Genomic DNA, 288,358 nt, shown 5'->3' on the forward strand with positions numbered 1-288,358 from the left:
CTAGTGTCTCCCCCACATTAATCCCACTCTCCTCGTTTCCCGCACCCTTTAATATACACCCCCGAATAATCCCGCTGTCTCTATACACTTTAATATCCCACCCAGTCTAATCCCACTCTCCTGCTCATTCCCCATACCCTTTAATATCCCACCCAGTCTAATCCCACTCTCCTGCTCACTCCCCATACCCTTTAATATCCCACCCAGTCTAATCCCACTCTCCTGCTCACTCCCCATACCCTTTAATATCCCACCCAGTCTAATCCCACTCTCCTGCTCACTCCCCGTACCCTTTAATATCCCACCCAGTCTAATCCCACTCTCCTGCTCACTCCCCATACCCTTTAATATCCCACCCAGTCTAATCCCACTCTCCTGCTCACTCCCCGTACCCTTTAATATCGCACCAATCTAATCCCACTCTCCTGCTCACTCCCCATACCCTTTAATATCCCACCCAGTCTAATCCCACTCTCCTGCTCACTCCCCATACCCTTTAATATCCCACCCAGTCTAATCCCACTCTCCTGCTCACTCCCCATACCCTTTAATATCCCACCCAGTCTAATCCCACTCTCCTGCTCACTCCCCATACCCTTTAATATCCCACCCAGTCTAATCCCACTCTCCTGCTCACGCCCAATACCGTTTAATTTTTTTTTTTGTTCGTTCATTGGAAGTGGACGTCACTGGCAAGGCCAGCATTTATTGCCCATCCATAATTGCCCTCGAGAAGGTGGTGGTGAGCCACCTTCTTGAACCACTGCAGTCCGTGTGGTGAAGGTTCTCCCACAGTGCTGTTAGGTAGGGAGTTCCAGGATTTTGACCCAGCGACGATGAAGGAACGGCGATATATTTCCAAGTCGGGATGGTGTGTGACTTGGAGGGGAACGTGCAGGTGGTGTTGTTCCCATGTGTCTGCTGCCCTTGTCCTTCTAGGTGGTACAGGTCGTGGGTTTGGGAGGTGCTGTCGAAGAAGCCTTGGCGAGTTGCTGCAGTGCATCCTGTGGATGGTACACACTGCAGCCACAGTGCGCCGGTGGTGAAGGGAGTGAATGTTTAGGGTGGTGGATGGGGTGCCAATCAAGCTGGATGGTGTCGAGCTTCTTGAGTGTTGTTGGAGCTGCACTCATCCAGGCAAGTGGAGAGTATTCCATCACACTCCTGACTTGTGCCTTGTAGATGGTGGAAAGGCTTTGGGGAGTCAGGAGGTGAGTCACTCGCCACAGAATACCCAGCCTCTGACCTGCTCTTGTAGCCACAGTATTTATGTGGCTGGTCCAGTTAAGTTTCTGGTCAATGGTGACCCCCAGGATGTTGATGGTGGGGGATTCGGCGATGGTAATGCCGTTGAATGTCAAGGGGAGGTGGTTAGACTGTCTCTTGTTGGAGATGGTCATTGCCTGGCATTTGTCTGGTGCGAATGTTACTTATTAGCCCAAGCCTGGATGTTGTCCAGGTCATGCTGCATGCGGGCTCGGACTGCTTCATTATTTGAGGGGTTGTGAATGGAACTGAACACTGTGCAATCATCAGCGAACACCCCCATTTCTGACCTTATGATGGAGGGAAGGTCATTGATGAAGCAGCTGAAGATGGTTGGGCCTAGGACACTACCCTGAGGAACTCCTGCAGCGATGTCCTGGGGTTGAGACGATTGGCCTCCAACAACCACTACCATCTTCCCTTGTGCTAGGTATGGCTCCAGCCACTGGAGAGTTTTCCCCCTGATTCCCATTGACTTCAATTTTACTAGGGCTCCTTGGCGCCACACTCGGTCAAATGCTGCCTTGATGTCAAGGGCAGTCACTCTCACCTCACCTCTGGAATTCAGCTCTTTTGTCCATGTTTGGACCAAGGCTGTAATGAGGTCTGGAGCCGAGTGGTCCTGGCGGAACCCAAACTGAGCATCGGTGAGCAGGTTATTGGTGAGTAAGTGCCGCTTGATAGCACTGTCGACGACACCTTCCATCACTTTGCTGATGATTGAGAGTAGACTGATGGGGCAGTAATTGGCCGGATTGGATTTGTCCTGCTTTTTGTGGACAGGACATACCTGTTATCCACATTGTCAGGTAGATGCCAGTGTTGTAGCTGTACTGGAACAGCTTGGCTCGAGGCGCAGCTAGTTCTGGAGCCCAAGCATTCATCACTACAGCCGGGATGTTGTCGGGGCCCATAGCCTTTGCTGTATCCAATACGCTCAGCCGTTTCTTGGTATCACTTGGAGTGAATCGAATTATAGAATCATAGAAGTTTACAACATGGAAACAGGCCCTTCGGCCCAACATGTCCATGTCGCCCAGTTTATACCACGAAGCTAGTCCCAATTGCCTGCACTTGGCCCATATCCCTCTATACCCATCTTACCCATGTAACTGTCCAAATGCTTTTTAAAAGACAAAATTGTACCCGCCTCTACTACTGCCTCTGGCAGCTTGTTCCAGACACTCGCCACCCTTTGAGCGAAAAAATTGCCCCTCTGGACCCTTTTGTATCTCTCCCCTCTCACCTTAAATCTATGCCCCCTCGTTATAGACTCCCCTACCTTTGGGAAAAGATTTTGACTATCTACCTTATCTATGCCCCTCATTATTTTATAGACTTCTATAAGATCACCCCTAAACCTCTTACTCTCCAGGGAAAAAAGTCTCAGTCTATCCAACCTCTCCCTATAAGTCAAACCATCAAGTTCCAGTAGCATCCTAGTAAATCTTTTCTGCACTCTTTCTAGTTTAATAATATCCTTTCTATAATAGGGTGACCAGAACTGTACACAGTATTCCAAGTGTGGCCTTACTAATGTCTTGTACAACTTCAATAAGACATCCCAACTCCTGTATTCAATGTTCTGACCAATGAAACCAAGCATGCTGAATGCTTTCTTCACCACCCTATTGGCTGAAGACTGGCTTCTGTGATGGTGGGGATATTGGGAGGAGGCCGAGATGGATCATCCACTTGGCACTTCTGACTGAAGATGGTTGCAAACGCTTCAGCCTTGGCTTTTGCATTCACGTGCTGGACTCCGCCATCATTGAGGATGGGGATGTTTACAGAACCTCCTCCTCCCATTAGTTGTTCAATTGTCCACCACCATTCATGACTGGATGTGGCAGGACTGCAGAGCTTTGACCTGATCTGTTGGTTGTGGAATCGATTAGCTCTGTCTATAGCATGTTGCTTCCGCTGTTTAGCATGCATGTAGTCCTGTAATGTAGCTTCACCAGGTTGGCACCTCATTATTCGGTACGCCTGTTGCTGCTCCTGGCATGCTCTTCTACACTCCTCATTGAACCAGGGTTGATCCCCTGGCTTGTTGGTAATGGTAGAGTGAGGAATATGCCGGGCCATGAGGTTACAGATTGTGCTGGATACAATTCTGCTGCTGCTGATGGCCCACAGTGCCTCATGGATGCCGAATTTTGAGCTGCTAGATCTGTTCTGAATCTATCCCATTTAGCATGATGGTAGTGCCACACAACATGTTGGATGGTGTCCTCAGTATGAAGATGGGACTTCATTTCCACAAGGACTGTGCGGTGGTCACTCTTACCAATACTGTCATGGACAGATGCACCTGCGACAGGTAGATTGGTGATGAAGCGGTCGAGTAGGTTTTTCCCTCATGTTGGTTCGTCCACCACCTGCCGCAGGCCCAGTCTTGCAGCTATGTCCTTCAGGGTTCAGCCAACTCGGTCAGTAGTGGTGCTACCGAGCCACTACTTGGTGATGAACATTGAAGTCCCCCACCCAGAGTACATCTGTGCCCGTGCTACCCTCAGTGCTCCGTCCAGTTGGTGCTCAACATGGAGGAGGATTCATCAGCTGAGGGAGGACGGTAGGTGGTAATCAGCAGGAGGTTTCCTTGCCCATGTTTGACCTGATGCCATGAGTTTTCATGGGGTCCAGAGTCAATGTTGAGGACTCCCAGGGCCACTCCCTCCTGACTATATATCACTGTACCACCACCTCTGGTGGGTCTTTCCTGCCGGTGGGACAGGACATACCCAGGGATGGTGATGGAAGAGTCTGGGACGTTGGCTGAAAGGTATGATTCTGTGAGTGTGGCTATGTCAGGCTGTTGCTTGACTAGTCTGTGGGACAGCTCTCCCAATTTTGGCACAAGTCCGCAGATATTAGTGAGGAGGACCTTGCAGGGTCGACTGGGCTTGGTTTGCCTTTGTCGTGTCCGGTGCCTAGTGGTCTGATGATGGGTGGTCCGTCCAGTTTTATTCTTATTTTGACTTTCTGTAGCGAGATTGTACAACTGAGTGGCTTGCTAGGCCATTTCAGAGGGCGATTAAGAATCAGCCACTTTGCTGTGGGTCTGGAATCACATATAGGCCAGATCTCTGATTATTAGTCCAGGCCTCTAGGATTATTAGTCCAGAACATGACCACAATGCTACCGTATCCACCCAATATCCCACCCAGCCTAATCCCACTATCCTGCTCACTTCCCAAACACTTTAAAAATCCACTCAGTCTAATCCCACTCCCCATAGACTTTAATATTCTACCCAGTCTAATCCCACTCTCCTGGGATTCACTTTTATATCCCAACCAGACTAATCCCACTCTCCTGGGATACACTTTTATATCCCAACCAGACTAATCCCACTCTCCTGCTCACTACCCATACCCTTCAATATCCCACTCACTCTAATCCCACTCTCCTGCACATTCACCATACCCTTTAATATCCCACCCAGTCTAATCTCACTCTCCTGCTCACTCTCCATATGCTTTAATGTTTCAGCCAGGCTACTCCCACTATCCGGTTTTCTACCCAGACCCATTGATATCTCACCCAGTCTAATCCCAAAGTCCTGCTCACTGTCCAGACTCTTTAATATCCCACCCAGCCTTATCCCATTCTCTTGCTCATTCCCCATATGTGATAATATCCCACCCAGTCTAATCTCAAAATTCTGCTCAACTCCCATACCCTTTAAAATACCACTCAGTCAAATCCCACTCTCCAGTACATTCTTTGTAGCCTTTAATATCCCACCATGGCTAATCCCACTATCCTGCTCACTTCCCAAACACTTTAATAATCCACTCGGTCTAATCCCACTCCCCATACACTTTAATATTCTACCCACTTTAATCCCAATCTCCTGCTATTTCTCCATTTCCATTAATATCCCACCTAGTCAAATCCCACTTCCTGCTCACTCCCCATAGACTTTAATATTTTTTATTCGTTCATGGGATGTGGGAGTCGTTGGGGCAAGACCGGCATTTATTGCCCATCCCTAATTGCCCTCGAGAAGGTGGTGGTGAGCCGCCTTCTTGAACTGCTGCAGTCCGTGTGGTGAAGGTTCTCCCACAGTGCTGTTAGGAAGGGAGTTCCAGGATTTTGACCTAGCGACGATGAAGGAACGGTGATATATTTCCAAGTCGAGATGGTGTGTGACTTGGAGGGGAACGTGCAGGTGGTGTTGTTCCCATGTGCCTGCTGCTCTTGTCCTTCTAGGTGGTAGAGGTCGCAGGTTTGGGAGGTGCTGTTGAAGAAGCCTTGGTGAGTTGCTGCAGTGCATCCTGTAGATGGTACACACTACAGCTACGGTGCGCCGGTGGTGAAGGGAGTGAATGTTTAGGGTAGTGGATGGGGTGCCAATCAAGCGGGCTGCTTTGTCCTGGATGGTGTTGAGCTTCTTGAGTGTTGTTGGAGCTGCACTCATCCAGGCAAGTGGAGAGTGTTCCATCACACTCCTGACTTGTGTCTTGTAGATGGTGGAAAAGCTTTGGGGAGTCAGGAGGTGAGTCACTCGCCGCAGAATACCCAGCCTCTGACCTGCTCTTGTAGCCACAGTATTTATGTGGCTGTTCCAGTTAAGTTTCTGGTCAATGGTGACCCCCAGGATATTGATGGTGGGGATTCGGCGATGGTCATGCCATTGAATATCCCACCCAGTCTAATCCCACTTTCCTGCACACTTCCCATACCCTTTAATATCCCTCCCAGTCTAATCCCACTCTCCTGCTCACTCCTTATACACTTTTATATCCCACCCAGCCTAATCCCCAATCTCCTGCTCACTCCCCATACATTATAATATCCCAATCTAATCCCAATCTACTGATCACATCCCATGAACTTTCATAACCCACTCAGTCTATCCCACTTTCCTAGTCACTCCACAAAACCTTTAATATCCCACCGTGTCTAATCCAACTCTCCTCCTCACTTACCATATGCTTTAATAATCCACTCAGTCTAATCCCACTCTCCTGCTCTCTCTACATTCCCTTTAATATCCCACTCACCCTTATCCCATGCTCCTGCTCACTCCCCATATGCTATAATATCCCAATCTACTGATCACTTCTCATTCACTTTCATAACCCACTCAGTCTAATTCCACTTTCCGGTTCACTCCGCATAACCTTTAATATCCCACCATGTCTAATCCCACTCTCCTGTATACTTCCCATACACTTTAATATACCACCCAGTCTCATCCCACTCTCTTGCTCACTCTCCATTACATTTAATATCCCACACAGTCTAATCCCACTGTCCTGCTCTCTCCCCACAATATTTAATATCCCACACAGTCTAATCCCACTGTCCTGCTCACTCCCCATATGCTATAATATCCCAATCTAATCCCAATCTATTGATCATATCCCATGCACTTTCATTACCTACTCAGTCTAATTCCACTCTCCTGCTCACACCCCGTACCCTTTAATATCCCAACCAGTCTAATCCCACTCTCCTGCTCACTCCCCACACCCTTTAATATCCCACCCAGTCTAATCACACTCTCCTGCTCATTCCCCATAATCTTTAATGACCTATCCAGACTTAACCATTTTCCTGCTCGTTCCCCATATGCTATTATATCCCACCCAATCTAATCCCAATTTCCTGTCCTCTCTCCATACCCTTTAATATCCCACCCAGTCTAAACCCACTCTCCTGCTCAATCCTTATACAGTTTAATATATCACCGTCTAATCCCATGCTCGACCTCACTCCTTATACAGTTTTTTATCCCACCCAGTCTAATCTCACTCTCCTGCTCACTCCCACACCCTTTAATATCCCACCCAGTCTAATCCCACTCTCCTGCTCACTCCCCGTACCCTTTAATATCCCACCCAGTCTAATCCCACTCTCCTGTTCACTCCCCACACCCTTTAATATCCCACCCAGTCTAATCTCACTCTCCTGCTCACTCCCCACACCCTTTAATATCCCACCCAGTCTAATCCCACTCTCCTGCTCACTCCCCGTACCCTTTAATATCCCACGCAGTCTAATCCCACTCTCCTGCTCACTCCCCGCACCCTTTAATATCCCACCCAGTCTAATCCCACTCTCCTGTTCATTCCCCACACCCTTTAATATCCCACCCAGTCTAATCCCACTCTCCTGCTCACTCCCCATACCCTTTAATATCCCACCCAGTCTAATCCCACTCTCCTGCTCACTCCCCGTACCCTTTAATATCCCACCCAGTCTAATCCCACTCTCCCCCTCATTCCCCGTACCCTTTAATATCCCACCCAGTCTAATCCCACTCTCCTGCTCACTCCCCATACACTTTAATATCCCACCCAGTCTAATCCCACTCTCCTGCTCATTCCCCATACCCTTTAATATCCCACCCAGTCTAATCCCACTCTCCCCCTCATTCCCCGTACCCTTTAATATCCCACCCAGTCTAATCCCACTCTCCCCCTCATTCCCCGTACCCTTTAATATCCCACCCAGTCTAATCCCACTCTCCTGCTCACTCCCCATACCCTTTAATATCCCACCCAGTCTAATCCCACTCTCCTGCTCATTCCCCATACCCTTTAATATCCCACCCAGTCTAATCCCACTCTCCCCCTCATTCCCCGTACCCTTTAATATCCCACCCAGTCTAATCCCACTCTCCTGCTCACTCCCCATACCCTTTAATATCCCACCCAGTCTAATCCCACTCTCCTGCTCACTCCCCATACCCTTTAATATCCCACCCAGTCTAATCCCACTCTCCTGCTCACTCCCCGTACCCTTTAATATCCCACCCAGTCTAATCCCACTCTCCCCCTCATTCCCCGTACCCTTTAATATCCCACCCAGTCTAATCCCACTCTCCCCCTCATTCCCCGTACCCTTTAATATCCCACCCAGTCTAATCCCACTCTCCTGCTCACTCCCCATACCCTTTAATATCCCACCCAGTCTAATCCCACTCTCCTGCTCATTCCCCATACCCTTTAATATCCCACCCAGTCTAATCCCACTCTCCCCCTCATTCCCCGTACCCTTTAATATCCCACCCAGTCTAATCCCACTCTCCTGCTCACTCCCCATACCCTTTAATATCCCACCCAGTCTAATCCCACTCTCCTGCTCATTCCCCATACCCTTTAATATCCCACCCAGTCTAATCTCACTCTCCTGCTCATTCCCCGTACCCTTTAATATCCCACCCAGTCTAATCCCACTCTCCTGTTCACTCCCCACACCCTTTAATATCCCACCCAGTCTAATCTCACTCTCCTGCTCACTCCCCACACCCTTTAATATCCCACCCAGTCTAATCCCACTCTCCTGCTCACTCCCCGTACCCTTTAATATCCCACCCAGTCTAATCCCACTCTCCTGCTCACTCTCCGCACCCTTTAATATCCCACCCAGTCTAATCCCACTCTCCTGTTCATTCCCCACACCCTTTAATATCCCACCCAGTCTAATCCCACTCTCCTGCTCACTCCCCATACCCTTTAATATCCCACCCAGTCTAATCCCACTCTCCTGCTCACTCCCCGTACCCTTTAATATCCCACCCAGTCTAATCCCACTCTCCCCCTCATTCCCCGTACCCTTTAATATCCCACCCAGTCTAATCCCACTCTCCTGCTCACTCCCCATACACTTTAATATCCCACCCAGTCTAATCCCACTCTCCTGCTCATTCCCCATACCCTTTAATATCCCACCCAGTCTAATCCCACTCTCCCCCTCATTCCCCGTACCCTTTAATATCCCACCCAGTCTAATCCCACTCTCCCCCTCATTCCCCGTACCCTTTAATATCCCACCCAGTCTAATCCCACTCTCCTGCTCACTCCCCATACCCTTTAATATCCCACCCAGTCTAATCCCACTCTCCTGCTCATTCCCCATACCCTTTAATATCCCACCCAGTCTAATCCCACTCTCCCCCTCATTCCCCGTACCCTTTAATATCCCACCCAGTCTAATCCCACTCTCCTGCTCACTCCCCATACCCTTTAATATCCCACCCAGTCTAATCCCACTCTCCTGCTCACTCCCCATACCCTTTAATATCCCACCCAGTCTAATCCCACTCTCCTGCTCACTCCCCGTACCCTTTAATATCCCACCCAGTCTAATCCCACTCTCCCCCTCATTCCCCGTACCCTTTAATATCCCACCCAGTCTAATCCCACTCTCCCCCTCATTCCCCGTACCCTTTAATATCCCACCCAGTCTAATCCCACTCTCCTGCTCACTCCCCATACCCTTTAATATCCCACCCAGTCTAATCCCACTCTCCTGCTCATTCCCCATACCCTTTAATATCCCACCCAGTCTAATCCCACTCTCCCCCTCATTCCCCGTACCCTTTAATATCCCACCCAGTCTAATCCCACTCTCCCCCTCATTCCCCGTACCCTTTAATATCCCACCCAGTCTAATCCCACTCTCCTGCTCACTCCCCATACCCTTTAATATCCCACCCAGTCTAATCCCACTCTCCTGCTCATTCCCCATACCCTTTAATATCCCACCCAGTCTAATCTCACTCTCCTGCTCATTCCCCGTACCCTTTAATATCCCACCCAGTCTAATCTCACTCTCCTGCTCATTCCCCGTACCCTTTAATATCCCACCCAGTCTAATCCCACTCTCCTGCACATTCCCCATACACTTTACTATCCCAAATCTAATCCCATTCCCCTGCTCACTGCCCATGCCCTATCTATTGTCTGCCATTTTCAGTTAATTTTCCTTTTAAATTGGTTCTCGACCAATTTTTGTTTCATTTTTCTCCATATGAACAGCGTCTCTCCACTTTGTGACCTGTGTCGGTTTCATTATTCACTCTCAACAACTAGCTCTTCGGAAAATAGAAAATGATCCACTTTTTTATTTGATATTTTGTGATTTATTCCAGAAACAAACACTCATAGGAATAAGTCAATTTGACGTCTGATCATAAACAGTTGAAGAATATATTCTCTAAATCATTCTGCTCAGCGGGTTTCTTTAATCTTTCGCACTTTACAATCATCTTACATAAAACTGGCTCTAAAATACCAATGACTAGATCTGAGGGCCAATCTTAGGAATGGACTCTCCCTGCATGGAGCCTCACCTGTGGAGCATATTGGGAGGTCTCGGCCTGGCTTCTCACAGATTCCTGACCATTGGAAGCTCTGAGAGAACACATTCTGAACATTTACCCTTTCAATGCAGAAAAGCCATCAGAAAAATTAAAAACTACATTTTAGCCATAGCATATCCACAGTTAAACATACAAGTGGAGTGTACCTGAAGTTAGAACAGGAGAGATCAAAATTATTCAACATGCAATAGAAACACATTTCACCATGATACAAACACACAGATACAGGTGATACTAACTGCAGACGCTGCACTACATTCCTGACCTACTAGAAGAAGGGCCACAGCACAAAGTCAAATTATTTCAATCCCTTTAAGGTGTGCAATGACTACCTGGCTCCAGGGAGAGGCGATGCTTACATTAAATATGTATTTTTAATGTAAAATTTAGATCACCAATTGGGCAAAGTGATTGTGAACAAAAGTGTGGGAATGGACTAAAGTGTGAGAATGGACTAAAGTGTGAGTATGGACTAAAGTGTGAGTATGGACTAAAGTGTGGGAATGGACTAAAGTGTGAGTATGGACTAAAGTGTGGGAATGGACTAAAGTGTGAGTATGGACTAAAGTGTGAGCATGGACTAAAGTGTGAGAATGGACTAAAGTGTGAGAATGGACTAAAGTGTGGGAATGGACTAAAGTGTGAGCATGGACTAAAGTGTGAGAATGGACTAAAGTGTGAGAATGGACTAAAGTGTGGGAATGGACTAAAGTGTGAGCATGGACTAAAGTGTGAGAATGGACTAAAGTATGAGAAAATGAATTGAGGAGTGGAATATGAACATTTCCCTAATGTGCTGGGAACAGAATGGAACCACAGGACAATGGGAAAGATTATTTAGGTGGATTTCTGGAATTGTATCTTCTCTGCACACAAGAGGATGGAAGGCCCATGTAACCAATATAACCTCAGCTGCATCCGCTGCGCTAACCTTCCGCACATGGATCAGTTCCTCCAGCTATAACTCTGTGCTTTTCACCCTTTGGTGAGTGAACAGGTGAGAACAATTACAGGCATGTGCAAAAGACTTTGTCCATTGTATAACTGAATGTTTATTCAATATATTGAATGTGGGTTATCGATCGCTTGGAGCTGGTCTGTTGGAAAGGCAGCTGTTAAGATATTGGCTGTGCTTCAGTTTGAAATTGGGTGTCAGATTCAATCATTCCTCCTTGGAATCATAGACGTTTACGGCACAGAAGGAGGCCATTCGGCCCATCGTATCTGTGTCGGCCGAAAAAGAACTATCCAGCCTAATACCACTTTCCGCAGCCTTGTAGGTTACGGCACTCCAAGTACTTTTTAAATGCGAGAAGGATTTCTGCCTCTACCACCCTTTCAGGCAGAGATTCCAGACCCCCACCACCCTCTGGGTGAAAAAATTTCTCCTCAACTCCCTTCTAATCCTTCTAGTAATTACTTTAAATCTATGTCCTCTGGTCACTGACCCCTCTGCCAAGGGAAATATCCTACCCACTCTACCTAGGCCCCTCATAATTTTACACGCCTCAATTAAATCTCCCCTCAGCCTCCTCTTCACTTATCCTGATGATGTCATTGGCCCTCACTATTAAACACACACAGGGTCATTGGAAGCTGAATGTTTTAGCAGTGCAGGTTACTGGGGCACATTCAACATCATTTAAAATGGACCTGGCTAGATATTTGAAAAGGAAGAATAGAAAAGGACACGGGAACAGAGTTTTTCAATGTTAAAGGTGCTGTATAAAAGCAAGGTGTTGCGGAAACAGTGAAGGAGATCCCATCGGTAAAGGAGTAATGGGCCGGATGACCTCGGCGCAGTTATTTCTCATTCTATAAACAACAGCTTTAAAACCAACAGTAATAGACACAACAATATTAAAGGCAAATGGTAATTCTTTGCAACGGTGTGATTTTTGAAAGGTTGTCACTCAACTGGATATATAAGAATAAGTGTATATATAAAGGGGACATAAGAATGTAACATATATATAGGATATAAGAATGTATTTTTATAAAAGTTATAAGAAGGAATGCATATATATATATAGAGAGAGAGAGGCTGTATAAGAATGTAATGTATATATATAGAGAAAATGGTGAACAGCCCGTGACAGCGCTGGGCAGTCAAACCCAAGTGTAGTATTCAGGTCCAGCAGGGTTAGAGGGCAGAGGGTAACTGGACTCAGGCAGAGGAACGAAAAAGAGGAGTAGATCAATGGGAGGATGATGAAGATGGGTTGGGGAGGATGGAGAAGGGGATGGGGGAAAGGGGAGATGGAGGTACATGGGAGATGGGAGAGGGAGAGAGGGGAGAGTAAGGTGGATGGGGTAAGGTAGGTGCAGGTAGATGGATGGGGGCAGTAGAGAAGAAGGGAAGAAGAGGAGGAGGACAAGGGGATGAAGAGGTGATTACTTAACATTTAACATTGAAAAACTCCACCACAGTGCCACCTAATGACGTAACAGGTACTGCAATTAAATGTTGCCCTTTTGTAATAAGATTTTTTCATAGATGGAGCCTGACTCAGGAGTTCTCAATGCATTTTGAAATGAAATATTGTGACCCACTCAGCACTTTTAATGCATAATTGGTATATGAATGTTTATATATATATGTAATACATTTTCATATCTTAGTGTAGAGCTAATGTTGAAGAAGGTGTAACTATAGATAGAAATGAAGGCCTATTGCACATCATCTATAACCTTGTCTATAATCTTGTGCAGCACAGCGAGTGATATAAATATACAGAAAACACATGAACTCTCGTGTGAAACTCTCCCTTAAGCATGTGTTCATTTTTTGATATCCAGTGTGAAAATCACTCGGCCTTCGAATTTTTCATAGGGGTTGTCACTGGTGATTCCTGGGGCGTTAATCGTACACTGAATTTCAACTTGCTTGTTCCTTTTCAGAGTTAGGAATTTCACTGCAACTAAAGGATTGGTGTAGGTTGGCTGTAAAAAGACAAGGGTTGTTTTGGTACTTGACATTCATAAAACAAGAGAGCAGCAAAGGTCAAACTTTCTTAAATAGAATGAGGCTCCATACCTGCGGTAGGTTACCATAGAAAGGAAAATATGACATGTCAAAGGTGCCATTTTGAGGGTAAAACACTACCTTTCCAATATTCTCTGGGTAGGCGTGCTGTGTTTAAAAAACAGAAATATTTCATTAACATGACTTGTGCTTCTCACTACAAATAGAATGATTACAATTTGAAACGGGAATAAATCTAAGTGAAGCATTACGGGGAGCGGGCAGGAAATTGGACATGATTTTAGATTTGAGGTTAGGATCAGATCAGCCATGATCTTATTGAATGGTGGAGGGGCCGATTGGCCTACTCCTGCTCCTATTTCTTATGTTCTTATGTTCTTATGAAGCATTGGATTCCAATCAGTATAGAAATGGCTAATATTTTCCCTGTGCTGTGCCATGGAAATTTGGCCAGTGTTCTTTGACATAAACAATAAGTCCTGAGCTGTAAACTGGTCACATAGTCCCTTAAAGTGTGCGGTGGTGTAATCATCGGGAAATAGGGTCAGAATTGGCAACTGACAAGAAACAGAGTTAATCTGTAGGATACACAAACAGCTTTCATTCATTGGAAAAGGGAATAGTGCCAGAGGACTGGCGGACAGGTAATGTGATTCCTATATTTAAAAAGGGAGATAGAACAAGTCCAGGGAACTATAGACCAATTAGCTTAACGTCAGTGATAGGAAAGGTAATGGAATCTTTACTCAAAGACGTAATAGAAAAACATCTAGAAACTGAAAATATAATAAATAATAGTCAGTATGGATTTCAAAAAGGGAAAGTCTTGCTTGACCAACCTTATTGAATTCTTTGAAGAAGTAACAGAAAGGGTAGACAAGGGGAATGCAGTGGATGTAATGTAAATGGACTTTCAAAAGGCCTTCGATTAGGTAGACTCATGACTAAGGTCAGAGCATGTGGAGTCAGGGGACAGGTAGCAGAATGGATAGCAAGCTGGCTACAAAACAGGGAACAGAGAGTAGGGGTTAAAGATAGTTACTCAGACTGGCAGAAGGTGGGAAGTGGTGTTCCAGAGGGATCGGTGCTGGGACCACTGTTGTTCACCATTTACATTAACGATTTGGACTCAGGAATCGGAAGTACTATATCAAAATTTGCAGATGACACCAAATTGGGGGGTGTAATTAACAGAGAAGGACTATGAAAAAATACAGGAAGACATTAACAAACTTGCAGAATGGACGTGTAAATGGCAATTGAATTTCAATATAGAAATGTGTGAAGCAGTGCATTTTGGTAGGAGAAATAAGGAGGCCACATAATCTTGGAAAATAAGAGTCTACATGGGTTAGAGGAGCAAAGGGATCTAGGGGTACAGATACACAAATCATTAAAAGTAGCGACGCAGGTTAACAAACCATAAAAATGAAATCAAAGCACTAGGGTTCATTTCTAGTGGGATAGAATTCAAAAGAAGAGAAGTTATGTTAAACTCGTCTCAAACCTTGGTTAGACCGCACTGAGTACTGTGCACAGTTCTGGTCTCCATATTACAAAAAGGATATAGAGGCACTGGAGAAAGTGCAGAAAAGATTTATAGGATGATACCAGAACTGAGAGGGTACAACTACCAGGAAAGACTGAACAGGCTGGGGCTGTTCACTGCAGAGTTCCGGAGGAGAGCTGGAGAAATCCTGTGGAAATTCCAGGTGGTGATTTTTGGACACTGTCGGGCGGGATTTCCTGTTGCCAGCATGTATTTGGGGAAATCAGCCCACTGATGCGTTTAGCAAAACTTTTTCACTTATTGATAAGCCCCTATTTTCCTTTGGCTGATGGGGAGAATATCCTGGGGTCTCCGCTGGCATAACTTCACCAGCAGTGCGGCAGGAATCTCGCCTACACGTGTAAATGGGATTTCCGCTGTACTTATGGCAAAATTCGGGCTGCGAAGTGGGAGCAGCTCTCCGGAAATTCCCGGCCCTATAACTTATTTATTAAATCCATAACCCTGAACAAAAGGAGGCTCCCCATCTATTGGCACTCACCAGAACAGCACATGTTACATTTGGTGTGGTTCCCTCTCCAGGCAAATAATTGATAATCTGAAATTCCAATACAAAACCGATTAGTCGGACATTTCTCCTCCATGTGCTTCATATTATCAATTGATTATGTAAATTCCTTATAACTCAGCTACGTAGTCTAGACACGTATCAGCCATGGCTCAGTTGGTAACACTCTCTACCCTCTGAGTCGTGGGTTCAAGCCCCACTCCAGAGACTTGAGCACATAATCTAGGCCGATACTTCAGTGCAGCACTGATGGAAAGCTGCACTGTCAGAGGTGCCATTTTTTGGATGAGATGTTAAACCGAGGCCTCGTCTGCCCTCTCAGATGGACGTGAAATTTTGTCACTATTTCAAAGAAGAACAGGGGAGTTCTCCCCAGTGTCCTGGCCAATATTTATCCCTCAACCAATATCACCCAAAACAGATTATCTGGTCATTATCACATTGCTGTTTGTGGGATCTTGCTGTGCACAAATTGGCTGCTGCGTTTCCTACATTGCAACAGTGACTACACTTCAAAATTACTTCATTGACTGTGAAGCGCTTTGGGATGTCCTGAGGTTGTGAAAGGTGCTATATAAATGCAAGTTCTTTCTTTCTAACTAGACGTACCCTGTTCATTCGGATTAAGATGCAGGGTTGACCAGTTTTGTATCCAAAAGTGGGATCTTCCAGCCCAGAGCAGTTCTTCAGCACCTCTCGAGTGAACTGGCAAGCAAACTTTGAATTGGGGCCATATCCTGACTGCATGGTGTAGTTCCCTTTGGTGCAGTTCCGGTTGGTTTTAGCCTGGACAGACTCATTATATGCTGATAGGGAAAGAGAGAAATCAGAGTTTGTGAAGATGATTTGGTGGCAACAGATTATACAATATTCTAGACAAAAACAAATAAATCCAAACTCCCAATTGTTTATAGCACATTTTCTTTTGTTTCTTTTTAAATAGTTACAGGATTGGGCCATGCGGCCCCTGGAGCCTGCTCCGCCATTCAATAAGATCATGGCTGATCTTCTACCTCAACTCCATTTTCCCGCCTGATTCTCATATCCTTTGATTCCCTTAGTGTCCAAAATTCTATCAATCTCAGCCTTGAATATACTCAATGACTGAGCATCCACAGCCCTCTGGGGTAGAGAATTCCAAAGATTCACAACCCTCTGAGTGAAGAAATTCTCCTCATCTCAGTCCTAAGGGACCTCGGGTAGGAAAGTGGAGCTGAGGTCGAAGATCAGTCATGACCTTATCGTGATGTGGAGATGCCGGTGATGGACTGGGGTTGACAATTGTAAACAATTTTACAACACCAAGTTATAGTCCAGCAATTTTATTTTAAATTCACAAGCTTTCGGAGGCTTCCTCCTTCCTCAGGTAAACATTTACCTGAGGAAGGAGGAAGCCTCCGAAAGCTTGTGAATTTAAAATAAAATTGCTGGACTATAACTTGGTGTTGTAAAATTGTTTACAATGACCTTATCGAATAGTGGAGCAGGCTCGAGGGGCCGTACGGCCTACACCAGCTCTTATTTCTTATGTTCTTATGTTCTAAATGGCTAACTTCTTATCCTGAGAATATGACCCTTAGTTCTAGACTCTCCCGCCAGGGGAAATAGCCTCTCAGCATCTACCCTGTCAAGCCCCCTCAGAATTTTATACGTTTCAATGAGATCACCTCTCATTCTTCTAAAATCCAGAGAGTATAGGCCCAATCTACTCAATTTCTCCTCATAGGACAACCCTCTCATCCCAGGAATCAATTTATTGAAACTTCGTTGCACCCCCTCTAAGGCAAGTATATTGTTCCTTAGGTAAGGAGACCAAAACTGTACACAGTACTCCTTGTGTGCTCTCACCAGAGCCCTATATAATTGCAGCAAGACCTCCTGACCTTTATACTCTAACTCCCTTGCAATAAAGGCTAACATACAATTTGCCTTCCTAATTGTTTGCTGTATATGCATGTTAACTTTCTGTGATTCGTGTACAAGGACACCCAAATCCCTCTGACTACCAACATTTCTTTGTCGCTCACCTTTTAAAAAATATTCTGCTTTTCTATTCTTCCTACCAAAGTAGATAATTTCACATTTCCCCACATTATACTCCATCACCACCTTCTCACCCACTCACTTAACCTGTCGATATCCTTTTGCAGACTCTTTGTGTCCTCCTCACAGCTTACTTTCCCACCTAGTTTTGTATCGTCAGCAAACTTGGATACATTGCACTCGGTCCCTTCATCTAAGTCATTAATATAGATTGTAAACAGCTGAGGCCCAAGCACTGATCCTTGCGGCACCCCACTAGTTACAGCCTGCCAACCTGATAATGAACCGTTTATCCCTACTCTCTGTTTTCTGTCCGTTAACCAATCCTCAATCCATGCTAATATATTACCCCCAACCCCATGAGAACCCTAATCTTGTGTAACAACGTCTTGTGTGGCACCTTATCGAATGCCTTTTGAAAATCCTAATATACTACATCCACTGGTTCCCCTTTATCTACCCTGCTAGTTACACCCTCAAAAAACTCTTAATAGATTTGTCAAACACGATTTCCCTTTCATAAAAGTGTGTTGACTTTGCCTAATCATATTATGATTTTCTAAGTGCCCTGTTACTACGTCCTTAATAATAGATTCTAGCATTTTCCCTACCACTGATGTCAGGCTAACAGGCCTAAAGCTCCCTGTTTTCTCTCTCTCTCCTTCCTTGAATAACGGGGTTACATTTGCTACCTTCCAATCCACGGGAACCGTTCTAGAATCTAGGGAATTCTGGAAGATCAAAACCAATGCATCCACTATCTCTGCAACCACCTCTTTCAGAACTCTCGGATGTAGGCCATCAGGTCCAGAGGGTTTGTTGGCTTTTAATCCCATTAATTTCTCCAGTACACTTACTTTCAGTTCCTCACTCTCATTAGACCCTTGGTTCCCCACTATTTCCGGCATATGTTGCATTTGTCTAGTCTTTGTATCAAAGTAAGGAATGGTTCCTGTCCATTGGTCTCTACCTGAAAGAAAGTGTTGAAGGGCATCGGCATAACGGTGCCAGGACTTTGGATTTGAGATATTAAAGGAGATCACCAAGCCATTCGGTTCTGGTCGTATTGTCACACCTAAAACACAGCAAAATTTAATCGGTTACAAAGCAAATTTACTGATGCTGTTAATTAGGCATCATCCGTGAAGGGAACAATAATCTTTGGGAGGGGAGGGGGATTTTCACAATGAAGCATTCATTCCATAAAAGATATGCAATTTTTACCAGGAAAATTGTGTTATAACTGTCTGTTTACTGGCTATTTTTTTAATTGGCCATGCAACCACTCTAAAATGTTCTTATTGAAAGTTGCAAAACATTGTACCTAGAAGAACATTATACAGATGTATAGAACAGTAGACGTATAGAACACTATATAGATATATAGAACAGTAGATGTATAGAACACTATACAGATGTATAGAACAGTAGATGTATAGAACACTATACAGATGTATAGAACAGTAGACGTATAGACACTATACAGATGTGCTGAACACTATATCGACGTATAAAACCCTATATAGATATAACCCTATATAGATAAAACCCTATATGGATGTAACCATATACAGATGTATAAAATACTATATAGATGTATCAAACACTATATCGATGTGCAGGACACTATAAAAATAAATAAAACACAAATCGATGTTTAGAGCACTCTACAGATGTGCAGAGTACTACATCGATCCATAAAACACTGTATAGATGTATAAAGCACCGTATTGATTTGCAGACCACTATATCGATGTATAAAACACAATATCGATGTATAAAACCTATATAAATTAACAGAACACCATATAGATGTACAACATGTTATACAGAGGTGCAGAAAACTATATAGATATATAAAGCCTGTGTAGATTATAAATCTTATATAGATGTACAAAACACGATATAGATGTTCAGAACACTATAACAGTATGTGTCATGGACCGAAACACACTGACCATTTCACAGAGCTGACAATCACAGACTGAGACACACTGACTATCTCACAGTGCTGAGAATCACAGACTGAGACACACTGACCGTTTCACAGTGCTGAGAATCAGAGTGAGACACACTGACCGTCTCACAGTGCTGAGAATCAGAGTGAGACACACTGACCGTCTCACAGTGCTGAGAATCAGAGTGAGACACACTGACTGTTTCACAGTGCTGAGAATCAGAGTGAGACACACTGACCGTTTCACAGTGCTGAGAATCACAGACTGAGACACACTGACCGTCTCACAGTGCTGAGAATCACAGACTGAGACACACAGACCGTTTCACAGAGCTGAGAATCAGAGTGAGACACACTGACCGTCTCACAGTGCTGAGAATCAGACTGAGACACACTGACCGTTTCACAGTGCTGAGAATCACAGACTGAGACACACTGACCGTCTCACAGTGCTGAGAATCACAGACTGAGACACACAGACCGTTTCACAGAGCTGAGAATCAGAGTGAGACACACTGACCGTCTCACAGTGCTGAGAATCAGACTGAGACACACTGACCATCTCCATAGTGCTGAGAATCACAGACTGAGACACACTGACCGTTTCACAGTGCTGAGAATCAGACTGAGACACACTGACCGTCTCACAGTGCTGAGAATCAGAGACTGAGACACACTGACCGTCTCACAGTGCTGAGAATCAGTGAGACACACTGACCGTTTCACAGAGCTGAGAATCAGAGTGAGACACACTGACCGTCTCACAGTGCTGAGAATCACAGACTGAGACACACTGACCGTCTCACAGTGCTGAGAATCACAGACTGAGACACACTGACCGTCTCACAGTGCTGAGAATCAGAGACTGAGACACACTGACCGTTTCACACTGCTGAGAATCAGAGTGAGACACACTGACCATCTCACAGTGCTGAGAATCAGAGACTGAGACACACTGACCGTTTCACACTGCTGAGAATCAGAGTGAGACACACTGACTGTCTCACAGTGCTGAGAATCAGAGTGAGACACACTGACTGTCTCACAGTGCTGAGAATCAGAGACTGAGACACACTGACCGTTTCACACTGCTGAGAATCAGAGTGAGACACACTGACCGTTTCACAGTGCTGAGAATCAGAGTGAGACACACTGTCCATTTCACAGTGCTGAGAATCACAGATTGAGACACACTGCCCATTTCACAGTGCTGAGAATCACAGAGTGAGACACACTGACCGTCTCACAGTGCTGAGAATCACAGACTGAGACACACTGACCGTCTCACAGTGCTGAGAATCAGAGTGAGACACACTGACCGTCTCACAGTGCTGAGAATCAGAGTGAGACACACTGACCGTTTCACAGTGCTGAGAATCAGACTGAGACACACTGTCCATTTCACAGTGCTGAGAATCACAGATTGAGACACACTGCCCATTTCACAGTGCTGAGAATCACAGACTGAGACACACTGACCGTCTCACAGTGCTGAGAATCAGACTGAGACACACTGACCATCTCACAGTGCTGAGAATCAGAGACTGAGACACACTGACCATCTCACAGTGCTGAGAATCACAGACTGAGACACACTGACCGTCTCACAGTGCTGAGAATCACAGACTGAGACACACTAACCGTCTCACAGTGCTGAGAATCACAGACTGAGACACACTAACCGTCTCACAGTGCTGAGAATCACAGACTGAGACACACTGACCGTCTCACAGTGCTGAGAATCACAGACTGAGACACACTGACCGTCTCACAGTGCTGAGAATCACAGACTGAGACACACTAACCGTCTCACAGTGCTGAGAATCACAGACTGAGACACACTAACCGTCTCACAGTGCTGAGAATCACAGACTGAGACACACTGACCGTCTCACAGTGCTGAGAATCACAGACTGAGACACACTGACCGTCTCACAGTGCTGAGAATCACAGACTGAGACACACTGACCGTCTCACAGTGCTGAGAATCACAGACTGAGACACACTGACCGTCTCACAGTGCTGAGAATCACAGACTGAGACACACTGACCATCTCACAGTGCTGAGAATCACAGAGTGAGACACACTGACCGTCTCACAGTGCTGAGAATCACAGACTGAGACACACTGACCATCTCACAGTGCTGAGAATCACAGACTGAGACACACTGACCGTCTCACAGTGCTGAGAATCACAGACTGAGACACACTAACCGTCTCACAGTGCTGAGAATCACAGACTGAGACACATTGACCGTTTCAGACAGGAACCTTACCTGGTGATTTGAGCCGGTCTTGATAGGTGGGTACATACGGGTCTGTCGTGTACAATAGCACAAACAGGGCCAGAGCGAACAATGCACAGATGACAACGTAGAAGGCCGCATAATACAGGCTGATGAGAACTGGGAGAGAACGAGGGGAATGTTAATGTTTAAAGGCAGCTTGAAATCTAAGGCATTTTCAAACACTAAAAACATACAGTTAAAATTCCACAGTTCCTGTAAGTCTGATATGTCAAGACACCTGCTATTTATAGTATTACATTAGATTAAAAAAAAGTATAAAGGACGGTTCTCGCATGAAAATGCTCTACATGGGTGCAGAAAATTACATTTCTTGTGAAATATAAGGGGAGCAGAGTCTAGTTGAACAGGGCAGTGGGGACAGAATCTGCCCTTATAGATCACACTTACAATTTTTTATTAAATTACCTCGTTGGACCTTCTTAGATATAAATTTTCAGCACAATTCATTTAAATACTTTTGGACGCTGTTATTAAGAATCACAACTGATTACCAATCTAAAGTATGACACCAATTCTTCCCAAATGTCTTGCTGTGCAGAAATAATGGGAAAATAAATCCAACTGCAAGGTTTTCAGACAATAGTGGATAGAACCAAACATTCAGCAATAATTATAGATTGCTATTAAAACCGTCGTCCGGTACATCACCATTCGGCCCATCATGTCTGTGCCACAGCAATCCAAAACTAACCAACTAACCACTCTCTCCTACAACCCTATATTAATCCAAAATTAACTCATTGCCTCACTCTCTCCCCATAGCTCACAATCCAAAACTAATCCCACTGCCCCTCTCGCCCTCCAGGTAGGACCTACTCCTGCTCCTATTTCTTATGTTCTGATGACCCGCTCCCTCCCCATAGCCCTGTATCAATCGAAACTAATCCCACTGTCCCACTCTCTCCCCATAGACCCGTATCAATCCCAAACTAATCCCACTGTCCCACTCTCTCCCCATAAACCCGTATCAATCGAAACTAATCCCACTGTCCCACTCTCTCCCCATAGACCCGTATCAATCCCAAACTAATCCCACTGTCCCACTCTCTCCCCATAGCCCTGTATCAATCCCAAACTAATCCCACTGTCCCACTCTCTCCCCATAGCCCTGTATCAATCCCAAACTAATCCCACTGTCCCACTCTCTCCCCATAGTCCTGTATCAATCCCAAACTAATCCCACTGCCCCACTCTCTCCCCATAATCCTGTAACAATCCAAAACTAATCCCACTGTCCCGCTCTCTCCCCATAGCCCTGTATCAATCCCAAACTAATCCCACTGCCCCACTCTCTCCCCATAATCCTGTAACAATCCAAAACGAATCCCACTGTCCCACTGTCTCCCCATAATCCTGTAACAATCCAAAACTAATCCCACTGCCCCACTCTCTCCCCATAGCCCTGTATCAATCCAAAACTAATCCCACTGCCCCACTCTCTCCCCATAGCCCTGTATTTTTCTGTGTTTTAAATATTTAACCAAATTTCCCTTAAAAGATGCAATGGTCTTTGCCTCAATCACTCTCTGTGGTAAAGAATCCATGCTCCAACAAATCGCTTTCCTACGTAATTTCAAATTGCTGATTCCTCACCACTGACTCCCCAACTAGAAGAAATAGTCTTTCTGTATAATTTTAAAAACCTTGTTTAAATCTCCCCTTTGCCCTCTCTGTTCCAGTGGAAATAGTCCCAGTACCTCAAGTGTCTCCTCATAACTATAGTTTCTCATCCCTGGCATCATCTGGTGAATCTACACTGTACACTCTCTATGGCTTTAATGTCCTTTGTATAATGCTTTTACGACAGTATTCAGCATAATGTTTTGTATAAACTCATCATCACTTCTTTAATCTTGTACTCCAGGGCCCTGAAGAATTTGCAACTCCTTGTTGCCTGATCCCATCTAGAGCCATGTGTTATGCCGATGTCTCACATACCCCAGTTTCCAGGTGTCCGTCCGATTAATTCTTTTGTGTCTGGATTCCAAAGAAAGCGTTTGAAGTCTTCCATGCGCTGGTTGCAAGTCCTCTTCTCCTTCAAGGCAGCCATTTTTCCCAATGTGTAACGGTTCCAATGAGGGGATGTCAAGTGTGTTACAGATTTAGTGAAGAGATCGGGGGGAGGGGCCACCGAGCAATTCTTTTATAGCAATGACATGATGCCACACAGCTTTAACCAATCATATTACGGACGGCAATTAACGGCATTCCAAAGATATCAGAACTTTTCAGGTTAGTGCAAATGGATTAATAACTAAACTGTGTTCACATGAAGCAACTTTCTGATTGCATATTGAGTTCATAATATTCCTGTGACATAGATGGTGATAACTTTATCATGATTGATGATTTTAATGTAAACTAAATTAATCAGCTGATCTAGTTATGTTTCATTCTTAATACATTCACTTACAAACCAAGGACATGGTGCGGGAAACAGGAACCCAACAGTGTGGGCCAAAGTCAGCAGTCACCATGGTACCCGGCCTAGAGTCACACAAAGCCTCACACCAGCCCTGCAAGGTAGCCCAACTAACCCCTGCGAGAGTCCAACTGCAGTCCTGTGGCTCCACAGCCCACGGAATCCAGACCCAGCCAACCAATCGCTCCCTGCTACCCTTCCACCTGTGAGGGCCTGGGTCCACAAAAGGCACACGTGCACATGTGAATATGAATACAGAAGCAAGCCGGTCTGTCTGAGTGCTGGACGGTCACTCCATGGGATTCGTTGAGTGGGGGAGGGTGAGGAAGGTGAACGCAAAGAAAATCAGAAATCCCAACAGCTCTGTATAGACCCCACATGTTCCAAGATCTATTGACACATCTCTGGGTGATGTGGTGAACAGATCTATTGACACATCTCTGAGTAATGTGGTGAACAGATCTATTGACACATCTCTGGGTAATGTGGTGAACAGATCTATTGACACATCTCTGAGTAATGTGGTGAACAGATCTATTGACACATCTCTGGGTAATGTGGTGAACAGATCTATTGACACATCTCTGAGTGACATGGTGAACAGATTAATTGACACATCTCTGGGTGACATGGTGAACAGATTAATTGACACATCTCTGAGTGACATGGTGAACAGATTAATTGACACATCTCTGGGTGACATGGTGAACAGATTAATTGACACATCTCTGGGTGACATGGTGAACAGATTAATTGACACATCTCTGAGTGACATGGTGAACAGATTAATTGACACATCTCTGGGTGACATGGTGAACAGATTAATTGACACATCTCTGGGTGACATGGTGAACAGATCATAGAATCATAGAATCATAGAATCATAGAAGTTACAACATGGAAACAGGCCCTTTGGCCCAACACGTCCATGTCGCCCAGTTTATACCACTAAGCTAGTCCCAATTTCCTGCACTTGGCCCATATCCCTCTACACCCATCTTACCCATGTAACTGTCCAAATGCTTTTTAAAAGACAAAATTGTACCCGCCTCTACCACTGCCTCTGGCAGCTCGTTCCAGACACTCACCACCCTTTGAGTGAAAAAATTGCTCCTCTGGACCCTTTTGTATCTCTCCCCTCTCACCTTAAATCTATGCCCCCTCGTTATAGACTCCCCTACCTTTGGGAAAAGATTTTGACTATCTACCTTATCTATGCCCCTCATTATTTTATAGACTTCTATAAGATCACCCCTTAACCTCCTACTCTCCAGGGAAAAAAGTCCCAGTCTGTCTAACCTCTCCCTATAAGTCAAACCATCAAGTCCCGGTAGCATCCTAGTAAATCTTTTCTGCACTCTTTCTAGTTTAATAATATCCTTTCTATAATAGGGTGACCAGAACTGTACACAGTACTCCAAGTGTGGCCTCACCAATGCCCTGTACAACTTCAACAAGACATCCCAACTCCTGTATTCAATGTTCTGACCAATGAAACCAAGCATGCCGAATGCCTTCTTCACCACCCTATCCACCTGTGACTCCACTTTCAAGGAGCTATGAACCTGTACTCCTAGATCTCTTTGTTCTATAACTCTCCCCAACGCCATACCATTAACGGAATAGGTCCTGGCCCGATTCGATCTACCAAAATGCATCACCTCACATTTATCAAAATTAAACTCCATCTGCCATTCATCGGCCCACTGGCCCAATTTATCAAGATCCCGTTGCAATCCTAGATAACCTTCTTCACTGTCCACAATGCCACCAATCTTGGTGTCATCTGCAAACTTACTAACCATGCCTCCTAAATTCTCATCCAAATCATTAATATAAATAACAAATAACAGCGGACCCAGCACCGATCCCTGAGGCACACCGCTGGACACAGGCATCCAGTTTGAAAAACAACCCTCTACAACCACCCTCTGTCTTCTGTCGTCAAGCCAATTTTGTATCCAATTGGCTACCTCACCTTGGATCCCATGAGATTTAACCTTATGTAACAATCTACCATGCGGTACCTTGTCAAAGGCTTTGCTGAAGTCCATGTAGACCACGTCTACTGCACAGCCCTCATCTATCTTCTTGGTTACCCCTTCAAAAAACTCAATCAAATTCGTGAGACATGATTTTCCTCTCACAAAACCATGCTGACTGTTCCTAATTAGTCCCTGCCTCTCCAAATGCCTGTAGATCCTGTCCCTCAGAATACTCTCTAACAACTTACCCACTACAGATGTCAGGCTCACCGGTCTGTAGTTCCCAGGCTTTTCCCTGCCGCCCTTCTTAAACAAAGGCACAACATTTGCTACCCTCCAATCTTCAGGCACCTCACCTGTAGCTGTCGATGATTCAAATATCTCTGCTAGGGGACCCGCAATTTCCTCCCTAACCTCCCATAACGTCCTGGGATACATTTCATCAGGTCCCGAAGATTTATCTACCTTGATGCACGTTAAGACTTCCAGCACCTCCCTCTCTGTAATATGTACCCTCCTCAAGACATCACTATTTATTTCCCCAAGTTCCCTAACATCCATGCCTTTCTCAACCGTAAATACCGATGTGAAATATTCATTCAGGATCTCACCCATCTCTTGTGGTTCCGCACATAGATGACCTTGTTGATCCTTAAGAGGCCCTACTCTCTCCCTAGTTACTCTTTTGCCCTTTATGTATTTGTAGAAGCTCTTTGGATTCTCCTTTGCCTTATCTGCCAAAGCAATCTCATGTCCCCTTTTTGCCCTCCTGATTTCTCTCTTAACTCTACTCCGGCAATCTCTATACTCTTCAAGGGATCCACTTGATCCCAGCTGCCTATGCATGTCATATGCCTCCTTCTTCTTTTTGACTAGGGCCTCAATCTCCCGAGTCATCCAAGGTTCCCTACTTCTACCAGCCTTGCCCTTCACTTTATAAGGAATGTGCTTACCCTGAACCCTGGTTAACACACTTTTGAAAGCCTCCCACTTGCCAGACGTCCCTTTGCCTGCCAACAGACTCTCCCAATCAAATTCTGAAAGTTCCTGTCTAATACCATCAAAATTGGCCTTTCCCCAATTTAGAATTTTAACTTTTGGGCCAGACCTATCATTCTCCATAGCTATCTTAAAACTAATGGAATTATGATCACTGGTCCCAAAGTGATCCCTCACTAACACTTCTGTCACCTGCCCTTCCTTATTTCCCAAGAGGAGGTCAAGTTTTGCCCCCTCTCTAGTCGGGCCATCCACATACTGAATAAGAAATTCCTCTTGAATACACTCAACAAATTTCTCTCCATCCAAGCCCCTAATGCTATGGCTGTCCCAGTCAATGTTGGGAAAGTTAAAGTCCCGTACTATTACCACCCTATTTTTCTTGCAGCTGTCTGTAATCTCCTTACATATTTGCTCCTCAATTTCCCGTTGACTATTTGGGGGTCTGTAGTACAATCCTATCAAAGTGATCTTTCCCTTCTTATTTTTCAGTTCTACCCACATAGACTCCGTGGGCGAACCCTCGGATATATCCCCTCTCACGACTGCCGTGATGTTCTCCCTAATCAAGAATGCAACTCCCCCTCCTCTCTTACCTCCTGCTCTATCTTTCCTATAGCATCTGTACCCTGGAACATTGAGCTGCCAGTCCTGCCCCTCCCTTAGCCATGTTTCAGTAATAGCTATAACATCCCAGTCCCATGTACCCATCCATGCCCTGAGTTCATCTGCCTTGCCCATCAGACTTCTTGCATTGAAATAAATGCAGTTTAATCTAGACTTCCCTTGGTCTTTGCCCTGCTTTCTCAGACCATCTGTCCGGTTATGTTCTGTACACTCTCCCTTACTGCCTTTTGTTTCTGTCACCACTTTATTTCCCACTGACTTCCTGCATCGGTTCCCATCCCCCTGCCACATTAGTTTAAACCCTCCCCAACAGCACTAGCAAACACTCCCCCTAGGACATTGGTTCCAGTCCTGCCCAGATGCAGACCGTCCAATTTGTACTGGTCCCACCTTCCCCAGAACCGGTTCCAATGTCCCAGGAATTTGAATCCCTCCCTCTTGCACCATCTCTCAAGCCACGTATTCATCCTAGCTATCCTGTCATTCCTACTCTGACTAACCCGTGGCACTGGTAGCAATCCTGAGATTACTACCCTTGAGGTCCTACTCTTTAGTTTAACTCCTAACTCCCTAAATTCAGCTTGTAGGACCTCATCCTGTTTTTTACCTATATCGTTGGTGCCTATATGCACCACGACAACTGGCTGTTCACCCTCCCCCTCCAGAATGTCCTGCAGCCGCTCCGAGACATCCTTGACCCTTGCACCAGGGAGGCAACATACCATCCTGGAGTCTCGGTTGCGTCCGCAGAAACACCTGTCTATTCCCCTTACAATCGAGTCCCCTATCACTATAGCTCTGCCACTCTTTTTCCTGCCCTCCTGTGCAGCAGAGCCAGCCACGGTGCCATGAACCTGGCCACTGCCACCTTCCCCTGGTGAGCCATCTCCCCCAACAGTATCCAAAACGGTATACCTGTTTTGGAGGGAGATGACCGCAGGGGACCCCTCCACTGCCTTCCTACTCTTCCTCTGTCTGTTGGTCACCCATTCACTATCTCCCTCAGTAATTTTTATCTGCGGTGTGACCAACTCACTGAACGTGCTATCCACGACTTTCTCAGCATCGCGGATGCTCCAAAGTGAGTCCATCTGCAGCTCCAGAGCCGTCAAGCGGTCAAACAATAGCTGCAGCTGGACACACTTCCCGCAGGTGAAGGAATCAGGGATACAGGAAGGATCCCTGAATTCCCACATCCCACAAGAGGAACATGACACAGCTGTGGGATCTCCTGCCATGACTTAACCCTTAAGTTAGCTTAACAACAACTACAATGTCAGGAGAAAAAAAAGGAAAGAAAAACTACTTATCACTCCCTTTAAGGAGTTTACTCCTTTAAATTGTTCTTAATTTAGAGAATGTTAACTACACTAGGGACCTTGATTCACTAAAAAACGCTACTTGCTATAAGACCTGCAGACCTTCCCTTTCTTTTTACTTTAGTTACTGTCGATAAGTAGAAATACTCACCTGAACCTCCTCACCAATCAGGTGCCTCCCCTGTGTCGCGTCCCGATCTGATTCCTGACGTCACTTTGAACTCGGTTGCAGCTCGGCTCGGCTCGGCTCCTCTCAGCTGTTCTCAGTGCTCTGAAATCCCTCCTTTTATGGGACGCTCCCTCCGCTCGGCTCGGCTCCTCTCAGCTGTTCTCAGCGCTCTGAAATCCCGCCTTTTATCGGACGCTCCCTCCGCTCGGCTCGGCTCCTCTCAGCCGTTCTCAGTGCTCTGAAATCCCGCCATTTATCGGACGCTCCCTCTGCTCGGCTCGGCTCCTCTCAGCTGTTCTATTGACACATCTCTGGGTGACGTGGTGAACAGATCTATTGACACATCTCTGGGTGATGTAGTGAACAGATTTATTGACACATCTCTGGGTGATGTGGTGAACAGATCTATTGACACCGTTCTGGGTGATGTGGTGAACAGATCTATTGACACCGTTCTGGGTGATGTGGTGAACAGATCTATTGACACAGCTCTGGGTGACATGGTGAACAGATCTATTGACACATCTCTGAATGACACAATGAACAGATCTATTGACACATCTCTGACTGGCATGGCGTACAGATCTATTGACACCGCTCTGGGTAATGTGGTGAACAGATCTATTGACACATCTCTGGGTGACACGGTGAACAGATCTATTGACACCGTTCTGGGTGATGTGGTGAACAGATCTATTGACACATCTCTGGGTGACATGGTGAACAGATCTATTGACACCGTTCTGGGTGATGTGGTGAACAGATCTATTGACACATCTCTGAGTGACACAATGAACAGATCTATTGACACATCTCTGACTGGCATAGCGTACAGATCTATTGACACCGCTCTGGGTAATGTGGTGAACAGATCTATTGACACATCTCTGGGTGACATGGTGAACAGATCTATTGACACCGCTCTGGGTAATGTGGTGAACAGATCTATTGACACATCTCTGGGTGACATGGTGAACAGATCTATTGACACCGTTCTGGGTGATGTGGTGAACAGATCTATTGACACCGTTCTGGGTGATGTGGTGAACAGATCTATTGACACCGTTCTGGGTGATGTGGTGAACAGATCTATTGACACCGTTCTGGGTAACGGGTTGAACAGGACTGGCAGTGGCCACCACTTGGCCCAATAGATATCCAGTAAGTGAAGGAAAGGGAGGCGAGCTTTATCGAGGCTTTGTCTGACTCATCAGTAACGTGCCCTCCATGAAAACAGGCCAACCAGAGAGGGGTGACTACGTTTAAACACCATGGAAGGAAACCGAGATTGTTTAATAACTTTGGGACTCACCCTATCGGTTGTGGGAATTCATGAGCTGCTGAAGGCCTTAAAGGAGAGATGGATGTTTTCCAATGGTGGCTGCAGGCATGAGCTCAGCCACTGAGACAATGGGATGATATGCATCGCCATTACACACAGATGGGGCATAATGGAACGCTACAGTCAATGGAGATCAGTTCCACCTTACTGCCATCTATTTTTAGCCCGATTGACTCTCCCATTAAGGTCTGGGATGGACACCTGAAGCTCTCATTGGAAACAGGTGGCAGCCTCATTAACAAAGGCAGAAAGGGCAGGGACCTCCTGCACACCATTCCCATTTGCGGATGTGCAGGACACCAAGGAATCCTGTGGCAGGTGGCTAGGGACCAACAGGTCACGTGGGAGTTCGTGAAAAATTCATCTATGGGTCAGTAATTGGTTGGGAGATAGAAGACAGCGAGTAGGGATAAAGAGAACGTTCTCTGATTGGCGGACATGACAAGTGGTGTTTCCCAGGGATCTGTACTGGGGCCTCAGCTTTTTGCCATGGTTGAAGGAATGGAGAGTTGTATATCGAAGATTGCGGATGACGCTGTTAAGAGGCACAGTAAGTTGGGAGCAGGAAGTTACAAAGGAGGACAGACAGACTAAGTGAGTGGGCAAAACTATGGTAGATGGAGTTCAATGTGGGGCAGTGTGAGGTCACCCACTTTCGACCCAAGAAAGACAAATCAGAATATTTTTTAATGGTGAGAGATGAGGAGCTGTGGAAGAGCAAAGGGATTTGGGTGTCCCATATGTCCCACAAATCACTAAAAGCAAGTGAACAGGTACAAAAATAATCAAAAAGGCTGAAAGGAATGATGGCCTTTACACAAAGGGTAGGAAATTATGTTTCAGTTATTACAGAGCTTTGGTTAGACCCTGTCTGGAGTGCTGTGTTCAGTTCTGGGCACCGCACCTCAGGAAAGATATATTGGCCTTGGAGGGGGTGCAGCACGGATTCATCAGAATGACACGGAGCTTAGAGGGTTAAATTATGAGGACAGGTTGTATAAACTTGGCTTGTATTCCCTTGAGTATAGAAGGTTGAGGGGTGATCTAATTGATCCAGAATAAGAGGACATAATCAGGAGTGAAATCAGGAAGTCTCTCCCCCAAGAGTCTGTGGATGTTGGGGTCAATTGAAATTTTCAAGGCTGAGATAGGTAGATTTTTTTTGGGTAAGGGTATCAAGGGATATAGAGTAAAGGCGGATAAATCTAACTGAAGTACAGATCAGCCATGATCTCTAAAACAAAAGCAAAATGAGTTCTGATGAAAGGTCATCGACCTGAAACGTTAATTCTGTTTCTCTCTCCACAGATGCTGCCTGCTGAGTGTTTCCAGCATTTGCTGTTTATATTTCAGCCATGATCTAATTGAGTGGCATACAGATTCGAGGGGCTGAATGGCCTCCTCCTATGTTTTTTGTTTTCCTGCTGCCAGTTGTTAATTATTATATTTTTGCCCCTCTCTAAGCACCGTGACTGGCACCAATGGGTCTCCTGTTATAAATCCTTCAGCTTTGAAGATCACAAGCACCTGGGGAGAGATCATAGGATTATAGAAAGGTTACAGCACGGAGGGAGGCCATTCGGCCCATCGAGCCAATGCCGGCTCTATGCAAGAGTAATCCAGCTAGTCCCACTCCCCTGCCCTAGCCCCGTAGCCCTGCAAATTTTTTCCTTTCAAGTACTTATCCAGTTCCCTTTTGAAGGCCAGGATTGAATCTGCCTCCACCACCCCCTCGGGCAGTGCATTCCAGATCATAACCACTCGTTGTGTGAGAAAGTTTTTCCTCATGTCACCTTTGGTTCTTTTGCCAATCACCTTAAATCTACATCCTTTGGCTCTTGACCCTTCCGCCAATGGGAACAGTTTCTCTTTATCTACTCTGTCCAGACCCTTCGTCATTTAGAATAATCAAATCTCCTCTCAACCTTCTCTGTTCCATCAGCCGAGGTGGACTTACTTAACGTTGGCTGGTGAAGGCAACTCTTTCCAAAGGAGACCCGCAATAGCATCACTGCCTGTCAATGTTTGATTATGTCGGATGCTCCTTCAGATGTCAATGGGAATCAGGGGGAAAATTCTCCATTGGCTGGAGTCATACCTAGCACAAAGGTAGTGGTTGTTGAAGGCCAATCATCTCAGCCCCTGGACATTGCTGCAGGAGTTCCTCAGGGTGTCCTAGGCCCAACCATCTTCAGCTGCTTCATCAATGACCTTCCCTCCATCATAAGGTCAGAAATGGGGATGTTCGCTGATGACTACAGTGTTCAGTTCCATTTGCAACCCCTCAGATAATGAAGCAGTCCGTGCCCGCATGCAGCAAGACCTGGACAACATCCAGGTTTGGGCTGATAAGTGGCAAGTAACATTCGTGCCAGACAAGTGCCAGGCAATGACCATCTCCAACAACAGAGAGTCTAACCACCTCCCCTTGACATTCAACGGCATTACTATCGCCAAATCCCCCACCATCAACATCCTGGGGGTCACCATTGACCAGAAACTTAACTGGACCAGCCTCATAAATACTGCGGCTACAAGAGCAGGTCAGAGGCTGGGTATTCTGCGGCGAGTGACTCCCCTCCTGACTCCCCAGAGCCTTTCCACCATCTACAAGGCACAAGTCAGGAGTGTGACGGAATACTCTCCACTTGCCCAAAATCCTGGAATTCCCTTCTTAACAGCACTCTACTAGAACTAGGGGGCATAATCTTAGAATAAGGGGCTGCTCTTTCAAAACTGAGATGAGGAGAAACTTCTTCACTCAGAGGGTGGTAGGTCTGTGGAATTTGCTGCCCCAGGAAGCTGTGGAAGCTACATCATTAGATAAATTTAAAACAGAAATAGACAGTTTCCTAGAAGTAAAGGGAATTAGGGGTTATGGGGAGCGGGCAGGAAATTGGACATGAAGCTGAGTTCGGATCGGTCAATGCCCTGTGGGTGGCGGAGAGGGCCCAGGGGCTATGTGGCCGGGTCCTGCTCCGACTTCTTGTGTTCTTTAGATTTGTGGTTGGGATCAGATCAGCCATGATCTTATTGAATGGCGGAGCAGGCTCGAGGGGCCGATTGGCCTACTCCTGCTCCAATTTCTTATGTTCTTATGTTCTTATGTAACCTTCACCACACGGACTGCAGCGGTTCAAGAAGGCGGCTCACCACCACCTTCTCAAAGGCAATTAGGGATGGGCAATAAATGCTGGCCTTGTCAGCGACGCCCACATCCCATGAAGGAATAAAAAAAAAGAAACTCCCCAATCACAGTATGACACTGTTTAAGGAGGAAAGATAAGAACTTGCATTTATATAGTGCTTTTCACAAACTCAGGACATCCCAAAGCACTTCACCGCCAATTACGTATAGTCAGCATTGTTTTGTAGGGAAACACGGCAGCCAATTTATGCACAGCAAGATCCCTCAAACTGCAATGTGATAAATGACCAGACAATTTGTTTTTAATGGTGCTGGTAAAGGATTAAATATTGGCCAGGGCACCAGAGAGAACTCCCCTGCTCTTCCTCGGAATAGTGCCATGAGATCTTTTATGTCTACCTGAGAGGGCAGACGGGGCCACAGTTTAACATCTGATCCCAAAGACGGCAACTCCGACAGTGCAGCATTCCCTCAATACTGCACTGAAGTATCAGCCTGGAGTGGGACTTGACCCCGTGACCTTCATCCCTCAGAGCCAAGGCTGACACAGGTGTGCCAATGTGATCAACAGCCAGCCTTCCCTGATTGGCTGCACCCACCAAGATGCCACCACCAACTATTTCTGCACACCTGCCTGCCAATGACTATAGGGACCCGTCTTCTCATGGTCCAGGTCAGCAGGGAGTCACATCCAGTTTGTCCCATTCCCCTACTCTTTCCCCGTGGCCCTACAAATTTTTCCTTTCAAGTATTTATCCAATTCCTTTTTGAAAGCCTCGATTGAATCTGCTTCCATCACCCTTTCAGGCAGTGCATTACAGATCATAACTACTCGCTGCGTGAAAAGTTTTTCCTCATGTCGCCTTTGGTTCTTTTGCCAATCACCTTAAATCTGTGTCTTCTGTTTCTCGACCCTTCCACCAATTTACTTTATCTAAACCCTTCATGATTTTGAATACTACTATCAAATCTCACCTTAACCTTCTCTGCTCCAAGGAGAACAACCCCAGCTTCTCCAGTCTGTCCATGTAACTGAAGTCCCTCATCCCTGGGACCGTCCAAGTAAATCTTTTCTGCACCCTCTCTAAGGCCTTCACATCCTCCCTAAAGTGCGGTGCCCAGAATTGGACACAATACTCCAGTTGTGGCCGAACCAGTGTTTTATAAAGGTTCAACATAATTCCCTTGCTTTTGTACTCTATGCCTCTATTTATAAAGCCCAGGATCCCATTTGCTTTTCAAACCGCATTCTCAACCTGTCCTGACATCTTCAAAGATTTAGTTGCCGGGTTTATCCTTACACTCATTTTTGAACAAGGGTGTAACATTTGCAATTCTCCAGTCCTCTAGCACCACCCCCCCGTATCTAAGGATGTTTGGAAGATTATGGCCAGTACCTCCGCAATTTCCACCCTTACTTCCCTCAGCAACCTAGGATGCATCCCATCCGGACCGGGTGACTTATCTACTTTAAGTACAGCCAGCCTTTCTAGTACCTCCTCTTTATCAATTTTTAACCCATCCAGTATCTCGACTACCTCCTCTTTTGCTGTGACTTTAGCAGCATCTTCTTCCTTGGTAAAGACAGATGCAAAGTACTCATTCAGTTTTGAGCACTGCACCTTGGGAAGGGTATATTGGCCCTGGAGGGGGGACAGTGCAGATTCACCAGAATTCACCAGAGTGAAAAAGTGCTTCCTAATTTCCCTCCTGAATGGCCTAGCTCCAATTTTAAGATTGTGTCTCCTTGTTCTTGATTCCTTCACCAGAGGAAATAGTTTCTATGGGGGTTAAATTCGATAACCCCCGAAACTGGGCGTGGGCATCGCAGTCCACGATTAACCTGCACCCGGTGTTTCCGATGCAGGCAGAACGTGAGCTTCATGCTGCCTGGTCATTAACATGATTTCTCCGTCCAGCCAGCGCTACCCGCGCTGTTGAGAGGCTGCATACACAAGCAGGAGGCCCGACATGGTGGCCAGCACTTGTGAAAGGCAGCCTGCATCTCTTAAAGGGGAGGTGCACAGTCTACTCGGAGCAATGCAGGACAGCAGGAAGGATTACTGGACCGGCAAGAGAGCGCGCCCCAAGGTTCTCTGCTGCTACACTCGAGGCCCTCGTCGCAGGAGTCGACGAAAGGAAGGGCCATTCTGTACCTGCAGTGTCGCAGGAGACCCTCCAGACACCTACTGCAGAGGCAGTGGCCCAGGAGCTGAATGCCAGGAGCATTGTACCAGGCACGTGGGTGTAGTGCTGAAAAAAGTTCAATGATTTGACACGAGTGGTCAAGGTGAATGAGGCACATTTTACCAACTGCACCACTGCTCCACGCACGACACCTCCCATCACCCACCCACCAACAAACACTGCCCATCCATACGCAATGCTGCACTTGGCATGCTGCATCTCACCCGCACACAGAACCACACTTGCAGGTCACACAACTACCGCTCACAGGTCACACACACTGGCAGCTATTCGACCATGACAGGCACATCACCTAGACACCTTGCAGGATACTCACTGACGCACTTCCCTTTGTCTTGCAGGAGAAGGTGGCACATAACAGCCGACAGCAGGAGAGACCTGAGGGTGGGCGGGCACGCCTACATGTCCTCACCCCCCTGGAGGAGACCATGCTGCGGATCACTGGACAGGCTGTTGCTGTGGCCGTGGCCACTGGCAGCGCTGGAGGTCCCAACAAAGGGGGTCTCTGCATTTCTAATGCTCCTTCTCGTTTCTCACATCTCCCTCATCCCACAATCTTTTCTGACTCACGTGCTGCAGATGGTGTCAGCACGCACTCTTACTTGCTCCTCTCCCCGCTCCACAACTCAATCTGTCTCCCTTTGTCATTGCAGATAACCAAGAACTGGAGCCGGCATCGTCCGAGGTGGAGGAGGAGGAGGGGGAGGGCGAGGAGGAGGAGGGTGAAGAGGAGGGGGAGGAGGAGGGGGAGAAGGAGGAGGAGGGGAGGGTGAAGAGGATGAGGAGGAGGAGGTCACTCGATCTGACACTTGCTTCCACCAGCTCAGAGACTGACACTGCGCGTCCTTTAGAGGCTAGCTTAGAGGAGGGATCTGCACCTGTACAAGTGCGCAGGAGCCGGAGGGGGGGGAACGGATACCACAGGTGCCAGCTCGCCGGAGGGCGAGATCGCTCACTAGTTCTGCTGCAGAGGAGTCAGATGAGGACTTCGATTGGCCAGGCCACAGAAGATGGCTGATGGGCGTACACCACCCAATGCTTGGGGCACTGGAAAGACTGCCAGAAATCCTGTGTACAATGACAAGGGGCATGGAGGTGTCCAGCTAGAACTTGGCACAGGGCTTTGCACAGAGCTTGGAGCCCATCCTTTCCAACATGGAACGGGTGGTCACCTCCATCAGCGCACCTGTGGAACCCACCATGACGCAGTGTCTGATGGCTGATGTCACGGCTTCCATTGCAGCACAAACCAACGTCATCAAAGGTCTGCAAACTACGGTTGCTGCACAGACTGCTGCAATGGAAGCTCAGACTGCTGCAATGGAAGCTCAGACTGCTGCAATGGAAGCTCAGACTACTGCTATGGAAGCTCAGACTGCTGCTATGGAAGCTCAGACTGCTGTTATCGTGGCTCTGGGGACCACAGTGGAACGGGGCTTCCAGGGCCTCACAGCACTCCAGCAATCCGTTCTCCACCTGATTACCAGGGGTGCTGAGGCGCCACCCCAGGAGAGTGGCAGTGGTACCATGGCAGTCAGACCTGCTGTCCTCTCTCTGGATGACAGCCTTCTTGCTCCCACTCCACCAGGCCAGACTGCTGCAGCCCAGGCTGAGATGGTGCAGTCTGAAGCCGGGCCCTCCCGGCCCAGAGCTGCTCGAGGCCGTCCTCCAAGACCATCTGCATGTTCCTCCATTGAAGGTCAGCAGCCTCCCACCACCCATGCTCCAGCCACTGGGGAAGCACCTCGTAGGAGCACTAGGATAGGTAAAGGTACACAAACAACAGGCAATAAAGGAATGCACAAGGGTGAATAGTCTCATTTTGTTTGCATCATTTCATGTGTTAATTCATAAATGTGACATTGAATTTGTATTTGGTGGTGGTCTTTATTTCTGCGATGAGCTGAGGGAGGAAGCAATGTGTAATTATATGGAGGGTGATTTGATGGTCATGTGGGAGAGGACGGGTGGGGAGTGTAGGACTGTTGGTGACCTGGGAGATGTCGTTCACATAATTGATATCGCTCACGGATCAGGTGAGCACGCAGAGCCCTGGCAGACAGGGCCAGTGTTCCTTGTTGCCTCCCTGCGTCTTCCTCCACTTCCCCCTCCATCTCCTCCCCCTCATCCTCAGCCTCTTCCTCTGGCTCAGGGTCTTGCCGGATAATCAGTGGCAAGGGCCGGTCCCTCGTAATGGTGAGGGAATGTGCAGCATGCAGCGTACCATGGTGAACCTTGACACCCGTAGTACTGCAGGGCTCCAACAGAACGGTCCAGGCAGTGGAAGCCTTGCTTTAGGACGCCTATGCTATGCTCAATGACATTGCTTTTGGCAGCATGGCTCTCATTGTAGGCCCGCTCTGCACAGGTGCATGGGTTACTGACCGGAATCATGAGCCACCTCATGAGGAGATAGCCCTTGTCACCCAGTATCCAGTCTTTCACTTGCCGTATAGTGAAGGCATTGTGACTGCCCCCAGGGTGGTGGGCATTGACCATCATGATGCGCTGCGTGTGGTCGCACACCAGCTACACATTCAGGGAGTGGAACCCCTTTCTGTTCATGAAGTTGGCCGAGATGAGATGTGGAACACGCATGGCAATATGCGTGCAGTCAATGTCACCCTGCACCCTGTTCCTTCTATCAAGAGGGACCGTGATGAACTTGTTGTGCATCTCGTACAGTGCCTCCGTGACCTCCCTCATTCAGCAGTGCACTCCGAACTGCGAGATTTTGCACAGATCACCAGCAGAGGTCTGAAAGGATCCAGCGCCGTAGAAATTCAGCGTCACGGTGACCTTCACAGCCACAGGCAATGCTGTCCTCGCCCTGCTCTGAGGATGTAGTTGTGGCTGCAGCAAGTGACCGATCTCCGTCACGACCTCTTTGGTGAACCTCAGCAGTCGGATGCACCGATCCTAGTTCATCTGGAGGTAAGAGTGGTGTTCCCTGAAGGCCCTCATGGGATATGGCCTCCTGCTCAGTTCCCTGCGCCTCCTCCTCCTCCCTCTCCTCACAGCTTGACCTCCTCTGCGAGGCCTCTCTGCATCCAGTCGTGTTCTATGCCCAGCGGGAGCCCTAGCAGACCACCCATGGTTGCCAGGAATCTTGTTCAAACACTGTTGTAAATTACACCAACCTTAAGGCAATACCTGCCAAACCACTCTCAAATATACTGTAGGAACTCTCTGTAAGTACAGGGAGCGTCAACAAACACGTCCTCTTCCACCAGCAGCCAGAAGCAATAATCCAGCAACGAACCTGCAACACCTTCATGATCCCTTTAATTAGCACTGGTGGGCTTCCTCCATGTTCAGGTGTTCGTGGTTAAGACAAGTGCGTTGAGTGGAGCATTAAGTGCCAAAATGGTGTTTATCACTTTAAATCGGCGTTGCACACTGATCAAATGCATATTCTCCTTACTTTACATGCTGCCGGCGATCCTTATCTGCTCTTGCACGAAACCCTTAACCAAGATGGAGTCCGGCGCATGTCACGCCAGAAGCGTGCGTGCGCTCACATTCCGGACCCCATTTTAGAACTTTGGGGGGCTGCATAGTGCCAAAACAACAGGTGCTGCACGCCCCAATTTCTAGCGCTATGTACCTACCCTATCGAATCCTTGTAACATTTTAAACACCTCGATTGGATCACTCATCATCCTTCTAAACTCAAGGGAGTACAAGCTAGGTTTATGTAATCTGTCCTCATAATTTAACCGTCTGAGCCCCAGTATCATTCTGGTAAATCTGCGCTGCACCCCCTCCAAGGACAATATACCTTTCCTGAGATGCGGTGCCCAGAACTGAACGCAGTATCTCCAGATGGGGTCTGACCAAGGCTCTGTACAAATCAAGCTGCTCAGACTGGCAAAAGGTGGGAAGTGGTGTTCCATAAGGTTCGGTGCTGGGACCACTGTTGTTCACAATTTACATTAATGGTTGGGACTCGGGAATCAGAAGTACAATTTCAAAATTTGTGGCGACACCAAATTGGGAGGTGCAGTTAACACTGAGGAGGACTGCGACAAAATACAGGAAGACATTAATAAACTTACAGAATGGGCATGTAATTGGCAAATGAATTTCAATATAAGTAAGTGTGAGGTGGTGCATTTTGGTAGGAAGAAGAAGGAGGGCACATATTGCTTGGATAATAAGAGTCTAAATGGGGTGGAGGAGCAGAGAGATCTAGGGGTATAGATACACAAATCAATTAAAAGTAGCGACACAAGTGCATAAGCTACAAAAAAAGCAAACCAAGCACAGGGGTTCATTTCTAGTAGGATAGAATTGAAAAGCAGAGATATTATGCTAAACTTGTTTAGAACCTTGGTTAGACCACACTTGGAGTACTGTGCACAGTTCTGGTCTCCATGTTATAAAAAAGATATCGAGGCACTGGAGAAGGTGCAAAAAACAATTCACAAGGATGAGACCAGAACTGAGAGGATACACTTATCAGGAAAGGCTGAAAGGCTGGGGCTCTTTTCACTAGAAAAGACAAGGCTGAGAGGTGACCTAATTTAAGATAATGAAAGGGTTTGATAGGGCTGATCTAGAGAAAATGTTTCCACCAGAGGTCACAAATATAAAATGGTCGATAATAAATCCAGTAGGGAATTTAGGAGAAACTTCTTCACCCAAAAAGTGGTTAGAATGTGGAACTCGCTACCACAAGGAGTAGTTGAGGCGAATGGATAGATGCTATATAGATAGATAAGGGGAAGCTAGATAAGCACATGAGGGAGAAAGGAATAGAAGGATATCCTGAAAGGGTGAGATGAAGTAGGGAGGGAGGAGGCTCATGTGGAGCTCATATGCCGGGATAGACCAGTTGGGCTGAATGGCCTATTTTTGTGCTGTAGACTCTACGGCCCTGATATGAGACTGGAGGCGGGATGGCAGCGGTGTGGGGGGGGGTGGGGGGGGGTGATAGGGCTCGTGGGTAACCCGCCCAATAAAATCTGTCCGTTTCCCGTGCGATCTCAGGTCAATTGGAGCCACTTACCGTGGCTTCCGGGTTTGCCGTCTGAAAGCTGCTCAGCGGGTGGACTGCGCACCCGCATCACAGGCTGTCAGCTGGAGGAGCTCTATTTAAAGGGGCAGTCCTCCAATGGCTGCTCCTGGAGCAAACGCCTACAGACCACAATGGAGCAGCCCAGGGGAACGGCTGCTCCAAGATTCAATGATGCCTCACTCCAGTCCGACTGGATGGGGTGAGGAGGAGGAGGGATGTCTTCTGCCCGGTGGACTGGGGGAAGTGGCCTGACTCTGCCACCAAGAAGGCCTGGCTCGAGGTGGCAGAGGAGGTCACCAGCAGGAGCAACATCTCCCGCACATGGGTCCAGTGCAGGAAGCTTCAGTGACCTAACTAGGTCAGTCAAAGTGAGTACACTTACTGATTCTCCTACACTCCGTCTTCCACATCACTGCCCCACCCCGAACTCATTCTGCACTGCCAACACTACTCTATCACATCACTCCCCACACCCACTCAAAGCTCATCCTCAACTTACCTGCACTTCCTCAGCACTTCCTCACCTCCCCATTAGTCACCCCACCACTACCACTCAACCCAATCCTCATACAATGTCATGGTTCTCTCTCATACTCACCCTCTCTTTCACGGTCAGCTGCACCCAAGCCAATGCATTCATCGGTTGGCCATGTCACCATCACTCACTCACGCCTCTCTACTTTCTCCCCTTATAGGAGAAGAGAGCCCAGAATGCACGGGAGAGGGTGAGGACCGGAGGGGGGCCGCAACAAACCGTCGTCCTCACAGACGCTGAGCAGGAGGCGCTGGAGCTGAGCCGCACCCTCGAGTGCCTGTCCGTCAGGGACGCTGAGTCTGGCACCCGACAAACGTCTGGTGACAGAACTTAAATATTCATCACTCACAATATGAATTGATGTTAACATGCCTTGCCATCTTCAGCACCTCAGTATGCTCATCGCAACATGACACATCTGTGATCATGCTTAATATTGCCTTCTGTTCTCTTACAGGGCCTTTAGCGACCACTGCAACGGCAGAGGGCGATTCCTTAGAGAACCTACCGACCTCTGAAGATGCACCGTCATATCTGACCGAGCCATCCACCAGCGCAGATACTCACACCTCGGTGGGTCCCCGTCCTCAGTTAGTTGGGGTCGCACATGGTGAGTTACCACACACGTGAGCACGAGCAGACACTGGTGGCAGGGGCAGCTGAGAAGAGTCCGCATCGGTGGGAGCACTCCTCTCCAGGCTCTGCTCAGCTGGATGCAGATGCGGAACCTTGGGGGCCATCCTTTAAAATGAGAATGATCGAGGGACAGCAGCACATTTGCGAGGTGCTGGAACAGGTGCCACACGCACTCTCCACAATTGCGCAGAGGATGGAGGAGTCCAACTCCTGCATGAGTGGAATGGTGGCACAGACACAGGAGGGAATCTCTGAGATACTGTCACAGGGACATGAGGGTAGTTCTGAGATAGTGTCTCAGGGACGTGAGGGCATCTATGAGATATTGTCATGGGTAAGTGCGGGAATGTCTGCAATGGAGGGAAGGCTAGCCTCCACAGAGCTTCAAACACGGCTCATAAACGAGTCCATTCAGGCCCTGACAACGGCAGGCAGATACACTAGCACTGGCCTTACAAGGCATCACTCATGCCCTCCAAACTGTTGTCCAGCAGAGTGGTAGGAGTGATGTGGACCTGGCCCAGGAGAGGGTTGATGGCGAAAGGGGACATGGAAGTGGGGACGCCACTCAAAGTGCCCCCACATCTCACCCGTTGCACCCCTCTCAACAAGTACCCACAATGCTGCCTCCTCTCCAGGTGGCCAAGTCTTCCCCTGCACAGGTGCAGGTGGAGCAGTCTTTGGAGGGGTCCTCATGGGCTCCAAAATCAAAAGCATTGGCCCAAAGCATCTAATCGGTCAGGGCATGAACATGAGCAACCTGCCACTACCTCTGCTGCAGCCACAGGGGAAGCACCACGTAGAAGTAGTGGGAAGCGAAAGGCGAAGGTTTTGTTAGCACGAAGGGGATGCACGAGGGTGTTTGACGGTTGGTCATGTTTTTTATTTATATTTGATTTTTGTTAATGGCATATTAAATGTTATGATTATCACCACTACTGCCACGTCTTGGCCATTCTTGGCTGGCTTCTATAATAAGGCCTTTTCATGAGGTTCACCATGATCACCGACACTTGATGCCACCCATTGGGTCACTCTACAGTGGGTTTATGTGTAGTTGCAGGACTGTTTTGTGCAGGGGGCGGGGGGGGGGGGGAGGGGAGGGGCTGGTGTGGGCACTGCTCTGTCCGGGTGGTCTGAGGACTGGACTCTTCACACTGTCTGATGTTAGGAGAACCGTTCACATATCAGTGACTCCCTGACCTCACGAGCAGCCAGGTGAGCCGCTGTTCTGCCCATGGGCTCCTCCTCCTCCTCCTTCTCCGCCTCCTCCTCCTGCTCAATGTAGGTGGAAGCGGCACCCCTCTCTGTTGTGCCGTGTTGTGCAGGGCACAACACACGACTATGATGTGTCCCACTTTGTCTGGTGCGTATTGAAGCGCTCCCCCAGAACGATCAAGGCACCTGAAGTGCACCTTGAGCAGTCCTATAGCATGCTCAATTGTAGACCTGGTAGCGATGTGACTGTCGTTATATCGACGCTGTTGCTCTGTGATGGGGTTCCTCAGAGGTGTCATGAGCCATGTATGTAGGAGGTATCCCTTGTCTCCAAGGAGCCAACCCTTAAGGGTCCTTAAGGGTGTTCGGTGGGTGGAAGAGGGGCAGGATGTTGGACTCCTGGAGGATGAAGGAATCATGGCAGCTGCCAGGGAATCTGGCGCACACGTGAAGGAATCTCTTGCGGTGGTTACAGATGAGCTGAGTGTTGATGGAGTGAGAGCCCTTCCTGACGATGAACAGTCCTGGCTCGTGTGGAGGTGCTCGTATTGATATATGGGTGCAATCGATTATACCCTGCACCCGTGGGAAGCCAGTCACAGCATGGAATCCCACTGCCTTCTCCATCTGGCTGCGGTCGTCCATGGGGAAGTTGACGTCATGCGAGGCCCTGCAAAACAATCCATCGGTGACCTGCCTTATGCACTTGTGTGCAGACGACTGAGAGACCCCGGTGATGTCCCTGGTGGCACCCTGGAACGATCCAGAGGCGAAGAGGTTGAGGGCAGTGGTGACTTTGACAGCGACAGGTAAGGAGATGCTGCTCGGCCCAGCTGGAGCAGCTCGGCATGAAGGAGGCTGCAGATGTTCGCGACTGCCTGGCGACTGACTCTGAGCCTCCATATGCACTGCTCCTCAGAGAGGTCCAGGAAGCTGAGCCTCGGTCTGTAGACCCTGCGGCAAGGGTAGTGCCTCCTGCGACGTTGCTCTCTCTGTTCTTACCCTCTGTGCTGTTGTGTAGGTGCCTGTGGCGCAGCACTGTGTTGTGGAGCTCCACGTGGCGGAGGTGGACGCCGTGCCTGGCGAGGCTGGTGATGTTGCTCGTCCTCGGATGAAGTGGTGAATGCAGCCATGGTGCCCCCCCCATCCTGTGTGATGATGTGGAGATGCCGGTGATGGACTGGGGTTGACAATTGTAAACAATTTTACAACACCAAGTTATAGTCCAGCAATTTTATTTTAAATTCACAAGCTTTCGGAGGCTACCTCCTTCCTCAGGTGAACGAAATGAAATCCTCGAAATGAAATCGCATTTATAATTCACAGAACAATGCTTGGTGATTACAGACAGTTTTTTCAACTGCCCGTTGCCAAGGCAATCAGTGTGCAGACAGACAGGTGTTACCTGCAAGGTCTCAGAATATACAAATCACCAAAAAAAAACAACAAACAAAAAAAAACAGAGATAGAGAGGTAGAAACATAGAAAAGACAGCAATTGACCCGTTATATTAAAAACAGATAACATTTGTTCGCTGGTGGGGTAACGTGTAGCGTGACATGAACCCAAGATCCCGGTTGAGGCCGTCCTCATGGGTGCGGAACTTGGCTATCAATTTCTGCTCGACGATTTTGCGTTGTCGTGTGTCTCGAAGGCCGCCTTGGAGTACGCTTACCCGAAGGTCGGTGGATGAATGTCCGTGACTGCTGAAGTGTTCCCCGACTGGGAGGGACCCCCCCTGTCTGGCGATTGTTGCGTGGTGTCCGTTCATCCGTTGTCGCAGTGTCTGCATGGTCTCGCCAATGTACCATGCTCTGGGGCATCCTTTCCTGCAACGTATGAGGTAAACAACGTTGGCCGAGTCACAGGAGTATGAACCATGCACCTGGTGGGTGGTGTCCTCTCGTGTGATGGTGGTATCTGTGTCGATGATCTGGCATGTCTTGCAGAGGTTACCGTGGCAGGGTTGTGTGGTGTCGTGGACGCTGTTCTCTTGAAAGCTAGGTAATTTGCTGCGAACGATGGTCTGTTTGAGGTTGGGTGGCTGTTTAAAGGCGAGTAGTGGAGGTGTGGGGATGGCCATAGCGAGGTGTTCGTCATCATTGATGACATGTTGAAGGCTGCGGAGAACATGGCGTAGTTTCTCCGCTCCGGGGAAGTACTGGACGACAAAGGGTACTCTGTTGGTTGCGTCCCGTGTTAGTCTCCTGAGGAGGTCTATGCGAATTTTTGCTGTGGCCCGTCGGAACTGTCGATCGATGAGTCGAGTGTCATATCCCGTTCTTACTAGGGCGTCTTTCAGCGTCTGTAGGTGTCCATCGCGTTCCTCCTCGTCTGAGCAGACCCTGTGTATTCGCAGGGCCTGTCCATAGGGGATGGCCTCTTTGACGTGGTTAGGGTGGAAGCTGGAAAAGTGAAGCATCGTGAGGTTGTCCGTGGGCTTGCGGTAGAGTGAGGTGCTGAGGTGCCCGTCTTTGATGGAGATTCGTGTGTCCAAGAAAGAAACTGATTCTGAGGAGTAGTCCATGGTGAGCTTGATGGTGGGATGGAACTTGTTGATGTTATCGTGTAGTCTCTTTAGTGATTCCTTGCCGTGGGTCCATAGATAGAAAATGTCGTCGATGTATATGGTGTATAGTGTTGGTTGGAGGTCTTGTGCAGTGAAGAACTCCGGCTCGAACTTGTGCATGAAAATGTTGGCGTATTGGGGTGCGAATTTGGTCCCCATGGCTGTTCCGTGTGTTTGGGTAAAGAACTGGTTATCGAAGGTGAAGACATTGTGATCCAGGATGAAGCGGATGAGTTGTAGGATGGCGTCCGGAGATTGGCTGTTGTTGGTGTTGAGTATTGATGCTGTCGCAGCGATGCCGTCATCGTGGGGGATACTGGTGTAGAGTGCCGAGACGTCCATCGTGGTGAGAAGTGTTCCTGGTTCAACTGGTCCGTGGGTACTGAGTTTTTGTAGGAAGTCTGTAGTGTCGCGACAGAAGCTGGGGGTTCCCTGTACGATGGGTTTCAGGATGCCCTCGATGTATCCAGAGAGGTTCTCACACAGGGTTCCGTTGCCTGATACGATAGGACGTCCGGGTGTGTTGGCTTTGTGTATCTTTGGGAGGCAGTAGAAGTCTCCCACGCGGGGAGTATGTGGGATGAGAGTGCGTAGGATGCTTTGAAGGTCTGGATCGAAGGTCTTGATCAGTTTGTTGAGCTGGTGGGTGTGTTCTTTGGTCGGATCTGCGGGTAACCGTCTGTAGTGTTCCTGGTTGCCCAGTTGTCGGTATGCTTCTTGCAATAGTCCGTTCTGTTCTGTATGACTATGGCTCCTCCTTTGTCCGCTGGTTTGATGACGATGTTGCGGTTGGTCTTGAGAGCGTTGATGGCGTTGCGTTGTGCTCGGGTGACATTCTGGACTGTCTTCTGAGTGCGGCTGATGAATCTGGCATTGACGCATTTCCTGACAGCTTGAGCATACATGTCAAGCTGAGGGCAGCGACCCTCTGGAGGAGTCCAGTGAGACTCTTTCTTCTTCGGTTGCTGTACCGCGGATCCCTCTGTCTGCTGTTCCGGATCGTCGATTGTCTCATTGGGTTCGCTGCTGAAATCTTGGGGTTTGTGGTAGAATTCCCGGAGCCTCATTCTCCTGATGAATTCCTCTGTGTCCGCCGCGAGACTAGTGGGGTCCATTTTGGTAGTGGGGCAGAAATTGAGCCCTCGGCTGAGAACTTCGATTTCGTCTGGTTGAAGGGTGTGGTCGGACAAATTGACGATAGACTTCCCTGTGGTTGCAACCGTGGTACCAGGGGAAGCTTGGTCGATGCTGGTGGTGATGCCGAGTTTCTCAAGTTTCCTGCTTGAGAAACTCGGCATCACCACCCTGTGTGAGTTTGAGAGGGTCCGGAAAGTAGTTAAATATGTTTGAACAGCAGAGTTTTGGGAGGAAAGTGAGAATTTTGAGTGAAAGTCTTGCAGCCAAAACGTTGTCTGAAGTGACAGAGTGCCCTGCTGCAATAAATGAGGATTTCCCCCCACCTGTCAAATAATCCTTTGCATCTCCCACTGGCTGCTGCTGAAACACGTCTGCTCCAACAGGGAGTGTCTCCCACAGCACAGGAAACACACTGAGGATCCTTCAAAGTCACACCCCTGCCAAAATGTTGAGACAATTAAGTACATCAAGTACTTCAACTAGCTGACAAACTATGCAAAGTATCATCCCACCGGCTTTAATTGCTGGTGGGACTCCTGCATTCGGGAGGCCTGGGGAACCCGGAAGTTGGCGGATTGGAGCCAGGCTCTGAACTCGCCCGGGATTTCAGCGATTTTCGGAGCCCCCCGCCCCCAACTCACCCGCTCCGTCACCTGAAAATCGGGTCCAATGTAACTCTATGTAAAGCATAACTGCCTCCCCTTTGTAATCCAGCCTGCTTGAGATAAAGGCCAACATTCCATCAACCTTTTTGATTGCTTTTTGTACTGTCCACTAGCTTGTAATGATTTCTGTACTTGGATTCCCAAATCTCTCTGCTCCTCCACAGTTCCTGGCTTCTCACCATTTAGAAGATACTCCCATTTATCTTTCTTGGGTCCAAAGTGGATGACCTCACACTCGCCCACATTGAACTCCATTTTCCATAGCTTTGCCCACTCACTTAGTCTATATTCCTTTGTAATTTTCTGCTCCCATCCATAGAATTTACTGCGCCTCCTAACCTGTCTGCTTATAGGAACATATGAATAGGAGAAGGCCACTCAGCCCCTCGAGCCTGTTTCGCCATTCAATGAGATCATAGCTGATCTGTATCCTAACTCCATTTACCCGCTTTGGCTCCAAATCCCTCATTACCCTTGGCTAGCAAAAACCTATCAATCGCAGATCTAAAATTATTAATTGAGCTAGCATCTACTGCTTTTTGTGGGAGAGAGTTCAACCCTTCTACCACCCTTTGCGTGAAGAAGTGTTTCCTAACTTCTCTTCTGAATGGCCTGGCTCTGATTTTAAAGTCATGTCCCCTTGTCCTAGACTCCCCCGCTAGCGGAAAAAGTTTCTCTCTGTCTACCCTATCAATTCCTTTCAAAATCCTAAAAACCTCAATCAAATCATCTTTAACCTTCTATGTTCCAGGGAATACAAATCTAGTTTATGTAATCTCGCCTCATAATCTAACCCTTGGAGCCCTGGTAACGTTCTGGTGAATTTGCACTGCACTCCTTCCAAGGCCAATATGTCCTTTCTAATGTGCAGTGCCCAGAACTGTACACAGTGCTCCAGATGTGGTCTAACCAGGGCTTTGAATAACTGTAGCAAAACTTCCTCCCCATTGTATTCTAGCCCTCTAGTTATAAAGGCTAACTTTCCATTAACCTTTTTGATTATTTTTTGTACCTGGCCACTACATTTTAGTGATCTGTGTACATAGATCCCTAACTCTCTTTGGACCTCCACTGTTCCTGGCTTTTCACCATTTAGAAATACTCGGATCGATCCTTTTTTGGTCCAAAATGGATGACCTCATACTTACCTGCATTGAAATTCATCTGCCACAGTTTTGCCCACTCATTTAATCTAGCAATGCCTTTTGGTAATTTTATGCTTCCGTTTACACCACTTACTGTGCTTATCAAAGTGATGGGTATTCTGATAGCCCACTGTGGGCCCTTAACCCTCCCGGGTCAGGCACAGCACTTCAGGCTGCCCTTCAACCCAAACTGTAACAATGTGAAGTTTGCAGCTTCTCGGTACCAGTGAGATGGCCCAGCAAGTACCAATTTCTGATGCGTGATGGGCAGTTTCATTTTGTGGGCACTAGGGTCTGGGTTGATTCAGACCAAACTCACTTTGTACAGGGCCTTATGTACCAGTGAAGAGAGAAGACTTCAGCTGGTCTGTCTGAGCTGGTTTCAAACCCAGTCCCTGGAGGTGAAAGGACAGTGCATTAACCTCCTGTGCTACCCAGTCCCCTGAACTAAAAAGGACTGAGTTCTCTTTCATAAAAAGCATTTCTGTTCTCATTTGGCAGCTCAATGTTCCAGGGTACAGATGCTATAGGAAAGATAGAGCAGGAGGTAAGAGAGGAGGGGGAGTTGCGTTCTTGATTAGGGAGAACATCACGGCAGTAGTGAGAGGGGATATATCCGAGGGTTCGCCCACGGAGTCGATATGGGTAGAACTGAAAAATAAGAAGGGAGAGATCACGTTGATAGGATTGTACTACAGACTCCCAAATAGTCAACGGGAAATTGAGGAGCAAATATGTAAGGAGATTACAGACAGCTGCAAGAAAAATAGGGTGGTAATAGTAGGGGACTTTAACTTTCCCAACATTGACTGGGACAGCCATAGCATTAGGGGCTTGGATGGAGAGAAATTTGTTGAGTGTATTCAGGAGGAATTTCTCATTCAGTATGTGGATGGCCCGACTAGAGAGGGGGCAAAACTTGACCTCCTCTTGGGAAATAAGGAAGGGCAGGTGACAGAAGTGTTAGTGAGGGATCACTTTGGGACCAGTGATCATAATTCCATTAGTTTTAAGATAGCTATGGAGAATGATAGGTCTGGCCCAAAAGTTAAAATTCTAAATTGGGGAAAGGCCAATTTTGATGGTATTAGACAGGAACTTTCGGAAGTTGATTGGGAGAGTCTGTTGGCAGGCAAAGGGACGTCTGGTAAGTGGGAGGCTTTCAAAAATGTGTTAACCAGGGTTCAGGGTAAGCACATTCCTTATAAAGTAAAGGGCAAGGCTGGTAGAAGTGGGGAACCTTGGATGACTCGGGAGATTGAGGCCCAAGTCAGAAAGAAGAAGGAGGCATATGACATGCATAGGCAGCTGGGATCAAGTGGATCCCTTGAAGAGTATAGAGATTGCCGGAGTAGAGTTAAGAGAGAAATCAGGAGGGCAAAAAGGGGACATGAGATTGCTTTGGCAGATAAGGCAAAGGAGAATCCAAAGAGCTTCCACAAATACATAAAGGGCAAAAGAGTAACTAGGGAGAGAGTAGGGCCTCTTAAGGATCAACAAGGTCAAAAATGTGCGGAACCACAAGAGATGGGTGAGATCCTGAATGAATATTTCACATCGGTATTTACGGTTGAGAAAGGCATGGATGTTAGGGAACTTGGGGAAATAAATAGTGATGTCTTGAGGAGTGTACATATTACAGAGAGGGAGGTGCTGGAAGTCTTAACGCGCATCAAGGTAGATAAATCTTCGGGACCTGATGAAATGTATCCCAGGACGTTATGGGAGGTTAGGGAGGAAATTGCGGGTCCCCTAGCAGAGATATTTGAATCATCCACCACTCCAGGTGAGGTGCCTGAAGTTTGGAGGGTAGCAAATGTTGTGCCTTTGTTTAAGAAGGGCGGCAGGGAAAAGCCTGGGAACTACAGACCGGTGAGCCTGACATCTGTAGTGGGTAAGTTGTTAGAGATTAGGTATTCTGAGAGACAGGATCTACGGGCATTTGGAGAGGCAGGGACTGATTAGGAACAGTCAGCATGGTTTTGTGAGAGGAAAATCATGTCTCACGAATTTGATTGAGTTTGTTGAAGGGGTAACCAAGAAGATAGATGAGGGCTGTGCAGTAGACGTGGTCTACATGGACTTTAGCAAAGCCTTTGACAAGGTACCGCATGGTAGGTTGTTACATAAGGTTAAATCTCACGGGATCCAAGGTCAGGTAGCCAATTGGATACAACATTGGCTTGACGACAGAAGACAGAGGGTGGGTGTAGAGGGTTGTTTTTCAAATTGGAGGCCTGTGACCAGCGGTGTGCCTCAGGGATCGGTGCTGTTATTTGTTATTTATATTAATGATTTGGATGAGAATTTAGGAGGCATGGTTAGTAAGTTTGCAGATGCCACCAAGATTGGTGGCATCGTGGACAGTGAAGAAGGTTATCTAGGATTGCAACGGGATCTTGATGAATTGGGCCAGTGGGCCGATGAATGGCAGATGGAGTTTAATTTAGATAAATGTGAGGTGATGCATTTTGGTAGATCGAATCGGGCCAGGACCTACTCCGTTAATGGTAGGGCGTTGGGGAGAGTTATAGAACAAAGAGATCTAGGAGTACAGGTTCATAGCTCCTTGAAAGTGGAGTCACAGGTGGATAGGGTGGTGAAGAAGGCATTCAGCTTGCTTGGTTTCATTGGTCAGAACATTGAATACAGGAGTTGGGACGTCTTGTTGAAGTTGTACAAGACATTAGTAAGGCCACACTTGGAATACTGTGTAGAGTTCTGGTCACCCTATTATAGAAAGGATATTATTAAACTAGAAAGAGTGCAGAAAAGATTTACTAGGATGCTACCGGGACTTGATGGTTTGACTTATAGGGAGAGGTTAGATAGACTGGGACTTTTTTCCCTGGAGAGTAGGAGGTTGAGGGGTGATCTTATACAAGTCTATAAAATAATGAGGGGCATAGATAAGGTAGATAGTCAAAATCTTTTCCCAAAGGTAGGGGAGTCTATAACGAGGGGACATAGATTTAAGGTGAGAGGGGAGAGATACAAAAGGGTCCAGAGGGGCAATTTTTTCACTCAAAGGGTGGTGAGTGTCTGGAACGAGCTGCCAGAGGCAGTAGTAGAGGCGGGTACAATTTTGTCTTTTAAAAAGCATTTGGACAGTTACATGGGTAAGATGGGTATAGAGGGATATGGGCCAAGTGCAGGCAATTGGGACTAGCTTAGTGGTATAAACTGGGCGACATGGACATGTTGGGCCGAAGGGCCTGTTTCCATGTTGTAAACTTCTATGATTCTATGATTCTAAGTGAGTGAGTGTCTGCAGCAAATCATCCCATTAACTCCCTGACATTGACATTGCTTCCCAATAAGGTTATACAGGCACAAGTCACATCACCTTCAGATAATCTTTTTGTCGCTTAAAGTAGCTTAAAAATAAATGGTTAGCAAACAATGCATGTGACCATATAATGGACCTTCCTATCTCATGTGCGGCAAAGGATAGATTCGATATGATCATAAAAGCTATGTAGTTAAAACCATTGTTGACTTTCATAGATTACAGCAACATATGATTTCTAACAGCTACCCTGCTAATTAAACATCATCATACAAAATCATCTAGCGATAAACAATGAATAGAGGAACAGTGCTCTCCAAATCCTTTCCTCTTGTTTTGTTCTGAGCCTGTAAAGGTCATTGTAACCGTGTTGAACAGGAGGGAACCCACTGTTCCTACAGGTCAGAGCAGGTTTTAATTGCACTTCACTTGTGCTGGGCCTAACTCTCTCCTGATTTTTGTTCCCAAGTTCAGACGAAGGGCTGGACCCAACTACATACAAACCAAGCAGCTTACTAAGGAACAAGGAAAGGAGGTTGGTGTCAGTTGTGGCTCAGTGGTCGCATTCTCGCCTCTGAACCTAGAAGGTTGTGGGTTCATGCTCCCACTCCAGAGACTTGAGCCCATAATCCAGGCTGACATTCCAGTGCAGTACTGAGCGTGTGCTGTGCTGTCGGAGGTGCCGTCTTTCAGATGAGATGTTAAACCCGAGGCTCCTTCTGCCCTCCCAGGTGGACGTAAAACATCCCACAGCACTATTCGAAGAGGAGTCGAGTTCTCCCCGGTGTCCTGGCCAATATTTAATCCTCAACCAACATCACTAAAACAGGTTATCTGGTCATTATCTCATGGCTGTTTGTGGGATCTTGCTGTGCTCAAATTAGCTGCCACCTTTCCTACATTACAACAGTGACTACACTTCAAAAGTAATTGATTGGCTGTAAAGGGCTTTGGGACATCCTGAGGTCGTGAAAGGCGCTATATAAATGCAAGTTCTTTCTTTTTTTATTAAACTAGAGGTAGCCCTGGCCATGTGACTTCCTGCTGACCACTCAGGCCCACTGTGTCGTGCTCCACCCTACCAGCGTGTCTAATCGGGCTTCACTTTATACACAGTTAGATGAAGCAGTTTGGATCTAGTTACTCCTGATTCATACACAGCACAGTTCAAATACTGTTTTTGGACAGTCCACCCATTCTGGAATAGAAGCAGAATCAGAAGCAGCTGCCAATATAAACCGGAAGAGAGAGCAGAAAGAAAGATAAACAGAAAGAACTTGCATTCATTAGGCCCCTTTATCACATCCTCAGGATGCCCCAAAGCACTTTACAACCAACAAATCATTTTAAAGTGCAGTCACTGCTTGTAGCCAAATACAGCAGCTAACGTGCTCACATCAAGGTCCTTCAATAACGAGATCATTTGTTTTTGGTGTTGTAGCTGAGAGAGGAATGTTAGTCAGGGCACCGGGAAAAACACCCCTGCTCTTCTTCGAATAGCCCCCGTGGGATCCTTTACATCCACCTGAATAGACAATTAGGCCTCACTTTAACGTCTGATCCGAATGACGGCACCTCCGACAGTGCAGCACTCCCTCAGTACTGCACTGAAGCATCAGTCTAGATTACCTACTCGTGTCTCTGGAGTGGGACTTGAACCCACGACCTTCTGACTCAGAGACGAGAGTGACACCGTCTGGGGCAAGAAAAGGTGAGCACAAAAAAGTGAAAGTTGCAGGTGAAAGAGAAAGTAAAAGACAGAAATGAAGGGGAGAAAGAGTGGGGAAAGGCTAGAGAAACGCTAAAAGTGCAAAACAAAAAAAAAGCTAGAGACAGCATGAAAGAGAGAGGGAGAGAAGCCAGTGCAAAGAAGCTGGAGAGAGGAAGCTAGAGGGAAAAGGGAGGGAAAAACAGGCCAGAAACTGGAGATCAAGAGACCGCAGCCCAAACCTCACACTTTTAGTAGAATTGGGACATATTCTCCGTGTACAGGAACTTCAACCCCAACATAAAATACCCCCTAGGCTCTGGTCACAGAGTCTTCCAAATATTTTTGGTGCCTCCTCTGTTCAGAAAAGTCCTTGGGCTCAGGGGTCACCCAGCTGAATTCTACAATGTCGTTTCCCAATCTGACTCCCTCTGTGGAGAAACTGCTCCACCAGGTGCAAAAAAACCCACAAATACACAAACGGGAGTGAGGCGGGGGCTATAAAACACAACTGGTTTGAATCCTGCGGACCCGCAGCCCTCCTCAATACCAAGTACCAGATACTGATGTGGTTTAGTCCTCCCAGGCCAATCTCCCCACCCCACAAATGGGACAGAAGCCCAGCGACATTCCAATGACAATCCCACTTCTCCTTTGTTGAGTAAGGTGGAAATTCCTTCTTGCTGTGCTTGGAGTAAAGCATTTAGGAAGTAGATTCAAATCCTGGATTCCTATCTCACATTCACCGTGTGTGTTAATAGCTCCCCCTGCACTCTGGGTACAGACAGCAGTGATCCTCATTTTGCTCTCCTCTTTGCCCTCGGCACTGATCTACTGGCAGCAAACAGCAGAGGAAACCCAGACTTCAGAGGGAGGCATCACTCTACACCGAGCATCTTCCCGAATATCGGGGGTGAAGGCGGATCAGGGACAGCTTTATATACCCTGAAATAACTCGAATTACCAACTCACAAACTGTACAAAAGAACCTTTTCTCCTCTATCGCAGACTGCAAACATCATCCTGGCTTTTATGTCCTTTCTATAACAGGGCACCAGAACTGCACACTGTGGCCGGAACAGCGTTTTGTACAAATTTATCATTACTTCTCTACTCCTGTGCTTTATGCCCCTATTTATAAAGCCGAGAATGCTGTTGGCCTTTTATGGCTTTATCTACCTGCACTCACACTTTCGGGCGATAGTGAATCAGTAGCCCGTTTTACACCTCGCCCATTTTCTTTTCCATGGTTTTGCACCACTGCCCACGACCGATTTCAACCCCTATATAATTGAATCGCCTTTCATGACCTCATGATGTCCCAAAGCACTTCACAACTAATGAAGTGCAGTTGCTGTTGTAATGTAGGGAATGTGGCAGCCAATCTGCGCACAGCAAGGTCGCACAAACAGTAAAAAGATAATGACTAGATAATCTGTTTTGTTTTGATGGTGGTTGAGGGATAAATGTTGGCCAGGACACCGGGGAGAATTCCCCTTGGGATCTTTTATATCCACTAGACAGGGCCTTGGTTTAATATCTCACCTGGAGTGGGGCTTGAACCTATGACCTTCTGACTCAGAAAGCAAGAATGCTACCCACTGAGCCACAGCTGACACAAAGAGAATTAGAATAAGGAGGCTGTGAAAAGAAGACCTGGGGGGGTAGACCAAAAAAGAGCAAAGTCCACGTAGTTCTCTTATCATCCTGGTAGTTGCATGATACAACGATAATGGGGTTGTTCACTAATATTGGTGATCAATCTCTATTAGTTAGTCTACAACAGAACCTGGCATGAAACCCCCAGTGGTGGAGAGCTTTGGGAACCATAGGTCCAAAGTCACCTGTTCCTCCCGAGCCTGTTACACTTACCACACATCATGTCTCAAATTACTTAAGGAGTAAATTCTAAGGGTAAAGATAAAATTAACCCTAATGAATTATTTAACACAATCACAAACTCTGGTGAACACACAGTTTAGATTTAATTACGTCACTCAAAGGGCAGTGAGAACAAGCAGTTCAGGGAGAGTGGCAGTGTTCGCAAATTCAAAAGGGAGCTGGATAGTTTTCTGGCCAAAGAAGCAGATGATCTCCTAATGCCCAAGGTTTGTGGGGGTCCACAGGGACTGGTGTCACGGTCGGGGGAAGTAGTGCAAAATCACATCAGTGTCCCAATGGTCACTTGCCCCTCATTTACATTTATTCATGAATCTCCCGCCTGTTTTCACAGGGGCTTCCACCGTCTTTTTTTTATTCGTTCATGGGATGTGGGCGTCGCTGGCGAGGCCGGCATTTATTGCCCATCCCTAATTGCCCTTGAGAAGGTGGTGGTGAGCCGCCTTCTTGAACTGCTGCAGTCCCTGTGGTGAAGGTTCTCCCACAGTCTGTGGCCGAGGTCATTTGGAGAATCGCACAGTACGGAAAAAAGTGGCAGAAAAATGGCAGAACTGACTTCTGCCCAATTGACAGCTGCCCTATACCCGTTGTGGGGCATGAGAAAAACTACAGCTGGCTCCGTCACTTGTAAGCCCAAAACCCTTCAAATGAAAATCAGTAAGAACTATTCAAAGAAGAACAGGGGAGTTCTCCTCGGTGTTTTGGACAATATTTATCTCTCAGTCAACATCACCAGAACAGAGTATCTGGTCATTTGTCTGTGGGAGCTTGCTGTGCATAAATTGGCTACTGCGTCTCCTACATTACAACAGTGACTACACTTCAAAATTACTTCAATTACTGTAAAATGCTTTGGTTTGTTCTGAGGTCATGAAAAGCGCTATATAAATGTAAATCTTTAACTACTCTAAAAATGTGCCCATGGGGGTTTCATTCTTACTAATTTCCAAGTTGCCAAAAAATCCAATCAACCAATCTACCTCTACTAGCTTCTCTCTGAGATGAGGCTGAGAAGTGGGTGGCTAGGATGGTCCCCTTGGAGTCTTAGAGGCCTGCAGTGACACTCATCTCAGGGAAGCATCTTCTCGTGGCCTTTCTCTTAGTGCAAAGGGAACTAGGCCCAAGTTTGAAGCTCCCTCATGTGTTGATATTGAAGGGGGTTTAAAGCAGAAACTCAATGCCACTCTCTGGTGAGACAGTGGCACTCTGGTGCTGGGCACAGGCTCTGAGAAGCTACTGGTCGCAGATCAAATAGTCCCTACTAGGTCTTGGAAGCCCTGTGAAATTGTCCTGTTCAAAGTGTCTATGGTGCTGCAGCCAGCTGGCACTCCAGAAGCCACCAAGCTGTTCCTGGCGCATTGATACTGCAGAAACCTCCCGAACTGTTAGTGTCCGGGGTGTTCTAGCAAGTCACGGACTCCTCCCATTTCTCCATCATGGAGACCATATGTGTGGAAACCGTCTCCATTGCCTGCACGAACCATAGAAAAGATACAGCACAGAAGGGGGCCATTCAGCCCATCGTGTCCGCGCCGGCTTGAAGAACAACCAGGTGCTAATTATTATGTGGAGATGCCGGTGATGGACTGGGGTTGACAATTGTAAACAATTTTACAACACCAAGTTATAGTCCAACGATTTTATTTGAAATTTACAAGCTTTCGGAGGCTTCCTCCTTCCTCAGGTAAATGTCAGGAACACCCTAATTATTGGTCTATTGGAGACTGAGCCAATGTAATCCAGGTCCCCTAAAGAAAGACTTGCATTTATATATCACATTTCATGACCTCGGGACATCCCAAAGCACTTTACAGCCAATGAAGTATTTTTGAAGCATGGTCACTATTGTCAAGTACAAAACACAGCAGCCAATTTGCACACAGCAAGATCCCACAGCAATGGTGTTGGTTGTGGGTTAAATATTGGCTAGGACACTGGGGAGAACACCCCTGCTCTTTTTCGCAATATGCCATGAGATCTTTTACGTCCACCTGAGAGGGCAGATGGGACCTCGGTTTAATCCGAAAGGCAGCACCTCCGACAGTGCAGCACTCCCTCTGTACTGCACTGGAGTGTCAACCTAGAATTATGGGCTCAAGTTCTGGAGTGAGGACTTGAACCCACGACCTTATAACTCAGAGGCGAGAGTGCTACCCCATGAGCCACAGCTGACACTGTGACAGAAGAACGCAATGTTAAAGGAATGTGAAGTCATGGAGACCTATTTTCCCCATGAGTGTAGGCATCCTGTGATGTTGAGAGGTGCAGGTGTATTGTCCCTTTAAATGGAGTGTCCTTGTAGACTAACAGAAGCCCTTGCAGTAGGCAACGTGAGTTCAAGTTGACAAGTTAAGAAGGCTGTTATAAAGCATACGTGATCCTGGGCTTTATAAATAGATGCTGGTGATGGACTGGGGTTGACAATTGTAAACAATTTTACAACACCAAGTTATAGTCCAGCAATTTTATTTTAAATTCACAAGCTTTCGGAGGCTTCCTCCTTCCTCAGCTCCTGAAACATTTACCTGAGGAAGGAGGTAGCCTCCGAAAGCTTGTGAATTTAAAATAAAATTGCTGGACTATAACTTGGTGTTGTAAAATTGTTTACAATTTATAAATAGAGACATAGAGTACAAAAGCAAGGAAGTTATGAGAAACCTTTATAAAACACTGGTTAGGCCTGTGCCTGTGCTGGGTTTTTGAAAGAGCTCTCCAATTACTCCCTCTCCCCCCTGCTCGTTCCCCATAGCCCTGCAAATTTCTCCTTTTCAAGTATTTATCCAATTCCCTTTTGAAAGTTACTATTGAACCTTCTTCCACCACCCTTTAAGGCAGAGCATTCCAGATGGCAACAACTCGCTGCATAAAAAAAATTCTCTTCATTTCCCCCTGGATTTTTTGCCAATTACCTTTAATCTGTATCCCCTGGTTACCGACCCTCCTGCCAGTGGAAACAGTTTCTCCTTATTTAATCTATCATTACTTCATAATTTTGAACATCTTTATTAAATCTCCCCTCAACCTTCCCTGCTTTGGAAATTTTGATATGATGCCTTGTATACCCAAGTCCAGGTCATTAACACATATCAAAAAGAGCAGCGGCCCTAAGTGCCTCACTCTATATATTTAAAAATCTGCCGACTATATTGTGAGTTACAGGTCACAGCATTAGCAACTGTGCCAAACTGACAGAGTGAAGACAGACCAAGACGATTCCTTTAATTCCCACCTCTCGATGTGTAATTTACTGCTTATTTCCACTTACCAGTCACAGGCTGGGAATTTGCTCGTAGCCGGCCCTGCTCCATGCCGTAACTTGAGCGTAACTACAGCGAGACTTATTTCTCAGCAAAGTCACGGTGAGGGGCTGAATCCAGCCACGAGGAAATTCTGGGCCACTTCTTGAGGCAGGGAGGACGGAACGGCCGAGGCAGAAGGAGGCCAGACCCCTCAAACGCTGGGCGTGACGGTGGGTGGGGGAGGGGAGGAAGGGAAGCCCCCCCCATCCCAGAATAGCAGCGGCGACTGGGGCTCGTAGCCCGTGAACGCAAAGCAATTCTCCGCCGAGTTGCTCGCAGCAGTGTCCGAGAAAGCTAACCTCGATTGCGGGAGACTTCCTGGACAATCCAGGGGTGGTGGGTCCTGTTGGTAGCCTCACCAGCCAGGGACCCATACCCCAACAGAAAGTCTGATTCAACCTGAGTCAGTGGCCATAGAGAGGAATAGAACCAGTGGCTAGGGTTCGGAGTTTGTAGAGGGGGGGCTGAAGACAATGGCTGTTTATCTGAATAGTCTGCTTCAATAGTTATCTTGGTTGACACGTGAAAAATGGGGACATGTGCAAGGTCCAAAAAATCAGCGACTTCAGGGAGGGAGGAATATTTTCACCCCATTACCTTCATTAAATTAACTAAATTAGTAGGGTGCAGGTTTATTAAACATATAACGATAGAAAATTAGAGTGCAGGTCACAGATTAAACTGACTACAAGTAGCAGGAGGTGAGGTTCAATGCAGACAGAACACAATAGTGCTGTTATTTATACAATGCATTGCGCAGATTTTCTCCGTTTATGTTAACATTACGCAGAAGAAATTTGACACCAGTTTATTTTGATATTTATTGTAAATATTGTCAAAATTAATCTCCAATTACAATCGTAAGGTTACATCAAATTTCCCATCGAGCTACTTAGCGTCCGACTCTTTCAGGCCCCAATGAATCACAAATGAATGTGTTTGAGTGTCCAGGATTACGCAGGATATTGTTAATCTGCTCCACGGGTGATCGATCAAAAGAAAGAGGTTCGACTAACAAAGGGACACAAACTCTAATATTTTCACTCTCTCCCCCTCTGGGTTTAAATACTAGATTCAGGTTTACACTCTACACCCGAAAACAACAGCACAAAAGTATTAGAAGGTGGACATTTATTGTGGGGAGAAAATAACATTTAAACTTTACTAAAGGGGAGAGAAAAGTAACCGAATTAAAAGCAATTTAATCAGGGGAAAGATCTTATCTGCAACCACACTCGTCCACCACCATATCATCGTAATGTCTTAAAACCACATTGTCATTGTTATCATAATAGAGCATCGAAAGGGGGGAGAGTTTGATGGGGACACAGCAGGGCTGGGGGGTGAGCCCGGGGTCTGTGGAGTGGACCAGGGTTTGTAGAATGGCGTGGTTGGTGCCATTCAGGCTCTCACTCAGGGGGTAAGGGCACTCCCCGTGGCAATAGTTGGCCATGTAGCCCCGGGGGGCAATGATCCAATGCTGCCAGCCCACGTCCTTGAAGTGGATGTGGAGCCTCCTCCGTTTGCAGACGCGGCTGAAAGCGAGCGGAAGGTGGAAGGAGCTCCTCTTCCTCCTGGATGCTTTGCATTTCTCCCGATTCAGGGTCACCACCAACAGGGAGACGCGCAGGTCTCGGGCAATCCGAGCACAAGCAGGGCTCGGGGCCTGGTCACCCTCCCTGGAGGCGCTGTCCATCTCCAGGAGAGCCCCCAGGTTGCTGCTGTGGTGTCTCCAGGACCTGGAGATCTGAGTCAGGTTGAAGTAGAGGGAGCTGTGCACAGCCTGGAAGGACTGCGAGGCGATGAGTTGGTGGCTGGAGCTGGGGGGCTCTCCCATCGTCCAGATGGACAGGGTGCAGGTTGCTGCTGCCCCAGGGAGGGGGTAAGGGTCCCCGAGGAGGGTGAGCTCCAGTTGGGCCAGTGTCAGCTCCTCCACTTCTTCCAGCACCGACAGGTTGAAGTATAATCGCTTCCAGACACACAGCCGAGGCTGGGATCCCAGCCCAGGGATTGGGCCACCTGCAAAAGAGAAGGTCAAAGAATCAATAGCAGAGCAACTGGGACAGGTCAATACGGCCTGGGGGGCCCGCAGACTGACACCCCGAGGAAAGGGGGGCACAGGCTGAGACCCCCAGGAAAGGGGGGGCCACAGACTAATACCCCCAGGAAAAGGGGGGCACAGACTGAGACCCCAAGGAAAGGAGGAGGGGGACCACAGACTGAGACCCCCAGGAAAGTAGGGGGGAGCACAGACTGAGACCCCCAGGAAAGTGGGGGGGGCACAGACTGAGACCCCCAGGAAAGTGGGGGGGGGGCACAGACTGAGACCCCCAGGAAAGTGGGGGGGGCACAGACTGAGACCCCCATGGAAGGAGGGGTCTCACAGACTGACACCCCCAGCAAAGGATCGATTAGTGTCAACAATTAATGGCCCGAATGGATTCACAAATAATCTGAAACTCTCTCCGACCAATCCCGGCAAGACGGGAGCAGTACGGCTCCTTTAAGAGTTCAAGCTGCCGTTCAGACAGAGAGCCAGCCCAGGCCTTCCAACCCCCTCCCCTCTAGTTCTCCCCTCACTCCTTCATAGTTCCCCCCCTCACTCCCTAGCTCTCCCCTCCTCCTCCTCCCCCCACCCCCACCCCGAGTTCTCCCCTCCTCCCCCCCGAGTTCTCCCCTCCTCCCCCCGAGTTCTCCCCTCCTCCCCCCCCCGAGTTCTCCCCTCCTCCCCCCCGAGTTCTCCCCTCCTCCCCCCCGAGTTCTCCCCTCCTCCCCCCCGAGTTCTCCCCTCCTCCCCCCCCGAGTTCTCCCCTCCACCCCCCCGAGTTCTCCCCTCCTCCCCCCCGAGTTCTCCCCTCCTCCCCCCCGAGTTCTCCCCTCCTCCCCCCCGAGTTCTCCCCTCCTCCCCCCCGAGTTCTCCCCTCCTCCCCCCCGAGTTCTCCCCTCCTCCCCCCCGAGTTCTCCCCTCCTCCCCCCCGAGTTCTCCCCTCCTCCCCCCCGAGTTCTCCCCTCCTCCCCCCCGAGTTCTCCCCTCCTCCCCCCCGAGTTCTCCCCTCACTCCCCCCCCGAGTTCTCCCCTCCTCCCCCCCGAGTTCTCCCCTCCTCCCCCCCGAGTTCTCCCCTCCTCCCCCCCGAGTTCTCCCCTCCTCCCCCCCGAGTTCTCCCCTCCTCCCCCCCGAGTTCTCCCCTCCTCCCCCCCGAGTTCTCCCCTCCTCCCCCCCGAGTTCTCCCCTCCTCCCCCCCGAGTTCTCCCCTCCTCCCCCCCCGAGTTCTCCCCTCACTCCCACGCCCCACATTAGGAGAGGGTCACTTACCCAGATCAGGGAGGTGACGGAGTGTATCTCCCTCCACCCCCAACTCATCCACTCTGCACACGTCATCTTCAGGGTCCCCCCGGATGAGGGGCCCGGACCTCCTCTGGAACATCTTCCATAACCGGGCTGGGACAGGCCTGGGATCGGAGGGCTGAGGCCTGCCCGATAAACCCAAAGCTTTTAAAAAAGCCTTTTCCTGAACCTGGGGCTGCTGCAGCTCACACAGACTGACGGGGCAAAAGGAAATCACTGCTAAACACGTAGCCAGCTGACCCAGAGGAGCCATCGCTGGCTCTAGCATGAAGAGGTGAGGAGTAAAAATGGGCAGAGAGGCCTGGGCCCAGCCCCTGTTACAGACCGGGATCAGCCTCAATAACCCTGCTGATTGGTGATTAAAACTCCCTCTCTCTCTCTCTCTCTCTCTGCAATTACCATTTCAATGGAGAGCTCCCGGGGGCAGCCTCACATTCTGGGGGTGGGGGATTGTGAAGCAGGGAGTCCCCTCCTTCAGCACCAGATGGGATCGTGTCCTGTGGGATTAGAAGAGAGAGGGGTTTGAACGTCTGAAATCAGCTTCCAACACACATCAATTCTCACCTGTTGATCGTAATTAGTGGCACTTCAAAGGGGCTGACTGATTGAGTTTGAATGTGAAAGGAATTCTCTATCCATCCCAGACAGTTTCCGATGGACCTGATGTTAGCATCTTAACTCCCCCTTAAACTCAGACACCAATTGAATGCTGTGTGGCCTCACAGACTGATGTGTGTATTCCTGTAAACCTGCAGGAACAGCCTAAATTTTAACAGAGGCGGGATCTCAGCAGGGGGGTCAATAAGTGGGTGGGAAACCCTGGTAAAAATTTTTGTGCATGTTCCCGAGCGATCACGACTCAACTGAAGCAACTTAATTCAACTTCCACGTCTCCAAGCTGCACAGTGGGCGTACTGCGCACCCGCATGACGCGATTTAAAGCTCACTATTTAAAGGGCCAATGCAACAATGGGTTTTGAAAGAGAAAGGGGTAAAAAGCAGAATGGAACATCATAGAGGAAAGGCAGCACCCAGGTTCTCGGACACCGCCCTGGAGATACTACTGGCTGCTGTGAGAAACAGGAGGGAGGTGTTATAGACAAGTGATACGAGGAAGAAACCTGGTTCTGCCACCAAGAAGGCGTGGCTGGATGTAGTAGAACAGGTCAGCAGCTGGAGCACAATGCCCCGGTCTGGGCTGTAATGCAGGAAGCGATTTAATGACCTAACCAGGTCAGGAAAAGTGAGTACACTTGCTGATTGACCTGCATTCCGTGGTGAACAGTACCCGCCCTCAGACTGCCCTGCGAAGCCTACTCCATCACATCACTCCTCACACCCACTTATGGCATTGGACCACTAGGCACCAGACACGACAAAGGCAAACCAAGCCCAGTTGACCCTGCAAAGTCCTCCTCACTAACATCTGGGGACTTGTGCCAAAATTGGGAGAGCTGTCCAACAGACTAATCAAGCAACAGCCTGACATAGCCATACTCACAGAATCATACCTTTCAGCCAACATCTCAGACTCTTCCATCACCATCCCTGGGTATGTCCTGTCCCACTGGCAGGACAGACCGACCAGAGGTGGCGGTACAATGATATACAGTCAGGAGGGAGTGGCCCTGGGAGTCCTCAACATTGACTCTGGACACCATGAAATCTCATGGCATCAGGTCAAACATGGGCAAGGAAACCTCCTGCTGATTACCACCTACCGCCCTCCCTCAGCTGATGAATCAGTCCTCCTCCATGTTGAACACCACTTGGAGGAAGCACTGAGGGTAGCAAGGGCACAGAATGTACTCTGGGTGGGGGACTTCAATGTCCATCGCCAAGAGTGGCTCGGTAGCACCACTACTGACCGAGCTGGCCGAATCCTGAAGGACAGAGCTACCAGACTGGGCCTGCCACAGGTGGTGAGCGAACCAACACGAGGGAAAAACCTACTTGACTTCATCTTCACCAATTTACCTGTCCATGACAGTATTAGTAGGAGTGACCGTCACACAGTCCTCGTGGAGACGAAGTCCCGTCTTCACACTGAGGACATCATCCAACGTGTTGTGTGGCACTACCACTGTGCTAAATGGGATAGATTCAGAACAGATCTAGCAGCTCAAAACTGGGCATCCATGAGGCACTGTGGGCCATCAGCAGCAGCAGAATTGTACTCCAGCACAATCTGTAACCTCATGGCCTGGCATATTCCTCACTCTACCATTACCAACAAGCCAGGGGATCAACCCTGGTTCAATGAGGAGTGTAGAAGAGCATGCCAGGAGCAGCACCAGGCGTACCTAAAAATGAGGTGCCAACCTGGTGAAGCTACAACTCAGGACTACATGCATGCTAAATAGCGGAAGCAACATGCTATAGACAGAGCTAAGCGATTCCACAACAAACGGATCAGATTAAAGCTCTGCAGTCCTGCCACATCCAGTTGTGAATGGTGGTGGACAATTAAACAACTAACAGGAGGAGGAGGCTCTGTGAACATCCCCATCCTCAATGATGGCAGAGTCTAGCACGTGAAGTGCCAAGTGGATGATCTATCTTGGCCTCCTCCCGATATCCCCACCATCACAGAAGCCAGTCCTCAGCCAATTCGATTCACTCAACGTGATAACAAGAAACGGCTGAGTGCACTGAATACAGCAAAGGCTATGGGCCCCGACAACATCCCTGTTGTAGTGCTGAAGACTTGTGCTCCAGAACTAGCCGCACTTCGAGCCAAACTGTTCCAGTACAGCTACAACACTGGCATCTACCCGACAATGTGGAAAATTGCCCAGGTATGTCCTATCCACAAAAAGCAGGACAAATCCAATCCGGCCAATTACCGCCCCATCAGTCTACTCTCAATCATCAGCAAAGTGATGGAAGGTGTCGTCGACAGTGCTATCAAGCTGCACTTACTCACCAATAACCTGCTCACCGATGCTCGGTTTGGGTTCCGCCAGGACCACTCAGCTCCAGACCTCATTACAGCCTTGGTCCAAACATGGACAAAAGAGCTGAATTCCAGAGGTGAGGTGAGAGTGACTGCCCTTGACATCAAGGCAGCATTTGACCGAGTGTGGCACCAAGGAGCCTGAGTAAAATTGAAGTCAATGGGAATCAGGGGGAAAACTCTCCAGTGGCTGGAGTCATACCTAGCACAAAGGAAGATGGTAGTGGTTGTTGGAGGCCAATCATCTCAGCCCCAGGACATTGCTGCAGGAGTTCCTCAGGGCAGTGTCCTAGGCCCAACCATCTTCAGCTGCTTCATCAATGACCTTCCCTCCATCATAAGGTCAGAAGTGGGGATGTTCGCTGATGATTGCACAGTGTTCAGTTCCATTTGCAACCCCACAGATAATGAAGCAGTCCTTGCCCACATGCAGCAAGACCTGGACAACATCCAGGCTTGGGCTCATAAGTGGCAAGTAACATTCGCACCAGTGCCAGGCAATGACCATCTTCAACAAGAGACAATCTAGCTACCTCCCCTTGACATTCAACGGCATTTCCATCGCCGAATCCCCCACCATCAACATCCTGGAGGTCACCATTGACCAGAAACTTAACTGGACCAGCCCCATATATACTGTGGCTACAAGAGCAGGTCAGAGGCTGGGTATTCTGCGGAGAGTGACTCACCTGACTCCCCAAAGCCTTTCCACTATCTACAAGGCACAAGTCAGGATTGTGATGGAATACTTTCCACTTGCCTGGATAAGTGCAGCTCCAACAACACTCAAGAAGCTCAACACCATCCAGGACAAAGCAGCCCGCTAGATTGGCACCCCATCCACCACCCTAAACATTCACTCCCTTCACCACCGGCGCACAGTGGCTGCAATGTGTACCATCCACAGGATGCACTGCAGCAACTCGCCAAGGCTTCTTCGACAGCACCTCCCAAACCAGAGACCTCTACCACCTAGAAGGATAAGAGCAGCAGGCACATGGGAACAACACCACCTGCACCTTCCCCTCTAAGTCACACGCCATCCTGACTTGGAAATATATCGCCGTTCCTTCATCGTCGCTGGATCAAAATCCTGGAACTCCCTACCTAACAGCACTGTGGGAGAACCTTCACCACACGGACTGCAGCGGTTCAAGAAGGCGGCTCACCACCACCTTCTCAAGGGCAATTAGGGATGGGCAATAAATGCCGGCCTTGCCAGCGACGCCCACATCCCATGAACCAATTAAAAAAACACAAGAATTCTGAGTGTGAACAAAGAAATCTCAGTCTAAACACAAAGAACTCCCGGCCAAAGGTTTGTCTGAGAGAACTGATTGCCCTGCTGCAAAAACTCACCTTTTCTTCACATGTGTCAGTCACTGATTTAAAAGGTCCAAATGGGTGCTGGCTGCAACTCGCCTCCATTTCCATGGCGTGTTTCAGATGTTACGGGAGACACGTTCAGGCAGAGTTAAAATCGTTTGTCTGTCTCAAAACTCTATAATATAATTCCCTTAACTACTTCAAATACCTTAATTGTCCCTTTAAATGTCATCCCGCTGGCTTTAAGTGTGGGTTGGAGCTGGGATTCGTTCCCGCTCCAAACCTTTAAAATTTTTACTGCCCCCCCACCCCATCCGTTCTTCGGGGTTAAAATTTACCCCCGGAAATCACCACCTCCCTTTGTGGGCTGTCAGCATGAATAGAGAATTCAAACCTTGGACCTGAGAAAGATAGATCAAAGTATTTGCTATTCTAGGAACTGTGGAGGAGTAGAGAGATTTCGGGGTCCAAGTACAGAAATCACTAAAAACTAGTGAACAGGAACATAAAATAATTTTAATGGCTAATGGAATGTCGGCCTTTATCTCGAAGGGGCTGAAATATAAAGGGGTGGGAGTGATGTTACAGCTGTAGAGAGTCCTGGTTAGACCCCATCTAGAGACCGTGTTCAGTTCTGGGCACCGCACCTCAGGAAGGCCTTGGAGGGGGTGCAGCACAGATTCACCAGAATGATACCGGGGATAAAAGGGTTAAATTATGAGGACAGGCTTGTATTCCCTCGAGTATAGACGATTAAGGGATGATCTGATTGAGGTGTTTAAGATGATTCAAGAATTTGATAGGGTAGATAGAGAGAAACTATTTCTTCTGGCGGGGGAATCCAGAATAAGAGAACACAACCTTAAAATTAGAGCTAGGTCATTCAGGGGTGATGTCAGGAAGCACTTCTTCACACAAAGGGTAGTGGAAATCTGGAACTCTCTCCCCCAAAAAGTTGCTGAGGCTGGGAGTCAATTAAAAATGTCAAAACCGACACTGATACTTTGCTCGGCAAGGGTATTAAGGGCTACAGAACCAAGGTGGGTGGATGGAATTGAGGTACAGATCAGCCATAATCTAATTGAATGCGAAACATCCTCGGTGGGGGGGGGGGGGCTGAATGGCCTACTACTGTTCAACAACAACAACTTGCATTTGTATAGCCCCTTTAACGCAGTAAAACGCCCCGAGGCGCTTCACAGGAGTATTATCAAACAATAATTTGACACTGAGCCACATAAGGAGATATTAGGACGGGTCATGGATGAGGGTTTCAGCAGCAGATGAGCTGAGGCAGGGGCGGAGACGGGCGGTGTTACGGAGGTGGAGGTAGGCGGTCCTGGTGATGGAGTGGATATGGGGTCGAAAATTCATTTCAGGGTCAATAGGATGCCGAGGTTGCAAACAGTCTGGTTCGGTGGCCAGGGAGGGGGATGGTATCGATGGCTCCCAAACTATAATCTGACAGTAATGTGTCAGGACTTGAACCACTGGCTCCTCTCCTTGAAATAGACAATAGAAATGCAAAGTTTGGTGGCTTGTAGTTTGTGCAGCCGCAGCCCCAGCCCCACTTCCAGTTGGTGCTAACAGTGACCATCAGAAACTGTCTGGGATGGATAGAGAATTCCTTTCACATTCAAACTCAATCAGTCAGCCCCTTTGAAGTGCCACTAATTACTATCAACAGGTGAGAATTGATGTGTGTTGGAAGCTGATTTCAGACGTTCAAACCCCTCTCTCTTCTAATCCCACAGGACACGATCCCATCTGGTGCTGAAGGAGGGGACTCCCTGCTTCACAATCCCCCACCCCCAGAATGTGAGGCTGCCCCCGGGAGCTCTCCATTGAAATGGTAATTGCAGAGAGAGAGAGAGAGAGAGGGAGTTTTAATCACCAATCAGCAGGGTTATTGAGGCTGATCCCAGTCTGTAACAGGGGCTGGGCCCAGGCCTCTCTGCCCATTTTTACTCCTCACCTCTTCATGCTGGAGCCAGCGATGGCTCCTCTGGGTCAGCTGGCTACGTGTTTAGCAGTGATTTCCTTTTGCCCCGTCAGTCTGTGTGAGCTGCAGCAGCCCCAGGTTCAGGAAAAGGCTTTTTTAAAAGCTTTGGGTTTATCGGGCAGGCCTCAGCCCTCCGATCCCAGGCCTGTCCCAGCCCGGTTATGGAAGATGTTCCAGAGGAGGTCCGGGCCCCTCATCCGGGGGGACCCTGAAGATGACGTGTGCAGAGTGGATGAGTTGGGGGTGGAGGGAGATACACTCCGTCACCTCCCTGATCTGGGTAAGTGACCCTCTCCTAATGTGGGGCGTGGGAGTGAGGGGAGAACTCGGGGGGGAGGAGGGGAGAACTCGGGGGGGAGGAGGGGAGAACTCGGGGGGGAGGAGGGGAGAACTCGGGGGGAGGAGGGGAGAACTCGGGGGGGAGGAGGGGAGAACTCGGGGGGGGAGGAGGGGAGAACTCGGGGGGGGAGGAGGGGAGAACTCGGGGGGGAGGAGGGGAGAACTCGGGGGGGAGGAGGGGAGAACTCGGGGGGGAGGAGGGGAGAACTATGGAGGAGTGAGGGGAGAACTATGAGGGAAGGAGGGGAGAACTCGGGGGGAGGAGGGGAGAGCTAGAGGGGAGGAGGGAGAACTGGGGGGATTAGGAGAACTGGAGGGGAGGGGGAGACCTAGAAGGGAGAACTAGGTAAAGGGGGGAGAACTGGGGGGAGGGGGTTGGAAGGCCTGGGCTGGCTCTCCGTCTGAACTGCAGTTGGAGCCCTTAAAGGAGCCATACTGCTCCCGTCCTGCCAGGACCTGCAGGGCACTCGAGGTTCAATTGGTCAGAGGGGGGTTCAGATTATTTGTGAATCCATTCGGGCCTTTAATTGTTGTCACTAAACGGTCCTTTCCTGGGGGTGTCAGTCTGTGTCCCCCCCCCTTCATCGAATGACATAGTATTTACAGCACAGAAACAGGCCATTCGGCCCAACGGGTCTATGCCGCTGTTTACGAGCCCCCTCCCACCTTACTTCCTCTCACCCTATCAGGATACTCTTCTATTCCTTTCTCCCTCATGTGTTTATCTAGTTTCCCCTTAAATACATCTATGCAATCTGCCTCATCTCCTCCTTGTGGTAGTGAGTTCCACATTCTCACCACTCTGAGTAAAGAAGTTTCTCTCGAATTCCTTGTTGGATTTATTAGTGACTATCTTATATTTATGACCCATAGGTTTGGACTCCCTCAAAAGTGGGAACATTTTTTCTGCGTCTACCCTATCAAAACCCTTCTTAATTTTAAACACCTCTATCAGGTCACCTCCGAGCCTCTGCAGGTCAAGATTGCCGTTTTCTCCACGGCCACTCTATAAATTATTCTTTTTCCCCACGCTTTTTGCAACAAGCTTCAATCCAGCAATAACCAAGGGCATTTGTGACAATTATGGAAGGAGCTGGGAGGGGGGTGGGGAAGGAGAGAGAGATAGGCTGCAAGGCATGTAGCCTCAAGACTCATGTCGCACAAGGGTTTTGGAAAATGTAAAGTAAGTTATCTTAAGTTTGATTCAGTTCGACGGACTCTCAGTTAAAAGGACAGGGGTTCAAGTCCCACTCTAGGCCTTGAGAACACAAAACTAGGCTGACAATCCTGTGCAGTGCTGAGGGAAAGCTGCATTGTCAGAAGTATAGTTCTTCGAATGAGATGTTAAACAGAAGCTCCATTTGTCTCTTCCCAGTGGATGTCAAAAGATCCCATGGCACTTTTTTGGGGGTGTCGTCAGTCTGTGGGACCCCCCTTTCCTGGGGGTGTCAGACTGTGGGCCCTCCCCCTTTCCTGGGGGTGTCAGACTGTGGGCCCTCCCCCTTTCCTGGGGGTGTCAGACTGTGGGCCCTCCCCCTTTCCTGGGGGTGTCAGACTGTGGGCCCTCCCCCTTTCCTGGGGGTGTCAGTCTGTGGGCCCCCACTTCCCTGGGGGTGATATCCGTGGGCCCACCCCCTTTCTTGGGGGAGTCAGTTTGTGGATCCCCCCTTTCCTGGGGGTCTCAGTTTGTGGGCCCCACCCCCTTTCCTGGGGGTCTCAGTCTGTGCCTCCCCTTCGGGGTGTCAGTCTGCGGGCCCCCCAGGCCGTATTGACCTGTCCCAGTTGCTCTGCTATTGACTCTTTGACCTTCTCTTTTGCAGGTGGCCCAATCCCTGGGCTGGGATCCCAGCCTCGGCCGTGTGTCTGGAAGCGATTATACTTCAACCTGTCGGTGCTGGAAGAAGTGGAGGAGCTGACACTGGCCCAACTGGAGCTCACCCTCCTCGGGGACCCTTACCCCCTCCCTGGGGCAGCAGCAACCTGCACCCTGTCCATCTGGACGATGGGAGAGCCCCCCAGCTCCAGCCACCAACTCATCGCCTCGCAGTCCTTCCAGGCTGTGCACAGCTCCCTCTACTTCAACCTGACTCAGATCTCCAGGTCCTGGAGACACCACAGCAGCCACCTGGGGGCTCTCCTGGAGATGGACAGCGCCTCCAGGGAGGGTGACCAGGCCCCGAGCCCTGCTTGTGCTCGGATTGCCCGAGACCTGCGCGTCTCCCTGTTGGTGGTGACCCTGAATCGGGAGAAATGCAAAGCATCCAGGAGGAAGAGGAGCTCCTTCCACCTTCCGCTCGCTTTCAGCCGCGTCTGCAAACGGAGGAGGCTCCACATCCACTTCAAGGACGTGGGCTGGCAGCATTGGATCATTGCCCCCCGGGGCTACATGGCCAACTATTGCCACGGGGAGTGCCCTTACCCCCTGAGTGAGAGCCTGAATGGCACCAACCACGCCATTCTACAAACCCTGGTCCACTCCACAGACCCCGGGCTCACCCCCCAGCCCTGCTGTGTCCCCATCAAACTCTCCCCCCTTTCAATGCTCTATTATGATAACAATGACAATGTGGTTTTAAGACATTACGATGATATGGTGGTGGACGAGTGTGGTTGCAGATAAGATCTTTCCCCTGATTAAATTGCTTTTAATTCGGTTACTTTTCTCCCCCCTTTAGTAAAGTTTAAATGTTATTTTCTCCCCACAATAAATGTCCACCTTCTAATACTTTTGTGCTGTTGTTTTCGGGTGTGGAGTGTAAACCTGAATCTAGTATTTAAACCCAGAGGGGGAGAGAGTGAAAATGTTAGAGTTTGTGTCCCTTTGTTAGTCGAACCTCTTTCTTTTGATCGATCACCCGTGGAGCAGATTAACAATATCCTGCGTAATCCTGGACACTCAAACACATCCATTTGTGATTCATTGGGGCCTGAAAGAGTCGGACGCTAAGTAGCTCGATGGGAAATTTGATGTAACCTTACGATTGTAATTGGAGATTCATTTTGACAAAGTTTACAATAAATATCAAAATAAACTGTTCGTGTCAAATATTCAAAGGTTATGGGATGAAAATCTTCCTCCCTCCCTGAGGTCGCTGATTTTTCCTAGGATTTGGGACCCTGTGCATGTCCCCATTTTTCACATGAGTTAAGTATTGAAGCAAACTATTCAGATAAACAGCCATTGTCTTCAGCCCCCCCTCCACAAACTCCGTACTCCAACCACTGATTCTATTCCTCTCCCTGGCCATTGTCTCAGGTTGAACCAGACTTCGCAACCTCACTGTCCTATTTGACCCTGAGCTGAGCTTCTGACCCCATATCCACTCCATCACCAAGACCGCCTACTTCCACCTCCATAACATCGCCCGTCTCTGTCCCTTCCTCAGCCCATTTGTTGCTGAAACCCTCATCCATGCCGTTGTTACCTCCAGACTCCACTATTTCAAATGCTCTCCTGGCCAACCTCCCAAGCTCCATGCTCTGTAAACTTCAGCTGATTCAAAACTCTGCTGCCTGTATACTATTCCGCATCGGTCCCGTTCACCCATCACTCCTCCACTTGCTGACCTGCATTGGCTCCAGGTTTCCCAGCATCTTCAATTCTCATCCACATGTTTAAATCCCTTTATGGTCTCGTCCCTCCCTATCTCTGTCACATCCTCCAACCTCTTCGTTCCTCTGCCACTGGCCTCCTGTACCACCCCCCTTTGCTATATCATAGGCGGCCCTGCCTTCTGCCGTTTAGGCCCCACACCCTGCAATTCCTTCCCTAAAGCCTTATGCCTCTCTCTCCTTCATTACAGCCCTCCTCAAAACCCACCTCTTTGACCAAGGTTTTGGTTACCCCTCCAAATATATCCTTTGTCTCGACGCCCATTTATTTCTGATTACTCCTTTGTGACGCGATTGGGATGTTTTTTCTACGTTAAGGACGCAAAATAAATGCAGTTGTTGTTGGATGTCACAGCTGAGCTTGAACCTGTTCACACCCAGTGTCAACGGGATCGTGTTCCACCAGTGGTTACAGGATAATGATCAGCCGTGGCTCAGTGGTAGCACACTTGCTCCCCAGACCGGAGACTTGAGCACAGAATCTAGGCTGACATTCCAGTGCAGTACTGAGGGAGTGCTGCACTGTTGGAAATGCTGACTTTTGGATGAGATGTCAGGGTGAGAGCAGGGGTGTTCTCCAACCAACTACTTTGCTGTGTGCAAATTGGCTGCCGCATTTCCTACATTACAACAGTGACTACAAAAATACTTTGTGCCCTGTGAAGTGTTTGCCAGTCCTGAGGTTGTGAAAGGCACTATATAAATACAAGTTCTTTCTTTCTTTAGCTGGGGAAACCCTGGTTGATTTTTTCCCCCTCTCCTCCCTAGCCCAGGGTGCTAAAGCAACATGACAGTGGCTGGCCCAAGTAGGATCAGCTCGCTTTGCATAGACTAGTTTGGAATCGAGGCCCTTCCTGAACAATATGGGTTAACGCCAGACCAGGCGCTCCAATTACACACCAAGCTGTTGCAGGAGATCTGGGAAGTAACTGGTGCAAAATATTTCCCATTGCAAATACAGAAAGTGGGGCCCACAGAGAAGGCCCACTCCAAGCTTATCCAGAGCAACAAGTGCCCAGCTTCCATCCCCAGTCTCTGCGGAGTTAACCGATCTCACTGAGGGGAGAGTCTCTGGGTTCTATCCCTCTTCTTGCTCGGTACAGTCCAGCTGTGATCAGCTATCGCAGCACAGACGGGAGATAGGGATCCCCTATCGGTACATGGCCGCCAGGGTGGTCCGCTCCCCTGGGGTCTACCTGCCTTTCTCCGCCACATTCCCGGGCCACGGGAGAGTTCCCTTTGCCAGATTTTCCATGCTTCTCTCCTCCTCTACTGTAACCATTTACACCTCCTCTGGATCCATCTTTTGTTTCTTTACTTGCCCCATTACCACCCCATTTTGCCTTACACCATCATCCCTTTTGTTCTTTTCCTGCCCCCCCCCCCCAATTTCCCTGGCTTAAAAATTGTTCCTCTCTAACATCTTTCAGTTCTGAAACGTTAACTCTGTTTCTCTCTCCACAGATACTGTCTGACCTGCTGAGTGTTTTTCAGCATTTTCTGTTTTTATTTTACAAGAGATGGAAGCTGGGCTCTGCCCATTCTACGTGACTCAGTACCACACTGTGTGAGGTCAGCCAACTCAGCACAGACTGGTGATGATTCCTGGGCTCAGTACCTTTACAAGTGAGATCGGCACAGTTCAGGGATGGGAACTGGGCCATTCCTGTCCTGTATGGTTCAGTACCACACTGGGTGAGATCAGCCAACTCAGCACAGACTGGTGATGATTCTGGGCTCTTTATGCATCAGCACCATTATAGAATCATAGAATGGTTAGATGGTTGAGATCAGCTATTTCAGCATTGACTGGGAATGGGACCTGGGCCCGCCCTGCTCTGTGACTCAGTACCCCATCAGGTTAATCAGCACTAGTCTGGGGATGAAAAGGATCCTCCCTACATTGGATTGCTCAGGGGCTGGGCGGGTTAAGATCAGCCAACCCAGAATTGACTGGGAAGGGAACCCAGGCCCTTCCTGCTGGGCTTAGCCTCAAACATAGAAGAGGGAGACTGAAAAGACAGTTTAGATTTAACTGCTTTGCTCAGAAGGTGCTGAATGTACAGAATGGGCCGCCAAGGGAGGGGGTGGGGTCTGATTGTATCAGCAAATTCAGGAGCGAATTGGAAAGTACCCAGAGAAACACTCGATAGAGGGGTATGAGCAGGATTGTGCGATGATATGTCCTGGTCACGGGGACCAGCCAGATGAATCGCAGTGATATTTTTCAGACCTACGTATTCCTGTTTTCATGGCTCAGTCCCACACTGCATAAGATCAGTTCGTTCAGCACAGACCAGGGATGAAACCTGGGCCCTTTGTGCTGTGTACGGCTCAGTACAACACCAGGTGAGAGCAAATAATCCATCCTGGCAGGAAGTGAAATCTTGGTAAAGAAAGGACATGCATTTATAGAGCGTCTTTCACAACCTCAGGAAGTCTGAAGATGCTTCACAGCCAATGAAGTACTTTCTTTTTGAAGTGTGATCACTGGTATAACATCGTATAAGATATGCGATTTGAGAACCTTTTCATTCAATCATCTGACGAAGGAGATAATCTCCGAAAGCTTGTGATTTTAAAATAAATTTGTTGGACTATAACCTGGTGTTGTAAGATTCCTTACATTGGTATAATGTAGAGTACTGTGAAGTGTAATAGGGGCCAGTGTGCTGGGTACAGTGAGGTAGAATTGGGCACAGTGTCTGGGTCATATGAGGTCAGTGAAATGGGAGCTTTAAGAACAAGTGGGGCCAGAGAGATTGTGAGGTATAATTGGGCCCAGTGTGTGGTTATTGCCAGATACAATTGGGCACAGTGTCTGATTATTGCCAGGTACAATTGGGCCGTGTCAGGTTATTGCCAGGTATAATTGGGCCCAGTGTCAGGTTATTGCCAGGTACAATTGGGCCGTGTCAGGTTATTGCCAGGTATAATTGGGCCCAGTGTCAGGTTATTGCCAGGTATAATTGGGCCCAGTGTCAGGTTATTGCCAGGTATAATTGGGCCCAGTGTGTGGTTATTGCCAGGTATAATTGGGCCCAGTGTGTGGTTATTGCCAGGTATAATTGGGCTCAGTGTCAGGTTATTGCCAGGTATAATTGGGCTCAATGTCTGGTTATTGCCAGGTATAATTGGGCCCAGTGTCAGGTTATTGCCAGGTATAATTGGGCCCAGTGTCAGGTTATTGCCAGGTATAATTGGGCCCAGTGTCAGGTTATTGCCAGGTATAATTGGGCCCAGTGTCAGGTTATTGCCAGGTATAATTGGGCCCAGTGTGTGGTTATTGCCAGGTATAATTGGGCCCAGTGTGTGGTTATTGCCAGGTATAATTGGGCTCAATGTCTGGTTATTGCCAGGTATAATTGGGCCCAGTGTGTGGTTATTGCCAGGTATAATTGGGCTCAATGTCTGGTTATTGCCAGGTATAATTGGGCTCAGTGTCAGGTTATTGCCAGGTATAATTGGGCCCAGTGTGTGGTTATTGCCAGGTATAATTGGGCCCAGTGTGTGGTTATTGCCAGGTATAATTGGGCTCAGTGTCAGGTTATTGCCAGGTATAATTGGGCCCAGTGTCAGGTTATTGCCAGGTATAATTGGGCCCAGTGTCAGGTTATTGCCAGGTATAATTGGGCTCAGTGTCTGGTTATTGCCAGGTATAATTGGGCCCAGTGTGTGGTTATTGCCAGGTATAATTGGGCTCAGTGTCAGGTTATTGCCAGGTATAATTGGGCCCAGTGTGTGGTTATTGCCAGGTATAATTGGGCCCAGTGTGTGGTTATTGCCAGGTATAATTGGGCTCAGTGTCAGGTTATTGCCAGGTATAATTGGGCCCAGTGTCAGGTTATTGCCAGGTATAATTGGGCCCAGTGTCTGGTTATTGCCAGGTATAATTGGGCTCAGTGTCTGGTTATTGCCAGGTATAATTGGGCCCAGTGTGTGGTTATTGCCAGGTATAATTGGGCTCAGTGTGTGGTTATTGCCAGGTATAATTGGGCTCAGTGTCTGGTTATTGCCAGGTATAATTGGGCTCAGTGTCAGGTTATTGCCAGGTATAATTGGGCTCAGTGTGTGGTTATTGCCAGGTATAATTGGGCTCAGTGTCTGGTTATTGCCAGGTATAATTGGGCTCAGTGTCTGGTTATTGCCAGGTATAATTGGGCCCAGTGTGTGGTTATTGCCAGGTATAATTGGGCTCAGTGTCTGGTTATTGCCAGGTATAATTGGGCCCAGTGTGTGGTTATTGCCAGGTATAATTGGGCTCAGTGTCTGGTTATTGCCAGGTATAATTGGGCCCAGTGTGTGGTTATTGCCAGGTATAATTGGGCCCAGTGTCTGGCTATTGCCAGGTATAATTGGGCTCAGTGTGTGGTTATTGCCAGGTATAATTGGGCTCAGTGTCTGGTTATTGCCAGGTATAATTGGGCCCAGTGTGTGGTTATTGCCAGGTATAATTGGGCTCAGTGTCTGGTTATTGCCAGGTATAATTGGGCCCAGTGTGTGGTTATTGCCAGGTATAATTGGGCCCAGTGTGTGGTTATTGCCAGGTATAATTGGGCCCAGTGTCAGGTTATTGCCAGGTATAATTGGGCTCAGTGTCTGGCTATTGCCAGGTATAATTGGGCTCAGTGTCTGGTTATTGCCAGGCATAATTGGGCCCAGTGTGTGGTTATTGCCAGGTATAATTGGGCTCAGTGTCTGGCTATTGCCAGGTATAATTGGGCTCAGTGTCTGGTTATTGCCAGGTATAATTGGGCTCAGTGTCTGGTTATTGCCAGGTATAATTGGGCCCAGTGTCAGGTTATTGCCAGGTATAATTGGGCTCAGTGTCTGGTTATTGCCAGGTATAATTGGGCTCAGTGTCTGGTTATTGCCAGGTATAATTGGGCCCAGTGTCTCGGTACAAAGGAAAGAACATAAGAAATAGGAGCAGGAGGAGGAGGAGGAGGCCGTACGGCTCCTCGAGCCTGCTCTGCCATTCAGTCAGGTCATGGCTGAAGGTATAACAATGCTCAGTAACTCTCAAATCTCCTCCAGCACTCTAAGATAAATACCATCTATCTCTGGAGCTTTATTTGTTTAGAGACCTTTTAGCCTGTCTAGAACGTCCATCTTCCATCTCAGCTACAGTAAAGTTCTGGCTGTTTCTGGAGTTACCTGTGTTTGGGGAGGGCACATTGCTCCTGTCTTCCCTTGTGCATACTTGGAGGAACTGATCACTCCGAGTGTTTACTATCCTGTACTCATCCTCTGTTTTGAGATCATTTCTATCTTGTGTGGTTTTCACCTCTTCTCTGACTGCTCTCTTGCTGCTGTGATAGTGACAGAATTTCTGAGTTATAATTTGTGACTCCAGCTCTGCTTTTTTTCTCGGTCTCTCTCTGCCCCTCTAATATTCATCCCGATGCCTACTTCTCCCATCAGGATTTGTGGAGGGGATTTTTTTTTCCCTGCTCTATTTTGATTTGTTTATTAATCTATTTAGAGCCCCACCTATTTACTCTGAGTTTGCTGGTTTCAGGTTGCTGTTTATGGACCGTGCTCAGCCTTGGGCCTTTAAACATGTTCCACTCGATCTCTATTGAAGTGTTGAACCACCTCCCCAGTTTGCTTATGTTGTACAGGTTGTTTTTTTTCTCTGTCACTTTTAGTTTGTTTGTTAATCCATTTATAATCACCTTATTTCGTCTGAATTTGCTGATTTGAGGTATTTATTTGTTCCACGTGCACAGCATTATTCAGTGAAGGTGTTCCATTTATCCCCTAGTGAAATGTTGCTGAACATCCTCCTCCAATCCATTTGCTTTAGTTTGTTCCCTCATTTCTTTGAATTTAGCCCGTTTAAAGTTATAGATCTGGTTTCTGGTCTTTGATTAAGTGTGAATCCCAGAAACAGAAGCAAAATACTGCAGATGCTGGAAATCTGAAATAGAAACAGAAAATGCTGGAAACACTCAGCAGGTCAGTCGGCAGCTGTGGAGAGAGAAACAGAGTTAACGTTTCAGGTCGAAAGGACATCGACCTGCTGAGTATTTCCAGCATTTTCTGTTTTTTTATTTATGAATCCCAGATCATGTTGCACTTGATCACTCAGTGGTTGCTGACCCTCGCAGGTACCACAACCTCCACTTTCTGTACGTTCTCTGGGTTAATTATGAATCCCAGGTTGAGATCAGCACTGCCTTTTGTGGCTCCTCTAACGCACTGGGTCATGACACAGCCATGAATTACATTTACCAGCTCTGGCTCCAAACAACTCGAGTTTTACATTTATATTAGGTTGATTGAAGTTACTCATTAGGTTAACTTTTCTGCTCTCACATACCCTTCTCATCTCTTCACAGAGAGAACAATCTGCCGCTTTGTGCTGAATTGAAAGTCTACAGCTATCCTTAGTGTTAAAGATGTCCATCCAGAGTAATTTGTTGTGTGTTTTTGTACTTCAAACTAGAAGAACTACTTCTACCTCTTAAGTGTCCCTGACATAGGCACACCACCTCCTATTCTGCCCATTCTATCTGGGACTGACAATGACCCTCCATTGGGGGGGGTGGAAGAGAGGGGCCATGATTGATACTCAGTGGAGGAGCTAGTGTACAGGGCTAAAAGTGACGGTCAAGTGGGAGGGCTGCGAGGTAGAGGGCTTAGATAGTTGCTTAATGAGGGGTGAGGGGAAGAAATCTGTAATGTTATGACAGATTTGATTGTCTGCAGCTATTCAAGTCCTCTCCCTCAAACAAAATAAAGTTTGGCATTATTATGATCAGTTTTCTCCAAAAAATAAATGTGAAATCACGTGCGAGCGCTTTGCGTGATGTGGAATCCCCGCTACGCAGTTTGGGAACCGCTGCTGGATTCAATGGTCTGTCAGTTGATGTTCACTGGGATGGTGAACTCTGGACGGATAAAACTGGTGGCGTGTGGTCGGTGGACTCAATTTCTTCGGCCCCTCGACACAAAGTAACACTAATGGAAGTACTGCACGATAAACATCGCTGTTCAAAAGAAAGACACTATGAAGAGGACTGGAGACCAATAATTTACTGCTGCTATTTCTCAATAATGTCTGGTAACAATTGGTGCACAGGTATACAGCAAAGGTTATATGTTGGATAATGGGAGGGTTGAAGGTACTCACAGCAGGGCTGTTATAGTAACATTAGGTCACATAATGTGAACTCACAGCACCGCCTATAGGTCCAATACCAATGTTGCAACCACTTATAAAGAAAGACTTGCATTTATATAGCGCCTTTCATAACCTCAGGACGTCCCAAAGCGCTTTACAGCCAATGAAGTACTTTTGAAGTGTAATCACTGTTGTAATATATGAAATGCAGTCGCCACTTATGCACACAAGGTCCCTCAAACAGCAATGTGATAATGACCAGAAACTCTGTTTTTGGTGGTGTTTGAGGGGTAAATATTGATCAGGCCACCAGGGAGAACTTCCCTGCTCATCTTTGAAATAGTGCCATGTGTCTTTTATGTCCACCTGAGAGGGTTTAATGTCTCATCCGAAAGAGATTTTAAAATCATTTTTAACAGTATTTAGATAGATAATATCAAATCAAACCAAATATTGCATGAAAACAAAGACTGTATGACTTTAAAAATGGGCACTGAATTACGTCACTTCACCTGAAGACTACACTTGACGATGACTCCCTGGGTTAGAAGTTGGTATGCTTTGCACCAGTTTTTCTGGAAAGGTGATAAGCTGACACATGGGTTAAAATTTTGATGGTTGCCATATCTGCAGATCACTCATAATATATTATCCCATAATATCCCAGTGGTCAGGACTTCATGTCACAGAGATTGCTCTAAAAATATGTCCCTGATTAGCTATTCTAAAGCATAAAATAGTGCAACAAAGGGTGAGTGACAGGCTGTAAGTGCACTATTATATTTAAAATTATGAGGTAAATCATTAAATGTAGCAATGCAGGTTAACAAAGCCATAAAAAGTGCAAACAAAGCACCGGGGTTCATGTCTAGAGAAATAGAATTCAAAAGCAGAGAAGTTATGTTAAATTTATATAGAACCTTGGATGAACCTCACTTGGAGTATTGTGCACAGTCCTGGTCTCCATATTACAAAAAGTATACAGAGGCACTGGAGAAGGTGCAAAAAAGATTTACCAGAACTGAGAGGGTACAACTATCAGGAAAGAATGAACAGGCTAGGGCTCTTTTCTCTACAAAGGTGAAGACAGAGGTGACCTAATCGAGGTCTAAAATTATGAAAAGGTTTGATAGGGTAGATGTGGAGATGTTTCCACTTAAGTATGAGATAGTTACCAATAAATCCAATAAGGAATTCAGGAGAAACTTCTTTACTCAAGAGTGGTGAGAATGTGGAACTCGCTACTACATGGAGTGGAAAGGAATAGAAGGATATGCTGATAGGATGAGATGAAGTAAGACGGGAGGAGGCTCGTGTGGAGCATAAACACCGGCATAGACCAGTTGGGCCGAATGGCCTGTTACTGTGCTGTATTATTCTATGTAATTCAGTAAATGTGGTTTCTTTTTAATGAAAACGCTTTCCTAAATAATTTGGAAAAATGTTTGAAAATTAGGAAGCTGATGGATAAAACTACAGTGGCATGGTTTTTTTTTGAGCAAAGTCTGTGGGGAAGGGGCTGTGCTACCCATTACACTCCAATAACGGTACATCAGTACTGGTCACATCAGTGCCAAAGCTTCGTGAGAAATAATGAAAACTCTCACATTAAGCAACTGACTTTCCTTCTCTTCTTTTTAGGATTGTTTTGTGTCTATAACAAAGTGTGTTGTTTTGAAGGTTGATGTCTGGAATGTAGACACAAGATATAACGGCCCTCAAATTTCTCGGGGTTTTTCTGGTCTCCTGTTGCAAGTCTGGGTGGGAGACCAGCAGAAGCTCCGAGGAAATGGCAGAGACCAGGGATTGCCGAGGGACAGAACCTCTGTCTGCTCCTTAGAACAGAACTGACAGCCAGGGGGGCAGCAGTCTCCATGCCAGGGGGTCCCTGTCGCCAAACTCAGTCGGAAGCTGGCGTTTAAGTGGAGGGTGACACATCTAGTGACGGGAGGCATAACAGCCCACTGGTGGCGTTCAGGCCAAGTAAGCGCCTGGACCATGGAAGAAGAGGCCTTTTTGTTCACATCTTTCTGCAGTTTGGACCCTCTCCTGGGGACAGGGCGTTCCTGGGCAACCTCTCATCAAGGACAGGAGGAGGCCCAGGCTTCCGAGTGCATGAAGCAGGCAGGCAGGCACCTAGATGTTCACATAGTGTGGCTTGTGCCCGCCTGCTCCATGCTAACTAGGTGCCATCCTACTAAACCCGCAAACTCTGGCAGGGTCAGTCCTCGACCCCAATATCTATTATAAGCCTACTAGTACATTGATTAATTTAAGTTTATATTCGTATGTGTATATATATGTGTACATGCACGCATAAGATGACGATAGAGTTGAGAGAGGCTTCAGAAGCTCACTTTACAGTACCACTTAGTGGCCAGAACATGCATCTACATTGTGACAGCTGACATACCAAAACTGAATGGGAAATGTTGACATAGAAATTTACAATGGGAAATGTTGATAGAAAAGCCTGACCAAAAATTCATATCAAAAAGTGAGATTTGTGGACAGGAAGTGCGTGTCCTATACAAGATTTTAAAATCTACATATGTCATTGGGTATGATAGTGTAGTGGTTATATTACGGCACTGGACTCCAGAGGGCTGGACTAATAATCCAGGGAACCTGAGTTCAAATCCCACCATGGCAGTTTGAGAATGTGAATTCAGTTTAAAAAATAAAAATCTGGTAACAGTAACAGTGACCATGAAGCTGTTGGATTGTCATAAAAACCCAACTGGTTCACTAATGCTCTTTAGGGAAGGAAACCAGCCCTCCTTACCTGCCTATCTGTGACTCCAGTCCCAAACGTGATTGACTCTTAACTGCCCACTGAAATGGCCTAGCAAATCACTCAGTTGTATCAAACTGCTACAAAGAATAACAAAAGACTGCAGCAGTTCAAGAAGGCTCACCACCACCTTCTCAGGGCAATTAGGGATGGGCAATAAATGCTGGCATTGCCACTGACGCTCACATCCTGAAATTGAATTAAAAAAAACACACACACAAATTAGGAGAAAATCTCACAGGGAATATTGTGTACAAAATAATTTATTAATGCATTACATAAGTTGGGATTTTACAGTGACTTAGAATTGTTTTCAGGGGCACAGACGATGAGGGGTAGGGGTTGAAGTGTAAGTGAGATGAGAGTTTGCCCTTCATAAAAGCCACCCTTCTCCATGCACTAGTCACAGAACCCGTCACTTATTAGCAACTACCTTTATGATTAACTAAATTAAGAGCAAAACATAACATTAAACAGTTATATTATGGATATGGATAGGTCTCAAGTCAGGTTCGAAATGTTTCAGAACCTTTGTAAAACCCAGATTTTCAGTGAACCTCAAAACAATTCCTGTTGCTATGAGGTTAAAAAGATCACAGACATCAACATAAGTGGATAAAGGCACCAATCCCACACGCCCAGTGGGGTGCTGCACTCAATAGGAATGCAGTTTGGAAGACTGCTGCTAGTGTAGTCCTATCTCTGACCCATGTTTTTCCTTCAGTGAGGCTCCCTGCTGAGAGTGTGGAAAGAGTGAAATTTGTGGGGAAAAAACCCACAGATATACACCCCCAGAACTTTACTGAGGTTTAGTATTTTTTCAATAAAATTTCTCTCCCCACTTCCTCATTATGCAGGCAGGGCCTTGCAAACAACATCACTTCTTGATCGACCACTACAGAGACCTGCTGGAGATCAGAGATTCTTTCCAGCCACTTCCCCGCCCTCCTTCAGACAAACCCATCCAACTCTGGCAAATGTGCTTCCGAGGGAAAGTCTGTGTGTTCGATGATAAATATCCCGGCCTGGACTCTCGGCCATTTTACGACAGGGCTGCCCAGGCGTCATTTCCCTGACAGGAGCGCACAAACGGAAAATATAATTCTTTAATGTCAGTCAGGACCAAGGAACTGGGCCTCCGAGCTGAGAATCAAATGGGTCACATAGACCATAAAAAATTTTGTTTAATTACCATTCAGTTTTGGTTCACGCGCTGCTACAGTAAAACCCATGATAGTTTAACGTTGAACCCAAATAATTGGCATCCTCTCTGATTAAATATTTTTTACAACTATACAATTACTATTTCCAGCACTACTTCCTTCCAACCAAACCTGTTTTCCAAAGGATTTGACTGTTAGCAATCTGGGAGCTCATTGCTCAATTTCAACCAATTTGCACTATACCGCATACCTTTAAAAACAAACTAAAAACAATTCAGCTTGCTTGCCTCAGCTCAACAAACTGCCCTGTCATTGTAAAAAATAGCTGTACAGTCTACTCTTAATTCAGTTGCTTCATTTTAATTATGTTAACTCAAATTGAAATTGTGCAAAAAAAAAAGCATCTGTGCTGTTTTATTTAAATTGCTCAATTCAAACTCTGGATAATTTGAATTGACAGGAGTAGACTGTATCTGTTCAGAGTGTGGGGGGGGGGGCATTAATATTAAAGTTAACTGACAAACTTTCAATGACTTGCCTTTTAGTTCATTGTAACAGGTTTTAAAACACATGACCGTTAACCTGCCTCATCCCTTTCCAGATGCTAACTGACCTGCCGCACATTTCCAGCATTTGCCATTTTTCCCCCTTTTGTTCCTCATTCCTCCGAAACCTGATATATCGAGAAGAGAAAATGACAAACGGTGAAAAATTAGGATCATATTCCTCAGAATACAATTTAAAAACTGTTGGCAAAATGTGATGGATGGAGAAAGGGGGTAGACAGTGAAAGGGGGTCCAAAGGGAAGGGGGGAAGAAAGGGACAGTTTAAGCACAAAATGCAAATCAAAGGTTTGTCTTCAGAAAGTGTTCAATTTTGGCACTCACTTACAAAACTGAGATAATCACATTTACTTCAGCTCTGGGAGGCAGGGCTACATCTAGGTCCTTGGGTACATATCATGTCCATTATATTCGTTGGGAAGACTTCTGTTAAAACATCTCAAAAATGCACAGATATAAACATGATGCAGGTTCATTCAGGTAAAGTTTCTTTTAAGAGTGGCATCCTCAGTGAAAATTAATGTAATTCAGTCACAATGTTTTGCCCCTTATCTCCACTTCCTTTGACCCCTCCAGATGTTCTGCGGCCAAATGATCTTGATCGAATATCGAAGGAGCCAAACGCCCAGCCATGTCTCCTCAAATCTCATTGGACAGTGTCTCATGATTGACAGTGGCATTCATCATAGATGCAGTGACATGTCCATCTTCATTAGCTGCAGGCACGACAGAGGCTGCGAGGGGAAAGAGTCTGTGACATGCTGCCCGGTACTCTTCTGACTGGGATTCGCAACTTCCAAAGCTCCCATCAAGTAGTGCCTCCAGAACCTTAGTGCAAGTCTGCCAGCAGAATTAGCACAAAACAAAAGAGGAATTAAAGATGCAATTCTGTGGTCATATATACAGGTGAGTTAAACAGAAGAGCTAACCTCCCCTCCAAAAAACACTCAAATGAGAGTTATATTGTCTAAAAAATGAAAAGAATCGAAAACATTGCAGCTTATTTTTCTCCTATCTTTTGTCTCTTCCCCATGGAACACCTCTTCCCATCAGTGAAGAGTAGACAGGCAATTTGCTTTCAGACCTCTGTTGATACTGTGCTTTCTGTCACTTTTTTTTGTCTTTAGCGCTCCCTGCGGATCTCCAGATTCCCGACAGGCGCTCCCCCGCGGATCTCCAGATTCCCGACAGGCGCTCCCCCGCGGATCTCCAGATTCCCGACAGGCGCTCCCCCGCGGATCTCCAGATTCCCGACAGGCGCTCCCCCGCGGATCTCCAGATTCCCGACAGGCGCTCCCCCGCGGATCTCCAGATTCCCGACAGGCGCTCCCCCGCGGATCTCCAGATTCCCGACAGGCGCTCCCCCGCGGATCTCCAGATTCCCGACAGGCGCTCCCCCGCGGATCTCCAGATTCCCGACAGGCGCTCCCCCGCGGATCTCCAGATTCCCGACAGGCGCTCCCCCGCGGATCTCCAGATTCCCGACAGGCGCTCCCCCGCGGATCTCCAGATTCCCGACAGGCGCTCCCCCGCGGATCTCCAGATTCCCGACAGGCGCTTCCCAGCGGATCTAAGTCCTGATAGGCTCTCCCAAAGTTTGTTCAGGTTCCCGATGCACACTCACAGTGGTGTCCATGTTCCCGATATATGGTCCCGGCTCTTTGGGTTCATGCACCCTGGGTGGTAAAAGCAAGGATTTACCACCCAGGGTGCATGGAGGTTCACTTCCTGAAGTGTTGCCCAAATTTCTCTCCCTTCCACGGAGGAAACACTGACTTTGTTAGGAATGGGAACTTGCTATTTGGGGAATTGTACAATGCAGCCATGTTCTACCATTTGATGGCGCTATTTAAAGCATTGCTCACTCAAGCATTCAGAATTACCTTCACATCTCTGTCTTTCATTATCATATCCAGTCTAGTGGCAATAGAAAGCGATTTTTCCTGCCTTGAATTATCCAGGAAGTACATCATCTTAGCACCTGAAAATTAAAAAGTGAAACAGTTAATTTTCCTTCCGGATTACGACCTGCATTAAATTGTACTTGTGTGTAAAGAATGGAGAGTTCTTCCACCCTGAACAGAAGCAGTCACACTTCAACAAACCGCCATATATTGCTGTATATTAAAATATCACAGTTGTCCACAGGCCTGGTTGAAGCTATTTTCCTTCCTCTTACACACCGTTCACTTTGAAAGACTGAGTCGATGGCCGTGCATACAAAAAGATGAGCATGTGGTACTCCAGGGTTCACAGAGCTACTCGAACCCAAAGTATGGAAGTGAGAGTTTATCAAACAAAAGGTCACATAAGCATGAAAGTGAAAGGCAACCTGTAACGCTTGTTATGGAAAGTTAGTAGAGTGTGGTTATAAAATGGGGCGTTAGGAACCTTGAGGAAATTCTGACACTTCAGTAGTTTAGAATCTTAAATTTTTAATTTAGCACCAAAACTTTTGAGCTTCATTTTTGTGTTTGTTATAGATCTAGATGGAAGAGGAAACTGAGATGGGGAATAGTCCCTCTAATTCACACATTAACAGTCCTGGACTTTTCAGATCTTCTTCTTTTGGGCGCTCCTTATTTTCCACTGATACCCAGATTTGGTCCTGCAGAATTTACTTTTCAATTTTTTAAACAATTTTATTGTGCCATCATATTTTCTCATTGAACCCGGTGCCAGGCACACTCCAGCCCCAGCCTCAATCCTACCTCCAGGCCCAGCCTCAATCCTACCTCCAGGCCCAGCCTCAATCCGACCTCCAGGCCCAGCCTCAATCCGACCTCCAGGCCCAGCCTCAATCCGACCTCCAGGCCCAGCCTCAATCCGACCTCCAGGCCCAGCCTCAATCCGACCTCCAGGCCCAGCCTCAATCCGACCTCCAGGCCCAGCCTCAATCCGACCTCCAGGCCCAGCCTCAATCCGACCTCCAGGCCCAGCCTCAATCCGACCTCCAGGCCCAGCCTCAATCCGACCTCCAGGCCCAGCCTCAATCCGACCTCCAGGCCCAGCCTCAATCCGACCTCCAGGCCCAGCCTCAATCCGACCTCCAGGCCCAGCCTCAATCCGACCTCCAGGCCCAGCCTCAATCCGACCTCCAGGCCCAGCCTCAATCCGACCTCCAGGCCCAGCCTCAATCCGACCTCCAGGCCCAGCCTCAATCCGACCTCCAGGCCCAGCCTCAATCCGACCTCCAGGCCCAGCCTCAATCCGACCTCCAGGCCCAGCCTCAATCCGACCTCCAGGCCCAGCCTCAATCCGACCTCCAGGCCCAGCCTCAATCCGACCTCCAAGCCCAGCCTCAATCCGACCTCCAGGCCCAGCCTCAATCCGACCTCCAGGCCCAGCCTCAATCCGACCTCCAGGCCCAGCCTCAATCCGACCTCCAGGCCCAGCCTCAATCCGGCCTCCAGGCCCAGCCTCAATCCGGCCTCCAGGCCCAGCCTCAATCCGGCCTCCAGGCCCAGCCTCAATCCGGCCTCCAGGCCCAGCCTCAATCCGACCTCCAGGCCCAGCCTCAATCCGACCTCCAGGCCCAGCCTCAATCCGACCTCCAGGCCCAGCCTCAATCCGACCTCCAGGCCCAGCCTCAATCCTACCTCCAGGCACACTCCAGCCTCAGTCTCAATCCCAGCCCCAGCTCCAGTCTCAATCCCGGCCCCAGCCCCAGCCCCAGGCTCAATCCCGGCTCAAGCCCCAATCCCAATCCCGGCCCCAGCCCCAGGCTCAATCCCGGCCCCAGCCCCAGCCCCAGGCTCAATCCCGGCCCCAGCCCCAGGCTCAATCCCGGCGCCAGCCCCAGGCTCAATCCCGGCGCCAGCTCCAGCCCCAGGCTCAATCCCGGCCCCAGCCCCAGCCCCAGGCTCAATCCCGGCCCCAGCCCCAGCCCCAGGCTCAATCCCGGCCCCAGCCCCAGCCCCAGGCTCAATCCCGGCCCCAGCCCCAGCCCCAGGCTCAATCCCGGCCCCAGCCCCAGCCCCAGGCTCAATCCCGGCCCCAGCCCCAGCCCCAGGCTCAATCCCGGCCCCGGCCCCAGCCCCAGCCCCAGGCTCAATCCCGGCCCCAGCCCCCATCTTCCCTCTCAGGTGGAAATAAAAAACCCCATGGCACAACTCAAAGAACAACAACAGAGTGCTCCCTGATGTCCTGGACAATATTTATCCTTCAAGCACCATCACTAAATCAAATTAACTGGCCATTCCCCTCTCTGCTGTTGTGGGACCCTACTGTGTACAAATTGGTTGCTATATTTGCCCATGCAACAGTACTTCATTAGCTGAGAAGCACTTTGGGATGTCCTGAGGATGTGAAAGGTGCTATATAAATGTATGACATTAGCTGATTGTAGCTGAGGTAGCAATAGCAGCACTGCAGGTGGCTGCAGCATCACTGTGTTAGGAAGAGTTAGTCAGCCAGGGCTCCTTTTCCAATCAAACGATGTGTATGTGGACATCGGCCGTTCTGAGAGGGAACAGCATAGTAGTTATGTTACTACACTAGTAATCCAGAGTCCTGGATTAATAATCCAGAGTCATGAGTTCAAATCCTGCTACAGCAGCTGGGGAATTTCAACTCAATTAATTAAATAAAAATCTGGAATAAAAAAAAACTAGCATCAGTAATGGTGGCCATGAAACCACCGGATTGTCGTAAAAACCCATCTGGTTCACTAATGTCCTTTAGGGAAGGAAACCTGCCGTCCTTACCCGGTCTGGCCTATATGTGACTCCAGACCTACAGCAATGTGGTTGATTCTTAATTGCCCTCTGAAATGGCCTAGCAAGCCACTCAGTTGTAAAATCTCGCTACGAAAAGTCATAATAAGAATAAAACCGAACGGACCACCCGGCATCGGACCACTAGGCACCGGACACGACAACGGCAAAACACCAAGCCCAGTCGACCCTGCAAAGGCCTCCTCACTAACATCTGGGGATTGTGCCAAAATTGGGAGAGCTGTCCCACAGACTAGTCGAGGAACAGCTTGACATAGCCATACTTACAGAATCATATCTTTCTGTCAACGTCCCAGACTCTTCCATCACCATCCCTGGGTATGTCCTGTCCCACTGGCAGGACAGACCCACCAGAGGTGGCGGTACAGTGATATACAGTCAAGAGGGTGTGGCCCTGGGAGTCCTCAACATTGACTCCGGACCCCATAAAATCTCATGGCATCAGGTCAAACATGGTCAAGGAAACCTCCTGATGATTATCACCTACCACCCTCCCTCAGCTGATGAATCAGTCCTCCTCCATGTTGAGCACCACTTGGAGGAAGCACTGAGGGTAGCAAGGGCACAAAATGTACTCTGGGTGGGGGACTTCAATGTCCATCACCAAGAGTGGCTCGGCAGCACCACTACTGACCGAGCTGGCCGAGTCCTGAAGGACATAGCTGTCAGACTGGGCCTGCGGCAGGTGGTGAGCGAACCAACACGAGGGAAAAACCTACTTGACCTCGTCCTCACCAATCTACCTGTCGCAGATGCATCTGTCCATGACAGTATTGGTAGGAGTGACCACTGCACAGTCCTCGTGGAGACGAAGTCCCGTCTTCGCACTGAAAACACCATCCGACGTGTTGTGTGGCACTACCACCGTGCTAAATGGGATAGATTCAGAACAGATCTAGCAGCTCAAAACTGGGCATCCATGAGGCACTGTGGGCCATCAGCAGCAGCAGATTTGTATTCCAGCACAATCTGTAACCTCATGGCCCGGCATATTCCTCACTCTACCATTACCAACAAGCCAGGGGATGAACCCTGGTTCAACGAGGAGTGTAGAAGAGCATGCCAGGAGCAGCACCAGGCCAACCTGGTGAAGCTACAACACAGGACTTCATGCATGCTGAACGGCGGAAGCAACATGCTCCAAACAGAGCTAAGCGATTCCACAACCAACGGATCAGATCAAAGCTCTGCAGTCCTGCCACATCCAGTTGTGAATGGTGGTGGACAATTAAACAACTAACGGGAGGAGGAGGCTCTGTAAACATCCCCATTCTCAATGATGGCAGAGTCCAACACGTGAGTGCAAAAGACAAGGCTAAAGCGTTTGCAGCCATCTTCAGCCAGAAGTGCCGAGTAGATGATCCATCTCGGCCTCCTCCCGATATCCCCATCATCACAGAAGCCAGTTTTCAGCCAATTCGATTCACTCCACGTAATATCAAGAAATGGCTGAGTGCACTGGATACAGCAAAGGCTATGGGCCCCGACAACATCCCGGCTGTAGTGCTGAAGACTTGTGCTCCAGAACTAGCCGCGTCTCTAGCCAAACTGTTCCAGTACAGCTACAACACTGGCATCTACCCGACAATGTGGAAAATTGCCCAGGTATGTCCTGTCCACAAAAAGCAGGACAAATCCAATCCGGCCAATTACCACCCCATCAGTCTACTCTCAATCATCAGCAAAGTGATGGAAGGTGTCGTCGACAGTGCTATCAAGCGGCACTTACTCACCAATAACCTGCTCACCGATGCTCAGTTTGGGTTCCGCCAGGACCACTCGGCTCCAGACCTCATTACAGCCTTGGTCCAAACATGGACAAAAGAGCTGAATTCCGGAGATGAGGTGAGAGTAACTGCCCTTGACATCAAGGCAGCATTTGACAGAGTATGGCACCAAGGAGCACTGGTAAAATTAAAGTCAATGGGAATCAGGGGGAAAACTCTCCAGTGGCTGGAGTCATACCTAGCGCAAAGATGGTAGTGGTTGTTGGAGGCCAATTATCTCAGCCCCAGGACATTGCTGCAGGAGTTCCTCAGGGCAGTGTCCTAGGCCCAACCATCTTCAGCTGCTTCATCAATGATCTTCCCTGCATCATAAGGTCAGAAATGGGGATGTTCGCTGATGACTGCACAGTGTTCAGTTCCATTCGCAACCCCTCAAATAATGAAGCAGTCTGTGCCCGCATGCAGCACGACCTGGACAACATCCAGGCTTGGGCTAATAAGTGGCAAATAACATTCGCGGCAGACAAGTGCCAGGCAATGATCATCTCCATCAAGAGAGAATCTAACCACCTCCCCTTGACATTCAATGGCATTACCATCGCCAAATCCCCCACCATCAACATCCTGGGGGTCACCATTGACCAGAAACTTAACAAGACCAGCCACATAAATTCTGTGGCTACAAGAGCAGGTCAAAGGCTGGGTATTCTGCGGCGAGTGACTCACCTCCTGACACCCCAAAGTCTTTCCACCATCTACAAGGCACAAGTCAGGAGTGTGATGGAATACTCTCCACTTGCCTGGATGAGTGCAGCTCCAACAACACTCAAGAAGCTCGACATCATCCAGGACAAAGTAGCCCGCTTGATTGGCACCCAATCCACCACCCTAAACATTCACTCCCTTCACCACCGGTGCACCGTGGCTGCAGTGTGTACCAGCCACAGGATGCATTGTAGCAACTCACCAAGGCTTCTTCGACAGCACCTCCCAAACCCGCGACCTCTACCACCTAGAAGGACAAGGGCAGCAGGCACATGGGAACAACACCACCTGCACGTTCCCCTCCAAGTCACACACCATCCCGACTTGGAAACATATTGCCATTCCTTCATTGTCGCTGGGTCAAAATCCTGGAAATCCCTACCTAACAGCACTTGGGAGAACTTAAGTTTGAAGTCAAAGTCCATGCTGACAATTAAAGGTCCTGTTACAACACAAGATATTAAAAGTCTATAATAGGGGCGTTCTCTGAGCCCATTACAAGATCTCCTATTAGCTGTAATTGATATTACTTCAATACCTTTTTCAGCAGAATCAGTGCTGCTACTGCCCATCCAGGCACTTTTTTTAAAAAAAAGAACTGAGGATCACAGGGAAATGGCTGAAAAAACAAAGTGGTTTCTCCATAAATGTCCAACAAAGTGACCCTTGGCCCGAAACTGATTTGGAGTAGCCCACTTTAGTGAAAGTTGCAATGAGGTCTAATTCTGGACAACCTCACTGCTCAAACGTGTGATCTGTAACCTTTCAGTAGAGGTCAACTCAAGGTAGTAAACTAAGGTTCTGCTCAAAGCATCAGTAAACATCTTCCACATTCTCATCGAGGCCAATTTGCAGGGATTTGGAGAGTAGGCATAAGTTGTAGGTTCACCATCTTGACCTTTTTGAGGAGTATGTTCAGGTTCTACAGATTGAAGATTGGGTAATTACCTCTTGACTTTTTGGACAGAAGTACTACCTCCTGTTCTCGATAGACCTCCTCTTTCATACATGCATATAGTAATTAACTTGAAGCACTGTGATTCCCCATCTCTGCAACCTCCTCCAGCCCTACAACTCCTCTTCTCCTCTGATCCCGGCCCTTTTCACTCAGTTTTGAGATGTGGAGCATCTCAAAACTGAGAAGGTGGTAGCAGTTTGATACAACTGAGTGGCTTGCTAGGCTACTTCAGAGGGCAGTTAAGAGTCAACTACGTTGATGTGGGACTGGAGTCACGTATAGGCCAGACCGGGTAAGGATGGCAGGTTTCCTTCCCTAAAGGGCATACCAGTTGAACCTGTGTATTCCCCCATTCCCAATGTCCCACAGTGCTAGGCTGCATGTGCATCATGGTGAAGGACGTGGAATGGAAACTATTAGCAATCACAAACTCACCTCATCCGGAAAGGAAAGAAAATGAAATACTGAAAATTCTGAATTCTTTCCCACTGATGTAAATTGTCAGTGCAGCAGCATCAGAATACGTTATCTTGAGCCACTGTATAATATGTACAGTTGCTGCCCTATGCTCAAGGGGATTCCTACATATTGGCCCAAGAAGTGGCCACAACACGAGTACAATGAGTTCTCAATTACTCTAGGTGAGCTCACCCGACCAGGGAATAACACAAGGAGATGCACTGCATTATTCAATTTGCTAACCTTTATTTAGTTGAGTTTAAAGTTTTGCTTTCAAAGGAAGCAAATTGTTTAGACTCATCACCTTATGCATGCAGACTGAATATTCTGTGCCCAACTCAGTGAGACTTCTTTGCAATAGAAGAAACTTAGAGAGACAGATAAAACTTTGGCATTTTGATTTCCTGAGGCACGAGAAATCCAGAAACAACCTTAGCCTATCTAACACAGATTCACGTCCCATGTAGGAATAATCTGGGAACTAAACTCACACATTCCAACCATCTTTTGTAAACCACACTGTTAATCTGCAATAAGCAGCAACATGAAGTGATAGCAGACCCAGTGTCTGATCCAGCAGCATGTGGAGATGGGTTAAGATTGCTGGTTCATCATAGCCTGGTATAGTAAAGTTATGAGTGTGACACTGGTGGACTTATTGCCTTTTGGCATTGTACATCTTCAAAGTCAAGGCTTTCCTAGAGGTTAGTAATGTTGTCACAACCGACCTCTGGGACTCAAGATTCTGGAGTCCTTTCTAAATGTTCATCTGAAACAGAATGTTCTACCTATCAAGGATCATAGAATCATAGAAAGGTTACAGCATGGAGGGAGGCCATTTGGCCCATCGAGACTGTGCCGGCTCTATACAAGAGCAATCCAGCTAGTCCACTCCCCCGCCCTATCCCCGTAGCCCTGCAATTCTTTTCCTTTCAAGTACTAATCCAGTTCCCTTTTGAAGGCCATGATTGAATCTGCCTCCACCACCCCCTCAGGCAGTGCATTCCAGATCCTAACCACTCCCTATGTAAAAAAGTTTTTCTTCCTATCAACTTTGGTTCTTTTGCCAATCAACTTAAATCTTTGTCCTCTGGTTCTTGACCCTTCCAATGGGAACAGTTTCTCTCTATGCATAGAAAAATAAACATATAGACTGCTTCATTCAAATCAAGAATCTTTGAACATGAAATGAACCGTTAATACTCTTTCTGAGCCTGTCGGGAGAAAACTCCAGGCCAGAGACAAAGAGTGAAGAACACGCCAAGCTTGTCAGGTTGATATTCAAGATCTGAAGATCAGAGCAGAAGTTCTGGGGGGAGGGGGCTTAATGAGAATGGCCATCTTTTTGCTCCATCTAAACCTTATGACAGATCCATGCTATAAGGGGAAATAGAAAGGCATACAGAAAGGTCACCCACCAGGGAGTGACAGATAATCTAGGGCTGTCGCCCTGATATCATGTAATCCAGAGTACAGCTCCTTAAAGGTAATTCTGGAATGTAGCCGTGAGCTTTCTCTTGGTAGCCCATTTGTCGAAGATATAAAATTGCAGCCTCTGATGGAGATACCATTTATGTCAGAGACCTCTGCCGCTTTGTTTTGACCTCTTGCTAATTAATGAGCTCACAAACCTGCAAAATTTGACTTGCACCAGTGCCCCTATCTGAATGATTTACAACTGCTTGTTGATACAGCTCATCATGGTTCCTACTGTCACAAAACTGCTGTGTACTTGGAGCTTGGAACGTTTTAATACCAACCAAAATGCTTGGTTTTTGAGTCTGTTTACCAGCACTGTCTTGGGGAGGATGGCATTTCCCTTTTCCCAGACTCCTTTCCAGAGGATAAGTAGGGGGGGAGAATTGGTCATTAAAGTTGGCAACGGTACAGGGCCTGCTGATCTCCTTCGCATGTATCTTGTATCCTTTCAGCCATGAAATATAATCCTCATTATTAGTTTCCACTCTATACTGACAGTTCTCCATAGCCTGTGCACTGTGTGATGAAGGTTTATACTCTAAGAGCCCCTTTTCATGACCGTGCTTTTTTGTCTTCTTCTGCTGAACTCATTACTTTTCAGTGTTTTGCAGATGATAATTGTCTATATTTGTTTGTACCTAAATACTCCCTATGTGTTCTGATATTGATTCCTAAAAAAGTCTGAATTAAAAAACTGAGAAAGAAAAGCAGAACAAAAGCACTAAAAAAGGCACTGGAAAAATGAAAGTAAAAACATAAAAAAAGAGCTTCCTTCCGGGAGACCAGGGCATTCTGCTAAGTCAGCTGATGTTGGAGTGGGTTGTTTTGGAATTAGAAAGAACTTGCATTTATCCAAAAATAAACTTGTGCTTGATAAACTCTGAAGGAAACAGCTCCCTCCAAAGACAGCAGTAGGGGCCTTGAACTGTGTTCCAACAGTAGACTGCTAACGGCTTATTCCTCTGGTGAGAGAAAGAGAAACTTACTACAGATAATTAGGGAAAAATTATCATGCCCCAGAACAAGGCTTTACATAAAGGCATGGGGAAAGAATGCAGCATACGTTTCTTAAAGGAAGTGTCTCAGGTTATTTTTCCCATGAAATAATGGCTATTGATATTCATACACGGACTGAGCTGTTTCCTGATTTAACTCCTATCACACAACAGGGGAGGCTGCTTGTTACAAGGGGAGCCAAAAATGGAAGGGGGAAGAGGAGGCAGAGAGACTATTAGAATGGAGGAGACTTTAGTCATCTTTTATCTGGTATTACATTAAATTGTCTATGTGGGGAGGGGGAAGAGAGGACTTTGTAATAAAAGAACCCCAATGGCATCCTTCTTTAAAAGAGGCATTTTAATCCACCAGACCGTCACTCTAGACCGGTCCTTCACCTCCCCCCCCATCCAAGCTCACTTTCTGTTCCACCTTTGGTCAATGGGAAGACTGGGCCAGCTTTTCCAGTAATTACCATCATCTTTGACCTTACAAATAGATGCCAGCAGGTATCTGCAGGTCCAGCATTTTATTCAGCTGGACAGTCAAACATATTTGGGCCAGTTACCTCCATGGCTAATTTTTTAATCCACTAACACCTATCCAAACCAGATTCATGCCTCATCTCTGGATTATGAAAAGAATCAGTGAGAATGAGACAAGGCTAAGGAGCAACTATTGGAACTGCTACTCAGGATATTTTGCATCTCTGCAGGGCTAAGCCACATACCCACAAGGTAGGTCCGCTCCTCACCAGCAAGGTTGCTCGAAGAGAACACACACTTCTAGATTCAAGCTGTATGTATGCACATGACATGGATGACGGCAAGTGAAACACTGCCACAGCGAGTGCACACTTCCATATCTTTGGGCGCGTCCTTCTTTGTGTTAGTATTATACTGAGGGGTTGTTAAATGTGAATCCAATCGTAATTGGTTACTGTCCTGCTGGGTGCAGCTTAGAAATTAATTACAAAATTTTAGCTCGAGAAGTCCCTGCCTCATTTAAATTCTAGGTAAAAATACCCTGGGTAGCAGTTGTGCTGGAGAAATTACTCGTACTTTGAGGTCTAGACCAAGTCTCTGAGAAACCTTGGCAACCATTAGTAGATTACTAGGATCGTCTTGCTGTACTTTAGGCATCATTGTGCATACAATGAGCAGGGTAAATGTTAAGGAGAACTCTCCTGATGATCAAAATTTTTTCAAGAGCGACGGAATGATTCATCTTGTTGATCTTGAACCACGTTGACTTGTCAGTGAGTGTAGAAAGGATCATTAAAAAAAAACTTTGCGCTTTCACTTGACGTTACACATACCAACTGACTTCTCAGACATAAAAAAGAAATATATTTCTATAGCGCCTTTCACGACCTCAGGATATCCCAAAGCGCTTTACAGCCAATGAAGTACTTTTGAATTGTCGTTACTGTTGTAATGTAGGAAATGCGGCAGCCAATTTGCGCACAGCAAAGTCCCACAAACAGCAATGAGATAATGACCAGATAATCTGTTTTTAGTAATGTTATTTGAGGATTAAATATTGGCCAGAACACCGGGGAGAACTTCTCCCTGCTCTTCTTCGAAATAGTGCCATGGGATCTTCTACATCAGGGCAGGCGGGGCCTCGGTTTAACATCTCATCCGGAAGATGGCACCTCCAACAGTACTGGAGTGTCAGCCTAGAATGTGTGCTCAAGTCTGTGGAGTGGGACTTGAACCTACAACCTTTTGACTCAGAGGAGAGAGAGTGCTACCCACTGAGCCACAGCTGACAAAAAAGATGATGGAGTGCAATTCGTACAATAGTGAAATTAGTGGGTGATGAAGTGACGTCAGAAGAAAGCCTTCAATTCTACAATTGTAAACAATTTTACAACACCAAGTTATAGTCCAACAAATTTATTTTAAATTCCACAAGCTTTCGGAGGCTTCCTCCTTCCTCAGATGAATAGTGTGGAAAATGAACTGATTTTCCACACTATTCACCTGAGGAAGGAGGAAGCCTCCGAAAGCTTGTGGAATTTAAAATAAATTTGTTGGACTATAACTTGGTGTTGTAAAATTGTTTACAATTGTCAACCCCAGTCCATCACCGGCATCTCCACTTCAATTCTACAAACAGTCACACCAGAATGATAATGCATACTACACCAAAGGGTGACAGACACAAAAGCATTCACACATTGAGCAACAATCCAACTCATCAACAGAGAAAATCAAACCAACTGGTACTTTGCAAATCTCAAGAAAATAAACTCTGTGGGGAATGGGTGATTGGTATACAGGCCTTTCACTTCTGGAACCTGAGCTTGAATTCAGCCTAGACCCATGGGATGAAAACCTCCTGTCTCTGCTGCAAGAGCGCCAAATGAACTGAGTTTGGCTGGTTTATACCCAATTCCTGGTGGGCATTAACCCACAGCTCTGAATTGGCACTGACAAACAATCTCACTCCAAGGGCCCACAGGGGCACTTGTGGGAAATTAAAATTGCAGAAAGGTGCTTGTAGGCATATTAGTGGGGCAGAGTAAATCAAATTTTACTCCGCCTCTGACTTTGCAGTGCTTGATAATGCATCACTTCCCAGCACTAACACTGCTCACTTTGAGCACAAAATTCACCATAAAAAAACCCAAATAGAAAGAGCTAGCCAAGGGTTACATATCACAGTAATTATATCTTCCCATGAGGTGTTCAGGTTTGGACACAAAACATACTCTAAGATCCTAATATCTTAAATCTTATATAGGAATGGAAGCATCTTGCATTGTTACATGAGGGTGAGACAATTAACTGAATGTGCAAACTGACAGAAGAGCATAGGGACATCCGCATTTCACTGGGAGTCCACGATGCTCTTGGCTCAGATGGATATGTGTTACTGTTGGGTTATGAAAGAAATGAATGTATAACGATATAACAACGTCTCTGAGTAACCAACAGCCTAAAGAGTTGTGGATTTACCAGAAAAATTTGGTTTGGATTTGGACTATGTGGAGTGATCCAATCACAGCTGGGATGGAACTATAATTGGCCTCAAAATCCCTGGAGACAAATTTAATTTCCTAGTTCTGGTCTCCCCAACAAATGCAAACATCTTCTCTTCATCTACCCTATCGAACCCTTTCATGATGTTAAAGACCTCTAGCAGGTCACCTCTTAAGTCTTCTCAGTTCCAGAGAAAAGAGCCCCTTTCAAGATGGAGAAATTAGCACTACACACGGCACTACCTTATTACGGGGACCTGATATTTTAGCATAACTAAATGGTCACGACAAAAGCTATTCTGTTCCTTCCCCCAGGAACACGGTTTTGTGATGCTCTAGCTTTCTTCACAGAATTCTTCTTTTGTGAATAATGCAAGATGCTCACAATCACTCTCAGTGCCTTTCACACTGAAAAAACAGCATTAAACCTGACTCAAATGTTAGGTGTGGATACATGCTTTCCCTCCAACCTCCTCTAAAACTTGGTCCCTCGTGCCATCCATTATTCCCAGACCAAGAAGGCAACTTGCTCTCAAGTTTCTGACAATGTCACTTTGAATCTGCCATTAGAAGGTGATGGATTGAGCCACAGGGTTCTAGTCAAGTGCTTTTGTCCCTGGAAACCTGCACCATACACAAATCTTTGAAGGTGGCAGGACAAGTTGCTAAGGCTGTTAAAAAAGCATACAGGATCCTTGGTTTTATAAACAGAGGCATAGAGTACAAAAGCAAGGAAGTTATGCAAAATTTAGAAATCATTGGTTAGGCCTCAGCTGGAGTATTGTGTCCAATTCTGGGCACCACACTATAGGGGCAATGGGGAAAAAGCAGGGAGAGTGGGACTAATTGGATAGCTCTTTCCACGAGCTGGCACAGACACAATGGGCCGAATGGCCTCCTTCTGTGCTTCTCTAAGCTGCAGCACATTTGACTGTAACATCGGTCTATAGTAATGCAGAAAGCTTCTTGTGCTGGTCCATCAAGGATTAGTACCAGCTTATTTTGACAGTTCCAATTTTCTGTGTTAAACATTTTAAGCTGATGCTGAATTTATCGTCTCAGGGTATATGCCTGACTCTGCTTCCGAGGCCATTTAGCTCCTTGTGACGTGGCTTCTCTGGTGAAGCAAGCAGGTATCAGTTGTCAAATCTCTCATGTTAAGCACTCACAATGAGGTTGGTCAGTGATGTCTGCATGCCCAAAATCACCTTTAACATGACTGTAAAGTGTATTACCCTCTGCTGGTAGAGGAGGTGATGTTATGTGTGACCAATAGCACCATTCACTAGTCTGATTCCAAGCCAGACTGACTACCAGTCTTAATTGGCACTCACTACTTGATGAAGGGAGGAGATTTCTGTAGCGTGTGAGGAGATTGTCAGGCATTAGTGGGCAGACAGACACCACCATCCCACTCCCACTTTTAGTAGCGTAGAGAGATGAAAAACACCAAATAGGAACCAACCTGAAAGGAGATGCTGAATGGAGGTAGCATTTCTGTTGAGGAACTCTTCATTGAAGGTCTTCAAGTCCTTTTTAGCAAAAAGCTTGTGCATCTCTTGTTTCAGTACTTTGTTAACTATTTCAGGGAGATTACTATGATCAGATACTGCAAAAAAAAAAGAAGCTTTATTCAGGAAATCTGTCTATTAAAATGCTCCCAACCATATTTTGAAAGGCTGCCCCCCGAGAAACTGTTTAATATGGCTCCAAGAGGGGCTTAGGGTGAAGCTCAGAAGAGGGAAGGTGAATGGGCAGATCGGATAGAACTACTTCACACAAAGGATGGGAAATGTTTGGAATGGAAATGGAAAGGGAGGCTGATATGATCAGGAATTTTAAGAGGGAGTTTGACAGGTATGGGTGTCAAAATCAACTGGGGGACAGAGGTAGCGAACCCTGCATCCTGGGTCAGTTAGGTGGGCTGCAAATGGTCTTTTTTGAGCTTGTACATTCCTATGATGTGGAATATGAAACAAGAAAACGTAATTAGAGGGCAACAAGCAGCAGATTAACACTCAGGAAAGTCAGGGAAAGGAGTGGGGGAAGGGAGACGGTTTCTTCTGTTTGCTATTTCTAGGAGAATTACAAAAAACGTTCTTCATACACAAGTTTACGATTTCGCTATAAATAGTGGACAACAACAAGAACTTGCATTTATATAGAATCATAGAAATTTACGGCACAGGAGGAGGCCATTCGGCCCATTGCGTCTGTGCCGGCCGGAAAAGAGCTATCCAGCCTAGTCCCACTTTCCACTTTCCAGCACTTGGTCTGTAGCCTTGTAGGTTACGGCACTTCAAGTGCATATCCAAGCACCTTTTAAATGCGATGAGGGTTTCTGCCTCTACCACCCTTCCAGGCAGTGAATTCCAGACCCATGCCACACTCTGGGTGAAAAAATTTTTCTTCAGCTCCCCACTAATCCTTCTACCACTCACTTTAAATCTATGCCCCCTGCTTAGTGACCCCTCATCCTAAGAGAAATAGGTCCTTCCTATCCACTCTAACTAGGCCCCTCATAATTTTATATACCTCAATTTAATCACACCCCAGCCGCCTCTGTTCCAAAGAAAACCTAGCCTATCTAATCGTTCCTCATAGTTAAAATTCTCCAGTCCTGGCAACATCCTCATAAATCTCCTCTGTGCCCTCTCTAGTGCAATCGCATCTTTCCTGTAATGTGGTGACCAGAAATGTACGCAGTACTCAAGCTGTGGCCTAACTAGTGTTTTATACAGTTCTAGCATAACCTCCCTGCTCTTATATTCTATGCCTCGGCTATAAAGGAAAATATCCCAATGCCTTTTTAACCACCTTATCTACCTGTCCTGCTACCTTCAGGGATCTGTGGACATGCACTCCAAGGTCCCTCTGTTCCTCTACAACTCTGTTTCCTCCCATTTATTGTGTACTCCCTTGCCTTGTTTGTTCTCCCCAAATGCATCACCTCACACTTCTCTGGATTGAATTCCATTTGCCACTTTTCTGCCTACCTGACCAGGCCATTGATATCTTACTGCAGTCTACAGCTTTCCTCCTCACTATCAACTACACGGCCAATTTTTGTGTCATCTACAAACTTCTTAATCATGCCCCCTACATTTAAGTCTAAATCAGTGATATATATCATATAAAGCAAGGGGCCTGGTACTGAGCCCTGTGGAACCCCACTGGAAACAGCCTTCCAGTCACAAAAACACCCGTCGACTGTTACTCTTTCCTTCCCGTCACTGACCCAATTTTGGATCCAACTTACCACTTTCCCTTAGATTCCTTGGGCTTTTACTTTTCTGACCAGTCTGCCATGTGGGACCTTGTCGAAAGCCTTGTTAATATCCATGTAGACTACATCAAATGCGCTCCCTCATCGACCCTCCTTGTTACCGCCTCAAAAAATTCAATCAAGTTAGTCAGGCTCGACCTTTCCTTAACAAATCCATGCTGACTGTCCTTGATTAATCCGTGCCTTTCTAAATGACGATTAATACTATCCCTCAGAATTGTTTCCAATAATTTGCCTACCACTGAGGTTAGGCTACCACTGGCCTATAATTACTCTGTCTATCCCTTTCATCCTTTTTAAACAATGGTACAACATTAGCAGTCCTCCAGTACCACGCCTGTAGCCAGAAAGGATTGGAAAATGATGGTCAGAGCCTCCGCTATTTCTTCCCTTGCCTTTTTTTTTTAAAAACAGCCTGGGATACACTTCATCCAGGCCAGGCGATTTATCTACTTTCAAAGATGCTAATCCCCTTAATATTTACTACCTCACTATGTTTATCCCATTCAATATTTCACATTCCTCCTCAACTACAATCTCCGCATCGGCCCCCCCTTTTGTGAAGGCAGACGCAAAGTACTCATTAAGAACCATACCCATATCTTCCGCCTCCAGACATAGGTTACCTTTTTGGTCTCTAATAGGCCCTATTCTTTCCTTCCTTCCTTCCTTATCTTCTTGCTCTTTATGTATCTATAAAACATCTTTGGTTTTTCATGCCTATATTCTTTCATGCCCTCTCTTTGCTTTCCTAATTTCTTTTTTAATTTCACCCCTGCACTTTCTATACTCCTATAGGCTTTCTGCAGTATTGAGCTCTCAATATCTGACGTAAGCTTCCCTTTTTTGCCTTATCCTACCCTGATTGCTCCTTGACATCTGGGGGCTCTAGCTTTGGGAGTGCCTTTTTCTTTGTGGGAACATATTTGCTCTGAACCCTCACTATCTCCTCCTTGAATGCCTCCCACTGCTCTGACACTGATTTACTTTCAAGTAGCTGTTTCAGTTCACTTTACTTTTGCTAAATCACTTCTCAGCTTAGTAAAATTGGCCTTTCCCCAACTGAGAACTTTTACTCCTGTTCTATCTCTGTCCTTTTCATAACTACGCTAAATCTAACTGAATTCTGATCACTATCAGCAAAATGCTCTCCCACTGATACTCTTTCCACCTGTCCAGCTTCGTTCCCTAAAACTAAGTCCAGAACTGCCCCCCCTCTCATTGGGCTTGCTACATACTGGCTAAAAAAGTTCTCCTGAATGCATTTCAAGAATTCTGTGCCCTCTGTACCTTTTACACTGATTCTATCCCAGTTAATATTAGGGTAGTTGAAAGCCCCTATTACTGCCCTATTGTTTTTGCACTTCTCAGAAATTTGCCTACATATTTGCTCTTCTATCTCCCTCTGACTGTTTGGGGGGTCTACAGTACAGTCTATTTGTAACTAGCACGGGTACATATGTTACATCTGGGGTCTATAGTATACTCACAGCAGTGTGATTGCTTCTTTTTTGTTCTTAAGCTCAACCCATATGACCTCATTTGATGATCTTTCTAAAATATCATCCTTCCTCATGGCTGTAATTGTTTCTTTAACCAATATTGCCACCTCCCATCCTTTTTATACCCTCTCTATCTCGTCTGAACACCCTGTAACCAGGAATAGCATCAATAGCGCCTTTAATGTAGTAAAATATCCCAAGTTGCTTCAAAGGAGCGATTATCAGACAAAATTTGATACCGAACCACATATTAGGACAGGTGACCAAAAGCCTAGTCAAAGAGGTAGGTTTTAAGGAGCATCTTAAAGGAAGAGAGAAAGGTAGAGAGACGGAGAGGTTTAGGGAGGGAATTCCAGAGCTTAGGGCCTAGGCAGCTGAAGGCACGGCCGCCAATGGTGGGGCGAAGGAAATTGGGGATATGCAAGAGGAGCAGAAATCTCTGAGTGGAGGAAATCTTCCCCATAGACAGGTAGTTGACAGAAGAACGATTACTGGCAAAGGCTCCATTTCAGCGCCCTGAGCTGGGTAAACCTTTGTAGAGGCTGCCTGCATTGTACAGTATTAGACTACACACTATAGGAAGGATATTGAGGCTTCAATGCAGATTTACTAGCATGCTGCCTGGTATGAGGAAACACAAATACGAAAGATTTGAAAATTGAGTCTATTTTCGTTAGAACAATGCAGATTACGGGGCAATATGAAAGAAGTATTTAAAATTATGAAATGATGGGACAGGGTAGATAGAAGCAGACTGTTTCTTGTAGATGAGGGGTCTAGAAAGAGGGGCCATAGATATAAGATAAAATGTAAGAGATTTAGAACAGAGGGCAGGAAAAACTTCTTCACACAGAATTGTGAGGCTGTGGAATTCACCTCCAGGGTTAGTGGTTCAGGCAGAAACTATGTCAACATTCAAGATTAGATTGGATAGGTGGATGCAGGACAAGGGAATGAAGGGATATGGGTACAGGGTGTGTCAATGTGATTAGAACTATTTGCTCGTGTGGAGGGTAAATGGTTGGGATCAATGTTGGATGTTATAGGCCGAGGCCACGTTTACTGATAAAGTGACTGAGAGGCACCATATGGATGAAGAATAGGAGGGGCCAAAAATGGAGTTTGGGGCATGCCAGAGGTGGCAGTACGCGTACTGGAGGAAAAGCCATTACAAGATAGTTGGAACAGGGACCAATGGAACCATGAGTGGGTGGTGCCAGGGAGATAGACCATAGGGCGGGGAGGAGAATGGAGTGGTCACTGTGTTGAAAGCCATGGAGAGGAGGACAAGTAGAGGAAACATGCTTCTATCAGTCACAAAGAATATCACTGATGCCTTTGGCCAGGGTAGTCTCATTGATGGAGGAAGGTTAGAAACCAGATTGAATGTACGCAGAGTGATGGGGGATACATGCCCACTTGTTGACTACAGTCTTACCCTGGTGGATAATTGTATGTTCCCTTACACTAGGGCACTGCCTGTTGATAGCAGCTCCTTTGATCGAATTTGACAACACATTTATCTTCTTATTTGGCCACTTGTGATGGAGGTTGAAACCAGTTTGATGTCATAAAACTCTGCTCGCATTCAAATGATTCAAAACCCTCTAGGTACAAACTTCAGTTACAGATGAAGCCAGACCTTTGTACATTTATGTTCATAATAATTATAAATAAAACATTAGTGCAAAAGAAAAGCAAGTGCAATTATTTCAGAGTAAGGTTTAAGCAGGATACAAGTTGGCAGAAATTTTGACATTTTGTAAAAAGTTTTTTTTAGTACTTACCACACTTTGAGAATCTAATCATACATTCATGAAGCCATGGATTGTTGGAATCTAATGGGAAAGCTCTTTTAATGGACTGCAGCATCAGAAGAAATTTTCCTGTCAATAAACAGCATTTGACGTGATGACATGTTTCAGAAGGTAACACCCTGTGTAGATACTACACTTTACAACGGTTAACTCAACGATGCATTGCTCCTGGCGTGGGGGCGGGGGGGAGAGCCTCGCACACGGGAGCACGGGTTGGAGAATTGGTGTCACAGTGTTGTAGCCCTGTCTCTAACCCACACTCCTAGAGCGAGGCTCCTCATGGGGGGCAGTGGATTGGGTGCATTTACCTTCTATTTTACAATAATTTAACTATTAAGCATTTGCATACTGCGTTGTTCCAGAATTTCACTGTCCGGAGAAAGAGAACTCAACTCAGTATTACAAATTCCACTGTCAGAACTAAATCTTCAACATTTACTGACCTGCTTAACATTACCTGCTCTCTGTGTCAGGAGCACTGATGTGAACACAAATGTTTGATTATTGGGAGCCAGACGGTTTGTGTGGATTTACTCTCTCGTGAAGGGCACGTACCCTTGATTTTCTCTCTGTTTGTAACAGCATCCTGGGCTGGAAGTTGGACTTGGGCTGGAAATGGGCTGGAAATGGGCAACAAGTCAGCACCGGGCCACACTGCCTTGTTGCTTTTGCGGAGCATGTCCTGATCTGTCCGGCCCCCACAAAATACAAAAACGTACAGCGTTGTTAGAACTTTTTACAGCGGCCTCTGGGGGTTTCGTTAAGGAACACTGGTAAGGCTACTTAAGACCCCGGTACAAATGGGTGGAGCTTGTGTGGCGCAAGTCCCACCCATTTCAACTTCAATTTTGCAATTGGGATCCCAGAACCAGGGTAGGGCCTGGATTTGCATAAACAATCAGCCCAGCGCCCGTTTCAGTCACCCAATCCAATATGGCGTCCTGGTGCAGACTGGAGACGGGAGATTCCAGCTCCATTTTGATAAGCTTTCCCTTGTTTTACACCCGAAAATCGGGCAATACAAGTTTGAATTTCTGCTGTGTCGTTGTTCCCGGGATTGATAGCCAGTTTACAGACCTCTGCCAGTATTACTGTGTGACAGGCCACTAGTATCATAGAAAGTTAGAAAGTTAAGACACAGAAGGAGGCCATTTGGCCCATCGTGTCTGCCGGCTGAAAAAGAGCTATCCAGCTTAATCCCACTTTCCAACACTTGGTCCGTAGACCTGTAGGTTTCGGCACTTCAAGTACACATCCAGGTACTTTTTAAATGAGTTGAGGGTTTCTGCCTCTACCACCCTTTCAGGCAGTGAGTTCCAGACTCCCACCACCCTCTGGGTGAAAAAATTTCTCCTCAGCTCCCCCCTAATCCTTCTACCAATTACTTTAAATCTATGCCCCCTGGTCACTGGCCCCTCTGCTAAGGGAAATAGATCCTCCCTTTCCACTCTATCTGGTCCTGTCATAATTTTAAAAACCTCAATTAAACCTCCCCTCAGCCTCCTTTGTTCCAAAGAAAACCCAGCCTATCCAATCTTTCCTCATAGCTAAAATTTTCCAGCCCTGGCAACATCCTCATAAATCTCTTCTGGACTCTCTCTAGTGCAATCACATCTTTCCTGTAATGTGGTGACCAGAACTGTACGCAGTACTCAAGCTGTGGCCTAACTAGTGTTTTATACAATTCTAGCATAAGGTCCCTGCTCTTATATTCTATGCCTCGGCTAATAAAGGAAAGTACCCCGAATGTCTTTTTAACCACCTTATCTACCTGTCCTGCTACCTTCAGGAATCTGTGGACATGCACTCCAAGGTCCCTTTGTTCCTCTCATCTCAGGGTCATCTTCCTGGTCATCACTCCCCTCCTCAAAAAACCCACCCTTGACCCCTCTGTCCTTGCAAACTACCGCCCCCATCTCCAACTTCCCTTTCCTTTTCAAAGTCCTTGAACATGTTGTCACCTCCCAAATCTGTGCCCATCCTTCCCACAACCACATGTTTGAATCCGTCCAATCAGGTTTTCACCCCTGCCACAGTACTGAATCGGCCCTAGGAAACACCCATCTAATTTCACCCCCCCCACCAACCCACAGGCAATTGGTGTAGTTCCCCAACCCCCCCCCCAAACATCCATTCAGCGCTGACCAACCAAAACCTGTACCATTCAATTCCACATTTAAAGGTGCTGGACTAGAAAAGCTTACAGTTCAGAGATGCAAGGAGGCGTCTTGCCCAATTGAAATGAGCAGAAAAGTTAGCAAACAGATTGACAGATCAGCAGTAGGGAATCTTCAAACAAGAGATGGATGGGTATTGATTAAGCAACTTTAGACTTTAATTACAGCTCCCATTTCTCTCCAAGTGCCAGCAGTGTGAGATGAGTGTGCCAGCGTTATGGGTGGTGGGGGGCAGTGAGCCAGGTGGTGCTTGGGGTGCAATACTGGCTTGTCTGCACCCTCGGTGTCGACCTGCTTTATTCTTTTACCACACCGTGGGCCGCTGGAGCCTGCTCCAGTTTGCCAGTTTTTCCTGCTTCCCCTTCACCTGCCTATCCCTTTAGCTACTCACACACGCTTGTGTCTCGTATCTTAGATTTCTCTCATTAAGCCTCCAATTGTCTCACTCAAATATCACTTCTGTTATTTTCCACTTAAGCATTTTACAGGTCATTCTATTTCTTTTCCCGTGTACATGAGCGTACGTGTGTATACGATTGTGTGCACACACGCGTGCATGTGTGCTTTTCTCTCCCCCTTCCCTTTGTTGTTTCCTTTTAAATGCTGGTCAAGGGTAATAGCTTCCAGTTTTGACAAAGAGTTTGCACATTCCAAATGTTAAATTGCTTGTTCTCTCCACAGATGTTGCCTGACCTGCTGAGTGTTTCCAGTATTTTCTGTTTTAGTTACAAAATAAATATACTCTTATAAGGTGAAAAGGGGATGCATCCAAGTATAGAGTTCAATGGATAAAGAGAGAGATTAAAGCTAAACTGAAACGTAAAAGATAGTGTAGTAATAGAATTGATTCTGAAAAAGGAGCAGAACTCACGGTGGATCAGTCACTGGGCCCTGATGGCTGCACCCCAGGCTGTTAGTGGGAGGAAGAGAGGAGATAGAGGCTCTGACCACAACTTTCAATCCCACTTAAATACGGAAACTATGCCTTGGGATTGGAGAGCAGCCGATGTAACATCATTGTTCAAGGAGAGAGAGAGAGAGAGAGAGAACGAAGGATAAACTGGGTAACTATAGACGAGTTAGTCTAGTTGTGGGCAAACTCTTAGAATCTATAATTTGAGATTAAAATTAGAGAACATTTAGTAATGCATGAGTTAATCAAGGATGCCAGTAGAGTTAAAAGCAAGTTGTGTTTGTCAGATTTAACACAAGATTTTGAAGTCTTGAGATACTGGGTTTTTTTTCCCCAATGGAACAGAGAAGGGTAAGGAGATTCAATAGAGGTCTCAAAAACGATAAAGGGTTTTGATAGAGTGAACAAGGAAAGATTATTTTCTGTAGTTAGGGAGTCAGTGATGAGGGGGTCACCAATCTAAAATTGTCACAAGAGAGTGAGGAGAAAGGTTAGGAGAAATGTCTTTACACAGAGGGTTGTTGGAGCACAGAATGCTTTACCACAGGGAGTGAATGAGGCAGAGACCAATGCATCTTTTAAGGGAAAACTGGAAAAATATTTGAAGCAAAGGAAGATACAGGTTTATGGAGAGAGAGTGGGGCAGTGGGATTAGTTTTTGATTGCGCTAATAAACAGCTGGTACAGACATGATGGGCTGAATGGCCTCTCTCTATGCTGTAAAGTTCCATAGTTTCATGGCACTGTGCATTGGTGATGTAATCATCTCCTTTCCACTCCATTTCTGAATTTATTAATTTCTTTTCAACTATATATAAATAGAAGAGGAACTGATGAACACTTCACCATTGCTTATACTCAAAAATGAAGTCATAATAGTTTACAGCATCCTAAATCTCAAGTTACAGTGAGCATTCTACTGATTTAAAATCAAAGTTTTAACAATTTTACCTGGCAAAATGCCTTTGAGAAAACTTGCTAACCAAGTTTGCATTGAAATGACACATTTCAGACTATACGACTACATGGTGTTCAGTCTTGATGGATATTCCATCTCAGGTCCGATTGCTGTAGATCGGAATCAGGGTCCAGCTAGTCAAGAAACACCAATAAACGTACCCAGCTCTCAAATTTGTCTTACTATTAAGTAAACTGGAGTTTTCTCATAGCTCCAAGTGTAACATTAGTGCTTCCTTGCACTGTCCTATAACTTAGTGTGAAAGAGAATCAAATGTAGAAGGACCCTACCTTTTCTAAAATAAATCTCAAAAGCTAAAAGGTGTGTGTCTATACGATCGGCTGCAAGGGCTTTCAGTGGGATCAGGAACTTTATCGCTTCCTCCAGAGGGGTTTCTACCTGTTTTAAAAATGAAAACATTACAACTGTTAACCTTTCATTAGGATTTGTACAGCTTGAAAATGCTCCCTAATTATTATCTACTAAATTGTTTGGAATTCGGCAGCTGTAATATATGCAGAGAAAAAGCCAACAAATTCACACATATGCACAGTGCTAGATCTCCTGTGGCATTGCTAAATCAGTCAGGTATTACAAAGGGGAGGAGGGGAGGGGGAGAGGGGACTGAGGTGTGAAAGTAGGGGATGGATACAGGTCTTCAGTGAAAAAAATTGGAAAGAAGTTGAGAAGAGATTGTCCCAGAGACAGTGAAGGGAATTTGCTTTGATTGGCTCCTGGAAGATAATGTCTCCTTACATACAGTGGGTAAATGCTGCAGTTACAAAAAATGATCTGTTTATATGAACAATCATTGTTTGTATGGCAGCTGTATCCAAATACATTACAAAATATAAAGGTTCCAATTTATTTAACCTTCTTATTCTTCCTCCCAAAATGTATCACCTCACATTTCTCCATGTGTGTGCGTGTGTACGTATGTGCGTGTGTAGCGAGAGATAAAATATTGGATGTGACCTTGCTCAGGTGCTTTACTTTATGTAATACAGGCCAACTTAACGTAGATTTTTACATTCTATATTCTGAGGCATTTTGCCAATTTGACATTTTTGCTGACCTGACCTTGAAGAAACCACTTCTGCAGTAGAACAAACGCAATTGTTGAAACCATATGCGACTGCCTTCTGTGTCTAACTGTGTGTGTGAGAGAAAGCGGGGGTGGAGGGCGTAACCTCAGATACCATGAGGACTGCCATATCCCATAAATATACGGCACTGAAATATTCTCCTCAGGGATTGTAGAACACGAATTCTCCTCTATGGGAAATTCCCTTTCAGCCATATTCCCCAAGGGAGGTGTAGAGTACAGCCAATGTTTCAGAGGGAGGGATTATCGGAGGAAAAGTCAACCTGCCCCCATCCCAAACACTTTGGTGGTGGCCAGTTAAATTTAAGGACTATGTTCGATTGCTATTTTGATCAGGGAAATGATTCAGAGCGCAGGAGGAAGAATTTTCAAAACACAGTGGTTTTTTTCTACAGGTTAAATGCAGTGAAGCTGGACACATTTTAGGAACGTGCTGATTTCACAAACCAGTGGGGAAATAATATCAGATTTTCCCAGCACTCCTTAATACTGAACGAGTATCTACAACTGGATGATGAAGTAAGTGAAAGACACATCCCGCATCATTCCTGATAGTAAATATCGGTACAAAGGCTGAACCGGCTGGTGCTCTTTTCTCTCGAAAAGAAAAGGCTGAGAGGTGACCTAATAGAGGTGTTTAAAATTATGAAGGGGTCTGATAGGGTAGGTGTAGAGAAGATGTTTCCACTTGTGGGGGGAGACCAAAACTAATAGGACATAAATATAAGATGGTCACTAATAAATCCAATAGGGAATTCAGGAGAAACTTCTTTACCAGAGAGTGGTAAGAATGTGGAACTCGCTGCCACATGGAGCAGTTGAGACGAATAGCATAGATGTATTTAAGGGGAAGCTAGATAAACACATGAGGGAGAAAGGAATAGAAGGATACGCTGATAGGGTGAGATGAAGTAAGGTGGGAGGAGGCTCGTGTGGAGCATAAACACCGGCATGGACCAGTTGGGCTGAATGGCCTGTTTCAGTGCTGTACATTCTTTGTAATTCTACATGTCGTTAAGTTACACAGGCCAAACTTTCAGCACACTGACCAACTGTAAAAATAGCAGGAGAATGGGCCACACAGAACAGGAGTAAACTTTGGTCATTTTGTATTTGACTAACTTTTGGTTTGGGGTAAATGATACAAAAAAAACAGAAGACAATTGGAAAACAGGCAAAAACAGACAGGTGAAAGACAGACATCCAAGGGGATAAAGAAATTATTACAAAATAAGCAGATTCTATATCCAACTACGTCCCATGCAATCTGCTCTAAAAATCTGCACAGAAGATTTTTCACACTTCCTAATCTTCTCTGAAAGATGCACACTAATATAGGTGTGACAACAGGATATATTTTTGCATAAGCTTGAATTTAGTGGCTCTTAAATCTCAATCATAATGCATTTAGAGATTAAACAGCAGCTAAGTCAGAATCTTGTACTAGGCCTTTCCCAATACAATGCTGAAAAGTGTCTTGTCTCTAGCACCTTGGGATGTTTTTCTATGTTAAAGGCACTATATAAATGCAAGTTGTTGTTGTAGTCAATCTCTCCTGGTGCTGCACACAAGGAGTTAAGATGAAGTGTGGTCTTCAGATGAAGCAGGGTTGGAGGTTGAGGGATAATTCAAACTCATAGAGAAGGGGGAAAAAGAATGTACAAACACAAAAGCACACTTAAAGTTTTGGACCAGACAGTCAGTGCCACAGAATATTAGACCATAGCCCTGTTTTATAAGGACACCCCTGCAGCTGCCTTTCATTTCATTTCGTCTGTGGACAATCAATCCTCACCCTTTCCAGTTTTTCAGGAATAAGCTCTTCCTTTGGCCCACTAGTTTCTTCTTCCTCTTCATCTCTCTTCTTCTTCTGATTTTTTTGTTGTCGCTCTCGTTCTGCGTGTTTCTTCTCCTCCTCCAGCCTGGCCTTCTTCTGGGCTCTCCGCTGTTTGCTCAGCATCTTTTTCAGCTCCTTTGCCGACAGGTTTTCTGTGGAGAGAATCATAGAAAGTTATAGCACAGAAGGAGGCCATTCGGCCCATCACAGTCCGTTCCAGCCAAAAAACGAGCTATCCAGCTTAATCCCACTTTCCAGTACTTGGTCCGTAGCCTTGTAGGTTCCGGCACTTCAAGTACTCATCCAAGTACTTTTTAAATGCAATGAGGGTTTCTGCCTCTACCACCCTTTCAGGCAGTGAGTACCAGATCCCCACCACACTCCGTGAAAAAATTTCTCTTCAGCTCCCCTCTAATCCTTCTACCAATTACTTTAAATCTATGCCCTTTGGTCACTAAACCCTCTGCTAAGGGAAATAGGTCCTTCCTATCCACTCTATCTAGTCCTGTCATAATCTTATACACCTCAATTAAATCTCCCCTCAGCCTCCTCTGTTCCAAAGAAAACAACCCCAGCCTATCCAATCTTTCCTCATAGCTAAAATTCCCCAGCCCCGGCAACATCCTCGTAAATCTCCTCTGTACCCTCTCCAGTGCAATCACATCTTTCCTGTAATTCGGTGACCAGAACTATACGCAGTATTCAAGCTGTGGCCTAACCAATGTTTTATACAGTTCTAGCATAACCTCCCTGCTCTTATATTCTATGCCTTGGCTAATAAAGGAAAGTCTCCCATATGCCTCTTTAACCACCTTATCTACCTGTCCTGCTACCTTCAGGGATCTGTAGACGTGCACTCCAAGGTCCCTTTGTTCCTCTACATCTCTCAGTATCCTCCCAATTATTGTGAACTCCCTTGCCTTGTTTGCCCTCCCCAAATGCATTACCTCACACTTCTCTGGACTGAATTCCATTTGCCACTTTTCTGCCCACCTGACCAGTCCATTGATATCTTCCTGTAGTCTACAGCTTTCCTTCTATCAACCACACGGCCAATTTTTGTATCAGATGCAAATTTCTTGAGCAAGCCCCCCACATTCAAGTCCAAATCATTAATATATACCACAAAAAGCAACGGACCTAATACTGAGCCTTGCGGGACCCCACTGGAAACAGCCTTCCAGTCACAAAAACACCCGTCAACCATTATACTTTGCTTCCTGCCACTGTGCCAATTTGGATCCAAATTGCCACTTTCCCTTAGATCCCATGGGCCTTTACTTTTTTGACCAGTCTGCCATGTGGTTTGTCAGAAGCCTTGCTAAAATCCATGTACGCTATATCAAACGCGTTACCCTCATCGACCCTCCTTGTTACCTGCGCAAAAAATTCAATCAAGTTAGTCAGACACTATTTTCCCTTAACAAATCCATGCTGACTGTCCTTGATTAACCCGTGCCTTTCTAAATGACGATTTATGCTGTCCCTCAGAATTAATTCCAATAATTTGCCCACCACCGAGGTTAGACTGACTATAATTACTCAGTCTATCTCTTTCTCCCTTTTTAAACAACGATACAACATTAGCAGTCCTCCAATCCTCCAGCACCTGTAGCCAGGGAGGATTGGAAAATGATGGTCAGAGCCTCTATTTCCTCCTTTGCTACTCTTAACATTTCATCTGGGCCTGGTGATTTATCTACTTTCAGAGATGTTAATCCCCTTAATACTTCCTCTCTCACTATATTTATCCCGTCCAATATTTCACACTCCTCCTCCTTAACTACAGTCTCTGCATCGTCCCCCTCTTTTGTGAAGACAGACGCAAAGTATTCACTAAGAACCATACCCACATCTTCCGCCTCCACACAAACGTTACCTTTTTGGTCTCTAATAGGCCCTATTCTTTCATTATTTATCCTCTTGCACTTTATGTATTTATAACACATTATTGGGTTTTCCTTAATTTTACTTGCCAGTATTTTTAATGCCCTCTCTTTGCTTTTCTAATTTCCTTTTTAGTTACACCTCCGTACTTTCTATACTCCTCCAGGCTTTCTGCGATATTGAGCCCTCGGTATCTGACATAAACTTCCCTTTTTTGCCCTTGCTCCTTGTCATCCAGGGGGCTCTAGATTTGGCAGTCTCACCCTTTTTCTTTATGGGAACATGTTTACTCTGAACCCCTTGAATCTCCCCCTTGAATGCCTCCCACTGCTCTGACACTGATTTAACTTCAAGTAGCTGTTTCCAGTCCACTTTTGCTAAATCACTTCTCAGCTTAGTAAAATTGGCCTTTCCCCAATTTAGAACTTTTACTCCTGTTCCAACTTTGTCCTTTTCCATAACTGTGCTAAATCTAACTGAACTATGATCACTACCAGCAAAATGCTCTCCCACTGATACTCCTTCCACCTGCCCAGCTTCATTCCCTAAAACTAAATCTAGATCTGCTCCCCCTCTTGTTGGGCTTGCTACATTCTGGCTAAAAAAGTTCTCCTGAATGCAATTTAAGAATTCTGTGCCCTCTATACCTTTTACACTGATTCTATCCCAGTTAATATTAGGGTAGTTGAAATCCCCTATTACTGCCCTATTGTTTTTGCACTTCTCAGAAATTTGCCGACATATTTGCTCTTCTATCTCCCTCTGACTGTTTGAGGGTCTATAGTACACTCCAGCGGTGTGACTGCCCCTTTTTGTTCCTTAGCTCAACCCATATGGCCGCATTTGATGTTCCTTCTAACATATCATCCCTCCTCACAGCTGTAATTGTTTCTTTAACCAATATTGCCACCCACCCTCCTTTTTTATCCCCCTCTCTCTCTCATCTGGAAACCCTGTAGCCAGGAACGTTGAACTGCCATTCCTGCTCCTGTTTAAGCCATGTTTCTGTAAGAGCTAAGATATTGTACTTCCACATGTCTATCTGTGCCCTTAGCTCATCTGCCTTATTCACTATACTCCTTGCATTACAATCCATTACAATCAAGTAGCATAGCACAGGGGAAATTTTAAAAGGGAAAACCGGAGATGAAAATCAGTCAAGAGTGTTCGCAATATACACTTCAGATTAAAAACAGTGCATTAATAAAAAGATGTCTTTATTTAGAATCTTGGGTTTAAATTTATTCTCCTTTTGGTGATACATCGGCTGCCCATTGTTCTACATCTGGAAAGTCGGATGACCTATCTTCAGTATAGTATTCTGCCTTTAACTGTAGGTTATTCCCCCACATACCAAAAACGTAGGGACGCTGTCTATTTAAATCTTAGAATGCTGCGGCTCCATCATCACCATTGCCAGTTTTAACGCTGTTCAATGCTAATCACTGTCTCAGATCTTTTTCAATTAAGGCAACCAAAAGAAGAAAGAAAGACTTGCATTTATATAACACCTTTCACAACCTCAGGCCGCCCCAAAGCGCTTTACAGCCAAGTGTGGTCAATGTTGTAATGTATGAAACGTGGCAGCCAATTTACGCACAGCAAGGTCCCATAAACAGCAATGTGTTAATAACCAGATAATCCATTTTTAATGATGTAGGTTGAGGGATAAATATTGGCCAGGACACTGGAGAGAACTCCCCTTTTCTTCGTCGAAATAGTGCCATGGGATCTTTTACGTCCACCTGAGAGGGCAGACGGTTTAACAGCTCATCTGAAATACAGCACCTCCGGCAGTGCAGCATTTAAGAAAAAATTAGATGCAGCAACGGGGGGTGGGGGGGGGGGGGGGGAAAGTGTAGGGTTGTTCTGGATGAATTAAGATGGGCTGAATGGCCGATCCATGTACTCTAGTGAAAAGCAATGCTTTGTCTGAATGTATTTGCCGGCTCTGGCCTCTGGGTAGTGCGGCAGAGCCCCCACCCTCACCCCGCCAACCTCACCACCAAGTTGGTTTTCTGGTCTCCCGAGGGAAGTGCTCATTTATGGAGAAAACTCTCCAGCCATTAACGGCGGCCAGGATTGTGAACTGGTGGGGAATACTCAGGTTTTGCCGTAACCCTTTAGGCAAAATATTTACCTCATGAGTAACAGCATCTGACTACAATGAGCGCTCACATGTCCTTTGGAACCACACACTTCCCAGAGCCTTTGTGCCTTCAGAAGGCAAGTGCTTCTCGAGCGCCAGCTATTGCTAGGGATTTTTCACCAGTAACTGGTGCCAAGTGTTTGTTGGTGCCAGTCAGTGATAGAGGATAAATTAAATTTCTGCAAGCTAGCCAAAAAAACTGTCCAATAGCGAAGGGTGTGATGTAACCAGATGAACCACTACAACAGTAATTCTGTAAAAAACAAATATCTTGTAGGTTTCCTATAGTCCTTTGTGTACTTTTTACAAAATGTCCTTGCCTTTGATGTAACGTGCTTCCTGTTGCTTTCTGTACTGCAGGCCTGGTTTATGCTTTCTGCTGCCATCTGCTGGGTGTCAGCTGTGGCTCAGTGGCAGCACTCTCGCCACCGAGTCAGAAAATTGGTTTCGTCCACTTGAGAGGGGCCCTTGTGACAGCACCTCTGAAACCCTCTAATTCTTTGTGCCTGTGACTTTCTCCCGCTCTGTGGCTCTTACACACTGGTTGTGTTGCCTTTACTTTTTTCCTTTCTGTTGGTCTCCCAATGTATGTATATTCTGTATATCTCACATGCATGGCTTTACTGATGTATTACATTTTGATTTCTCAACTTTTATGGGGCTCAGGGTTTGTAGAAAAACAGTAACTGCCATGTATCGGGCTGGAGGTTTGCAACGGGATCAGGTGGAGAGCGGATATTTGTGATGTTCAGAACATGCATGGGCGAGTGCAAAAGTGGGTGCTTCGAACTAAGATGGGCAGGTGAGGGGGTCAGGGCTGGGAGGCCATCCCCTACAGTCCCCATCATTCAACAGTCAGTTCTTGGATTGATAAAGGATGGAATGGGTAAACTTAGTAAATTTTCCCCCGAGAATTGTTCGATTTTTGTGAGTTTGTTACAAATTTAATGTACCGGGTATACACTGGTCGGGGTGGGAAACCTTTGTGGCTGCTGAAAGAAGGCAATTTTTTCAGCCATTTGCTTGGTTGCTGGCTGATTATTCACGTGCTCAGTCTTTGGGACTGAAAAATACAAACAATAAGAAATTAATTTAGTGGATGTTTGTTTTAAAAAGATAAATTGGAGATTTGAGCCAGTGAGACTGCTTTGTCCCCTGTGGACAAACCAAAAATGTTTTCACACCCCAGGCACTTTTTATTCCACAGACTCACGGGGCAAAGGCTAAACTTTTATATATCGCCCAACTGATCTCCTGTGGCAATGCTCACGAAAAGTCAGGGATCTGGAGCACGATTGTCATGTTCAGCTGTCCTTATCCAGGGCTTTCAAGTTGTTCCCAGAGGCAGGTGGTCTAAATGGGACCAGCCCCAGGTCAGTTAGAGACGAGCTGCTGCTGGTGGCGGCACTTTCTCTACACGGGGTTGTGAAGAATCAGCTCCTTCCTGAGGAAGGGGCAGGTCTTTCAGATCGGAAAAAAACAGCAGGCAATAACTGGCTTTCTTTCCCCTTTTAACTTCTTTTAAAAAAAATTGCCGAGTTGTGAATCACTGCTGTTTTATGAAACCAAGTGTGACATAGACTTTGCATGTATGACAAAGTGTGACAGACATGCACTAAACGTAAGACTAATTTATGATTTAGACAGATACAAACATTATCTCAGTGAAAGATTTTTGGAATTTTCAATACCAGTTTTAAGGAAACTAAAGGATTGACTAGAACCCTGAATTAATTACCAACTAAAGCAGCTGAGTTTGATTAAAATAACTGTTAAACTGTCTGTTCAAGAAGGTATGCTGGGAAGGTTGACCAAATTTGAAAAGTGTTATCATAGAATCATAGAAAATAGGAGCAAGAGTAGGCCATTCAGCCCTTCGGGCTTGCTCTGCCATTCAAAATGATCATAGCTGATCGTCTAACTCAGTACCCTGTTCCCGCTTTTTCCCCATATCCCTTGATCCCTTTAGCATTAAGAAATATATCTATCTCCTTCTTGAATACATCTAATGACTTGGCCTCCACTGCCTTCTGTGGTAGAGAATTCCACAGGTTCACCACCCTCTGAGTGAAGAAATTTCCCCTCATCTCGGTTCTAAATGGCATACCCCGTATCCTGAGACTGTGACCCCTGGTTCTGGATTCCCCATCCATCGGGAACATCCTCCCTGCATCTAGTCTGTCTAGTCCTGTTAGGATTTTATATGTTTCGACGAGATCACCTCTCATTCTTCTAAACTCTAGTGAATATAGGCCTAGTCGACCCAATCTCTCCTCATACGTCAGTCCTGCCATCCCAGGAATCAGTCTGGTAAACCTTCGTTGCACTCCCTCCATGGCAAGGACACCCTTCCTCAGATAAGGAGACCAAAACTGCACACAATACTCCAGATGTGATCTCACCAAGGCCCTGAACAACTGCAGTAAGACATCCCTGTTCCTGTACTCAAATTCTCTTGCAATGTAGGCCAACATACCATTCGCCTTCCTAACTGCTTGCTGCACCTCAATGCTCTTGTCTAAATCACATTAGAGCCTCTTTGCATCCTCCTCACAGCTCACATTCCATCCCAGCTTTGTGTCGTCTGCAAACTTGGAAGTGTTACATTCAGTTCCCTCATCCAAATCATTGATATATATTGTGAATAGCTGGGGCCCAAGCACTGATCCCTGCGGTACCCCACTAGTCACTGCCTGCCACCCAGAAAATGACCCGTTTATTCCTACTCTCTGCTTCCTGTATGTCAACCAATTCTCAATCCATGCCAGTATATTCCCCTCAATCCCATGTGCTTTAATTTTGTAAACTAACCTCTTGTGTGGGACCTTATCAAAAGCCTTCTGAAAATCCAAGTATATCACATCCACTGGTTCTCCCCTATCTATTCTACCAGTTACCTCCTCAAAAAACTCCAATAGATTTGTTAAGCATGATATCCCTTTCATAAACCCATACTGACTTTGTCCAATCCCGTTAATGCCTTCCAAGTGTTCTGTTATCACATCCTTTATAATAGACTCGAGCATTTTCCCCACTACTGATGTTCAGCTAACTGGTCTTTAATTCCCTGTTTTTTCTCTCCCTCCTTTTTTAAATAGTGAGGTTACATTTGCCACCCTCCAATCTCTAGGAACTGTTCCAGAGTCTATAGAATTTTGGAAGATGATCACTAATGCATCCATTATTTCCAGGGCCACTTCCTTTAGTACTTTGGGATGTAGATTATCAGGCCCTGGGGATTTGTCAGCCTTTGGCCCCATTAATTTCCCCGCATTATTTTTTTTTTACTAATACTGATTTACTTCAGTTCCTCCCTCTCACTAGACCCATGATTCTCTCACATTTCCAGGAGGCTATGTGTGTCCTCCTTTGTGAAGACAGAACCAAAGTATGTGTTTAATTGTTCTGCCATTTCTTTGTTCCCCATTATAATTTCCCCCATTTCTGACTGTAAGGGACCTACATTTGTCTTCACTAATCTTTTTCTCTTGACATATTTATGGAAGCTTTTATAGTCAGTTTTTATGTTCCCTGCTAGTTTACTCTCATACTCTATTTTTCCCCTCTTAATCAATCTCTTTGTCCTCCTTTGCTGAATTCTAAACTGCTCCCAATCCTCAGGCTTGCCGCTTTTTCTGGCAAGTTTATATGTCTCCTCTTTGGATCTAATAATATCCCTAATTTCTTTTGTAAGCCACGGTTGAGCCACCTTTCCTGTTTTATTTTTGCGCCAGACAAGGATGAATAATTGTTGTAATTCCTGCACACGTTCTTTAAATATTAGCCATTGCCTATCCACAGTCTTCCTTTTTAGTAAAGTTCCCCAATCTATCCTAGCCAACTCACACCTCATACTTTCATAATTTCCTTTATTTAGATTCAGGAACCTAGTTTTGGATTCAACTACTTCACTCTCCATTTTAATAAGGAATTCTATCATGTTACAGTCGCTCTTCCCTAAGGGACCCCACACAAGATTGTTAATTAATCCTTTCTCATTGCACAATACCCAGTCTAGGATCACCTGTTCTCCAGTTGGTTCCTCAATATATTGGTCTAGAAAAGCATCACGTACACACTCCAGGAATTCCTCCCCCACAGTTTTATTGCTAATTTGGTTTGACCAATCTATATGTAAATTAAAGTCGCCCATGATTATAGTTGTAACCTTCTTGCACGCGTCTCTAATTTCCTGTTTAATGCCCTCCCCTACATCTCCACCACTGTTTGGGGGCCTATAGACAACCCCCACCAACGTTTTCTGCCCCTTGGTGTTTCTTAGCTCCACCCATACAGATTCCACATCGTGATTTTCCGAGCCAATATCCTTCCTCACTATTGCATTGATTTCCTCCTTTACTATCACTACCCCACCTCCTTTCCCTTTTTGCCTGTCCTTCCTAAATATTGATGTGGAGAACGGGATATGACGCTCGACTCATCGATCGACAGTTCCGACGGGCCACAGCAAAAAATCGCATAGACCTCCTCAGGAGACTAACACGGGACGCAACCAACAGAGTACCCTTTGTCGTCCAGTACTTCCCCGGAGCGGAGAAACTACGCCATGTTCTCCGCAGCCTTCAACATGTCATCAATGAGGACAAACACCTCGCTATGGCCATCCCCACACCTCCACTACTCGCCTTTAAACAGCCACCCAACCTCAAACAGACCATCGTTCGCAGCAAACTACCTAGCTTTCAAGAGAACAGCGTCCACGACGCCACACAACCCTGCCACGGTAACCTCTGCAAGACATGCCAGATCATCGACACAGATACCACCATCACACGAGAGGACACCACCCACCAGGTGCATGGTTCATACTCCTGTGACTCGGCCAACGTTGTCTACCTCACACGTTGCAGGAAAGGATGCCCCAGAGCATGGTACATTGGCGAGACCATGCAGACGCTGCGACAACGGATGAACGGACACCGCGCAACAATCGCCAAACAGGAGGGTTCCCTCCCAGTCGGGGAACACTTCAGCAGTCATGGACATTCATCCACCGACCTTCGGGTAAGCGTACTCCAAGGCGGCCTTCGAGACACACGACAACGCAAAATCGTCGAGCAGAAATTGATAGCCAAGTTCCGCACCCATGAGGACGGCCTCAACCGGGATCTTGGGTTCATGTCACGCTACACGTTACCCCACCAGCGAACAAATGTTATCTGTTTTTAATATAATGGGTCATTTGCTGGCTCTCTCTGCCTTCCGGATGTTTCTGCCTCTCTCTGTGTTTTTTTTCTCTGTTTTTTTTCCCTGTTTGTTTTTTTGTTGAATGTGTATTCGGGGGTTCTGCAGGTGACACCTCTCTGTCTGAACACGGTGATTGCCTTGGCAACGGGCAGTTGCAGGGGCAGTCTGTAAACACCATGTATTGTTCTATATGTATAAATGCGTAGGCTTCAAGGAGCTCTTGAAACATTTGCCTGAGGAAGGAGAAAATCTCCGAAAGCTTGTGAATTTAAAATAAAATTGCTAGACTATAACTTGGTGTTGTAAAATTGTTTACAATTCCTAAATATTGAATACTCCTGGATGTTCAGTTCCCATCCTTGGTCACCCTGCAGCCATGTCTCCATAATTGCAACTATATCATACCCGTTAATATCTATCTGCGCTGTTAATTCATCTACCTTATTGCTAATGCTCCGCGCATTAAGACACAATGCCTTTAGAGTTGTCTTTTTAAGATTGCTAGTCATCTTAGTTTTATTTTGCACTACGCTCCCATTTGTTTTTTGCCCTAGTCTTCTCTGCCCTCCACTATTGCTTCTTCCCTTTCTGTCTTTTGTTTCTATCCTTGTTTCCCCCTCCTCTGTATCCCTGCTCAGGTTCCCATCCCCCTGCCATTCTAGTTTAAACCTTCCCCAACAGCACTAGCAAACACCCCTGCCAGGACATCGGTCCAGGTCCTGTTCAGGTGTAACCCGTCACGCTTGTACAGGTCCCACCTTCCGCAGAACCGGTCCCAATGTCCCAGGAATCTAAATCCCTACCTCCTACACCATTCCTGCAGCCACACATTCATCTGGTCTATTCTCACTAGCACGTGGCACTGGTAGTAATCCTGAGATCACTACCTTTGAAATCCTGCTTTACATGCTGCCTGGAAGGCTTTAGATAAAGGAGGCCTTGAGAGACTGTGGGAAATCGTCGGAAAGACCAAGTGCGGTTTGATAGTATCAGCCTATGTAACCATGGGAGAGAGAATGGAAAGTTACTGGAAAGCTTGTTTTTGTCAGCAAGAATGGCATAAGAGCAGCCATTCTAAAGTAAAAAGGGAGACAGCCCACGAGGCAGACCAGAAGATCACCACGGATCAACCTCTCAGTCTCCCGAAGCAGAAGAAATGGCCATTCTGAGTTTCGAGTTGTACTTCTATTTAAGGTTGTCTGAATCTCTATCTGTAAGACTTGTGTTTTAATGTTAACAAAACCAATTATTTAGAAAAGTTTAAAGCCTTGGTTGATCTTACCTCTGATTAACCTAAAGATAGAGCAAAGTTTCTTTAAAACCCCTGCACCAGTAATACGCATGTGCAATTGGTGTCGTTTTAGATATAAGTAGTTAGAAGCAAGGGATGAAGCACCATCTCGTGTTTCTCTCGTGAAGGTGGTTCACCCCTTTAAGCTCAGAATTTGTCATAATATGCTGCCACACTCATCTGTCTATCCTACCTGTTTGACGAGACTAGGGATATTCTGTTTTTTTGCCTCTCCGAGAAGATTACATGGCTGCGGGGAGTAGGAAGCGTCTAGATATGATGCTCCGGGCATTGTGAGTGTGGGGCAGGCTTGATGGGCTAGCTGGTCTTTTCCTGCCTGTCATTTTTGTATGTTCGTATCCAACCACTATAGAAAGATTGTAAAGGAATCACAGAGTAGGAGATTGCATCAATGTGACACACTTTGAAGACAAGGGCATGGGTGGATTGTTGGAGGGGACAGGCGAACAGGGCAGAATGAACAGCTGAAGAATTGGGCTGGGAGGCAGTGAGTGGGAAGAGGGGAGATGAGCAGTGCTGAAGTCAGAGTATTGGGAGGAGGGGAGGGTGTGATACGATGGGGGTTGTGGATAGGGTGCAGACTCTTTGACAGATTACAGTGTGGAAGCAGTTGTGGTGGACACCAGGTGTGAGTGTTGCAGCTCTGGAGCATAAGTGAAGGCAGAAGCATCAGTCAGGGTGCAGAGAGTACACTTCATTAACCAATACCACTGCTCAAGCTGCACTTACACTAGAAAACAATATTCAACCCTTCAGCTGCTCCCACTGAACTTCTCATTCTACCCAGGGCCCAAGCATTAGTGCACACCTCCAGAGCACAGCAGCGCTTATGGGTATGAAATCAGTACATTGGGACTGAGAGTGTGTGGAAATGAAATCAATGAACTAGGATCATAGAAAGGTTACAGGATGGAAGGAGGCCATTCGGCCCATCGAGCCCGCACCGGCTCTATGCAAGAGCAATCCAGCTAGTCCCACTCACCCGCCCTATCCCAGTAGCCTTGCAAATTTTTTCCTTCCAACTACTTAACCAATTCCCTTTTGAAGGCCATGATTGAATCTGCCTCCACCACCCCATCGGGCAGTGCATTCCAGATCCTAACCACTCGCTGTGTAAAAAAGTTTTTCCTCATGTCACCTTTGGTTCTTTTGCTAATCACCTTAAATCTATGTCCTCTGGTTCTTGACCCTTCCTCCAATGGGAACAGTTTCTCTCTACCTACTCTGACTGGACCCTTCATGATTTTGAATAATCAAATCTCCTCACAACCTTCTCTGTTCCAAGGAGAACAACCCCAGCTTCTCCAATTTATCCACATAACTAAAGACCCTCATCCCTGAAATCATTCTAGTAAATCTTTTCTGCACCCTAAGGCCTTCACATCTTTTCTAAAATGTGGTGCCTAGAACTGGACACAATACTCCAGTTGTGGCCGAACCAGTGTTTTATTGAGGTTCATCATAGCTTCCTTGATTTTGTACTCTATGCCTCTATTTATAAAGCCCAGGATCCCGTATGCTTTTTTAACCACTTTCTCAACCTGCCCTGCCACCTTCAATGATTTGTGTACATATACCCCCAGATCTCTGTTCCTGTACCCCTTTTAGAATTGTGCCCTATAGTTTATATTGCCTCTCCTCATTCTTCCTACCGAAATGTATCATTTCATATTTTTCTGCGTTAAATTTCATCTGCCACATGTCCGCCTATGCCACCAGCCTGTCTATATCCTCTTGAAGTCCTATCCTCCTCCCTGTTCACTACTCTTCCAAGTTTTGTGTCATCTGCAAATTTGGAAATTGTGCCCTGTAGAGTCATTAATATATATCAAGAAAAGCAGTGGTCCTAGTACCGACCCCTGGGGAACACCACTGTACACCTCCCTCCAGTCCGAAAAACAACCGTTCACCTTTACTCTCTGCTTCCTGTCACTTAGCCAGTTTTGTATCCATGTTGCCACTACGACCCCTTTTATTCCATGGGCTTCAATCTTGATGACAAGTCTATTATGTGGCACTTTATTAAACGCCTTTTGAAAGTCCATATACACCACATCAACTGCATTGCCCTCGTCTACCCTCTCTGTTACCTCATCAAAAAACTCTTATGAAATTAGTTAAACACAATTTGCCTTTAACAAATCCGTGCTGGCTTCCCCTAATCAATCCACACTTGTCCAAGTGACTGCTAATTCTGTCCCGGATTATCGTTTCTAAAAGTTTCCCCACCACTGAGGTTAAACTGACTGGCCTGCAGTTGCTGGGTTTATCCTTACACCCTTTTTCGAAAAGGGTGTAACATTTGCAATTCTCCAGTCCTCTGGCACCAATCCTGTATCTAAGGATGTTTAGAAGATTGTAGCCAGTACATAAGAACATAAGAACATAAGAAATAGGAGCAGGAGTAGGCCAATCGGCCCCTCGAGCCTGCTCTGCCATTCAATAAGATCATGGCTGATCTGATCCTAACCTCAAATCTAAATTCATGTCCAATTTCCTGCCCGCTCCCCGTAACCCCTAATTCCCTTTAATTCTAGGAAACTGTCTATTTCTGTTTTAAATTTATTTAATGATGTAGCTTCCACAGCTTCCTGGGGCAGCAAATTCCACAGACCTACTACCCTCTGAGTGAAGAAGTTTCTCATCTCAGTTTTGAAAGTCATGATGTGGAGATGCCGGTGATGGACTGGGGTTGACAATTGTAAACAATTTTACAACACCAAGTTATAGTCCAGCAATTTTATTTTAAATTCACAAGCTTTCGGAGGCAGCCTCCGAAAGCTTGTGAATTTAAAATTGTTTACAGGTTGAAAGAGCAGCCCCTTATTCTAAGATTATGCCCCCTAGTTCTAGTTTCACCCATCCTTGGGAACATCCTTACCACATCCACCCGATCAAGCCCCTTCACAATCTTATATGTTTCAATAAGATCGCCTCTCATTCTTCTGAACGCCAATGAGTAGAGTCCCAATCTACTCAACCTCTCCTCATATGTCCACACCCTCATCCCCGGGATTAACCGAGTGAACCTTCTTTGTACTGCCTCGAGAGCAAGTATGTCTTTTCTTAAGTATGGAGACCAAAACTGTATGCAGTATTCCAGGTGCGGTCTCACCAATACCTCCCTGTTTTTATATTCTATCCCCCTAGCAATAAAAGCCAACATTGGCCTTCTTGATCACCTGCATACTAACTTTTTGATTTTCTTGCACTAGGACCCCCAGATCCCTTTGTACTGCAGTACTTTCCAGTTTCTTGCCATTAAGATAATAACTTGCTCTCTGATTTTTCCTGCCAAAGTGCATAACCTCACATTTTCCAATATTGTATTGCATCTGCCAAATCTCCGCCCACTCACCCAGCCTGTCTATATCCCCCTGTAGGTTTTTTATGTCCTCCTCACTCTCTCCTTTCCCTCCCATCTTTGTATCATCTGCAAACTTTGATATGTTACACTCGGTCCCCTCCTCCAAATCGTTAATATAGATTGTAAAGAGTTGGGGACCCAGCACCGACCCCTGCGGAACACCACTGGCCACTGGTTGCCAGTCCGAGAATGAACCGTTTATCCCAACTCTCTGCTTCCTGTTAGATAACCAATCCTCCACCCATGCCAGAATATTACCCCCAATCCAGTGATTCTTTATCTTGAGCAATAATCTTTTATGTGGCACCTTGTCGGATGCCTTCTGGAAGTCTAAATACACTACGTCCACTGGTTCCCCTTTATCCACCCTGTACATTATGTCCTCAAAGAACTCAAGCAAATTTGTCAGACATGACTTCCCCTTTGTAAAGCCATGCTGACTTTGTCCTATTAAATTATGTTTATCCAAATGTTCTGCTACTGTCTCCTTAATAATAGACTCCAAAATTTTACCCACCACAGATGTTAGGCTAACTGGTCTATAATTTCCAGCCTCCTGCCTACTACCCTTTTTAAATAAGGGTGTTACATTAGCAGTTTTCCAATCTGCCGGGACCTTTGCCGAGTCCAGAGAATTTTGGAAAATTATTACCATAGCATCCACAATCCCTACTGCCACTTCCCTCAAGACCCTAGGATGTAAGCCATCAGGTCCAGGGGATTTATCCGCCTTGAGTCCCATTCATTTACTGAGTACCAATTCCTTGGTGATTTTAATCGTATTTAGCTCCCCCCCCCTCGAGCCCCCTGTTTGTCCAGTGTTGGGATATTCTTAGTGTCCTCTACCGTAAAGACTGAAACAAAATATTTGTTCAGCATTTTTGCCATCTCCATGTTTCCCACCATTAATTTCCCGGTCTCATCCTCTAAGGGACCTACGTTTGCCTTAGCCACCCTTTTTCTTTTTATATAACTGTAGAAACTCTTGCTATCTGTTTTTATATTTTTTGCTAATTTATTTTCATAATCTATCTTCCCTTTGTTAATCAATCCTTTAGTTACTTTTTGCTGTCTTTTGAAGACTTCCCAATTTTCTATCCTCCCACTAAGTTTGGCTAACTTATATGTCCTTGTTTTTAGTCGGATACTATCCTTAATTTCTTGACTTAGCCACGGATGGCTGTCATTTCTTTTACACCCTTTTTCCCTCAGTGGAATATATATTTTTTGAAAGTTGTAAAATAACTCCTTGAATGAACACCACTGCTCATGTACCGTCTTACCCTTTAATCTATTTTCCCAGTCCACTTTAATCAATTCCGCTCTCATACCATCATAGTCTCCTTTATTCAAGCTCAGTACGCTTGTTTGAGAACCAACCTTCTCACCCTCTAATTGGATATGGAATGTAACCATGTTATGGTCACTCATCCCAAAGGGATCCTTAACTAGGACATTATTAATTAATCCTGGCTCATTACACAGCACCAGGTCCAAGGTTGCTTGCCCCCTTGTAGGATCAGTTACATACTGCTCAAGAAATTCATCCCTAATACACTCAATAAACTCTTCCTCAAGGCTGCCCTGCCCAATTTGATTTGTCCAGTTAATATGATAGTTAAAATCCCCCATAATTATAGCTGTTCCCTTATTACATGCCCTGACTATTTCCTGATTAATACTTCTTCCAGCAGAGTTGCAACTATTAGGAGGCCTATATACTACGCCCACTAGTGTTTTTTCCCCCCTTATTATTCCTTATCTCTACCCAAACTGTTTCATTATCCTGATCCTTTGTCCCAATATCATTTCTCTGTATTACAGTGATTCCTTCCTTTATTAACATAGCCACCCCACCTCCCCTTCCTTCCTGATTGTTAAATACCCTGGCATATTTAATTCCCAGTCGTTGTCAATCTGCAGCCATGTTTCTGTAATGGCCACAAGATCATACCCATACATAGTTACTTGTGCCGTTAACTCGTCCATTTTGTTGTTATGAATGCTACGTACATTCAGATAAAGAACTTTTAAATATGTTTTGTGACACTTAGTTCCTGCTTTTTCCTTTTTTAACACTTTACCTTTTACTCCATACCTTCTGTCCCTTCCTGATACGCTTTCCTCTGTCTCCCTGCTCAGGTTCCCAACCCCCAGCCACAGCTTTGATGCTGGGTTAATTGCTTTACGCCTTCTAGTCTTTATTTTATCTGTCGTGCCTAAAGTACACTTTCTTTCCGCTGCTCTATGCTTTGCCCTCTCACTTGTTCTTGAACAACTGTTTGTACTATTTGTATTGTAGATTTCCCTTGGGTCTTCCCCACTCTTGCTGTTCTCAATTTTATTCCCTTCTGACTCCCATCCCACTGCCACTCTAGTTTAAACCTTCCCCAACAGCACTAGCACACATCCCCGCGAGGACATTGGTCCCGGTCCTGCTCGGGTGTAACCCGTCACGCTTGTACAGGTCCCACCTTCCCCAGAACCGGTCCCAATGTCCCAGGAATCTAAATCCTTCCCTCCTACACCATCCCTGCAGCCACGCATTCATCCTGCCTATTCTCCTGTTCCTATACTCACTAGCACGTGGCACCGGTAGTAATCCTGAGATCACTACCTTTGAAGTCCTGCTTTTTAATTGATCTCCTGACTCCTTAAATTCACCTTGCAGGACCTCATCCCTTTTTTTTAAACCTATGTCGTTGGTACCAATATGGACCACGACTACTGGCTGTTCACCCTCCCCCTCCAGAATGCCCTGCAGCCGCTCCATGACATCCTTGACCCTAGGACCAGGGAGGCAACATACCATCCTGGAGTCACGTTTGTGGCCGCAGAAACGCCTATCTGTTCCCCTTACAATTGAATCCCCTATCACTATAGCCCTGCCACTCTTCTTCCTCCCCTCCTGTGCAGCAGAGCCACCCGTGGTGCCCCGAACCTGGCTCTTGCTGCATTCCCCTGATAAGCCATCTCCCCCAACAGTATCTAAAGCAGAATATCTGTTTGAGAGGGAGATGGCCCCAGGGGACTCCTGCTCTACCTGCCTAGTCCTTTTACTCTGCCTGGCGGTCACCCATTTCCTTTCTGCCTGCGTAATCTTTACCTGCGGTGTGACCACCTCACTGAACATGCTATCCACGATAGTCTCAGCATCACGGATGCTCCACCCTTACGTCCCTCAGCAACCTAGGATGCATCCCATCCGCACCGGGTGACTTATCTACTTTTAAGTACAGATAGCCTTTCAAGTACCTCCTTTTTATCAATTTTTAGCCCATCCAGTATCTCAACTACATCTTCCTTTTTGAATTATGTGCTGCCTTGTGATGAAGGACATCCTGGGCAGTGGTTTCTGGGAACTTGGTTGGCACAGTTCCCAGGGCCTTGGGTGGGTATTTAAAACCAAAATATATATGTGGGTGAGGGAGGGGATGGACCGTGGGAGGCTGGGCCAGGACCCAGGGTTAGGGATGTTTACAAGCCCTGATCGCAGTCTGTCCAGCCCATTCTTGGTCCAGTTTTGCAAGTGGTTAGAGTAAGTTTCAGTACATTTTCTCGCCCCACAATTTAATTTTTTCACGTATTTGTTTATTTTAGGGACACATCATGCTATGAGTGGGGAGCTAACATGTTCACCAGATAAACAGATAGGTAGCGTGAACAGCTCAATATATCTCGCTGGCCTGTGTGCTGAAGTATCACGGTAACTACAGTATCTGAAGTATAGGCAACAATGAGAATACCTGAGTTAACCTCCTGTTCTTTGCTTTCGTTGGTCAGAGGGTGATCATGGAGGTTCAGGTAGATCTCTATAGCTGCACGAGCAGCCTTGAAGTAGAAAGCATGACTTCGAAGGATGTCTTCTAACCTCAGGAGATCAACATATGCACGGAGAGTCATCTTTCTCATACAGTAAGTGTGAAAGTCAAACTGGTCATCTGTGATTTCAAAAAAGTGCTACAAAGCAATTAAACAATGTTAGTTGGGAAAATGCATTTACGCACTGGCACAATTGCAATTTTATTCTGAAAATTCCATTATAATTCATAATTATTCCATTCCCGCAGCTGAAGAAAAACCCCAAAGATCAGGCCTTGCATGCCTACACTGCGACCTCTGACCCCACCATGACACCTGACACCCAATCTTTCCACCAGGTAATCCTTAAAAGGTGGCTCAGCCTCAAGCTGAATTTTTTAAGCAAAGCTATATTTACAAATACTGAAACCAATTATAAAGCATTAGCCGTTTACGTGTCGTAGCGATCTAAAAGCATTTTTTGCTCAAATCTTTTTTTTAAAACTCGCCTTTACAAATGATGAAAGTCGATCATTAGCACTTTGAAAATTAAACTTCCAGTGAAACTGGTGAGTCATTTAATGGGTGCAGGAAGTAGAGGCAATAGGAAAGGGAAACAGGATAATAATTCACTGGTGCCCACTGTTCCATCAAGTTATTGATTTGTTTGTGCGCTCATTGCTCAATTAATTTATTAATTCATTGGTGCCTGCAGCTCTATTAATTTAATGTGGCCACTGCTATATGATTTTATGAATTCACTGCTGCTCATTTCATTTAATTCTATGGAGCCCACCGCAGTTTTAATTTGTTCATTCACCGTGCCTGCTGCTCCATTAATCTTTTACTTCATTAGTGTACCCACTGCTGTGTTAATTTATCCATTTGCTGGTATGTGCTGCTCCGTTAATTCACTGGGCTGAAATGTTCATCAGTATCCTATTGTCAGTCAGTCGTGATGTGTGTGGATCATGTTAGCTTCTGTTGCTTCAGTTTCCCTGTTATAATTGTATGTCAAAAAAACAAACTCATTTTGTTCTAATTCAAGTCATCAGCTTATTCCGATATTTTTAACCTCCATGTTATTGTGTGAGCAGCTCCTACTGTCCACTGTTTTAGGAAATACTGTCAGCGTACTCTTTGGGAGTGTCAAGATGAAACTTTTCAGCACTGTAGAGGTAGCGTCTCCTTGTGTGCAGTGTCACAGAGGATTGACTAACTAAATGTGATTATTCAGATTTACTAATGTCCCCCCTTCCCCCAAAGGCATCAAGCCCTTGGTGGGATGCAGTTCTATTGGTTATTCTCCATTAGCTCATTCACGTGACCCGTTCTTTACCTGTGGGCCTTTGCAGTGAACACGTGGATTATTTGACCACAGAGGGAACCTAAACCTGCCCTCATTCCATGTCCACACACATGCACTTCCTGCAGATGGATAGAGTGGGAACCCTGGCTTATTTCTCCATGAGCTTTACTGCCACTTCAGTCTGATCAGCTGACTCACCAGAGGCCAGGGATTGAACCCAGGATCTTCCTGATCCATGAGTGACCTACTCTCTGGATCAACACTCTGAGCACCAAGGTAGCTTACTGAGTAACTTTAAAGGTATCTCAAGCTATAGCAATGGAAGTAAAATACATGACTTTTCATAGAATCATAGAATAATACAGCACATGAGGAGGCCATTCAGCCCATCGTGCCTGTACCGGCTCTTTGAAAGAGCTATCCAATTAGTCCCATTCCCCTGCTCTTTCCCCATAGCCCTGCAAATTTTTCCACTTCAAGTATTTATCCAATTCCCTTTTGAAAGTTACTATTGAATCTGCTTCCGCCACCCTTTCAGGCAGTGCATTCCAGGTCATAACAACTTGCTGTGTAAAAATTTTTTCCTCATGTCGCCTCTGGTTCTTTTGCCAATTATCTTAAATCTGTGTTCTCTGGTTACTGATCCTTCTGCCACTGGAAACAGTTTCTCCTTATTTACTCTATCAAAACACTTCATGATTTTGAACACCTCTATTAAATCTCCCTTTAACGCAGGAACAGAAGTAGGCCATTTAGCCCCTCGAGTCTGTTCCGCCATTCATTGATTTGTGACCTAACTCCATATATCCGCCGTAGCCCCATATCTCTTTCATATCTTTGGTTAACAAAAATCTATCAATTTCAGATATAAAATTAACAACTGAGCTAGCATCAACTGTCGTTTGCGGAAGAGAGTTCCAAACTTCTACCACCCTTTGCGTGTAGAAATGTTTCCTAACTTCACTCCTGCCTCTAATTTTTAGGCTATGTCCCCTAGCCCTAGACTCCTCAACCAGCAGAAATAATTTCTCTCTATCTACCCTATCAGTTCTTCTTAATATCTTGAAAACTTCGATCAAATCACCCCTTAATCTTCTAAATTCCAGGGAATACAACCCTAGTTTGTGTAATCTCTCCTCATAATTTAACCCCTGGAATCCAGGTATCATTCTAGTAAATCTACACTGCACTCCCTCCGAGGCCAACATATCCTTTCTAAGGTGTGGTGCCCAGAGCTGAACACAGTACTCCAGGTGTGGTCTAACCAGGGCTTTGTATAGCTGTGGCATAACTTTTACCCCCTTGTATTCTAGTCCTCTAGATATAAAGGCCAGGTAGCAAATGTAATCCCACTATTCAAGAAAGGAGAGAGAGAGAAAACAAGGAACTATAGGCCAGTTAGCCTGACATCAGTGGTAGGGTAAATGCTAGAAACTATTATTAAGGACGTAGTAACAGGCCCTTAGAAAATCTTAATATGATTAGACAGAGTCAACATGGTTTTATGAAAGGGAAATAGTGTTTGACAAATTTATTAGAGTTCTTTGAGGATGTAACTAGCAGGGTAGAAAAAGGGGAACTAGTGGATGCCATATATTTGGATTTTCAAAAGACATTCGATAAGGTGCCACACAAGAGGTTGTTACACAAGATAAGGGCTAATGGGATTGGGGGTAATATATTAGCATGGATTTGAGGATTGGTTAACGGACAGAAAACAGAGTAGGAATAAGCAGGTAATTTTCGGGTTGGCAGGTTGTAACTAGTGGGGTGCCGCAAGGATCAGTGCTTGGGCCTCAGCTATTTACAATCTATATCAATGACTTGGATGAGGGGACTGAGTGTAATATATCCAAGTTTGTTGACGATACAAAGCTAGTTGGGAAAGTAAGCTGTGAGGAGGACGCAAAGAGGCTGCAAAGGGCTATAAACAGGTTAAGTGAGTGGACAATAAGGTGGCAGATGGAGTATAATGAGGGGAAATGTGAAATTATCCACTTTGGTAGGGAGAATATTTTTTAAAAGGTGAGAGACTAAGAAATGTTGGTAGTCAGAGGGATTTGAGTGTCCTTGTACACAAATCACAGAAAGTTGACATGCAGGTAGAGCAAGCAATTTGGAAGGCAAATGGCATGTTAGCCTTTACTGCAAGAGGGTTGGAGTATAAGAGTAAGGAGGTCATGCTGCAATTATATAGGGCTCTGGTGAGACCACACCTGGAGTACTGTGTACAGTTTTGGTCTCCTTGTCTTAGAGAGGGTGCAACGAAGGTTCACTAGATTGATTCCTGGGATGAGAGGGTTGTCCTATGAAGAGAAATTGAGTAGAATGGGCCTATACTCTCTGGAGTTTAGAAGAATGAGAGGTGATCTCATTGAAACATATAAAATTTTTAGAGGGCTTGACAGGGTAGATGCTGAGAGGCTGTTTCCCTTGGCTGGAGAGTCTAGAACTAGGGGTCATATTCTCAGGATAAAGGGTCGGCCAATTAGGACCGAGATGAGGAAAAATGTCTTCACTCAGCAGGTTGTGAATATTTGGAATTCTCTACACCAGAGGGCGATGAATCTACTCAATGACTGAGCATCCAAGACTGAGATCGATAGCTATTTGCACATTAAGGGGATCAAGGAATATGGGTTAGGGCAGGAAAGTGGAGTTGAGGTAGAAGATCAGCCATGATCTGACTGAACGGCGGAGCAGGCTTGAGGGGCCGTATGGTCTACTCTTGCTCCTATTTCTTATATTCATATTCCATTAGCCTTTTTGATTATTTTCTGTATCTGACCATGATATTTTAATGATCTATATACATGGACCCCCTAAGTCTCTTTGGACATCCACTGTTTCGAGCTTTTCACCACTTAGAAAGTACTCTGATCTATCCTACACCAAAATCCATTTGCCACAGCTTTGTCCTTCTCTGTTCTAAGGAGAACAACCCCAGATTCTCTAGTCTCTCCACGTAACTGAAGTCTTTCATCCCTGGTATCATTCTCGTAAATCCCCTCTGCCCCCTCTCTAAGGCCTTGACATCCTTCCTAAAGTGTGGCGCCCAGAAATGGACACAATACTCCAGCTGGGGCCTACCCAGTGTTTTATAATGGTTTAGCATAACTTCCTTGCTTTTGTACTCTATGCATCTATTTATAAAACCAAGGATCCCCTATGCCTTTTTAACAGCTGTCTCAACTATTCCTTCAAAGACTTTTGTACATACACCCCCAGATCTCTCTGTTCCTGCACCCCCTTTAAAATTGTACCACGTTCCCCTCCAAGTCACACACCATCCCAACTTGGAAATATATATCGCCGTTCCTTCATCGTCGTTTGGTCAAAATCCTGGAACTCCCTTCCTAACAGCACTGTGGGAGAACCTTCACCACACGGACTGCAGCAGTTCAAGGCGGCGGCTCACCACCACCTTCTCAAGGGCAATTAGGGATGGGCAATAAATGCCGGCCTCACCAGCGATGCCCACATCCCATGAATGAACAAAAAAAAAATTTAGTTTGTATTGACTCCCTTCATTCGTCCTACCAAAATGCATCACTTCACACTTCTCTGCGTTAAATTGACTCTGCCATGTGTCTGCCCATTTCACCAGTCTATGTCCTCCAGAAATCTGTTATTATCATCCTCACTGTTTACTACATTTCTGAGTTTCGTGTCTTCTGCAAACTTTGAAATTATGCCCTGTATACCCAAATCCAAGTCATTAATATATATCAAAAAGAGCAGTGGTTCTAATATCGGCCTCTGGGGGTTGAAGTAATGAAAACAAATCTGCTGTCAGTATGGTTCTCTCCATTAACCCTTCAGATAACTACGATAGGCCGTGACAGAATCAGAGGGACAAAGATCAATAAGCATGTGCTTCTCTTGGGAATTTTATATTTTCTGAAACAGTGGAATTATCCCCAAATCCTACAACACCTAAAATCACGACCCACAGACTAACCGCTGGCTCCTTTTGATGAAAGCAGCCACTGCAAAGGGAACCCCGTCAGATTATACAACGTCCAAGCCTTCCACAGCAGAGACGAGAGCAACGCTTTTCCAGCTCCATTACCTCTGGAGTACCCCAAGGATCCATCCTTGGCCCTTCCTATTTGTCATCTACAAAGCAGCCGAAATCACAACGTCAGGTTCCGCTGACAAAAACCAGATCTACCTCATTACCACCTCTCTTGACCCCTCCACTGCCTCTATGTCGTTAGATTGCGTGAACGACATCCAGTCCTGGATGAGCCCCAATTTCCTCCAATTAAATATTGGTAAGACCAAATCAATTGTTTTCGGTTCCTACCATAAATCCCGTTCTGTAGCCACTGATTCCACCCCCTCCCCTTTAGTTATTTCTATAAGAGTTTACACACTTACTCTTTCGACTTCTTGGCACTTTTTCAAGGCATCGCCGTACCTGCCTAACCGCTGGTACATCAAGGCACACTCAGTCTGGAACCACATGCACTGCATCTCATTTAGATTGTCCATCGCAGGTGTTCCTTCCTAATTCAAATGGCAAAACAGGTCAATCAGCGCTTAATAAGGTGACGAAAAGAAAAAGACAACGATAGGTTTAATACATATTTTCTACCCGTGTGAACTTTGAGCACATCTCTTCTGCCTCCTTTATCATGTTCGCTCGTAACATGTACTTGGCGCACTTGGAATTGATGAACCTGTCAGCTGTGTCTAAAGACTGGGCTTCATCCATCCACTTGGCTGCCTCCTTGAAGTTACCTGCATGCTGTTTAAAACAGAAAGGAAACGGCGTCGGCTGCGGAATACATATACATTTTCTTGTCAAATAGAAAAAAACAATTATTCTATATTCTGCGGTGCTCATATTCTTGTATTCTAGCAATCTCGGAAACCATTGCTACAGCAGATCAACGATTCAGGATATCTTCAAGTCCAGTGTCACTGGAATCCTAAGCTGTTTACTGCAGTTTGTTTTAAGTCTGGAAAACTGTTGAAGGGTCAGGGAGATACAAAATGGAAGCATGACCATATATGAGTTAAATGGGCTACAGTGTCACTGATTGGCTGAGGGTAGATGATGTCATGGTCATGTGGGCCGGGATTGGCAAATGTAAGGAATCTTACAACACCAGGTTATAGTCCACAAATTTATTTGAAAATCACAAGCTTTCGGAGGCTTTCTCCTTCGTCAGGTGAATCTCATTCACCTGACGAAGGAGAAAGCCTCCAAAAGCTTGTGATTTTCAAATAAATTTGTTGGACTATAACCTGGTGTTGTAAGATTCCTTACAATGGTCATGTGGAGTTAAGGTAGAGAAAGAACTGCCCTAAGGGGGAAGGGCCAAACAGGAGCAAAGGATCAGACAGTTTCAACACCTGTTCTCCAAAGGATTGGGGTATTAGCCATCTTTTGTATTTATTGCCTTGTTACTGTGTGTAACTAGTTGTACTTGATCATTAAAATTTCCAATGCCACCCTTTTAGCTGTCTTGACAAACTGATCTACAGTCACCTATCAATGTCATTTGATAAGCCTCGCTCTCCAATAGCTTCATAATAAAACCAAAACAAAGCTTGGCTGACAAAGTGAAGTTGTTGCAGAGAAAAAGTTGGGGCTGCAAACCAAATACAAAACAGGTTCAAATAGATGACCTGTATTTTTTCCCCCAACTAGACAGCGACTGCTGCTAATATTAGGGAGAAAAAGAGCCAAAGACTAGACTATGACTTTGGCCCTATACAGCACAGTAATAGGTGAGGCTCTGAGGCCACAGCTCCCTGAGCCCGTACCTGTGATATTCCTCATGACATAGAAACAGGAGTAGGCCATTCAGCCCCTCAAGCCTGCTCCGTCATTCTATTCGATCATGGCTGATCTGTACCTCAACTCCATATCCCTGCCTTTGTTCCATATCCCTGGATACCCTTACCGAACAAAAATCTATCAATCTCAGTCTTGAAAGCTCCAATTTTTCAAGCATCCACATTCTTTTGGGGGAAAATCTTTTAGATTTCTACTAGTGTGTGTGGAAATTTTAAGTTTATGTCCCTTCATTCTTGATTCCCCCACCAGAGGAACTAGTTTCTCTATATCTACCCAATCGAATCCTTTTAACATCTTAAACACCTCAATCAGATCATCCCTTAATCTTCTATACCCAAGGGCATACAAGCAGAGTTTATACAACCTAGCCTCATAATTTAAACCCTCTAAGCCTCGGTATCATTCTGGTGAATCTGCACTGCACCCTCTCCAAGGCCAATACATCCATCCTGTACTGGCATAGGCTCGATGGGCTGAACGGCCTCCTTTATGCTGAAATCTAAGTAACCAAAGGGTCCCCTTTCTACAAACTCACAATGTCACCAAAGCTGTTCATTAGGCAATGAGACAAATACATTGAACTTTTTATACCTTATAGATTTTGGCCTTCACATAGAACAGTTCGATCAGTGTTGGAGTGCTTTCAATTGCAGTATTAATATACTCAAGAGCCAGTGCATACTGGCCAAGTTTATCACAGTGCTGTGCAAGGTAATACTGAGTCCAAAGCAATGTTGTTGGTGGTTCTTTTTCTCCATTTTCTGCAAAATATAAAATACAGGTTTGGTGAAGTAGTTATTTAATAGCGGACATTCCGTGGAATAAGTGTACAACTTCAAAAGACTTACCATTAGGACCAAACAGTTGACAGGATTTCAGGGAAGCTTCATAACCTTTGGCAAGTTCCTGTATTATTGAAACCTGCATAAACATAAGAAATTAGAAAGAAGAAACTTGCATTTACATAACGTCGTATCACATCCTCAGGACAATCCTAAGTTCTTCACAGCCAATGGATTACTTCTGAAGTGCAGTCACTGTTGTAATGCAGGCACACACAGAAGCCAATTTGTGCACAGCAAGGTCTCACAAACAGTAATGAGATCCATGATCAGTTAATCTTTTTGGTGGAGCTTGTTGAGTGATAAATGTTGCCCAGACTGGGGAGAAGCTCCTGCTCTTCTTCATACAGTGCCATAGGATCTTTTACTCCGAGAAGGCAGATGGGATCTCGGTTTAACTTCTCATTAGAGAGATGGCACCTCCGACAGTGCAGCACTCCCTCAGTACTGTACTGTAGTGTCAACATGGATTATGTACTCAAGTCTCTGGTGTGGGGTTTAAACCCACAACCTTCTGACTCAGAGGCAAGATGGCTACCAACTGAGCTATGGCTGACACTTCAGTGCTGTGCACAACTTACAATTATTTCATTACCAAGATCAAGTAATTGTTTGACAAGGGAAAGGCAAAAAAAAAGTGAATTTTAACACCAGCAACTGCACGTACAATACTGTGTACAGTTCTGGTCGCCACAGTATAAAAAGGATATTGCAGCTATTGAAAGGGTATAGACGTGAGAAACCAGAATGATTGAGGGGATGGGGGGGGATTGGATTGAGGACCAACTGGGCTTGTTCTCACTGGAAAAGAGAAGGTTGCAAGATGATATGATTGCTGTTTTTAGGATTTGAAAGGAATTAGATAATGTAGACCATGACAAGCTATTTCATGGTGTCCAGAACAGTAGAATCAGAGGACACGGCCTGCACTTGATGGGGGGTAAATTCAAAACTGATCTTCAGAAACATTATTTTTTCAGTGAGCGCTAGTCAATCAATGGAACAGGCTCCCTAGGGAGACTGTGGAATCAATTAGTATTGATTAATTCAAATGAAAATTAGATATATTTCTTTCAGAAAATATTTTTGGATATTGTATATGAGTAATTTGAGATATGACGTGTGATAAGTGTGGCAGGCTTGGGGAGGAACAGATGACTATGGACCTATGGATCCCAAAGCGCTCTGCCACTGGTATTTTCCTCGCCTCATATCTGGGTCCTGTTGTAGACTGATTGATAGAGATTGATTGCTATGATTAGTCAACAACTCCATTATCGTTTTATCTTGTGATTACCAGTTTGGACCGTGGCCGTTTATCATCGAGAAATTCCTACGTTCTGATGTACCAGCCAGCATCAAGTGTGGCACCAGGGAGCCCTAGTAAAATTGAAGTCAATGGGAATCAGGGGGAAAACTCTCCAGTGGCTGGAGTCATACCTAGCACAAAGGATGATGGTAGTGGTTGTTGGAGGCCAATCATCTCAGCCCCAGGACATTGCTGCAGGAGTTCCTCAAGGAAGTGTCCTAGGCCCAACCATCTTCAGCTGCTTCATCAATGACCTTCCCTCCATCATAAGGTCAGAAATGGGGATGTTCGCTGATGACTGCACAGTGTTCAGTTCCATTCGCGACCTCTCAAATAACTAAGCAGTCTGAGCCTGCATGCAGCACGACCTGGACAACATCCAGGCTTGGGCTCATAAGTGGCAAGTAACATTCGTGCCAGGCAATGACCATCTCCAACAAGAGAGAGTCTAACCACCTCCCCTTGACATTCAACGGCATTACCATCGCTGAATCCCCCACCATCAACACCATTGACCAGAAACTTAACTGGACCAGCCATATAAATACTGTGGCTACGAGAGCAGATCAGAGGCTGGGTATTCTGCGGCGAGTGACTCACCTCCTGACTCCCCAAAGCCTTTCCACCATCTACAAGGCACAAGTCAGGAGTGTGATGGAATACTCTACACTTGCCTGGATGAGTGCAGCTCCAACAACACTCAAGAAGCTCAACACCATCCAGGACAAAGCAGCCCGCTTGATTGGCACCCCATCCACCATCCTGAACATTCACTCCCTTCACCACCGGCGCACTGTGGCTGCAGTGTGTACCATCCACAGGATGCATTGCAGCAACTCGCCAAGGCTTCTTCGACAGCACCTCCCAAACCCACGACCTCTACCACCTAGAAGGACAAGAGCAGCAGGCACATGGGAACAACACCACCTGCATGTTCCCCTCCAAGTCACACACCATCCTGACTTGGAACTGAACACTGTGCAATCATCAGCGAACATCCCCCTTATGATGGAGGGAAGGTCATTGATGAAGCAGCTGAAGATGGTGCGGCCTAGGATACTGCCCTGAGGAACTCCTGCAGCAATGTCTTGGGGCTGAGATGATTGGCCTCCAACAATCACTAACATCTTCCTTTGTGCTAAGTATGAGTCCAGTCACTGGAGAGCTTTCCCCCTGATTCCCATTGACTTCAATTTTACTAGGGCTCCTTGGTGCCACACTCGGTCAAATGCTGCCTTGATGTCAAGTGCAGTTACTCTCACCTCATCTCTGGAATTCAGCTCTTTTGTCCATGCTTGGACCAAGGCTGAAATAAGGTCTGGAGCCGAATGGTCCTGGCAGAACCCAAACTGAGCATCAGTGAGCAGGTTATTGGTGAGTAAGTGCCGCTTGATAGCACTGTCGACGACACCTTCCATCACTTTGCTGATGATTGAGAGTAGACTGACGGGGCGGTAATTGGCCGGATTGGATTTGTCCTGCTCTTTGTGGACAGGACATACCTGGGCAATTTTCCATATTGTCGGGTAGATGCCAGTGTTGTAGCTGTATTGGAACAGCTTGGCTAGAGGCGCGGTTAGTTCTGGCGCACAAGTCTTCAGCACTACAGCCGGGATGTTGTTGAGGCCCATAGCCGTTGTTGTATAATGAAGGTGCAGCTCCTAGACTGGGTCATTTCTTTAAACAAGCCTGGATTTAACTCCTAGTGTACTGTATAAAAAGGCCCCACGGACAAAATAAAGCTTTTCAACACAGTCAATTCTAAAGAGCATATTTAAAAAGAAATACATACGAGAGAGAAAGAGAGAAAATTAATAGAGGAAAAAGGCAGCAGGAAGAGCAAATGTGTTTAAAATATTTAATTATTTCCCCCTCCAACTTTCTCCCTATCTCCTTTCCAGTACCTCATCCAAGTGACCATTCTTCATGTATTTAAGCCTAGATGACAAATGTCAGTTATCTTCAGCAGAGTTCCATATTTGTGCACTTTGTAGCAGGGATCACAGGAACCCTGGCCCATCCCCTCTCCACCCACCACCAGCCCATCAACTGAAACAAAACAAAGCCCTGGCTCAGATTAGCCAACACAGCACTGACCAGGATTGAACCCATCTACAAGCACCTAAAGGCAATTTTATATGCTAATCGGACAGTATCATTAGTCATTATTTGCTGTCTATGATACAGGAACTGTTTAAGATTTCTCAGGACAAATCCCTTGATGAGAAACTTCAGTTCAGCAGCTCAGACTACGTTCTGACATTGGGTCACCCAAGAGACTCCGTAATGTGAGGTTTATATTATGTAAATCATGATTCAATTCTAATTATCAGAGAGACCAAAAAGGGGCAAGAGATTGAAGTCAGGCCGATTTTGCCAATCTGAAGAATATATCAACAGTTCTTGAAAAGATGTAATTAACCAATCATGGAATTTGCTCATCATATTTCCTTTTACTATTTGTAAATAGTATTTGCTGATTTCTTTTGTGCTTTGTTATTCCATTGAACTATAAATATTTTACTTTAGCCTGCAAGTGTTCCGCTATTTCAAAAGAGCATGTTCAGTGCTTAATATTCAAAGTAACTGCAAGTCTGCAAGAGTCGACCACTGATAAGGTATAGCTTCCAGCTCATCAGCGATAAGCTTATGGGAACTGCTGAGAAACTACTGAGAGAAAACGAGTTTTATGAAGTACCGAAAACCATCTGGCAGTGGAAACAGAATGGAACATTACTTACCTTTTCTGAATCGCTATACAACGATTTCAAAGTAGTAAACAACGGTGGACAACCTTTGCTTAAATTAATCCGTAAGAACTTATCAACTAGTTCTCTGAACCTTTCTCCTGAAACAAAGGTGTAAATACAGAAATGAGAACATTGCATTCCTTCCAAACTAAAACTTTTTATTGTATTAAATACCAACAGAACTGATATCTCATTTTATCCACTGTAACGTGCATGCAAATGCTGTAATATGCACCTATTCTTCTAAAATGAAAGCTGTTGCGATTTGGTCAACAAGTGGGAACTTTTGTTGAAAGCGGCTGCGTCCCCAGCTCCCCAATATCTTCCACCACACCACTGACACCAATAAAACAAAACTTACAAAAATTTAACATGATCCATAAGCACGTATATTAAAACAACACCATTAATTAAGATAAAACTGACCCGCATTTATAACAACAACAACTTGCATTTATAGAGCATCTTTAATGTGGTAAAACTTCCCAAGGTGCTTCACAGGGGCGTTATCAAACAAAATTTGACACCAAGCCACATAAGGAGATATTAGGACAGGTTTTAAGTGCATCTTAAAGGAGCAGAGAGGTAGAGAGGTTTAGGGAGGGAATTCCAGAGCTTAGGGCCTAGGCAGCTGAAGGCACGGTCGCAAATGGTGGAATGATTAAAATCGGGGATGTGCAAGAGACTAGAATTCGGGGAGCGCAGAGATCTCGGAGGGTTGCAGGGCTGGAGAAGGTTACTGAGATAGGGAGAGGCGAGGCCAAGGAGGGGTTAGAAAACGAGGATGAGAATTTTAAAATTCAGACTGGGAGCCAAAGTGTGCACAGGGGTAATGGGCAAATGGGACTTAGTGTGAGTTAGGATACGGGCAGTAGAGTTTTGGATGAGCTCAAGTTTATGGAGGTGGACGATGGGAGGCTGGCCAGGAGAGCATTGGAATATTCAAGTCTAGAGGTAACAAAGACATGGATGAGGCAGTAGTTTGCAAGGACTAAGGGGTCAAGGGTGTTTTTTTTTGAGGAGGGGGGTGATGATGGCAGATTTGAAGGGGAGGGGGACAGTGCCTGAGGAGAGGGAACCATTAATAATATCAGCTAACATGGGGGCCAGGAAGCAGAAGTTGGGTGGTCAGCAGTTTGGTGGGAATAGGGAGTAGGAGGTGGATCTCCTGGTCAAGATGAGCTCGGAGAGGGGATAAGGGGAGATAGGAGAGGAACTAGAGAAAGATGCGAGTTCAGGGCTAGGAGAGGGGGAACCATAGGAGAAGTTTGGCTTGGTGGGCTAGGGGAAGGGAGGGAAGCGGCAGAGGCAGATGAATGGATGGAGTGACAAAGAAGTCCATGAGCTTCTCCCGCTTCTTGTCGAAGAGGGTGGAGGAGGCAGGGAAGAGAGGAGAGGGGTTTAAGAAGACTGTTTGTAACGGAGAAGAAAAACCGGGGGAATAGTAAGCAGTTTTGGCAGAGGAGAGCAGGACCCGATAGTGCTTAATGAGTTCCAGCCAGATCTGGCGATGAATGGCTAAACCAGCTGTCCGCCATAAACGTTCAAGTCTGCATCCCTTGGACTTAAGGGAGAGGAGATGAGGGCCTGGGGGAGCGACCAGGGTGAAAGAGTGTAACGGTGTTAATGCGGACAAAGGTGTTAAAGGTGGAGGTGCATACTTCATTACAGAGAAGCTCACTGTCATTTATATAGGACAGTGAGCCTCTCTCTCTACTGAAGTACGCAGCTTTTATTATTTTTTCTATCAATGCATAATGTTAATTTGGTTGGGATTTGAAAAAGTAGAATTCAGCATAATTCAGTGAAAATATATTAATGCAGGTTACCCCCAATATGCATTTCTACCTCATTCATTGAAAAATGAACCTTTATATACACTACAGTCAATCTACAGGGGAAACCAAAACCAAAGCCCCCCAACCTTTGATTTCACCCCATTCTGCAAAGCTATGTTCTGAGCTGCACCTGTAGCTCTTTGCCTGAAGGAGTCAGCACTGACACCAATAAAGGCAAGAGTACAGAAAGAGCACAAAATGCAACAGTAAATCACACTTGATTGGAAAGGGACACGAGGGATTGGCTGGGAATGAGCCAAGTAACTTGCAAATTACAGACATCTTAGGGATTAGCATCAGCTGTCCTTTTTTTCAAAATGGTCATATGTACTGTAAAAATTTTCAGTAGAATGGGGTGTTCTTTACCCAGCATTCATAGCGGCAGAGAAACTGCTGTATCCCTGGGACAGAGCCCTGCAAGCATTCAATTCCAGTGATAGAGCGATTTCTCTGTCACCATGGATGCTGGGTAAGAACTCCCCATTCCACAAAAGCCGTTTCTTTCACAAAACCCGTTGCCGCCACGCGCTGACCTGTGTGTCCTGTGTTTTAAGTTTGTAAAAGGGCTTGGTGCATTGAAGGCTGTAGTTCGGAATTTGCGAGTGTCCGTAGTTTCAGAGAGCCTCTTGCATATTTTACCATTCAAGTTATTTGGGTATCTCAATGAGTGTCCGTTTTTTGGGAGTGTCTGTTTATACAGGGTTCACTGTAGTTGAATGTCTTTCACAGCATAAGTGAGATTATACCTAGGTTATCCTAGATTGGGTATTGTGCAATGAGAAGGGATTAATTAATAATCTTGTTGTGCAGGGTCCTTTAGGGAAGAGTGACCATAACATGATAGAATTCTTTATTAAGATGGAAAGTGAAGTAGTCCAATCTGAAACTAGAGTCCAAAATCTAAACAAAGGAAACTACAAAGGTATAAGGAGTGAGTTGGCTTTGATAGATTAGGAAGCTTCATTAAAAGGCATGATGGTGGATAGGCAATGGCTAACATTTAAGGAACGAATGCATGAATTGCAACAATTATACATTCCTTTCTGGCACAAAAACACAAAAGGAAAAGTGGCCCAACCATGGGTAACAGAAGAAATTAAGGATAGTATTAGATCCAAAGAGGAATCATATAAAATTGCGAGAAAAAGTAGCAAGCCTGAGGATTGGGAGAAGTTTAGAATTCAGCAAAAAAGGACCAAGAGATTGATTAAGAGGGGAAAAAGAGTATGAGAGTAAACTTGCAAGGAACATAAAAGTGGACTATAAAAGCTTCTACAAGTATGTAAAAAGAAAAGGATTAGTGAAGGCAAATGTAGGTCCCTTAGTCAGAAACGGGAGAATTTATAATGGGGAACAAGGAAATGGCAGAGCAATTAAACAAATACTTTGGTTCTGTCTTCATGGAAGAGGACACAAATAACTTCCCAGAAATGCTAGGGAACCAAGGGACTAGTGAGAAGGAGGAATTAAAGGAAATTAGTATTAGTAATAAAATAGTGCTGGAGAAATTAATGGGACTGAAAGCTATTAACTCCCCAGGGCCTGATAATCTGCATTCCAGAGTACTAAAAGAGGTAGCCATGGAAATAGTGGATGCATTCATTGTCATCTTTCAAAATTCTATAGATTATGGAACAGTTCCTGCAGATTGGAGGGTGGCAAACGTAACCCCACTATTTAAAAAAGGGAGAGAAAACAGGGAACTACAGACCGGTTAGCCTAACATCAGTAGTAGGGAAAATGCTAGAGTCTATTATAAAGGATGTGATAACAGGACACTTAGAAAATATCAGCGGGATTAGACAAAGTCAACATGGATTTATGAAAGGGAAATCATGTTTGACAAACCTACTGGAGTTTTTTGAGGATGTAACTGGTAGAATAGATAAGGGAGAACCAGTGGATGTGGTTTATTTGGATTTTCAGAAGGCCTTTGATAAAGTCCACATGAGAGGTTGGTGTGCAAAATTCAAGCACATGGGATTGGGGGTAATATACTGGCATGGATTGAAAATTGGTTAACAGATAGGAAACAGAGAGTAGGAATAAATGGATCTTTTTCAGGGTGGCAGGCAGTGACTAGTGGGGTACCGCAGGGATCAGTGCTTGGGCCCCAGCTATTCACAATATATATCAATGATTTGGATGAGGGAACTAAATGTAATATTTCCAAGTTTGCTGACGACACAAAACTAGGTGGGATCGTGAGTTGCGAGGAGGATGCAAAGAGGCTTTAAGGTGATTTAGATAAGTTGAGTGAGTGGGCAAATACATGGCAGATGCAGTATAATGTGGATAAATGTGAAGTTATCCACTTCGGAAGAAAAAACAGAAAGGCAGAGCATTATTTAAATAGTGATAGATTGGGAAATGTTGATGTACAAAGGGACCTGGGTGTCCTTGTACACCAGTCACTGAAAGCAAACATGCAGGTGCAGCAAGCAGTTAGGAAGGCAAATGGTATGATGGCCTTCATTACAAGAGGATTTGAGTACAGGAGCAAGGATGTCTTACTGCAGTTATACAGGGCCTTGGTGAGACTACACCTGGAGTATTGTGTGCAGTTTTGGCCCCCTTACCTAAGAAAGGATATACTTGCCACAGAGGGAATGCAGCGAAAGTTCACCAGACTGATTCCTGGGATGGCAGAACTGTCGTATGAGGAGAGATTGGGTCGAATCAGCCTGTATTCACTAGAGTTTAGAAGAATGAGAGGGGATCTCATTGAAACATATAAAATTCTGACAGACTGGATGCAGGGAGGATGTTTCCCCTGGCTGGGGGGTCCAGAACGAGGGGACACAGTCTCAGGATACGGGGTAGGACATATAGGACTGAGATGAGGAGAAATTTCTTCACTCAGAGGGTGGTGAACCTGTGGAATTCTCTACCACAGAAGGCTGTGGAGGCCAAGTCACTGAATATATTTAAGAAGGATCTAGATAGATTTCTAGACACAAAAGGCATCAAGTGGTATGGGGAGAGAGTGGGAATATGGTATTGAGATAGAGAATTAGCCATGATCATATTGAATGGTGGAGCAGGCTCGAAGGGCCAAATAGCCTACTCCTGCTCCTATTTTCTATGTTTCTATACCTATAGTCGCCAATCTAACATTCACTCAACTTCACAAGACACAAATATACCAAACTAATACAAAAATTGTCAATGGGATTTGGAGGATTTATATCTTCGGGTGAGGTTGGAGGATAGCAACATCAAAACACCTGTTATCTTGAATCGTCAAACAGTAATGTTGTGAAAAAGCACGCCCAATGCTCATTGTTTCCACCTTGCAGGCCTTGAAACCCTCCAGCTGCTATTCTAAAATGGCCACTGCATTGGTTAAATAACTAACTTTTCCTGGCAGCTCCCACATTACAGGGAGTAACACACCAACTTGCATTTATATAGCACCTTTAACATAGTGAAATGTCCCAAACCACTTCACAGGAGCATCATCAAATAAAAGTTGACACCGAGCCACACAAGGAGATATTAGGACAGGTGATCAAAAGCTTGGTCAAAGGTTTTACGGAGTGAATTAGTGGAGAGAGAGAGGGAGTGAGGCAGAGAGGTTTAGGGAGGGAAATCCAGAGATTAGCGCCTAGACAGCTGAAGGCACGGCCGCCAATGGTGGAGCGATGAAAATCGGGGATGCGCAAGAGGCCAGAATTGGAGGAAAGCAGAGATCTCGGAGGATTGCAGGCCTGAGGAAGTTACAGAGATAGGGATGGTCGAAGCCATGGAGGGATTTGAAAACAAGGATGACAATTTTAAAATCGAGATAGTGCCGGACTGGGAGCCAATGTAGGTCAGTGAGCACAGGGGTGAACGGTGAATGGGACTTGGTGCAAGTTAGGATACGGCCAGCAGAGTTTTGGATGAGCTCAAGTTTACGGTGGGTGTAAGGTGGGAGGCCGGCCAGGATGAGAATCCCTACGTGGTCAGTTTTCGGTAAAATATTAAGATGCCTACGTGGCAAAGAAGCAGAATGAAAAATGGTTAGAAAGGGTTAATTAGTTAGTAACTGAGATTGGTACAGGTGGCCTGGCCTCCTGCTGGGCCATATGTTTGCGTAGTCAGCAGGTTTGCATGGTCTTAGCAATGTAGAGTCTTTGATGTGATTCAAGGACTGGTCTGAATGTCTCCATGTTTATGGCAGATCAATATAGGTAACGAGCTTAGCCAAAGTTGAAAGACATTCCAGGTTGGGAGATAAGGAACAGAAGGGACAGGGAAGAACATTCCAAGTTGGAAGGTGAGGAAGTATCCCCTTTGATGTCTAACAGCAGCATGATCAGCACATGGACGATTTATGATTGGCCGGAAATAATGTAACCTCGCATGGCAACCTATGCCCGGCTTATGATTGGTGTTGACCCTCGTTAAGTATGTTCCAACCCTATTGATTTGTATAAAAACGTGTGGATTTCTGTATGTTTTTGTTCTTGCTCTGCCAGCATAGAGGGACTCTATCAGGAGCCCAAATCAATGCTGCAGACTAAGAACCCTGCTATTAAAGTTGTGCTGAACTTTAAAATGTATTCGACTTCAGTTTTTACTGAACCAGACTGAGGGGAAAGAATCCGGATCGTCAAGGAGAGCATTGGAATAGTCGAGTCTAGAGGTAACAAAGGCATGGTTGAAGGTTTCAGCAACAGATGAGCTGAGGCAGGGGTGGAGAAACGGACCAATTTTTGATATATATTAATGACCTGGACTTGGGTATAGAGCATATAATTTTCAAGTTTGCAAATGACACAAAATTCGGAAATGTAGCAAACAATGTGGAGGATAATAACTGACTTCAGGAGGACATAGATAAACTGGTGAAATGGGCAGACACATGGCAGATGAAATTTAATGCAGAGAAATGTGAAGTGATACATTTTGGTCAGAAGAATGAGGAGAGGCAATATAAACTAAATGGTACAATTTTAGAGGGAGTGCGGGAACAGAGAGACCTGGGGGTGCACGTACACAAATCTTTGAAGGTGGCAGGACAAGTTGAGAAGGCTGTTAAAGCCAAAGATCCTACATGTTTTTTTATTAACAGAGGCATAGAGTACAAAAGCAAGGAAATTATGCTAAACCTTTATAAAACACTCGTTAGGCCTCATCTGGAGAATTGTGTTCAATTCTGGGTACCACACTTTAGGAAGGATGTCAAGGCCTCAGAGAGGGTGCAGAAGTGATTTACTAGAATGATACCAGGGAAGAGGGACTTCAGTTACCTGGACAAGCTGGGGTTGTTCTTCTTGGAGCAGAGAAGGTTAAGGGGAGATTTGATAGAGGTGTTCAAAATCAGCAACGGTTTTGATAGAGTAAATAAGGAGAACCTGTTTCCAGTGACAGAAGGGTCGGTAACCAGAGGACGCAGATTTAAGGTGATTGGCAAAAGAGGCAAATCGATTACTAAACCGAGGTTAGCAAATACGTTGTGGAGTTTTAACTCCAATGTATCATAGTGTCATCATATGTTACAGCACAGAAGGAGGCTATTCGGTCCATCATGCCTGTGCCAGCTCTTAGAAAGAGCTATCAAACCAGTCCCACACCCCCTGCTCTTCCCCATAGCCCTGCAATTTTCTCCCCTACAAGTATTTATCTAATTCCCTTTTGAAAGTTACTACTGAATCTGCTTCCACCACCCTTTCGGAAGTGCATTCCAGATCATAACAGCTGTGTTACACAACATCTGTGCTGAACTTGGGCAATCGGTATAAATAGCAGCAATGTAGATCCATAGTGAGCGACAGTGAATTCTTGATCCAGAAGCAACTGAACATGCAATAAAATTGCAGACTATCGTATTCCATCGAGATTATGACATTAGTGGTTGAAAGACTTCTACTAGACTCCGTAAGCCTTCAGTGTGGCAGCTTTCCTTGCAATGTCATTACTTCCAACTGCTGGAATCTTAGCTCTCCTCAGCCAATCCTTCAGGGGCAAGACATTGGTCAGAAGCTCACTGGTCTAGACTGAGGGCACGAAGATCTAACAACCTGCTCTTCAATCAATAAGGAGTTATGAGTCACTGGCTCTGCCTGAGGTTGAGAATTTCTATGCTTTTCCTTTCAGAACACTTCAGTACTTTGCTATTTTTTGAAGAAAGAAATGTACAGTGGAAGCCAAATAGCCCAACTACAACTCTCAACGCCACCTGTCACAGGTGAGATGCATTTTACTAATTATTGGCTTTTTCCCTACGTTACCATAGTGACTACATTTCAGTTGGCCGTGATGCGCTTTGGGACGTCCTGAAGTCGTGAAAGATGCTCTATAAATGCAAGTTTTTTCTTACTTTTATTTCATGGAACGAGGGAATTCCACCTCAATGTCCCCTTCCAATACTGCATTTCAGAATGCATCGTCTAAATTTGTTTACTTGCAGGACAGACCCCTCATTAATGGAAGACTTATGCAGAGTATTGCACACTACTGAGTGTTGTGTAACAGAGGTTCAAGCAGATGCACAATGTTTTTTTCTGAGCCCCTGTAATGAGCAACACTCCAAACCAACATGCAGTGGTTTATGGTTTTCAATGGGACACAAGGCAACTGTCCCACCTTGGATTAAAAAACAACACATTATGTACATTAAACATGACAGAACATTGATATTTGACGAACACGTCTGGAAGCAGACACCATGCATCACTATACCTGAGACAATATTTAGAGGTAACCTCCTAGGACACAATGCTCGAGGGTGCTTTTTGGCAACTTCTTCATAAATCTGCAGTCTCTTTTCTGTACTGCCTACAACCGACATTCACATAGCAACAGTCAACAGTCTAGCATGTAACATGTAATATGACATTTCTTCAATATTTCCACCTGATTTGAGATTTATCTATTAATACCAGTAAGATAGTGGCACCTTTACACAAAGAAGCTCATTAAAGGTTTATAAATAAGTTTATAACTATAAATTAGTGTCAGTACACATCAGCTCAATGCAGTGTATGTCCATATTTAAAATGGTATCAATTCAAGAGTCAGAGGAGTTGCTGGAATGGAATAAACACACTGTAGTTTTATGTAATATCCCCCATGCAATTACACTATTCAGTGAGTTTATTTGTGTATCTATATTCTTCTTGGAGTTAAATTATGATCTACATCACTTACTACGTTGAATGGCTTTCTCCAAGCCTTTATAGTAAGACCAGTCCTCTGGATTCCGATCAATCAGCCCTCGGTAAACCATAATACTTTGTTTTAGGTTTCCCACTTTTACAGACACATCACCTGAAGGGTCACGGGCAGGGGAATAGGAGAGAAAAAGAAAAAAAAAATGAAACACTAACTCCAATATAAACTATCTGTTGGACACAAAGTAAGCTCCTTTACCTTTAATCTCTTCTACTGCAAGCTTATCACATATTTGCTTTTCATACATTTCAATGTGTTCCAGTGCTTCTTGGTAAAGTTCTGCTTCTCTCATCACTTGATTCTGGTACAGAAGCAGCTCACTATACTCATAGTCTACTTTGTTAGGCGGAACCTGAAAAGAATCACAAAAACACGTGAACTTACAAAGGGCAAGAAAAGTATCAGACACACAATGAGATCAAACCCAGGTTAAACCGCACATCTTTGTAAAGTTACAAGTATAAACTCTTGTTCCATCTCTCCATCCTCCAGTTTTCTTCTCTGCTCTCTTGAAAGCACTTACTCACACAGTGCTCTCAAGTGCCTCAGCCAAGTAGGCATTCTTCATGCACGGGCGTAGATGGCAAGCACTGGCAGACTATGGGGACGGTGCAGCAGTCAGGTCTGATCTTGGCCTCGCTAAAAGTCCATGTGCACCTTCCACCAGCCATCACTAAATAGTAATGCTAGTCAGGGCTGGAAATCAAGGCTAATTTTCCCCTGTAGTGATTCCAACAGGGCCAAACTAAAATCAGTTGGCTCAGCACAGACCAGGGATCAAATGAATGATTTTCCTAGTTTGAATGGCCCAGCAAGATGTTTTTTTAACCTAGTGTGTGGATTCTGCAGTATTGCCATTGAATAAAAAAAATGCACTGTAAATTTAGATGGCACTACTTCATATTAATGGCCCTACCAATGCTGTATCTCTTTTTACAAGCACAGGTTTTGCTACCAAGTAATTTCATTTATAGTGAAATGCAGGTTAGTTTATTAAAAAATATTCAAAACTCTACCTGTTGAGTTTTCCTGAACTCTTCGAGAAGTTTTAAGGCCATATCGTAATCTTTTAGTAAATGGTAGGCAATGGCATACCCAATCCAGGAAGCTCGTTGTGTGGGTCGCAGCTGAAGAAGCTGATACCTTGTTTCCTATAAAAGGAGGAAAGTACATCCTTCAGGTGAATAGTGGCAGCATTTTTACAACAGAGTTCAAAATAGAAAACAAAAGCAAAATCCTGCAGACTCTGGAAATCTGAAATGAAAACAGAAAATGCTGGGAAACACTCAGCAGGTCAGGCAGCATCTATGGAGAGAGAAACAGAGTTAATGTTTCAGATCGATGACCATGGGTTCTGATGAAAGGTCATCGACCTGAAACATTAACTTTGTTCCTCTCTCCATGGATGGTGCCTGACCTGCTGAGTACTTTCCAGCATTTTCTGGTTTTATTTCAAAATAGAAAACTGTTGCTTAACAGACACCAAAATTTAATTTGTTAAAAAAAAATAGAAATCAGAAAATGGGTTTACTTATTATCAACTATTTCTATATTTCCCCCACTATATCCCCCCGGCTACGTGCTCTTTACTCTAGTTAATTAATTATAGATCTTTCCACAGTCTCCTCCAACTCTACTCTGTATCCAGCGAAACGGGTGCTCAATCACAAACTGAAAATCAAAACGTCGTTGATTCTTCCTCCTATATGATGTGGAGATGCCGGTGATGGACTGGGGTTGACAATTGTAAACAATTTTACAACACCAAGTTATAGTCCAGCAATTTTATTTTAAATTCACAAGCTTTCGGAGGCTTCCTCCTTCGTCAGGTGAACGATGTGAATGATTCCTCCTATAAGCAAGGCACTTCAACCTATGCTTAGCACTAATCTCACCAGCTGGGAAAGAGCTTGAACCTATTTAAAATTGAGCTCCCAGGTGGTATTTCTTCAGTTTAAACAAGCGAGTGCTGCAACAGCACCGATACTAATGCATACTTGGCAGTTTGAATAAACAAGGTGTCTTTCATTCATTTGTAAGTGACCAGACTTTGTGATGTTGATTCTTGCAAAGAATCATGGCATCACTTTTCCTGCAATTCAATTCCCACTGGCAGTTATAAACAAGGTGCGAGACATTGGCTGTACTCAAATCAATTGTAAACAATTTTACAACACCAAGTTATAGTCCAACGATTTTTATTTGAAATCTACAAGCTTTCGGAGGCTTCCTCCTTCCTCAGGTAATTGAACACGGAGACTGGGCTGCCGAACAAGGGAAGTGGGGCACAAAGTCTCTTCATTTGTGGAAATCATAAAGTTGTTTTATTTCAGCACAAGGAAAGAGCATTTCTCAATGGTTCGAGAAGGTACACTCTGCAACTTAAGATGCTTACCTATCTGCAACTACAAGTTCAAAGGGCATTTTAACAGGTGAAACCGGTCAAAAGGGAAAGGAACTAAAGAGGGAGCTTCTGAAGTGAAAGCTAAGATTTCATTTTATAGTGAAACAGGTTACCTCATTTGCAGTGAAATGCAGATTATTCATAATATATATCTAATGTACACATGATCAAATGCAACCTGTTCAGTTTTCCTGAACTCTTCTAGAAGCTTTAAGACATTGGTAAACTGGGACCCCTGTGGAATGTCAGATTTTAAATTTTTGTTGCCCTTTTCTTTAAGATGAACTCCCTAAACTGTTCAGTCTAATATGCCTCCCCTCAAACAGGCAAAGCTTCAGTCAAATATCAGTTAGATTAGTTCAAACTCTTTGCCAATATTAAGTTTTTACAGTTAGTGCCTTTACCTCTGTCTTTGGGATCACTCCAACAGTGGTGGAATGAAATCGCTAATAGAGCTGTGCGTGGGGAAATGGAGATTCCAGCTACGACCCTGGCAATATTAGAGGCCATAACGCAAGCTAGCCAATCATATGGCTACCTTTACCATGCAGCAAGACAGCGCAGGACTGGTGATACCAAAGTATCTTAGTGCTTTATAATATAGTCAACGACAAACATGCTGTTAAAAGTCGTGGCATGGATTTTAAGCAGAAGAAATGCTCAACAATGCAGGAAACCAACTATGTAACAAGGATAGCTGCCTCGCTCTAGCTAAGTCCAGAGTATGCCCTATTTGATAAGGTGGATGATCTACATGATCACACCAGCCACAGGGACTTTAGATTTACAGAAATAGCTGAGGAAGCTTTATTTCAGATTCTCTAGCTGTGAATTTCAATCTCCAAGTACCTGAATTCAATATGAACGAAGCACATCAGCTCCGTGCCCCGCCTGAGAAGTCAACTGGTCTCTCCGAGGATTCATCCTAAATGATTGAAGCTGCAATATTTTCTTAAAAGAAAAGCTGTTTCTCCTATGTTTGCTGGCTAGTTTCATTACAAGATAGCCCACCCTGGGTTACTTAACATAACTAGTGAGAGCTTAGCCACTTCTTCCAGATCCCTACTGGAGCCTCAGGTAGTTCATAACTGAAACTAAAGCAGAAGACCCCTTCAGTAGTGATTGAAGGAAAGTGGAGTGTGCAGGCCAATAGATGAATTTGCCTTGCTACTCTAAGTAAGCAGTTCCAGCCATTAAAGTAACTATAGGAACAAGTTTCTGAACAAAAGGCAGTGCCCTATTACTAGCAAACTGCCAGTTTCCAGTCTTCCATTTTGAAAGTTAGCAAAGCACGAGCAGCTTCCATTTTGTCCTTTAAAAGAAAACCTGCATAAAACAGAGAATTCTTTCTTTTTTGTCTCAGTGACATTAAATGTTGGGCACAAGATAACTTAAAATAGATCGGCATATGAAAAGAAAGATTATCAACCCTTGAAGAGTCTTCTCCATTATTCAAATTAGTATCCTGCACACACCACTAGAATTGAGCCAATCCTGGTCAACACTCAGAGGAAACTATGTGAAGAGATGACCTGTCGTTTAAGATATCTAATGCAACAGCGTGGAGTAGAAGACCATCACAAGCACTCCCTGAAAGACCCGAGAGCACAGTGTGTACAACAAATCGGTTTGAAGAAAGAAGATTCTAGAAAGTAAGTAATCTTCCTTTCTTCCTTATTTGGCATGCTCCACATTGCTGGAGGCACAGCCAGCCAATGGTAATCAGGACAAGGAAAAGGGAAGCCCTTGCCTTGGGGCAGACCACACCTGTCAGGGCGGATGCCCTGAAGTAACATAATCCTCAGCTGCAAGTTCAAACGGCGGCATTTGGTGAAGTTGTGTAGGTTGCTCCAAGTAACAACTTTGCAGGTATTGTTTATGGGCCATTTTTCCAAGGGTTCCCATGAGGTGGCTGCAGAATGGGTAGAATGACCTCTTATGAAGCTAACAACAACAACTTGCATTTATATAGTGCCTTTAACATAGTAAAACGTCCCAAGGCACTTCATAGCAGTGTTATCAAACAAAATTTGACACCAAGCTACATAAGGAGGTATTACGACCGGTGACCAAAAGCTTGGCCGAAGAGGTAGGTTTTAAGGAGGACAGTGAAGTAAAGAGGCAGCAAGGTTTAAGGAGGGAATTCCAGAGCTTAGGGCCTAGGCAGCTGAAGGCACGGCCGCCAATGGTGGAGCGATTAAAATTGGGGATGCGCAAGAGGCCAGAATTGGAGGAGCGCAGCGATCTCAGAGGGTGGTAGGGCTGGAGGAAGTTAGAGCTAGGGAGAAGTGAGGCCATGGAGAGATTTGAAAACAAGAATGAAAATTTTAAAAGTCGAGGTGTTGCCGGACCGGGAGCTAATGTAGATCAGCGAGCACAGGGGTGAAGCCACTAGGCTTTCTGCCAGAGAGGAAGCAGCAGTGGACAAGCTGTCTGGAGACTGATTTGTCCTAAATATTAGGACCAGAGATGAGAAATAATTGTCAGCTCTGATGCAGGTGCTGGTTTCAAAAGAGCAGAAGAAAGCATAGGATCAGAAAAGATTATGCAGTCCATCTCACTGGTCCCAAAAGTGATTATTTCCCAATCACCAGTCCCTCAAATATCTACCTAATTCTCCCTTAATTTTCTCCACACTACCTGCCTCCATGGGTAGTCCATTCCACGTTCGCCTTAATCTGCACCAAATATCAAAATCTGAACTGCCTCTATATCTTCCCTCTTCTGAGCTTGAGCCCTTGTTCCTTTGCTCTAGAGTTGTGGAAGTCTCAAACATATTATCTGGGTTCAATTTATCTATTCCTTTAAAGATCTTGAGTACTATCTCCCGTGAGCCTTCTTTCTCCAAACAACCCTAGTCTGTAACTTCTCCTCATGGCTCAGGTGCCTTAAGATGGTATCAGTTTGGTTGCCCTTTTCTGCACTGTCTCCAATGCCTGACATCCTTGTTGTAGTGAGTCCCAGCACCGTGTACACAATCCATAACTCCCTAAGATTTGTGCTCTAGCCCTCTGGTTATAGGTCCCAAGCTTTGGTTAGCTTTCTTTACTGCTGGTGCTGCACAATGTACTGTTGGTTTCAGTGAGATATCAACCCTCAGATTGCTCTACTGTGGCCCAGAGCCATTTAGTTTACATTCCCACTACTCTATTGCTTTTCCCTAGTCTCATTACTTCGCATTTGTCCACATTAAATGCCATTTGCCACTCTTCAGTCCATCTTCCCACCTATCTGGATCCTACTTTCCTAAGAGCATCTACATAACCGAAGCAGCATTTCAGCACTGATTTATGAGATGATGGATAAAAGGAAAGGATCACAATTTTTTTTTGTTTCAAACAGAAATGGGATGCTACCGTGGGAAAGAAGCCAAAGAACTGCCAGACAAATAAGGCGAGCTGAAACTAGGGAAACCACAACAAATGTCTTCCGCAACAATACTTAGGTTCGCCTGTGCTAAGAGGACATAACATGCTGAACCAGATTACGGTCCAATGCAGGACAAGAGGTGCCCTGTGGAAATTTAATTTCCAGGTGGCCTTCATGAAAGAAAGCACAAGAGGATACGCTTAACAAACCTTATGCAAGGGCTCTGTGGAAAATTAAAACTGCAGTAAGGAACACAGATGGAGCTGGGTTTCAGTTGCAGGTTAAGGTGATGACAGATATTCAAGGATGGAAGATATGCTACCAGAGAGAGGACCAATGGTATTAGATGAACACACTGAACAAACTTTTTACCTTTGATGTTATAAACCCATGGATGGCTGGCATGAAGTAAGCACTAGTATCCATTGCAGGCAGAGGCAGAGCTCGGTCTGGCGATTGTGCCCACTCAACAGGTCATCAAACTAGCGGTGTTCAGATATAGAATATGACCTGAAAATAGAGAGAAGGTCTCTTCAGGGTGTAGCAAGATCAGGCAAGCTCTGTTCAACACCAGGATGTCTAAGAACCATAGCCTGAAAGGCTGGTAAGGGGTTAGCAGAATCCCCTTCGTTCCACACTCCAATATTCTGGAGCACCCTGGTAATCAAGGAAAATCAGGAGACACGTACAGAAACCGTGGCTTCCAAGAAAAGGTAGACCACCATCCTCCACATTGATTTGACCTTAAGCAGCAATATAGTAGTCAGTCATAGTCTGGTACTGAACAAGTTGATTGGGTAACACCTAGTCTAGAAGATTTCATGCATCACTTCAGTGTACAACTTCTACTCTTTGGGTGGATTTACAATCAGCTGAAGTAGCTGTCATATTGTCCACCTAACCAGATGTTGTGCTGAGAATGTCACTGCAAGTAGCATCATGTGGTGACATTGGGTCCCAACCCTACTTGTTGGCATATCAGACAACTGTTGTCCATCCAGAGACAGACTGGCTTGCCTCATACCAGAACTTGAAAGTGTCTCAGGGCCAATCATACCACTCACAGCTTAAGCCGGTTGATATGCCCACTTGCTCTTTACATGAGTCCCCCGGCCATACTGAGATACATCCATTACTCTAAGCTGAGGAGGCAGTGGATGAGTGAAACCTCCTGGAGGACACTGTTCTCTTGGTACCACGATCTCAGATCCACAGCAGAGGTTTTAGTCAGGATAACAGCATCCTGTAAGGAAAGCAGGTTCAACTATAGAGATGTGATGAACAGTTGGACATTTGACACAAAGATAGCAGTCATCACCAAGCCAAGTTCATGAAAGTTGCTGCATTTCTTGATCCCTCATGAAAAGGAGACACTAGTCTCTAAAGGACTGTGAACCAGTCTGGGGCAAGATTACATTTCCAACGATTGTTAGCAATAAAGTGGTTACAAACATTGTCTTGCATTGGCTCTAGATGAGCTTTCTTGCAGCAGACAATGAAACAGAGCTCCCGGAATGGGGAGTACCTGCTGGGTTGTTGTTCAAGCAGTCTCTTGACAACAAGCTCTGGTGAGCCAAGTGTATGAAGTACAAATAGATGTACTGGGGCATAGTGACAAATGAGGATTTTGTGAGCACCCCACAGACGAGGAAAGGCCAAAGGGAGACCCTCTCTTCTTTCAGTTAAACCGAGGCCCCGTCTGCCCTCTCAGGAGGATGTAAAAGATCTCATGGCACTTTTTCGAAAAGCAGGGGAGTTCTCCCCAGTGTCCTGGCCAATATCTATCCCGGCCAATATCTATCCCTCAACCAACATGGTTAAAACAGATTATCAGGTCATTATTACATTGCTGTTTGTGGGATCTTGCTGTGCGCAAATTGGCTGCAGTGTTTCCTAGATTACAACAGTGACTACATGTCAAAAGTACTTCATTGGCTGTAAAGCACTTTGGGAAGGCCTGAGGTCGTGAAAGGCGCTATATAAATGCAAGACTGTCTGAGGCTGAGCCAGACCGTTCGCAACCTTGGCGTCCTATTTGACCCGGAGAGGAGCTTTCGAACACATATCCGCTCCGTCACCAAGACCGCCTACTTCCACCTCTATAACATCACCCGTCTCCAGCCCTGCCTCAGCTCATCTGCTGCTGAAACCCTCATCCATGCCTTTGTTACCTCTAGACTCGACTAATCCAATGCACTCCTGGCCGGCCTCCCATCTTCCACCTCCATAAACTTGAGCTCATCCAAATCCCTGCTACCCGTATCCAAACTCGCACCAAGTCCCGTTCACCCATCACCCCTTTGCTCACTGAACTGCATTGGCTCCCGGTCCAGGAACGCCTCGATTTTAAAATTCTCATCCTTGTATTCAAATCCCTCCATGGCCTTCACCTCTCCCTATCTTATGACCTCCTCCAGCTCTACAACCCTCTTGAGATCTCTGCGCTCCTCCAATTCTGGCCTCTTGCGTATCCCCGATTTTCATTGCCACACCATTGGCGGCCCTGCTTTCAGCTGCCTAGGCCCTAAGCTTTGGAATTCCCTCCCTAAACCTCTCCGCCACTCCACCTCTCTCTCCTCCTTTAAGACGCACCTTAAAACTTACCTCTGTGACCAATCCTGTTCTAATATCTCCTTAGGTGGCTCGGTTTGAAATTTTGTTTGATAGCATTCCTGTAAAGCACCTTGGGACGTTTTACTACGTTAAATGTGATACATTAATGCAAGTTGTTGAAGTTGTTGTTGGTATGATGAAACAGTTCGCCAGAACAGCAGAGAACACACAATTTACCTTAGTATGAGTTGAAGTTTCATCATTAGCAAAGTCTGCCACAACAGTGGCAAGGGGCCATCTCCTTTCAGCCCATACTTATGCTCATATCTCTGCAGTCCTTTCTTGTGTCTTTTACATCCTAATGCCAGGTCTCTGGGTTGTTTGAAAATTGACTCACCTTTCATTTTTTCTCCTTCGTACTTGCAATTGGGAAGCACTGTATGCCAAATGATGGGCAGAAATCGGCATACAATTGTTCTTCTACAGCTTGTTAGTTGTGCGTCCATTTTGGCCTTTTTACTGACTTATGCTACAATCAACAGTTCTTACATCATATAGGTAGGACCCTAGGTATTCTCTGACACAGCTAAATGCCAGGGACTGTCATCAAATAATCTCAACGCTCAAAAAGTAGGCTGTCCTTATTTTGTGTACAGCTCCAATGTAGCAACATATTCCCTCATAGGTAAGGGTACGACTTCACAAAATACATCCAAGCACTCTCCTCCGAAAGGAGAAACAAATGAGGAGGGTGGGGGGGGAAGAGAACTGGCAAATGGTGCTCAAGGTAGTTCATCCAGAAGTTTAAAAAAAAAATTGCGTTTATCATTTTCTGTCTCTGCAAATTTACCTATTGTCAATTACTCCTTGGAGCTGTAAGGCAGTACAATACTAGACGATGCACACTAATTAAATCAGTCACATTAAAAAAAGCAGCTTTGATCCTGGCCTTTACTGTGAAGCCCTTCACATCGTGTGTAAGTTTACCCAGTATTGTCCATTTGGTATTTCGAGCATCAGTTCATTTCCTCGTATTACTGCTTCATCACATGGTGATGAGTGCAAGACATAATATAATGTTATCGCACACCTATTTTTGTCATAGCTAGTTTGAATAGTAATAGCTTACCCTATAACCTTCCAGATCCCTCATCTGAATTTGAAGCAGCGAGAGATCACGTAGAATCTGCAGATTGTCTTTGTCCAGCTTCAGGGCATTTCGATAACATTTGATAGCTTCATCGTACTTCTTATCGGATCGCTGTAGTAGCCCATAAACATGCCAACCTGACCACACTGCTCGTTAAGGAACACAGCATTCCATATTTTAATAAGAAACCTAGTGGAGAAACTCCATTAAATTGAGAAGGGACAAATAATCTCTGTTAAAGCTTTCAGATCTAAACAGGCTGAAATTCTGAACAAAAGCACTTAGTTTGCTGCTCAAGGTCACATCTGAGACTCCCCTAATTTCAAGGCTGCCTCTGATCTTTCCCCATACGTATGCCCCAATACCATCATAGGTCAGAGACTGTCTGTATAGTCTCCTCATAAGTACAGGAATCAAAAATGGACAAAGCACTCTTCAAGGGAAGCAAAGAACTAGACACGGTGGACATCTTGAGCTGCTGTAACACAAGGCCCACACACTTCATCTCCTCCAATCCTTACGACTCATACTTGATAAACTAGGAAGTAATTCCCACATCCTAATCCCAGCAGGTCCATCTTGTCAAATAAGGTGCTATCGTGTTCCAATTATGTTCACCCTGCTGCTCCCAAGTCCACCCAGAGTGTGGGCTGGTGCCACCTAATATCACCCCTTCATAGGAAATCAGAACTTTCTGCCTCACTTACAATCCCAACCTGTATTCTTCCTACCACATGGCAGAGACTTTTTCAAATCCTGCTCTACAAAACTGCCAGAACATGGCTAATGAGAGAAGTCATCAATCACAGCGCTAAGGAAGAGAAAGTGTCTGTCTCCCAAAAGGTCTTGAAGGAGGAACTCAAGTCCCAGAGGCAGATCACGAGGCAACCTCGGCCCAGAACAGAAGTGAACTTCCTCTTAACAGCCACATACAGCGCTTCAGATTCATAAATGTACAAGAAGCCCCATGATCTTCAAGATAATCCGCCACATGGCAAGCAATTATTACATCGCCGGCATGTGGCAGAATGCAGCTAGTCCTTGGGAAAGGAAATACTTCCCAATGGAGCTCCCACATTGAGATTCAAATTCTAGCAAAGATAATCATTTCACACCTAAATAACTTGATTCCTCTGCTAGTCTAGGAAGAGTGGCTCTGGCTTCCCAAAAATTCCTGAAATAGAAAATCAAGTCCCACAGATTCCTCAAGTATATATTGGAGAAACCATTAGCTTCTTCAACACATTGTGGACTTGCCCTCCAGAGTCCAGCCATACTGGACTTTCACTGCCAAGAGAGGCGAGGCCATTACTGGGATGTTGATCATACTTGACCACAGAATGGGCTAGCCAATTAACATTTTGCTTTACACTGCAAATCACAATCTTCGAGTCATTTGCTGTCAAGCAGACTTACCTTTATAGTTTGAGTTCAGTTGACTTGGAAAATAGCCTAGTCAGAGAAAATTATATTCTTCATAACTCAAATTTTTTCCACAAATATTGCCCATCTGTTTCATAAAACCTAAATTTAATGAGAAAGCTTATTCCAACTGGACAGTTAAAACACATTTTGCGTTTTACTACATGGGTAGCTTGTCTCTCCCCCATCCCGAACCTCAGTCTGCAACTCTCCTACAAACAGGTCAGGTCAGCACAGTCGCACAAATGGGAAGTAGAAAAAAAAACTTCCTGTATAGATCACATACACTTACTTACTCACGTCTGCAAGCTCACTATTGCAATCATTTCACTTCAACAACATTTTAAGACTATAAGAGTCAAATAGCACAAACCAATTTGAGAACAGTTACTGAATGAAAAACACTTTGGGCCAGATCAATGTTTCAATAAACCACCCTTGTGCATTCCACAAGTACAGAAAGAAATTCAATCTATACCACGCGGAACAAGACAGAAAGTGTGCATGGTCAGCAAAACATACGCTGCGACCAGCATGTCAAGGTTTGACGTGTGCAATATGCTAGTCATTGTGGAAACCCCAAGAACTTGAACTGGAGTATAAGCCAAGAGGCAAAAATCAGCAATACAGAAACCAGGCCAATATTAGGATTTACTGCAAATTAAGAAGTACTGAAAAACTGTAAACTGACTACAGACCAGATTTCACCTATATCCTCAGCTCCCTAGCTTTAGAGAGATTTTAGGCAGTTTTGGCCCAACTGTGTCATAGAATCATAGCATGGTTACAGCACAGGAGGAGGCCATACGGCCCGTTGAGTCCATGCCGGCTCTCTGCAAGAGCAATCCAGCTAGTCCCGCTCCTCTGGCCTTTCCCCATAGCCTTGCAAATTTTTTCCCTTCAAGTACTTATCAAATTCCCTTTTGAAGTCCACGACTGAATCTGCCTCCACCATCCCCTCGGGCAGTACATTCCAGATCAGAACCACTTGCTGGGTAAAAAAGTTTTTCCTCATATTGCCTTTGGTTCTTTTGCCAATCACCTTAAATCTGTGTCCTCTGGTTCTCGACCCTTCAACCAATGGGAACAGTTTCTCTTTATCTACTGTCTAAACCCCTCATAATTTTGAACACCTCTATCAAATCTCCTCTCAACCTTCTCAGCTCTAAGGAGAACAACACCAGCTTTAAGTTCTGTTTCCACAAGCTTATTTATTCCAGTTTGATTTGCAGAACAGGAACTGTTGAGCTCCAAGCCTGACCATTAACAGAACTCCTTAGTTTTTTCCACTTTCAAAATCATTTTGTTCAGATTGTTTTGTGTGGCATAACATCTCTGTGCAAAATGAGTGCAATTATGTTTCTACATAAGTTTGTCTCAGTTACTGTAGTAGTTTGAATGAAAATAATCAATTGGCTGTTGGGGCAGCATTCAGTTTTACTGAAAATTTTGCAGTGAAGTTACAAGATTTAATTTTGGTTCAAACTGGAGATACACTGTCAACAGTGGATTTTACCTCAGTTACAATGAACTTCCCAATGCACATATAACATATATAAAAGGAAAAACTTTATATTACAGCTCAGGTTTTGGGAGAGTGAGCTAACTACATTGCCCTACTGTGCTTACCTTTGTAATTGGCAGCTGGTTTTTCTGGAGGCCCCCCCCCCACAATTCCTCACATATGCTGACTGGCTGCGACTCCTTGGCCAATGCATGTGTGCAGTGCAATGCTTCTTTCTATAATTCTATGATTCTCTCACAACAATATGTCACACTACTATAGAGACAGACTAAAGCATTTTACATGTGTAATAACATTGACACATTGTGTCATGATGTCACCATCAGACAAGACCTGCATCAGACCTGCTAACAGGAGCTGATGGCCATATACCAATATGCAAGTAGCTTTAGTTCATTTTATTACCTTGTCAGAAGGGTCTTGACAAAATAAAAGTCAGTATAAAATTTCAAAACTGATGTTGACCAACATCTGCACCATCTCAATCCAAATCGGCAGTTACATTTTCAAAGTTTAAAACTACACTGATATAGCTTCCTTAATGTAACTAAACATTGCAAGGTGCCTCACAAGGGTGGTGGGGGGAGAGGGGGTGGGTGACAGAGAGATAGTCAGACTCCTAGCAGGGATTGGGAGAAAAGATAAGGGAGATAATCATACAGGAGGTCAAAGTGATAGGTTTTGAGGAGGCTTTTGAAGGTGGGGAGAGAGGTAGCAATGGGTAGATTTTCTGGAGAGTTCCAGATAGCAGGACTGTGACAGGCGTGCTTCAGTACTCAAAAGGTTTAGTGGACAAGAAACTGGAACGTAGGACATCTCAATATAGGATACAGACGTGACTCTTCAGATCATTACGTAAACCTTTCCTCACAAATTCACAGGCATCTTCTTTCTTCCCCAGACAGTTTAACGTCAAGCCTTTCATCGCCAATGTTTCTGCAAGATCAGAGACATCAATTGAGATACTGAGCTGGGAAAAATAATTCCACTCTGCATTTCATTAACAATGTAAAGTACACCATATCGCTGGATTATTCAAAATACCTCGCTGATTATTGAATGGATTTATATTCCAAAAATCAACATAATCACAGTAACCACCTGATTACAGGGGTTATCCAAAATGTTTTTAAATGTTACAGCAAAACATCATTGGGATCTCAAAAACAAATCTAACAGCAGCTTACTGTTACAAGTCAACAAACTGGAAACGTCGGTACTGTGTGCAAATTGAAATAGTTTATCAAAACATTTATAAGACAGTAAATTCAGCATATATATAATTAAATATACCAAACAACACTGATAACATTGGAACAATTATGCATGAATTATAGACAAGTCAAGCTAACAAGTAATTTTTACCATTTGTACTGCATTTAGTTTTGGTCAAATTTAGTGCCATTAATTCTATTCACCCGAAGATAAATTATTAAAAGCCCAGGTGAAACCGTTACCTACTCTACAGTATAATGTTATGCCACCTGTCCTTACAATTACAATCAAAAGGAAACAATCAATTCTTAATTCAGCAAAAAGGGTAGTGACATAAGTTTGTAATAGTCAAAATTAAAGATCAAGTCAATTGAGAGAAAGGTGGGAGGATGAAATGACCTTCTCGTTCTTAACTTTGGACGAGGATAAGACAATTTGTGAAATCATCACAGCCTCTCAGCAGGGAGCTCTCACAAGCCGAATGCCTAAATAGGGAGAGATGTGCAAGTTGTGCAATCGTATATGTGGGCTGTAATGACAGTTTGTGAACACTCTGGGATCCAGGGTAAAGGCCCAAGGGGTACGCTCTGTCTTGATGACTATAGCACTTAGAACTGCAGGAACTTCTGACAACCAGGCTGGATGGTGATGTGAAAGTAGACACTGTTAGTCTACTGCAGCTCTGCTCTTGGGCACATCGCTGAATAATTTGAAGCAGTTTAGCATCTTGGCCTAACTGTCCAAGATCCAAGATTGGAGAGCATCATCTCAATTTACTGCGAGCCACAAAGTAGAATCTACTCCTGCTGAGCAACAGTGTGTGAGGAAAACTGGACCGATGGTTTAATGCAGGCAAACGACAAATCCAGCGTCAGGCAGGATGATACAGGATTCATGGCACAGATGGAAGCCTTGCCAGAACAGGCCAGTACCTGGAACTGCAGTACATTTAGCAGCAATATGGGCCAATGCCCGATTACTCCAATGGTCAGCCTCCCATCTTCCATAAACTTCAACACATCCAAAACTCTGCTGCCTATATCCTATCCCACACCAAATCCCATTTGCTGATTTAAATAGACACCTGGTCTCCCGATGCCTCAAAGTTAAAACTCTCACCGTTGTTTTTAAATCCATCTAAGGCCTCACCCCTCTTCCAACCCTATAACCTCCCTTCCCAAATTCTCTATTCCCCTGACACCGGCCTCTTGCGCATCCCCCATTCCTTTCCACCATTGGTGGCCGTGCCTTCAGCCCCCTAGGTCTCATTCTCCAGAATTCACTCCCAAGACCCCCTCCACCTCTCTCTCCTCCTTTAAGATCCTCCTTGAAACCCACCTCTGACGAAGCTTTTGGTCACCCTTCTTAATCTCTAATCCTTCATAGAGAGGGAGGAAACACGGAAGAGAGGGGAATCGTGCACGCGAGAGAGGTGGAAGCACGAAAGAGAAAAGGGGGGAATTCTCAAGAAAAATTGTAGGCGAGGGGTGGAGGAGAAAGATGGGGAGAGAAATGGGGAGGCTAAGGCAGGGAAACTACCACTGCAAAGATAGAGGGGGGAAAGCCGGCTAATTCTCACAGGGGGATCATGCCCCTCCCTCCAATGGGCCTGGATTTTGATCTGGGGATTGGAGGTATGTGGTGTTGAGGAGATGGTCTCCTATCGAGTAGTGTTGTCTTTTCTCCTCAGGTGAAGGGTAGGTCCAGTGCCAGGTGAGGATAAAGGGAGGAGAGAAGGGGAATGAGGATATTCTGTTGGGCAATGGAAGGGGTTTGGTAGCACTGGGTATGCTCTCAATTGGAGGGGGTGTGGTGGAGAGAGAGAGAGACCAGAGATTGCAATGTATAAGTCCCATGCAGTGGTTGGCATTATGGTTTTGTACTCATGGGTGGGGGACAACCAATGGGTGGTTTAGCAATTCATATAGGTGGCTTGTAGTGGAGAGGCATCATTTCCGGGTGCAGGATGAAGCAGCCAGTGGGTGGTTTAGCAGTTCATATAGGTGGGCTTGCATTGGAGAGGCATCATTTCCAGGTGCAGGATTAAGCAAAGGCCTGAGAAGAATAGCATTAGGTATTGCCATATGATTTATCAACGTGGGAACCTCTCAACATGTCGCCAATAATGTGCCTCCTCCTTCTCGTCACTTTCTTTGATACCTGGAAGCTCAGGTGGCTGTTCCACCAAGACTTTGTCCAGGGATGCTCCTTTACACTACTGAATAGATGGGCATGAATCCCAGGCAGGCAATTGGCAAGAGAGGGCTTTCTAATGGCCTGAGGATGAAGAAATGAACAGCGAGGTAAACATCAGTCCTCCATCTTTTATGTTGGGCATGTAAAAAACAAAGAGCAATGGAAAGGAGACATTAGGTAGGGCATGGCCGCACCTGCACTTCAGAATCACTGGATTAGAGTACAAGTGAGAGCCTTTGATGCTCGGCTTCCATCGCAGCCACATATGATATGGCAAGATTGTAGGTACACACATAAAATCTCAAAGGGCCTTCTAAATAGCGAGGAAGGAAGAAAAATATCAGCCAAGGGAGGATTTTTTGGTTGCTGGAACACAGACTTTGGATCCGGGAAGGAATGTGCTGCCATCAATTATTCAGGAATAGGGGCTGCCACGAAGGGAGTGTTATAGGGCATTTGTACTTATCTTTGTGTCCAGGAATGTCTTTTGAGGTCGAGAAAGGGAACCTTTAGGTTGCTAACCTTTCCTACTTTTGGAGCTGGCTTCAGTGTCCATCTACAAGGCACAAGTCAGGAATGTGATGGAATACTCTCCACTTGCCTAGATGAGTGCAACTCCAACAACACTCAAGAAGCTCGACACCATCCAGGACAAAGCGGCCTGCCTGATTGGCACCCCATCCACCACCTTAAACATTCACTCTCTCCACCACTGGTGCACTGTGGCTGCAGTGTGTTCCATCTACAGGATGCACCACCTACAGGATGCACTACAGCAACTCGCCAAGGCTTCTTCGACAGCACCTCCCAAACCTGTGGCCTCTACACCTAGAAGGACAAGGGTAGCAGGCATGTTTGCTTTAGACAGAAAACAGAAAAGAGCAGCAAGACTGATCCCAAGGGTAAAAGGGATAAGTCAAGAGGGAAGAGTGGAGAAGCTTAAACTCTGCAGACTAAAAAGGTGTTTGGAGAGAAGGGAACCTCTTTGAAGGTCAGGTAAACTCAGATTATTACTTCAAAGTATATCCAAACCAGAGATAAATGGAAGTTAGCAAGAAGAATATGTACAACAGATATCAGAAAAAGGTTCTTTATTCAAGAAGTGAAAAATGGTTGGAATAATCTATCAAGCAAGGAGAAGAGGTAAAAACATTTGGATTTAGATTCCATGATAGGACAGTTTATATGCTACTTGAATCAGCTTTAATGGACTCAAATTTGATAAGAGAAATTTGCATCTGAAAAGAGATTCTCCCTATGACAGTCTACAGTCTAGATTAATAATATTCATGTATCTTTTAATTATCAGCTATTTGCAATATAGTAATTTACAGTGGCATTTCTCTTTACTTGATAGTACCACAGACTACTGCAACCATAAGAAGAAAACAAGACTACAATGTTGGTGATGAATGACCACTTTTACATTTACCTCCATGCTCTGCAAATTTGGGGTTGGAGAGGATCACCTTGCAAAACTTCAGTCCATTTTTGTACTGCTTTTGTTCGTAGCACTTCTGTTGAGAGAATATTTCAGTTAACAGACACAATAAGCATCATTAAGAGAGGTGAAGGAGTGCAGAATACGTCCCGATTTCCCTTACTGTGTTAAAATCGTTTTTTGGAGGCCCCACATTGTCACAGCTCACGTACATTTCAAGGGAGCGATCAACGTTTCTAGCATGTTTGAAATCATGGCCAATTTACGGACAACATGAATTCTTTCTTCTGTGCATTGGCTGCAGTTCGTGCATTCACAGAATAGGTAAATCACCATGTATTATTGGCAGAGAGTCAGCCAGAGCCTGAAATACACCAACTTGGTTTGGCAGATATGAAAATATTCTGCAAATGGGAATTTGCAATTGTTTGATATAAAATCATTAATAATTATCACTGGTTCATGTTTTGTTATATTGCAAAACCTACTTTGAATGATGTGGAGATGCCGGTGATGGACTGGGATTGACAATTGTAAACAATTTTACAACACCAAGTTATAGTCCAGCAATTTTATTTGAAATTCACAAGCTTTCGGAGGCTTCCTCCTTCCTCAGGTGAATGTTGTGGAAATGAAATCCTCGAACCTTTCGCATTTATAAATCACAGAACAATACTTGGTGATTACAGACAGTGTTTTCAACTGCCCGTTGCCAAGGCAATCAGTGTGCAGACAGACAGGTGTTACCTACAAGGTCTCCGAATATACAAACCACCAAAAAAAAGAGAGAGAGGCAGAAACATCGAAAAGACAGCAAATGACCCGTTGTATTAAAAACAGATAACATTTGTTCGCTGGTGGGGTAACGTGTAGCGTGACATGAACCCAAGATCCCGGTTGAGGCCGTCCTCATGGGTGCGGAACTTGGCTATCAATTTCTGCTCGACGATTTTGCGTTGTCGTGTGTCTCGAAGGCCGCCTTGGAGTACGCTTACCCGAAGGTCGGTGGCTGAATGTCCTTGACTGCTGAAGTGTTCCCCGACTGGGAGGGAACCCTCCTGTCTGGCGATTGTTGTGCGGTGTCTGTTCATCCGTTGTCGCAGTGTCTGCATGGTCTGGGGCATCCTTTCCTGCAATGTATGAGGTAGACAACGTTGGCCGAGTCACAGGAGTATGAACCATGCACCTGGTGGGTGGTGTCCTCTCGTGTGATGGTGGTATCTGTGTCGATGATCTGGCATGTCTTGCAGAGGTTACCGTGGCAGGGTTGTGTGGTGTCGTGGACGCTGTTCTCCTGTAAGCTAGGTAATTTGCTGCAAACGATGGTCTGTTTGAGGTTGGGTGGCTGTTTAAAGGCGAGTAGTGGAGGTGTGGGGATGGCCATAGCGAGGTGTTCATCATCATTGATGACACATTGAAGGCTGCGGAGAACATGGCGTAGTTTCTCCGCTCCGGGGAAGTACTGGACGACAAAGGGTACTCTGTTGGTTGCTCCTGTGACTCGGCCAACGTTGTCTACCTCATACGTTGCAGGAAAGGATGCCCCAGAGCATGATACATTGGCGAGACCATGCAGACACTGCGACAACAGATTAACGGACACCGCGCAACAATCGCCAGACAGGAGGGTTCCCTCCCAGTCGGGGAACACTTCAGCAGTCAAGGACATTCAGCCACCGACCTTCGGGTAAGCGTACTCCAAGGCGGCCTTCGAGACACACGACAACGCAAAATCGTCAAGCAGAAATTGATAGCCAAGTTCCGCACCCATGAGGACGGCCTCAACCGGGATCTTGGGTTCATGTCACGCTACACGTTACCCCACCAGCGAACAAATGTTATCTGTTTTTAATACAACGGGTCATTTGCTGTCTTTTCGATGTTTCTGCCTCTCTCTCTTTTTTTTGGTGGTTTGTATATTCGGAGACCTTGTAGGTAACACCTGTCTGTCTGCACACTGATTGCCTTGGCAACGGGCAGTTGAAAACACTGTCTGTAATCACCAAGTATTGTTCTGTGATTTATAAATGCGAAAGGTTCGAGGATTTCATTTCCACAACATTCACCTGAGGAAGGAGGAAGCCTCCGAAAGCTTGTGAATTTCAAATAAAATTGCTGGACTATACTTTGAATGAGAGGGAGTTATAGAAAATTCCTAACAACAAGGTCTCCTTAAGATAATTTAGAATTGAACTACATTTTGAAAGGACAAGTTAAAGCTTTGCATTAGTGAAAGAGCTGGGACAAACTGTTTTGCCTGCCTTTACCATCTTATTTTGATTTTATTCAGAATAGGAACAAATGTTATCACAAGTATACAGAATCTGGACTTTCCATTAACTAGGTTCAAATTAGTTTGTGGTTAGGCAACAGGAGAACTGAACTTCAGGGGTGTTATCCTTCACCTCCTCACTGCAGTCCTGGAACTCACAGCAGAGGAACTTTAGCCTCAAATGTCAGAGGACAGATTATGGGAGAGAACAGTGGATCTGGATAGCCATTGCTGGCCACCCATCCCAAGAATGGCGGCGATAATGAGTCCCCAGCTGACCCAGCATTAAGTTATTTTAAATGTTTACTGTACTTTTATGATCTCCCAGGAGGCCTGAAGGATACTAAAAGTTGGTGCTTGCACCACAGTCTGAAACTTGGCAGTTTCTCGGAGTGTGGGTCAGGAACGGGGGACAGCCAGCGGAGCCGGCGCATCGGGTGGGGGACAGCCGGCGCATCGGGTGGGGGACAGCCGGCGCATCGGGTGGGGGACAGCCGGCGCATCGGGTGGGGGACAGCCGGCGCATCGGGTGGGGGACAGCCGGCGCATCGGGTGGGGGACAGCCGGTGGTGACAGCGGCAGGTCCGATGAGAGCCCTGATCTTCACAGGCATTGATTGGGCAATGCAACTGGAGAGATGGGAAAATGAGAGGTAGGAGTGGGTCAGACAGAAAGAATAAGCCAAGCTTAATCACAAAAGATAGAGTTGAACATTAAGCATTTTGAAAACGTTTCACTGCTTGTGATCTATCACTTCAACTGGCTCTGATATCAACTCTCATTTTCAGGGGAAGGAGCAAAAAGTTCCTCACATATAAAACACATTAGCCAAGATGAAAAGGACTCAGCCCTTTGTCTCGCTGTCATGGATCAAAACATTCCTTTAAATGCCTTCTGTGCTGCAACAGGGGTCACAGAATACTAAAAAGTAACATTCTCCACTAAAATTAAGTAATCCTTCTTTGGACAAAACAAATTTTGAGATGAGAACTTTCTAAGATGGCTCTTTCCCTTGCACAGATTAAGCAAAGGCAGAAAGGTCCAGAGTACCTGGACAAGTGATGTCTAATTGTTGTCATTTCATATCTACCTGTACGTGCTCATTGGCACTTGCAATTCTACACAGCAGGTGGAATAATGGATAAAAAGTGCAGTTCTGAAATGTGATTTGTTTTAGATGATATTCAATTCCTCTGTTGAAGGAAGCGATAGCGGGAGTAATTTCAGGTGATCAGGAGAGTAAATTTCCTTGCCCCTTATCTAGAATCTCCTTAGAATAAGCAATACATTGCTGGGAGTTATAGAAGTTGCAAAACCAGCAATATGCTGGAAACTAACTCAGGCACCATTGCTTTCAAAGGGTTTCTTACATAGAATGACATAGAATTTGCAGCACAGAAACAGGTCATTCGGCCCAACTGGTCTATACCGGTGTTTATATGCTCCACAGGAGCCTCCTACCACCTTACTTCATCTCACCCTACCAGCATATCCTTCTATTCATTTCTCCCTCATGTACTTATTTAGCTTCCCCTTAAATATATCTATGCTATTTGCCTCAGCCACTCTATGTAGTAGCAAGTTCCATATTCTCACCACTCTCTAGGTTTCTGCTCCCTGTCCTTTACACGTCTCTTGAGCGAATTATGTAAATAAAATTTGCAGGACAAAACTGACTGCTGACTTTCAAAGTCAAAACAAATTTTATCATACTCACTGCAGATTTTTTTTTAGGGTGCAAATGGTAATATCACAAGATTTTAAATCAAAGACTTTCTGTTGATTCCAATGAAACGGTCCAAGCAGAGAGTAGATAAATAGATCAGATGTGAATTACTTCCTTGGGAAAGGATCTATAATTGCTGTAAAAGAATGGTGGAATTCGAGTGGAATTCCTCGCAGATTTCCTGGAGCGGGGATCATACCCGAGCGGGAGTCAGAGACTTCAGTAGAACAAGTGGGAGAAAGACAGCAAACTGTTCATCGATTGTTTAATAGTGCTCCTCATATCAGCATATTAGAAAACATTTGGGGGGATGGTGGTTGAACAAAGAGGCAGAGAGGAAGGCTAGCTGATACAATCACCAACTGCTGCAGACCAATACTGAACTTTATATTTTATACAGTGGTGTATTTTTGAGAGATTAACTGTCTATTCTTGCAATTACCACTAACTGGGTTTGTTCTGTTATGAAAGATGAACAAATCTGCCCGCTGTTTATTTGATGCCAGAGGTATTTGATCAAAACAAACATACTTCTTGTAATAAGTGCACTGATGTTGCCATGAGTAAAAATTGGACGGCCAGAGGGAATGGCAGGTATATTCTGTCACGACTGAACATAAAAATTGCAACTTATTGTTCGTTTGGCTCAGATGGAGTTCTCTATGTGTAGCAGAATGTCTAAGATTTGATTACTTTTATAAATGACTAGTTCAACATTGTTTCTTTTATTACTCGCATCAATTGTAATTTTTTTAATGTACGATTGAGACCAGTGGGCATTTATTAAAGCAGAGTGGTGTTGTAAGATTCCTTACATTGGTTACCACACATCAGTGAGAACAACCCTGTGATTTTCAAATTCAATGGAACACAAGCATACAGAAATTGTGCAATAGCACTTTTGTAACTGCTTAAACCTGACCCCCATCCCACTTTTACTAACCACACCTACTATCAATATTCAAATTAAAAATTCATTGTGCAAGTAAAATAAATTCTCCTAAACCTAACCCACAACCACTTACGTTTCACCACCTTGATTTAATGTTTTCCATTTAAATTGATCACAAGTTGCTCAATGAAACAAAATGTTTGGACAACCGCATGCTTAGGAAAGTAGGGGAGCAAGTCTGAATCTTTCCCTCAGCAACCAAGTAGAATCAGTTTAAGAGTTACATAGAATTCACAGCACAGAAACAAGCCGTTCAGCCCAACAGGTCTATGTCAGTGTTTATGCTCCACATGAACCTCCTCCCACCTACAAGAAGCAGACTAAACAAAGTCAGGTCAGGAGGGAGAAGCCAGGACAGCAGGGACAACGTGAGAGACACTCAGGAAAGGAGCAAGATTATACAAGGAGTCAATTCTCTGTGCACAAATATTTAGGGTGGTCAAGTTATAGGGCACATTAAAAGTGGGATTTACTCTTTTAGTACAAAATGTTTTCAATAAACTGTAGAAAAATCCTCCATGGCCTCACCTCCTCTCTGTAACCTCCTCCAGCCACCAAACCCCCAAACTCTCTGTTGCTCTAACTCCAGGCTCTCATACGTCCCCTCCCAATTTTCATCCCATCACTGGTAGTCGTGTCTTCAGCACTCTAGAATTCCCTCCTCCACCTTTTTATTTCCCTTTTCTCCTTCAAGACCCTCCTTAAAACTCACATTAAATCAAGCTTTGCCATTTACAAGATCACCCCTCCTTCTTTGGCTCAGCATATGTTTTCCTAACACCTCTGAAATGCCGTGGGACTTCCTTACATTTAAAGCATTATATAAATGTTATGTGGGAGAAGGCTCGTGGAGCACAAACGCATAGACCAGTTGGGCCGAATGGCCTGTTTCTGTGCTGTAGACCTTAAGTCCTTGCTATCCTTTTCTCTTTTCAGATGCTTATGGACCCGCTGTGTACTTTGAACACTTTCAGTTTTTGTATCACTCTAAACCCATTGGCTTCATTGTAGTCATAGTAACATATTCCAACAAACAAACATTAAATAAAGATCATTAGTCAGTTTTTATTGCTGATTTAAAAATCCAGGTCTAATTCTTGGGTTATTTACATTCCAGTTTTAATGTCAAAAATAGGAAGAAAATCAAGGAGATAAAGCAGCCCTAAAAATCCCAGATAAATTTAGAGAAAAATCAATGTTTATTTAGAACATTGCTATTTAGAACAGTCCACAATTATTTATGCAGTTCACAGCGACATTTATAGAACTCGATGGACATTCCAAATGGTTTTGCAGACACGGCTGTGAGAAAGAATTGCTTAAACCTGAAAATAATAATTGTAACTGTAGTTAGTCCTGTATTAAATTCTGTTTGATTTGAAGTGTAACAATGCAAAGCACATCAGATTATACATCTAGTCATCTATAATCATATTTATTTACTGAAGGAAGTTACACACATTACATGGAGTGTATAATGCACAGAACATACAGGAGGCAATGTACATGGTGAAATCACAAAAGTGACGCACATGCATCTTGGAACCTGATTTTATACAGAAAGCACAGAGAGAATTCAGCTTTTTTTTGCAAACACTGCGAATGAACCGGTTTTTGTCGATCCACCAGCACCCACTAAAAAAAATGGGGGGAATTTCAATAAGAAAAATATTTTATGATCCTTAGAAATAAGCTACACTGTATGGTAAATTGGGCCTAGAATGTTTATTTTTTTAAAAAGTTATCCAGGATTCATATATAAAATTGCTGCACTCTCCACAAAATGGAGTCAATTATCGACAATTTAAAGTTGTCAACTGTAAAGTCACAATCATATTCCAGAAAATTTACCATTTTTCACCATCAATTTCACATTTCCATTCAAAGAACTAAAAATAACTTTCATGAAACAGACATGTGTAGAACAAACCAATTAAATTGTGCTAGAGTTTCAGTACAATCATTTTTAAAAAATTACTCGAGTCCAATATTCTACCTTAAACTGTCAAATTTCATTTGAAGAATTCTAATGATAAAAATGCATATGGTAGTAGCAATTAGTACTGCAGGAAATGCACAGCTCAAGATATAAACATATCTAAACTTCTCCATTCGTTACTTCAAGAACCGACCTATTCCAGGGCATTGAAATTTTAGCGTGTACTGAACACAAGGCCGTTTCCATATAAGCACCAGGAAAATGAACGATATGTTATGACAAAACTGCTCAACATTTACTTTTACAAAACATGTCATTCTAAGATTTGAAAGCTCACAAGCCATTTCGCTTACAATGAGTATGCCACGGATTCTGATCGTAGCCACATCTCCAGCAATGGCTTCTCTTCCTGCTTCATTACATCCTGAGTCGCCCAAGGATCTAACCTTGGCCCCCTCCTCTTCCTCATCTGCATGCTGCCCCCACCAGCTTCAACATCTGCAGGCGTGGGATCAGCTTCCATATGTACGCTCTTGACACCCAGCTCTATAGCTCACTTGCCTGTGTCAACGCCACCATTGCCTCTGTATTGTCAAACTGGTTGTCCAACATCCCTCCAGTTAAATATTGGGAAAACCAAAGCCATCATGTTTGGCCCACGCCACAAACTCCATTCCCTAGCCACTGATTCCACCCTGCTCTCTGGCTACTGTCTTAGGCTGAACCAAACGGTGCCTTATTCGACCCTGAGCTGAACTTCTGACCCCATGTCCTCTCCATTACAAACACAGCCTGCCTGTGTAGCAACGGCTGCCTCTGCCCACCTGCTTCAATTATTCCAATTCTCCCATCTTCCATCCCCATAAATTTCAGTTCATCCAAAATTCTGCTGTCTCTATGCTATCCCATACCATCCTTCTTCTTCTTTGGCAGTCCCTCAGGGTCGAGGATGATTTGCTTCCACTCTGGGAGGGTGGGTTCTGCTGTGGCTGAATAGTCCAATCCTGGAGCCCTGTGCTCGCTGATCTACAGCACCTCAAATCTCATCCATATGTTTAAATCCCACCATGGCCTCACCCTTTCCCATTTCCTCCAGCCCTACAATCACCCCCCCGACCAACCTCACTATCCCTCCGACCCTGGCCTCTTGACCATTGCTCCCTCCCTCCATTTACCCAACCCTAGGTCAACAGTAAATCCGAGTAAAGTCACAGTCACTGAGCCTCTGCTCGGCCTGTGAGTGGAGGGAGAGCCCAAAAGCCCCAAGCCGGGAGGGCTACATGAACTTACCAGGATCCTTTTAAACAGGTTGCTCTCTTTCGGGGGGAGCCTGACGGGTGGCATGGTGACAGCTTGTTGGCTGGTGGGGCGGGCCGGCCCGCCGCTCGGCTCCTCCGGATGGACCCCGCTGCCAGGCCCAGGCCGCACGATCACTCACCGCCGCCGCCGCCGCCGTTCGCTCAGCTCCTCCGGACGGACCCCGCTACCAGGCCGAGGCCACACGATCACTCACCGCCGCCGCCGCCGTTCGCTCAGCTCCTCCGGACGGACCCCACTAGCCAGGCCCAAGGCCGCACGATCACTCGCCGCCGCCGCCGCCGCCCGGCTCAAACATGACAGCAAGATGGCGGCGGCGCGGCACTGCGCACGCGCGGCCCCCCTGTCCCGCGAGGCACGGCGGGTAAAGCCGCCATCGCGCGGCGCCGATCGACGGTTTCGATGGCGATCGGGCTTTTTTCTTTAATTCGTTCACGGGATGTGGGTGTCGCTGGCGAGGCCCGCTCACTACTGCTTCCGACATCACCGCAAAAAACCAAGGTGTGTGTAGGGCTGAGGGTGTGGGGTGGCACGGCGCGGCGGTACCCGGCTCGGGTTGCCCTCCGCCGACAGGGCTGAGGGAGGGGAAATGCTGGACACAGAGTCTGGGCTGGCGGTTAAGTGGAGAGCGATGTTCTTTCTGTGCAGGATGTAACCCGGGATCAATGTAACTGGGCTTCCAATGAACTTGAGCTGAGTGTTTGTTTTGCCCACACAGAGACGGGATACTAAATTTTTTTTTGTTCGTTCATGGGATGTGGGTGTCGCTGGCAAGGCCGGCATTTATTGCCCATCCCTAATTGCCCTCGAGAAGGTGGTGGTGAGCCGCCTTCTTGAACTGCTGCAGTCCGTGTGGTGACGGTTCTCCCACAGTGCTGTTAGGAAGGGAGTTCCAGGATTTTGACCCAGCGACGATGAAGGAACGGCGATATATTTCCAAGTCGGGATGGTGTGTGACTCGGAGGGGAACGTGCAGGTGGTGTTGTTCCCATGTGCCTGCTGCCCTTGTCCTTCTAGGTGGTAGAGGTTGCAGGTTTGGGAGGTGCTGTCGAAGAAGCCTTGGCGAGTTGCTGCAGTGCATCCTGTGGATGGTGCACACTGCAGCCACAGTGCGCCGGTGGTGAAGGGAGTGAATGTTTAGGGTGGTGGATGGGGTGCCAATCAAGCGGGCTGCTTTATCTTGGATGGTGTCGAGCTTCTTGAGTGTTGTTGGAGCTGCACTCATCCAGGCAAGTGGAGAGTATTCCATCACACTCCTGACTTGTGCCTTGTAGATGGTGGAAAGGCTTTGGGGAGTCAGGAGGTGAGTCACTCGCCGCAGAATACCCAGCCTCTGACCTGCTCTCGTAGCCACAGTATTTATATGGCTGGTCCAGTTAAGTTTCTGGTCAATGGTGACCCCCAGGATGTTGATGGTGGGGGATTCGGCGATGGTAATGGCGTTGAATGTCAAGGGGAGGTGGTTAGACTCTCTCTTGTTGGAGATGGTCATTGCCTGGCACTTATCTGGCGCGAATGTTACTTGCCACTTATCAGCCCAAGCCTGGATGTTGTCCAGGTCTTGCTGCATGCATGCTCGGACTGCTTCATTATCTGAGGGGTTGTGAATGGAACTGAAAACTGTGCAGTCATCAGCGAACATCCCCATTTCTGACCTTATGATGGAGGGAAGGTCATTGATGAAGCAGCTGAAGATGGTTGGGCCTAGGACACTGCCCTGAGGAACTCCTGCAGCAATGCCCTGGGGCTGAGATGATTGGCCTCCAACAACCACTACCATCTTCCTTTGTGCTAGGTATGACTCCAGCCACTGGAGAGTTTTCCCCCTGATTCCCATTGACTTCAATTTTACTAGGGCTCCTTGGTGCCACACTCGGTCAAATGCTGCCTTGATTTCAAGGGCAGTCACTCTCACCTCACCTCTGGAATTCAGCTCTTTTGTCCATGTTTGGACCAAGGCTGTAATGAGGTCTGGAGCCGAGTGGTCCTGGCGGAACCCAAACTGAGCATCGGTGAGCAGGTTATTGGTGAGTAAGTGCCGCTTGATAGCACTGTCGACGACACCTTCCATCACTTTGCTGATGATTGAGAGTAGACTGATGGGGCGGTAATTGGCCGGATTGGATTTGTCCTGCTTTTTGTGGACAGGACATACCTGGGCAATTTTCCACATTGTCGGGTAGATGCCAGTGTTGTAGCTGTACTGGAACAGCTTGGCTCGAGGCGCAGCTAGTTCTGGAGCACAAGTCTTCAGCACTACAGCTGGGATGTTGTCGGGGCCCATAGCCTTTGCTGTATCCAGTGCACTCAGCCGTTTCTTGATATCACGTGGAGTGAATCGAATTGGCCGAAGACTGGCTTCTGTGATGGTGGGGATATCGGGAGGAGGCTGAGATGGATCATCCACTCGGCACTTCTGGCTGAAGATGGTTGCAAACGCTTCAGCCTTGTCTTTTGCACTCACATGCTGGACTCCGCCATCATTGAGAATGGGGATGTTTGCAGAGCCTCCTCCTCCCGTTAGTTGTTTAATTGTCCACCACCATTCACGACTGGATGTGGCAGGACTGCAGAGCTTTGATCTGATCCGTTGGTTGTGGAATCGCTTAGTTCTGTCTATAGCATGTTGCTTCCGCTGTTTAGCATGCATATAGTCCTGAGTTGTAGCTTCACCAGGTTGGCACCTCATTTTTAGGTACGCCTGGTGCTGCTCCTGGCATGCTCTTCTACACTCCTCATTGAACCAGGGTTGATCCCCTGGCTTGTTGGTAATGGTAGAGTGAGGAATATGCCGGGCCATGAGGTTACAGATTGTGCTGGAGTACAATTCTGCTGCTGCTGATGGCCCACAGCGCCTCATGGATGCCCAGTTTTGAGCTGCTAGATCTGTTCTGAATCTATCCCATTTAGCACAGTGGTAGTGCCACACAACACGTTGGATGGTGTCCTCAGTGCGAAGACGGGACTTCATCTCCACGAGAACTGTGCGGTGGTCACTCCTACCAATACTGTCATGGACAGATGCATTTGCGACAGGTAGATTGGTGAGGACGAGGTCAAGTGAGTTTTTCCCTCGTGTTGGTTCACTCACCACCTGCCGCAGGCCCAGTCTAGCAGCTATGTCCTTCAGGACTCGGCCAGCTCGGTCAGTAGTGGTGCTACCGAGCCACTCTTGGTGATGGACATTGAAGTTCCCCACCCAGAGTACATTTTGTGCCCTTGCTACCCTCAGTGCTTCCTCCAAGTGGTGTTCAACATGGAGGAGGACTGATTCATCAGCTGAGGGAGGACGGTAGGTGGTAATCAGCAGGAGGTTTCCTTGCCCATGTTTGACCTGATGCCATGAGATTTCATGGGGTCCAGAGTCAATGTTGAGGACTCCCAGGGCCACTCCCTCCTGACTGTATATCACTGTACCGCCACCTCTGGTGGGTCTGTCCTGCCGGTGGGACAGGACATACCCAGGGATGGTGATGGAAGAGTCTGGGACGTTGGCTGAAAGATATGATTCTGTGAGTATGGCTATGTCAGGCTGTTGCTTGACTGGTCTGTGGGACAGCTCTCCCAATTTTGGCACAAGTCCCCAGATGTTAGTAAGGAGGACCTTGCAGGGTCGACTGGGCTTGGTGTTTTGCCGTTGTCGTGTCCGGTGCCTAGTGGTCCGATGCCAGGTGGTCCGTCCGGTTTTATTCTTATTCTGACTTTTCGTAGCGAGATTTTACAACTGAGTGGCTTGCTGGGCCATTTCAGAGGGCAATTAAGAATCAACCACATTGCTGTGGGTCTGGAGTCACATATAGGCCCTTGTCCTGTAGACTGGTGCCTGGTTCACCAAATGCCCTTTATGGTCCTCTCTGCTTTTAATTTTTAAGTAGAGCATATCATTCAGGACATGAAATTGGAAGAATTTGTCCATCAGGGATCAGTAACTGCACAATATATTTCACAAACCCCTCTTATCAAATTTTTCACTAGGTTCTTATCCAACTTGCTGATATAATCAGGCCCCACTGCACTCTTGGGAGACCGTGCCATATATTCACTGCTCTCTGTAGTCAAATCTAAACTTTCCACCCTCCCTTTTCTAAGTTTGAGGCCCTGCCCTCATGTAGAATCAGTGTCTTTGTTAAACATATTGATGTTTATTTTGTCTTTCCCTTTAGGGTCCTGAATCCTTCTAGAAGAGCGTCTCCTAGAATGTATGGCATGCCTTAGAGAGGGTGCAGAAGAGATTTGCTAGAATGGTACCAGGGATGAGGGACATTAGTTACATGGACAGACTGGAGAAGCTTGAAACAGAGATTTGATAGAGATATTCAAAATCATGAAGGGTCTGGACAGAGTAGGTAGAGAGAAACTGTTACCATTGGCGGAAGAATGAAGAATTAGAGGACATAGATTTAAGGTGATTGGCAAAAGAACCAAAGGCAACATGAGGAAAAACTTTTACACAGTGAGTGGTTATGATCTGGAATGCACTGCCTGAATTCATTCCTTTCTAAATGTAATTGGATAAGTACTTGAAGGGAAAAAATTTGCAGGGCTACGAGGATAGGGCAGGGGATGGGACTAGATGGATTGCTCTTACAAAGAGCCGGCACGGGACTCGATGGGCCGAATGTCCTCTTGTGCTGTGATTCTATGATTCTAAATCTGAGCCTGGTCTTCTCCAGTGTGAACATTCCCAGCTTCTGCCCCCTGTCCGTTCCCTAATCCCAGCTCTCAGTTTAGTTTCCCTTCCCTGCACCCTCTCCAATGCCTGGATGTCTTTCTCATAATATGGGGCCCAGAATTGTACTCAGTGCTCCAGGTGGGGCCGGACCAGAACTCTGTACAAACTCAGTCACTTCCTGAGACTTGTATTCTAACCCACTACCCTTTGTGTGAAAACTGCTTCCTGATTTCACTCCTAAATGGCTTGGCTCTAATTTTACCACCTTGTTCTGGATTTCCCCACCAGAGGAAATAGTTTCTCTCTATTTACCCTATCGAGTCCTTTTATCGTTTTGAAGATCTCGATTAGATCACCTCTCAACCTTCTAAACTCGAGGGAATACAAGCCAAGTTTATACAGAGTCTGTCTAAGGCTCTGTACAACTGAAACACTGCTCCCTCCCCTTTGTATCAGCCCTCATGAGATAAAGGTCAACATTGATTACTTTTGTGCCTGTGCACTTGCTTTTAGTGATTTGTGTACATGGGACATCCAATTCGCTTTGCTCCACCACAGCTCCTAATCTCTCGCCATTAAGAAAATATTCCGATTTGTCTTTCTAAGATCCAAAGTCGATGATCTCACGCTTCCCCACAATGAACTCTACCTGCCATAGTTTTGCCCACTCACTTAAAGGAAAGGAAAGAATTTGCATTTATATAGCACCTTTCACAACCTTGGGATATCCCAAAGTGTATTATAACAGCCAATGAAGTACCTCTTGAAGTGTAGTAACTGTTGTAATGTAGGAAACATGGCAGCCAATTTTGCGCACAGCAAGATCCCACAAACAGTAATGAGATAACGAGCAGACAATCAGTTTATGTGATGTTGGTTGAGGGATAAATGTTGGCCAGGACACCGGGGAGAACTCCCCTGCTCTTCAAAATAGTGCCATGGGATCTTTTATATCCATCTGAGAAGACAGAGGGCCTCTGTTTAATGTCTCACCTGAAAGATGGCACCTCCAACAATGCGGCTACTCCCTCAATACTGCACTGGAGTATCAGCCTAGATTATATATTCAAGCCTGGTGTAGAACTTGAACCTGCAACCTTCTGACTCAAGTGACAGTGCTACCCTTAAGCTAAGGCTGATACTTAGTGTGTCTTTGTCCCTTTGTAACTTCCTCCTCCCATCCACAACGTACTGTGGCTTTAACAGTATCATCTGCAAACTTGGATATACAACACTCTATTCCTTCATCCAAGTCGTTAATAAATATGGTAAAAAGCTGAGGTTCCAGTACAGATCCCTGGGAATCACCATTTGTCACATCTGGCCAATCAGAGAATGTTCCCTTTATCCCTCTCGTTGTTTCCTACCTCCCAACCAATTTCCAATCCATGTCACAAGGTTACCTCCAACTCTGTACGCTCTCCTTTTTGTTTGTAATCTCTTGTGCGGAACCATATCAAATGCCTTCTGTAAGTCCATACAGACAACATCCATAGATACTCCCCTATCCACCATGCTAGTGACCTCATCACGCTGACTCTCTTTGATCAGCTCATATTTGTCCCAGTCCTCAGTCACTCTGTCCCTGATAGATTCCAGTAACTCCTGTGTTGTGTCCTGTAGAACATTATACACTTAGTTGTATTGCCAGTGTTTGTTATCCTTCCCAATTTTGTGCCTTTACATTTATCCACATTAAATGACATCCACTACCCGTCAGCCCAGCTTCCCACTCTATCCTAGTCCTTCTGTCTTTGATCAGCCTGTTCCCTATTTGTTATGGTATCTATTTGATATTCTTTGCAAACTTGGAGAGTTTTGGTTTTGTCCCCATTTCCAAGTCATTTTTGTAAACAGCAACAACCCCAGCACTGATCCTTCACATTAGTTACCTCCATGCTGATCCCTCACATACCCCACTAGTTATCTTGACTCTGATCCCTCACATACCCCACTAGTTACCTTGACGCTGATCCCTCACATACCCCACTAGTTACCGTGACTCTGATCCTTCCCATACCCCTCTAGATATCTTGACGCTGATCCCTCACATACCCCACTAGTTACTTTGACGCTGATCCCTCACATACCCAACTAGTTACCTCGATGCTGATCCCTCACATACCCCACTAGTTACCTTTTGACCTTACTCTGTACAACTGCCCTTTACTTCCTCTCCTTCAGCTATTTTTTGATCTGTTTTAGAACCACTCCACCTAAACCCCTGTGGGACCTTTCTCAACATCCACTCAGTTCTCCCTTGTCCACAAGGTTTGTTATCTCCTCAAAGGACTCCATGTGATTCATTAGACAGGATCTCCATCCCACGAGGCTGCCATTAGAAAAATAAAACTGGTGAGGACGAGGCTAGGCTTTTCTCTACACCTGGCTTGTTAGAGAAACATTCAGCTGGAGTTCTCCCTTCCCTGCTCTTTCCCCATAGTCCTGCAATTTTTACCCCTTCAAGTATTTATCCAATTCCCTTTTGAAAGTTACTATTGAATCTGCTTCCACCATCCTTTCAGGCAGTGCATTCCAGATCAGAACAACTAGCGCTGTAAAAAAAAATTCTCTTCATCTCCCCCCAGGTTCTTTTGCCAGTTATCTTAAATCTGTGTCCTCTGGATCCTGACCCTCCTGCCAGTGGAAACAGTTTCTCCCTATTTACTCTATCAAAACCCTTTGTGATTTTGAACACCTTTACTAAATCTATTCTTAACCTTCTCTGCTGTAAGGAGAACAACCCCAGTTTCTCCAGTCTATGCACATAACTGAAGTCCCTCATCCCTGGTACCATTTTAGTAAATCTCCTCTGCACCCTTTCCAATGCTTTGAAATGCTTTGAGCTTTCAAAACATTGCATGCCAAATGTTGCTTTACAACATGCTGCTTGTGTTTAGCCCCAATTAATCTGCTGACTCTCAACTCCCACAGATAATCGCGTCCTCCTCTGTTATGAGATTGAAGAACTGCCCAGATGATGAAACACGGGTGCAATTGGTTCATTACCAACTTAATCTGGAGACAGAGTCATCTCGGCAGGACCTGCAGAGCATTTCAGAAGCTGAGGCCGAATGTGGCAACACACAGACAGGCTTCCAGACTTTGGTTGTCCTATTTCCATATAAATGCACCAAATGCTATTTACAGAAGGCAGTCAGAGAGACAGTGTCATAATTATTTTAGTGAACTACTTCAGCTGGAAGCTGTAAAAAAGTACATTGAGGCCTTGAAAGAAGAATACAAAGAAATTAACAACAGATTAAATTATATCCAGCAACGCGAGGAAGATGGAAAATCATTAAGTAGACGTCATGTTGAACTGGCTCCACTTGTACCACTGTTGGAGGAGATGCATTCGTCAGAAAAAGACTTACTGGAGTTGGAATCAATGTACAACAGTAATCAAAGTTTCACTTTTACATTAGGCATTGTCCTTTGTCAATCTTTGGTATTTCAGTTTACCATTTAATGACCTACAATAAGTAATTGTATACTGTTTTAAACCAACTTGTGGGGAGTTTTTTAAAATTCGTTTATGGGATGTGGGCGTCACTGGCGAGGCCGGCATTTATTGCCCATCCCTAGTCCAAAACTAAGAGTCATAAATATGATAGACACTAATAAATCCAATAAGGAATTCAGGAGAAACTTCTTTACTCAGAGTGGTGATAATGTAGAACTTGCTACCACATGGAGTCGTTGAGACGAATAGCATAGATGCATTTAAGGGGAAGTTAGATAAGTACATGAGGGAGAAAGGATTAGAAGGATGTGCTGTTCGGATTGGATGAAGTAAAGTGGGAGGAGGATCATGTGGAGCATAAACACTGGCATAGACCAGTTGGGCCGAATGGCTTGTTTCTGTATTGTACATTCTATGTAAGTTCATCAGTTTGTACCAGCACGTAGGGGTAAACATGTAGGTACTTCAAAGCACTGCATTGGACATGAGTTTGTGGCTCAAAATCCAGACTCATTAACATCCTCGTTCTAGCAGACCTGTCCAGGAGAAGCGCAGCAAGTAGAGAGGGAAGCTCAGTACACGACTGACAATCTCTCTGCAGAAATTTCAGTCTGTTCAGGCTGTGCGGCCACAATCTTGTTTATTTAAAAATTCTGAGTGATAAGTTTGATGCTGACACCGGGTTCAATCAGTGTAAAATTGCTCTATTCTCCAGCAGAGAGGTGGGATATCAGCTGGGGACTGAAACAACTGTCTACAGATCGAACTCAGTGTCAGCATTAAGCACTTCTCAGTTGGGAAAGTGTCTGTTTGCTGCAGTGTAAAATTCTCTCTCTTCAGCCTCGACAATGTGGCACAATCTCACTTCAGAAGAAGTGCGTCAGTGCAACATTTTCATTTCCCACAACAGCACGTCTTCCCCTTTCAGCGAGACTACCAATTTGAGCTTAAGCATGGCCACAGTTTGGTTGAACCTCGATGCATCTTGAAAAGGGTACTCACGATCCCCATCGATGAGAACGAAATCCGAAGAATGAGCTGTGAAGCTGAAGAATTAAACTAACTTCATGCCAAAGTCCTGAAATATTCTTGACACAGTTATAATAGGGAGCAGTTCTCACTATTGCAAAGAATGTTGTAGCTCGATTCTAATGTATTTGTGCATTCTGTGATATTTCCACAGTTTTGACATCAAAACCATAAAGTATAGGAAATCTTTCACATAATCATTGTGGGTTCAAGTCCCACTCCAGAGAGGTGAGCACAAAATCTAGTCTGACACTCTAGTATAGTACTGAGGGAGTGCTGCACTGTCAGAGGTGCCGCCTTTTGGATGAGACGTTAAACGGAGAACCCGTCTGTCCCCTCAGGTGGACGTAAAAGATCCTCCTGCCACTATTCGAAGAAGAGCAGGGAAGTTCTCCCTGTGTCTTGACCAAAATTTATCCCTCAACCAACCTCACTAAAACAGATTATCTGGTTATTATCACATTGCTATTTGTGGGACCTTACTGTACGCAAATTGGCTGCCACGTTTCCTACATTAGACCAGTGACTAACTTCAAAAGTATTTAATTGGGTGTAAAGTGCTTTGGGACATCCTGAGGTCATGAAAGGCGCTATATAAATGCAGGTCTTTTATTACATGTAGTAAAATATACATTATATATAGATATCTATACATCTTAGAAATCTCATTGTGCTTTTATATTTTGGTGAGACTGGTACCTGCTTAGTGACACTGAGCCAGCAGTGATGAGTTATACCACTGGCTGCGTATAACTGTAGACAGACAAAGCGAAGCCCATGCTAAAATATTTTTGTTAGTGGAAAAAATGGGCATTTTCCACCAGTCTGTGATGTCTGCTCATCTGTACATTTCCCCCCTCTCACCCCTGCCCCACCATCAGTGCCAGAGGCTTCAGCCTCTTGGCCCTTTTCTCAGGTACTCCCTCCCTGAACCTCTCTCCATCTTTAAAAGTCTCTTGAAGATCTATTTTTTTTCAACCATGCTTTTTTCCACCTGCCCTAACTTCTGTACACTTGCTTAGTGTCCATTTCTCCTCTGCGAACAGTGGGGCCTTTTATATTAAAGCCTCTGTATAAATGCAAATTGTTGCTGACTCATTGCCAGCAGCAAAAGGGTTAAAGTCAAATTCTTCTCTAGAAAAGAGAAGACTGAGAGGTGACCTGATAGATGTCTTTAAAATTATGAAGGAGTTTCATAAGGTAGCCGTAGAGAAGATGTTTCCACTTGTGGGGTGGGGGGAGACCAAAACTATGGGTCATTAATATAAAATATTCACTAATAAATCCAATAAGGAGTTCAGGAGAAACCTCTTTACTCAGAGTGGTGAGAATGTGGAACTTGCTACCGCAGGGAATAGTTGAGGCAAAAATGCATAGATGCATTTAAGGGAAAGCTCGATAGGTATATGAGGGAGAAAGGAATAGAAGGATATGTTGATAGGGTTAGATGAAGAAGGGAGGGAGGAGGTTCATGTGGAGCATAAACACCTGTTGGGCCGAATGGCCTGTTTCTATGCTGTAAATTCTATGTAAAAACTAAGAAAGCTGCAAGTCTTCCTAAAATTTGTTGCACAATGATGATAATGATACGGCAGAAAGAGCAAAGTTAAGTGGGTGAGATTAAAATGCTGCTCGGCAGAATTTGATGCTGACCGCTTGATTCTTAAGTTACACTATGCACTTTTGTTATAACGAAGACAGCTTCACACTGATGTGCAAGATGTGCTGTTTGGTTGGCTATTAGAGAATTTTAAAAACCCGAAATTCGGTGCATGATTTAGACAACAAAAACATTTTCATTTCAGTGTTAGTTTTAAAACAATTATTCATTTTTCATTTTTAAACAACTTACTTTCAGGCCTGAAGGCCAGAGATGACCGAGAACTGATACCACTGGTCCTTGAAGAACGTCAGCTGCTCAGCAAAAGTATTGCAGTTTTACAGGAAAAAGTGAGTGTAAATGTGCACACACTGGGAAATGGGTTTTCTCAGCATTTATGTTCCATAATGTTTTGTGCATCAAACGGTGGGATTATATTGTACTGTATCTGGCACACAGCTTCAAACACTGGACAAGAGAATGTTACCGCTACACTGGTTGTCGCAGTTTGATGCTAGGATTGTGCCCAAGTCTTAACACTTCCGTGGAGCTGCCCTTTCTGGAAACAAGGTTTTGGTGCTAGTAAAACTCAATACAACACTTGTGTAAGATGCGATTTCAGCCTGAGAGTTTGGCATTTTGCCCAGATACAGATCTTGGCAAGTATGTTCGAACCAGAGTAATATGGCCAATCTGCCCATCTGATTGAAGGGTTGGAAGTTTAGTTGGGAAAGATTATCAGAAGCCTGCCTCTTGAATTTTCTTTGGTTGTCTGGATGTCTGGCACTTGTAGAAATCCGGTGCCCTGCTTTAGAGTCACTGAGCCAACCTACTGAGGAATCCACACGGTAAGAGCCTGTGTGTCTGATTTGGAGTTCTCTCTCTCTCTCTCCCTCTCTAGGGACATACCCCACTTAACCCTAAGTGCAGGGAGCTTGGCTTCATGTTGGCAAGGCTCTCTGGGCTATGGGAAGTGCAGGAGTACTCCTGAAGTTACTTAGCTAAACTGCACAGCCTTCCATCACCAAGACCTAGTAAGCTTCTCATTGCTTGCCCAGAGAGGACCACCCTAACCAAATTAGGGCATTGGCCTCCAGTTATCCAAAAGCGTGGGAAAAATCCGCCCCCCAAACCGGACAAGTCTACTCCTCCAGGTCTCCGTAATGCCGAAGCTTGCTGGTGAACTATCAGTGCTCTGGAGTACTGGCCCAGGTATTAGAATGCCCTCATTATAGAGGGTCGGCTCAGTTCCAAACTTCAATCAGCAGGCATAATATCTTGGAGCCAACTCTGCCAAAGAGACCTGCTTATCTCTCCCCTCCCCCAACCAGGAGGACAGTCACAAGTCGATCATTAAACAACTGATGAGTGCAGACCCTGCGAGGCAAACAGCAGGTACCAGGGGTATCTCAAGGTCATGGTGAGCAATACAATTGATTATAAAGTGTGTGAAAGCCTTCCCCATTTTCATCCTGATCACCGCTTCGTGCCTCCATCAAACTGAATGTGCTAAAGGTAAATGCAACGATGGTCATTGGAGTTGCTAGAAGTGGTAACTGTGACCCAAATGAAGAAATATTGTCTAGTCTTAGCCTGATACCAGTCTCTCTAATTCAAAGACATCAGGAGTTTAAAGAAATAACTGCATTCAGAATTGGGTCCTCGGCAAAGCTTTGTTCAGGCATCTGAAGGCAAGGAGGAACCAAGTCACACTGTTCAAATATTAACATCTCGTGTGTTTAAACTACCAGTTATTTGTCTGATCTCTCTAAGCGAGATTGCTAATTTACTGTTTAAACTTATTCCATTGAAGTTACTTGCAGCTGGCAGAGAGCCTCTCGTCCTGTCAGTCGGGCTACTTTTCGAACCCAAGTTCCAACGGTGATGGGCGGACATGATAAATTCCGGTTACACTCCGGCACCTCCCACGATCCCTATTTTACAGGAATACTGTGTTCGAGAAGGAGTGAGTAGATTATGTGACTCCAAAGTTACTTCCTGGCACTATTTATCCCAGCCCCGTGATAACTCTGAAAGTAGTTTGTGACACAGAACAGCAGTGTCAGGAGTATTTTGTAACAACATTTTTCAGTGCTAATTTTGGAATGTTTTGTTCAAGTTTGAATTTTTGAAGTAGTTAGAAGTCATTGACGAGAGAAGCTGATCCCTTTAAAACCTGCTCCCCACCACTACTCACTCCCCTGTGCACCTGCACACTCACAGCCAGTGTTTTTTTTATTCGTTCATGGGATGTGGGCGTCGCTGGCGAGGCCAGCATTTATTGCCCATTCCTAATTGCCCTTGAGAAGGTGGTGGTGAGCCGCCTTCTTGAACCGCTGCAGTCCGTGTGGTGACGGTCCTCCCACTGTGCTGTTAGGAAGGGAGTTCCAGGATTTTGACCCAGCGACGATGAAGGAACGGCGATATATTTCCAAGTCGGGATGGTGTGTGACTTGGAGGGGAACGTGCAGGTGGTGTTGTTCCCATGTGCCTGCTGCTCTTGTCCTTCTAGGTAGTAGAGGTTGCGGGTTTGGGAGGTGCTGTCGAAGAAGCCTTGGCGAGTTGCTGCAGTGCATCCTGTGGATGGTACACACTGCAGACACTGTGCGGCGGTGGTGAAGGGAGTGAATGTTTACGGTGGTGGATGGGGTGCCAATCAAGCAGGCTGCTTTATCTTGGATGGTGTCGAGCTTCTTGAGTGTTGTTGGAGCTGCACTCATCCAAGCAAGTGGAGAGTATTCCATCACACTCCTGACTTGTGCCTTGTAGATGGTGGAAAGGCTTTGGGGAGTCAGGAGGTGAGTCACTCGCCGCAGAATACCCAGCCTCTGACCTGCTCTCGTAGCCATGGTATTTATATGGCTGGTCCAGTTAAGTTTCTGGTCAATGGTGACCCCCAGGATGTTGATGGTGGGGGATTTGGCGATGGTAATGCCGTTGAATGTCATGGGGAGGTGGTTAGACTCTCTCTTGTTGGAGATGGTCATTGCCTGGCACTTATCTGGCGCAAATGTTACTTGCCACTTATGAGCCCACGCTTGGATGTTGTCCAGGTCTTGCTGCATGCGGGCACGGACTGCTTCATTATCTGAGGGGTTGTGAATGGAACTGAACACTGTGCAATCGTCAGCGAACATCCCCATTTCTGACCTTATGATGGAGGGAATGTCATTGATGAAGCAGCTGAAGATGGTTGGGCCTAGGACACTGCCCTGAGGAACTCCTGCAGCAATGCCCAGGGGCTGAGATGATTGGCCTCCAACAACCACTACCATCTTCCTTTGTGCTAGGTATGACTCCAGCCACTGGAGAGTTTTCCCCCTGATTCCCATTGACTTCAATTTTACTCGGGCTCATTTGTGTCACACTCGGTCAAATGCTGCCTTGATGTCAAGGGCAGTCACTCTCACCTCACCTCTGGAATTCAGCTCTTTTGTCCATGTTTGGACCAAGGCTGTAATGAGGTCTGGAGCCGAGTGGTCCTGGCGGAACCCAAACTGAGCATCGGTGAGCAGGTTATTGGTGAGTAAGTGCCGCTTGATAGCACTGTCGACGACACCTTCCATCACTTTGCTGATGATTGAGAGTAGACTGATAGGGCGGTAATTGGCCGGATTGGATTTGTCCTGCTTTTTGTGGACAGGACATACCTGGGCAATTTTCCACATTGTCGGGTAGATGCCAGTGTTGTAGCTGTACTGGAACAGCTTGGCTAGAGGGGCAGCTAGTTCTGGAGCACAAGTCTTCAGCACTACAGCTGGGATGTTGTCAGGGCCCATAGCCTTTGCTGTATCCAGTGCACTCAGCCGTTGATATCACGTGGAGTGAATCGAATTGTCTGAAGACTGGCTTCTGTGATGGTGGGGATTTCGGGAGGAGGCCGAGATGGATCATCCACTCGGCACTTCTGGCTGAAGATGGTTGCACACGCTTCAGCCTTGTCTTTTGCACTCACGTGCTGGACTCCGCCATCGTTGAGGATGGGGATGTTTACAAAGCCTCCTCCTGTTAGTTGTTTAATTGTCCACCACCATTCACGACTGGATGTGGTAGGACTGCAGAGCTTTGATCTGATCCATTGGTTGTGGAATCGCTTAGCTCTGCCTATAGCATGCTGCTTCTGCTGTTTAGCATGCATGTAGTCCTGAGTTGTAGCTTCACCAGGTTGGCACCTCATTTTTAGGTATGCCTGGTGCTGCTCCTGGCATGCTCTTCTACACTCCTCATTGAACCAGGGTTGATCCCCTGGCTTGTTGGTAATGGTAGAGTGAGGAATATGCCGGGCCATGAGGTTACAGATTGTGCTGGAATACAATTCTGCTGCTGATGGCCCACAGTGCCTCATGGATGCCCAGTTTTGTGCTGCTAGATCTGTTCTGAATCTATCCCATTTAGCACGGTGGTAGTGCCACACAACATGTTGGATGGTGTCCTCAGTGCGAAGACGGGACTTCGTCTCCACGAGGACTGTGCGGTGGTCACTCCTACCAATACTGTCATGGACAGATGCATTTGCGACAGGTAGATTGGTGAGGACGAGGTCAAGTAGGTTTTTCCCTCGTGTTGGTTCGCTCACCACCTGTCGCAGGCCCAGTCTGGCAGCTATGTCCTTCAGGACTCGGCCAGTAGTGGTGCTACCGAGCCACTCTTGGTAATGGACATTGAAGTCCCCCACCCAGAGTACATTTTGTGCCCTTGCTACCCGCAGTGCTTCCTCCAAGTGGTGCTCAACATGGAGGAGGACTGATTCATCAGCTGAGGGAGGACAGTAGGTGGTAATCAGCAGGAGGTTTCCTTGCCCATGTTTGACCTGATGCCATGAAATTTCTTGGGGTCCAGTGTCAATGTTGAGGACTCCCAGGGCCACTCCCTCCTGACTGTATATCACTGTACCGCCACCTCTGGTGGGTCTGTCCTGCCGGTGGGACAGGACATACCCAGGGATGGTGATGGAAGAGTCTGGGACGTTGGCTGAAAGGTATGATTCCGTGAGTATGGCTATGTCAGGCTGTTGCTTGACTAGTCTGTGGGACAGCTCTCCCAATTTTGGCACAAGTCCCCAGATGTTAGTGAGGAGGACCTTGCAGGGTCGACTGGGCTTGGTTTGCCGTTGTCGTGTCCGGTGCCTAGTGGTCCGTCCAGTTTTATTCTTATTATGACTTTTCGTAGCGAGATTTTACAACCGAGTGGCTTGCTGGGCCATTTCAGAGGGCAATTAAGAATCAACCACATTGCTGTGGGTCTGGAGTCACATATAGGCCAGACCGGGTAAGGACGGCAGGTTTCCTTCCCTGAAGGATATTAGTGAACCAGATGCGTTTTTACGACAATCCGGTAGTTTCATGTCGACCATTACTGATACTAGTATTTTAATTCCAGATTTTATTTTAATTAATTGAATTTAAATTCGCCAGCTGCCGTGGCGGGATTTGAACTCATGACGCTGGATTTTTAGTCCAAGCTTCTGGATTACTAGTTCAGTAACATAACCACTATGCCACCATACCCGACAAGATAACTCATCTTGTGTTTCTGATCTACCTCAGCCACTTGCCTGGTTTAGCCTGAGAAAGTGTCAAAAGTTTGACTTGTTTCTGTAATGACATGATCAATGATTATATGTCTATCAGTGATTGGTCTCCCAACTGGTTGAACCAAATTGCACATCCACAGTTGTTTGTCGGTTGCCACTAATGCTGTGGAATCTACCCTCCTCACTCCTCCTCCTTCCCCTGCTCCACCTCCTCCTTCTCCTCCTTCCCCTCCACCACCTCCCCCGCCCCCAACCCCCCCCTTATCTCAAGGAGGTCAGAATTCAAAAGTGAGGAAGTTATCCTTCATTTGTACAGAACCTCAGTCCATCTGGAGAACTGTTCAGTTCTGGGCACTGCACCTCAGGAAGGATATATTGTCCTTGGAGGGGGAGCAGAGCAGATTTTCCAGAATGACACCCAGGCTTAAAGGGTTAAATTATGAGGATAGATTTCATAAACTTGGCTTGAGTTCAGAAGGGGTGAACTAATCGAGGTGTTTAAAATGATCAAGGGATTCGATAGGGTAGATACAGTGAAACTATTTCCTCTGGATGGGAATCTAGAACTGAAGGCAAAATAAAATTAGAATTAGGTGATTTCGTGAAATCAGGAAGCATTTTTTCCACAAACAGGGTAGTGGAAATCTGGAATTCTCTCCCTCAAAAGGCTGTGGATGCTGGGACAGTTGAAATTTGGAAGACTGAAAGCGATAGATTTTTGTTAGGTAAGGGTGTCAAGGGATATGGAATAAAGGCGGGGTAAATAGAATTGAGGCACAGAACAGCCCTGATCTAATTGAATGGCGGAACAGGCTTGTGGTGCTGAATGACCTACTCCTGTTGCAATATCACTCATTAAAGGTGCATAAACAGTGAGATGGCTTTAGGTTGTATAGATAAAGGCCATCGAGTATGAAGCAAAGAGCACTCTTGTTAGGCTATGTAAGTGTTTGATAAATCTGCACTTGGAGTATTGTGTGAGTCTTGATCCACACATGGTGAGGAATATTGAGGCTCTGGAGAAGGTGCAGAGCAGGATGACCAGAATAATACCAGCCTAGGGTCTCTTAGTAATGAGTGGGGCTGTGAGACCTCATGCTGCTTAATTTAGAGAGAACAAAGCCTTAGAGAGAATATGATTGAAGTTTTCAAAATAATGAATGGCTTGGGACTCTTAGGTTGAAAAGGTTATTTGAGGTGAATAGGAATGGTAGGACTGAAGGGAAAGCATATTAAATCCATAGGCTGAGTTGGGTTAATTGCCAGGAAGCATCTCTTTTCACAGAGAGTCAGCGTCCTTTGGAGCAGACTTCCCGAACTGGTGGTTGTGGATTTGCTGCTGTCCTTTATGAGGGCACTTGGCAGGTTCCTGAGTGGAGGTGACATCTCCAGTTACGGAGGGTAATTAGGGATTTTGAGGAGTTATACAAGTGACCACAGTCTCCTGGAGCTTTATTTGATTGTCGTAGGGAGTCGGAGAGGAATTTCCCAGATTGTTTCCTGAATTGGCCATGTTCTTTTCCTCTGCTTATTTGCCTCCCCCAGGAGATTGTGTGGTCAGAGGGTGGGTCAGTGATGTGCATGGGGTGAGCTTGAAAACCCATACATACCAGCCTACAAAACCCATACATACCAGCCTACAAAACCCATACATACCAGCCTACAAAACCCATACATACCAGCCTACAAAACCCATACATACCAGCCTACAAAACCCATACATACCAGCCTACAAAACCCATACATACCAGCCTACAAAACCCATACATACCAGCCTACAAAACCCATACATACCAGCCTACAAAACTCAACAACTGATGAACAATTTCCAAAAAGCTGACAACTCAAAAAAAAATACAACTTAAAACATAAAGGCCAATTTATCATGGTGATTGAAAAATTTAAATTCCTTTTTATTATATTGGATTTCAGGATTTTTATTATTGTTTTGAGATCACATTCCGCAATTCAGTGTTTTTTTTTTGCTGAGTAAACTGAAACCCTTATGCATGACATAAAAAGAAGTAATTACAGTGGGACATGTGTCATGACTGAAGCTTCAGCTGAACCCAATAATCCTATAATAGGGAAAAAAAAGGTAAGTACTCCGGTGATGGATTTAGAAATTTGTTCAGGGGGCAGTGAGTTTTGATGATGCAGAATGTACTTCCTGGAAGGGGTCTGGGCCATACTCTCCCCAGGAAATTATTTCTTTTTAAACACGGTGTATTTTCAAGCTCTCAGAGCACCCTTTTGATGTATTTCTCCATGTTCCCCCACTTTCTCCCTGTAGGATATATCTTTGGTCATCTAACGCAAAGAGTAATCGGAATACACAGCAAGGTCCCACAAACAATAAGCGTAGAATCATAGAAAGTTACGGCAAAGAAGGAGGCCATGCGGCCCATCGTGTCCTTGCTGGCCGATAAAGAGCTATCCAGTTTAATCCCACTTTCCAGCTCTTGGTCCGTAGCCCTGGACGTTACGGCACTTCAGGTGCACATCCAAGTGCATTTTAAATGAATTGAGGGTTTCTGCCTCTACCACCCTATCAGGCAGTGAGTTCCAGAACCCCACCATACTCTCGGTGAAAACATTTCTCCTTAACTCCCCTCTAATCCTCCTATCAATTATTTTAAATCTATGCCCCCTGGTCACTGACCTCCCTGCTAAGGGAAATAGGTTCTGCCTATTACTCTATCTAGGCCCCTCATAATTTTATACGCCTCAATTAAATCTCCCTTCGGCCTCGTCTGTTCCAAAGAAAACAACCCCAGTCTATCCAATCTTTCCTCATAGCTAAAATTCTCCAGTCCTGGCAAAACCCTCGTAAATCTCCTTTATACCCTCTCTAGTGCAATCACATCTTTCCTGTAATGTGACCAGAACTGTACGCAGTACTCAAGCTGTAGCCTAACTAGTGTTTTATACAGTTCTAGCATGACCTCCCTGCTCTCATATTCTATTCCTCAGCTAATAAAGGAAAGTATCCTGTATGCCGCCTTAACCACCTTATCTACCTGTCCTGCTACCTTCAGGGATCTGTGGACATGCACTCCAAGGTTCCTCTGTTCCTCTACACCTCTCAGTATCCTCCCATTTATTGTGTATTCCCGTGCCTTGTTTGCCCTCCCCAAATGCATTACCTCACACTTTTCTGGATTGAATTCCATTTGCCACTTTTCTGCCCACCTGACCAGCCCATTGATATTTTCCTGCAGTCTACAGCTTTCCTCCTCACTATCAACCACATGGCCAATTTTTGTAGCATCTGTAAATTTCTTAATCATGCCCCTTACATTTAGGTCTGAATCATTAATATATACCACAAAAAGCAAAGGACCTAGTACTGAGCCCTGTGGAACCCCTCTAGAAATAGCCTTCCAGTCTTTGCTTCCTGCCACTGAGCCAATTTTGGATCCAACTTGCCGCTTTCCCTTGGATCGCAAGGACTTTTACTTTTTTGACCAGTCTGCCATGTGGGACCTTGTCAAAAGCCTTGCTAAAATCCATGTAGACTACATCATTCGTGCTACCTTCATCGACCTTCCTTGTTATCGCCTCAAAAAATTCAATCAAGTTAGTCAGACATAAGGAAAATGAATGACTGGTTAATCTCTTTGGTGATGTTGGTTGAGGGAGGAATGCCAGCCAGTAGAACTCCCTATTCTTCGTCAAAAAGTGCCATAGGATTGTTCATGTCAACATCAGCAGGCAGGTAGAGCCTCAGTTTGATGTCTCATCCAAAACACGGCACCTCTGACACTGCAATACTCCCTCAGCACTGCACTGGAGTGTCAGCCTAGATTATGTGCTGAAGTCTCTGAAGTGGGACTTGAACCCATGACCTTCTAACTGAGAAATGACAGAACCACCATTATTCTAAAATCAGGTGTAGCAAACTTGTTAGCAGCAGAGATTATTTCCCCCACATCTGTCACTCCTATCACTAAAGCTTAATTTCTTTAAATAAATTGTTGTATTTAATTAATTTTTCTACAAAACAACAGTTCAAAAGAATTGCATTTTGTGAAGCACTTGGAGACATTTCAATGCAGTAAGGTGGCAATAATTATTTTTCACTCAATGACCAATTAACTGCCGGTGCTAGGGAATTAAATGAAACAGACACTGGTTCTAATGGATCCTGGATACCCGTAGCAACTCCAAAACCAGCTGGATTTGAGTTCTCAATGAGCGGTATAACTGCTGTACACCCGCTCTGAACCCTGGCAAACCAGAATGACTTGAAGCCGGTATCCCATGTAGGTTGCTGTCCAACTTTGGCCTGTAACCCATAGTGTTATATTTCCAGCCAAGAGTCTGCTTTGAAATGCTAATTCCCGTTCACCCATCGCCCCTGTGCTCGCTGACCTACATTGACTCCCGATCTGGCAACGCAGCGATTTTTAAAATTCTCATCCTTGTTTTCAAATCCCTCCATGGCCTCACCCCCTCCCAATCTCTAATATCCTACAACCCTCAGGTCTTTGCGATCCTTCAATTCTGGCAGCTTGCCCATCCCCGATTTTAATCACTCCACCATTGGCAGCTGTGCCTTCAGCTGCCTAGGCCCAAAGCTCTGGAATTCCCTCCCTCCCTCTCAAGGACATAAGAAATAGGAACATGAGTAGGACATAAGGCCTCTCGAGCCAGCTCCGCCAATTAATAAGATCATGGCTGAACTTCTACCTCAACTCCACTTTCTCACCCTATCCCCATAGCCCTTGATTCCATTAGTGTCCAAAAATCTATCGATCTCAGTCTTGAATATACTGAACGACTGAGTGTCCACATCCTTCCGGGGTAGAGAATTCCAAAGATTCACAACCCTCTGAGTGAAGAAATCTTTCCTCATCTCAGTCCTAAATGGCCGACCCCGTATCCTGAGACTGTGACCCCAAGTTCTGGACACTCCAGCCAGTGGAAACAGCCTCTCAGCATCTACCCTGTCAAGCATTCTAAGAATTTTAAACGTTTCAATGAGATCACCTCTCATTCTTCTAAACTCCAGAGAGTATAGGCCCATTCTACACAATCTCTTCTCACAGGACAACCCTCTCATCCCAGGAATCAATCTAGTGACCCTTCATTGCATTCCCTCTAAGGCAAGTATATCCTTCCTTAGGTAAGGGCACCAAAACTGTACACAGTACTCCAGGTGTGGTCTCACTCGAGCCCTATATAATTGCGGCAAGACCTCCTTACTCTTATACTCCAACCCCCTTGCAATAAAAGCTAACATACTATTCTCCTTCCTAATTGCTTGCTGTACGATTTATGCACAAGGACACCCAAATCCTTCTGACTAACAACATTTCTTAGTCTTTCACCTTTTAAAAAATATTCTGCTTTTCTATTCTTCCTACCAAAGTGGATAATTTCACATTTTCCCAAATTATACTCCATCTGCCACCTTCTCGCCCACTCACGTAACCTGTCTATATCCCTTTGCAGCCTCTTTGTGTCCTCCTCACAGCTTGCTTTCCCACCTAGCTTTGTAACCTCAGCAAACTTGGATACATTACACTCGGTCCCTTCATCCAAATCATTAATACAGACTGTAAATAGCTGAGGCCCAAGCACTGATCCTTGCGGCACCCCACTAGTTACAGCCTGCCAACCCGAAAATGACCTGTTTATTCTTACTCTCTGTTTTCTGTCCGTTAACCAATCCTCAATTCTTGCTAATATATTAGCCCCAATCCCATGAGCCCTAATCTTGTGTAACAACCTCTTGTGTGGCACCTTATCGAATGCCTTTTGAAAATCTAAATATACTACATCCACTGGTTCCCCCTTTTTCTACCCTGCTAGTTACACGCTGAAAAAAAGTCTAATAGATTTGTCAAACACTATTTCCCTTTCATAAAAACGTGTTGATTCTGCAAAATCATATTATGATTTTCTAAGTGCCCTGTTGCTATATTCTTTAATAATAGATTCTAGCATTTTCCCTACTACTGATGTCAGGCTAACTGGCCTGTAGTTCCCTGTTTTCTCTCTCCCTCCTTTCTTGAATAGCGGGGTTAGATTTGCTACCTTCCAATCCACAGGGTCTGTTCCAGAATCTAGGGAATTCTCGAAGATCAAAACCAATGCATCCACTATCTCTGCAGCCACCTCTTTTAGAACCCTAGGATGTAGGCCATTAGGTCCGGGGGATTTATCGGCTTTTAGTCCCATTAATTTCTCCAGTCCGTCCTCATTGATATTAATTACTTTAAGTTCCTCCCTCTCATTAACCCCTTGGTTCCCTGCTATTTCCGGTATGTTTTTTGTGTGTTCTACTGTGAAGACAGATATAAAATATCTGCTTAACGTCCCTGCCATTTCCTTATTCCATAGAAACATTAAAAAAATAGGAGCAAGAGTAGGCCATTCGGCCCTTCGGGCCTGCTCCACCATTCAAAATGATCATGGCTGATCGTCTAACTCAGTACCCTGTTCCCGCTTTTCCCCCATATCCCTTGATCCCTTTAGCATTAAGAAATATATCTATCTCCTTCTTGAATACATCTAATGACTTGGCCTCCACTGCCTTCTGTGGTAGAGAATTCCAAGGTTCACCACCCTCTGAGTGAAGAAATTTCTCCTCATCTCGGTTCGGAATGGCATACCCCGTATCCTGAGACTGTGCCCCCTGGTTCTGGACTCCCCAGCCATCGGGAACATCCTCCCTGCATCTAGTCTATCTAGTCCTGTTAGAATTTTATATGTTTCGTTAAGATTACCTCTCATTCTTCTAAACTCAAATTATAGTCCCCATTATAATTTCTCCTGTCTCTGCCTCTAAGGACCCACGTTTACTTTCGCTAATCTTTTCCTTTTTACATACTTGTAGAAGCTCTTACAATCTGTTTTTATATTTCTTGCTAGTTTACTCTGATATTTAATTATCTCCCTCTTTATCAATTTCTTGGTCATCCTTTGCTGATTTCTAAAACCCTCCCTATCCTCAGGCTTACTACTGTTTTTGGCAAGATTGTAAGCTGCCTCTTTTAATCTAATACTATCCTTAACTTCTCTAGTTAGCCATGGTTGGATCACTTTTCCTGTGGAGTTTTTATTCCACAAGGGAATGTATATTCGTTGAAAATTATGAATTATTGCTTTAAATGTTCATCATTGCTCATCTACCGTCATATCTTTTAATCTAATTTCCCAATCTACCTTAGCCAACTCGCCTCTCATACCTACGTAATTGGCTTTGTTTAAATTTAAGATCCTAGTTTCAGATTTAACTACATCACTCAAACTCAATATGAAATTCTATCATATTATGATCACTCTGGCCCAGAGGATCCTTAACTATAAGATTACTAATTAACCCTGTCTCAATACTAGATCTAAAATAGCTTGTTCCTTAGTTGTTTCCTCTACATATTCTAGAAGACTGTCTCGAATGCATTCCATGAACTCATCCTCCAAATTACTTTTGCCAATTTGGTTTGCCCAGTCTATATGAGGATTAAAGTCCCCCACGATTATTGCATTACCCTTGTTACATGCTCCTCTAATTTCCTGATTTATACTCTGTCCAACACTATAATTATTGTGAGGAGGCCTATAAACTACTTCCACCAGTGTTTTCTGCCCCTTGTTATTTCTTAGCTCCACCCATACTGATTGTATATCCTGATTTTCTGATCTGATCCTTTCTCATTACTGCTTTTATCTCATCCTTTATTGTCAGGGCTGCACCACCCACCCCAGCCACCTTTTCCATTTTACCTATCTTTTGTAAAAGCCAAGTACCCTGGAATATTTAATTCCCAACCTTGATCATCCTGCAACCACGTCTCAGTAATGGCTCTAGATTAAACCCATTTATCTCTATTTGTGCTATGAGTTCTTCTATCTTGTTACGAATGCTTTGTGCATTCAGATATAGTGCCTTTAATTTTAACTTTTTACTATTTTTCCATGATGTGACTTTAGTCACTAATGCCCTATTACCTTTGTTAAATTCTCTGTCCCTTCCTGACACTCTGCTTGTTTTTACCCAAATCACTGCTCTACAGCCGTGACTTTTCTCTTTAGACTTATAAATTTAACCTTACCTGAACCCTCCCCCCACCTCTTATTAGTTTAAAGGCCTATCTGCCACACTAGTTATTCGATTTGACAGGACACTGGTCCCAGCCCGGTTTAAATGGTACCCTCACCCCTCTCTCCTCCTTTAAGTCGCTTCTTAAAACCTAACTCTTTGACCGAGCTTTTAGTCACTTGGCCTAATATCTCTTTATGTGGCTCGCTATCAAATTTTGTTTGATTACGCCCCTGGGAAACACCTTGGGACGTTTCACTACATTAAAGGCAACTATATAAATGCAAGTTGTTATTGTCGTATAACACAATGATGTCATCACCCACGAGTTTGTAGTGCTGGAAATAAGCTGATTTTCTGGGGCCAGTGTGAATGGGGCTAGGAATTCTGAACGTTCGTGCAAATTATGGACAGTTGGCGACAACACTATTGCGGGCTATTAAATGAGAAGAAAAAACTACTATTAAAAGTGAAGGAGCAGAAGGAGAAAATCTGTGTAGGGATTGGGTCTTTATTGATCTGATCACAGTAGCAGCAGGTGTAAACTCAGAAGAATATTCTGCATTCCATCAACCGCGCACAAAAGATTGATCTGAAAATAAAAACGAGATTTCCTCCAGATTTTGTAAATGGGGCAGCATGTTAAGTTTTAACAGCTCTTTTACCCATTTCAGTTCACAAGTACACAACATATGTACTGAGCAAAATCTAAATAAAAGTCACATTGAAGTGAACCTTTACTATGTTTAACAGGCTTCTTTAATGTGGTGTTATCTTTTCCAATGATTTCAAAAAACAATCAAACTTCTTTCTCAAATCATGTTTGCCCATGACGAGTAAAAGCCATTTGACTGTAGTAGCTTCAGAATCACTTGGTTATTTATGGCACACAACAGAAATCCAAGGCTCACTCCAGGTAACGTTGCTCCAAACCCCTGCCCAGCAACTTTGCCGCTACTGGGGGCATTCACGCACTTGGAACTTGGCGTATGCTCAGAAAACACCCCCGGGGAGCTGCAGCAGTGTTGGAGGTCAGCACTGACCCATGGATAGCACCTCAGAATCGCTGACTGTACTCACAAAACACAAACACTCGGCATCTCTGAAGCTCTTATCTTGCCATTTTTTGTATGTTCACATTTAAAGGGCATTTGCTGCTGACTAATAGTGTGAGCACATTGCTGTGAATTCTGTTGGCTGTGGGCCAAGTGAGGGTATGTAGTGACAGAACGGGAGTATGATTATTAAAGAACATTTCTTAAAGCATATCTTTTTGCAAACAAAATAAGCTGCAAATCAGGAATGTTTTCAGCATCCAGGTTTAATGCTTCCCTTTCTACACCTTCAGCTCCTTCAGACTCTGGTGCAAAGGGAGGAACATGATGAAAGCAATGTGATTCTCGAGGTGATAGCTGGAAGAACGACAGGAGGTGAGAATTTACACAAGACAGAAGTCACCATTAAATGCCTCGCTCGTGCTCCCTCTGACTCCGTGGTCTTACCTGGTGACGAGCTGAGTCCAGTAGCCCAGGAAGATCCCCAGTCTGTGCTGGGCTCGAGCAGGGAGGCAGTTGGGGTACAGCCAGTGGTGGCAGCATTTCCGGAGGGAAATATTGTGTAGGTTTTGCCCTTCTGTTCAATATCCACTGACCACTGCCGGATGGCATAGCAGACAGGGTCGATCAGGAGAGGGCATGGTCATAGTAGCACCTACAGTAAACAGCCTGTCAACACTTGCTGTTCAGGGTTGTGTCTGAATAATAGTCACATGGCAGCATACCAGAGGGTGACCAGTGCCTGTGGAACTGTCCAGCTGTGTACATCCTATCCCTGCTACATCGTCCAGCTGTGTACATCGCAGTCTCTTATACCGTCCAGCTGTGTACATCAGTCTCTGCTGTACCGCCCAGCTGTGTACATCAGTCTCTGCTGTACCGCCCAGATGTGTACATCGCAGCCTCTGTTGTACCGTCCAGTTGTGTATATCGCAGCCTCTGCTGTACCGTCCAGCCGAGTGTATCGCAGCCTCTGCTGTACCGTCCAGCCGAGTGTATCGCAGCCTCTGCTGTACCGTCCAGCCGAGTGTATCGCAGCCTCTGCTGTACCGTCCAGCCGAGTGTATCGCAGCCTCTGCTGTACCGTCCAGCCGAGTGTATCGCAGCCTCTGCTGTACCGTCCAGCCGAGTGTATCGCAGCCTCTGCTGTACCGTCCAGCCGAGTGTATCGCAGCCTCTGCTGTACCGTCCAGCCGAGTGTATCGCAGCCTCTGCTGTACCGTCCAGCCGAGTGTATCGCAGCCTCTGCTGTACCGTCCAGCCGAGTGTATCGCAGCCTCTGCTGTACCGTCCAGCCGAGTGTATCGCAGCCTCTGCTGTACCGTCCAGCCGAGTGTATCGCAGCCTCTGCTGTACCGTCCAGCCGAGTGTATCGCAGCCTCTGCTGTACCGTCCAGCCGAGTGTATCGCAGCCTCTGCTGTACCGTCCAGCCGAGTGTATCGCAGCCTCTGCTGTACCGTCCAGCCGAGTGTATCGCAGCCTCTGCTGTACCGTCCAGCCGAGTGTATCGCAGCCTCTGCTGTACCGTCCAGCCGAGTGTATCGCAGCCTCTGCTGTACCGTCCAGCCGAGTGTATCGCAGCCTCTGCTGTACCGTCCAGCCGAGTGTATCGCAGCCTCTGCTGTACCGTCCAGCCGAGTGTATCGCAGCCTCTGCTGTACCGTCCAGCCGAGTGTATCGCAGCCTCTGCTGTACCGTCCAGCCGAGTGTATCGCAGCCTCTGCTGTACCGTCCAGCCGAGTGTATCGCAGCCTCTGCTGTACCGTCCAGCCGAGTGTATCGCAGCCTCTGCTGTACCGTCCAGCCGAGTGTATCGCAGCCTCTGCTGTACCGTCCAGCCGAGTGTATCGCAGCCTCTGCTGTACCGTCCAGCCGAGTGTATCGCAGCCTCTGCTGTACCGTCCAGCTGTGTATATCCGAGGGAATAGAAAGGCATACACAAATGGGTTAGAAGGAAGGGAAGAGGAGAAGCTGGGAGCCACACTTCGGAAATGGGGAAGAAGGAGAGTGCCCACATTAGCTAACAAAGTGGGAAAGGACAGTCTCTTCGAAATTCCCCTTCAGGCTTTCATGTACTTGTGCTTATTTCCCTGTATAAGTGAAGGACAGGGTAACCGATAGCTCATGGTTTGTTTTCATGTCAGAGGCTTATAACAGGGCCTGTTTTTCAGGGGCTGCCTGCCTTTTTGAAGCAGGTGGTTATCTTGTGCTTGTTTTCTTGATGAGCATGTTTGTATCTTGAGATTGTTGACATTGAGATCGGGAGGAGGGCTTGCGGCCTTAGGTGCCTGCACACAGCAGCCTCCTGGCCATTCAGGTGCTGCTGCACTCAGCTCAGTCCTGCGGGCATGAACGGTTTTGGTTTTAGTTCACTGCTGTCTGATCAGGGAGCGTTGTAGCATTTGGTACATTTTGCAGCATCTCCACTGCTACAAATGGCTGTAAGAACCATAGATTATTTACAGCATTGAAGGTGGCCATTTGGCCCATTGTATATGTGCCAGCTCTTTGCTCAAGAGCTGTGTAGAGGTTATTATTACTGGACTAATAATCCTGAGAACGTGACTTCAAATCCCACCATAGCAGTTTGAGAATTTGTATTCAGTTTTTAAAAAGCTGGTACCAGCAAGTGACCATAAAGCTGTTGAATTGTCATAAAAACCCAATTAATTCACTGATGTCCTTTAGGGAAGGAAACCTGCCGTCCTTACCCGGTCTGGCCTATGTATGACTCCAGTCCCACACCAACGTGGTTGACTCTGCCCTCTGAAGCGGCCTAGCAATCCACTCAGTTGTATTGATGAACTGGATTCTTTTACCCTCAGTCTGGTTCAGCAAACACTGAGTCGAATACACCTTTAAAGTTCAACACAATTTTATTTAGCTGCATGGTCCCGATGTCAGGGTAGTGGCCAGGCTATTGAGTGTAGCTTTCTCATTGTTCATTATAGGCAAGGACACAAATATCTCCACGAGAAAGCTATCAATTTACTATTCTCAACTACACTTTCCTGACTTTCACTAGATTGTATATTTATGCCAGATTGATTTTTTTTAATCATGCCCAATTCAGTGACTTTAGAAAAATTCCCATTTGTTGTAATTTCTCTGTTCCTTTTACTTTAATTCTCAATCACATCCTCTCATCCAATTTTACATAACCGATTATATTACCTATCATGAGCCCTGGAGGAACGTTACTGTCCGATACAATATTTACAGTCCGGTCCAATATCCCAAAATTTATTTATTTTACGTATTTCTTCTTGAACCGCTTTTCATTTCCCAAAATATCCCACTACATTGTGCCCGAGTCCCTTCTATCATTTCACAATTATCCCAACTTGAGAGCAGTATTGTTGGACTGACAGGACTTGTCAATGTAAAATTTTCTTCCCTCTCGAAAAGAATTCTTCTTTGATACACAGCATTCAATGGGAACCATTTAGACTGGACTTCTTTTATTTTAAAATATAATTTGATTATCCCCTTAAATTACAAGTAAATTTTTTTTTCTTTCTCGAGTGCTTGAATAGCAACTCATATAAATTTTTCTCTTATCAATTCCAATTTCAGAAACAAATTATGTCCAGGCTTTGTGGTTTTATAGTAGAGATGAAGTGCTCATAATTACTTTTGGATGTAACTCCCATATCTCCCCACCTCAAGCACTCTGTCTCGGAAGACAATAAATGGGTTAAATCAAAACAAATCAAAATGTTTTCAAAAGAAGAGAATCAGGTTGATATCACCATGCTGTGACATTTGGTATCTGCTGATGTCTGCAGCTTAAGTCTTAAATCTTTAACACCACTGGATCGTTTCCTGCACCAAATTTGTCCAGCAAAGGTTGCACCGTAACTTTGTAACTACTCTTGGTAATCCTGCACCATCAACATTCACGTGGTCCCAAAAAAACCAGGGTCACCTGTTTTAAAAGAAACACAGAAAATCCATTGCGGCTCTTCTTGAGAGCCCAAGTGGTTAATTTGTCAAATCATCATTTATTATTTATTTATCCAAAGGAATAATCCCTTTACCCGAAACAAATTCAGAAAACAAAACAGGAGAGAGAAATTGCCTAGTCCCTCTCTCTCTCTCTCTCTCTCTCTGGAGCACGCAGCCTGTCTGAAGTAAACACTGTCTCTCCCACATACAGATGTACGTAGGACTGCAGACTGGAATTTCTAACTCCAAGTCCTAATCTTTGTTTTTTCAAGATGTAACCACATTAAGCAGATATCATTAGCAGCCGCCTGCTAAGATACGTTATATTCCTCTTTTATTAATTTATTAATGGTTTGGGCCTGTGTTTCTAGCACTGTAGCTATCCTTTGCAAATGTATGGTCAGCATTTGATCCTCAGACAATTCCTTCTCTGTATTTTCATTTATTTTTTAATATATCTTAAATGCGAGACCCTAAATCTCTGACCTTTTGATCTAATGTTGTCAAATCAATGGTGTTAACAACTGAGGCAAAGGCAGTTGCTATATCACTCATCACAGATCTTTACGTCTCCATATTTGTCTATCTCTTTTACAATGTCCACCTGCATTCCATGTCTCGCTTTGTTTTAACACTTGAGTTAGGAGGTGTTGATATAATTGTTGAATTTTCTTAGCATTCTCAATGCGAGTTATATAATTTGTCAGAGAAGGTCTCCCTTCTTTGGTCAGATTTTGTATTGGAGCTACTATTAGTTTCAAATAAAATTGAATAGCCCCAGAACTTGTTGAGCTTCCTTATCATACTGTGGCGGGGTAAAACTGATAGGCGTTTAGTACCCTGTGTCAGTACATAGCTCAAGTAATGGACTTCCAATTGTCTAACCTATGCTTTCTTTTCATACGATTTGTTTTACATTCCTTTCTTATCAATTTTTTCACTGTAGTATTGTCTGTGTGGAAACTTATATCTCAGTCAATTGTAGCCTTTGGCATTTCCGAGTAATTGAGTCAATTCTAACAATATAACCTATACCAATTGTCACCTCATGTTCACCTGTGTAATGGTTAGCCTCAGACAGTTCTCAACCGACTGGGTCATTTCTATCTGTTTGAACTGCTCTTGGCATGACAGTCTGGCTTCTTGGGATGCAAGGGGTTAATATTAACTTGCTCTTGTGGTAGGAGTAATTTGATACTACTCCCTCTGAGATTAAGTTTCCACCTTCAAAATTTCTCTTCACACAGGTTTGACTGATTTTTTTTCTCACATTTGTGGATTGCTTTTACACTATATATTTGCACACTATTTTTGAGATTTATTTTAATCTCAGTGTTTAATCAATCACAATAGCACAAAATGCTTCGAAGATCAGTTTAATTTATAACTAGAGATCATCCTGCAAATGTAACTTGTAATTCTTTAAATCTGCACTTTGTCTTGGTGAATTGAAAACAGATGTCGATGTCCTTGGAAGGGTTAAACTCTTTTAACAAACCGACGGAGTCAGGTATCAGATTCACGCAGCGTTCTCAGCATACATCAACGTAATTTTCAAATTTTTTTTTAAAAAATTCATATCGGGAAATAACATCTCCCATCGTACATTTTAGTTTATAGTTAGTCTAGTATTTCCAGATTGTTGTAATCAACTTCTGTTTAGGTACTATCAACCTTCACATTGCTTCGTAAGTTTTATAATTTGCTGTCCAATTCACTTTCTTTTTTTCACGTACTTTTAGTGGGTGTGATTATAATCAACTCTCCGAGCTGTTCCAGCTTTCCGACTTTTCTTCTCACGGTAATACCAGATAGTTTTTTTTTATCTGTCCCATTAATTTTTTAAACCTCTTTTTAAACCACAGCCAATCACAAGATAAAAATTCAAAATGCCAATTTTTTTTTAGAAGATCCCATGTCTGGAATTTAACATGCTCACATTTTATAAGAACCAGAATTTAATAGGTCACTTAACCTCAATAACTCCAATTTAATTCAGCAATATCAGAATTAAACACAAGACAAAACAGATACATTACACAAAAGAAGAATACACGTAAGACGCAGTAAGGGGGCGTGGCCCACAACACTGACAAAAAAACACTGATCAGGACAGGCTTTTTAAAGGGACAGTACACTGGAACAACAGAGCCTTTCTTTTTCGGGTCTCTGTCTTTTAACACATTTTTCTAGTCACTTAATTCTATCCATATTAAATGTACCGTCTTCGGGAAAGGGATATTTCTTAGTTTGGTCCAAATGGACCAGAACTATCAACTCGTCAGTTGTTTCTTTCCCAAAGTTTCTGTACATGTAAGCAGCAGGTGTTCCCTTTGGAGGGATTTTGCTAGCGTTGGCGCCCATGGCTTATAGTTTATACAATAGTTTATACAATCCTCCATACTATAATTACACAACAATCAAGGCCTATCTTAACCCTCACAATTCTATACTTGATAATTCAGCTGATTGGACAAGACGTCATGTGTTCTCTACACCTACTTTAACCAGCTCAGGCGTCTGCACTTAGTTGAATCAGCTGACTTACGCAAGATTTTTTTTCTCTTAACAGTACTGTCTCCATAAAGCAATTAGTTCTTTGGCTGTGGTACCTCTGTTATTTTTCCAAATTAATTCCTGAGCCTTTTTTGCGGCATCTAAGTTTTTAGTTCCTCCCAATGGCCATTGATCATTCCCCAGTCTTTTTCCAGTCCCCCTGACAATTGTCTAACTTGTTTTGCCTTGTCTGGATATTTTTCACACAAAGTCTGTAAGGCACTTCCCGGTTCTGCAGTGATGTCCTGACAATTACCCATTTTATTTCCCTTTTTCCTTATTCTTAGTCAACTAGTTAACACAACCGTATTATCGCCACTCAGTTGCTTACTGCAGAATCTAATGAGGTCCTGATCACTTGTGCCTCACAATCCTAAGTGTCTTTGTGTCTCTCTACGCCCACTTCAGGGTCCTGACCTTCGCGTGGGGGATTTCCCCTCTTAACAACCGGTCTAAGGCTGCGCGTTTGAGACAGGCACTTCCTTCTGTAGTCGATCAGCACAAGCAATCAGTTCCTGTTTATACCCACGCCCCAAGGATTCGAAGTTCCGGTTTATACCCAATTACCAGAGACTCGAACCCTGACTCAGTGATGTTTGATCACTGACTTATTCGGAGTTCCTGTTTATATCCAATCACCAGGGACTCGAATCCCAACTCTCAGTGATGTTTTGATCACTGACCTACCGCGTTCGAAGTTCCTGTTTATACTCAATCACCAAGAACTCGAACTTTGACTCTCAGTGATATTTTGATCACTGATCCTCAGTGATATTTAATCACTGACCTATATCTGTGTATTCGCCAGACTGACCTGGATCTCGTAAGGACGCCACAAGAGGGTTAGCGATTGGACGATTCGTCGTCAGACTGACGGATTGGAGGAAAACCGACGTAGTAAATTAAGACTACTTACATCGGGGCGCCATTTCCTTCCTCCGTGTCTGAGACAATCCGCCTCTTACTCCGCGAACTCTCGGTGATCGACCGTTGAGATCCTGCCGACTACGCCAAATGATGAACTGGATTATTTTACCCTCAGTCTTGTTCAGCAAACACCGAGTCGAATACACCTTTAAAGTTCAACACAATTTTATATAGCTGCAGCGGACTTATTCTGCAATATCGATTTCAACTCTTCACAGAGTTTGATCAATACTCAGAACAAAGCCAAATTACATACAAGAGTTCAGACAGTTACACCCTTTCAGAGAAGGGAGGGACATGATTAACAAGGGGTTAAAACCAATCATAAGCGAAGCCTAGGCATACCATGCTAAGTGACAGGATGACCGACCACTCACGGGTGATACAAGTACATGCGTATTCCGATGTTTCAATACAGCATCTTATCTTAGCTTGGTATGTTTCTCAGCTTTGTCCAGCATAAAGTCACTATTCATGTGAAGATTCTCACCCAGGACTCCCATACCTTATCAAGGTAAACACAAAGCAGGCTTCTTTGTTAATTGTATGAGCAAACAGGCTTCTAATTAACCCTTTCTTAACTAACTGCCCTGTTACTTGCTATGGTAGTTTTTCACTATTCTACCAAAAGCTTCACTATTCTACTGAAAGCTTGCCACGTAGGCATTTTCATTAGAGGGGGCACCACGGAGGCATTCTCAGTATCAAACCTCAACAACTGCATCAGTTCAAGAACCTTCTCGGGGCAACTAGGGATGGGCAACAAATGCTGGCCTTGCCAGCGACGCCCATCGAATGAATAAAATAAAGCCAAAACTAATCCCACTGCCCCATTCTCTCCCCATAACCCTGTATGTTACTCTGTTACAAATCTTTTTCCAGTTTTCCCTTAAAAGATGCAGTGGCCTCTGCCTCAACCACTCCCTGTGGTAAAGCAGTCTATGCTTCAACAATGCTGGCCTTGCTAGCGATGGCCACATGAATATAATAAAGAATTCATGGATTTCAAAAGGGAAGGTCATGCTTGATCAACCTTATTTTGAATTCTTTGAAGAAGTAACAGAAAGGGTAGACAAGGGTAATGCAGTAGATGTAATATATTTGGATTTTCAAAAGGCCTTCAATAAGGTACCGCATAGTAGACTCATGACTAAAGTCAGAGCAAGTGGAGTCAGGGGACAAGTAGCAGAATGGATAGTAAGCTGGCTACAAAACAGAAAAGAGAGAGTAGAGATTAAAGGTAGCTACTCAGACTGGCAAAAGGTGGGACGTGGTGTTCCACAGGGTTCGGTGCTGAGACCACTGTTGTTCACAATTTACATTAACGATTTGGACTCTGGAATCGGAAGTACAATTTCAAAATTTGCGGATGACACCAAATTGGGGGGTGTAGTTAATACAAAGGAACAATGCGTCAAAATGCGAGAGGACATTAATAAAGTTGCAGAATGGGCATATAATTGGCAATTAATTTCAATATAGGTAAGTGTGAAGTGGTGCATTTTGGTAGGAAGAATAAGGGGGCCACATACTGCTTGGGTAGTAAGAGTCTAAATGGGGTAAAGGAGCAAAGGGATCTATGGGTACAGATAAAAACAATCTTTAAAAGTAGCAACGCAGGTTACTAAGGCCATAGAGGCAAATCAAGCACTAGGGTTAATTTCTAGAGGGATAGAATTGAAATGCAAAGAAGTTATGTTAAACTTGTATAGAACCTTGGTTAGACCACACTTGGAGTATTGTGCACAGTTCTGGTCCCCATATTATTGAAAGGATGGAGAGGCATTGGAGAGGGTGCAAAAAAGATTCCCAAGAAGGATACCAGAACTGAGAGGTTATACTTATCAGGAAAGACTGAACAGGTTTGGGACTCTTTTCTCTAGAAAAGAGAAGGCTGAGGGGTGACCTGATAGAGGTCTTTAAGATAGTGACAGGGTTTGATAGGGTAGACGTTGAGAAAATGTTTCCATTTGTGGAGGAGTCAGAAACTGGAGATTATAAATATAAAATAGTCACTAATAAATCTGATAGGGAATTCAGGAGAAACTTCTTTACCCAAAGACTGATGAGAATGTGGAACTCGCTACCACATGGAGTAGTTGAGGCAAATAGCATAAATGTATTTAAGGGGAAGCTAGATAAGCACATGAGGGAGAAAGGAACAGAAGGATATCCTGAAAGGGTTAGATGAAGAGGGGTGGGAGGAGGCTCATGTGGCGTATAAACGCCGGCATAGACCAGTTGGGCCGAGTGGCCTGTTTCTGTGCTGTAGTTGTGATGTACCTCGATGTAACAACCCTCTGTGTACAGAAATTTCTCCTAACCTTTCTCCTGACTCTCTGTGACAATTTTAAATTGATGGCCCTTCATCGCTGACTCCCAACTAGAGGAAATAGTCTTTCCCTATTCACTCTAGCAAAACCCTTCACCATTTTAAAACCTTGATTAAATCTCCTCTTAGCCCTCTTTGCTCCAGTGGAAATAGTCCCAATATCTCAAGTCTCTCCACATAACTATAGTTTTTCATACCTCGCATCATCCTGGTGACTCTACACTCTCTACGGCTTTAACTATCATAAGAACATAAGAAATAGGAAGCAGGAGTAGGCTATACAGCCCCTCAAGCCTGCTCCACCATTCAATAAGATAATGGCTGATCTTTGACCTCAACTCCACTTTCCCACCCTATCCCCATATCCCTTGATTCCCTTAGTGTCCAAAAATCCATCAATCTAAGTCTTGAATATACTCAATGACTGAGCATCCACAGCCCTCTGGGGTAGAGAATTCCAAAGATTCACGACCGTCGGAGTGAAGAAATTTTTCTTCATCTCGATCCTAAATGGCCGACCCCTTATCCTGAGACTATAACCCCTAGTTCCAGACTCTGCAGCCAGGAGAAACAATCTCTCAGCATCTACCCTGTCAAACCCCCTAAGAATTTTATACTTTTCAATGAGATCACCTCTCATTCTTCTAAACTCCAGAGAGTATAGGCCCATTCTACTGGGGTACCAAAACTGCATACAGTACTCTACCTGTGGCCTGACTAATGTTATGCACAAATTTATCATTACTTCTCTACTCTTGTCCTCTATGCCCCAATTTATAAAGCCCAAAATTCTGTTGGCCTTTTTATGGATTTATTTAGCTGATTTGCAGCTTCAGGGAATTCTGTTTTTGAGCCCCTGGGTCTCTGGTCATCTCACACCCTCAATCTTCCCATTAAGTGTAGGTTCCCATTCATTGTTATTTTTCTCCCACAATGTGTAGCCTCACACCTATCCACATGTTCACTTTACTGCAGGTTTTAGTCATTTACTGTTGAGTTCTGGACCTAGACTGCCTGTCCTCCAGTACCATCCAATTAAGCATTTTCATTGAAAAGTAATTGCTCTGAGCTCACTCCACGGGCTGTGGGTGTAGTCACTGCTGGAGTAAAACTAAACTCTACAAAACGGTGTCTGGTTCGATTCCTGCTCTGTGCTTCACTCGTGGCAGCAGTTGCAGTGCCACAGTTCACCTCACCAGCCCTGGGTTAGAGAGAGGGAAAATAAGCCGGGTTCCTGGACCTGATTCCTGCCCAGAGACCTGTGCTGGAAAGTGTGCTCGTGGATTCCTGATGTGAATAGAGTAGGCTCGTTTGTAACGGCCTCTAGTCCGATATCAAGGCTTGCTCTTGGGTGAGGTACTGGAGGCCTATTAATGTCTGAGAAGCGTCCGAGAAGGGGAGGAAATCTGAGAGGAAAACCATTTCTGCTGCTCACAAAGCAAACTGTGTTGACTCCTGGTTTCATTGTTCTTCCAGGTGATATTTGCCAGCAGTTTACGAGGGAGATTTTTGATATGTACCAGCGTTACGCAGATTATAAGGAGTGGAGCTTTGAAGTGCTGAACTACGCACCTGCTGACTATGGTAATCTGTTTTAGCTGCGTTTTAAGTCCAATACGGAGACAAAGCTACCAAACCCTCCGGACCTGCTCTTGGAGGTTTACACATAAACACTGCCTGAAAACATGGTCCCTAAATCAGTGCAAGTACACGTGAGAAACTGGAGCAAAGAGAGGTTATTACGGAAAGACCATCCATGATCTAAATTAATGGCAGAACAGGCTCGAGGGGCTGAATGGCCTGCTCCTGTTCTATTGCGACTCATCCAAGACTAGATGTAGGACAAAGGAGTCTGACAACCCCTCACAACCTCTGTGTTGAGAGTTGGTGGAGAGGTAGAACTGGGTATCATCAGCGTAAATGTGGAATCTGAATCTTTAACTTTGGATGATATCACCAAGGGGCAGCATGTAGATGAGGAAGAGGACGGGCCATGGATAGATCCTTGGGGGACTCCAGAGTGGGAAGAGAAGCCATTGCTGGGGATGCCCTGGCTACGACTGGATAGATAAGAATAGAACCAGGCGCGTGCAGTCCCACTTAGTTGAACAATGGAAGATGGGGTCGACCATGTCAAAGGCTGTAGAGAGGTTAAGAACGATGAGGAGGGATAGTTTACCACGGTCACAGTCTCGTAGGATGTCATTTGTAAATTTGATAAGGGCCGTTTCAGTACCACGACAGGGGCGGAAACCTGATCGGAGAGATTCAAACATGCAGTTACGGAAAATACATGCATCGATTTGAGAGGCGTCAACAAGTTCGAGAACTTTGGAGAGGAAAGGGAGGTTGGAGATGGGGCGGTAGTTTGCATGGGCAGAGGGGTGATGACAGCAGATTTGAAAGGTAGCAAGACAGTACTTGAGGAGAGGGAACCATTTATAATATCAGCTAACATGGGGACCAGGGAAGGAAGTTGGCTCAGAAAGTATCCATATTTGCAAACAATACCAAATTTGGAGCAGTGGTACACTGCCCCTGTTAGTTCTGCCCCCTCCCCCCACCCCAGTTAGTCGTTGTTTCTCTCCCCGCACCCCCCCAGGACTCTACTTCCTCCATCGCGTATATCACATTTCCTTCTGTATGGCTGTAGAGATTGGGAACTCGGGCAAATAGGTAATCAAACGTTCCTCCCATCACTCCTTGGGCTGCAGGTCCGTGTTTTTAATTTTCATTTTCATGTCCGTAATAGATAATTATCGGTCGGATGACAAATAACAAATTAATGATATTCATTCACACAATTTAAATGTATTTTTTGTAGCCTGGATGTCTCCCTAGTTGGCTGCTGTATCATTTCGGCAAACACTGTGGGGCAGAGAGGGGCACTGGGAATCGTAATGGAAAAAGGATAGGGAAAATGGGGCAAGAGAAATAATCCAATCAGCCAGAAAAAAACCAAACCGAATGCCCCAGACTGCAGAGAATTGGAAAGTGGGGGATAATTGGACCAAGGCATGCAGATGTCATGCAGTTCCTGTTTAAAAACCATGCACTCTGTCCTTATCTTTATTTTTCCATTATAAATTCCCATGTCCACATTTATAATAGAAGCAGCCTATGTAAATTTGTAATTATAATTCAGCCACTGTAATTACACCCCTCTCCCCAGCCAGTGCTGGTACTTTAGCCCCCTCACTGGCAGGAGATGTAATTACAGTGGGACAAGTTTACATGGGCAGTTCTCATTATAAACATGGATAGAATAATTTATCATTGAAAAAGTTGACAGGAAGTGCATGCAGACATCAGATTTTTAATATTATGGACAGGGAGAGTTTTCTGATCAGAAAGCCTCACAGGATCGATGGCTTCTTATCTTTTTCTACAAATATATTTTCATTATTAGGCAAGTGTTTTTATGGTTGATTTTTGAACCCTAAGGTTCTTTCCCCAATCCTGAAGACACTGACTTCATGCTGAGCCACAGTTCTACAAGAGCTGTCTACCCATCATACCTTGCCAAGTAGCCATTTGTGAGTCTAGGCACTGAGAATCAGCAGGCAATTTGACCACTGAAGGCTTCACAGCCAAGCTTGATCCAACATCCACACACTTCCCAGCTGGGGTTACCTGATAGCAGGAACATTTTCCTCTCCTTGTCGAGGGTGCTGAAGTTTGTTCAGCTACACTATACCTAACACTGGCTGCATCAGCTAACTCAGCGTGTTAGTGTCAGTACTGAACTACTCCCACGTGGCTACTGTAAGTGTACACATTTCAGTACAAGGTAAGGGCTGAAGTTAATGATTCTGTGTTGGAGTGGATTTGAAATCTTTTCCCATGCCCCAGATTCCAAGGCTCCCACAGGCATGAATGGAAGTTCAGAACTCTTTGTAGCTCCACATCATTGAACAATTGGTGGATTCCTTTTACTGAGCTGTTTATATTTGTGTGTTTTCCCTTCTTTTTTTAAGGAGGATTACATCATGCATCAGCATGTATTTCAGGGGAGAGTGCTTATCGGTTCTTAAAATACGAAGGTGGAACCCACAGGGTTCAGAGGATTCCTGAAGTGGGCCTGTCATCGCGGATGCAACGCATCCACACTGGAACCATGACTGTCATTGTTCTACCCCAGTTTGATGAGGTGAGATAGAAGGTGTCTTTGTTATGAACTGGCAGCTAACGGTATTGTGTTTAATACTTTTTATATATAACCTCGGGGGGGCAGGGGGACAAGTAAGCAGGGTCTCTTTGGGATGTATCTAGATAAAGAGAAAATGGATTTGGTAAATGAGGACTTTGTATCCATTTTCACAGTGGAGGAAGAGCACAAAATACCAGCAGTACCAGGATAGCAAAAAATAAATCCAGGATAGGAACTTGGTAGATTTAATATAAATTTTTAAATGGTAATGGAGAAAATATTGGGACTTAAGATAGACAAATCTTAGGGACAGAGTGACAGCATTTGGACAGTTATAAGCTGATTAAAGACAGTATGGATTTGTGATGGACAGGTCATGTCTGACTAATCTAGTTGAATTTTTTGAGGAGGTCGCTAGCAAGGTGGACATGGGAGTGTCTATATGGACTTCCAGAAGGTGTTTGTTCCACTTGAGATTATTAGCAAAAATAAAAGCGCACGGAATTGGAGGTAACCTTATGACATGGGTTGGTAATTAGGCGGAAGGTAGGAGAGAGATAGGGATAAAGGGAACATTGATTGGCGGTATGTGACGAGTAGTATTCCCCACTGATCTCTACTGGGGTGTAGATTAATACTATTAGAGAATCTAGCTTGGAGCTGTTGTCTCTGTGCTGGGAATTAAGGTTCTAAATGCAGAGTCTTAGTTTTACAGATTTTATTGTAGGAATGATACTCACAGACAACACACATGGTGATGTGAAGGCTTTGGGAGACCTCACATTACAGTTGCTGAGCTCAAGCTGCAGGGTGGCAAAGTGCTTTACAGCCAATGAAGTACTTTTTTGAAGTGTAGGGAGGAGATAGCAGAGGTACTATTACATATACATAAAAATTCATTAGAAAAGGGAATAGTGCCAGAGGACTGGCGGACAGGTAATGTGATTCCTATATTTAAAAAGGGCAATAGAACAAGTCCAGGGAACTATAGACCAGTTAGCTTAACATTGGTGGTAGGAAAGATAATGGACTCCTTACTCAAAGATGTAACAGAAAAATATCTAGAAAATGAAAATATAAGGAATAGTCAGCACTGATTTCAGAAGGGAAAGTCATGCTTGACCAACCTTATTGAATTCTTTGATGAAGTAACAGAAAGAGTAGGCAAGGTTAATGCAGTAGATGTAATATATTTGGATTTTCAAAAGGCCTTCGATAAGGTGCCGCAGAGTAGACTCATGACTAAGGTCAGAGCATGTGGAGTCAGAACAAGTAGCAGAATGGATAGTAAACTGGCTACAAAACAGTAAACAGAGAGTAGGGGTTAAAGGTAGTTACTCAGACTGGGAAAAGATGTGGAGATGCCGGTGATGGACTGGGGTGGACAAATGTAAGGAATCTTACAACACCAGGTTATAGTCCAACAAATTTATTTTAAAATCACAAGCTTTCGGAGATTATCCCCTTCGTCAGGTGAATGACGAAGGGGATAATCTCCGAAAGCTTGTGATTTTAAAATAAATTTGTTGGACTATAACCTGGTGTTGTAAGATTCCTTACATTTGGGAAAAGATGGGAAGTGGTGTTCCACAGGGATCGGTGCTGGGACCACCGTTGTTCACCGTTTACACAAATGATTTGGACGCTGGAATCGGAAGTACAATTTCAAAATTTGCAACACCAAATTGGGGGGTATAATTAATACCGAGGACTGCGACAAAATACAGGAAGACATTAATAAGCTTGCAGAATGGGCTTTTAATTGGTAAATGAATTTCAATGTATATAAGGTATTACATTTTGGTAGGAAGACTAAGGGGGCCACATACTACTTAGATAAGAGTCTAAATGGGGTCGAGGAGCAGAGGGATCTGGGGATACAGATACACAAATCACTAAAAGTAGCGACGCAGGTTAATAAGGCCATTTTTTTTAAAGAAGCAAACCAAGCACTGGGGTTCATTTCTAGAGGGATGGAACTGAAAAGCAGAGAAGTTACGCTAAACTTGTATAGAACCTTGGTTAGACCACACTTGGAGTACTGTGCTGTACATTCTATATAATTCTGTGCAGTCACTGTTGTAATGTAGGAAACACGGATGCCAATTTGCACGCGGCAAGGTCCCACAAACAGCAGTGTGATAATGACCAGATAATCTGCTTTAGCCACGTTGGTTAAGGGATAAATATTAGCCAGGATACTGGGGAGAACTCCCCTGCTCTTCTTTGAATAGTGTCATGGGATCTTGTACACCCACCTGAGAGGGTAGATGAGGCCTCAGTTTAATGTCTCAGCCAAAAGACGGCACCCCCAACAGTGTAGCACTCCTTCAGTTCTGCACTGAAGTGTCAGCCTGGATTATGTGCTCAAGTCTCTGAAGTGGGACTTGAACCCACAACCTTCTGACTAGGACCATGTGCTCGTGTGGCGGGTAAATGCTGACATGGACTGGTTCTATGTTGTAACTTCTATGTGTTTCTATGGGAGGGAGAGGCAGAGAATGTCCAGTCCAAGCGGCTCCCAAAATTCTGTGAAAACTGGATCTCTCGAAACTTCAGGAATAACTTAATAATTTTCCATTCTCTTCCGGTGTTTCAGAATGCTTCCACTTCAAAATCGGGCAGGTAGAATGCAACAGAAACTCTAAATGACAGAATTTGTTTGCTTTCTTGCCTTTGTCCATTTTTGAGCCTCCGATTCTATTAAGTGTTACAATTCCTGCATAACGCGATAGTGTGCTCCTGATAGTTCAAAGTCATTTAATTCGAATTACTGGGTACTTCCAAATTTGTTGGTGCAAAAGGTGAATACTTGGGAGTAGACTGTATCTGGGATTGCTGAGTTTACTTGGAAAGCACAAAACAGCTAATACTCTGCTTTAACCTTTTTTCCCGCTTTAGGTAGATATTAAAATAGATGTCAATGATTTGAGGATTGATACATTTCGAGCCAAAGGAGCAGGAGGACAGCATGTAAACACGACAGACAGCGCAGTGAGAATTGTTCATATTCCAACCAGTGAGTAATCGTCTGCTTTGCCTGTGCAAAGATATGCTGCCTATCCAAGTGGCAAACTGCACTAATGTTACTGCCATTCGTAGCTTCCACTCTAGGGATTTTTGGACCATTTTTCCACAGAAAGATTTGGAATTGAGTTACATTTGAGTAGTATAGTTTAAGTTCACATGGATTCTTGCAGGTTTAAAATTTTCCTTACAGCCAATAAGACAACAGGTTTATATGATAATGGATCAGGCAATGAAGAAATGTATTAAAGTCAGAAAAATCAGTTTGTGGAATGTTGTGGCTTAGTCTAATTTAAACTCTGACAACGATCCTCATAACTCAACAGTGTGTTTTCAGGACCATTCATCAATTTGTAGTCCAGGTCATTCTCAAGCACATGCTGCAAAAGAAATGGTTACAAATGCTATTATGCATTAATCTCAGAGTGCGAGTGGCAGAAATTACAGGAACATAAAATGATTGAGGCATTTAAAGGGGTAAATGGTAACAATGGGCATGAAGCAGACAGGAAGTGCTAGTCAACAAATAATCCTCATCCATCAACACCTGGATTTTACTGTATGGTCAAGTCAATATTTGGCAGTTTATGGCATGTGAAAGAAGGAAAATCATAGAGAAGTGTTTCTGTCTGGATAACTGAAGGGGCTTGCATCGATTCATTAAGTCAGAATGGTTCCCATTCATTTTGAGAATAGCAGGAAACGGTTTCTTGAGAGCCACTCCCCAAGGCAGGGGAGAGGTAGCTGGTTTCACTGACAGGTGTACCAGTGAATCACTGAATGGGGAAGAAGATAAAGGGATGCATAAAGTCAATTAACCATTTAGGTGAGATTTGATTACAGCTGTAACCCTGTATGTTTACTTGCGGTTTGCAAAATAACTGGTTTAACAATTCATATCTGTCCTCGTCTCACTAAAGTGTTTGTCTGCCTACTGAAAGGTTGGAGATGGACGCTTGCGAAAGACACGCTATTCAGTTCAGATCACAAGGGGATCGTAGTGTTACTCCCGTGATTAGATATTGGGCAGTATGGGCACACTCCTGAATGTACGAACCTCAGACCGCTTACAAGAGTGATCAGCACCACTGAACCCGAGAGTATCTAAGGCAGACCTGAAATTACAAATGTTACCTTGTATGTTCACTTGCAAAATAAACTGGTTTAACGATTAAGCAGCCCTGATTATTGTAGATCACCATTAATGCAGTCTAACCTTCCTAGGTTTAACAATAGAATGCCAACAGCACCGATCACAGTTAGAGAACAGAAAGCTGGCCATGCGCACATTGAAAGCAAAACTATACCAGCAGGTTGCAGAGAAAGAGCTGGAGCAGAGACAGAGTACCCGGAAACTGCAGGTAACAGTTCATAAGGAAGAGTGTTAATTCTCACCTACCAAATCATCAGTGGAGAGGGCAGGAAAGTGGGATAAGTTTTGGATTGCTGTAGCAAGAAGAGCCTGCACAGATAGTGGGCTGAATGGTCTCCTGTGCTGTAAACAGCTATGCTAATTCCATACAGTTGACATAAACCCTGTGATTTTCACTTTGAGGTGATGTGCCTATGATTTTTCACAGTTAAGACCTAAAATACAATTGCTTCCCCACAAAGTCATCAATACATGAAATGCTGTGTTTGAAATTTCTTATCTTACCAAACATAAATATTGTTGTTTCTTTACTTAATCCCCAAAAGTTCCTGTGTGAGTAGCAGATCCTCATAACTCAACAGTGTGTTTTTAGGACCATTCAGCAATTTGTAGTCCAGGTCATTCTCAAGTACATGCTGCAAAAGAAATGGTTACAAATGCTATTATGCATTAATCTCCGAGTGCGAGTGGCAGAAATTACAGGAACATAAAATGATTGAGGCATTTAAAGGGGTAAATGTTAACAATGGGCATGAAGCAGACAGGAAGTGCTAGTCAACAAATAATCCTCATCCATCAACTCCTGGATTTTACTGTATGGTCAAGTCAATATTTGGCAGTTTATGGCATGTGAAAGAAGGAAAATCATAGAGAAGTGTTTCTGTCTGGATAACTGAAGGGGATTGCATATAATCACAGGTCTCGCCTCCCCCCGAGCCACACTGATGAGGCAGGCTTTGGGTGTGGCCCGAGTTCGTCCTTTCCTGAAATCTGGCACTTTGGATTCACCAAGATGCGGATAAGTTAGATATGCTAATTCCCTTCTCCACTGTGCTGGTCTTCAGACCACACTAAGGAAGTGACTAGAGACACTGCTTTTATTTTGGTCATTGGCTCTGTTGTGATTTGTAGTGTTGATGGTGCAAGAGTTTTGAAATATCTCTCTCAGATCCAAGTTCCCAGTACAGGTCCCTCATACCCCTGAGCCTGTGTACTCTGTGGGTTGCTGAGCTGCAGTGTCTGCACAGATCTGGCAGAACTGTGGCCCAGAAGAGACACCGTAAAGCTGCAACTTCACATTAGATGATGTATGTTCAAATATCTCTTTTCTTATTCGCTCATGGGATGTGGGCATCGCTGGCAAGGCCAGCATTTATTGCCCATCCCTAATCTTGGATAAATGAATAATCCTCACACTTTGTACTAGGATGTTTTAAAGTTCCATTTTGTTACATTTCTAGTTGAGAGCAATTGCTTTTACTCAATAATGAGTAGATATGAGCTGCAGTGGGAAATTTACTTTTAACTTTGTGTACAATAGGTTGGAACAAGAGCCCAGTCAGAGAGAATTCGTACTTATAACTTCACCCAGGACAGGGTTACAGATCACCGGATTAATTATGTTGTGCGGGACATTAAGGTGAGGGATGTATCATGGTGTATTTATAATTGTTTGGGAAGTCAATCTCTTTGAATGGACTTTAGTTACAGGGTCGAATACGATAGTTCTAGTGCCTGCAGCTGAAAAATTAAGTGACTCCTACTTCCCCAGTTTGCAGAGTAAGTGTGGTCTGCTATTTTGGGTGGGCTCTATAAACCATTGACAACAAATTATAAATAGCAGCATTTTATCACATTGGATTATCAGTCCAGTTTTCAGTTCTTTAATTAGCGACACATTTTAAGCAGCCAAAACTTGCCGTTTGGCTTAATCTTCTGCTCTGTTCTGTTATAGGAGCTTCTGTGTGGTGGGAGCCAGCTGGATGAACTGATTAACAAGCTTCTGAAGTCAGCAGAAAAGGAAGCTCTCCTTGAACTTATAGAAACCAGTAACAAAGGAGCAAATGAAGGGAGTTAAAGCTAAAATAGTCAAACGAGTGAAGTATTATTCAAAAAACAAACAGAAAATACAAACTGATTATAGATAGATGTTCCTGAATCACCCACTCCACATTGAGTCAAGGACTGGATCCTGGAGGGAGTTGAAAAATTTGTGTAGAAATGAATCAAAGCAAAGGTGTATAATTTTAAGGCTGTGTGGAGCTAATTATGTGACAAGTTTGATGACATCACTGAGTTCAGTCACATTTCAAATTTCTGTCCAGTTTTTGATTTATTTCTGAGATGTGGCTGCTCACTAAATTAGTTTTACTGCAAGTTTGGTCTGGGTCGGGGGTGGAAAGCAAGGAGAAACAGCTCAACACAATCTGCTTGCTCTGTCCTGAACACAGGCGATTTAAGGCAAGCTGCTTGGTAACTGATGTGTTCTGCAGCAATTCTGTCTGCAGAATGTGGGCTGAAACTAATGTGCAGCAGCAGAGTTTCTCATAGTAGGGGATGGTTAAGGAACAGCTTGAATCCCAGGTAGAGGGGTATATTTTAGCTACAGCTCTTTACCCATCAGGATAGAGCTGGAAGCTTCATAATGGTTGAGCAAAACCTTGATGGATAGGTTTACATTATAAATACTGGTTTTAAATGTGTATATCCAAGCAAGTGTAAAAACTCTGCTGTATATTTGTAATATAGTTTATTGCCTAAGTTGCAGTCTGATTGTATTTATTCTTCCACTGTCGAAGACTAGAAGAACATAAAAGGCCATGTATCGGTTCAGTGAGCTAATTACAGTAATAAGGGTTTCTGTTCAACCCCAAGGGAACACTACATTACCAGATACAGTGTGTAACAGGTCACTGGGTCATAGAATCATAAAGGTTACAGCACAGGTGGTGGTCATTCGGCCCATAAAGTCCACACCAGGTCTACACGAGCAATCCAGCTCGTTCTACTCCCTGCCCTATCCTGTAGCCCTGCAAATTTTTTCCTTCTCAAGTACTTATCCAGTTCCCTTTTGAAGGCCACGATTGAATCTGCCTCCACCACTCCCTCAGGCAGCGCATTCCAGATCCTGACCACTCTATAAAAAAAAAAAATTTTTGGTTCTTGACCCTTCCGGCAATGGGAACAGTTTCTCTCTATCTACTCCCTTCATGATTTTGAATACCTCTGTCTCTGTTCCAAGGAGAACAACCCCAGTTTATCCACATAACAAACCCCTCATCCCTGGAATCATTGTAGTAAATCTCTTCTGCACCCTCTAAGGCCTTCACATCTTTCCTAAAGTGCGGTGTCCAGTTGTGGTCAAACCAGTATTTTATGAAAGGTTCATCGTAACTTTCATACTTTTGTACTCTATGCCTCTATTTATAAAGCCCAGGATCCCATATGCCTTTGTAACCACTTTCTCAACCTGCCCTGCCACCTTCAACGATTTGTGCACATATACCCCTTTGAGTTGTGCCATTTAGTTTATATTGCCTCTCCTCAATCTTCCTACCGAAATGTACCACTTTGCATTTTTCTGCCACGTGTCCGCCTATGCTATCAGCATGTCTATTTCCACTTGAAGTTTATCACTATACTCCTCACTGTTCACTACACTTCCAAGTTTTGTGTCATCTGCAAATTTTGAAATTGTGCCCTGTACACCCCAGTCCAAGTCATTAATATATAACAAGAAAAGCAGTGGTCCCAGCACCGACCCTTGGGGAACGCCACTGTACACCTCCCTCCAGTCAAAAACAACTGTTCACTACTGTTTCCTGTCACCTGCCAATTCTGTATCCATGTTGCTACTGACCCCTTTGTTCCATGGACTGCAATCTTGGTGCTAAGCCTATCATGTGGCACTTTATCAAACACCTTTTGAAAGTCCATATATACCACATCAACTGCATTGCCCTCATCTACCCTCATTTAAAAAAAACTATCAGGTTAGTTTAAATACGATCTGCCTTTAACAAATCCGTGCTGGCTTTCCCTAATTAATCCACACTCATCCAGGTGATTGTTAATTCTGTCCCAGATTATCATTTCTAAAAGTTTCCCCACAGCTGAGGTTAAACTGGCCTATAGTTTATCCTTACACCATTTTTTGAACAAGGGTGTAACATTTGCAATTCTCCAGTCCTCTGGCACCACCCCCATATCTATGGATGTTTGGAAGATTATGGCCAGTACCGTTGCAATTTCCACCCTCAGCAACCTAGAATGCATTCCATCTGGAATGGGTGACTTATCTACTTTAAGTACAGCTAGCCTTTCAAGTACCTTTCAGTAAAGGAAGATATAGTTGAGATACTGGATGGGCTAAAAATTGATAAGAGTCTGGCAGCATCTTCTTCCTTGGTCTAGACAGATGCAAAGTACTCATTTAGTACCTCGGCCATCCCCTCTGCCTCCATGACTAGATCTCCCTTATGGTCCCTAATTCGCCCCATCCCTCCCCTTACTACCTGTTTATTGTTTACATGCCTGTGGAAGACTTTTGGATTCCCTTTTATGTTGGCTGCCAGTCTATTCTCATACTCTCTCTCTCTTCGCCCCTCTTATTTCCTTTTTCACTTCCCCTCTGAACTTATTCTACCATACGCCCCTTTTTCTGCTTCATCTTACTCTCTATCTCTTTTGTCATCCAGGGAGCTCTGGCTTTAGTTGCCCTACTTTTCTACCTCGTGGGAATGTGCCTAGACTGTACCTAAACCATCTCCTCTTTAAAGGCCGCCCACTGTTCAATTACAGTTTTACCTGCCAATCTTTGATTCCAATTTACCCAGGCCAGATCTGTTCTCCTCCAGTTGACTATTTTTATTTTAGCGCGGTCCGTGTCCTTATCTATAGCTATTCTAAACCTTATGATACTATGATCACTATTCCCTAAATGCTCCCCCGCTGACACTTGCTTCTAGGGAATGAGGCGGGCCAAGTCCAGCAATGCCTCCTTTCTCAGTGGGCCAGAAATGTACTGGTTAAGAAAGTTATCTGAACACATCTCAAAAATTCCTCCCCCTCTTTGCCCCTTATTATCGTCATCCCAGACTATATTAGGATAGTCAAAGTCTTCCGTTATCACTAGTCTATAGCTTTTGCTGTGGCTCACTTACTGCAATGGTCTTTGGGACAGAGCACAGGAGAAATATCTGCTGTAGCTGTATAACAGAAAAACTTGTTTAGAAATGATACAACACAAAGTTGTATAAAATGAATGATATGGAGTTAATATTGTTTGATACCAGTTGACACAAAGTGGTATCTGCATACGTACTGGTGTGAAGGATAACTGCACAATATATGCCACAAATTGGATCTCCTTACCTCACTTCATGTTTGAGGTTGAGCTTCCAGCTGATGTGTAACATCCAGTACCAAATAGACTCTTGTCCAAAACATTTAATTGGATCACTCGGAGATCAATATCCAGTATCTGGTCCCTTTGCTTCCTAGCTGTCATCCCCAAATATGTACCTTTTGTAACCCCACTCTCAAGATCCATGTACCCGTGATCGGAAGGATATAGTGAGGTATGCATAACTGTTTACTCCAAGAAATACTCCAGTGGCATTCACACCAACCCAAGCCTGTCATGACCCAATACTTTTTGTAATGTATGAGTGCTACAATTTCCATACCAATTTCTAATAAGTTACATGCAACCGAAGTGAATTTATTACCCAAAAAGTGTATCCAATTATCCAAATTTTTGCCTCCCTCCAAGTTGTCTGATAGAACCTCCAGCTTTTTGGAATCCTATTAAATAGTGGTTTCTCCAGCTTAATCCCAAGGAAGCTGAGAAAAATAGTTCGTTGAGGGAAGAATTCCCAACTCCTGTTCATCATCTGCTAGTATTGACTCTTCTAGACTATCCCTGAAAATTTCAGTGGTTTTCACCCATTTGCAAGATGCTTGTTTGTAGTATAGTGGAATTAGTTTTTCTGAACACCAGCCTCCTTAAAATTGGATCCTTTTACATGCTTACCTGTTGCTGTATGCATTATTCTATATTTATCCATAATGGGTGCCATATCAGCCAATCTTTTTAATAGGATCAACTCTGAAGATCCTCAATCTGCCCACACAAGTGTCAACAGAAAATCGGTAATTACTAGTTGTCCTATTTCAGTCATTTACAAATATTGTGAACAGCAGGGATACCACAATAAATCCTTGTGAACTCCACCAGTTACTTCTTCCCTAGGCAGAGTATTTTTTTGCTGATCAGCCTTCTGTGAAGACAATTCTCAAGTCATCTAGACAATGTACCATCTACTTTAGCTTTCACACACCAGTCAGACCTAGAACAACATTTACACCATGTTGGATCTCTTGCACAGTGCACCATTGGCATTCTCAACAGTTACTGGTTTCCTTTGGTGCAAGGACACAAACCAAACTCATACCAAAGCAGCAGGAAGCCAAATATCCTGTACTACTGCGGTCATTTAGAGAAGCCCGCAAGGTGGTTAAGATCATTCGCCCAATCCACGGTAACTTCCTGGATATCTGACAGCAGGTTCCAATTGATAACATGCAAGCTAGCCCACATTTACTTGAACCTTACTATCTAAACACTGCTACACACACCTTTAGCAGATTGGTCCTGACAGCTGGCAATATTCTAAGCAGAGGCCTCCTTTGCAAGAATGACAGAGTAACTTGATCGCACTGACCACCCCTGTAGACATATAGTTTGGATCAGGGCAGAGCCTTTTGGGGGAAGATAATTCCAGATTTCCATTACCCCTTGTGAAAAATTGCTTCCCAATTTCATTCCTAAATGGCCTAGCTCGAATTTTAAGATTGTGTCCCCTTGTTCTGGATTCCCCCACCAGAGGATGTAACTTCTCTGTATCTACCCTTTCAAAATCCATAATCAATTTTAAGACCTCAATTAGATCACCAGTCAACCTTCTAAACTCAAAAGGAAAACAAACCAAGTTTATACAACCTGTCCTCATAATCTGAGGTGCGGTGCCCAAAACTGAACGCAGTATTCTAGATGGAATCTGACCAAGGCTCTGTACAACTGCAGCCTAACTTCCTCACCTGTGTATTCCAGCCACCTTGAGATAAAGGTCAACATTCCATTAGCCGTTTTGATTACTTTTTACACCTGTCCACTAGTTTCGGTGACTTGTACACATGGACACACACATCCCTTTGCTCCTTCGCAGCTCCAAGTCTCTCACCATTAAGAAAATATTCTGATTTGTCTTCCTTGGATCCAAAATGAATGACCTCACTCTTCCCCAAATTCAACTCCATCAGCCATAATCGTTCCCCCACTCAGTCTCTGGTTGTCCCTTTGTAACTTCCTGCGCCCATCTACACAACTTGCTGTGCCTCCTAACTAGCATCATCTGCAAACTTGGATGAAGGAATCGAGTTGGACATCCAAGTCATTAATAAAATATGGTGAAAAGCTGAGGCCCCAGAACAGATTCCCAGGGAACATCACATATCACATCCAGCCAATCAGAGAACATTCCCTTTATTCCTACTCTGTCTCCTACCAATCAATTACCAACCCACATCACAAGGTTATCTCCAATTCCATGCACTTTCATGTTTGCTAATCCGTGTGTAGTGCACAGACCCGTACTCTTCCAGCTTAATCTGCCCACAGGTGGATTTATTTAATGCGATAGCACAGAAACTGCTCATGTACATTGCCTATTCAAGGTTGGATTTTGACACGTTAAGGCTCCCTTTTATGTTGTAAGGATTTGTTACTAACCATTTGGCTTTTTGCTTGGATTGTAGAGCACAAGGATTGCAGTGCTTTCCTACAGCTTTAAGCAAAATGAACCATTTAAAAAGTTATTTTTAAAATATATTCAAATAGCAGACTTTGAATTTCAAAAGTTGTAGATACTGGTTTTGAGATAACACTTTATTCTCCAACAGTTTACCTTGAACGTCAATTAATATGAAAGCAAACTGAAATTAGAAAGCTTCTGACTTCATAAAAGCTGTGAATTGAAAGCAGTTGCTTTTAGAACAAAAGCCATTTTGTAGATTCTACATATAAAATGGCAGAGAACAGTTATCAAGTTACACAGCCTACCTCCAGGCAAGTAGCTTTTTCAAATATACTGCACTTGTTCCAAATACAAGTGAAAACAAACCTGTGACAAAGACAAGTAAAAAGATACAACATGGACATGGTAAATTACATTAAGTGTTTTGAGGAAATTCAAGCTGCACCCGCACACTAGAAACCCCTCCATCCCCCTCAGAGAGATCACTCTGGGAGCAATGGTCCTTTAAACATTCACATTTCAGGGCAGGTGATCATACCCAGCTTTGCCTACTCACAGCCTGGCTTCTAGTTCTGTGATGGATCTTCGAGCCCAGCAACAGCACTCCGAAATGCCAGTCTAACATCAGTGTAGGGGAGATCAGCTAGTGATAAATTCACAATAAAAACATTAAGCAATTTATTAGGACCAGTTAGTGTACACACACACACACACACACACAGGTAAAGAGTTTGTAATAAATGCATTACCATCCCTTAAAGACAACAGGAAAGCATCTTGTGGGTTATCCTGGTCTTGGATTTACTATTTCATAACATGAACTAGAACTTTATTATGTGAACTGACATTTGAAAACCCAAGCTTGCCATTTACCTACTTACTTCACCTTTTCCTCTATTCTTCAACAACTGTGGTGGTGTCCTGGATTATGACCTAGGCCCATTATCTAGACTTATCAATTAAATACTGATACAAGAGGTCAGAAGTGTCGGGAAAAGCAGACAACTTACATTGCTCTGGTTATTGGTAAAAAACAACTATTAAGTGGCATTGTTGGCAATTATGTCTGGTAATACTGTAGCAAAGAAACAGTTACTGGAAAAAGACAAAAACCTGCAAGGTTTGGTACTGAAAGTTGTTTGCTATTTACAAAGCTCCCAATAAATACATCCTCTGTTGCCAGTCACACTTGTATTTTCGTGCTGCTGCTGTGACTACATGATTCCAAGTCAACTAAATATCGGCGACTTCAAACCAACACAATCGGGCTTGTTTTCAAAACACAGCAGCCTCATTTTAAAAAAAGTGATATCCAGCAACCTTCCTCAGAGACAAAATTCACCAAATTTGATGTGCAAGATCCCCCACCATCAGTGGCTGCCTGCCACACTATGAATTTTAGACAATTACAATAGCCTTGAAACCAGATAACTATTTCTACCCAGTCCCATTTTCTCAACTCCACTTTCACAAGTGCAGGGTAAACTTCAGTTAATATGGGGACAGAAAGGAGCGCATCATTTTCAACACAGCATTTCAATTATACAATGACACATTTTGATAGTATTGATTACATCTTGCATCTGGTTTGTTTACAAACATTTAAGAAGGCAATTCTCACTTAAAATTGGCCATAATTTGATACTGAAAATGTCCAATTAATCAATACTTTAAAAAAAATTGACAGAGGGGGGCGGGGGCCTTAAAAGTGTTTTTCTATCCTAAAATCCTCACTGCTTTTGAAAATGGAGCACGGGATAGTGACAGTAACATTACGTAGTGTTTACACATTGAAGTTATTATACCGACTAAAACAGAATACTGTGTCCTGGGATCTAACGGTCCAAGATCTCTCCCTCTCTCATGGTATTAAGGATCCCACATAAAAGAATTTTAAAAGCAGGCAATTTCAAGCCAGCTTCTAATGGATATGCAATCATGGCATAACTCAATTCAGCACAACTCGGCAATCTTTCAGAGACGTTATAAGGACAGCAGGTGCAGAAAGTAAAAACGTTTACTGTGGTACAATAGTCGGAGGATGGTGTTGAGGCAGATTATTGGGGCTGAGGGGGAAGGTGGGAGAGGGGCTTTTGCTGTGCTTCTGGCTGGGTTATACTGGGCCTGGAGGTAAAAAGTGTTGCATTCCACAGGCGTTTTCATCTTAGACAAAAGATACTCTTTATTAAAAGTAGTGATAATACTACAGATAAGAAGCATGAATGTCTATGGGTTAATTGCCCATCACATAACAGGCCATTTTACAAAAATACCATAAACTGTATGTTATGCCTTGAAAAACATTTGCTTTCCTAAACTGTATTTTAAACAATCTGAACATTCTGTACTGCCTCATGTTTGCACTAACAAATTATTAAACCTCCCACAGAAAGCTGGGACAGTCAGTGAGGATTTTGTAAACCATATTATTTTTTAATCTTTTGTACCTTGGACTGAAGCAGGCCAATTTCAGGAAAAGGCCTTTCAATTAAATAAACTAATGCATGCACATTTATTTAAAGTCAAAACACATTCTTTAACTCGCCCCTATTATACAAAACACAGGCAGGTAGGATCTACTACACAGAAAGATGCATCTTGGAAGAGTGAGGCGGAGTACTGACCAGTAGCTCATATGTCTTCTGTTTGCATGTACGGTTCAGGTTAATAAACAGAAAATACTTCCTTAAAACACACACTATTCAATACTTATGTTTAACAAGTTTAAATTGGGGCAGATAAGGGTTAATTTCCACAAAACTCCATTTGTCTACTGTAATGCAGTTAGTAACCAGTTTAAAATAAACACAGAGAAATTTGATGTGAGCACAGGAAGCAGTAATCAAATCTTCTTAGGCATCTAAAAAAGGATTTAAAAAAAACACACAAAAAATCCATTTGAAACACCAAATTTTCTATTTGTCCAACTTTAAAACTTGTAAAATGACTGAACCTCTCAAGGCACCAGAGGTAGAATGAAGCACAATGAATTCAACAGGTCATTCACACAGAAGCTTAACAGTTAAGGTCACATATTTCAATAATATAGTCAACTCCTGTTACTCCAAAGTCACAATCAAAGTTATCGCAATTTTTTTTGCACTCTAAATCCAATAAACTCTTAAATTCAATTGCTTAATTCAAATTGCTATATAATTCAATTTTTAAAAAAAGCAATAGTAAGGACTTCAAAATCTAGTTCTAAAGCCACTGCCTTTTCTTTTTAAAGAAAAAAACAGCAAAACATCATTTGATATCTTTAGGTTTCAATCCCACATACAATTCCCAAACCTCTTTCAATATCAGAATAAAGCGACAAGAGGAGCCCACCCATTTGGTGACCGCGGTGCCTCTAACTGAGAACATGCTGACAGAAGAGGGAGAATTCTAAAACAGATAATGCAAATGAAACTTATAATTTAAAAGATGTATAGCTATTCCTCATCCAAGCCTTGTTCCTTTTAACCAGACACGTGATCGATGTTCTTTATTCTAGTCTGCTTCGATCAGTTTCAGAACATTTTAAAATAGTCACTCAGATGGTGAGGAGAGGTTAACAGAAATATTTACATGTTTATTGGAGCATGAAATGCTTTGCTACAAAGAGAGGTTGAGACAGAGACCATTGCATCGGTTCAGGTTAAGTATTTGAAGCAGAGGACGGGCAGTGGGATTAGTTTTGGACTTCCCTTGTTAAGAACCAGAACCAGCACTGACACAATGAGCCAAATGGCCTCCTGTGCTGTAAACTTATACGTTTGCACATATTTCCTTAGGTAGATTTGTACTTTTGATGCTGTACCTCATGCAGCCAGGTTCAAGAGAAAGATCTCCATTATCATCATCATTTAGATTGTTCTTTCAGAAAAACAAAACTGGTTACAAGTTTATGCAAAGATATTATGAAAGACTTCCAACATGGTGATAAATTTCTCAAGAATGTGAACATTAACACCATCACTAAGTTTTCAATGACCACTTTCATAAAAGAATTCTCATGGAGTGTAATTGGGTTACACAAGGGAGGTATGAAACAGGACTATTTAACCCATCATCAAGTCTGCATACTTTCAATTTGCAACACCATGAACTTGCCAGCTTACTCAACCTCATTAAAGGCGACAAATAACCCATGTAAAACTTGCAGGATAAAACTCTGTGTTTCTTCTTACTCCTGAAAGCTGAGGGTTCTCCTTAAACAAACTAGAGCCAGTAGCTCCTGAAGGCTTGTGCGAAACCAATTCCACTGCGTTTCTTAAAATCACCAGGCCATTCCAGTTGAAACTGCCCTTTTACATTACCAATTCTTCATGAATTCAGCAGCATCCAAACTGTAAACGTCTTCCGAGTGCATTTATTGTACAAGATTTTTGAGATTCCAAGAAGCATCATACACAGGTGTGCAGTATAAAAGCAAAGAGCTATCACACATAACCCTCAGACCTCCATTTTTACTGAGGAGAATTTTGAATATATTTAAACTATCTTAATCATTGATTTAAAAACAGTGTAGCCCATTTGGAAAAGGCTGGAGTAGAAAGCAAAGCAAACTCACGGTGTATCTGCCAGTAAGAAAAAGTTTTCAATGCAATTTTTTTTTTATTATTCCAGTTCCTCCAAAGACATTTTAACATGTACTGCAAAAAATATAACCGTCTGTATTTGTCCAAAAACTACTGTATCTGCAACAATCAGAAAAAAATACTAATTATTTTTACTATTTTTGATTCATCTCATTAATGACCATTTAAAATGGAGCCGGTTAGTTCCCAATCTGGCCATTGATATGAGGCGCTCTATTGTCTGGAGGGACTGAGTGGCCATTTTGCTGTATTCTTTCAACTCTTAGTCCTTCTGGTGGCTGCCAATCGTCATCCGAAAACGAACTTGAGCTCCCCGACTCTGAGTCAATATCACTGGAACCTTCAAAATCCCAGTCTGCACTCGACTCACTGCGGACATCATCTTCCTCACTAATAAAACTCTGCCCAGGCTCTAGGCACGAAGGGTACAGACGGGCTGAAAGGCATATGAAGTCACTGTCATAGTGCAGCAATCCCAACATTGTACCAATGTTGACCCACTGATCACCGTTTGCATCATACTGATGAACGGTCACTCTGTTCTTCTTCCACTGTGGGACTGTGGTGGTTATGAGAAGCAGTTTGTTGCCATGACAAACTACTTGAAAGTTGTGGATGTTGGCATCGATAGGGATATCACTAATCTTTCGCCATTCACCCCTCGAAGGGTTGTAAACCTTCATGACCGGAATGTCACAAATACAATAGATTTCATCATTGAAAACACAAGCTTCCTGGAACTCACTCCGTTTTAAGGAAGCACAGTTCAGCCACTGATTCCTCTCTGGCACATAGCACAACATCCTCTTATTATTAACTGCGTACAAGCAGTCTCCGACTGTAATCAGTTCAAATGAGTGCAATGCATGAGGCAGGGGAGCCACAAAAATCCACTGGTTTCTCTGAATACTGTAACACTCAACCTCCTTAATCTTCAGGCCTGTGGACGGGTCTCGACCACCCAGGATGTAAATATATCCATTCAGGTAGGCAACATCCATCCCCTCTCTTGCTAGCAGTCGCTCTGCAAGTTGTTGCCAGCTGTTCTGAACTGCATTATATACCCAGAGCTGTTTGGTTGGCTGTGCTGCCAAAAACACATCATTGTCTGGTGAAACACAGACAGCAAGTGAACTGATCGACTTGGTAAGAGCAGGACTAGTCAAAGGTGAAGTCATTGTATAAATATCACCAGAATATGGATCATAACAGAGGAAAGGCTCCTTGCGATGGCCAAAGAATATAACCATCTCCTTAGCGCTAAATCCAATCCTCTTTGAAGAGTTTAGCAGAGTAGCGGGCACATCAACACCTTTGGGTGCAGAAAGGTCATCTACAATGGAGCCAAGCGGCTTATTTTTAACAAAGGGCTGAGATTTAAGTGCATCGATGTACACTCTGTCCTTCTCACTGAAATGGTACCACCTCACACACTTCAGTACCTCCAGTGCATGTGCAGCACGCTCACTGATATTTGCTTCAATCCACTGAATTGCAACTGTGCACACCTTCCTCTCACTGTCAACATCCAACGTGTCCAGCTTTAGGATTTCTTTCATCTGCTCAGGTGAAAGCTCACACAATTCCTCTGTTCTGCACAAATGTTGCAAGTTGCGTGCGATGAAAGCAAGCGCCTTCTCTTTCAGCTCCAAGTTGTCAAAAGCATCTGCAAACTAAAAGGTAAGAACAGCATAGTTACAGGTCTGACAAATACATCTTTATGTAGTCAAACAGAGTTTTACAATTTGCATTATATTGCACCTTTCACATCCTCAAGATGTCTCACAGCTAATCAAGTACTATTTGAAGTGTGGTCACTGCAGTTACGTAGGGAAAAGCAGCAGTCATTTGCACACAGCAAGATCCCACAATGAGTGGAATTTCCACTCAATCTATTTTGGCGGGGTTGGGTGTTGGATGAATGTTTGTAAGAACTGCCTTCCCTTCTTTAAATAATGAGAAGGCAGCTTGAGCCACGGTTTAACATTTGATGTGAAAGATGCCATCACCAACAATGCAGCACTCCCTCAGTACTTCACTGAAGTGTCAGCCTAGATTACGTGCTCAAGTCTATAATGGGGCAACAACATGACTACCAACTGGAGCAAGCAGAGAGATTCAAAAACACATAAAAGCTGAACAATCCACAACAGGTTTAAAAATACATTCCTTTAGGAACATGGGAATTGCTAGACGAAAAAAGACCAAGGTCCATCTAGTTCTACCGCCATCCTGGTAATCGCATGATCCAACGATAATGGAGTTGTTGACTAATCATAGCAATCAATCTCTATCAATCAGTCTACAACAGACCCAGACATGAGGTGAGGAAAATCCCAGTGGTGGAGAGCTTTGGGAACCATAGGTCCAAAGTCACCTGTTCCTCCCAAGCCTGTTACACTTACCACATCTCATGTCTCAGATTACCCATATACTGTATCCCAAAATGTTATTTTCTGAAAGAAATCCATTTATTTTGCATTTGAATGAATCAATACTATCTGCTTCCACCATCTTGATAGGGAGTCTATTCCATAGATTGACCACTCACTCAGTGAAACAATGTTTCCACAAATCAGTTTTGAATTTACCCCCCTTCAAGCGCAGACGGGATCCTCTTGATGGGATCTGATGGGGTCTTATGGGCACTGAAGTAGCTTGTCATGGTCTACATTATTTAGTCCCTTTCAAATCCGAAAAACAGCAATCATATCACCTTTCAACCTTCTTCTTTCCAGTGAGAACACGCCCAATTTCCATAATCGCTTCTCATAATCCAATCCCTCCACCCCCATAATCACTCTGGTAGGTTTGGCTCAGGTAGAACGTTGGCGATCTAGATGCATGTGTAATATTAAAAGCTGCCTGGCCCACCCCATCTTTAAAGGAGTATCAATATGAAGTGTCACCATGGGGAAATGTTCGATTTTGTTGATATTGCTTAGTGATTATTGACCGTTTAGATTTAGGTTTCTGAAGTTAAAAATCCATTAAGGTTTCTGAAGTTAAAAATATAACCCAGCTAATAGTAAATGTGCAATTTGGAAGTAACCTTAGTGTCTTATGACTTTAGATAACTACAAGGGAATTCAGAAAAACAATTCAGCTCATGACAGCGATGCCACTTAATTATTGTTATCCAGTTTGTACCTCACAGGATTATGCAGTTATGGGTCTTAGAAATAGAACAACTGCTTTTGTACAGAAAAACACCCAGAGCAAAGTTGAAATGAGTACTGATAGGCAGGAACAATCGACAGCAATGATAAACAATATCCAGCCTTGAAACAATTTTAATAACCTATTTTTTATTTTTAATATTTAGCCTTGAAACAATAACTTGTTTCAGGACTTCTTAATACTCATTTATGAGGTAAATATCAGCCTGGAAGCAAGCTACTGGAATACGTACCCACCGAGCAAGCTACTGGAATACGTACCCACCGAGCAAGCTACTGGAATACGTACCCACCGAGCCAGCTACTGGAATACGTACCCACCGAGCCAGCTACTGGAATACGTACCCACCGAGCCAGCTACTGGAATACGTACCCACCGAGCCAGCTACTGGAATACGTACCCACCGAGCCAGCTACTGGAATACGTACCCACCGAGCCAGCTACTGGAATACGTACCCACCGAGCCAGCTACTGGAATACGTACCCACCGAGCCAGCTACTGGAATACGTACCCACCGAGCCAGCTACTGGAATACGTACCCACCGAGCCAGCTACTGGAATACGTACCCACCGAGCCAGCTACTGGAATACGTACCCACCGAGCCAGCTACTGGAATACGTACCCACCGAGCCAGCTACTGGAATACGTACCCACCGAGCCAGCTACTGGAATACGTACCCACCGAGCCAGCTACTGGAATACGTACCCACCGAGCCAGCTACTGGAATACGTACCCTAACCCATTGAACAAGCTATTGGAATATCCCTCATGTACTTATCTAGATTCTCCTTAAAATGGATTATGCTATTTGCCTCAACTACTCAATGTGGCAGAGTGACACATTCTCACCACTCCCTGAGTAAAGAAGTTTCTCCTCAATTCCCCCACTAGTAGAATCATCTTCTCTACATCCACCCTATCAAAACCTATTGTAATTTTATGGGCCTCTATTAGGTCACCCCTCAGTCTTCTCTTTCTATAGAAAAGAGCCCCAGCCTGTTCAGTCGTTCCCGATAGTTGTACCCTCAGTTCTGGTATCATCCTTGTAAATCTTTTTTGCACTTTCCACTAAGCGTGGTCTAACCAAGATTCTAAACAAGTTTAACATAACTCCTCTGCTTTTGTATATTACTCTAGAGATGAACCCCAGTGCTTTGTTTGCATTTTTAATGGCTTAAGAACATAAGAACATAAGAAATTGGAGCAGGAGTAGGCCAATCGGCCCCTCGAGCCTGCTCCGCCATTCAATAAGATCATGGCTGATCTGATCCCAACCACAAATCTAAAGAACACAAGAAGTCGGAGCAGGACCCGGCCACATAGCCCCTGGGCCCTCTCCGCCACCCACAGGGCATTGACCGATCCGAACTCAGCTTCATGTCCAATTTCCTGCCCGCTCCCCATAACCCCTAATTCCCTTTACTTCTAGGAAACTGTCTATTTCTGTTTTAAATTTATCTAATGATGTAGCTTCCACAGCTTCCTGGGGCAGCAAATTCCACAGACCTACCACCCTCTGAGTGAAGAAGTTTCTCCTCATCTCAGTTTTGAAAGAGCAGCCCCTTATTCTAAGATTATGCCCCCTAGTTCTAGTTTCACCCATCTTTGGGAACATCCTTACCGCATCCACCCGATCAAGACCCTTCACAATCTTATATGTTTCAATAAGATCGCCTCTCATTCTTCTGAACTCCAATGAGTAGAGTCCCAATCTACTCAACCTCTCCTCATATGTCCGCCCCCTCATCCCCGGGATTAACCGAGTGAACCTTCTTTGTACTGCCTCGAGAGCAAGTATGTCTTTTCTTAAGTATGGAGACCAAAACTGTATGCAGTATTCCAGGTGCGGTCTCACCAATACCTTATATAACTGCAGCAATACCTCCTTGTTTTTATATTCTATCCCCCTAGCAATAAAAGCCAACATTCCGTTGGCTTTCTTGATCACCTGCTGCACCTGCATACCAACTTTTTGATTTTCTTGCACTAGGACCCCCAGATCCCTTTGTACTGCAGTACTTTCCAGTCTCTCGCCATTAAGAAAATAACTTGCTCTCTGATTTTTCCTGCCAAAGTGCATAACCTCACATTTTCCAATATTATATTGCATCTGCCAAATCTCCGCCCACTCACCCAGCCTGTCTATATCCCCTTGCAGGTTTTTTATGTCCTCCTCACTCTCTACTTTCCCTCCCATCTTTGTATCATCTGCAAATTTTGATATGTTGCACTCGGTCCCCTCCTCCAAATTGTTAATATAGATTGTAAAGAGTTGGGGACCCAGCACCGACCCCAGTGGAACACCACTGGTTACTGGTTGCCAGTCCGAAAATGAACCATTTATCCCAACTCTCTGCTTCATGTTTGATAACCAATCCTCCACCCATGCCAGAATATTACCCCCAATCCCGTGATTTTTTATCTTAAGTAATAATCTTTTATGTGGCACCTTGTCGAATGCCTTCTGGAAGTCTAAATACACTACGTCCACTGGTTCCCCTTTATCCACCCTATACGTTATATCCTCGAAGAACTCAAGCAAATTTGTCAGACATGACTTCCCCTTCATAAAGCCATGCTGACTTTGTCCTATTAAATTATGCTTATCTAAATGTTCCGTTACTGTCTCCTTAATAATAGACTCCAAAATTTTACCCACCACAGATGTTAAGCTAACTGGCCTATAATTTCCAGCCTTCTGCCTACTACCCTTTTTAAATAACGGTGTTACATTAGCAGTTTTCCAATCTGCCGGGACCTCTCCTGAGTCCAGGGAATTTTGGAAAACTATCACCAAAGCATCCACAATCCCTACTGCCACTTCCCTCAAGACCCTAGGATGGAAGCCATCAGGTCCAGGGGATTTATCCGCCTTGAGTCCCATTATTTTACTGAGTACCATCTCTTGAGTGATTTTAATCGTATTTAGCTCCTCCCCCCCCCCCCCCCCCCCCCGAGAGTCCCCTGTTTGTCCAGTGTTGGGATATTCTTAGTGTCCTCTACTGTAAAGACTGAAACAAAATATTTGTTCAGCATTTTTGCCATCTCCATGTTTCCCACCATTAATTTCCCAGTCTCATCCTCTAAGGGACCTATGTTTGCCTTAGCCACCCTTTTTCTTTTTATATAACATTAGAAACTCTTGCTATCTGTTTTTATATTTTTTGCTAATTTCTTTTCATAATCTAACTTCCCTTTCTTAATCAATCCTTTAGTTACTTTTTGCTGTCTTTTGAAGAATTCCCAATCTTCTATCCTCCCACTAAGTTTGGCTACCTTATATGTCCTTGTTTTTAGTCGGATACTATCCTTGATTTCTTTACTTAGCCACGGGTGGCTGTCATTTCTTTTACACCCTTTTTTCCTCAGTGGAATATATTTATTTTGAAAGTTGTAAAATAACTCCCTAAATGAACACCACTGCTCATGTACCGTCTTACCCTTTAATCTATTTTCCCAGTCCACTTTAATCAATTCCGCTCTCATACCATCATAGTCTCCTTTATTCAAGCTCAGTACGCTTGTTTGAGAATCAACCTTCTCACCCTCTAATTGGATATGGAATTCAACCATGTTGTGGTCGCTCGTTCCAAGGGGATCCTTAACTAGGACATTATTAATTAATCCTGACTCATTACACAGGACCAGGTCCAAGGTTGCCTGCCCCCTTGTAGGATCAGTTACATACTGCTCAAGAAATCCATCCCTGATGCACTCAATGAACTCGTCCTCAAGGCTGCTCTGCCCAATTTGATTTGTCCAGTTAATATGATAATTAAAATCCCCCATAATTATGGCTGTTCCCTTATTACATGCCCCGACTATCTCCTGATTAATACTTCTTCCAGCAGAGTTGCAACTATTAGGAGGCCTATATACTACGCCCACTAATGTTTTTTTTCCCTTATTATTCCTTATCTCCACCCAAACTGTTTCATTATCTTGATGCTTTGTCCCAATATCATTTCTCTGTATTACAGTGATTCCTTCCTTTATTAACATAGCCACCCCACCTCCCCTTCCTTCCTGCCTGTCCTTCCTGATTGTTAAATACCCTGGCATATTTAATTCCCAGTCGTTGTCACCCTGCAGCCATGTTTCTGTAATGGCCACAAGATCATACCCATACGTAGTTATTTGTGCCGTTAACTCGTCCATTTTATTACGAATGCTACGTGCATTCAGATAAAGAACTTTCAAATCTGTTTTGTGACGCTTAGTTCCTGCTTTTTCCTTTTTTAACACTTTACCTATTACTCCATACCTTCTGTCCCTTCCTGTTACGCTTTCCTCTCTCTCCCTGCTCAGGTTCCCAACCCCCTGCCACTTTAGTTTAAACCCTCCCCAACAGCACTAGCAAACACTCCTCCTAGGACAGCGGTCCCGGCCCTGCCCAGGTGCAGACCGTCCGGTTTGTACTGGTCCCACCTCCCCCAGAACCGTTTCCAGTGTCCCAGGAATTTGAATCCCTCCCCCTTGCACCATTCCTCTAGCCACGTATTCATTTGAAATATCCTCCTATTTCTACTCTGACTAGCACGTGGCACTGGCAGCAATCCTGAGATTACTACCTTTGAGGTCCTATTTTTTAATTTACCTCCTAACTCCCTATATTCTGCTTTTAGGACCTCATCCCCTTTTTTACCTATATCGTTGGTGCCTATGTGCACCACGACAGCTGGCTGTTCGCCCTCCCCCTCCAAAATGTTCTGTAGCCGCTCCGAGACATCCTTGATCCTTGCACCAGGGAGGCAACACACCATCCTGGAGTCTCGGTTGCGGCCGCAGAAACGCCTGTCTATTCCCCTTACAATTGAGTCCCCTATCACTATAGCTCTGCCACTCTTTTTCCTCCCAGCCTGTGCAGCAGAGCTACCCGTGGTGCCAGGAAGTTGGCTGCTGCTGCCTTCCCCTGATAAGTCATCCCCCCCAACAGCATCCAAAGTGGCATATCTGTTTGAGAGGGGGATGGACACAGGGGACCCCTGCACTACCTGCCTGCATCTCTTACTCTTCCTGGTGGTCACCCATTCACTTCCTGCCTGTATACCCTTTACCTGCGGTGTGACCAACTCGCTAAACGTGCTATCCACGAGTTTCTCTGCATCGCGGATGCTCCACAGTGAGTCCACCCGCAGCTCCAGCTCCGAGATACGATCGGTCAGTAGCTGCAGGTGGACACACTTCCCGCACACATGGTCGGCAGGGACACTGGTAGTGTCCATGACTTCCCACATCTTGCAGGAGGAGCTTTGTTAACCTGCGTTGCTCCTTTTAATGATCTGTGAATCTGTACCCCAGATCCCTTTTCTCCTCGACCCCATTTAGACTTATTGTCCAAGGAGTAGGTAGCCTCCCTACTAAAATGCACCACATCACTCTTATCTATATTGAAATTCATTTGCCATTTACACACCCATTCTGCATATTTCTTAATATCTTCTTGCAGTCCTCCTCAGTATTAACTACACCCCCAAATTTGGTGTCGTCTGCAAATTTTGATATTATACTTCCGATCCCCAAGTCCAAATCATTTATATAAATTGTGAACAACAGTGGTCCCAGCACCGATCCCTGTGGAACACCACTTCCTACCTTCCTCCAGTCTGAGTAGCTACCCTTAACCCCTACTCTCTGTTTTCTGTTTTGTAGCCAGTTTGCTATCCATGGTGCTCCCTGTCCCGACTCCACATGCTCTGACCTTAGCCATGAGTCTACCATATGGCACCCTTGTCTATTCTTTGTTACTTCTTCAAAGAATTCAATAAGGTTGGTCAAGCAAGACCCTCCCTTTTGAAATCAGTGCTGACTGTTCTTTATTATAGTTTTTGGTTCCTAGATGTTTTTCTATTGCATCCGAGTAAAGATTCCACTATCTTTCCTACCACCGACATTAAGCTAACTGGTCTATAGTTCCCTGGATTTGTTCTATCTCCCCTTTTAAATATAGGGACAACGTTAACTGTCCACCAGTCCTCTGGCACTTTTCCCTAGTGCCTCTGCTAGTTCTTCCCTAGTATCTATGAGTATGTGTGGATGCAATCCGGATCAGGGGTCTTATCCTCTTTAAATTTGTCTAGTTTATTATCTCCTTCATTTCTACCTTAAATGTATTGATATCCTTTTTGATCTCTTCTTCTAATGTCATATCCACCTTGGTAGTCTCCTTGGTAAATACTGAGGCAAAATAATTATTCAATATTTCTGCCATTTCACGTGTGAGTTTATCTTGTGCATCCCTTAGTGGCCCTATCCTTATCTTAATTTTTCTTTTGTTATTTATGTGTCTGTAGAATACTTTGCTATTTCTTTTTACAGTCTTTGATAATTTCAATTCTTAGTTCCTCTTTGCTTTCCTAATTGTTTTTTTTAAAAAAAAACTTCTTTCCTAACCTCTTCATATTCCCTTTTGTCATTCTCCCCTTTATTGTCCATGTACTTAAAGTATGCCTTTTTTTAAGTTTCAATTTTATCCTGATCTCTTTGTTCATCCATGATGTGTGTCATTATTGGCTAGCTTGTTCTTTTTTTTTTGGAGGAACATATTTCTCCTGATCACCGTTTTAAATATTTCCCACTGCTGTTCTATCTCCGTCAATATTTTTATTTCCAGTTTACCTTCCCTAGTTCCACTCTCACCCCCTCAAAAGTTAGCTCCCCCCCCCCAATCTATTACTTTGCTCTTTGTCTTACTCATGTCTCTCTCTCCCTCTCCCCTTGTGGATTAAGTGACAGTTTCGGGGGACTCCCATCCCAGTAAGCGGAAGGCTCCGCGCACACACACACACACACACACACCGCCCGTGCGCTGGGCCCCCGCCGGGGCCGGCCGCTCACCTTTAAGATGCCGGCGCAGTTGTAGAGGTCGAGTCGCCGGGCCATGAAGGCGGCGCAGGCTTGCCGGACGTACTCGAGCTGCAGCATGTTGGCGGCCACGTAGAGTTTCTGCACGCTGGCCTCGCACACGGTGACGCGGCCCGTGTAGCAGTAGTCGATGATGAGCGCCATCGAGTCCGAGTCCACGTCGTGGATGGTGACGCTCTGCTGCTTGCTCTCGAACAGGCCGCCCGTGAACATGCTCCGAAAGTAAGGGCTGGCCGCCGCCAGCACGTTGCGGTTGCACAGGAAGCGGCTGCCGCCGTCCACCTCCAGCGTCACGTCCACCAGCAGCCGCGCGTCGTAGAAGGACTTGAGCTCCCGGAGCAAGGCCCCGGCGTGGGCCGCGTCCTCCAGCTCCTCAGGGCCCGACAGGCACGCCAGAGCCTCCATCTTGGATAAGACAAAGTCCCCGCCTCCCGCCTCTAACTGGCTCACGGCTCCCTGCTGGAGGCGGGCCTTAGCAGCGCAGCCAATCAACCTTGCGAGGGACCGCCCGCCGCCGTCGCTCATTGGCCACGTTTGAACGCCGATCATGAGACGTCACTGCCAGGCCCCCGTCCCCTCGAGGGGAACGGGGACCGTGTCCCCAGCGCCCCCTGCAGGCAGCGTCTGTTTAAAACGCATTCCAGGCGGTGGAGAGTTTCGAGAAATTTCTACAATTAACTCTGATTTGAAAATAGAAATGACATTATACAGTCGGTGATTGATATTCCATGGATGCACTTTAGGCAAATTTGTCCAAAGGAAAACATTACTGTGTTTAAACAGCCAGCTTCTCTGATTAAAAGGCGAGTTAAGATGGTTCCCATGACTCGGTTACACTGTGCAAAAATCTATGGACAGTATCATTGTAGGTACAGCACAGGAGGAGGCCATTTGGCCCATTGTGCCTGTGCCGGCTCTTTGAAAGAGCTATCCAATTAATCCCATTCCTCTGTTCTTTCTCCGTAGCCCTGTAATTTTTTTCCCTTCAAGTATTTATCTAATTCTCTTTTGAAAGTTACTATTGAATCTGCGTCCACCATCCTTTCAGGCAGCGCATTCCAGATCATTACAACTCGCCTAAAAAATGATTCCTCGTGTCGCCTCTGGCTCTTTTGCCGATCACCTTACAGTTTTGGCCTCCTTACATAAGGAAGGATATACTTGCCTTGGAGGCGGTGCAACGAAGGTTCGCTAGATTGATTCCTGGGATGAGAGGGTTGTCCTATGAGGAGAGGTTGAGTAGAATGGGCCTATACTTTCTGGAGTTTAGAAGAATGAGAGGTGATCTCATTGAAACATATAAGATTCTGAGAGGGCTTGACAGGGTAGATGCTGAGAGGCTGTTTCATCTGGCTGGAGAGTCAAGAACTAGGGGGCTTGGTCTCAGGATAAGGGGTAAGTCATTTAGGACTGAGATGAGGAGAATTTCTTCAATCAGAGGGTTGTGAATCTTTGGAATTCTCTACCCCAAAGGGCTGTGGATGCTCAGTCGCTGAATATATTCAAGGCTGAGATCGATAGATTTTTGAACTATAAGGGATCAAGGGATATGAGGATTGGGTGGAAAAGTGAAGTTGAAGATCAGCCATGATCCTAATGAATGGCAAAGCAGGCTCATGCAGTTGATGTGTATATGGACTTTCAAAAGGCATTTAATAAATTACCACATAATAGACTTGTTAGCAAAATTAAATACTGACCATCATTTTCCAAGCCTCTCTGGCTGCAGGCGTGGTGCCAGAGGACTGGAGAACTGCTAACGTTTAAGAAGGGAGAAAGGGATAGACCGAGTAATTACAGGTCAGTCAGCCTAGCCTTGGTGGTGGGCAAATAATTGGAGAAAATTCTGAGGGACAGTATTAATCGTCATTTAGAAAGGCACGGATTAATCAAGGATAGTCAGCATGGATTTGTTATGGGAAGGTCCTGTCTGCCTAACTTGATTGAATTTTTTGTGGAGGTAACAAGGAGGGTCGATGAGGGTAGTACGTTTGATGTTGTTCATATGGATTTTAGCAAGAGTTTGACAAGGTCCCACATGGCAGACGGGTCAGAAAAGTAAAACCCATAGAATGGATAGGAAGGCCCTATTTCCCTTAGCAGAGAGATCAATAGCCAAAGGGCAAAGATTTAAAGTGATTGGTCGAAGGATAAGAGGGGAGTTGAGGAGAAATTTTTTCACCCAGCGGGTGGGGTGGGGGTCTGAAACTCACTGCCTGAAAGGGTGGTAGAAGCAGAAACCCTCATCGCATTTAAAGGGTACTTGGATATGCCCTTGAGATGCTTTTTAAAAAATTTGTTCATGGGATGTGGGCGTCGCTGGCAAGGCCAGCATTTATTGCCCATCCCTAATTGCCCTTGAGAAGGTGGTGGTGAGCCGCCTTCTTGAACCACTGCAGTCCGTGTGGTGAAGGTTCTCCCACAGTGCTGTTAGGAAGGGAGTTCCAGGATTTTGACCCAGCGACGATGAAGGAACGGCGATATATTTCCAAGTCGGGATGGTGTGTGACTTGGAGGGGAACGTGCAGGTGGTGTTGTTCCCATGTGCCTGCTGCCCTTGTCCTTCTAGGTGGTAGAGGTCTGTTGGAGAAGCCTTGGCGAGTTGCTGCAGTGCATCCTGTCGATGGTACACACTGCAGCCATGGTGCGCCGGTGGTGAAGGGAATAAATGTTTAGGGTGTTGGATGGGGTACCAATCAAGTGGGCTGCTTTGTCCTGGATGGTGTTGAGCTTGTTGAGTGTTGTTGGAGCTGCACCCATCCAGGCAAGTGGAGAGTATTCCATCACACTCCTGACTTGTGCCTTGTAGATTGTGGAAAGGCTTTGGGGAGTCAGGAGGTGAGTCACTCACCACAGAATACCCAGCCTCTGACCTGCTCTTGTAGCCACAGTATTTATGTGGCTGGTCCAGTTAAGTTTCTGGTCAATGGTGACCCCCAGGATGTTGAGGGTGGGGGATTCGGCGATGGAAATGCCGTTGAATGTCAAGGGGAGGTGGTTAGACTGTCTCTTGTTGGAGATGGTCATTGCCTGGCACTTGTCTGGCGCGAATGTTACTTGCCACTTATCAGCCCAGGTCTTGCTGCATGCGGGCACGGACTGTTTCATTATCTGAGGGGTTGCGAATGGAACTGAACACTTTCGGAAAAGCATCGCACTTTAGGAAAGATGTGAAGGCCTTAGAGAGGCATGCAGAAAAGATTTACTGGAATGATTCCAGGGATGAATGACTTCAGTTAAGTTGATAGACTGGAGAAGCTGGGGTTGTTCTCCTTAGAACAGAGAAGGTTGAGAGGAGATTTGATAGATATATTTAAAATCATGAAGGGTCTAGACAGAATAGATAGATGGAAACTGTTGCCATTGGCGGATGGGTCAAGAACCAGAGGACATAGATTTAAGGTGATTGGCAAAAGAACCAAAGGTGACATGAGGAGAAACTTTTTACACAGCGAGTGGTTAGGATCTGGAATGCACTGCCCGAGGGGGTGGTGGAGGCAGATTCAATCATGGCCTTCAAAGGGGAACTGGATAAGTACTTGAAGGGAATAAATCTGCAGGGCTACGGGGATAGGGCGGGTGAGTGGGACTAGCTGGATTGCTCTTGCATAGAGCTGGCAAGGACTCGATGGGCCAAATGGCCTCCTTCCATGCTGTAACCTTTCTATGATTCTATGTTATGTGTTGAGTCTAACATTCCCAGATCTCTTTCAACTTAATCCTTAGCTTTTCCAAAACCTTTTGGAACATGAAAGCATTAAGAACAGGAGTAGGTCATTCAGTCTCTCGAGCCTGCTCCGTCATTTAATTAGATCATGGCTGATCTGCACCTCAACTCCATTTACCCATCTTTGCTCCATAATCCCTTGATACCCTTACCTAACAAAAATCTATCTATCTCAGATAAGCTCCAATTGTCCCAGCATCCACAGCCTTTTGGGGGAGAGACTTGCTTTTCACCAACAATCAACATTTTGCCCAGCACTCAACTGTACCAATTGCTGACGCGCAAAAGCAAGTCAGATCCTGTCACATCATTGCCGGTATCCTTGGAATTGATACAATGTGATTGTGTATGAAAAGGAACGGCCGGCCCATAAAAAGGCATCAAATTTGACAGTGATTACATAGAGACAAAGGGGCAGGTTGCAAGCACCAATCTCCAAGCTTGTACAGTCCGAGTGGCCTAATGGATAAGGTACTGGCCTCCTAAGTCAGGGATTGTGGGTTTAAGTCCCATCTGGGGTGATGCAACTTTTGGCCCTGCAACAAATGTCAAAGCACCTTCTGTAAACATTGCCCCATTCCGTGACAGTAAGGTAGCTTTCTTTTTAACTTATCAACCAATCTAGTTCCTGTCAGGCACCCTTCTCACTCTGTCACTTGCTTTCCAGTGGCACAAACCAATGCAATGCCTCTACCAAGCTGTGTGCCATCCCAATACTCAGGGAACAATGTTACCTGCACTTTCCAGGCAAATTCTGCTCCTTTAACACCTCTCTTCATTTTACCCAACACCCCAGGTACAGTTGCTACTTTGAAATATCGACACCCAATTACATTACATGTACAATTCATGTTATCAGATTCAGTGGCCAAATACAGAGCACACTCTTCCTCCAAGCTGGAAAATTCTAGCTTCAAATGCTCTCTGGGCTACCACATTACAAAAGTACTCAGCAGGCAAATGCACAGTGCACTGGGGTACTGAGCTGCAGAGCAGGCATTTGCCAGGCTCAATGCCTGCTGTGAGCTGAGGTTGGCTCCTCTCAGCCAAGGTAAGCAGTGAACAGATACAGTAAGAAGACTGGCAATAATCCTTAAAAACTGATAATGGTGATATTGTAAATGAAAATAAGGAAATGGCAGACATATTAAATAATTACTTTGCGTCAGTATTTACAGCAGTGGAAGATGATAGCCTGCTGGATACCCTAAAGAAACTAATTTTCAATCAGAGACAAGAACTCACCACAATTAATGTAATAATGGAACTAAAGAGTGACAAACCCCCAGGACCAGATGGTTTCCATCCCAGGGTTTTAAAGGAAGTAGGTGAGAACATTGCAGATGCCCTAACTATAATCTTTCAAAGTTCTCTCGATTCAGGAACCGTTCCTTTAGATTGGAAAATTGCACATGTCACTCCGCTATTTAAGAAAGGAGAGAGAGGGAAGCCAAGGAATTATAGACCAGTTAGCCTAACATCTGTTGTCCAGAAATTACTAGAGTTTATAATTAAGGATAGTGTGACACCTTGAACATTTTCCGTTGATCAGAGGGAGCCAGCCTGGATTTGTAAAGGGTAGGTCATGCCTGACGAACCTGATTGAATTTTTTGAAGAGGTGACTGAAGTAGTGGAGAGGGGAATGTCTATGGATGTTTATATGGACTTCCAGAAGGCATTCGATGAAGTCCTTCATAAGAGATTTTTAACTAAAGTTAAAACTCATGGAATTGAGGGCAAATTATTGACCTGGTTAGGAAATTGGCTGAGCAACAGGAGACAGAGAGTAGGGATAATGGGCAGGTACTCAAATTGGCAGGATGTGACTTGTGGTGTCCCACAGGGATCTGAGTTGGGGCCTCAACTATTCACTGTATTTATTAACGACTTAGATGGCGGGATAGAGAGCCACATATCCAAGTCTGCCGATGACACAGAGATAGGCAGCATTGTAAGCAGTGTAGATGGAAGCATGAAATTACAGAGAGATATTAATAGATTAAGTGAATGGGCAAAACTGTGGCAAATGGATTTCATTATAGGCAAGTGTGAGGTCATCCACTTTGGACCTAAAAAGGATAGATCAGAGTACTTTCTAAATGGTGAAAAGCTCGAAACAGTGGAGGTCCAAAGAGATTTAGGGATCCATGTACATAGATCATTAAATGACATGGACACGTACAGAAAATAATGAAAAAGTCTAATGGCCTTTATATCTAGAGGACTAGAATACAAGGGGGTAGAAGTTATGCTACAGCTGTACAAAACCCTGGTTAGACCACACCTGGAGTACTGTGTTCAGTTCTGGGCACTGCACCTTAGGAAGGATATATTGGCCTTGAAGGGAAATTTACTAGAATGATACCTGGACTCCAAGAGTTAAATTACGAGGAGAGATTACACAAACTAGGGTTGTATTCCCTGGAATTTAGAAGATTATGGGGTGATTTCATTGAAGTTTTCAAGCTATTAATGGGAACTGAGAGGTAGATGGAGAGAAACTATTTCCACTGGTTGGGGAGTCTAGGACTAGGGGACAGAGCCTAAAGTTAGAGCCAGGACTTTCAGGAGTGAAGTTAGGAAACACTTCTACACGCAAAGGGTGGTAGAATTTTGGGACTCTTTTCTGCAAACAGCAGTTGATGCTAGCTCAATTGTTAATTTTAAATCTGAGATTGATAGATTTTTGTTAACCAAAGGTATTAGGGGATATGGGACTAAGGCAGGTATATACAGTTATGTCACAGGTCAGCCATGATCTCATTGAACGTTGGAACAGGCTCGAAGGGCTAAATGGCCTACTCCTGTTCCTATGTTCCGAATCAAGCTTCAGTCACACAGATTTCTTGAGACCCATCTGTGCACTGCAGGATCGAATACCTTCACCTTCATGACGTGGAAGTAACATAATGATGTATTTGATGATGATTGACATCATTCTCTTGTTGAATCCTTACGAACACTCGCAAAACTCTGAAGGAGTCCCCAGCCCGCTAACAGTTGTCACCAAATATCAAGGTCCATTGTAAGTCAGAGCATATATCCAGCAATAGAAGCCTAATCAACATAGCGGTGCTTGTCAAATTGAAGGGCAGCATGCTGAAGGAAAGATTTGTAAACCTGATTCCCAATGATAGGCAGTGACATTTCCAAGAAAGTAAAATATATCATTTAGCATGGGGCTTCAGGAAATCAAATGAGCTCACAACAACTACCAATCACTGCTAAAGTGTGTGGAATTGGTAGATATGTTGATGGAAACAAAGTGAGTGGCCGCAAGGACAGGTAGAATATAGTGAGAATGTAGAGCACGGACCAAGTGCATCAAGGCTGCTGACACAGTCATGTGGTCTTATGGATAAGATACTGGCTTCCTGAGCCTGGGAGTGTGGGTTTATGTCCCATCTGGGGTCAGCGTGGTTTTAATTCAACTTTAATTCTGTGAAAACCACCTCTTTGTCCTCATTGCTGAAATATAGAGATGTCATCAAGTTAAGACAGAAGGGCTGCCTTGCAAATCAATGAAACTTGCAGCCAGGGCAAGCAAGGAAACATCTGCAAAGCCATTTGCTTTTCACATACCATCAACATTTTGCCCAGCACTCAACTGTACCAATTGCTGAAGCGCAAAATCAAGTCAGATCCTGTCACATCATTGCTGGGATCTTTGGAACTGTCACAATGTGATTGTGTATCAAAAGAAAGGGCGGCCCGCAAAAAGGCACCAAATTTGAAGTGAATGGATAGAGACAAAGGGACAGGTCACAAGCACCAAGTTCTAATTTCATACAGCTCCAGTGGCCGAATGAATAAGGCACTGGCCTCCTCAGCCAGGGATTGTGGGTTCATAGTCCCATCTGGAGTAAAGCAACTTTTGGCTCTGGACCAAATGCCAAAACACCTTGTGTAAACATTGCCCCATTGAGTGACAGTCAGGGAGCTTTACTTTTAACTTACCAACCAATCCAGGTAGTTCCTGTCCAGCACCCTTCTCACTCTGTCACTTCTTTCCAGTGGCACAAACCAATGCAATGCCTCTACCAAGCTGTTTGCCATCCCAATACTCAGGGAACAATGCCACCGGCACTTTCCAGATAGATACTGCCTCTTTAACACCTGTCTTCATTTTACTCCACATCCCAGGCACAGTTGCTATTTTGAATTGTCGACATCCAATTACATTACATGTACGATTCATGTTATCAGATTCAATCAGTGGCCAAATACATAGCATGCTGAACAACGAAAACAACTTGCTTTTATATAGTGCCTTTAATGTCATAAAACATCCCAAGGCACTTCACAGGAGCGTTGTGAAAGAAAATTTGACACCGAACCACATAAAGAGATGTAAGGACAGGCTTGCTTCGTCAAAGAGGTAGGTTTTAAGGACCATCTTAAAGGAGGAGAGAGAAATAGAGAGGCGGAGAGGTTTAGTGAGGGATTTCCAGAGCTTAGGGCCTAGGCAGCTGAAGGCACGGTGACCAATGATGGAGCGATTAAAATCGGGGATGTGCAAGAGGCAAGAATTGGAGGAGCGCTGAAATCTTGTAGGGCTGGAGGAAGTTACAGAGATAGGGAGGGGCGAGGCCATGGAGGGATTTGAAAACAAGGATGAGAATTTTAAAATCGAGGCCTTCCCCCACCGGGAGCCAATGTCGGTCAGTGAGCACAGGGGTGATGGGTGAACGGGACTTGGTGTGCGTTAGGATACAGGCAGCAGAGTTTTGAATGAGCTCAAGTTTATGGAGGGTGGAAGATGGGAGGCCAGCCAGGAGAACATTGGAATAGTCGAATCTCGAGGTAACAAAAGCATTAATGAGGGTTTCATTTTAACTTAACAAACAATCTAGGCAGTTCCTGTTCAATACAATATTTACAGTCTGGTCCAATATCTTAATACATTTTTTCTTTATTTTACTTAATTTAGCAAAGTAAGGGGAGCTGTCTTGCAAATCAATGGAACTCACAACAAGGGCAAGCAAGAAAACCTCTGCAAAGCCACTTGCTTTTCACCGACAGTCAACACTTTGCCCAGCACTCAACTGTACCAATTGCTGACATACAAAAGCAAGTCAGATCCTGTCACGTCATTGCTGGGAGCTTCGGAATTGACACAATGTGATTGTGTATCAAATGAAAGGGCCGGCCCATAAAAAGGCATCAAATTTGTCAGTGATTAGATCGAGACAAAGGGGCAAGATGCATGCACCAAGGCCCTATCTCGTTCAGCCCCAGTAGCCTAATGGATAAGTCAACGGCCTCCTAAGCCAGAAATTGTGGGTCCAAGTCTTATCTGGGTTAAAAGAAATCTGGCCCCTGAAGCAAATGCCAAAGGACTTTCCGTGAACATTGCCACATTCTGTAACAGACAGGTAGCTTTCCTTTTAACTAACTAATAACCCCTTTAACACCTGTTGTCATTTTACCCAACACCCCAGGCACAGTTGCTACTTTGAAATGTCTACGCACAATTACATTACATGTACGATTCATGTTATCAGCTTCATAACACACTCTTCCTCAAAGCTGGAAAATTCCAGCTTCAAATGTTCTCTGGGCCACAACATTACAAAAATACTCAACAGCAAATGGACAGTGTGCTGGGGTACTGAGCTGCACAGACCAGGCAGTTGCCAGGCTCAATACCTGCTATGAGCCGAGGTTAGCTCCTCTCAGCCAAAGGAGGTAGTGAAAAGATACAGTCAGCAGATTAACATTAATAAAACTTCAGACACAAAGATTTCTTGAGCCCCACCTGTGCACTGCGGTATCGAACGCCTTCACCTTCATGATATGGAAGTAACATAATGATGTATTTGACGATGATTGACATCATTGCCTTGCATTTTTGAACCCTTACGAACACTCGCGATGCGGTCCTGAGACCACGAACAGTTGTTACCAACTATCAAGGTCGATAAGAAATCAGAGCATATATCCAGCAATAGAAGCCACATAGCGGTGCTTGTCAAATTGAAGGGCAGCATGCTGAAGGAAAGATTTGTAAACCTGATTCCCAATGATAGGCAGTGACATTTCCAAGAAAGTAAAATGTATCATTTCGCATGAGGCTTCAGGAAATCAAATGAGCTCACAACAACTACCAATCACTGCTGAAATGTGTGGAATTGGTAGATATGTTGATGAAAACAAAGTGAGTGGCCACAAGGACAGGTGGAATATCGTGAGAATGGAGAGCACTGACCAAGTGCATCAAAGCTGCTCACATCGTCTTGTGGTCCCACTGGCCTCATGGATAAGGCATTGATTTCCTAATGTGCAGAGATTGTAAAGACAATCATCCCATCAAGTGTGAGCTTGGTTTTAAATTATCTTCATTCTGTGAAAACCAGCTCTTTGTCCACAATGCTGAAATATTCAGTGATTAAAGAGGTATGTCAAAGGAACCATCATGTGAATTAATGAAACTTACAGCCAGGGCAAGCAAGGAAACCTCTGCAATATCACTTGCTTTTCACCTACAGTCAATATTTTGCCCAGCACTCAACTGTAACCAATTGTTGATGCTCAAAAGCAAGTCAGATCCAGTCGTTGCTGGGATCTTTGGAACTGATTCAATGTGATTGTGCATGAAAAGAAGGGGATGACCCATAAAAAGGACATCAAGTTTGGATGCAATTACATAAAGACAAAGGGACAGGTTACAAGCACCAAGTTCCAATCACACACAGCCCCAGTGGCCTAATGGATAAGGCACTGGCCTCCTAAGCCAGGGATTGTGGGTTCAAGTCCCATCTGGGGTGAAGTACATTCTGACCCTGCAACAAATGCTCAAAGTACCTCCACAAACCGAGTTATATTTTGTAACTGTTACACAGCTTTCCTTTTAACTTACCAACCAATCCAGGTCGTTCCTGTCCAGCACCCTTCTTACTCTGTCACTCACTTTCCAGTGGCACAAACCAATGCAATGCTTTTACTAAGCAGTGCGCCATCCCAATACTCAGGGAACAATACAATGCCACCTGCATTTCCAGGCAGATAATGCCCCGTTAACGCCTAGTCTTCATTTTACCCAACACCCCAGGCACAGTTGTGACTTTGAAACGTTGACACCGAATTACATTTCATGTACGATTCACGTTATCAGTTTCAATCAGTGGCCAAATACATAGCACACTCAATAACGACAACAACTGCAACTTGCTTTGATATAGCGCCTTTAACGTAGTAAAACATCCCAAGGCACTTCACAGGAGCGTTACCAAACAAAATTTGACACCGAGCCACATAAGGAGGCGTAAGGACATGCTTGTTCAAAGAGGTAGGTTTTAAGGACCGTCTTAAAGGAGGAGAGAGAGATAATGAGGCGGAGATGTTTAGGGAGGGAATTCCAGAGCTTAGGGCCGAGGCAGCTAAAGGCACGGCCACCAATGGTGGAGCAATTAAAATCAGGGATACTGAAGAGGCAAGAATTGGAGGAGCGCAGAGATCTCGTAGGGCTGGAGGAGGTTACAGAGATAGGGAGAGGCGAAGCCATGGAGGGATTTGAAAACAACAATGAGAATTTTAAAATCGAGGCGTTCTCGGACCGGGAGCCAGTGTAGATCAGCGAGCACAGTGATGGGTGAATGGGACTTGGTGCGATTTAGGATACGGGCAGCAGAGTTTTGAATGAGCTCAAGTTGATGGAGGGTGCAATATGGGAGGCCAGCCAGGAGAGCATTGGAATAGTCGAATCTTGAGGTAACAAAGGCTTGGATGAGGGTTTCAGCAGCAGGTGAGCTGAGGCGGTGGGGGATGGAGGCGGGCGATGTTATGGAGGTGGATGCAGGCAGTCTTGGTGATGGAGTGGATATGTGGTCAGAAGCTCATCTCAGGGTCAAATAGGACTCCAAGCAAGCGAACCATCTGGTTTAGCCTCAGACAATGGTAAGTGAGAGGGATGGAGTTGATGGTTAGGGAACGGAGTTTGTGGCAGGGACCAAAGACAATGGCATCAGTCTTCCCAATATTTAGTGGAGGAAATTTCGGTGCATCCAGTAATGGATGTCAGACAAGCAGTGTGACAAATGAGAGATAGTGGAGGGGTCGAGAGAGGTGGTGGTGAGGTAGAGCTGGGTATCATCAGCGAACATATGGAACCTGACGTTGTGTTTTCGGATCATGTAGCCGAGGGGCAGAAGCTCGATGAGAAATAGGAACGGGCCAAGGATAGATCCTTGGGGGACTCGAGAGATAACGGTGCGGGAGTGGGAAGAGAAGCCATTGCAGGTGATCCCCTGGTTACGACTGGATAGGTCAGAATGGGAGCAGGTGAGCACAGTCCCAACCAGCTGGACAATGGAGGAGAGGCGTTGCAGAAGGATGTTGTCGTCAACCGTGTCAAAGACTGCAAACAGGTGGAGAAGGATGAGAAGGGATAATTTACCATGGTCACTGTCACATATCATGTCATTTGCAACTTTGATAAGGGCCGTTTCAGTACTGTGGCAAGCAGTACTCCTCCAAGCTATTTAATTCGAGCTGCAAATGCTCTCTGGGCTACCACATTACAAGAATACTCAGCAGGCAAATGCGCATTGTGCTGGGATACTGAGCTGCACAGGCCAGGCAATTGCAAGGCTGTATTCGTGCTGTGAGCTGATGTTCGCTGCTCTCAGCCAGGGGAGGTAGTGAACAGATACAGTAAACGGACTGACAATAATCAAGCTCCAATCACACAGATTCCTTGAGACCCACCTGTACACTGCGGCATCGAATGCCTTCACCTTCATGATGTGGAAGTAACATAATGATGTCATTTGACGATGATTGATATCATTACCGTGTATTTTTGTGGGTTCAAGTCCCATCGGGGATGAGCTTAGTTTTAAATCAACTTCATTCTGTGAAAACCAAGTCATTGTCCTCCTTGCTGAAATATACAGTGATCAAATAGCTAAGTCAGGAGAGCAGTCTTGCAAATCAATGAAACTTGCAGCCAGGGCAAGCAAGGAAACCTCTGCAAAGCCACTTGCTTTTCACCTACAGTCAACATTTTGCCCAGCACTCAACTGTACCAATTGTTGACGCTCAAAAGCAAGTCAGATCCTGTCACATCATTGCTGGGATCTTTGGAACTGATACAATGTGATTGTGTATCAAAAGAAAGGGATGGCCCATAAAAAGGCACCAAATTTGGCAGTGAACAGATAGGGACAAGCGAGCAGGTTACAAGCACCAAGATTAAAATTCATACAGCCCCAGTGGCCTAATGGATAAGGCACTGGCCTCTTAAGCCAGGGATTGTGGGTTCATAGTCCCATCTGGAGTTAAAAACAAACTGTACCCGTGCAACAAATGCTGAAACACTTATGGTGAACTATTGCATGACAGTCAGGCAGCTTCAATTTTAACTTGCCAACCAATCCAGGTAGTTCCTGTCCAGCACCCGTCTCACTCTGTTGCTTCTTTCCAGTGGCAGAAACCAATGCAATGCTTCGACCAAGATGTACGCCATCCCAATTCTGAGGGGACAATGTCACTTGCAGGTACGAGGCAGAAAATGCCCCTCTATTTCCTCTCTTCACTGTATCCAACACACTTGCTACTGTGAAATTACATTACATGTACGATTCATGTTATCGCCAAATACATCACACATTCTTCTTCCAAGCTGGAAAATTCGATCTTCAATGCTCTCTGGGCTACCACTATTAAAATACTCGGCAGACAAATGCGCAGTGTGCTGGGGTACTGAGCTGCACAGGCCAGGCAGTTGCCAGGCTCAATACCTGCTGTGAACCGAGGTTAGCTCCTCTCAGCCAGGGGAGGTAGTGAACAGATACAGTGAGCAGATTGACAATAATCAAGCTTCAATCTCACAGATTTCTTGAGACCCATCTGTGCACTGCAGGATCGAACGCATTCACCTTGATGATGTGGAAGTAACATAATGATGTATTTGACGATGATTGACATCATTCCCTTGTTGAAACCTTACAAACACTCACGAATCTCTGAAGGAGTTCGAGGCCAGCGAACAGTTGTCACCAAATATCAAGGTCCATTGTAAGTCAGAGCATATATCCAGCAATAGAAGCCTAATCAACATAGTGGTGCTTGTCAAATTGAAAGGCAGCATGCTGAAGGAAAGATTTGTAAACCTGATTCCCAGTGATTACAGTGATCAAATAGCTGAGTCAGGAGAGCAGTCTTGCAAATCAATGAAACTTGCAGCCAGGGCAAGCAAGGAAACCTCTGCAAAGCCACTTGCTTTTCACCGACAGTCAACATTTTGCCCAGCACTCAACTGTACCAATTGCTGACGCTCAAAAGCAAGTCAGATCCTGTCACGTCATTGCTGGGATCTTTGGAACTGATACAATGTGAGTGTGTATGAAAAGAAAGGGATGGCCCATAAAAAGGCATCAAATTTGGCAGTGATTAGATACAGACAAAGAGACAGGTTACAAGCACCAAGCTGGCATTTCATACAGCCCCAGTGGCCCAATGGCTAAGGCACTGGCCTCCTAAGCCCAGGGATTGTGGGTTCATAGTCCCATCTGGGGTAAAACAAACTCTAGCTGTACAACAAATGCTAAAACACTTACAGTCAACTAATGTGTGACAGCCAGGTAGTTTCAGTTTTAACTTACCAACCAATCCAGGGAGTTCCTGTCCACACCCTTCTCACTCTGTCACTTCTTTCCAGTGGCACAAACCAATGCAATGCTTCGACCAAGATGTGCACCATCCCAATTCTGAGGGGACAATGTCACTTGCAGGTTCCAGGCAGAAAATGCCCCTCTATTTCCTATCTTCACTGTACCCAACACACCAGGTGCACTTGCTACTTTGAAATGACAATACATAGAAAATAGGAGCAAGAGGAGGCCATTCGGCCCTTTGGGCCTGCTCCGCCATTCAAAATGATCATAGCTGATCGTCTAACTCAGTACCCTGTTCCTGCTTTTTCCCCATATCCCTTGATCCCTTTAGCATTAAGAAATATATCTATCTCCTTCTTGAATACATCTAATGACTTGGCCTCCACTGCCTTCTGTGGTAGAGAATTCCACAGGTTCACCACCCTCTGAGTGAAGAAATTTCTCCTCATCTTGGTTCAAAATGGCATACTCCGTATCCTGAGACTGTGACCCTTGGTTCTGGATTCCCCAGCCATCGGGAACATCCTCCCTGCATCCTCTAGTCTGTCTAGTCCTGTTAGAATTTTATATGTTTCGATGAGATCACCTCTCATTCTTCTGAACTCTAGTGAATATAGGCCCAGTCGACCAAATCTCTGCTCATACGTCAGTCCTGCCATCCCAGGAATCAGTCTGGTAAATCTTTGTTGCACTCCCTCCATGGCAAGAACATCCTTCCTCAGATAAACTGACCAAAAGGGTATGGTAGCATAGTGGTATGTTACTGGACTAGTAATGTAAAAGACCTAGGCTAAAATCCAGAATCATGAGTTCAAATCCGACCACAACAATTAGTAAATTCAAATTCAATTAATTAATTTTAAAAGAAATTAAATAAAAAAATCTGGAATTAAAATTCCAGTATCAGTAATGGTGGCCATAAAACTACCAGATTGTTAAAAAAACCAATCTCGTTCACTAATGTCCTTTGGGGAAGGAAACCTGCCGTCCTTACCCGGTCTGGCCGAAATGTGACTCCAGACCCACAGCAATGTGGTTGATTCTTAATTGCCCTCTGAAATGGCCTAGCAAGCCACTCAGTTGTAAAATCTTGCGATGAAAAGTCATAATAAGAATAAAACCGGACGGAGCACGAGGCACCGGACACGACAATGGCAAACCAAGACCAGTCGACCCTGCAAGGTCCTCCTCACGAACATCTAGGGACTTGTGCCAAAATTGGGAGAGCTGTCTCACAGATGAGTCAAGCAACAGCCTGACATAGCCATACTCACAGAATCATAGCTTTCAGCCAACGTCCCAGACTCTTCCATCACCAACCCTGGGTATGTCCTGTCCCACCGGCAGGACAGATCCACCAGAGGTGGCGGTACAGTGATATACAGTCAGGAGAGAGTGGCCCTGGGAGTCCTCAACATTGACTCTGGACCCCAAGAAATCTCATGGCATCAGGTCAAACATGGGCAAGGAAACCGCCTGCTGATGAATCAGTCCTCCTCCATGTTGAGCACCACTTGGAGGAAGCACTGAGGGTAGCGAGGGCACAAAACTTACTCTGGGTGGGGGACTTCAATGTCCATCACCAAGAGTGGCTCGGTAGCACCACTACTGACCGAGCTGGCCGGGTCCTGAACGACATATCTGCCAGACTGGGCATGCAGCAGGGGGTGAGTGAACCAACACGAGGGAAAAACTTACTTGACCTCGTCCTCACCAGCCTACCTGTCGCAGATGCATCTGTCCATGACAGCATTGGTCGGAGTGACCACCGCACAGTCCTCGTGGAGACAAAGACCCTTCTTCACACTGAGGACACCATCCAACGTGTTGTGTGGCACTACCACTATGCAAAATGGGATAGATTCAGAACAGATCCAGCAGCTCAAAACTGTGCATCCATGAGGCACTGTGGGCCATCAGCAGCAGCAGAATTGTATTCCAGCACAATCTGTAACCTCATGGCCCGGCATATTCCTCACTCTATCATTACCAACAAGCCAAGGGATCAACCCTGGTTGAAGGAGGAGTGTAGAAGAGCATGTCAGGAGCAGCACCAGGCGTACCTAAAAATGAGGTGCCAACCTGGTGAAACTACAACTCAGGACGACATGAGTGCTAAACAGCGGAAGCAACATGCTATAGACAGAACTAAGCGATTCCACAACCAACGGATCAGATCAAAGCTCTGCAGTCCTGCCACATTCAGTCGTGAATGGTGGTGGACAATTAAACAACTAACGGGAGGCGGAGGCTCTGCAAACATCCCCATCCTCAATGGTGGCGGAGTCCAGCATGTGAGTGCTAAAGACAAGGCTGAAGCGTTTGCAACTATCTTCAGCCAGAAGTGCCGAGTGGATGATCCATCTTGGCCTCCTCCCGATATCCCCACCATCACAGAAGCCAGTCTTCAGCCAATTCGATTCACTCCACGTGATATCAAGAAACGGCTGAGTGCACTGGATACTGCAAAGGCTATGGGCCCCGACAACATCCCAGCCTGTAGTAGAGAAAACGTGCACTCCAGAACTAGCCGCGCCTCTAGCCAAGCTGTTCCAGTACAGCTACAAGACTGGCATCTACCCGACAATGTGGAAAATTGCCCAGGTATGTCCTGTCCACAAAAAGCAGGACAAATCCAATCCGGCCAATTACCGCCCCATCAGTCTACTCTCAATCATCAGCAAAGTGATGGAAGGTGTCGTCGACAGTGCTATCAAGCGGCACTTACTCACCAATAACCTGCTCACCGATGCTCAGTTTGGGTTCCGCCAGGACCACTCGGCTCCAGACCTCATTACAGCCTTGGTCCAAACATGAACAAAAGAGCTGAATTCCAATGGTGAGGTGAGAGCGACTGCCCTTGACATCAAAGCAGCATTTGACCGAGTGTGGCACCAAGGAGCCCTTGTAAACTTGAAGTCAATGGGAATCAGGGGGAAAACTCTCCAGTGGCTGGAGTCATACCGAGCACAAAGGAAGATGGTAGTGGTTGTTGGAGGCCAATCACCTCAGCCCCAGGGCATTGCTGCAGGAGTTCCTCAAGGCAGTGTCCTAGGCCCAACCATCTTCAGCTGCTTCATCAATGACCTTCCCTCCATCATCAGGTCAGAAATGGGGATGTTTGCTGATGATTGCACAGTGTTCAGTTCCATTTGCAACCCCTCAAATAATGAAGCAGTCCGAGCCCGCATGCAACAAGACCTGGACAACAGCCAGGCTTGGGCTCATAAGTGGTAAGTAACAGTCGCGCCAGATAAGTGCCAGGCAATGACCATCTCCAACAAGAGAGAGTCTAACAACCTCCCCTTGACATTCAACGGCATTACCATCGCCGAATCCCCCACCATCAACATCCTGGGGGTCACCATTGACCAGAAACTTAACTGGACCAGCCATATAAATACTGTGGCTACGAGAGCAGGTCAGAGGCTGGGTATTCTGTGGTGAGTGACTCACCTCCTGACTCCCCAAAGCCTTACCACCATCCACAAGGCACAAGTCAGGAGTGTGATGGAATACTCTCCACTTGCTTGGATGAGTGCAGCTCCAACAACACTCAAGAAGCTCGACACCATCCAGGACAAAGCAGCCCACTTGATTGGCACCCCATCCACCACCCTAAACATTCACTCCCTTCACCACCGGCGCACTGTGGCATCCACAGGATGCACTGCAGCAACTCGCCAAGGCTTCTTCGACAGCACCTCCCAAGCCCACGACCTCTACCAACTAGAAGGACAAGAGCAGCAGGCACATGGGAACAACACCACCTGCACGTTCCCCTCCAAGTCACACACCATCCCGACTTGGAAATATATCGCCATTCCTTCATCGTCGCTGGGTCAAAATCCTGGAATTCCCTTCCTAACAGCACCGTGGGAGAACCGTCACCACACGGACTGCAGCGGTTCACCACCACCTTCTCAAGGGCAATTAGGGATGGGCAATAAATGCCGGCCTCGCCAGCGACGCCCACATCCCATGAACGAATCAATAAAAAAAAACTGAACACAATACTCCAGATGTGGTCGCAGCAAGCCCTGTATAACTGCAGCAAGACGTCCCTGCTCCTGTACTCAAATCCTCTTGCAATGAATGCCAACATACCATTTGCCTTCCTAACTGCTTGCTGCACCTGAATGCTCGCTTTCAGCGACTGGTGTACAAGGACACCCAGGTCTCGTTCCACCTCCCCTTTTCCCGATCTATCACCATCCACTTTGGTTGTAACATGTAAGATTCATGTTATCAGATTCAGTCGCCAAATACATCACACATTCTTCTTCCAAGCTGGAAAATGCCATCTTCAATGCTCTCTGGGCCACCACATTATAAAAATACTCGGCAGACAAATGCACAGTGTGCTGGGGTACTGAGCTGCACAGGCCAGGCAGTTGCAAGGCTCAATACCTGCTTTGAGCTGAGGTTAGCTCCTCTCAGCCAGGGGAGTTAGTGAACAGAAACAGTGATCAAGCTTCAGTCACGCAGATTTCTGGAGACCCATCTGTGCACTGCAGGATCGAACGCCTTCACCTTCATGATGTGGAAGTAACATAATGATGTATTTGATGATGATTGACATCATTCCCTTGTTGAACCCTTACGAACACTCGCGAATCTCTGAAGGAGTCCCCAGCCCGCTAACAGTTGTCACCAAATATGAAGGTCCATTGTTAGTCAGAGCATATACCCAGCAATAGAAGCCGAATCAACATAGTGGTGCTTGTCAAATTGAAGGGCAGCATGCTGAAGGAAAGATTTGTAAACCTGATTCCCAATGATAGGCAGTGACATTTCCAAGATAGTAAAATGTATCATTTCGCATGGGGCTTCATGAAATCAAATGAGCTCACAACAACTACCAATCACTGGTAAAGCATGTGGAATTGGTAGATATGTTGATGGAAACAAAGGGAGTGGCCACAAGGACAGGTAGAATATAGTGAGAATGGAGAGCACTGACCAAGTGCACCAAGGCAGAAAGAAAGTGTACTTTAGGCAATACAGATATCGTGAAAACTAGAAGGTGTAAGGTGATTAACCCAGCATCAAAGCTGAAGGTCAGGCTAGGGTGTGTGGCCCAACTAAGAGTTCTGTACACAAATGTACAGAGTATAAGGAATAAATTAAATGAACTACAGGTTCAAATTCAAATTGGAGGGTATGACATGATAGCTATTACTGAGACATGGCTGCAGGATGGTCAGGATTGGGAACTAAATATACCGGGTTATAAGGTCTACAGGAGAGACAGAGAAAATGGAAGAGGGGGAGGAGTAGCTTTAATGATTAGAGATGAAATTACTTCAATGATAAAGGAGGATATAACGAGAGGTAAGCAGCCAACAGAGACCTTATGGGTTGAATTGAGAAATAGGAAAGGATCTAAGACTATTGTGGAAGTTGTGAATAGGACTCCTGGCAGCAGCTCTGAAGTGCTAGATTGTATAAATGCAGAGATTAGACAAGCGTGTAAGAAAGGCATAGTGGTCTTAATGGGGGACTTTAAACTTCACATAGATTGGGAAAAGCAGACGAGCAACTGTCAGAAAGGTAGTGAATTTCTTGAGTGTGTCCGGGATAGTTTTCTACAGCAGTATGTCCGAGAGGCAAAAAGGGGGCAAGCCATACCAGATTTAGTAATGAGTAATGAACCAGATTTAGTTAACGGCTGAACTGTGCGTGAACATCCATCCAATAGCGATCATAACATGATCGAGTTCAATGTAATGTTTGAAAGGGAAAAAAGTGAATCAGCTGCTAAGATTCGAGACTTGGGTAAGGCCGACTTCAATGGGATGAGACAGAGACTGTCCACAATAAACTGGGCAAATCTGTTAATGGGTAAAACGACTGATGATCAGTGGGAAATGTTTAAAGAAACATTTAACGAGATACAGAACCGGTTTATACCCCTGAGGGGCAAGAACTCTACTTGCCATAAAAAACAGCCATGGACAACTAAAGAGGTATGGGACAGTACAAGACATAAGGAAAGGGCATACAAAAAGGCAAAAAATAGCACAGATCCTGGCGAATGGGAAAGATACAAAGATCAACAAAGGGTCACAAAACAAATAGTAAGAGCTACAAAAAGAGAGTATGAAAAGAAACTTGCAAGGGATATCAAAACCAATACTAAGTTATATTAGGAAAAAGAGGGTGGTCAGGAGCTGTGTTGGCCCCTTAAAAACTGAAAGTGGGGATATTATCATTGACAATGGGGAAATGGCGGACATGTTGAACAATTACTTTGCGTCAGTATTTACAGTAGAAAAAGAGGATAGCATGCCGGAAATCCCAAGAAAACTTATATTGAATCAGGGACAGGGACTCGATAAAATTAACATTAGTAAAGCAACAGTAATGAAGAAAATAATAGCACTAAAGAGTGACAAATCCCCAGGACCAGATGGTTTCCATCCAGAGTTTTTAAAGGAAGTAGGTGAGCACATTGCAGATGCCCTTACTATAATCTTTCAAAGTTCTCTAGATTCAGGAACTGTCCCTGTAGATTGGAAAATTGCACATGTCACTCCGCTTTTTAAGAAAGGAGAGAAAGGGAAACCGGTGAATTATAGACCAGTTAGCCTAACATCTGTTGTGGGGAAAATGCTGGAGTCCGTAATTAAGGATAGGGTGATTGAACACCTCGAGAATTTTCTGTTTATCAGAGAGAGCCAGCATGGATTTGTGAAAGGTAGGTCGTGCCTGACAAACCTGATTGAATTTTTTGAAGAGGTGACTAAAGTAGTGGTCAGGGGAATGTCAATGGATGTTATTTATATGGACTTCCAGAAGGCATTTGATAAGGTCCCACATAAGAGACTGTCAGCTAAGACAGAAGCCCATGGAATCGAGGGAAAAGTACGGACTTGGTTAGGAAGTTGGCTGAGCGAAAGGCGACAGAGAGTAGGGATAATGGGTAGGTACTAACATTGGCAGGATGTGACCAGTGGAGTCCCGCAGGGTTCTGTTTTGGGGCCTCAATTATTCACAATATTTATTAACGACTCAGATGAAGGCATAGAAAGTCTCATATCTAAGTTTGCCGATGACACAAAGATTGGTGGCATTGTAAGCAGTGTTGATCAAAATATAAAATTACAAAGCAATATTGATAGATTAGGTGAATGGGCAAAACTGTGGCAAATGGAATTCAATGTAGACAAATGCGAGGTCATCCACTTTGGATCAAGAATGGATAGAACAGAGTACTTTCTAAATGGTAAAAAGTTAAAAACAGTGGATGTCCAAAGGGACCTCGGGGTTCAGGTACATAGATCATTGAAGTGTCATGAACAGGTGCAGAAAATAATCAATCGGGCTAATGGAATGCTGGCATTTATATCGAGAGGACTGGAGTACAAGGGGGCAGAAGTTATGCTGCAGCTATACAAAACCCTGGTTAGACCGCACCTGGAGTACTGTGAGCAGTTCTGGGCACGGCACCTTCGGAAGGACATATTGGCCTTGGAGGGAGTGCAGCGTAGGTTTACTCAAGGGTTAAGTTACGAGGAGAGATTACACAAATTGGGGTCGTATTCTCCAGAGTTTCGAAGGTTAAGGGGTGATCTGATCGAAGTTTATAAGATATTAAGGGGAACAGATAGGGTGGATAGAGAGAAACTATTTACGCTGGTTGGGGAATCAAGGAGTAGGGGGCACAGTCTAAAAATTAGAGCCAGACCTTTCAGGAGTGAGATTAGAAAATATTTCTACACACAAAGGGTGGTAGAAGTTTGGAACTCTCGTCCGCAAATGGCAATTGATACGAGCTCAATTGCTAAATTTAAATCTGAGATAGATAGCTTTTTGGCAACCAAAGGTATTAAGGGATATGGGCCTAAGGCAGGTATATGGAGTTAGATCACAGATCAGCCATGATCTTATCAAATGGCGGAGCAGGCACGAGGGGGTGAATGGCCTACTTCTGTTCCTATGTTCCTAAGTTCCTTAGGCTGCTTATGTACTCATCTGGGCCTAGTGGCCTAATGGATAAGATGTGGAGATGCCGGTGATGGACTGGGGTGGACAAATGTAAGGAATCTTACAACACCAGGTAATAGTCCAACAAATTTATTTTAAAATCACAAGCTTTCGGAGATTATCCCCTTCGTCAGGTGAATGAGTGAAAAGGTTCTCAAATCGCATATCTTATACGAGGCTGGGACAGCATCACACCAATCAAAAGGTGTCGTTGTTGTTCAAACAGGCCAGTCACGGAGAACAGCACGTCCCAGTACACTGGATATACATTGTGTCAATTACACAGACAGACAGAAAGAAACCCAAATGGCAGAGAGAGAGAGAGAGAGAGAATATTAAAAACATAACTTTTTTTTCCTCTTTTTGCTGGTGGGGTGACGTGTAGCGTGACATGAACCCAAGGTCCTGGTTGAGGCCGTCCTCATGGGTGCGGAACTTGGCTATGGTGAAGGATAAGGCACTGGCTTCCGGAGTTAAAGATTGTGGGTTCGCGTTCCATCTTGGTGAGATTGGTTTTAAATCTGTGAAAACAAGCTCTTTGTCCACATTGCTGAAATATGTCGCAATCAAACAGCTCAGTCAGGAGAGCAGTCTTGCAAATCAATGAAAATGGCAGCCAAGGCAAGCAAGGAAATATCTAATATCTGCAAAACCACTTGCTTTTCACCAACAGTCAACACTTTGCCCACCACCCAACTGTACCAATTGCCAATGCACAAAATCAAGTCAGATCCTGCAACATCGTTGCTGGGATCTTTGGAACTGATACAATGTGAGTGTGTTTGAAAAGAAAGGGATGGCCCATAAAAAGGCATCAAATTTGGCAGTGAATAGATACAGACAAAGGGACAGGTTACAAGCACCAAGTTGGAAATTCATACAACCCCAGTGGCCTAATGGATAAGGCACTGGCCTCCTAAGCCAGGGATTATGGGTTCAAGTCCCATCTGGGGTGCAACAAACTCGAGCTGTGCAACAAATGCTAAGACACTTATAGTCAACTATTGTATGACAGTCAGGTAGTTTCAATTTCAACTTACCAATCCAGGTCATTCCTGTCCAGCACCCTTCTCACTCTTTTGCTTCTTGCCAGTGGCACAAACCAATGCAACACTTTATGCTGAATATTATTATCTAGATTATGTATTTAATAATCTCGATATCTATTCTTTGATCCCGAAACTCATACTTCTCCAATACCGTCAGCGTCACTGAGGGAAAAGCAGGATTTGCGAAAACACAGTTTACCACATTACTGTGTTTGCAGGTTTTCAAATGTCTTTGTTTAAAAGGGGGTATGAACACCACAATGTCCGTCATCGTCAAAAACATCATTATGTTATTTCCATATCATGAAGGTGAAGGCATTCGATGTCGCACTGCACAGGTGGGTCTTAAGAAATATACAGTCGAACATCATGGAGGAAGAACAGGACCTTGTGGACTGAAGAGCTGAAATAATCTCAGGTCGCATTAAGCAAACTCGCTGGTTTAAAGGTTGCAAATATATTAATGATTTGCCTAATCTGTGTATCAATTGTTTAAACATTACATAATAACATTGCAAATTATTAAGTACAATGGGATTTTATGGAGGAAAGTCACATGTATAGTTTGATTTTGCTTCATGAATGCTCGTAGGAATTATAACATCATGAAATAATTATTTTTGATTAACGAAACTACCATGAATGAGGGTGACTTTCTTTGCTTGACGATTCGTCCAGTTCCAAGAATCATAGGAAATAAGACATACCCTACAACATCATTGCCTTGTGTTTTTGAACCCATACGAACCCTCGCGAGTCTCTGATGGATTCCCCAGCCCGCTAACAATTGTTACCAAATATCAAGGTCCATTATAAGTCAAAGCATATATCCAGGAATAGAAGCCTCATCAACGTAGTGGTGCTTGTCAAAGCTGAAGGAAAGCTTTGTAAACCTCCTCCCCAATGATAGGCAGTGACATTTCCAAGATAGTAAAATGTACCATTTAGCATAGAATCATGGAATGGAGACAGCGCAGAAGGAGGCCATTCGGTCCATCGAGCCCATGCCAGGTCTTTGTGAGAGCAATCCAGTGAGTCCCATTCCCCCACTTTTTCACGTAGCCCTGCAAATTTTTTCCCTTCAAGTATTTATCCAATTCCTTTTTGAAAGCTATGATTAAATCTGCTTCTACCACCCTTTCAGGCAGAGCATTCCAGATCATAACTACTCGCTGCGTGAAAACGTTTATCCTCATGTCACCTTTGGTTCTTTTGCCAATCACCTTAAATCTGTGTCCTCTGGTTCTTGACCCTTCCGCCAATGGGAACAGTTTCTCTTTATTTACTTTATCTAAACACTTCATGATTTTGAACATGTCTATCAAATCTCCTCTCAACTTTCTCTGCTCTGAGGAGAACAATCCCAGCTTCTCCAGTCTATCCACATAACTGAAGTCCCTCATCCCTGGAACCATTCTGGGAAATCTTTTCTGCACCCTCTCTAAGACCTTCACATCCTTCCCAAAGTGCGGTGGCCAGAATTAGACACAATACTCCAGTGGTGGTCGAACCAGTGTTTTATAAAGGTTCAACATAACTTCCTTGCTTTTGTACTCTTTGCCTCTATTTATGAAGCCCTGGATCCCGGATGCTTTTTTAATCGCATTCTCAACCTGTCCTGACACCTTCAAGATTTGTGCACATATACCTCCACTTCTCTCTGTTCCTGCACCCCCTTTAGAATTGTACCATTTACTTTATATTGCCTCTCCTCATTCTTCCTGCCAAAATGTATCACTTTGCGTTAAATTTCATCTGCCATGTATCCGCCCATTCCACCAGTCTGTCATTGTCCTCTTGAAGTCTATTAATATCCTCCTCACTGTTCACTACACTTCCAAGTTTGATGGTATCTGCAAATTTTGAATTTGTGCCCTATACACCCAAGTCCAAGTCATTAATATATATCAAAAAAAGCAGTGGTCCTCGTCCCGACTACTGGGGAACACCACTGTATACTTCCCTTCAGTCCGAAAAACAAACATTCACCAACACTCTCTGTTTTCTGTCACTTAGCCAATTTCGTGTCAATGCTGCCACTGCCCCTTTAATTCCATGAGCTTTAATTTTGCTGACAAGCCTTTATCAAATGCCATTGAAAGTCCATATACACAAGGTCAACCGCAGTGCCCTCACCAATGCTTTCTGTTACCTCATCAAAAAAATCATTCAAGTTCGTTAAACACGATTTGTCTTTAACAAATCCATGCTGGCTTTCCTTTATTAATCCACACTGGTCCAAGGGACTATTCATTTTGTCCCAGATTATCGTTTCTAAAAGCATCGCCGCCACCATGGAGCTTCAGGAAATCAAATGCACTCACACCCACTACCAATCATTGTTAAATCATGTGGAATTGGTAGATATGTTGATGAAAGAAAAGTGAGCAGCCACAACGACAGGTGAATGTAGTGAGAATGTAGAGCACTGACCAAGTGCATCAAGGCTGTTAACACAATCGTGTAAGTTTCGTGGCCTAAAGGAAAAGGTGATGAATTCCAGAAAGAAGGGTTTATAGGTTCACAGTCCCATCTGGGGTGCGCTTGGTTTTAAACCATCTTCATTCTGTGAAAACCAGCTCTTTGTCCACATTGCTGAAATGTGCAGCTTTCAAATCGCTGAGTCAGGAGAGCAGTCTTGCAAATCATTGAAACTTACAGCCAGGGCAAGCAAGGAAACATCTGCAAAGCCACTTGCTTTTCACCGACAGTCAACATTTTGCCCAGCACTCAACTGTACCAATTGCTGACGCACAAAAGCAAGTCAGATCCTGTCACGTCATTGCTGGGATCTTTGGAACTGATACAATGTGATTCTGCATGAAAAGAAAGGGATGGCCCATGAGAAGGCATCAAATTTGGCAGTGATTAGTTACAGACAAAGGGACAGGTTACAAGCACCAAGATGGAAATTCATACAGCCCCAGTGGCCTAATGGATAAGGCACTGGCCTCCTAAGCCAGGGATTATGGGTTCAAGTCCCATCTGGGGTGCAACAAGCTCTTGCTGTGCAACAAATGCTGAGACACTTACAGTCAACTATTGTATGACAGTCAGGTAGTTTCAATTTCAACTTACCAATCCAGGTCATTCCTGTCCAGCACCCTTCCCACTCTTTTGCTTCTTGCCAGTGGCACAAACCAATGCAACACTTTATGCTTAATATTATTATCTAGATTATGTATTTAATAATCTCGATATCTATTCTTTGATCCCGAAACTCATACTTCTCCAATACCGTCAGCGTCACTGAGGGAAAAGCAGGATTTGCGAAAACACAGTTTACCACATTACTGTGTTTGCAGGTTTTCAAATGTCTTTGTTTAAAAGGGGGTATGAACACCACAATGTCCGTCATCGTCAAAAACATCATTATGTTACTTCCATATCATGAAGGTGAAGGCATTCGATGCCGCACTGCACAGGTGGGTCTTAAGAAATATACAGTCGAACATCATGGAGGAAGAACAGGACCTTGTGGACTGAAGAGCTGAAATAATCTCAGGTCGCATTAAGCAAACGCGCTGGTTTAAAGGTTGCAAATATATTAATGATTTGCCTAATCTGTGTATCAATTGTTTAAACATTACATAATAACATTGCAAATTATTAAGTACAATGGGATTTTATGGAGGAAAGTCACATGTATAGTTTGATTTTGCTTCATGAATGCTCGTAGGAATTATAACATCATGAAATAATTATTTTTGATTAACGAAACTACCATGAATGAGGGTGACTTTCTTTGCTTGACGATTCGTCCAGTTCCAAGAATCATAGGAAATAAGACATACCCTACAACATCATTGCCTTGTGTTTTTGAACCCATACGAACCCTCGCGAGTCTCTGATGGATTCCCCAGCCCGCTAACAATTGTTACCAAATATCAAGGTCCATTATAAGTCAAAGTATATATCCAGGAATAGAAGCCTCATCAACGTAGTGGTGCTTGTCAAAGCTGAAGGAAAGCTTTGTAAACCTCCTCCCCAATGATAGGCAGTGACATTTCCAAGATAGTAAAATGTACCATTTAGCATAGAATCATGGAATGGAGACAGCGCAGAAGGAGGCCATTCGGTCCATCGAGCCCATGCCAGGTCTTTGTGAGAGCAATCCAGTGAGTCCCATTCCCCCACTTTTTCACGTAGCCCTGCAAATTTTTTCCCTTCAAGTATTTATCCAATTCCTTTTTGAAAGCTATGATTAAATCTGCTTCTACCACCCTTTCAGGCAGAGCATTCCAGATCATAACTACTCGCTGCGTGAAAACGTTTATCCTCATGTCACCTTTGGTTCTTTTGCCAATCACCTTAAATCTGTGTCCTCTGGTTCTTGACCCTTCCGCCAATGGGAACAATTTCTCTTTATTTACTTTATCTAAACACTTCATGATTTTGAACATGTCTATCAAATCTCCTCTCAACTTTCTCTGCTCTGAGGAGAACAATCCCAGCTTCTCCAGTCTATCCACATAACTGAAGTCCCTCATCCCTGGAACCATTCTGGTAAATCTTTTCTGCACCCTCTCTAAGACCTTCACATCCTTCCCAAAGTGCGGTGGCCAGAATTAGACACAATACTCCAGTGGTGGTCGAACCAGTGTTTTATAAAGGTTCAACATAACTTCCTTGCTTTTGTACTCTTTGCCTCTATTTATGAAGCCCTGGATCCCGGATGCTTTTTTAATCGCATTCTCAACCTGTCCTGACACCTTCAAGATTTGTGCACATATACCTCCACTTCTCTCTGTTCCTGCACCCCCTTTAGAATTGTACCATTTACTTTATATTGCCTCTCCTCATTCTTCCTGCCAAAATGTATCACTTTGCGTTAAATTTCATCTGCCATGTATCCGCCCATTCCACCAGTCTGTCATTGTCCTCTTGAAGTCTATTAATATCCTCCTCACTGTTCACTACACTTCCAAGTTTGATGGTATCTGCAAATTTTGAATTTGTGCCCTGTACACCCAAGTCCAAGTCATTAATATATATCAAAAAAAGCAGTGGTCCTCGTCCCGACTACTGGGGAACACCACTGTATACTTCCCTTCAGTCCGAAAAACAAACATTCACCAACACTCTCTGTTTTCTGTCACTTAGCCAATTTTGTGTCAATGCTGCCACTGCCCCTTTTATTCCATGAGCTTTAATTTTGCTGACAAGCCTTTATCAAATGCCATTGAAAGTCCATATACACAAGGTCAACCGCATTGCCCTCACCAATGCTTTCTGTTACCTCATCAAAAAAATCATTCAAGTTCGTTAAACACGATTTGTCTTTAACAAATCCATGCTGGCTTTCCTTTATTAATCCACACTGGTCCAAGGGACTATTCATTTTGTCCCAGATTATCGTTTCTAAAAGCATCGCCGCCACCATGGAGCTTCAGGAAATCAAATGCACTCACACTCACTACCAATCATTGTTAAATCATGTGGAATTGGTAGATATGTTGATGAAAGAAAAGTGAGCAGCCACAACGACAGGTGAATGTAGTGAGAATGTAGAGCACTGACCAAGTGCATCAAGGCTGTTAACACAATCGTGTAAGTTTCGTGGCCTAAAGGAAAAAGTGATGAATTCCAGAAAGAAGGGTTTATAGGTTCACAGTCCCATCTGGGGTGCGCTTGGTTTTAAATCATCTTCATTCTGTGAAAACCAGCTCTTTGTCCACATTGCTGAAATATGCAGCTTTCAAATCGCTGAGTCAGGAGAGCAGTCTTGCAAATCATTGAAACTTACAGCCAGGGCAAGCAAGGAAACATCTGCAAAGCCACTTGCTTTTCACCTACAGTCAACATTTTGCCCAGCACTCAACTGTACCAATTGCTGACGCACAAAAGCAAGTCAGATCCTGTCACGTCATTGCTGGGATCTTTGGAACTGATACAATGTGATTATGCATGAAAAGAAATGGATGGCCCATAAAACGGCATCAAACTTGGCAGTGATCAGATACAGACAAAGGGACAGGTTACAAGCACCAAGATGGAAATTCATACAGCCCCAGTGGCCTAATGGATAAGGCACTGGCCTCCTAAGCCAGGGATTATGGGTTCAAGTCCCATCTGGGGTGCAACAAACTCTAGCTGTGCAACAAATGCTAAGACACTTACAGTCAACTATTGTATGACAGTCAGGTAGTTTCAATTTCAACTTACCAATCCAGGTCATTCCTGTCCAGCACCCTTCTCACTCTTTTGCTTCTTGCCAGTGGCACAAACCAATGCAACACTTTAAGCTTAATATTATTATCGAGATTATGAATTTAATAATCTAGATATCTATTCTTTGATCCCGAAACTCATACTTCTCCAATACCGTCAGCGTCACTGAGGGAAAAGCAGGATTTGCGAAAACACAGTTTACCACATTACTGTGTTTGCAGGTTTTCAAATGTCTTTGTTTAAAAGGGGGTATGAACACCACAATGTCCGTCATCGTCAAAAACATCATTATGTTACTTCCATATCATGAAGGTGAAGGCATTCGATGCCGCACTGCACAGGTGGGTCTTAAGAAATCTGCAGTCGAACATCATGGAGGAAGAACAGGACCTTGTGGACTGAAGAGCTGAAATAATCTCAGGCCGCATTAAGCAAACTCGCTGGTTTAAAGGTTGCAAATATATTAATGACTTGCCTAATCTGTGTATCAATTGTTTAAACATTACATAATAACATTGCAAATTATTAAGTACAATGGGATTTTATGGAGGAAAGTCACATGTATAGTTTGATTTTGCTTCATGAATGCTCGTAGGAATTATAACATCATGAAATAATTATTTTTGATTAACGAAACTACCATGAATGAGGGTGACTTTCTTTGCTTGACGATTCGTCCAGTTCCAAGAATCATAGGAAATAAGACATACCCTACAACATCATTGCCTTGTGTTTTTGAACCCATACGAACCCTCGCGAGTCTCTGATGGATTCCCCAGCCCGCTAACAATTGTTACCAAATATCAAGGTCCATTATAAGTCAAAGTATATATCCAGGAATAGAAGCTTCATCAACGTAGTGGTGCTTGTCAAAGCTGAAGGAAAGCTTTGTAAACCTCCTCCCCAATGATAGGCAGTGACATTTCCAAGATAGTAAAATGTACCATTTAGCATAGAATCATGGAATGGAGACAGCGCAGAAGGAGGCCATTCGGTCCATCGAGCCCATGCCAGGTCTTTGTGAGAGCAATCCAGTGAGTCCCATTCCCCCACTTTTTCACGTAGCCCTGCAAATTTTTTCCCTTCAAGTATTTATCCAATTCCTTTTTGAAAGCTATGATTAAATCTGCTTCTACCACCCTTTCAGGCAGAGCATTCCAGATCATAACTACTCGCTGCGTGAAAACGTTTATCCTCATGTCACCTTTGGTTCTTTTGCCAATCACCTTAAATCTGTGTCCTCTGGTTCTTGACCCTTCCGCCAATGGGAACAGTTTCTCTTTATTTACTTTATCTAAACACTTCATGATTTTGAACATGTCTATCAAATCTCCTCTCAACTTTCTCTGCTCTAAGGAGAACAATCCCAGCTTCTCCAGTCTATCCACATAACTGAAGTCCCTCATCCCTGGAACCATTCTGGTAAATCTTTTCTGCACCCTCTCTAAGACATTCACATCCTTCCCAAAGTGCGGTGGCCAGAATTAGACACAATACTCCAGTGGTGGTCGAACCAGTGTTTTATAAAGGTTCAACATAACTTCCTTGCTTTTGTACTCTTTGCCTCCATTTATGAAGCCCTGGATCCCGGATGCTTTTTTAATCGCATTCTCAACCTGTCCTGACACCTTCAAGATTTGTGCACATATACCTCCACTTCTCTCTGTTCCTGCACCCCCTTTAGAATTGTACCATTTACTTTATATTGCCTCTCCTCATTCTTCCTGCCAAAATGTATCACTTTGCGTTAAATTTCATCTGCCATGTATCCGCCCATTCCACCAGTCTGTCATTGTCCTCTTGAAGTCTATTAATATCCTTCTCACTGTTCACTACACTTCCAAGTTTGATGGTATCTGCAAATTTTGAATTTGTGCCCTATACACCCAAGTCCAAGTCATTAATATATATCAAAAAAAGCAGTGGTCCTCGTCCCGACTACTGGGGAACACCACTGTATACTTCCCTTCAGTCCGAAAAACAAACATTCACCAACACTCTCTGTTTTCTGTCACTTAGCCAATTTCGTGTCAATGCTGCCACTGCCCCTTTTATTCCATGAGCTTTAATTTTGCTGACAAGCCTTTATCAAATGCCATTGAAAGTCCATATACACAAGGTCAACCGCAGTGCCCTCACCAATGCTTTCTGTTACCTCATCAAAAAAATCATTCAAGTTCGTTAAACACGATTTGTCTTTAACAAATCCATGCTGGCTTTCCTTTATTAATCCACACTGGTCCAAGGGACTATTCATTTTGTCCCAGATTATCGTTTCTAAAAGCATCGCCGCCACCATGGAGCTTCAGGAAATCAAATGCACTCACACTCACTACCAATCATTGTTAAATCATGTGGAATTGGTAGATATGTTGATGAAAGAAAAGTGAGCAGCCACAACGACAGGTGAATGTAGTGAGAATGTAGAGCACTGACCAAATGCATCAAGGCTGTTAACACAATCGTGTAAGTTTCGTGGCCTAAAGGAAAAAGTGATGAATTCCAGAAAGAAGGGTTTATAGGTTCACAGTCCCATCTGGGGTGAGCTTGGTTTTAAATCATCTTCATTCTGTGAAAACCAGCTCTTTGTCCACATTGCTGAAATATGCAGCTTTCAAATCGCTGAGTCAGGAGAGCAGTCTTACAAATCAGTGAAACTTACAGCCAGGGCAAGCAAGGAAACATCTGCAAAGCCACTTGCTTTTCACCTACAGTCAACATTTTGCCAAGCACTCAACTGTACCAATTGCTGACGCACAAAAGCAAGTCAGATCCTGTCACGTCATTGCTGGGATCTTTGGAACTGATACAATGTGATTGTGCATGAAAAGAAAGGGATGGCCCATAAAAAGGCATTAAATTTGGCAGTGATCAGATACAGACAAAGGGACAGGTTACAAGCACTAAAGTAGACTGGCATATAGCCCCAGTGGCCTAATGGCTCAGGCAAGTAGTCTCCTTAAGCCAGGGATTGTGAGTTCAAGTCATGTCTGGGGTGAAGCATGTTTTGGCCCGAAACAAATGCCAAAGCACCTTCCATAAACATTGCAACTTTCTCTGACAGTCAGGTATATAAGAAATAGGAGCAGGAGTAGGCCACACAGCCCCTCAATCCTGCTCCTCCATTCAGTCAGATCAATGGAGTTCAACCTTAACCCACATGATCCCCATATCTCTTGATTCCCATGGAGTCCAAAAATCTCTCCATTTCAGCCTTGAATGTATTCAATGACTCAGCATCCACAGCCCTCTGGGGTTGAGAATTCCAAACATTCACAACCCTCTGCGTGAAGAAATTCCTCCTCATCTCAATCTTGAATGGCCAACCCCTTATCCTGTGAATTGACCCCCTGGTTCTGGACGATTCTAGCCAGGGGAAACAATCTCTCAGTATCTACCCTGTCAAGCCCCCTCAGAATCTTGTATGTTTCAATGAGATCACCTCTCATTCTTCTCAACTCCAGAGAGAATAGGCTCATTCTACTCAACCTGTCCTCATTGGACAACCTTCTCATCCCAGGAATTAATCGAGTGAACCTTCATTGTACCGCCTCCAAGGCAAGTGCATCCTTCCTTTGATAAGGAGACTAAAACTGTACACAGTACTCCAGGTGAGGTCTCACCAAAGCCCTGCACAACTGTCGTAAGATTTCCTTACTCTTGTACTCGAACCCCCTTGCAATAATGGCCAACATGCCATTTGCTTTCCTAATTGCCTGCTGTACCTGCATACCAACTTTTTGTGTTTTTTATACGAGGACACCCAAATCTCTCTGAACACCAACATTTACTAGTTTCTCAATATTTAAAAAATATTCTGTTTTTCTATTCTTCCTACCAAAGTGAATAACCTCACATTTCCTCACATGATACTCCATCTGCCACCTTCTTGCCCACTCACTTACTCTGTCTATATCCCTTTGCAGACTCTTTGTGTCCTCCTCACAGCTTACTTTCCCACCTAGCTTTGAATCATCAGTAAACTTGGATACATTACACTCAGTCCCTTCATCTAAGTTATTAATATAGATTGTAAATAGCTGAGGCCCAAGCACTGATCCTTGCAACAACCCACTAGTTACAGCCTGCCAACCTGAGAATGACCAGTTTATCCCTACTCTCTGTTTTCTGCACTTTAACCAATCCTCTATTCATGCTAATATATTATCCCCATCCCCATGATCCGTTATCTTGTTTAACAACCTTTTATGTGGCACCAAATGACTTTTGAAAATCCAAATATACTGCATCCACTGGTTCCCCTTTATCCACCCTGCTCGTTACATCCTCAAAAAGTTCTAATAAATTTGTCAAACATGATTTCCCTTTCATGGAACCATGTTGACTCTGCCTAATCATATTATGATTTACCGCATCCTTAATAATGGATTCCAGCATTTTCCCAACGATCAATCTCAGGCTAACTGGCCTGTAGTTCCCTGTTTTCTCTCTCCCTCCCTTCTTGAATAGCGGGGTAACATTTGCTACCTTCCAGTCCACTGGAACCATTCCAGAATCTCGAGAATTTTGGAAGATCATAACCAATGCAACCCATTATCTCTGCAGCCACCTCTTTTAGAACCCTAGGATATAGGCCATTAGGTCCAGGGGATTTGTCGGCTTTTACTCCCATTAGTTTGTCCAGTACTTTTTCTCCAGTGATATTCATTGTTTTAAGTTCCTCACTCTCATTTACCCCTGGGTTCCCCACTATTTTTGGTCTGTTATTTGTGTCTTCTACTGTGAAGATAGATACAAAATATTTGTTTAATGCATCTGCCATTTCCTGATTCCCCATTATAATTTCTCCTGTCTCAGCCTTTAAGGACCCATGTTTACTTTTGCTACTCTCTTCCTTTTTACATACTTGTAGAAACTCTTACAATCCATTTTTATATTTCTTGCTAGTTTACTTTCATATTCTATTTTCTCCTTTTTTATCAACTTTTTGGTCATCCTTTGTTGGTTTCTAAAACTCTCCCAATCCCCAGGCTTATTACTCCCTTTGGTAACATTATAGACCTCTTCTTTCAATCTAATACGCTCCTTAACTTCTTTAGTTAGCCACGGGTGGATCACTTTTCCCATGGAATTTTTATTTCTCAATGAAATGTAAATTTGTTGAGAATACTGAAATATTCCTTTAAATGTTTGTCATTGCTTTTCAACTGTCAAACCCTTTAATTTAATTTCCCAATCTACCTTTAACAACTCACCCCTCATACCCATGTCATGGGCTTGATTTAAGATTAAGACTCTAGTTTCTGACTTAAGTACGTTACTTTCAAACTCAATGTGAAATTCAATCATATTATGATCACTCTTCCTCAGAGGTTCTCTTCCTGCAAGATTACTAATTAACCCTATCTCATCACATAATACAAGATCTAAAATAGCCTGTTCCCTGGTTGGTTCCATGATGTATTGCTCTAGGAAACCGTCTCGAATACAATCCATGAGCTTGTCTTCCAAACTACCTTTGCCAATTTGATTTGCCCAGTCTATTTGCAGATTAAAGTCCATTATCATGACTGCATTTCCTTTGTTATAAGCTCCCAATATTTCATGATTAATACTCTGTCCGATGGTATTGCTAATATTAGGGGGTCTATAAACTACTCCCATCAGTGTTTACTGCCCCTTGTTATTTCTAATTTCTATCCATATTGATTCTACTTCCTGATCCTCCGAGCCAAGATCCTTTCTCACCACTGTCCCAATGTCATCCTTTTTATTTGGGCTGTACCCCCTCCTTTTCCATTCTGTCTGTCTTTTCTAAATGTCATGTACCCTGGAATATTTAGTTCCCAACCTTGGTCATTTTGCAACCATGTCTCAAAATGGCTATTAGGTCAAACCCACTTATCTCAATTAATTCATCTATCTTGTTACGAATGCTCCATACACTCAGATAAAGAGCCTTTAATTTTGACTTTTTAACATTTTTTCCTGCTTTGACATTATTTGCTGATGCATTATTGTCGGAAAACTCTCTGTCCCTCCTGTCACATGCTGCTGATCTTTACCCAAATCACTGCACTGCTCTGTTGCCTGGACTTTCCTCAATAGATTTCTAAATTTCCCTTCAACTGACTCCTCCCCACCCCCCCGCCTTTTTGGTTTAAAGCCCTATTTACAGCCCTAGTTATTCGATTCGCCAGGACGCTGGTCCCAGCCCGGTTTAAGTGGAGCCCGTCCCAATGGAACAGCTCCGTCTTTCCCCAGTACTGGTGCCAGTGCCCCAAGAATCGAAACCCCTAACTCACACACCATTCTTTGAGCCACGAATTTAGCTCTCTGATCTGTTTGTCCCTATGCCAATTTGCACATGCTTCAGGTACTAATCCAGAGATTATTACCATTGAGGTTCTGCTTATTAATTTAGACCCGAGCTACTCAAACTGTATCAGCAGAACCCCATTCTTAGTTCTACCTATGTCGTTGGTTCCTACATGGACCATGACAATTGGATCCTCCTCCTCATGCTCCAAGTTCTTTTCCAGCTGTGAGGAGATGTCCTTAACCCTGGCACCGGGCAGGCAACCCAGCCTTCGGGGGTCTCAGTCGCAGCTGCAGAGAACAGTATCTATCCCCCTGACTATACTATCCCCTACTATATTCCTTTTTACTCCCCCCACTTGAATGGCCTCCTGTACCATGGTGCTATGGTCAGTTTGCCATCCTCCCTGCAGCCCTTGTTCTCATCCACACAGGTAACAAGTACCTCATACCTATTGGACAAGGTCAAAAGCTGAGGCTCCTCCATCACTACACCCTGGGTATACGTTCCTGCCTGACTCGCAGTCACATCCTCTTGTCCCTGATCACTGAACGAATCTAAATTACTAAGGGGTGTGACTGCCTCCTGGATCAAAGTGTCCAGGTAACTCTCCCCTGTCGCTTGCTTTCCAGTGGCACAAACCAATGCGATGCTTCTACCAAGCTGTGCACCATCCCAATACTCAGGGAAGAATGTCACCTGCACGTTCCAGGCACATAATGCCCCTCGACCGCCTTTCTTCATTTTATGCACCACCCCAGCACAGTTGCTACATCGACACCCAATTACATTCCACGTACGATTCATGTTATCAGACTCAGTGGCCAAATACATGACATATTCTTCTTCCAAGCTGGAAAATTCGAGCTTTAAATGCTATCTGGGCTACTACATTACAAAAATAGTCTTGGTAGATATGGTGATGAAAACAAAGTGAGTGGCCACAAGGACAGGTAGAATTTAGTGAGTCTGTGGAGCAATGACCAAGTGCATCAAGGCTGCAAACACAGTCATGTGGCCCCAGTGTCCTAATGGATAAGGCACTGGCCTCTGGAGCCAGGGATTGTGGGTTCAGTGTCCCAGCTGGGGAGAGCTTGGTTTCAAATACTCTTCATTCTGTGAAAACCAACTATTTATCCTCATGGCTGATATACAGAAAAGTCAAATAGCTTCATTGAATCACTGAAACTTACAGCCAGGGCAAGGAAATATCTGCATTTCACAAATCATAGAATGACACAGCACAGAAGGGGGCCATTAGGCCCATCATGCCTGTGCTGGCTCTTTGGTAGAGCTATCCAACTAGTCCCATTCCCCTGCTCTTTCCTCATAGCCCTGAATTTTGTTCCTTTCAAGTATTTATCCAATTCCCTATTGCAAGCGTACAGGATCCAGGGCTTTATAAATAGAGGCATAGAGTTCAAAAGCAAGGAAGTTATGTTGAACATTTATAAAAAACTGGTTCGGCCACAACTGGAGTATTGTGTCCAATTCTGGGCACCATACTTTAGGAAGGATGTGAAGGCCTGAGAGAAAAGATTTACTAGAATGGTTCCAGGGATGAGGGACCTCAGTTATGTGGATAGACTGGAAAAGCTGGGATTGTTCTCCTTAGAGCAGAGAAGGTGGGGAGGAGATTTGATAGAGGTGTTCAAAATCATGAAGGGTCTCGACAAAGTAAATGAAGAAAACCTGTTCCCACTGGTGGAAGGGTCGTGAACCAGAGGACACAGGTTTAAGGTGATTGGCAAAAGAACCAAAGGCGACATGAGGAAAATCTTTTTTAGGCAGTGAGTGGTTAGGATCTGGAATGCACTGCCTGAATGGGTGGTGGAAGCATGGTCAATTGTGGCTTTCAAACAGGAATTAGATAGGTACCTGAAGGATAAGAATTTGCAGGGCTACGGGGAAAGAGCGGGGGAGTGGGACGAGCTGGATTGCTCTTGTAGAGAGCCGGTGCAGGAGCGATGGGCCAAATGGCCTTCTTCTGTCCCGTAACCATTCTATGAGTTACTATTGAATCTGCTTCCACCACCCTTTCAGGCAATGCATTCCAGATCAGAACAACTCGCTGCTTAAAAAAATGTTTCCTCATGTCCCCTCTGGCTCCTTTGCCGGTCACTTTAAATCTGTGTCCTCTGGTTACTGACCCTTCTGCCACTGGAAATAGTTTTTCCTTATTTACTCTATCAAAACTGTAAATAAAGCCCAGGATCCCATTTACTTTTTTAACAGCCTTCACAACTTGTGCTGCCACCTTCAAAGATTTGTGTACATCGTGTCTCTCTGTTCCTGCGCTCACTTTAAAATTGTACCAATTAGTTTATATTGCCTCTCCTCATTCTTCCTATCAAAATGTAATCACTTCAAACTGCTCTGCATTAAATTTCATCTGTGTCTGCCCATTTCACCAGTCTGTCTAAGTCCTCCTGAAGTCTGTTACTATCCTCCACATTGTTCACTACATTTCCGAGTTTTGTGTCATCTGCAAATTTGAAATTATACCCTCTATACCCAAGTCCAGGGTCATTAATATATCTCAAAAAGAGCAGTGGTCCTAATACTGACCCTGGGGAACACCACTGTATACTTCCCTCCAGTCTGAAAAACAACTGCTCACCTCTACTCTCAGCTTTCTGTCCCTTAGCTAATTTCGTATCCACGCTGCAACTGTCTCTTTAATCCCATGGGCTTTCAATTTGCAAACAAGTCAATTATGTGGTACTTTAACATACAGTCAACATTTTGCCCAGCACTCAACTGTACCAATTGTTGACGCACAAAAGCAAGTCAGATCCTGTCACGTCATTGCTGGGATCTTTGGAACTGATACAATGTGATTGTGTATGAAAAGAAAGGGCCAGCCCAAAAAAAGGCATCAAACCTGACAGTGATGACATAGAGACAAAGTGACAAGTTGCAAGCACCAAGCTCCTATTTGTGCACAGCCCCAGTGACCTAATGGATCAAGGCACTAACCTTCTAAGCAAGGGGTTAGAGGTTCAAGTCTTATCAGGGAGGAAACAAATTCTGGTCCCTGCAGCAAACACCTTCTGTAAACATTGCCACAATCAGGTAGCTTTAATTTTAACTTACCAATCCAGGTCGTTCCTGTCCAGCACCATTCTCGCTCTGTCGTTTCTTTCCAGTGGCACAAACCAATGCAATGCTGCTTGTGCGCCATCCCAATACCGAGGGAACAATGCCACCTGCACGTTCCAGGCAGATAATGCCCCTCTACCTCCTTTCTTCATTTTACCCAATACACGAGGCTTCTTTGAAATGTCGACACCCAATTACATTACATGTACGATTCATGTTATCAGATTCAGTGGCCAGACACAGAGCACACAGATAATGCATTTGGGGAGGGCAAACAATGCAATGGAATGCACGATAAATGGGAGGATACCAAGAGGTGTAGGGGAACAAGGGGACTTGGAGTACATGTCCACAGATCCATGAAGGCAGCAGGACAGGTATATAAGGTGGTTAAAAAGGCATACGGGACACTTTCCTTTATTAGCTGAGGCATAGAATATAAAAGCAGGGATGTTATGCTAGAACTGTATAAAACATTGGTTAAGCCACAGCTTGAATACTGCGTACAGTTCTGGTCACCACATTACAGGAAAGATGTGATTGCACAAAAGAGGGTTCAGAGGAGATTTATGAGGATGTTGCCAGGGCTGGAGAATTTTAGCTATGAGAAAAGATTGGATAGGCTGGGGTTGTTTTCTTTGGAGCAAAGGTGGCTGAGGAGTGATTTCATTGAGGTATACAAAGTTATAAGGGGCCTGGATAGAGTGGATAGGGAGGACCTATTTCCCTTAGCAGAGGGGCCAGTAGCCACGGGGCATAGATTTAAAGTGATTGGTAAAAGGATTAAAGGGGAGCTGAGGAGAAATGTTTTCACCCAGAGAGTGATGGGGGTCTGGAACTCACTGCCTGAAAGGGTGGTAGAGGCAGAAACCCTCAACTCATTTAAAAAGTACTTGGATGAGCATTTAAAGTGCTGTAACCTATAGGGCTACGGACCAAGTGCTGGGAAGTGGGATTATGCAGGATAGCTCTTTTTTGGCCAGTACGGACACGATGGACCAAATGGCCTCCTTCTGTGCTGTAACTTTCTATGATTCTAGGATTCACACTTTTCCTCCAAGTTGGAAAATTCCATCTTCAAAAGCTCTCTGGGCTATCACATTACAAATATACTCAGCAGGCAAATGCGCAGTGTGCTGGGGTACTGAGCTGCACAGGCCAGGCAGTTGCCAGGCTCAATACCTGCTGTGAGTTGAAGGGATTCGCAAAATTTCACACGTCCCCACCCCCGAAGATTTATTGGAGTTATTAAAGAAACCCTGGTGTGACTGTGTTTTAAAAAAATCCAGGGCCTCTCAAAATGGCTGCGGTCAGACACATGGCCAAGGGCCTGCAGCATTTGAAATTGGATTCTCTGACAGCTTGGCAGGCTCCGTGTTTAACACGTCTGTAAACACCTTTCCACAAGAGCAGACAGGGCTCTTTGAACAATGCAGTTGCATTCACGCCCTGAGGCAAGCCATCAACGTTGCCTGCCTACACAATCAAAATTCAAGCAGGAATAATCCCAGGACTAAGGTGACCCATTAAGGAACATTCGGAACAAAGGAAAGCAGTTATGGAACCGATCAGTACAGGTACCGGCCATTAATGTAAATGGGCCAAGATCGGGGCCCTTTTGTCTTACGCTTTTGCGCCCAAATCGGACAATGGAGCAAACTGATGAGGCGCGAAAACAACCCATTACCGGGAGGGTATAACTGGGGCATCCCAGAACCTCTCTCTCTCTCTTCGCCTCGGCCCGGCGTCCTGCTTGCCTGCTAGCATCCAAGAAGGAAGGCCGTCCAGTAAACATCGCAACCACGTGTCGACGGCAGCAGCAGGACACAGGGGCCAGGCCTTTTCATCTGTTTCATCGGTGAGCATTATTTTTTTTTCTGGCCGTCACAAGACAACCTCGCTAGGTGTAAGGGTGGGAGTGAAAGGGGTATTGCTAAAATTATGATTTTAGAATTTTCCCTCGATGTGTCCGTTTCTTCCACCCCGTTAAGTGTAAGACTGTATTGCATCCATAGCGATTCCTTTATCTTCTGGAGAATACTGTTTACCTTGTAGTTTTAGTTTTCTTATTAATAAATATTGGTTTTCCTTACACCAATCCACTGCTCTGTTCGTCTGTCCTTATTCGCGCTCGATAAGTCCTGAGCTCAGAATCAGGAAGGGGAAAGCGATTCGAAACCGCACAGCGGGCAGAGCAGCTCAGGAAAACATAACTGGCTGACCGACAATAAGCCCGGGAAACAAAACCCCTTACAGAGCTGAGGTTCGCTCCTCTCAGCCAGGGGAGGTAGTGAACAGATACAGTGAGCAGATTGACAATAATCAAGCTTCAATCACACAGATTTCTTGAGACCCACCGGTGCAGTGCGGCATCAAATGTCTTCACCTTCATGAAATGGAAGTAACATAATAATGTTTTTGACGATGACTGACATTGTGGGGTTCATACCCCCTTGGTATGGGAGAAGTTTGAGTTTCGGGATCGAAGACATTGTACTGTGAATAGATATCTAGATTATTAAATACATAATCTAGATGATAATATTGAGCTTAAAGCATTGTCAGGGTTTTAAAACACATGGGCTTTTGGAAGCACAAGCCTTTCAACAGAGCAGGGGGTAATGTAAGAAAAGGCAACGAGGGCATATATCAAAGGCTTTGGATCGGGAAAGCATTGATAGATGTGAACAAAGCATGGGCCTCTCAATCCTATCTGGTGATCTGTTCAAAGTACTGGGATTTGTAAAACATCAAATAGTATTGCATCCAGCATATGGTCAAATGGTACAAGGAATGGATTTGAGCCACTGAAGCAATCAAAATTGGAGATGTCAGGAATGTCTGAGCATAGAAATGAAAGGGGCTATCTCTACATGAAAGGCCATCAACAGAGACAGTAAAGAGACCTTTTACATTCCATGGTTAAAGCACACGGTATTTGACAAGCACCGCTATGTTGATTAGGCTTCTATTGCTGGATATATGCTCTGACTTACAATGGACCTTGATATTTGGTGACAACTGTTAGCGGGCTGGGGACTCCTTCAGAGATTCGCGAGTGTTCGTAAGGGTTCAAAAAGGGAATGATGTCAATCAACATCAAATACATCATTATGTTACTTCCACATCATGAAGGTGAAGGCGTTCGATCCTGAGGGGCAAGAACTCTACTTGCCACAAAAAACAGTCAAGGACAACTAAAGAGGTAAGGGACAGTATAAGACATAAGGAAAGGGCATACAAAAAGGCAAAAAATGGCACAGATCCTGGCGAATGGGAAAGATACAAAGATCAACAAAGGGTCACAAAACAGATAGTAAGAGCTACAAGAAGAGAGTATGAAAAGAAACTTGCAAGGAATATCGAAACCAATACGAAGAACTTTTACAGTTATATTAGGAAAAAGAGGGTGGTCAGGAGCAGTGTTGGCCCCTTAAAAACGGAAAGTGGGGATATTGTCATTGACAATGGGGAAATGGCGGACATGTTGAACAATTACTTTGCGTCAGTATTTACAGTAGAAAAAGAGGATAGCATGCCGGAAATCCCAAGAAAACTAACATTGAATCAGGGACAGGGACTCGATAAAATTAACATTCGTAAAGCAACAGTAATGAAGAAAATAATGGCACTAAAGAGTGACAAATCCCCAGGACCAGATGGTTTCCATCCAGGGTTTTAAAGGAAATAGATGAGCACATTGCAGATGCCCTAACCATAATCTTTCAAAGTTCTCTAGATTCAGGAACTGTCCCTGTAGATTGGAAAATTGCACATGTCACTCCGCTGTTCAAGAAAGGAGAGAGAGGGAAACCAGGGAATTATAGACCAGTTAGCCAAAATCTGTTGTGGGAAAATGCTGGAGTCCATAATTAAGGATAGGGTGACTGAACACCTCGAGAATTTTCAGTTAATCAGAGAGAGCCAGCATGGATTTGTGAAAGGTAGGTCATGCCTGACAAACCTGATTGAATTTTTTGAAGAGGTGACTAAAGTAGTGGTCAGGGGAATGTCAATGGGTGTTATTTATATGGACTTCCAGAAGGCACTTGATAAGGTCCCACATAAGAGACTGTCAGCTAAGATAGAAGCCCATGGAATCGAGGGAAAAGTACGGACTTGGTTAGGAGGTTGGCTGACCGAAAGGCGACAGAGAGTAGGGATAATGGGTAGGTACTCACATTGGCAGGATGTGACTAGTGGAGTCCCGCAGGGATCTGTCTTGGGGCCTCAATTATTCACAATATTTATTAACGACTCAGATGAAGGCATAGAAAGTCTCATATCTAAGTTTGCCGATGACACAAAGATTGGTGGCATTGTAAAAGGCGTTGATGAAAACATAAAATTACAAAGCAATATTGATAGATAAGGTGAATGTGCAAAACTGTGGCAAATGGAATTCAATGTAGACAAATGTGAGGTCATCCACTTTGGATCAAAAAAGGATAGAACAGAGTACTTTCTAAATGGTAAAAAGTTAAAAACAGTGGATGTCCAAAGGGATTTAGGGGTTCAGGTACATAGATCATTGAAGTGTCATGAACAGGTGCAGAAAATAATCAATCGGGCTAATGGAATGCTGGCCTTTATATCTGGATGACTGGAGTACAAGGGGGCAGAAGTTATGCTGCAGCGATACAAAACCCTGGTTGGACCGCACCTGGAGTAGTGTGAGCAGTTCTGGGCACCGCACCTTCGGAAGGACATATTGGCCTTGGAGGTAGTGCAGCGTAGGTTTACGAGAATGATACCCGGACTTCAAGGGTTAAGTTACGAGGAGAGATTACACAAATTGGGGTTGTATTCTCCAGAGTTTAGAAGGTTAAGGGGTGATCTGGTCGAAGTTTATAAGATATTAAGGGGAACAGATAGGGTGGATAGAGAGAAACTATTTCCGCTGGTTGGGGATTCTTGGAGTCGGGGGCACAGTCTAAAAATTAGAGCCAGACCTTTCAGGAGTGAGATTAGAAAACATTTCTACACACAAAGGGTGGTAGAAGTTTGGAACTCTCTTCCGCAAACGGCAATTGATCCTGGCTCAATTGCTAAATTTAAATCTGAGATAGAAAGCTTTTTGGCAACCAAAGGTATTAAGGGATATGGGCCAAAGGCAGGGACATGGAGGAAGATCACAGATCAGCCATGATCTTATCAAATGGCAGAGCAGGCACGAGGGGGTGAATGGCCTACTCCTGTTCCTATGTTCCTAAGGCTGCTTATATACTCATGTGGCCAAATGGATAAGGCACTGGCTTCCGGAGTCAGGGATTGTGGGTTCGAGTCCCATCTGGGGTAAGCTTGGTTTTAAATCATCTTCATTCTGTGAAAACAAGCTCTTTTTTCACATTGCTGAAATATGCAGCAATCAAATCGCTCAATCAGGAAAGCAGTCTTGTAAATCAATGAAACTTGCAACCAGGACAATGAAGGAAACATCTACAAAGCCACTTGTTTTTCACCGACAGTCAACATTTTGTCCAGCATTCAACTGTACCAATTGCTGACGCACAAAAGCAAGTCAGATCCTGTCACGTCATTGCTGGGATCTTTGGAACTGATGCAATGTGAGTGTGTATGAAAAGAAAGGGATGGCCCATAAAAAGGCATCAAATTTGGCAGTGAATAGATACAGACGAAGGGACAGGTTACAAGCACCAAGCTCTAATTTCATATCGCTCCAGTGGCCTAATGGATCAGGCAACTGCCCTCCGAAGACAGGGAGTGTGTCTTGGTAGTCCCATCTGGGGTGAAACATACTTTAGCTGGGCAACAAATGCTGAAACACTTACAGTCAGGTAGCTTCAATTTTAACTTACCAACCAATCCAGGTAGTTCCTGTCCAGGCCCTTCTCACTCTGTCGCTTCTTGCCAGTGGCACAAACCAATGCAATACTTTTACCAAGATGTGCGCCATCCCAATTCTGAGGGGACAATGTCACTTGCAGGTTCCAGGCAGAAAATGCCCCTCTATTTCCTATCTTCACTGTACCCAACATGCAAGGCACACTTGCTACTTTGAAATTACATTCCATGTACGATTCATGTTATCAGATTCATTCACCCAATACATCACACATTCTTCTTCCAAGCTGGAAAATTCCATCTTCAATGATCTCTGGGCTACCACTAACAAAATACTTGGCAGACAAATGCACAGTGTGCTGGGGTACTGAGCTGCACAGGCCAGGCAGTTGCCAGGCTCAATACCTGCTGTGAGCCGAGTTTCGCTCCTCTCAGCCAGGGGAGGTAGTGAATAGATACAGTGAGCAGATCAAGCTTCAATCACACAGATTTCTTCAGACCCATCTGTGCACTGCAGGATCGAATGCCTTCACCTTCATGACGTGGAAATAACATAATTATGTATTTGACGATGATTGACATCATTCTCTTGTTGAACCCTTACAAACACTCGTGAATCTCTGAAGGAGTCCGAGGCCAGCTAACAGTTGTCACCAAATATCAAGGTCCATTGTCAGTCACAGCACAGATCCAGCAATCAACATCGCGGTGCTTGTCAAATTGAAGGGCAGCATGCTGAAGGAAAGATTTGTAAACCTGATTCCGAATGATAGGCATTTCCATGAGAGTAAAATGTATCATTTAGCATGAGGCTTCAGGAAATCAAATGTGCTCACAACAACTACCAATCACTGCTGAAGCATGTGGAATTGGTTGATATGTTGATGGAAACAAAGTGAGTGGCCACAAGGACATGCAGAATATAGTGAGAATGTAGAAAGGTGACCAAGTGCATCAAGACTGCTTATGCATTCATCTGGCCCTAATGACCTAATGGATAAAGCACTAGCTTCTCGAGTGAAGATTTGTGGGTTTGAGTCCCATCTGGGGTAAGCTTGGTTTTAAATCATTTTTAATCTGTGAAAACCAGCTCTTTGTCCACATTGCTGAAAAATGCAGCAATCAAATAGCGAAGTAAGGAGAGCAGTCTTGTAAATCAATGAAACTTGCAACCAGGGCAAGCAAAGAAAAATCTGCAAAGCCACTTGCTTTTCGCCGAAAGTCAACATTTTGCCCAGCACTCAACTGTACGAAATGTTGACATGCAAAAGCAAGTCAGATCCTGTCACTTCGTTGCTGGGATCTTTGGAACTGATACAATGTGATTGTGCATGAAAAGAAAGGGATGGCCCAGAAAAAGGCATCAAATTTGGCAGTGAATCGATAGGGACAAAGGGGCAAGTTGCAAG

The 288,358-nt window shown here is 44.9% G+C and overlaps 6 protein-coding genes and 4 non-coding genes across 13 annotated transcripts; 6 read left to right on the forward strand and 4 right to left on the reverse strand.

Annotated features, from left to right (window-relative positions):
• Positions 1-13,169: 13,169 nt before the first annotated feature.
• On the reverse strand, positions 13,170-23,812 carry LOC137326884 (potassium-transporting ATPase subunit beta-like). The gene is made up of 7 exons (XM_067992264.1): positions 23,701-23,812; positions 21,730-21,858; positions 18,466-18,570; positions 16,062-16,258; positions 15,426-15,482; positions 13,426-13,521; positions 13,170-13,331 (listed from the first exon to the last, which is right to left on the reverse strand). Exons 1-7 carry the CDS (start codon positions 23,810-23,812, stop codon positions 13,170-13,172), a joined length of 858 nt encoding a protein of 285 aa, XP_067848365.1.
• Positions 23,813-59,951: 36,139 nt separating this feature from the next.
• On the reverse strand, positions 59,952-62,616 carry LOC137326885 (protein DVR-1-like). Its single transcript, XM_067992265.1, has 2 exons — positions 62,416-62,616; positions 59,952-61,120 (listed from the first exon to the last, which is right to left on the reverse strand). Exons 1-2 carry the CDS (start codon positions 62,525-62,527, stop codon positions 60,321-60,323), a joined length of 912 nt encoding a protein of 303 aa, XP_067848366.1. The 5' UTR covers positions 62,528-62,616; the 3' UTR covers positions 59,952-60,320.
• Positions 62,617-68,496: 5,880 nt separating this feature from the next.
• On the forward strand, positions 68,497-72,103 carry LOC137326886 (protein DVR-1-like). Its single transcript, XM_067992266.1, has 2 exons — positions 68,497-69,012; positions 70,892-72,103. The coding sequence occupies exons 1-2, from the start codon at positions 68,580-68,582 to the stop codon at positions 71,689-71,691; spliced, it is 1,233 nt and encodes a 410-aa protein (XP_067848367.1). The 5' UTR covers positions 68,497-68,579; the 3' UTR covers positions 71,692-72,103.
• A 10,748-nt stretch (positions 72,104-82,851) lies between these two features.
• LOC137327070 (N-alpha-acetyltransferase 16, NatA auxiliary subunit-like) lies at positions 82,852-176,573 on the reverse strand. 3 transcript variants are annotated; one of them, XM_067992480.1, is made up of 20 exons: positions 176,385-176,573; positions 168,049-168,133; positions 164,037-164,141; positions 160,238-160,395; positions 151,799-151,933; positions 150,981-151,134; positions 150,759-150,878; positions 150,291-150,386; positions 141,775-141,881; positions 137,731-137,803; positions 137,474-137,643; positions 135,671-135,823; positions 135,454-135,582; positions 129,707-129,920; positions 111,996-112,189; positions 109,386-109,494; positions 105,018-105,116; positions 99,908-100,051; positions 86,217-86,314; positions 82,852-85,173 (listed from the first exon to the last, which is right to left on the reverse strand). In XM_067992480.1, exons 3-20 carry the CDS (start codon positions 164,128-164,130, stop codon positions 84,973-84,975), a joined length of 2,448 nt encoding a protein of 815 aa, XP_067848581.1. In that variant the 5' UTR covers positions 164,131-164,141; positions 168,049-168,133; positions 176,385-176,573; the 3' UTR covers positions 82,852-84,972. The 3 variants fall into 3 exon arrangements, with proteins under 3 accessions (XP_067848581.1, XP_067848580.1, XP_067848582.1); XM_067992479.1 differs by having other exon boundaries at positions 176,237-176,573; XM_067992481.1 differs by lacking the exons at positions 164,037-164,141; positions 168,049-168,133; positions 176,385-176,573 and adding an exon at positions 156,928-157,065 and having other exon boundaries at positions 160,238-160,322.
• Positions 176,574-176,619: 46 nt separating this feature from the next.
• mtrf1 (mitochondrial translational release factor 1) lies at positions 176,620-222,522 on the forward strand. 2 transcript variants are annotated; one of them, XM_067992484.1, is made up of 10 exons: positions 176,620-176,764; positions 183,870-184,336; positions 187,289-187,380; positions 201,962-202,043; positions 212,909-213,016; positions 215,410-215,582; positions 218,484-218,601; positions 219,834-219,970; positions 221,303-221,401; positions 221,717-222,522. In XM_067992484.1, exons 2-10 carry the CDS (start codon positions 183,913-183,915, stop codon positions 221,837-221,839), a joined length of 1,356 nt encoding a protein of 451 aa, XP_067848585.1. In that variant the 5' UTR covers positions 176,620-176,764; positions 183,870-183,912; the 3' UTR covers positions 221,840-222,522. The 2 variants fall into 2 exon arrangements, with proteins under 2 accessions (XP_067848585.1, XP_067848586.1); XM_067992485.1 differs by lacking the exon at positions 176,620-176,764 and having other exon boundaries at positions 184,165-184,328.
• Positions 222,523-231,132: 8,610 nt separating this feature from the next.
• On the reverse strand, positions 231,133-242,639 carry kbtbd7 (kelch repeat and BTB (POZ) domain containing 7). The gene is made up of 2 exons (XM_067992482.1): positions 242,183-242,639; positions 231,133-233,835 (listed from the first exon to the last, which is right to left on the reverse strand). Exons 1-2 carry the CDS (start codon positions 242,612-242,614, stop codon positions 232,342-232,344), a joined length of 1,926 nt encoding a protein of 641 aa, XP_067848583.1. The 5' UTR covers positions 242,615-242,639; the 3' UTR covers positions 231,133-232,341.
• Positions 242,640-252,631: 9,992 nt separating this feature from the next.
• trnar-ccu (transfer RNA arginine (anticodon CCU)) lies at positions 252,632-252,704 on the forward strand. The gene has a single exon. It is a non-coding gene; the product is annotated as a tRNA-Arg (tRNA).
• Positions 252,705-265,424: 12,720 nt separating this feature from the next.
• On the forward strand, positions 265,425-265,497 carry trnar-ccu (transfer RNA arginine (anticodon CCU)). The gene has a single exon. It is a non-coding gene; the product is annotated as a tRNA-Arg (tRNA).
• Positions 265,498-268,511: 3,014 nt separating this feature from the next.
• On the forward strand, positions 268,512-268,584 carry trnar-ccu (transfer RNA arginine (anticodon CCU)). Its single transcript has one exon. It is a non-coding gene; the product is annotated as a tRNA-Arg (tRNA).
• A 3,014-nt stretch (positions 268,585-271,598) lies between these two features.
• On the forward strand, positions 271,599-271,671 carry trnar-ccu (transfer RNA arginine (anticodon CCU)). Its single transcript has one exon. It is a non-coding gene; the product is annotated as a tRNA-Arg (tRNA).
• Positions 271,672-288,358: the final 16,687 nt, after the last annotated feature.

Source organism: Heptranchias perlo, chromosome 11 (genome assembly GCF_035084215.1).
Source record: "Heptranchias perlo isolate sHepPer1 chromosome 11, sHepPer1.hap1, whole genome shotgun sequence".
NCBI classification, from domain to species: Eukaryota; Metazoa; Chordata; class Chondrichthyes; order Hexanchiformes; family Hexanchidae; genus Heptranchias; species Heptranchias perlo.

Coding starts and splice junctions, on each gene's coding strand:
- kbtbd7 (XM_067992482.1), bottom strand. CDS start 242,614: ATGGAGGCTCTGGCGTGCCTGTCGGGCCCTGAGGAGCTGGAGGACGCG. Junction 233,836..242,182: donor ACTGCGCCGGCATCTTAAAG/GTGAGCGGCCGG, acceptor CTTACCTTTTAG/TTTGCAGATGCTTTTGACAA.
- mtrf1 (XM_067992484.1), top strand. CDS start 183,913: ATGATGAAACACGGGTGCAATTGGTTCATTACCAACTTAATCTGGAGA. Junction 184,337..187,288: donor GTTGGAATCAATGTACAACA/GTAATCAAAGTT, acceptor ACTTACTTTCAG/GCCTGAAGGCCAGAGATGAC. Junction 218,602..219,833: donor AATTGTTCATATTCCAACCA/GTGAGTAATCGT, acceptor TAACCTTCCTAG/GTTTAACAATAGAATGCCAA.
- LOC137327070 (XM_067992479.1), bottom strand. CDS start 176,290: ATGCCACCCGTCAGGCTCCCCCCGAAAGAGAGCAACCTGTTTAAAAGG. Junction 150,879..150,980: donor TGCAGTAGAAGAGATTAAAG/GTAAAGGAGCTT, acceptor GTGACCCTTCAG/GTGATGTGTCTGTAAAAGTG. Junction 137,804..141,774: donor TGTATAGCGATTCAGAAAAG/GTAAGTAATGTT, acceptor ATGTTTATGCAG/GTTTCAATAATACAGGAACT.
- LOC137326885 (XM_067992265.1), bottom strand. CDS start 62,527: ATGTTCCAGAGGAGGTCCGGGCCCCTCATCCGGGGGGACCCTGAAGAT. Junction 61,121..62,415: donor CCGTCACCTCCCTGATCTGG/GTAAGTGACCCT, acceptor TCTCTTTTGCAG/GTGGCCCAATCCCTGGGCTG.
- LOC137326884 (XM_067992264.1), bottom strand. CDS start 23,812: ATGGCTGCCTTGAAGGAGAAGAGGACTTGCAACCAGCGCATGGAAGAC. Junction 21,859..23,700: donor ACGGACACCTGGAAACTGGG/GTATGTGAGACA, acceptor GTTCTCTCCCAG/TTCTCATCAGCCTGTATTAT. Junction 13,332..13,425: donor TCTATGGTAACCTACCGCAG/GTATGGAGCCTC, acceptor GTCTTTTTACAG/CCAACCTACACCAATCCTTT.
- LOC137326886 (XM_067992266.1), top strand. CDS start 68,580: ATGGTAATTGCAGAGAGAGAGAGAGAGAGAGGGAGTTTTAATCACCAA. Junction 69,013..70,891: donor CCGTCACCTCCCTGATCTGG/GTAAGTGACCCT, acceptor TCTCTTTTGCAG/GTGGCCCAATCCCTGGGCTG.